We start from the raw sequence: 259,459 nt of genomic DNA on the forward strand, positions 1-259,459 counted from the left end.
GAAGGCAGGAGACTGGGGCTGAGAGGGAAAATGGAGCAGACTCGATGAATGGGCCAAACGGCCTAAATTTACTCCTGTATCTTATGGTCTTATGGTATAAATATTCTCTATTAGTTCAAAGAAAATCTAAAGTCATCAAAAAGCATAATCTGGGAGCAATTGAAGTTGATTGGAACACCCTAATCTGCACATTCCCCACCATCACATATTGTCCTTATTTGGAATTGCACAACAAATTCTCCATGTTTGTTGGGAATTCTCGTGGAATTCCCTATGCAATGGGTATATGGAAGTGCCTACACAGCAAAATTTTTCAAAACTTTGTCAGGGACATTTAGTGAAAGATTAAGTGCAACATACCCGACCTCTCAAAACACCTTCTTATATAGCTTGCTTCCATTCAAAGTAAGCAACTATCATCTTCCAATTTTTGTTTGGTGTTTAGACTAATTGAATGGAAAGGAACCAAGGTGTGATATCAGTACCTGATACAACTGTTATAAAGCAGTGTTTTGGCTAGTTTGTCACAATGACTTTAGTATCTGGATTATTGCCTTCTTTTCTAGTCAGCCCATTACAGAGAGCTTCAGAGAGGGTGCAAAAGAGATTTAACAGTATTGTTGTCTGGACTGGAGGGTAAATACAAAAAAGAGACATTGGACAAATGAGGGTTGTTTTCCCAGGAGCAGCAGACGCTGAAGGAAGACCTAACAGAAAAGCATATATATATAGAGTATCTTTTTCCAAGTTCTAATATTTAATTTCTAATATTAGAGGGCAGGGCTTAGGGTGAGAGGAAGTAAGTTCAAAAAGTGGTGTGGGGGTGTAAGTTTTTCTGAATTACACAGAGAGTGGTGGGTGTCTTCAAAGAACTGTGAGGGTCAGTTGTGGATATATATATATATATATATAGGCTTTCAAGAGTCTGTTATATAGGTACATGAATATGCAAAGAATGGAAGGATATGGATCTTGTGCAGGTTTAAGGGATTAAATTAATTAGGTATGAATAGTTTGCTTGGCTTGTCACAACACTGTGGGCTGAAGGGCCTGTTCCTGTGTTTAACCATTCTGTGTTCTGTTTTCAGCCATACAGTATCTTATATCACACTCCTGTGGTAAAGTGGTGCTTTGGCCAACTTATCATGACAACTTACAAAAGAAGATTCTTACATATTGACATAGAAATACTGTAATGATACACAATATTCACCCATATGTACAGGCAAATTCTGCAATCCGATATCCTCTCTATTCAAATGGCCTGAGGCAGCTATGGAGATTTGGCCAGGATTCCTCCCACCCCACTCTGTCCTACAAACATAGTTCCTTACCCAGGGTATGGACATGAAATCTTGAGGATGAAATATGAACCAGAGACAAACTCCCTAACAAGTATTCTTTTCACATCAGCATTTTGAAATTATGTAGTTTGAAGTTTCCCCAGGTACTTTTCAACTTCATACATCCCACTCAGTTCATATACCAGTAAAAGTGTAAGTGAAATCAACTGAGAGAACATTAGTTATCAGCCTAAAAGACAGGTCCGAAATCTGGTGTTTCTCCAAAGCAACGCATAGGAGATGACCAAGAAATAGACCCTCTCATGATGTCTGGACCCATCATGACATCTGACCCCAGGAAATAAAGAACTAAGCAGATAAAACTGAAGCAAACGTATTCAGCCAGTCATAAAGGTGATTGTTAAAAAGAGCATTAGGAAATTTATATTTTAAACAATCAGTGGCTTAGATTTGAAATGGTCTGCCTGATATGGCTTCCCCATTCTTGGATTCTTAATTCTGCCTCTCTCAGGGTTTTTTGTTATTGTCTCTTTAGCTTTCCTTTGGCACAATTTCAGATTGCACTATAATCTTCACATCACTCTGCTGTTGTGCACTCATTGCTGCATTACATTATTACAATGCATACTGCTCACTCCGTGAGCTTCACACCAGCAAGCAATTCCATTGCACCCTGGTGCATATGAAAATAAACAAATCTGAATCTAAAAACATCAGAATCGGGTTTAAATCACCTGCATATGTTGTGAAATTTATTAACAGCATCAGCAGTACAGTGCAATACATGATAATATAGATAAATAAGTCAATCAATTACAGCAAATATATATATATATATTTAAATAGTTAAAAACTAATTTTAATTAGTTAAAATAATTTTAAATAATGAGGTAGTGTTCATGGGTTCAATGTTCATTTAGAAATCAATGGTAGAGGGGAAGAAGCTGTTCTGAAGGCTTTTGTACCTTCTTCCTGACGGTAACAGAGAGAAGAGGGCACATGCTGGGCGACGGGGTCCTTAATAATGGATGCCACCCTTCTGCAGCACTGCTCCTTGTCTTGGATACTACGGAGGCTGGAACCCATGATGGAGCTGACTGATTTTACAACTCTCTGTAGCTTCTTTCAATCTTGTGCAGCAGCTTCCACTACCCCCACCCCCCACCCCAAACCAGACAGTGATGCAGCCTGTTGGAATCTCCATGGTATATCTGTAGGGTGTTTTAGGTGACAAACCAAAGCTCCTTAAACTCCTAATGAAATATAGCCGCTGTCTTGCTTCCTTGTAGCTGCATTGATATGTTGGGACCAGGTTAGATCCTCAGAGATCTTGACACCCAGGATCCTGATACGGCTCACTCTCTCCACTTCTGATCCCTCTCAAAGGATTGGTTCATGTTCCATTGTCTTACCTTTTTTTGAAGTCCACAATCAGCTCTTTGGTCTTGCTGATGTTGAGTGCAAGGTAGTTGCTGTGACACCACTTAACTAAATGGTATATCTCACTCCTGTACTCCCTCTCGTCTCCATCTGAGATTCTGCCAACAGTGGCTGTAGCATCGGCAAATTTGTAGATGGCATTTGAGCTACGCCTAGTCACACTGTCATGGGTGTAGATAAAGTAGAGAGGTGGACTAAGCACTCAACAAAGAGGTGCGCCAGTGTTGATCATCAGCAAGGAGTAGATGTACCAATCCTCACAGATTATGGTTTTCTGGTTAGGAAGCTGATGATCCAACGACAGAGAGAGATACAGAGGCCCAGGTTCTCTAGCTTTTCAATCGGGACTGTAGGATTGATGGTGCTAAACGCTGAGCAATAGTCAATGAACAGCATCCTGACATAGGTGTTTGCACTGTCCAGGTGATCAAGGGAAGCATGAAGAGCCATTGAGATTGTGTCTGCCATAGACCTATGGTGAAGGTAGGCAAGTTGCAGTGGGTCCAGGTCCTTGCTAAGGCAGGAGTTGATTCTAGCCATGACCAACCTCTCAAAGCATTTCATCACCATAGATGTGTGTGCTCCTGGGTAATAGTCATTAAGGCAGCTTACACTATTCTTCTTGGGCGCTGATATAATTGTTGCCCCTTTGAAGCAACTGGGAACTTCTGACCATAGCAGTGAGTTGTAGAAAATGTCTCTGACCAGTTGGTTGGCACAAGTTTTCAGAGCCTCAACAGGTGCTCCATCGGAGCCTGCCGCAGACAGCACAGCATCACCAGGTACAGCAGGGATACTCACATTGCAGACATTGCAGAAGCACAGGGCAGTAGCATAATCTGGGTCATTCTTCTAAACAGCTACATGTAGAGTTGATGGGCCAAATGCTGCCTCCATCTCAGTTCAAGGTGCTGATGTGAAAAGTCATGCAATCATTCCCCAATATGATTTCAAATATTCTTCCATGTTTCTGATTGCAATCTTGCAATTGATTTGGAAAATTCAATATGCCTTCAGTGATATGCTTTAGTTAACATTATGCAGGCAATTACAGTATTTCCTTGTAATGAAAACATATTATTGTTCAATGAAGTTGCCACGTTTTTATTATAAACTCTGTTAAACATGGTCAGTCATTGCTGTTGAATGCCAACCAGTTAAAGAAAAAATAATTACTGCCATGAACTAGATAAAGGTGAGACAAAAGTAAAGAACTGTCACAACTTCACATGACAGACAGATTACAGATAGCTGGAGCTTATGCAAATATTAAAATCTGCACATCTGCTTGCAAGTGGTCTAAACCCCTCCATTCAATGTCCTCTCATGTGTCGGTCCAAGTGCATCATAGACCTTGTTCTTATATCATTCCCTACAGTAGATTCAATATTGATATTTTACCATTCTCTACAGAATCCCCATCCAGTATTTAAAAATATCTCCAAACAGCCGCCTGAACTGCACGAGGTCTTTCAGCACCCTTTGCCAATCTGTCATCCTCCAACACAAGAACAGGATTACACTGACCTCCCCCTCAGTTTCCCCACTTCAGCGCGATCATGTTGATAACTTACCTTCGCCACTACACACTGCCCCCTTGATCCCAACTTTTGACACACGCTGGAATCCAAGGCTTTATGCTTTGGCCTTTTGGACCTTCATGCAACAAGATAATTATCAAAATAGTCCCAACCTAATGTACTTGTGAATTTCTAGGCACCTTCTGCCGAGGCACTGAGAGTAAAGCTGGTGTTCACTGCCCAATGTGCTAAACACAAAACACTGGAGCATTTCTTTTTATAACTGATTTCAATCCTATAAATTAAATGTAATCCCATGATATTAGTGGGTTAGGTATCCCAGGGCATTGATGAAATGTCATGAAGACAGACCATTTTCTTCCAAGTCAGGTTAGTATGTAACTTGGAGACTGCACATGCTGGGATCTGGAGCAAAGGACTGAGTTAATGGAACACAGCAATGTCTGTGGAAGGAAATTGACAGCTGACATTTCAGGTCAAGACCTTCCATCTGGACTCTCTGTAACTTCAAAGTGACCGCCTGTCAATGGCCCATACAGCAGGAGTGGCTTGTTAGCAAAGCTGAAATGTTTGGAACTTACTGAGTTTTAATAGCAGGGCAGTCTCCAGTTCTTGGCAAGCCTTTTGAGCAAAACAGCCTTCCGTTTTTCAACAGGGTGAGAAATGACACCCTGTTATTGCAAGCAAGCAAACTGGAGAGTTCAGCAAACTGCTTGGCCACTGAATGGGTTCCTGACTTCGACAGCTCCTCACAACCACCATGAGGATAAATAAACTGTCAAAGCTCCAGCTTCGCATTCTCTCCAGTCACTGTTACAAAACTGCTCCTGCACATCAGCCTAAGGCCATTTCATGAATAAAATCCACAATATCATAATGTATCACTAATAAAGTGACAAAATATTTCAACTGCTTACATTGATATATCTGACATATTTCAAAGACCCAGAATCAATTATGAGAACTGAAAATCAAATGTCAATACTTACGTACAGCAAAGGGAATAAACAGTTTAGAGATGGAGCACTGGCTTCCCAGGCAAGTGGCTGCCCGACTGAATTTTGTGTTGCTTGCCGTGATTATTCCATGCTTCCTCATGGTGTGTACAATGGACATCTTTGAACCTCATTAGCAAAACTGCCTCAGCAGCTGAACAAATTGCTAACAGCTAGATCCAGTTTATTACTGTATTGAATGGTAGCCTGAAATGTCAACATTCTGTTCCCCCTACCATTATGAACTCTGAAAATGTCAAATTACCCCATCAGGGGTTGTAAATAATGTCTGGAACTTAATTTGCTGAGCATCACACACATATATAATACCTTTATGGCTCTAATCAACAGTCACTGCATTAAAAGTTGTCAACATGGAACATTTCAGGCAGCATCCGCAACACAACATCCTCGTTAATAAAGACCCAGTGCCCTTATTGCTACCTCCCAGTAGATGTGGATCACAATGACTTGAGGAATTCTTCAATACTAATTAAAGCTGCATCAGAATAAAAATCTATGGGTTAGGATTTCATCCTTGGATGTTTGTCCTCAACATGCAATACAGATGCCATTCCTCATTCTGCTCTACTTCTCAAACTCGGTTGTATTGTCTTCATACTTGAAACTTTAACATAATATAAATGTCATATATTGTCCGTAAAGATTTCACCATTAAAAATAAGATCCCCTATTACTTCACTTCTTGGATGTAATAGTGAAGGAGATTTCTCTTTCTTAGTCAAAATTACCTTTCCACAACTGCTCCTTCTTAAAAAGCTGCCAGACCTCCTGCAGGTCTAGCAAACAAAATTTTAACAGTGATCAAATGTTACTTTGTTTTTAAAAGATCCTTTATATTTTTGAAATATGTGTGGGAATTACAGTAGAATTCAGACAGATGGCTGTGTTATGTAGGTATGATAAGGATAGAGGTTCAATCATTCAGTTCATGCCCTGTTGTGTGACATAGGCGAGCATGGTCTTTCCAAGTCCATAACTGCTCTTGGCAATTTTTTTCAACAGAACTGGTTTGCCATTGCCTTCTTCTGGGCAGTGTCTTTACCAGACAGGTAGCCCCAGCCATTATCAATACTCCCCAGAGTGGCGGCATAACCAGGATTTGTGATGCGCACCAGCTGCTCATGCGATCGTCCACCACCTGCTCCCAAATCGGATCCTATGATCCAATCAGGATCACGTGACCCTGATCGGGAGGTGGGGGGGATTGCTAAACAGGTACTACACCTCACACAGGGATGACCTGCAGGCTAGTGGAGGGAAGGAGCACCTTACACCTCCTTTGGTCGAGTCATATCTCCACCACACCACCCAAAGCACAGAGGCAGCATGCCAATGAAAAATTCATTTACAATTCATGCACTCAAGCAGGGAATATTGCAGGTGAAAAAGACCCAAACTCCTGTCAATTCACTGATTTTCTATGATTACCCTAGAGAAGTCTGTAAATCAAGCAGCTTGTTGTCGCTCTCTGAATCACAATGACACCAATTCAAGATTTCCACATCAGGTGATGTGTGGAAATACTGGTTGGTGATAGTAAACATTTATCATCAATGAATTTGCAAGATTCTGCTCATAAAGTAGCTGCAGAATACTCGCTGAGAAAAGTTACCAACTTAACCCAGTATTCATCACAAGATGTATAAAAAATGGTTTTAATATAGTAAACTATCCCAACCTCAAAATTTATGAAATCCTCTGCAGCTTTTGAAGCAAGTTTTCACAAACAACATGAGAATAAAATGTGACGCCTGGTGATCATATTAAAGGAAGAATGTGATTAAGCTTGCAAGGGTGTCTTGTCTTGTCCATACTGCACCAATCACCACCGCTGGGCTATAAACTTGCAGGAGCAATGTGTGGTTAAGTGCTTTGCTCAAGGACACAACATGCTGTCTCGGCTGAGGCTCAAACTCGCAACCTTCAGATCACTAGTCCAACGCCTTAACCACTTGGCCACACGCCAACACAGGTACAAGGGTGTAGAAAATATTCACAGGGCTTAAGTTTACAGGAGCGATGGATAGGCTGGGATTCGTTTCCCTGGAGTGAGGGAGAATGAGGGATAACCTTGCAGAGATTTACATAATGATGAGGGGCATACATAGTGCAAATAATCACAATCTTTTTTTCCACGATAGGGGAATCTAAAAGTAGAACCATGAGTTTAATGTCAGAGGAAAAATATATAAAGGGGATCTGAGGGAAAATCTTTCACACAGTAGATAATGAGGATCTGAAGCGAGCTGCCAAAGGAGGTGGTAGAGGCAGCTGCAGTTACAACATTTAAAAGAGATTTAGAGTTACATAGGAAGGAGAGGGTCAGAGGGATATGAACCAAGTGCAGAAAAATAGGACTAGCAAAGATAAGCACCTCGTTTGGCAATGTTGACTTGAGCCAAAGGGCTTGTTTCTATAAGACCATAAGACCATAAGATTTGGGAGCAGAAGTAGGCCATTCGGCCCATCGAGTCTGCTCCACCATTAAATCATGAGCTGATCCAATTCTTCCAGTCATCCCCACTACCCCCTTCACCCCATATCCTTTGATGCCCTGGCTAATCAAGAAACTATCCATCTCTGCCTTAAATGCACCCAATGACTTGGCTTCCATAGCTGCTCGTGGCAAAAAATTCCACAGATTTGCCACCCTCTGATCAAAGTAATTTCTCCTCACCTCTGTTCTAAATGGACGTCTTTCAATCCTGAGGTCGTACCTTCTTGTCTTAGACCCCCTACCATGGGAAATTACTTTGCCATATCTAATCTGTTCAGGCCTTTTAACATTTGGAATGTTTCACTGAGACTCCCCCCTCATTCTCCTGAACTCCAGGGAATACAGCCCAAGAGATGCCCGATGTTCCTCATATGGTAACCCTTTCATTCCTGGAATCATTCTCGTTTCTGTGTGTTATAATCATGATTCTATGAATAGTCAATAATTAGTTTTACCACTGTTGGCTCAGGAGTAAATATTTGTCAGGATACCAGACAAAATCACTGTCTCTTTTCCAACAATGCCATTGGCTCATTCAGCCTCACATCTGAGATATTTCATCCCTGATTGTTTATCCATATCCTGTTGTGAGTAACTCACATTCTATCAGCTCAGTGCCATTCCACCATCTGTAAGGCACACGTCAGGAGAGTGATTGAATTCTCTCCATTTACCTAGATCCTGCAGCTCCAACAACAGTATGGAGCTCAACAATATCAAGAACAAAGCAGCCCATTAACTGCCCTAAACATTCGTTCTCTCCAGCACCGCCACAGAGTGGGTACAATGTGTATCACCAACAGAATGCACTGCATCTATTCAAGTAGACCGTTCTGACAAACTTTTCCCAGACCTTTAGTCTCCACCAATAAGGAAGACCATGTCAAGCACCATTTTGAACTTCCACAGCAAACAACATCTTGACTTGGAAGTAATATCATTATTCCTCCTTCATCACTGGGTCAAACTCCCTTTTGAAGAGTGCCATGAGATTATCTCCACCAGAAGATAAACAGCCTGTGGCTATTTAAAAAAGTACCTCACTACCACTTCTTCAAGGGCAAATACGGTAAGACAGCAAATGTTAGCCTTACCAGTGATGTTCATCTACTCAGAAGTGAATAAATAAGAAAAGTATTGTTTTGGGGGTAACGCTATTTCAACGAATCATCCCTTTGTTATTGCAGCTAAGCTCAAATTTATCTGAGGCAAGGGTTCAATATATTACCATTCCAGACATGACAATGATAGAATATTCACCAACATTTATACAGCCTACAAGAGTGGCGGTGAGTCTCCCTCTGGGCTTTCCCTCTAACAGTTACATCTCAGCCTTGTAACAAATAAAGCTTGGTGAATAACTTGAAGAAAATGCATAAACCAACAAACCGAATTCATGTAACAGTGTTGGACATTTTTAAGCCTTCGGGTTGTTAGTGTAGATGAGGAATGAATCATGGCTATTTCAGGTATACATTGAAGTTCTATGTGAAATTCTGCTGAAAGAATTCTATATATTAATCTTGATACAATATAGAGGTCAGCAGACTGAGCAACGTGCAGTGTGACACCTGAGAATTTATGACTGCATTCATTACATTTCAATGACTAAGTAAGCAAAGGTCAGTGACAGCGGATATTTTTCATGTACGCATCATTAAGGGACCATTGACCGATGGACTGCCATTGTCCAGTTGAGAGATGTTATCAATTTGTTGAGCAATACTTAAAGTTATTCCAGTCTCTTGTTAAGTTAGTTACATGCTAAAAACTATCAATCTGCAGTTTGGACCAAGCAAGAAAAACCTATCCTACTATTGCAATGACATTGCTTTGCAAAGGAGTATTCAGGACATAACCAGTACTATTGATTCAATGAATTCTATTAGGTAAATTGGAAGAAGTGATGCCAATCTCTCTGCTGCTTTCCAGACACCCTTCAGATATGCAAATGTCATAAAATAATCATTTCTAGCCTAAGAAATGGTTGATACTGTGAAAGATTTCAAATGATACAAAAATATTAGTGTGTTTCAATCAACCTGCTTCCTGAACAACAAATTTGACACATCAAAATTACTCACAATAGTTCAATCCCTGAGACAATTAATTATCTAAAAAGCAAGCCCATTCGATGAAAGAATGAGGAGGAATCTATTTAATTGCATTATTTTTCTGGAACAGTCATATAACCCTCCCATTGTTGGAAGGATGTGTAGACTTCAGAGAGGGTGCAGAAGAGGTTTACCAGGATGCTGCCTGGATTAGAGGGCTTTAAGGAAAAGCTGAAAACTCCTGCGGCAGACCCGACAAAGGTTAACAAGATTATAAGAGGCATAACCAGGGTAGACAGAGAGTATCTTTTTTCTGGATCAAAGTGTCGACCCAAGAGATGTGTAAGCTCAAAGAAGAAATGTGGGGTAGGTATTTTACAAGAGACTGGTGACTGCTTGGTATGTAAATATGGTACAAGCTCTTAAATAAGCATGTGAATGTACAGAAAATGGAGGGATATGAACCCTGTATGAACAGAAGAGATTAACTTATTTAAGTATTGAATTACTAGGTTAATTATTTTGGCAAAATATCATGGGCCAAGGGTCCTACTTCTGTGCTGTATTGTTCTATGTTCTCTATTATAAGTTTACCTAAATTAACACAGCTACTTGAAGGAGCATTTCCTGATAGCAACAGGTAGGTTTGTTAAAGCCATTGGTAGCAGTCTTGCCTCTGAAAGTAAGATTGTTAAAGATAAAGCTAATTCCAGAGCAGACTGAGGAAAAGCTGCATTGACAAATTGTGCCTTCTTTCAGGAGAAATGTTGGGTCATAATGTTGCAGCCAGCAGAACTGCTGCCTCACGGCACCAGTGATCTGGATTCAGTACTGACCTTGCAAATGTACGGATATCATCCAGATGCACCAATTTCTTCTCACATCCCAAAGCAGATAAGTAGGTTGATTGTCCACTATAAAGTTCTCCTAGTTTGTGGTGAACGCTAGAATCTGGAAGGATTTTAGCAGAATGGGAGGGCAAAAATGTGGGAACAGATGCTTTATGGTTAGCGTAGACTAAGGGCCTGCTTTCACATTCTTTTAGTCAAAATAACGTCTCTGTCTACATGTTCAGATAGTTACACAAGGTTTTATAAAATAAGAGATTTCCTATCTCACTGACTCACCACTGATAGAAAGAACTGTTTAAAAAGAAATCCAGAGCAGCATAGCAAGTAACAATTCCTCAGACAAAATTTACTGAAGACTACAACAATTAAGCTAAAACAAAATGTTTTCTTTTGCAAAGCCAAATGTAAAGAAAAGGTCAGTGAGTAAAATGTCTCATAACACCATGAGATTGAACAGTTGAGGTTGGGAAAACTGAAAAGCAAAGAAGGCTTGTAGAGAAAGCATCTTAAATGATTTTAAGAGCAAAATACTGTACTTGCTGGAAACCTAGGATATTAATTAAAATTGGTGGAAATAACCATAATCTATGGAGAGAAAAGCTATTAGTGCTTCAGGTCAATTATTATGACAGGTCATCAACCTAAACAAAACCGGTATACCTCAGAGACCATCTGACCCAAGTATTTCCAGTATTACCCTTTATTCTTAAGCCAATTTTCATTCAGTGTGTTCCTTAAGATGTGGGCAACACTGGGAAGGTAAGATTTATTGTGCATCCTTAATAGCCATGACAGCAAAAAAAAATGTTGAACACATAGTGTGGAACTGGAACCTCCTGTAAATCAGATGTGGTAAGAGGATTAGATTCCTTTGCCTGAGGAACTGGTGAACCAATTGTCTAGTTCTGAAGCTCTCCAACAAATTATTGGATTTTCCAGATTCAAGTGTCCAATTCACCACAGTAAAGTCACAAACGATGCCCAGGGTTACAATCAACAATCACATTGTAAATGCTCAAGAAAATAGCTTTTGACAAGTGTTTTTGAAATCAAGTTGACAATATATGTGGAGGACAATGGCTCAACAATCTACATCTCTAATTCATGCAAAGCTAGGAAGGTCTTTTAGATAGGAATCAGTAACATAATACAGGAATTGGGGATTGATGAGGAGAGGAAAGGGTATGATTGGAGGGAACAATAATCTGGGGCCACATGTGTTCGTAGACTTTGCTCCACGTACAAATTCAGATTTTAAAACATACTTACCTTCTTAGTGGAGGATTACAGTAGTATGTTTAAGAATCACTGATTTGGCTGCATATAAACCACCGCAAATTAAATTTTGGAAAGGTCATCGGCTATCAGCTTTAACTAGTGGAGGAAAGCATATTATTTTAGAGCAGAGGCGCAAGTCACGCTTTGATTGGCCTTTAACAGGGTGAATGTGGCCAACGCACCACATCATATTCGTATGTATCCTATTTGCTATTGGGGATGCTTGTTTTCTGGTATGTATTATTCCCAATTACCAGATGTGGTAATCTAAGTATCTAGTTTCTAAATGCTTTAGGAATGATTTGTTGGATTTGTTGATTCATCTATTAACCACAAAGAGCAGGCTGGGGGCCATAATCCTTTTAGACATTTAGAATTGTGTTTTCCAACTATGTCAGGACCTCCAAACAGTTCACTACATTCTGCTCATCGGCATTTTCTGTAAACCATTAGCAATGTACGCACAGGCAATTTCACCAGAGGCTTTGTGCAAACCCTTTAAACTGTAACATGGTATATTAGAAACTTCCAGCCATTCCTGCAGCATTTTCAGAGAGCCAAGCACAGGGTGAACATTTCAGGTCAACAATCCCACTGATCAGCAGTCATGGGCCTAAAGCTTGGTGTTTTAAAGCTCTTTTGTATTACTCAGCCACCAAACCTTGCTGGAAAAACTCAGTTTAATTGTACAGGTACGTAAAACAAAGAACACAGAAAACAGAACAGTACAGGGCAACACACACATAATGCTGGAGTGCTGCTTTGGATTTCCAGCATCTGCAGAATTTCTTGAGTTTATAAAACAGTACGACAACGTATAGCTCCCTTGACCCACATTATTATGTTGATCTATGGTATATAAATATACTCCACAATCAATCCAACCCTTCTATCCTACATAGCCCATAACCCTCCTTATTCTTTTTCAAAGAGTCGTTTAAGCATTCCTAATGTATCAGCCCCTACCAGTGTGCCCCAGTCACATCACTTACTGGGTAAAAAAAACTTACCTCTGATATCTCACCTAAACATTCCTTCACCCAGGAAGTCTTCTGGTACTAGACATTGTCACTTTGAGAAAAAAGGCATCGCTGTCTACACTATTTAGGCTTTTTATAATCGTATATGCCTCTATCAAGTCACCTATCACCCTCCTTCGCTCCAAGGAGAAAAGCCCTAGCTCACATAAGGAAGAGGTACAGTCAACGTTTCAGGCCAAGACCCTTCGTCAGGACTAACTGAAGGAAGAATTAGTAAGAGATTTGAAAGTGGGAGGGGGAGGGGGAGATCCAAAATGATAGGGGAAGACAGGAGGGGGAAGGATGGAGCCAAGAGCTGGACAGGTGATTGATAAAAGGGATATGAGAGGATCATGGGACCGGAGGCCCAGGGAGAAAGACAAGGTGGGGGGGGGGAACCCAGAGGATGGGCAAGGGGAAGAGTCAGAGGGACAGAGGGAGAAAAAGGAGAGAGAGAGAAAGAATGTGTGTATAAAAATAAATAATGGATGGGGTACGAGGGGGAGGTGGGGCATTAGGGAAGTTAGAGAAGTCAGTGTTCATGCCATCAGGTTGGAGGCTACCCAGACGGAATATAAGGTGTTGTTCTTCAAACCCGAGTGTGGTTTCATCTTTACAGTAGAGGAGGCCATGGATAGATATGTCAGAATGGGAATGGGATGAGGAATTAAAACGTGTGGCCACTGGGAGATCCTGCTTTCTCTGGCGGGCAAAGCGTAGGTGTTCAGCAAAGCGGTCTCCCAGTCTGCGTCAGGTCTCACCAATATATAGGACACATCGGGAGCGCCGGACGCAGTATATCACCCCAGCCCTGGGTACGTGGGAGGATGCTTTGCAGAACACCTACGCTCTGTCCGCCAGAGAAAGCAGGATCTCCCAGTGGCCACACATTTTAATTCCACATCCCATTCCCATTTTGACATGTCTATCCACGGCCTCCTCTACTGTAAAGATGAAGCCACACTCAGGTTGGAGGAACAACACCTTATATTCCATCTGGGTAGCCTCCAACCTGATGGCATGAACATTGACTTCTCCAACTTCCGCTAATGCCCCACCTCACCCTCGTACCCCATCTGTTACTTATTTTTATACACACACTCTTTCTCTCACTCTCCTTTTTCTCCCTCTGTCCCTCTGACTATACCCCTTACCCATCCTCTGGGTTCCCCCCCCCGCCGTCTTTCTCCCTGGACCTCCTATCCCATGATCCTCTCGTATCCCCTTTGCCAATCACCTGTCCAGCTCTTGGCTCCACCCCTCCCCCTCCTGTCTTCTCCTATCATTTTGGATCTCCCCCTCCCCCTCCCACTTTCAAATCCCTTACTCACTCTTCCTTCAGTTAGTCCTGACGAAGAGTCTCGGCCTGAAACGTCGACTGTACCTCTTCCTAGAGATGCTGCCTGGCCTGCTGCGTTCACCAGCAACTTTGATGTGTGTTGCTTGAATTTCCAGCATCTGCAGAATTTCCTGTTGTTTGTGTTTTTAAGCTCACTTAAGCTTTTTTTAAACAAAGGGGGACAGCGCATTTTAAAATATTGATTTTTAATGCAAACATCTCAAGTGTAATAGTGTGGTCAGTTTTACATTAGATGGCAAAGGACAGAACATTGGACCATTAACTCCTTCCTTGCCTTTATTCCACACTTTGCTCCTGTCAGAAAAAGGTCACGCTTTCTCACAAGTTTATGTCATTGTTTTTGCTTCAAAGATCTCTTCCAACCCTTTCCACATAGCCTTCTGTTCCATTTTCTCTTGCACGTGACTCTTTAAAACAGTTTAAATTTGACGTATAGCTATTTGGCTTTGTTTGGTGCAGGTCAGTTACATGCAAGATCTATTACAGATTCAGACTTGCTATCAGACTGAACATACCACCTTTTCAATGGATGGACTGGTTAAAAAATCAGTTCCACAAAGCCAATGCTTCCCTTAAAAACTTGGGCAGTCACTCAGCCATTAGCTCCTGTCTCTTAGTCCTTTCAACTTCAAACTAACCCTCTTGCTTTCCAGATCTTTAATCTTCATTTACAAAAACAGAAGACTCCCATTCAACTTACAAATCCACTTCCTTTGCTTGCTGTTTTTCAGGTGCATCCATCTGATTTATCAAAGGTGATGACTCAATTGAAAGTATGTGGGAGATGAACTTATTGAATGGATGTACAGTATGGCATGTGTGTCTCTGCAAATAAAGTCTAATAGCAACTGATGAAATCTTTGTTAATCTATCTCTCACATCCTTGTATCTTCAATCAGCAATTGTTCCTGTAAACTCTAATTGGTAATAAGAATTAGTACATTAAGAGAGATGAAGCTGGTAATAAAACTGACAACGTTCAAAATACTCAGCAGATCAGGCAGCATCTGTGGAATTTCTTTCATAATTTGTCTTCTTTTGCACATTGATTATTTGTCAGTATTTGTTTTTGCACAGTTTTTCATAAATTATATTGTATTTCTTCATTTTTCTATAAATACCCGCAAGAAAATGAATCTCCAGTTGGTATGTGGTAATGTATACATCCTTCGACAATTTTTTTTTAACTTTGAAGAAAATGAAACTAGCAATTCAGGTTGATGATTTGATTTATCCTATAACCTGCCAGTTTTCCACCCTCTCTAACTTGCAATGCGGTAGTAAGAAGGAAAAATCAATTGTGTTTTAAAAATGCTACCAATTCACAGCCCAGTTTACACTAATGACCACCACCAAAATCTCTCCATTCCACTCATCTTGTCTCCAGCTTTGTTTCAGAGTTGACTCTCCATCCTCAATCCAACTGTCATCCATTTACACCATTTAAACATGTAATCTGTGCTATTCATTTCAAATACAAACCGAAGCAGATCCATGCTGTCACTAAACTTCATCGTTGTCAAACATGCTAATGCACAGTATGCTAACATTGAGGTCTTTGGAATTGAATTTTGAATATGTAGAATCACACAAATCCAATAAAAATTACATTTCCACTTCTGGCATTCAGATCCCACTGACTTCAATACATTCATATCCCACAGTTAACACACCTGAGGGCACGCTTTTACCTTCCTTCTTCCGGGTGAAATATTGGCTTGTGTTGTGGTCAGCCTGGGTCTTTGATACACACACAAAATGCTGGATGAATTCAGCAAGTCAGGCAACATTTATGGAAATGAATAAACAGTCGAAGTTTCAGACCACAAAATAGATGCTACCTGACCTGCTGAGTTCCTCCAGCATTGTATGTGTGTTGCTTTGGATTTCCAGCATGTTTATGATTTGTTGGGTCTTTGATATTATTCAGAGAAGATGAATGGAGTCCCCTTGTGTCATAGAACATAGAACATAGAACAGCACAATGCAGGCACTTTGGCCCACAATGCTGTGCCGAAAATACACTTACTTTAGAAATTACCTAGGGTTACCCATAGCCTTCTATTTTCTAAGTTCCATGTACCTCTTCAAGAGTCTCTTAAAAGACCCTATTGTATCTGCCTCCACCACTGCCACTGGCAGCCCATTCCACACACTCACCACTCTCTGCGTAAAAACTTAACCACTGACATCCCCTGTGTACCTACTTCCAAGCACCTCAAAACTGTGCCCTCATTTCAGCCCTGGGAAAAAGCCTCTGACTATCCACACAATCATCATCTTATACAGGTCCTAACCAAAGTTTACCGATCAATCTAAACTTCCAAAACTCATCAGCAATTTCATTCTTGTGTGTTGGATCTTGGAGTGCACGCATTGGCTTCTGGACCTTAGCTTTGAAATATTGACTGCAGCACTTCAACATAACTCAGTGATTATCAGATTTTTGAATGTGAAGGAGAATATGAAAGGTGCTAGACATAATTAAGTTTGCCGTTGATTTAAAAGAGAAACAAGGATCTAGCAGACATTACACTGAATAACATGTTCTTGCTCCTCATTCTAAATACACATGGAAAAATGCCATTCTCAAGCCCATAAAGAAGCTCAAACCCCAGTTTATGCAGGTCAAAGGTGTCCTAGGACTCAGGATGGCTGGAATTTACAGGGTTCTCTGTGAATGTGGTGCAGCGTATATCAGCCAGATGGTGAAAATCCACAACAAGGAGCATTGGACACGTATCCATTTGGGTTACTCAGAGAAATTGGCAATAGCAGACATTGCATTCACAATGGCCATAGGGCTGATTTCGATGGCACAAAATTACTGTGCTGCGTCAATGGCTCTTGGGACTGCCTGGTGAAGGAAGCCATTGGAATGGGAATACAGAATAAAGATCTCAACAAAAACAAAGGTCTGGCTCTAAGTAAGAACTGGAATACAGTTTTAAACAAGGTGGGACAGCGGAAACCTGATTGGTTGAGGACTAACCAATCAGGAGGGTTGGACAACGGAAATTGAATATTTATGTCACCAGACTAGACGTTCATAGATATCATCCCTGATGAAGATGACAAAGTTTGTCATTGAAACGTCACTTAAAATCAACAGCTGGACCTGTCCGGAAGCCGAGAAGAATTTATGCGTTATATACGCCGGGAAAGCACTAAATCCTTTTTCATTTACCTCTGCGGAAAGGTAGTTCACCACAATATTCATCACTTTGTATCATTCCATAAAGAGAAGGTGAGGCTTCTTTGTTCTTTAGCCTTCCTTCTGAGATGCCAGACAAGGACATCATGACTAAGCTCACGAGGTTGCATTCTGCAGTGGTTTCTCCAGCGGCTAAACGCTTTCTGTGATGTGCTGGCCAGGCATTGATTAGGGAGCATATCCATTACATCAAAGCCTCTCGGAACATCAAAGCGAACAGACGACTATCCGTTCACCTGGAACTGTCAGCCTTCTTGTCTCCTAGTGCTTGGGAGTACATCGAGAGGTTCACTGCTGCCCAAGGTGAACTAGTTTCACACAGGAGCACCGTGGGTCAGGAAATACAAAACTATCCTAACTAAAGTACAGCCATCCCACCACTGGACCCAGAAAGGACTGTCATCATCAAACGAGGCAAAGCATCAACTAGATCGGTCCTCGCCAAGGAGCTAAACTTCACACCAGTCCTCAGAACTACACTTTGTCAGGACTACATTGGCAGAGTAGAGCAAGCAATATGAAAACTATCACTGGATAGTGCGGAGGAGGGTAAGGATGAAAGTCTGTATGTCCCTAAAAAGGGCTGTTTTGTCAAGACCGAACATCACACAAGGAGAGCAACTGGCTCTCCAGGCACTACAGCGACACCCAGTCGTTATGATTTTACCAGCAGACAAAGGAAATGTGATGTTCCCAATGTCCTCAGAGGAATACCACTGGAAAGTCAGACAGATTCTGGACAATCCCACCCACTGAGTTCTAGTGAGCATTTCACTAGTACTTTAATTTTCTAATATTTAAAGCAACAGAAACCTCAAAAAATTACTGCATGCAACATACTTGTGGAGAACGTAAAACATGGATTTGATTGTGAGGAAGACCTCCACTTTACTGAAGAAATCCAGACTGTCAACAAACATATGCAAGATACTTCTACCTCAGACCTGGTATCACCAATGCGTTATCAACTCCCTAAGATATACAAGGAGGGCTTCCCCCCCCCCCCCAAGGCCTATCGTCAGTGCAATAGACTCCCCAACTTACTACCTTGCTGAGCATTTAACGACCACACCGTCTCTCTTTGTTGAGCACTGTGAGCATCACATCACAAGTTCAGGCGACTTTGAAAAACAATAACCAACATCCAGCTGACCCCGGAGAACATAATGGTCAGTTTTGATGTGGTTTCCCTGTTCACGAGAGATCCCATTAAGGACAGCTTGGTCCTCCCATGGTCAAGATTTGACAAGGGTACCACTGACCTTTTTGAACACACCCTTACATCGACGTACTTCCTCTATAAGGGAACTACTGTGAACAAACCCTTGGGACCACCCTTGTCACTAGCTAGTCCTAATTTCTACATGGTGAACTCTGAGGAGAGGGCTCTGAGTTAGTCACTGTTATGCCCCAAATGCTTCTTCACATACGTCAATGACACCTTTGTAGTTTTGCCTCATGGACTCCAGGCATTCCAACAGTTCTACAACTAGCTGAACAGAATGCATCCAAATATTCAACTTACGGTGAAGATGGAGAAGAATGGTCGCTTCCCTTTCCTGGACATTCTAATATGACGGAAACCAGATGGTAGCCTCCGGCATGGCATCTGTTGGAAACCCACTCACTCAGATGCATACCTCAACAGTAACGGCCACCATCACGCCTCCCAGTGTAGAATGGTTCTTTCTACTTTGATTAGCTATGCAAAAATTATTTCAGACCTGGAGAGTCTCCACGAGGAAATAAGACAATATTTATAGAATGGCTACAAGGTGAAGGAAATCAATTGAGCCTTTGAAGGGTCAATGGAAAAACCAGGAAACCTAACAATGAGAAGGAAGCCATCGCTACTGCCTGTCCTCCCAATATTTCCACAGTTTCTGGAAGGATCACCAGGATCTTGAAGAAACACCAACTGGATAAATAGCATCCTGAAACCCGTAAGGAAGCTCAAATCCCAGATTATGTGGGTCAAAAATGACTGTGACTCAGGACAGCTGGCGTTGACAGGATTCCCTGTGAAAGCAAAGCAGCATATATCAGCCAGACAGAGCATATGGCATTGACAGGACTCCCTGTGAAAGCGAAACGGCGTATATCGGCCAGATGGAGCACATATTGGAAACCTGCATCATGGAGCATTGGAAGTGTATCTCTTTGGGTTACTCAGAGAAATCGATGTGGGAGAACATTGCATATGCAATGACCACAGGACTGACCTGGACAGCACAAAAGTACTGTGCTGCGCCAAAGGCTTTTGGGGCTGCCTAGTGAAGGAAGCCATTGAAATAAGACTAGATAAGTAGGATTTCATGAAAGACGATTTCACGGAATATGATTTTAAACCAGATCAGTAAGCAGAAAGTTGATTGGTTGAGGACTAACCAAACAGGAGGGATGGACAATGGAAGTTGAGTATATATATATCACCAGACTAGACTTGCCTAGACATCATCCCTGTGAAGATGGCAGAGTGTAACATCGATTGAAACATCGATTAAAATCAACACCTGGACCCAGATGGAAGCTAGAGAAGAGTTTATGCAATGTGGAAAACTATTAGAATTAACTTTTTCATGCTCTGGAAGTTCCCGAAATGTTTTGCCTTCTGCTTACACTCATTCAGCAAAGAAATACCCTGAATGGTTGGGAGAGGCTGCCTATTGAGGGTAGCTTTGGACAGACTGTGGCAAATGCTTCTGAGGTGTTGGTCTCAGGGTTGCATTCTGATCAGTAAGTTCAGTGTGGTCTTTGCTCAGGACTACCAGCACCTGCTCCATGTGTTAACAGAACATCTAGATTCCACAGTCTCCTGATAAATGTCCCAGTGAATGGTAGGGAGACCTCTAAGATCCACTTGGCCATTCTCTCAGTCCTTTGTAGGGACTTCTGATCCATCTGGGGATGCAGCTTTTCAGGACATGCTCAATGGTGCTCCTGTAAAATTCTATTAAGATGGGGAGGGGGTTCCTCACTTACCTCAATCTCCTCAGGAAGTGGAGGCACTGCGATGCCCTCTTACTCAGGAAGTTGATATTAAGCGACCAGGTGAGGTCATCCGTGATGTTAACTCCCAGGAACTTGCTGCACATAACTCTCTCTATGGAGCAACCATATATGCACAGAGGTGGACGGTTCACCTGCACCTTCCTAAAGTCCACAATCATTTCCTTAGTCTTCTCCACATTCAGACTTAGGTTGTTGTTCTCACATCAGTCCACCAGCTGTTCCACTTCTTCTCTCTACTCTGACTCATCATCATTGTTGATGAAGCCAGCCACTGCTGTGTCATCCGCAATCTTAACAACATGTTTTGAGTTGAATCCTGCGACAGCTGTGTGAACAACAGCCTTTACTAAAAAATCTCTACACTTACTATCACCATTACAAGAAAAATTGTGTGATGGTCAAACGTTAATTTATTAATTCCATCACAATGAATCTGTTCATGTTCAAGGAAAGGTAAGAAGAATCAATAGAAAATCTGCAGATGCTGCAAATCTGGGCAACACACACAAAATTCTGGAGGAATTCAGCAGGCCAAGCAGCATCTATGGAAAAGTGTACAGTCGACGTTTCGGGCCGAGATCCTTCAGCAGGACTGAAGGAAAAAATATGAGTAGATAAAAAAAGGTGGGGTGGGGGGAGAGAGAAAAACACAAGGTAATAGGTGAAATCAGGAAGGGGAGGGTAAATTAAAGAGCTGGGAAGTAGGTGGGTGAAAGAGATACAGGGCTAGAGAAGGGGGAGTCTGATAGGAGAGGACAGAAGGCCATAGAAGAAAAAAAAAGGGGGATGGAGCACCAGAGGGAGGGGATGGGCAGGCAAGGAGATGAGAGAGGGAAATGGGAATGGGAATGGGGAATGGTGAAGGGGGTCATTACCGGAAGTTCAAGATATTGATGTCCATGCCATCAGGTTGGAGGTTACCCAGACGGAATATAAGGTGTTGTTCCTCCAACCTGAGTGTGGTTTCTCCTCATCATGACAGTAGAGGAGGCCATGAATTGACATATCAGAATGGGAATGTGAAGTGGAATTAAAATGGGTGGCCACTGGGAGATCCCGCTCTTTGACAGATGGAGTGTAGCTGCTCGGTGAAGCTGTCTCCCGATCTACGTCGGGTCTCTCTGATAAACAGGAGGCCACACTGGGAGCACAGGACAGTAGATGATCCCAAAAGCCTCACAGGTGAAGTGTCACCTCACCTGGAAGGACTGTTTGGGGTCCTGAATGGTAGTGAGGGAGGAGGTATAGGTGCGGATGTAGCACTTGTTCTGCTTACAAGGGTAAGTGTCAGGAGGGAGACACTTTGAAGTATAATTGCCAGGAGGAAGAATTTGCTTTTGTTGCTGTTATACAAAATTCAGAGAAAACACTTTATTATGCATTCTGTTGTTGCTTTACCTTGTACTACCACAGTGCACTGTTGTAATGAATTGATCTGCATGGATAGTAGGCAAGGCAGGTTTTTTTACTGTACCTCGGTACATGTGACAATGATACACCAATTAACCAACTCACTATTTGAATAGCCTGGCCAAGATCCCTCTATTAACACTAATTTTTAAACAAAAACAGCATTTGGTCACAGTAACATTGCCTGTGGGATCTGTTGTACATAGATTGGCCACTACATTTCCCACATTACAATACTGGCTACGAGGGCTTGGGGTCATCCTGAAAGAGATACGAAAGGGCTAAATAAATCTTAGTTTTCCTTTTATAAGCTGACACAGTATTGTTGACATGCCAAGCTAAACCCCATTAGTTTTGTTCGCCATCCTATATGGTCACATTCAAGCTTTAGAATTATACATATGGGTGCACTGCTGGTTTTACTGTGATTCTGGTTTTTCATAGGTTCTGTAAATCCACGGCACAGAAATTGAAGGAGGAATTTCTTTGAAACCAGCCCTAGCACATCAATCATCCTGCCTGCAGAACCTGCTCCTCTCTCTCATGACATAAATCTCAATTTCCAAAATGTTGCAGTTTTACTTTGTATCTTTCACTTGACTACTAATCTATTCCAAAAAAAAACACTTCCAAAACTAGCACTCCAAACTTTTATAAATTTCAATTTAGAAGTAAACATTCATTCATTTAGTAACTCGTGGTTTGTCCTTGGTCACTGAGACATCACAATATGGATTTTAAATGGAATCAATTCCTGTTCCCCAAGGATACAGTCAATCTATTCAATGAGCAACTGAACTGCACCAAACAAACAGGTTCCAGTTCAATTCTTCATCTCTATGTTTGGCTTATGGAAATACACAATGGTAATTGACTTCAGTATCCCTGAGTGAAGTAGCAGAGACACAAGTTGTCACGGATCTCAATTGAATCTCTTGCTAATACTGTTTTGCTCTTGGACAGGGAGATTCAGGATTAAGACCCAGAAACAATGAGGAAACGTGATAAAACCGCACTAGTTTGATTACATATCTGATGGGAGGCTTTCATGGAATGACCTACAAATCTTCCACGTCAGTGCATTTGGTCAGTGGAAAAGAAAGCTTATTTTTCTTTTTTTTATTAAATTATATGCATTTAAGAATAAAATCCCACTGCATTTTTACTGATATGGCTAAAAATGGATTTTTGCACAGAATAAAACCCTTGTGGTGTTGCCCATCCCCGGCTGAGTGGACCTAACAAAAATCATGAAAAATAGAAAACTATTTGAAGGTTGTATTAGTGTACATCAGTTAGTTCATTAATAAACACAATGTTTAAGAGATGAATCTTATTTTCAAACATATATCTAAGAAAGCAAACTAAACATCATGCATGTATTTTCACCTGTACAATCATGTGGGACAGGTTATATCAAACAAAAAGTAAGATTGCTTTTTTCTGATACATTGATCCAGTAAGCTGGTGCTTAAACAAGGATAAAAGATAATGGAAGACCATGAGCACAAGGTGTATTGAATATAACTTATTTAGGTTTAGAATTTCCTAACCTTTTGCAATGATTCAATCAACCTTGACTAAGTTTTCTCAATATCATTACCGTAAAGGGAAAAAAAACACTCTAGCACTTAATATGTATCTGCAATTCTATAAAAGAATTAGGAAACTACACACATTTTAGAATTGTTAATCAACATAAATGTAAATAATTTCAAACAAAAAGCATTTAAAATTATTGCTGTATTTTCTACATATCTGAAGTAAAAATGGCAAAACTTCTTACAATACATGCTAAAACATAGAACATAGAACAGTACAGACAGAAACAGGCCTTTCAGTCCATGATGTTGTGCTGAACTAATTAAATTAAACTAAAAATCAAAGGCCCAACTAAACTAATCCCATCCGTCTATACACTGTCTATATCCTTCAACTCCCTGCAAATTCATATGGCTACTTAAGAGCCTCTGGAGTGCTCCTGGCAGTGGATTCCAGGCACCTGCCATTCTCTGCACGAAATATTTGCCCTGCTCATGCATGCCCATTGGTATTAGACACCTGAGAGCCCTGGGGAAAAGATGCCAGCTCTTTATGACTCTCATAATCTTATAAAACTCTATCATATGTCTCCTTAGTCTCTGCCAATCCAAAGAAAACAACATAATTTTGTCCAACCTCTCCTTATAGCACATGCACTCTCTTCCAGATACCACCCTCGTAAGCCTCTTCTGCACACTCTCTAAAGCTTGACATCTTTCCTTTAATAGGGTGACCAGAACTAGAAAAAAATACTCCATATGTGTGTATGGCCTAACTATAGTTTTCAAAAGTTGTGACCTAACTTCCCAACTCTTAAACTCAGTTCCTTGACTAATAAAGGCAAGCATACCCCACACCTTCTCCACCATCCCATCAACTATGGAGGTGGACCCCAACGTCGCTGTGCACATCAGTACTGTAAAAGGTTCTTCCCATTAACAGTGTACTGTCCTTTGCCTTTAATCTCCCAAAGTGCAACACTTCACATTTGGCGAAGTTAAACTCTATGTGCCATTTCTCCGCCAATATCTGCAACTGAACTATATCACATTGCATACTTCGGTAACCTTCTACACTATCTACAACACCACCAATCTTTATATTGTCTGCAGACTTCCTAACACACCTGCCTGATGTTTTCATCCAAGTCATTAATATAACACCAGAGGACCCAGTACAACAACCTGTGAAACCAGCTCGTCATAGACCTCCTGCCATAATAAGTCCCATCAATTGCTAGGCTCTGTCTTCAATGGGCAAATCAAATCTGAATCCAAATGGCCAATTCACATCAGATGCCATGCAGCTTAATCTTCTGGATGTCTCCCATGAAGGATCTAGTCAAATACCCTACCAAGTCCATATAGGCAGCATCTACAGCTCCACTTCCATCAATCACCTCCACAAAAAACTCAATCAAGTTAGTATGACATGACTTGCCCCGCACAAAACCATGTTGATTATCCCTAATTAGGCCATAGTTTTTTTAAATGCTCATAAAGCCTCCTTGACCTGTTCTGGCTTCTTTATAAGCCTCAACAGCTCTATTTAATTTTAGCTTCCTAAACCTTACATATGCTTCCTTTTCCTTTTCGACTAAATTCACCACTTCTCTCAACATCCAAGGTTCCCTTACCTTGCCGTCCTTGTCCTTCCATCTTACTGGGATATAGTTTCCTATTGCACTGTTATGCTGCCACAAAACAACAAACTTCACAGCATATATCAATGATAGTAAATCTGATTCTCATCCCCTAAAACATTGAACCCCCAGAACAATAAATTCTGAATGATATCTGTCATTAGTTTAAATTCATTAAACAATACATTTCAAATTCATCAACAAATCGCAGGAATATCTGTGCTGCACTATTTTCTCAATATTTAGTGCCAGAATCTATTTCAGAAGATTAGACACTTCTTAATTATGATGTGGTGTGTACATGCTCGTTTATGATTACTGCCTCATATTCACTGACTCTTAAGATACCTTTTCCCTCATGGAGTATTCTAAAAATAACGCTTTGAAATCCAAATAGTAGAAAAGAGAACAAAAAGTTTAGGCTAACCTAAACAATTTTTATATTAAACGAATGTTGCTTGAGAGCATATGCCAAATCCAGAATCAGTCACATTGCATGAAGTAATTTTCTGGTTGCATGAATAGAATATGAAAATATTTATTTGAAAAAATTGATAAATCTTTTACGACAGTAGTGCTTTCATATTGAGTTTCACTTTAGCTCATTCATCAACTTGGCTAGCTTTTACCATTTAGCTGCCAATGAATCTGCAACTTAGCAGTTCAGTCCTAGAGTCATTGAACACAAAGGGAGACCACGCCATCCAAATGTAAGCCAGCACTGCAAAATACCTTGCTCATTGGACCAACTTTCTCCTACTGTTTTGCCAATTTACTTTTAAATAATTTGTACTTATTTTCCCTTTTAGTGATTATTTTCTACGCGAGTATTAAGTTTCACGAGCTACTTTATCATAGGCCCAGTTAAAAACTCTTCTGCTACCCAGCTACAAACCATATCATAAATGTCAAAGTAAATGTTTACACAAGATATCTGAAAGTTCTCCAATAATGTTATGCAAAAACTGCACAGCAAGGTTTTAGCACTCGCTAATATTGAACTTATCACTAGAAAGTGTTTTGCAGAACAAGCATTTAAAATCAAGGCTTTCAAACAACATATATAAATGACAATAGTTATTACAAAATATGTTGTGTCCTATTAATTATAATTTGCTAAATAGTCTGATTCAAACACTTTAACAAAGCTGAGCATTATTTTTGTGATATTGCTTGTAGCTTGGCTGCAATAAGATTTTTAACTTGGCTCATAAGATTATAGTTCTCAGAACCTGACACTCCATTACTAAATCAGTTGATGACGGGGGGAGGCAAACATGAATTGCTTAAAGGAAATTGGCAAAGCTAAATGGAAAGAGCGGATGAGTGGGCCTAATGAGACACATCATTTAAAGTGCTGGCAGTAGTTTGGCAGAAGTGGAAGGGAGTCAAAAGACCTCACTTTGTGCATTAAGTTTCTAGGATTAAGGTACTACCTGTTGCAAGTTTTAGCCACACCATTATACCACTCAACTTTAAAATATTTTATTATCATCTGTAAGCAAATAATATAAAAACAAATGGAAATAATTCATAAACTGAACATATATTCCCATTTTTCAAACCTGTTTCAGGTCATTGCTGGGTGTTTTCCATTAGACTTACCTGCGAGGAAGCCTATACTATTACTAACGTCTGTCCAGCTGTTCCTCTTCATGCCAAACCTCACCTCACCTGAATTTCATAGATTAAAGGCTGTTCTGCTTTTTTATATAACTGGGACTTATAAATGAAAAATGTTGTGCTGCTTCCCATCAATTTGTTGCAATCACAGAGAATACGTGCTTGTCTTTGATTCTGTACTTTTGCAGCTCTCGCACTCTCTGCCAATAGAAATCATTGATCCCTATTCACACAAAGGAAGCCAGCACTGCACTTGTGCTACTGATACAATGAAGGCATTTAACTGCTGAGAATCAAGCCACATAGTGTAAGCATTTCCAAATGATCATCAATGGATTCGCCCTCCCAAGAAAAATTCCACAGAGTGGCAGAGGTAAAGGGTTAATAGTGTTAAGTTGCAAAATCTCTAGTGACAAAATTTCTAACAGTAGATATGTTTCCAACTGCAGTTAATTTCAGCCAGGTATTGTATACATGTTTACACATTTAACTGCCTTAATAGAAGTTAGTACAATTATTTAAATGTTAAAACAACTATTTAGTCAAATGTTTGTTGAGACCCAGTCAGTGATTTTAAAGATAAGAACAAATCTCTGTTGGATGCAGCCTGAGTAGTTATGCGATCCCATCACAGTCAATGTGTTCCACAGCATTGTCTGTATACAGTCAATGAACCAATGACTATATTTTAACACTGTCGCTGAACACTACATGCCGACTTCCAACACTCTACCTCAATGAGCTTCTTCAATTAAATACACTGGCACATGTTGAAAGGTTACTATTTTATGTCGCCATTCACTGTGGATCAGCAATCATTAATCAGCAGTCATCAATTCTATCCAGTAGCTTCACAAACTTAATTTTAACACTCTGATCAGAATTCTGACAACAATCTGCTGAGTTGTATGACATAAATTTGGGATTTTGAGATGAGGGTGCTTAAGTGTGAATATGAAATCATTTGTGAAACATTATAATACAGCCAAAACCACAGTATGCCTGAAATGATTAACTTGTTGCAGGGAATGTTAATAGAATGAAGTCAGAAGTAGAGGTGATTGATATAAATTGGATGGAGGATCAGAGGGCATGTAAGACTCAGTCATTGAAATGATGGATTTCAGTCACATGGCTGTAAGAAACCGCTGTATTTACATTATGAAGCTTTGAATAACATCAGATCTCCGTACAGTACTGTGATCACAGACACTGAGGGCAACTCACAACAATATACTCTGTTTTAAAAACAACTAAGAGGGATCCAAACAAAACCCTTTGGACACAGAAGGCTCAATATGTTTTCCCCCAAATATAATCAGAGCAAGTAAAAACTTAATTAAACGCTTCTCTTGCTGGTATTTGTCCGTGTCCTGCAGTATTGGTTGGAGATTGGCCAATATTCTGAACAACCAAATAATCTATCACGGTAACAGCAATTTTCTATTAGCATAATTGCACGATCCAGGACACTTTCTGAGAGGCTTTAAAGCTGGACAGAGGGCCATAATAGCGGATGACAAACTCTAATCAAAGCTCGAGGTTGTAAACAATATCAAAGAGAGAAGGCATGTAATTTTCTGTACGTTCTCCCATGAAACAGCCACACACAGCTCTCATCACTACCCCAGACCAGCATTAACGAATATGGCGTTCATCCTAGGCCAACATCTGTGAACATTTTTGCCATTCTCAATAGGCACGCTCCATCAATTCAGGAAACAACAATTAGTTTCAACATCTGTCAGGTCTTCACCTTTTATGCCCACACTCCTGTTAACCCTTTCATTTTGCTTGCTTACGAACCCCGCTCATCAGTTCTAACAACTAAGCTTCCAGAGTAAGTCGCAAACTCCAAGAGTAAGCTTTACAGAGGATGCGCTGTATCCGAAAAGGACAAAATAGCTTTACAGAAACATCAAATCAGAGTTTTGCTTCCCTCCATGAAGCCTTGAGAAGGTGTATTGTGTGTGCATCCGATTTCAATCTGAAAACAGCGTCAAAACTACTTATTTCTATTTTGAAATGTAGTCCTAACTTGGGTCTTCGTGCAACTTAATTCAATACACTGCCACAGCTTCTAAGTTTACTGGAGGAGAAAATGAAAGTCATCAAAGTCTTCAGCAGCGTCACGGCGAGCAGAGAAACCGCTAGAGCGCGGCGGGAGACACCAAATTTCAAACCTCGAGTATCTGATGTAATACTGTACAGGTTCCCAAAGCCATTAAATGCTGCTTATGAATATATGTACACTGGGACAACCTCGGGCAGGGAATACCATGCAGGCATATTTACATATTTACAAGCACTAGTTAAATATTCTGTCGGTAAGAGGATCAGAATTTTTTTTAAAAACCCTGAAATTAAGATTAGCACATCCTCCCGCAGAGCCATTCTGTTGCTTTTATGCATATCGATATATGCGGTGATATCGACTATTGGGGAATCAGCGCGTTCAGTCTTCATATTCAAGGCAGACACGCGATTGGGAAATCTGCTTCAGCGTTCCTCGTATAACACACGATGCCACTAACAGCACTCAACACCAGCACGAACCCAGCAATTAGCACTAAAGGAGTGTCCCCCCACCCCCCCCCCCATGCCTCCGTGAGGTCAGAGTTTGGGAGAACCAGAGGAAGGTCGTCACATACTCTTGACTACTCAGGAAAATGCTGAGCACTGCAATTGTCAAGATGAACCGGAGCGGAGGGTCTGGGAAGCAAGCAGTGGCGGAGAAGACAAAATAACAGGCAGCAGTAACTACTAGCATTGCACTGAAAGCAGTGCCAAACCATAAACTGGGGGCGTCTAACTGTACGAAAGATTAAAATGTATATTTTTCCCTGGTTATTAAATCGCACTTGAAGTATTCCCTCTTCATAAGAAGACATCACAAGTACTTTTGTCAGAACCGGGTTGCAGCGTTCAGCACCACGGCTGGTGGAAAGTTCCCTGCATCCGACCGCCGTTTCCCAGTCCTTCATACGGTATCTCACTTTAATTATTTATTTTGCTTTGGGGTTTAACACAGTATCGTTCACGACAATAATTAAACGCAGCGTAAGCAGGAGCTTTAACACAAAAAAAAAACGGGCGAGAGAACGCGACTCACCGTCGACCGCCAGACCGGCTCTCTTTCGGGGATGCTACTGCCCGCAAAATATCTGCAGAGCCACTTCAAATCTCCCCTGAACCCTCCGCTGGAGCAGTGGCAAGACGAGCCCGCCCTGAGATAACCTGGCGTTTCATTTCAGTACCTGCCAGTACACGCTGTTGCATGCCCACCAATTATAACACGTTTCATTTGTCTCTTCACCCACCGATACCTCGCTGGCTCTCTCTACCACCGAACCCAGGCTACACCGTAGCTCAAACCTTCACTCTCCTTGGCTTTTTTTTACTTAGAGTGGGGTAAATGTCAGTGCGTTCGTGCTAGGAGGAAACCCACATTCTTCACACAGGTGCATAAACATTTCACTCATCTCCTGCAAGTGAGACCCGCTGCCTGACTGGAGAGGCAGTGGTCAGTGACTGCGGCGTTTATTCTGATCAGTCCAGGTTGGGTGGCTTATGGTTGTTGGCGGGAGAAGATTGGCATTTTGCACCCTTCTCTAGTTCACTGGCCGGGTCTATAGTTTGGCGGAATAATTCCACCTGTCTCTAGAAAGCTTAGCGTAAATCTGACGAAATGTCAGACTTCACATGACCTCTGAGCAAAGTTTGTTCCTCGTACCTTCATTTAAACTGAGCCTTGCCGAAATTTAAAAGTCAAACCCGTTTTTCCGCAAAATACTGTGAAACACATTGCTAAAACCAAATACGTTTCAATGCATACACGTGACACGGTAAGACCCAGCCAAAAAATCTGTCTAAAAAAATTACATTTCACCATTAATAGGACACCGTACAATGCCCCAACGTTCGAGGGGAAGGTGGCTGAGAAGATGCAGATAATCAGACTGCTGTGAGGATAAGAGAGAGGTTAAAGAGTTGCACTTATTATCTGAATAGTAGCTTCAAATAATCCTCACCAACTTCAGACAACAACCAGAGAGACAACAAGAGGAGGGTTCAATGTGAACCTCCAAAAATGCATACACCTCCTTATTTGCAAATAAATAACTTTTTATAAACAAACTCAGACAGACAGAACACTGTATTCCACGGGAATGGAGGGGGGTCTTGAACGCAAAGAAGGGTATTGCAGTGGGTATGAGGTAACAGAGACATCTTCAGCTGGGTAGGAGATGAAGTTACATTTGAAAGGGGAGTATTAACCCTTTATTCATTTCAACGGAGGACTCACCACATCCCGCACATAGAATCTTACTGACGTCCTTCTTGACGCTCCTGGCTGTTTCCAGTGGCGGGTGGGATGTTCGGAATGTATCCGTGGAGTTGGTGGGGTCCATGAAGAAGATATACCTCATTCCCGGCTTCAGGCAGCCGTGAAACCCCGCTGCGTGGATCCACACCAGGCGGTCCCTCTTCAGACCCCCTGCCTTCAGTGGCCACACCCGGTGCACCCTCACCTGGACCCCGGGCACCTCGCCCGCTTCAGTCCTGCCACCGGCGCCTCGCTGTCCCGTTCCGCCGGCAACCTCCTGGACTTTGCCCTCGATCACCACGCCGGAACTTGAAGCCAGTTGCTGCACGGAGCTGGGGTTCGGGGGATGAGAGCAGGAGCCTAGCGCCGTCAGCGGGGTCGGGGAGGCGGCGTGCTGGGCTGGCAGACCCCACGCCAGTGCCAGGGCCAGTGCCAGCCAGAGCGGCAATGCAACCCCCTTGACCATGCTGTGTTTGAGCGAGAGGGAGTGAGGACAAAGTGCAAGGGGTTGGGCCACCCGGAGCAGGGCAGACGGCATGGCCAGTGTGTGTGCATGTGTAAGCATTGGGGAGGGGGCTTGGCCCCGATCCACACTGTATATGGGACACTGCTGGGTGTGGGGAACTGCTGATACCGGGGGGAGGCGGGGTTGTCTGAACCATCGGAGCTTTGGGCCTTATTCACGCGCTTTGTCTCAGCTCTGTTTTAAATTATCACTCAGTACTTCATGCTTCAGCCATCTCTCTCTCTCTCTCTCTCTCTCTCTCCTCTCTCTCTCTCTCTCTCTCTCTCTCTCTCTCTCTCTCTCTCTCTCTCTCTATCTTTATCTCTCTCTCTATCTTTATCTCTCTCTCTCTCCTCTCTCTCTCACTTTCCCTGATCAAGCGCACCCACAATTACATGTCTGTTTTCTCACTTTCCCTCATACCTTTTCCCTCTACTCTGTCATCCATCCTTCTCTCGCCTGACTCTGTCCCTGATTCTTTCTTTCATTCTCCTTATTTCCCCTTTCTCTTCCTCATCCTCACTCAGTCCCTCAATATCTCACTCTCCCTCATCACTCCTCTCTTTCCCTCATCCTCTTCATTCCCCTCTCAGGCCTCTCTCCCTCACCTTCTGGTTCTTGCTCTCCCTCTGCTCTTTTCATCCCCTTTCTCCCCTCTTTTTCATTCTCTCCTTCTCATTACCCTCACTTTCTCTCATTTTTCTCTTCCCTCTCATTTCCCTCTTCCTCACTCTTCCCTCAGCCTCTCATTTTCCTTCAACCATCTACTCTCTCCTTCATCTTATCTATCCTCCTTTCTCTCCCTCATTCTCCTCTCCTTCACTTCCTCTATCTCCCTCACTCCCCTCTCCTCCTTTACTCTCTCATCCTCCTCTCTCTCATTCTCATTTAAACACAGTTATTCTCTGTCTTTGCATGTCTTTCTGCCTACCACTATTTCTGCCTTCTTTCTGACTTCTACCCCTTTCTTTCCATAAGCCGGAGGAGCAGATTTAGGCCATTCAGCCCATCGAGTCTGCTCCACCATTCCATCATGGCTGATCCTGGATCCCATTCAACCCTCCTCCTCATATCCTTTGATGCCCTGACCAATCAGGAAATGATCAACTTCCACCTTCAATATACCCACAGACTTGCCTCCACTGCAGAATGGATCCGATGAAGTGTCTTAGCCTGAAACAATAAATCTTTATTCCTTTCCATAGACGCTGCCTGACCTGCTGAGTTCTTCCAGCATTTTGTGTGTGTTGCTCAGGATTTCCAACATCTGCAGAATCTCTTGTGTTTACTATCTCTGCCTTTCCCTTTTGTGTTGCACTCTCAATTTGTCTTTACTTATGACAGCTTCTTCAACACTGTTTCTCTTCCTCTTTCTTCGTCCATGTTCTTGTCATCTTTTCTCTTTTAGTCTCATTCACCTTTAACTTTATTCCAATTTTTCTTTGGGTTTCAGAAGTTGTCTTCTCTTTTGCATTTATTTTAAGTGTTTACATTTTAATTTGTAAGATCAAGATACAGTGCAGAGCAGACCAATGCTTAGGTCTTGCCTTGACCAGCATCCAAGACATCCAAGAGCTAATTTGGTATTGGTTCTGATGTTGGTTTATTGTCACATAATGAATACTGAGGAAAAAGTAAAAAGCTTCTGTTTTGCATACCATGCAGATAGATTATATCAAGGTAGTAGAAAGAAAACAATGCAACGTATAGTGTTACATTTACAGAGACTGTGTAGTGCAATAAAGTGCAAGGGCTTGACAAGGTAGATGAAAAGTTCAACACCTCACCCTTCAGTTGTGAGAGGTATATAGGTCCATGAGTTGGGTAACAGTGAAATAGAAGCTGTCCTTGAGTTTCGTGGCTCATGTTCTCAGCATTTTGCATTTTGCATCTTCTGCCTGCACTGGTCATTTAAGAGACTCATCCTGTCTATGAATCCCAATCATTTTTGGGTGTCCATCTGGTTCTTTTGTTAAATAGCTTACCCTCCTAATATCTGCCTTGCCTAGATTATACCGTGTGTGCGTGTGTGTGTGTGTGTGTGTGTGTGTGTGTGTGTGTGTGTGTGTGTAAGACACAAAGAGCTCAAACTCTGGTTTATTTAAGAATCTTTACAGTCTGTTTCCGGAACATGATGGCAGCATACTAAACACTTCATTACATGAAACAATCTTTAAAGGAATGACAGTTTAAAAATAATAACTATTGTTTACAATTAAAATTATGCCATAATATTTCCCCTATTTAAAAACAGAAACCCTCATTTGCAGAGTTAAGTGAGTCACCAGCTCCTATTCTCATTGTTGTCTTTGCAGGATCATTGGTGTTCCACCTGCTGAATGCACAGATTCACCAAATGTTGCTGGTTACTGATGTATTTCTATTACCAGCACTATTGCATGATAGATTCCTCTTGCACAATTGTGGGATTCACTTCAAGACCATTTTCTGTCTCAGTTTTCTTTGCTATTGTCCCAGTTAAGTTGTTTTTGCAATTTTTTTGAAGCTCTCAACAGCCATTTCAAAGGTCATTTATCTTTACTATTTCTTGGATGTGCTACTTCTTATCACTGATCAGTAGGGAGGTCTCAACAAATGTTATCCTGCAGAATGATTCTTTCTAGATATTTTTTATCCCCACCTCTTATTCCAAATGGGACTGAATACAACTCATCTGCACCTTGAATCTTCTCTGTACTGTATCAATATTTCAGGAGAAATGTATTCTGTTGTGGAATCTGACTTTATTTTATGGCTTATCAAAATGTTGCTTCAATGTTTCATGGTGATGGTCAATCAACCGTCTGTGACTTTACTGAGCAAGCTGATTTTCCCATTTGAATTGAAGCTACGTGGAATAGAGAAATAAAAAGTATTTCATTTAGTTGCACTTTTTAATTGCTCAAATGAAAGTTATCTGAAATGTGTCTTAACTTCTTCCAGGATACTATTTGTGGCAAACTTGTTCTGTCGACGATGCCTGACCCTGACAGATTTTATTTCTCACCTCTTTAAATGCCTGTGATTCATACTAAAGAGTTGTTGACATCTTTATGACAGTAGTTTATACAGACCCACTGGAATGGAGTTGTAGGCCACTTTCACCCTTGGAGCAGTGCTTTAGGAAGTTGGATTCTGCAGTCCTGATGCAATATATAGTGCATCTACCAGAAGACTAATATAACTCCATCTGCAAAAGAGCACATTAACCTTACTTAAGCAATGGTATGTTGATGAATTCCTTTAAACACTTCCTTAAATGTCTAAAGACTTTTATCCTCCTTGGCATTTGTGATCAGATATCACCATAACTGTATTATCCAACCATTCACCTCCTGGTTTAGTGATATTCTTACCACACAAACTGCTTTAGTATCCAAGTGCTATACCTTGTGACTGTTAACTTTCAAGTATGAAATGTCAAGATGTACATCACCCATCATTACACTAAGGGTTGCTTTATAACATCTGCTGAGCCCAACAGTCTTATCTGCCTTGGGTATCCTCATGATGATATTCACTCAATTACTCTGTGACATTTCCACCAATACAGATGCAGCTTTAGCTTGTTTGGATCTTACTCTAACTGAACTTTTAGCATATAATTTCAGGCCTAGTTTTACAATGGCAACATTTAGCACTTAGATCGAGACATATATGAGCTTGGTGCCTAAAATAGCAGCACATGAATCCTTAGCTGTTACTTCATATTGTTCAAAGACCTTGTTCATATATGGGGGTGAATTATTTATGCCAAGTACTTCTTTCCAGTCCAGTGTCCAATCTTTCAAAGAATCACTTCCTAGCAGAGTAGGTGAAGCACCTTCAATAATTCCAAAAGACTGAAATAGGGTAAATACTGAAAGGCTTTTATTTGCAGTAAAATACGAGTGTCTGCCCCTGGACTGAGGGGAAGGGGCAAGGCGAAATCACCTTCATTCAGGGGTCTGTGAGAGGAGCCACAGGGGCAGTCATCAGAAGGGCGCGTCCAGACAGGTCACCTAGTTACAACATATATATGGTTTATTACAGTAGGTATGTTCACATATTCAACCATTATAATCGGTAACCTCGCCTCTTGCCCATCATACAGTAGATGACTATACTCAGTAGCCATTTTATTAGGTTCAACTGTGCACCTGCTCGTTAACGCAAACATCTAATCAGCCAGTAATATGGTAGCAACTCAATGCATAAAAACATGCTGATGTGGTCGAGAGCTTCAGTTGTTGTTCAGACCAAACATCAGAACGGGGAATGATTGTTGGTGCCAGACTGGGTGATTTGAGTATCTCAGAAACTCCTGATCTCCTGAGACTTGCATGCACAACATTCTGTAGAGATTACAGAGAATGGTGTGAGAAACAAAAAACATCCACTGAGCGAGAGTTCTGTGAGCAAAAATTCCTTGTTGATGAGAGAGGTCAGAGGAGAATGGTCAGACTGTTTCAAGGGAAGATGCAAGGTGACGGTAACGCAGGTAACCACACATTAGAGCTTCTCTGAAAGCACAACATGTCAAATCTTGAAATCGCTGGGCTACAGAAACAGAAGAGCATGAACGTACTCTCAGTGGCCACTTTATTAGGTGCAGGAGGTACCTCATAAAGTGGCCACTGGTGTATGTATTCTGGTCTCACCAGAGTACATACTCAACAGTAATGTGATTCTGGCTAGCGAAACTTTCTGAACTTGGGGTTATACGTATTCCTTCCAATCACTGGCCCTTCCAATATTAATTTCTATTATGATTATTAATCTTTAGCATCGAAAATCCTGCTTTTTGTTGTATCACAAGTAGGGGTGTACATGCTATTTAAAATACGCTCCTCATTTGGTTCATCTGCTCCTGGTTAAGTAACATTCCTTTCTATGGTGTTTACTGTAATAATCATTTCTTTTCTACTTTACTCTGTAGCTTTAGTTTGTTTAGGTCTTTAGGTGTGCAGTGCGCCCAGCCTGTCCGGTGAAATGATATCGTATTTGTTAAATAGGGTACTGTGCACAATTCTGATTTGATAGAGACAGCCGTGAGAAGCACGGAGGAACATGTGGAGAAACTTCTGAAATGCCCGGTTTGCTGCCGCTGCTACTGTGCAATCGAGAATCTCTGGAGGGAAGGCCCTAAAATCCTCAGCTTTGCCTGCTGCTGGTGGCCGGGGTTGGGGTCTAAGTGCTCGGTAGAGATGGTGCTCGGTGCTCGGTGTTGGAGGGCTGGTCGGAGGCTCGAAGTTTTCTGACGGCTCAGAGTCAGACTGTGGTTGGGCATGGCAGGGAGAGTTTTCTTCCTTCTCCCGTCTGCATGAGATGTGGGACTTCCGAGAGACTTTGAACTTTTTTTACTGTGCCCATGGCCTGTTCTTCATCAAGTTATGGTATTGCTTGCACTGTTGTAACTATATGTTATAATTATGTGGTTTTTGTCAGTTTTTCAGTCTTGGTCTGTCCTGTGTTTCTGTGATATCACACCGGAGGAATATTGTATCATTTCTTAATGCATGCATTACTAAATGAGAATAAAAGAGGACTGCGTATCCTCATAATCTAATCTAATCTAATCTAATCTATTATTTCTGGATTTCTGGAATACACTTTGGTTTGTTAAACTCTGCATAGCCCTTTATATAAAGGCAATTACTTTTTATATTCAATGTATCTTGATGCCTGTCACAAACCAACACAATTGTTGATCCATTCCCACTGCAACAATGAGAGGGTTTCCCACAATGCCAGGCTAAACATAACTGAAATTTCTGTTCTATTTCCAGTGTTATTTATTTAAGTTACTTGTATTGATTGGCACCAACTTAATGGTCAGCTGCACCGTTCCATAACAGCTTTCTTTCAGCCCTGGAAACCCACATTCACCAACACTCTTGCTGATACGACCCAGACTCAGTGCTGGTGATCATGTCACTGCTATTTATTAACGTACTGCACTTAAAGTAATAGTCTGGTTAATTGTTTGCCTTCTGAGAGGTCATTTTTATAGATGTATGTGGGAGAAACACTGAGCACCCAGGGGCAACCCACACAGGGAATACACAAACTTAGTGTAAGGATTGAACTTGGGTCACTGGATCGGTGAGTCAGCAACACTACCTGCTATGCCACCGACCTGATCATTAAGAGTCCTTGTGATGTAATGGCCCATTGTGGGGTGAACAGACTGATAAATGTGGGAAGACAAGGAGCTCAAACAGAGAGCCCATATTTTGTTCAAACTCTCACCACAGATGGTGTCTGGAACTTCTGTTGCATCGCAAGGAGCAGTTAGACATAAATGTCTTAACTGCTTAAATGTAGGACAACCTTAAAGCAAATCTTATTGTTCACAATATTACTTATATTACAAAAAGTAACTAGTCATAATTCTGTCTATCTCATTAGGATTCAGTAAACCTGGTTGTGAGAAACTACTTTGATAGATTGTTACTAAGTACAACACTAGAAGGTACATCTCCAACTCAAATAAAATATGTATGATTCGCTAGCTGCTGCTTATTTTTAAGTATTGATTAAAACAGTCCCATGCCGCTTTTGTGGTATAGTATGTTTAGATAAATGCATAATTACATAAATAATTCAGCCTCTACACTTGAACAAGGTGGAAAGACTTCATGTTTTGATGACTCTGAGTTAATGAAGTCATTTACACCAAATGGAGATGTTCTAAGTGCCATTTCTGAGGGATTGTGGGTTGACTGAAGGGGTGCTGCCTTAAATATACCTGAAATCAAGGAAATACCTCAAGTGGCATGAAATGTTTGTTGCAGATTGACATACATAATATTTTAAAAGATTGGAGCAGCTATAGGTTATTCTATATTTCAAGCTTTCCACCTCTCAATAACACCAGGGCAAATCCAATATTATCCTCAACAGAATTTTCCATGGACATGAAAGATAAACTGGGAAGGATTGTCCTGCTGCAGGTAAGGCAAGTGTCAAATGAAGTGCTCGGGATTGAACCTTAATAGAAATAGGCTATTGCATGTTTAAAGGTCCAAGCACATCAAGAAGTCAATGGCCAAAGGTCAGACTTGTGATTGGCATCCTGGGATATCAGAAAGTGTAGAGGAAACAACTCAAAAGCAGAGCAGCGGAGATGATGAGCAGTAAACTTCCATCAGTTACTAATAAATTGCAAAATAGCAAGCCACAAGGGGCCACAAAACAAGAAAGAAAGATACTTAACATGACAAGGCAACAAGGTAACTGAATCAGAATCAGGTTTATTATCACTGGCATGTGGCCTGAAATTTGTTAACAGCAGCAGCAGTTCAATACAATACATAATATAGAAGCATAGGGAAATAATAATAATAATAATAATAAAGTCAATTACAGTATATGTATATTGAATAGATTAAAAATCATGCAAAAGAACAGAAATAATATATATATTAAAAAGTGAGGTAGTGTTCACGGGTTCAATCTCCATTTAGAAATCTGATGGCAGAGGGGAAGAAGCTGTTCCTGAATCATTGAATGTGTGCCTTCAGGCTTCTGTACCTCCTACCTGATGGTAACGGTGAGAAAAGGGCATGCCCTGGGTGCTGGAGGTCCTTAATAATGGACACTGCCTTTCTGAGACAATGCTCCATGAAGATAGCTTAGAAACTTAGAAAACCTACAGCACAATACAGGCACTTTGGCCCACAAAGTTGTGACGAACATGACCCTGCCTTAGAAAGTACTGGGGTTACCCATAGCCCTCTATTTTTCTAAGCTCCATGTAACTATCCAAAAGTTTCTTAAAAGACCCTATCGTATCCGCCTCCACCACCACTGCCGGCAGCCCATTCCACACACTCACCACTCTTTGCATAAAAAACTTACCCGTGACATCTCCTCTGTACCTACTCCCCAGCAACTTAAACCTGTGTCCTCTCATGCTAGCCATTTCAGCCCTGGAAAAAAGCCTCTGACTATCCACACAATCAATGCTTCTCATCATCTTGTACACCCCTATCAGGTCACCTTTCATCCTCCATTGCTCCAAGGAGAAAAGGCCGAGTTCACTCAACCTGTTTTCATAAGGCATGCTCCCCAATCCAGGCAACATCCTTGTAAGTCTCCTCTGCATTCTTTCTATGGTTTCCACATCCTTCCTGTGGTGAGGCGACCAGAACTGAGCACAGTACTCCAAGTGGGGTCTGACCAGGATCCTATATAGCTGCAATATTACCTCTCGGCTCCTGAATTCAATTCCAATATTGATGAAGGCCAATACACCGTATGCCTTCTTAACCATAGAGTCAACCTGCACAGCTGCTTTGAGCGTCCTATGGACTCGTACCCCAAGGTCCCTCTGATCCTCCACACTGCCAAGAGTCTTACCATTAATGCTATATTCTGCCATCATATTTGACCTACCAAAATGAACCACCTCACAATTATCCGGGTTGAACTCCATCTGCCACTTCTCAGCCCAGTCTGCATCCTATCAATGTTCCGCTGTAACCTCTGACAGCCCTCCACACTATCCACAACACCCCCAACCTTTGTGTCATCAGCAAACTTACTAACCCATCCCTCCACTTCCTCATCCAGGTCATTTATAAAAATCACGAAGAGTAAGGGTCCCAGAACAGATCCCTGAGGCACACCACTGGTCACAGACCCCCATGCAAGGTTGTTGCTGCGACACCAGCAGCAACAACCTTGCACTGAATGTCAGTAAGACAAAAAGCTGATTTTGGACTTCAGGAAGGGTAAGACAAAGGAACACATACCAATCTTTATAGAGGGATCAGAAGTGGAGAGAGTGAGCAGCTTCAAGTTCCTGGGTGTCAAGATCTCTGAGGATTTAACCTGGTCCTAACATATCGATGCAGTCATAAAGAAGGCAAGGCAGTGGCTATACATTATTAGGAGTTTGAAGAGATTTGGCATGTCAACAAATACACTCAAAAACTTCTATAGTTGTACCATGGAGAGCATTCTGACAGACTGCATCACTGTCTGGTATGGAGGGGCTACTGCACAGGACCAAAAGAAGCTGCAGAGGGTTGTAAATCTAGTCAGCTCCATCTTGGGCACTAGCCAACAAAGTATCCAGGGCATCTTTAGGAAGTGGTGTCTCAGAAAGGCAGCGTCCATTATTAAAGACCTCCAGCACCCAGGGCATGCCCTTTTCTCATTTGATTCCTAAACGGACATTGAAGCTTTGGACACTACCTCAATTTTTTTTTAATATACAGTATTTCTGTTTTTGCACATTTTGAAATAATCTATTCAATATGCGTAATTGATTTACTTGCTTGTTTTATTATGTTTTATTTTATTTATTATTATTTTTTTCTCTCTCTCTGCTAGATTATGTATTGTATTGAACTGCTGCTGCTAAGTTAACAAATTTCACGTCACATGCCGGTGATAATAAACCTGATTCTGATTCTGAACTCCTCGACGAGCGATAGATCCACGATGAAACTGGACGGCCCCACCATACCTCTCCGCTGAGCTGTACCGTTCCATTGACAAAGTACTTCACACCCTGTCCACGATGATGTGAAGCCATCAGCCAGCGAACCATGTAGACTATCCAGACACGCACGCTCAGGTGGGTCCAGTGATCTATGGACAACAGGCTTGAGTCACGGTATGTGGGATGTATGTGTGATCCTGAGGGATAGTGGAATCTAGAAATGGTAAGTGAATGAATTGATGTGATGGGTAATCTTAAAGGGTCAAATGAACCAGGATGAAAGCTTGTGGGAATCGGTGTGCAGGAGATGATCTCAGGTCAATAGCCAGTCACGGTCCCCAGACCGGAGTCATCTGGCTGAGTGCCAATGTCATTTAGCCTGGCAGCAGTAGGCATGGCTGGTAGCCCAGAGCTGATAGTTTTTCAATGTGGAAGAGTTAGAGGCAGCGAAGCATAGCAGGAGCTTCTCCACTTGCTGATTGGCCCTTTCTAATGGACCATTGGTCTGTGGGTGATAGCTAGAGGAGAAACTCACTGAGTTGTGGAGGAGGAAACAGAAGGCACACCAGAAGAGGGAGATGAATTGTGGTCCCCAGTTTGACATACTGTCCTGAGGAAACCGTGAATGTGAATGACATGCTGAAGAACCAGGTCCGCCATCTCAGTGGCTGGGGAAGGCAATGAAGTGGACTACCTTGGAGAACCAGTCCACCACAGAGATGATCACTGTGGCTCCATCAGAAGGTGGCAAACCTGTGATGAAGTCCATGGCGATGTGGGACCACAGGTGTCAAGGGGCTGGTGGAGGCCGCAGGAGCAAAAAATGCTGCTGGATGGAGGAATTCGACTGGGAACGTTGAGAGCAGGCAGCATTGAGCTGATGTACATCTGTGATCGTGTTGGACCACCAGAAAAGACGTTGCAAGAAATCCAGAGTCTATCTTGCACCTGGATGGCTGGAGAGAGGTGAGGAGCGGACCCACTTGAGATCTGGTTCTCAAGAAAACATGCAAGAAATCCAGAGTCCATCTTGCACCTGGATGGCTGGAGAGAGGTGAGGAGTGGACCCACTTGAGATCTGGTTCTCAAGAAAACATGCAAGAATGGAATAATGGGCTGAGGGTCAATCTCCATTTCAGCTGGGTCTGGAAGTCAATGCAGGAGCGAAGATCCCCCATCTTTCTTTTTGATGAAGAAGAATCTTGTCACTGGGGACTGGGATAGTCAAATGAAGCCATGCTGTTGTGCTTCAACAATGTAGTCATTCGTGACTTTGGGCTCAGGAAAATGATCTCGGGAAAGGTTGGTGCTCAGGAGGAGGTCAATCATGAAAGTGTGTGGTCTGTCAGGCAGTAGGATGCAAGCTTTCTTTTTACTGAAGGTGGTGGCTAAGTCGTGCTTTTCCTCTGGGAGTTTGATGAAGTCAAGATTTCCCTCCATCTCAGAGGAGGAAAGTGAGGGCCGTGACTGGAGAGCCAGAGGTAACCAAAAATGGAAGGAGTGTTGGGAAGGTCGATAGGAGGAACTGAATGGACTCGCAGTGCTCTCTGATGCCCATGTGCACAGACTTGGACCATCCCAGACTCCGATGGACATTGTTCAATGCTTGTATTGCAGAAAGGGTGAGAAATAGGCTCAGTAGGGAGTTCAAGCTGCATGCACAGACTCCAGTCCAGAAAGTTTCCTGCTGCACCAAAATCCATCAGATCTTCCTGTGTGCATAGAGCCGTCAGGGTGTGGAGGAGGACGAAGAGAAAGAGATCAGCTATGGTGCTGGAAAAAGAGGCCAGGGGAGTTTACCAGATTGAAGGCCCTTTGTCTCTTCCTGGTGGTGCCATTTTCACCATGAGGGCATTTGATGTGTGGGTGATTGGCGGCTCTGCAGTAAGCACCCGAGTTGTTTCTCCACCAATGCTCACACTCCTGGGAGTTAAGGGAGATCTCCCTACCTGCATGTCTTCGGAAGTCATTGGTTTTGAGGGTCCTACAGCCTGAAATGATTCTTGGAATGGGACTGGGTTCTGGCTGATTGTTAATGCAAATAATGCATTTTGCTGTAAGTTTCAATGTACATTTGAGAAATAAATCCAAACCGGAATCGGAAAAATCACGGGAGACTTCAACTGTATTTAGCAAAAAGACCTGGTTATTTTCATGATTATGGCATGTACCGAAGTGTTTACAGTCAACACTGTTGGAAATATTAAATTAGATTAAACTTTATTGTCATTGTGCCGAGTACAGATTCAAAGCCAGTGAAATGCAGTTAGCATCTGACCAGAAGTGCAAAGAATAGTGTTACTTACAAAATAACTGTGAATAAAAAGTAAGTGCTGCAACACACAAATATGAAAGTACTGAGACAGTACAATATGGATGCAATACTGCTTAGTGCTGTGATGTGAGGTTCAGCAGGGTCACAGCCTCAGGGAAGAAGCTCTTCCTGTGCCTGCTGGTGCGGAGTGAGGCTGCTGTAGCGTCTACCGGATGGGAGGAGAGTAAAAAGTCCATGGTTAGGGTGAGATGCATCCTTGATAATGCTTTTTGCCCTGCCCAGGCAGCATTTATGGTAGATGTTCTCAATGGTGGGCAATTGGGTGCCCGCCGTTGGCCACTAACTTACATGCAACTGCATCACCTAATCTGCTTCAGAGATGTTGGTTGAGACTTATTTAGTCTAAGGACTGAAGAGAACTCTTCCCCTCAAAACATCAACAAAGAGGGACAAGCAGTGTTTCAGTGAGCAAATAATCTAAAAGACTAACTCTCCAAGACAGCACTCCCAAGACTCCCAAGGCAGCACTCCCATGCATCAGCTTGGATTGTGTGTTTCTGTTCATAAAGGAACCTGAACCCACTCTGGTGATTTAGAGATGAGAGTGGCTCTGGATGAAGACTACACTTTTCAGTCTAGGGATTCTTAATTTGGGGAGGGGTTTGGGGGGGAGGGGAAGAGGGAATTAACCCTAGTTTTAATTTTTTTCCCCAAAATTGTTACTTTTGTGAGAAAATTATGGGAATAAAACAACTCTCAAAAATATTGTTATTGTTTCTGTGGAAAAATAACTATTTGTTTAAAGATGTTTTGTTTTATTCTTTACTTGTGGACTTGCAATAAACTTGCAGCCCTTTTTCCACCACACCTGATTTTTTTTGGAATTGGCTTTGCTCCAGAGGTAAAGATAAAATGCACTTGCTGTCTCACTCAATATGTAAGCTTGAGGTGGCAGAACTAGAGTCCTTTCAGCTGGAGTCCATGTCTAACTCAGGTTAAAATTCTATCTGCATGCGCACAGCTGGCAGCTGTCCTTTGCAGGCTATTCCATTTGTCATACTACCTAGCTGGATTTTCTGAAAAAAAGGTTGATCAAATTGCATTGTATGAAATTGTCCTTTTACTGAGGAGGAAGAAACTTCTTTTCAGAGACACGAATACCTCCCCCCAAAAAATAATTGTCTCAAACTAGAAAGAAAAAGACTATCAAAAACAATATATTAATTATTGCACCCTGGTAAGCAGTTTGTGACTGCATTAAAATTTGTTTGTTTAGTCTGATCAAACTCAGAAAAGACCTAGATAAATATGAAATATTGTCAGTAAATAGAAAGAAATCACGCTCCCTAAAGAGGTCTTTCTTCTGTGATAACACGTTTAACTAAGAAAATGTACGCCCACCCTGCATGTCCCTTTATTGTTAACCCAACCACTACTGGTTTTCTGATATCATCTCTGCTCTTGCTCCCACTGCTGCTACAAAACAGAACAGCAACTTAAGAGGAACCCTGTTTCCAAACGAAATGTGCCATTAATTCAACTCACACTGTTAGTTCCAGCTTTATTGATTAAGTAGTTTTGCTTAGTTGTACTTGGGAAGTCTTATATATTGCTACAGTTGCTAGAGTTTCCATAGGGTAGTGACTACAAAGCTACAACTGCGAGCTCTTCTGACAGGCTATAGCATCCTTTGTGTCTTTTGAATAAAGTCCAGTATTAACGGTTTTAATAAAAGTGCTGAGATCCATAGAAAGGAGCCAAAGATTGTAAAGAGCCTCCCTTGTGGTGAGTTTCTAAGTTCACTTTTTTGATTCACAGAGAAGTCATGTCATTGCAAGGTTCTTTATGGAGAAAGGGATAGAGTGACTTAATCTCCAGACCTTTGGGGCCTCGCTAACATACAGAAAGGAGTTAACCACAGAAGTGAAAGTGGATTGATGGTTCAGGTGATTTCACCAACCCTGAAAGCAGAGCTTCACTGATTTTTGTTCTCTGACTCATTGAGGTTCATGGATTGAATCCAGCCCTTGACTCATTCCCAAATATTTTTGTGTGCAAAATCTTTCAAGGAAAATAAATCGCTTTTCTTTTTGCTAGACAAATCAATATAGGTTGGAAAGTTCAAACAATGTGAAATAAATGGTACCTCATCATCAATAGCTCAATGTGTTATGATGCTATTTTGTGGCACAATATTATGAGGCTGTTCCTCCTCCATAACAACAGCAATCAATCCCTCATTTCAATTGGCACTTTGGATCATGTCTGACAACATCATATCTCTAGAATAGAACGCTATGGGTTTACATTCCAACAAGAGACTTCCACCAAGAGAGGTGTCCAGTGTGATATGAAGGAAGAGTTTAATAGGTTTGGCTTCCACCTTTCAAGTCAGACATTTCATGTTAACCATTTGCCAATCCAGATAATGTTGAATGTAAGAGAAGACATTAGCACTGTTTTAAGGATGATGGGTTCCTCAAGTAAGCTGCAATTGCACTTCTCTACAGAACATTGACGCACTTCAAAAGGTAATTAGTCCCTTGTGATTTACTGAAATGCTGAGGGTGAGATAAAGCATTAAATACATGCTAGTTTAAGCGGAAATGTATCACGCATCTCTTCCATAATTTTATTGGTCATTCCTATATCTAACTCCATAATTGGAAGACACTGAAAAATAACTTAATTTTTCGCTAATATATAGATGTACACTCAGTGGCCTCTTTATTAGGTACACTTGTACACATGCTCATTAATGCAAGTATCTAATCAGCTAATCTTGTGGCAACAACTCAATGCATAAAAGCAAGCAGATGTGGTCAGATGGTTCAGGTGTTGTTCAGACCAAACAGCAGAATGAGGATAAATGTGATCTAAGTGACTTTATTCACTGAATGATTGTTAATGACAGACAGCGTGGTTTGATTTTCTCAAAAACAGCTGATCTCCTAGGAGTTTCATGCACAACAGTCTCTAAAATTTACAGAGAATAGTGCGAGAAACACAAAAGATCTAGGGAGTAGCCTTTATGTGGGGAAAAATGCATTATTATTAATGAGAGTTCAGAGAAGAATGGCCAAACTGGTCCATGCTGACAGGAAGGCCACCATAACTCAGATAACCACGCATTACAACAGTGGTGGATAGGAGGGCATCTCTGAATGTACAATACATTGAACCTTCAAGTGAATGGGCTACAGCAGCAGAAGATCACAAACACTGACTCAGTAGCTACTTTATTAGGTATAGGAGATATCGCACACTGTACATCATAGAAATTCATGGGACTGAAGTAAAGGATGCACACAATAAAATGGCCACTAAGTATAAATACAATTCTGAGCATATGTTAGGAAGGAGATTAACATTTCAAAGTTCAAAGATCAAAGCAAATTTATTATTAAACTACATATACATCACTATATACAACAATGAGATTCATTTTCTTGCAGGCCTACTCAATAAATCCAATATCCAAAATCAAGGAAGATCAAGGAAAGACACACCTACAGGAACAGCCAATGTCCAAAACACAACAAACTGTACAAATACAAAAGGAAAGAAATAATAAATAAAAAAGATAGGTAGATAGATAGATAGATAGATGGATAAGTTAAATAAATATCAAGAACATGAGATGAAGAGTCCTTGAAAGTGAGTCTATAGTTTGGGAGAAAAGTTCAGTGATGGGGCAAGTAAAGTTGAATGAAGTTATCCCCACTGATTCAAGAACTTGACTGGTGGTGTGAATCCTGAGCATTCCATACTTTCTTGCTGATGGCAGCAGTGAGAAGGGGGCATGACCTGGGTCATGGGGATCCCTGATGATGGATGTTGCTTTCCTGTGACACCTCAGGTAGATGAGCTCAGTGCTGGGGAGGGCTTTACCCATGATGGACTGGGCCATATCCACTACTTTTTGTAGAATTTTCCATTCAAGGGCATTGGTGTTTCCATACCAGGCTATGATTCAGCCAGTCAATGTACTCTCCACCACACATCTATAGAAGTTTGTCTAAGTTTCAGATGGCATGCTGAAACTGTGCAAACTTGTAAGGAAGTCTAGAGTTCAGAGGTACTTATGTAACCCTTGATCTTCTTTCAAAATGAAATTTTGACACAAAAGAAAGAGAAACTAAGTTACATTCAAGGCTTTTCTTCAGAGTGAAGGTGCAAACTGGAGGCCTTGTGATCACTTACTGGACAACAATGAGAGGAAAAGGATTTAATGCTTTCCCGGTGTACATGATGAATAAACGCTTCTTGGGCATCAAGCCAGGTACAGGTATCGATTTTAACCAAGGTTTTGATGACAAATTCTGTCATTTTCATCAGCGATGATGCCTGGGCATGTCTAGTCTGGTAGTATTTATATTCCCATTGTCTATCCCTTCTGATTGGTTAGTCCTCATCCAATCAGGTTTCCACTGTCCCACCTGGTTTATAATAAAATTCCACTTCTGACTTAGAGCAAAACCTTCATCTTTGTTGAAATTCTTTTCCTCTAGCTTTATTTCAATGGCTTCCTTCACCAGCTGGTCCCAAAAGCCATTGGTGAGGCACTGTAGTTCTGTGCTGACGAAGTCAGTCCTGTGATCATTGCAAATGCAATGTCCTGCTACCGCTGATTTCTCCAGGTAACCCAGATGGATGGATACATCTCCTGTGCTCCTTGATGCAGATTTCTACCGTGCATCCCATCTGGCCAATAAACACTGCTGCACATTCACAGGGAACCCAACAATGAGAGGTTTAGTTCTGACTGCAATGGTGAACACTGCAGATACTAGAAACCGGAAATAAAATGCAAATGTTGGAAACATTCTACAGGTCAAATTCATCGAACCAATTGTTAATCAGGGATTCATTTGTTGAACAGGAACAAAATCTCAGAGGGAGGAAATAGGCAGAATTTAAAGTTATTTTCATAAAGACATAATGTAAAGATTTTTACTCTTTATGTATGTGAAGAATGTAAGAAATAAAGTCAATTCATTCATTCAAATGCACAGCTTATTATTTTTATTTTTGAATTATTGTAGCAGATCAATCTTAATCTTCCCCCTGAGATTTTGATTAAAATGTCATTCAAGTTTTATTGGGAAAAAGAGTTTCCAGTTCAATCTATTCTTTATAAAGTTAACACGAAGCTTCAAAGATCAATGGCTGTTAATATAATATAATAAATGTAGTTGTCAAGGCAAGTCAACATCTTTGCTTAGGCATCTTAATGATTTGTCCAATCCCTGCAGCTCACCACTTAGAGACATAGCGCAATACAGCACTGAACCCTAATCAGCATTTTGTGCCCTATGCAAATGGTGGGGTCTTTCTACCTGCTTCATTGTAATTGAAAGTCAGCCTCATGTCTGGTCCAAAGGCAATTTGATCTATAAACAAACTGACACTTTCCTGTTTCTCCCAGCCATTGTGCATTTCTTGAGTCTTATTTCTTTCATTGAAAATGTAAAGCTCAATGGTAAGTGCTGTGAGTTTATTGAGCCAGCATTCAATCAATAAACAGGGTTGGCATGGCAGCGTAATGGTTAGAGTAATGCTATACCAGTACCAGCAACCTGTGTTCAATTCCCACTGCTGTCTGTAAGGATTGTGTACGTTCTCCAATATTCCAAAAGTGTATGAGTTAGCTTGTTAATTGGTCACATGGTGTAATTGGGCAGCATTTGGGCTGGAAGGGCCTGCTACCCTTCTGTATCTCTAACAAAAAGTTAAAAGATAATTCCCCATGGGTTTCTGTTTAAATGCAAGGTCCTTTTCTCGCTTGAAGTCTAAGGGGAGCTTAATCTTAAGGCACCTAGGACCTAAGAGAGAAGAGATGGCACACACCAGAGCAGCTTGCCCATTAAATAGCATTGCAGGTGCTCAGACATTTGAGAGTATTACATTCTCCTGTCCTGAGTGACAGACAGATGCAGATGAAGGTTTGCTGTATCACTGGCAGCTAAAAATTGACACTGATCCAATGACCCATCAATGGTGCATCGGGGACATAGCAGATAGCATAATGCTATTACAGCCCCAGTGAAGGGTTCAGTTGCTGCCGTTGTCTGTGAAGAGTTTCTGCATTCTCCCTATGACCACATGGGCTTCTTCCGGATACTGGGGTTTCCTCACACATTCCAAAGCTGTACAGATTAAGAGGCTAATTGGTCACATGGGTGTAACTGGGCAGCAGGGGTCTCTTGGTTCCACAAGGACCTGTTACGTGCTGTATTTCTGAAAAAATTCTGCAGTTACCTAAGGATCAGACAACTAGCCCTCTACAACAGGCTATCAAGTGCTTCAGTGATGGGATACATATTCTCTAAGACAAAGAATGATATATTTCATGGACCTCTGAGATGGAAGAAACCATGTTGTTTTATTGTTGTTACGTGTACTGAGATACTGAGAAAGATCTTCTTACATGCCATCAGACAGATCATACCATACATAGTACACTGAGGCAATACTAGAGAGGAGAGTACAGAAAGCAGAATATGGTTTTACAGAAAAAATATAGTGTAGGTTGACAAAGAACATGCAAGGGCCATAACAGGCTAGATTGAGAGGTCCATTCAGGGGTCTTATAACTGTGGGATAGCACTATGGCAAGGGGATGAAAGCTCCTTCAGTCATGCTGCAACTGCTTCCCTCGTTAAACTCAAGACTCCTGCGGTCTAGACTCTGATTCAAGTGAATCCGAGACCCTGCCTTCTTATTTAATTTCTTCAGCTGTCCTGTCCATTCACACTCAAAGCGTTGGTGTGGATATACATTGCAGTTTCAATAGGGTATAAAACATAAACTGCAAGCTCCCTTTTAAGCTTTCCATTATTGTGTGCCACATCGAAAAGAGAACAGAGGAACAAAAATAAGCAAGAGTTCCTTTGCATTCTCAGTACCATCAATCTTCAGGACAATGAATAATTAATAGTGAAAATATTCTAAAAGAGCATAATATATAGTGCAGAATTAGGTTATTCGGCCCACCAAATCAGCTCTGCTATTTCATCATGGCTGATCCATTTCCCTCTTAACTCCAATCTTCTGCCCTTTTCCTCGTAACCTTTCACACCCTGATTAATCAAAAACCTATCAACCCCAGCCTTAAATACACGCAATGACCTGGCCTCCATAGCCACCCATGGCAACAATTTCCACAGGTTCACCACCTTCGGGCTAAACAAAATTCCTCCTCATCTCTGCTCTAAATGGACATCCCTCTATACTGATGCTGTACCCTCTGGTTCTAGAATGCCCCACCACTGGAAGCATCCTCTCCATATCCACTCCATCTAGTCCTTTCAACATTCACTATGCTTGAGATCCCCTCTTAATCTTCTAAATTCCAGCAAGAAAAAGGCCGAACCGTCAATCACTCATCATACAATAAGCCTTTTATTCCCAGAATCATTCTCATGAACATCCTTTGAAACCTCTCCAATTTCAGACCATCCTTTCGTAAATAAGGGGCCAAAACTGTTGGCTCATGGATTAGAAATCTGCCTTATCAAACTTGCTAAAGAGGTAACAAACATCAATGTGGTGTGGGACTAAGAATGTTGGAACATGTCAATGGGCCAATTTGCCTCTTATTATAATCAAGCAGATTTCACCACTCGCTCCCCTACCAACACAACTCTCCCCGCACTTGAAGCCATCTATCACCTGCCAGTTTGTATTCTTTCCCTTCCCCTCCAAATTCTTATTCTGGCTTCTGACCACTTCCTTTCTAGTTCTGATGAAGGCTCTCACTGTTTATTTTCCTCCATTGATGCTGCCTGACTTGTTGAGTTCCTCCAGTGTGAAGTGCTCAAGATTTCCAGCATCTGCAGAATCCCTTGTGTTTAAGAATTTTCAGTCGTTTTCCGTTCCTTTATATACCAGAAGTATTTTATTCAAATTTGGATCAAGCCTAATTCAGATTTGATCTAGATTCAGCACACACTGCACACTCTGAAATTAGATCAAAGGAATGACTAGATGAAACACTAAGATAATGCTCCTCATGCATGACCAGAGAGATCTGAATAAGAGGAGGGATAAAATTAATTTCAAAAAATGCTTCATGAACTTAAAGTGGGCTTGTAGTCGGTCCAAATCTATGCTATATGGGGTGTAGAGGGTTAAGCAGAAAAGTTTGCAAATTGTTTAAAAAGCTGAGGAGAGAACTAATTAGGTTATTAAAAGTGATAAAGGGAATCACTTCCCTTTATCACTTTTAATAAATATTTTAATAACTTAAGTAGATAGGTCCAGATCGAAGGAAAAATAGAGGCAAAGGTCAAAAAAAGAAAGTGCAAATTTACAAAAAAAAGTAGCAGAAACCTGGAACTCTCTCAAAAATTTGCAGTTGCATAGTAAATGGGATTTCTCAAGAGTGGGTATCAGTGCATTTTTGTGGTGGGATCAAATTATGAATCATAAGCAGGCAAACGGATTTGAAGCCACAAAGTGACTGAATGCCAGAACAGATTTGAATGGCCTTTTCCTGGCCTTGGATCAGCAGAATGTGCCAACTAAAATATCAGGCAGGAGTAAAGGAACAATGTGATAAAAACTTGCTCTCAGAAGGAATTAAATTTTGGAATTAGACTGGACATGGAAACACAACAAATGTCCAAGTGCTTGAGAACAAATTGCTACCTCAGTAACTTTTCCAATGCACAGAATGCAAGAGCTTAGAAAGAGTACTCAACATACCCGATCTATCACAGGCACAGCCTTCCCCATCTTTGTAAGCATCTACATGAAGTTCTGCCTCAAGAAACTGCATCAGTTATCAGCAAACCCCACTATCTGGGCCATGCACTCTTCTTGCTGCTAGCATAAGGCAGAGGATACAGAAGCCTGAAGTCCCACACCACCAGGATCAAGAACAGCTACTTTTTTTTTTAATGACCATCAGATGCTTCAATAAACCTGCATGACCTTAATCTTACCTCAGCAAAAGAACACCATGGACTACTTCTTGCACTACCTTGGAATTGTTTCGAATGGGATCTTGCACCACTTTGTTTTGCACAGTTTTTCCCCTCACTGTATAACTTATAAAATATTTTCTGTGTGTTGTCTGACACTACATACCTGTGATGTTGCTGCAAGCAGGTTTTTTCATACTTCCATGCTTGTGCAAATGGAAACAAACTTCAATTTCTTCCTGATGTTTGCTAAAAAGACCTGGCATCCTGATTTCCCAATGGCACCATGTACGGATCAATTCTTAGGAAAAGCAATTTGTGAAGTCTACTTCCTTTGGTGCAGGCTGTGTATTCAGAAGAGTGGTGGAGCACACCAATTGAAGAAAATTATACAACAAATACAACTTTTCTTATTGGTTACTCCTCGGGGCTGGGAGTTGCAGGTCAAAAAAACCCTCCGTAGAGCAGCACACAACATGCATTCATAATTGCACTGTAGCCTTAAGTGTTCTCTGCAATTCCTTCCAGCTGCCCTAGGGAATTTTCAGTTATTTTATGCATGAAGACAAGGAAAAATATTTGGCATCCAGACAACAAATACAGCACCCATCCCTTCGTTTTACATTACACGTACCTATATTTCAATTATTAATTCCATTTATAGGATCCCAGCATCCCAGAATCTCTTGCATAACTTATTCTCTAACCTCTGACATGAAGAAGATCTAAAACTGAAAAAAAAATTGTCAGAGTCCTTAAGAGAAACTAGAACTGAACAGAGGGAAACCATGTGGATTGTAAATGGTAAGCAATTTCCAACAAACCGTTATTGCACTATGGGACCAAGTAACTTAATAGTGAACATAGAAGAATTTTATTTATATGGACTTCCAGAAAGCATTTGATCAAGATCCATATGGTGTAAAATTAAAACTCATGGAATTATGAAAATTATTGATCTGGTTAATCGAGATAAAGACCAACAACATAGAGCATATGCATACACAGTGGCCATTTTATTAGGTGCATCTGTACACCAGCACATTAATACAAATATTAATGGGAGGAGAAGATGGCGGCGCAACGGCAGTGCGTGCGGCCACTTCGGTGGTGATGTCTGTAATCTGTCAAGTAGCGGACTGTGCACAATACTGATTTGATGGAGATAGACGTGAGAGCACGGAGGAACATCTGGAAAACTTCTGAAATGCCCGCTTCGCTGCTGCTGCTACTGTGTGGTAACCGGAATCTCCGGAGCTGAAGGCCCCGAAATCCTCGGCTTTGCGTGTTTCAGCGGCCGGGGCGAGGTCAAAGGCACTCGGCAGAGGATGGCGCTTGGGAGGCTGTATCGTAGAGGCTGGTCGGAAGCTTGAAGTTTTTGGACTGATGGACTCAGTGTCGGCTGTGGTCGGCTGCTTCCAAGGCATCGGCAAGTTAACGGTGCCTGGAGGTTTATGGCAAGGAGTTTCTCCCTTTTGCGGCCTGCTACTGGGGACTCGGGAGTTGATCGACTCGGGACTTTGAGACTATTTTTACCGTGCCCATGGCTTGTTCTTCATCAAGTTACGGTATTGCTTTGCACAGCTGTAACTATGTTATAATTATGTGGTTTTGTCAGAGTTAGTCTTTGGTTTGTCCTGTTTTCTGTGATATCACTCTGGAGAAACATTGTATCATTTCTTAAGGCATGTATGCATTTCTAAATGACAATAAAAGAGGACTGAGTGTTCTCATAATCTAAATATCTAATCAGCCAATCATATGGCAGCAACTCAATGCATAATAGCATGCAGACATGGTCAAAAGATTCAGTTGTTCAGACCAAACATCAGAATGGTGGATAAATGGGATCAAAGTAACTTTGACTGTGGAATGAATGTTGGTACCAGATGAGGTGGTTTGAGTAACTCAGAAATTGCTGATCTCCCGGCATTTTCACGCACAACAGTCTCTAGAGTTTACAGAGAATGGTGCAAGAAACAAAGAAGATCCAGTGAGTGGCAGTTCTGTGGGCAAAAGTACCTTGCTAATGAGAGAGATCAGAGGAGAATGTCCAGACTGGTTGAAGCTGACAGAAACTCAATAACCATGCATTACAATAGTGGTGTGCAGAAAAGTATCTCTGAATGCATAGTATGTCGAACCTTGAAGTGGATAGGTTAGAGCAGCTGAAGACCATAAGCATACACTCAGTTGCCACCTTATTAGGTCCAACCCAGTACTAGAAAGATGCCTAATAAAGTCCTCACTGAGTGTAAATCTGCAGTGTGTTGCTGATGCTATCCCATAGGTTTCTGTAGCAGGATTCAACTATTCTCTACATCAACAACATAGATAAGGTAACAGTAAGCCTTTTATCCATGTTTTTATATAAAAGAGTAGAGACAGAGTATAACAAGTCTGATCATAAAATTACAGAGCTGTTGTTAGATTAAGTGAGATTTCAAGCCTAAAAAGATTATTTTAATTCAGGTAAATGCTCATCTTCTTTAAGGATAGAATTGAGTGTTTTTCTGAATGGTGAGAATGTTGGAGCAGTGAATATTAAAAAAAAATTCAGAGATCTCTGTACACAGATCGCTAAAGTGTGATATACAAAGACAAAAATAATGTCTATTGTTATGTTAAGGGTTAGCATGCCAAAATCAACTACAGCTATACAAAACCTCAGTTATGAACACCACAACTTAAAAAAAGTATTTTGACCTTACACATATTCACCACAGTATCACCAGGATTACTAATGGTTAGATTGTAAAGAAGGATTACAAAAACTAAGCCTGTATTAGTTGGAATATAACTGATTAAAGGGTGATTAGATTGAGAGTTTTAGGATTTTGGAAGCAATTAACAGGGAACATAGATCCTTTCCTTATTAGTAGTACAGCTTAGAACAAATGAAATAAAATCAGAGCTAGAGTAGTCATGGGAGAAACAGACAAAGTGCTGGAAGAAATCAGTGCAGCATCCATGGAGTGAAATGGACAGTTGACATTTTGTGTATGTACCAGCTCTTTGGCTATCTCCCCTCTTTCCTTCTCGTCCTGGTGAAAGCACTGAACCCAATGTTTTTTGACGCATTACGTTCCTTCAGCAACTTTATGTGCTGCTCCAGATTCTCCATTCGCAAGAGAAGTCAGGAAATGCTTCAGGCAAGGTGTGATAGCGGTCCCATGAGAGACAGAGATGCTAGTTTAATTAATTATTTTAAACTTGAGACTTTCAGATAAAGTTTCTGAAACTCAAAAATTCCGCAGAGTCTGGAAACCTAGAATCAAAAGGAAAAATTGGTAAGTTCTCAGCTGGTCAGGCCACAAATGTGGGAAGGGAAACAGTTAATATTTCAGGTTGAAACAGAGAAAAGAAGCTTGTTAATCTTCAGGAAAGGTGGGGAATGATGGTTGTCTCAGGGTAAATCCAGAGACCCAATGGAAATAAAATGTAATTAAGATTATCTGGTCAATGAGAGAATGAGAGCAGTTAGAAAGTGAGAAAATAGACAAAAGAATGTAAAAGTTTTGAAATGCAAGGAAGAAAAATTAACTTTATTTTTCACATGTACCTTGAAGCATCGGTTCATACAGTGAAATGTGTTATTTGCGACAACAACCAACACAGTCCCAATATAAGTCCGTAAAACATAGGAGCAGAATTAGGCCATTTGCCCATCGAGTCTGCTCCACAATTCTATCATGGCCAATTTATTACCTTTCTCAATCCCATTCTCCTGCCTTCTCCCTGGAACCTTTGATGCCTTGACTAATCAAAACCCTATCAATGTCCACTTCAAATATACTCAATGACTGGCCTCCACAGCCATCTGTGGCAATGAATTCCACAAATTCGCTATCCTCTAGCTCAAGAACTTCACCTCTTTTCTAAATGGATGTCCTTCTACTCTGAGGCTGTGCCCTCTGGTCCTAGACACACCCACTTTAGGAAACATCCTCTCCATATCCACTCTATCAATATTTGATATGTTTCAATGAGATCCCTCCTCATTCTTCTAAACTCGAGGGAGCACAGGGCCAGAGCTATCAAATGTTTCTCATATGTTAATCCTTTCATTCCCAGAATCACTCTTAGGAAACTCCTCTGGACCCTCTCCAATGCAAGCACATCTTTTTTAGATAAGTGGCCCAAAACTGCTCAAATTCTCCTAGTGCGGTCTTCCCAATGCCTTATAAAGCCTCAGTATTATTTTTGCTCTTAAATTCTAGTCTTCTCAAAATAAATGTCAGCATTGTATTTGCCTTCCTCATCATCATTTCAAATCTGCAAGTTAACTTGTAGGGAATCCTGCACAAGGACTCCAATGTCCCTTTATACCTGGAATTTTTGAATTTTCTCCCCATTTAGAAAATAATCTACGCCTTTATTCCTTTTAACAAAGTGCATGGCCATATACTTCCCTACACTGTATTCCATCTGCCACTCCTTTTCCCATTCTCCCAAGCTCTCAAGTCTTTCTGCAGATTCCCTGCTTGCTCAACACTAACTTCTTCTCCACCTATCTTGGTATTGTTTGCACACTTGGCCACAAAGCTATCAATTCTGTCATTCAAATTATTGACACATAATGAAAAGAAGTGATCCTAACAACAGCCCTGTGGAACACCACTAGTCACCGGCAGACAACCAGAGTAGGCACCCTTTATTCCCACTCTTTGCCTCCTTCCAGTCAGCCAATCTTCCATCAGTGCTCGTATGTTTCCTGTAATACCATGGGTTCTTATCTTGTTAAGCAGCCTCATGTGTGGCACCTTGTCAAAATCCAAATAAACAACATCTACTGACTTTCCTTTGTCTATCCTGCCTGTTATTTCTTCAAAGAATTCCAACAGGGTTTTCAGGCAAGATTTCCCCCTTAAGGAAACCATGCTGGCTCTGGCCTATTTTGTCATGTGCTTCCAAGTACCCTGAAACCGCATCCTTAATAAAAGACTCCAGAATCTTCCCAACCAGTGAAGTTGGGCTAACTGGCCTATAATTTGCTTTCTTCTGCCTCATTCCCTTTTTAAATAATGGATGACACTTATAATTTTCCAGTTCTCCAGAAGCATTCTACAATCTAGTTATTCTTTTTTTTTATTATTTTTTATGCATTTCTACAATAGAACTACAGAAAAACAACATCAACAAAATGGAGATTTATACAGTGCAAGACAAACAAGTCCAATATATAATTCATAACAATAAAAAAAAGCACCCAAAGTAAGATCATGTAAGATAAGTATCTACCCCAACCTCCCACTGAAAAAAACCCAGGCCAACCATTTCTGTGTATAAAGAGAGAGAGAAAAAAATAATCTGAGCATTCAACCCCTCAGAGCTGTAAATATATACTGTATAAGAAAAAAGAAAGTATAATGCCAACTACCAAAACTATAATGTAATTTGCAACAAAAAACCGTAAAACTTAGAGGAAAAAAAGCTGAAAGTAAGGGATTGTAGCATACAAAAAAAAGGATACACTTACCCTAAAGAGGAGTTATGAAACTATTCAAGAAAAGGTCCCCACACCTTATGAAACTTTATGTCTGAATTAAGAAGTGAATCTTTTCAAGGTCTAAACAAGACATAACATCACTAAGCCATTGAGCGTGAGTGGGTGGGGCAGGATCTTTCCACCAAAGAAGAACTAACCGTCTAGCCAAGAGAGAGGAAAAAGATAATGTTCGACGTTTAGTCGGACTCACGTGCATATCTACTTCACCCAAGGTGCCAAAAAGAGCAACCAGAGGGTTAGGTTCTAAATGGCAATTAAGAATATGAGATTTTTTTTCTTTTTGTTTTTTCAAAAATATACTTTATGCAAAAATGAAATTATAGACAATAAACCATTCAATGACTCTCGATCCTTTACAATATGAGATAGGGTTGAAAAAAACTTCTCCCCAGAATTTCTCAGGATTAGGATAGGTCCAGTGCATATGGATAAGAGAAGCCTCAGCCCCTTTACACTCATCACAAACAGGACTAATGTCAGGGTAAAACCGCGATAACTTCGTTTTAGACATGTGAGCCCCGTGTACAACCTTAAACTGCAACAGGCAGTGGCGGGCACATAAAGAGTTTGAGTTAACTGACTTAAGAATTGAATCCCAAACCGCATCTAGATCATGTTCCCAGGCAGTTCTAATTTTATCGAAGGGGGCACGCCTCAAAATCACTAACTTATCCCGAACAGCAGATATTAAACCTTTACCCAATGGATTGATACAAAGAAACAGATCCAGAACATTTTTCTCAGGCATCTCAGGAAAGTTTGATATTAAAGTGTTAATGAAATGTCTAATTTGAAGATAGCTAAAGAAATGAGTATTAGGTAGGTTAACCTTTACAGACATTTGTTGAAAAGTTGCAAAACGATTATCTATGAAAAGATCTTCAAAGCGCCTGTTACCTTTTCTACAAATTCCTTCTCTTGGGATCCAGCACCAACCTAATTTTCCCAATCTACTTGTATATTGAAATCACCTATGACTAACAGAATTGCCCCACATCCTGGCTAGCGCTTGGAAACCAGTGTATAACTCACATTAGTGTCTTTTTACCCTTGCAGTTTCTTAACTCTACCCACAATGATTCTGCATCTTCTCATCCTATGTCACCTCTTTCTAAAGATTTGATTTCATCGTTTACCAACAGAGCCACCCCATCCCTCTGCCTACCTGCCTGACCTTTCGATACGATGTATATCCTTGAATGTTAAGCTCCCAACTATAATTAGGACTCAGTTAGGACTCAGTGATACTCATTGTACCTGCCAATCTCTGTGTTACACGATTATCTATCATATACAGCATGCATTCAAATATAACACCTTCAGTCCTGTATTAACCATAGAACATTACAGCACAGAAACAGGCCTTTTGGCCCTTCTTGGCTGTGCCGAACCATTTTTCTGCCTAGTCCCACTGACCTGCACCCGGACCATATCCCTCCATACACCTCTCATCCATGTACCTGTCCAACTTTTTCTTAAATGTTAAAAGTGAGTCCGCATTTACCACTTCACCCCTAACCTATGTCCTCTGTTTTTTTCTCCCCTTGCCTCAGTGGAAAGAGCCTGCTTGCATTCACTCTATCTATACCTATCATAATTTTATATACCTCTATCTCCCCTCATTCTTCTACGCTCCAGGGAATAAAGTCCTAACCTATTCAACCTTTCTCTGTAACTCAGTTTCTCAAGTCCCAGCAACATCCTTGTAAACCTTGTCTGCACACCTCTCTCTTCTTCTTTATCAGAGTTCCAATATCCCTTGAGAACCAAGGTGGCTTATTTAAATCAGAGCAAGGGGCTGAAGGAGTAAAGGAATCTTGGAGAGAAGTCTTTTTTTTAAATTCTTTGGAATTTTGCCCCCATGTTACACTTCAATGCATCCAGCAATTTTGCTCTGTCTGTCCTTCCTCACCAGCTCATCTAACCTCGTCTACTTGTATACCAACAGCCCCATCCTCAGCAGGGGCAGCCTGCTAGTGTCGCCGTGTTTCCAGTGCCAACATAGCATGCCCAAGACTTACTAATCCTAACCCGTACGTCTGGAATGTGCGAGAAAGATGGACCACCCAGGGGAGATGTACGCATTCACAGGAGTGATCATAAATCTCCTCTCAGACAGTGTCAGAATTGAACCCTGATAGCTGATCGCTAGTACTATACACTAACCACTGTGCTACTGTGCAATCCCACACATATGTCACTCCATAAGCAAGAAGGCATAGCTGACAGGTCAGACTGGACATGTTCTCCACTCCCATTGAGGAAATTTTATAAGGATGCATGGTTTCTGGCTATATATATATATAGGAACCCTGGAGAAACTAGCCATAGTCTCAATTAATGCCAGAACAGACTCAAGTGGTTGAACAGCATAGCGCTGATTCTTTTGCTGGGATTACTTGCTGCAATCTCGGCATCTGATTTATTCAGGTATTGAGAATTCCTGGCTACATTGTTGCTTTGTGTGCCATGACCAGGGAAGAATAGAACCACCTCAGTCTATGCACAATACCGTAGCCCCAAGACTCTACTTGAGATTTAAGAGAGGAAGTATCACCTCCTGCTTTTGGAAGCTCCGAGGAACTTAGTTCTGTCTCTCTTTGATCCCTGATCACCTAATTTATTTCTCCCAGAAGTTCTATACTTGGCTTGCTGAGTGTTGCTACAAGAATGTTCATTTTTATTCTACGGCTCCCTGACAGTCATTGCTTCTTATTATTTTCTTTATAAACCTATTTCGGTTCTTTCTTCAGTGAATTAATCTCTTGTAATGTCCCACAAGCTGTCACTGAACACAAAAAAAGAAATATTGTCCAGAAAATGAAAGTGCAGATTAGAGGCATTTCATTGACCCATTGTCTGAATTTATGAAAGGGTTAACAAAATGTAAACAAAATAATCACGTTTCTAATCAGCTCAGTTCTAATGGTTTGTCTAGCAGAGGTGAGATTTACTGGCTGAAAGGAAGTCACAAGTTAAGATCATTTTAGTAGGAGGAGAACGCAGTTTATACTAAAAATCTTTGAGATTGTCAAGGACAAGTAGAAAGTGAGCATAATCTAACAAACATAAAGACAGACTGTAAAAGGCTCTATAGAAAAATGAAACAGAAAAATTAGTAGTAAATTCTTATAGACTCTTGCAATGAAAATACATTATGGAAAAAGTAAATGGCAGAGATATTAAAAAATATTTTGCATCTTTTCAAAGAACACATAGAAAATCCAGAAGTAATTCTGAAGACATTCCACAAGTACATTAAGAACAAAAGAGTAACCAGGGAAAACAGAGGCAGGCAATGTGTGTGTGAAGCCGGAAGGTATGTGGAGAATGGAATGGAAGATTACACCCATAGGATTGGTTGAAGTAGAATATCGAGATTTTTTGCAGAATGTAAGTACCACTTGGGAGGACAAACCTTCTTTCAGGTTTGTACATTTCAACTTTGTTTTATCAGGTCCTCGAAGTAGAGTGATAGTGGCATAAAGTTGTTAAGCATAGAAACAGTCCCTTTGGCCCACCACATCTATGCTAGCCACTATGCTATTTTTCCTTACCCGCATTATTTCTATGCCTTAAAACAAGTTCAGATGAAAAATCTCAACATGAAACATTGACTATCCATTTCCCTCCATAGACACTGCCTGACTCACTGAGTACCTCCGGCAGTATTTATTTTACTCCATATTCCAGCACCTCTTCGGTTCCTCTCTACACTTTGCTCACTTAAGTTTCTGCCCAGATGCCTCTTAAGTGATGTTACTATTCCTGGATCCACACTTCCCTGGCCGCTCATTTCTGATACCAAATATTATTAGCGTAAAAAATTTACCTCTTAGATCCCCTTTAAACACCTTGTCCCTCACCTAAAACTGAAGTTTCAGACATACCTACCATAAGAAATAGACTTTGACTATTTACCCTATCAGTGCCCATACTAAGTTTATATACCTTCAGCATGTCACCTCTCATTTTCCTTTGCTGCTGTCACCATTGTTCGGATATGGCCCAAGTGCAGAGTGAGGGACATTGAAGCAGGTCGATACTTCACAGACTTTAATGCGAGTAGTGTCAAAGGGAAAAGAAAACAATAAACGCTAGGCCAAACAGGGCCATTAACTAAAACTCTCAAATGGAAATCAAAGCCTACACTGCGGCTGAAAAGAACAACTAAGAATAAAACGAATACCGCTCGCCTTCAGAGTCAGTTGACTTGACAGTCCAATTTCTCAGGCAAGGCGGAATGCAAGCAGGCAGCGAAGTGTGGCTGTGTCCAAGCCTCGACAAATACTATGACTGAATGAATAGAGTTAAATGCTATCACAATGAAATAATAATTAGCTGACCCATGCATATTTACAAGTGCAATTGCCGTACCTTCTACACTGTCGACTCCGTGGCTGTGACAGCTCTAAGAAAGACAGATGCAGTATATCAAATCCTGCAATCCAGGCAATATCCTTGTACAGTTTTGCTACACCCTCTCTAGTTTGATCATATCTTTCCAATAGTGTGGTGACCAGAATTGCACACGATACTCCAAGTGTGGCTTAACCAAATGTTTTGTAACCACAATAGGCCTTCAACCTGAACAGTTCCTATAGCCCCACAGTTGCTTCTTGATCCACTGAGTTTCCCAAGCCAATTATTTGTGTAATAATAGTTTACCCTGCCATTCAGTACTTCCATATTCCTACAGGATTGTGAATGGATCCCTGACTAAATAATTGATGTGTTTTCCCAAAATGATTATATTCAAGAAAAGCATTTTCAGACCTGAATAACTTTTTTCAAAATCATTATCAAACCACATTTTAAAAGCAGGTTTATTTTCCTAAATAATCAAACAAGGAAAATGCTTTTCGTGACACTACCTAAGTGACCTAAATGGTCACAGAGCATTAATATGGACTGATAGTTTTTGTTGGAGCATTCACCTGCATGGATTCATCTGCAGCAGAAACAGTCCCATTTATCATCCGGAATCAAATAAAATGCCTAAAACCTAGAAAAGTTAACTTCTCCTAATAAAACAGGTTCTACCATCAATATTCTCTTAGTCAGACTTCATCTGCTAACAAACAAAACTTTAATGTGCCCCAGACTTTGCATGAGTGACAGAAAAGCAAACAGCACTCAATTTATTTCAGTTTAATCGCCTTCATGTAGTGACAAAGGAGAGCCCTGCTGAAGCTGTAAATGCTAATTGAAGGTTACCCATTTCATTCTGTCTTGCTTTCCTGTAATTTCGTCCTTCTGTAACACATTTTAAACATGAATGCATCTCATTGTGTAGTAATAAATCAACTGTGTATTTTCTCTTTAATGTTCTTTTGCAAATGAACTGGTTATTGCTGCCTTTGCTGGATGTTTCATAACTATATCACAAAATCAAATATGATTTGAAAAATAAGGATGGCATTCAATACATCAAATCCTCATAATTTTAACAAGGCTGTTTCATTCATAGCTCTTGGTCACTGTCTTCCAAAAATAGAAAAGAGTCTATGGCCCTCTTCACAGTGTTACCCTGGTGCCTGTAAATTCACTTCCAGTTGATAGAACTATACATACTGTATAGTTGTAACCACAAACTTCTTCAATGTTTGAATCCTTGGATCTCAAATCAATAATCATTTAGATCTCCTCTTAACTTCTATAATCCAGAACAAATGTTCCCAGAATCTTCATACTTCCCTCTTAACTATACTTTCCCAATATATACTACCATTATCCTGATTATCCTTTGCTCCACATTCTTCAAGTTACAACTGTGCTTTCTGATTTGGGACTTAATCTTCACGCTTTATTGTATTTTATCATTCACAAATATTGGTCAATTGTGTTTAATATACATCCCTAATTATTCTTGAGAGAGTGCTAGTAAGCCTCTTAGGTCTTTGTGCTGAAGGTGACCTAACCTTTGTTTAGCCAATATCTGTTTTGAACAATCAGTGCAATCCTGAAAAAAACTTGCAAGCACATGTTAAGTTTTTAACCGTATATCATTATCTAAAATAATGAAATGCCCGCTTCGCTGCAGCTGCTACTGTGCAATCAAGAATCTCCAGAGAGGAAGGCCCCAGATCCTCAGCTTTGCCTATTGCCTGTTGCCGGGACCGGGGTCGAAGTCGAAGCGCTCGGCAGAGATGGTGCTCGGTGCTCAGTGTCGGAGAGGTGGCCGGAGGCTCGGAGTTTTCAGACGGACTCGGAGTCGGACCGTGGTCAGATGCTTCCAGTGTGCTGCATCAGCAAGTTTGAGGTGCTGGAGGTTTACCGTCTGCGTGAGATGATAGGACTTTTGAGAGACTTTGAGACTTTTACCGTGCCATGGTCTATTCTTATCAAATTATGGTATTGCTTTGCACTGTTGTAACTATATGTTATAATTATACGGTTTTTGTCAGTTTTTAAGTCGGTTTGTCATGTGTTTTTCATGATACCATTCTGGAAAAACATTGTATCTGTTAACTATCTCTACATTCTTTTAGCATGCACAACAATACAGTACTGTATTCATAAAAACATATAGGAGATGGAGGAACTCAATGAGTCGGGCAGCTTCTACGGAATGAATAGACAGTGGACATTTCAGCTTAAGACCTTTCATGTGGACCAAGCACAAGTTCAAATTCTGTCGCACAGAGTAGGTTGGTGGTGGCAGGTACTGGTTGGCTCTGTTATCCAGGAGGAAACATTCCTGATAGGTACAAATAGGTTTACAAGCACCAAATGTCTGTGGTGAAAGTAAGGAAGTCAAGTTCAAGGAACTAGAAGTTGTTGAAGTGGCGGACAGCATGCGAAGTGTCACGGATTTAGGTGGGAAAGGACTGGTCGGAAAGACAAGGTGGAGTCAAGATACAAGGAGGTGAGTTCAGTGGAATAGTAGCAGACAGAAACAATGGACCTACCTTGCCAAACAATAGGCAGAAACAATAGTTCAGATTAACACAAAATATCAACAGTCCATTTCCCTCCATAGGTGCTCCCTGATCTATGTTCCTTTAGTTTCTTTGTGTGTTTCTCCATATTTCCAGCATCTGTAGTCTCTTGTTCATACTTGCTTAGTGTATTTTGGACAGCACCTTCCAGGTTTAGTATTATTTCTGACCTAAGAGAGTTAAGTTTAGTGGCTATTAGAATGACTACTGTACTCATTCCTCCCCACACCACCTCTCTTAAGCATTCAAGGAATTTTTGACATTTCAGTAATTTTTCCCATAGGTTTCTTGTTCCCATTTCACCAGTTACTTAGATTCCATTTAAGTATTTGAACTGTTGAATGATATTTTACATTAACCAGCACTATTGCCTGGCAGCCATGGGCTGCCCCGATCTGAAGTATCTGTGGAAGATCAGTGACGGGGTGCAAGTAACTCAGTTCCCAGTTAGTGGATCTCGCACAGTATCCATAGATATGACTTTGACAGCAAATACAAAATTTCCCAAAGGGAATACTTTCTATTTATTCATGGAATAGAGGCACGTCTAGCAAAGCTGCCAATGTTTCTCATCCCGTGCTGCCTTTGAGAAGACATGTTCAGCTTAAGTGCTCCTGTAATGCTGTTGGATGGGAGCTTGGCCATTTCAGAGAGCAGCTACACTTCAATTCTGGTGTTGCTAGTCTAGAATTGGATTAATGTCAGGCTAACTTAAGGAGATAAACTAGGTGAGATTTTAGAAAATCTTGCACCTTTCAGAATAATGTTATCCTTTAAATTGCTAGGTATATTACAGTTATTATATAGTGAGTTTCTAATGTATCCATGCAGCCCTTATCAGTGACAGTATATGATTCAAAGCAGGCTGAAACTGTTTAGAAGAAATTATATGTCATAGACTCAATTGCCTCCATGCAAAGAGAGGAGCCTCCCACTTACACCATCACAGAGCACGGTCAGTAGTGTAATCCACATTTGGTATTGCATATTACTGAGCACCAATATCTCCTGTTCACTTTCTCTGCAGGTACCTTGTGCTGCTTTTGAAATTTTTGATGGATGGTCAATGAGGTTCCTTGAATTTCTTTCATTTCACTTGGCACCATGTATGGGACAGATGTGCATAGAGATTCCTGGCACCACATCCCTAACACAGCAACTTCCACACTAAACGACATCTGCCACTTGAGACCAACAGATGAATCTGCCACAACCTATTCATTTTATCTTGGTACATATCATCTGAGCACTTTAAAATGCATTGTTGATGCTCTTCTGAAATAATATAGTCAGTGGTAGAGTCAATATCAGTGTAACATCTATCTGTTTTCCTAAGTGCTCTATATATGAATGTGCTTCCTTAACTGTGGAAAGTGTTAATACATTCACTTCTGACACAAAGTTGTGGGTTTCATCTCCACTTCAAGGGCCTGAGCCTATAGTCCAGGCTGACACTTCAAAGCATTACAGAGGGACGGATACATGATTAAATTTCAAATAAGTCTCGCACCTCAAATGTGGTGTAAAAGATCCAGTGACATTAATTGAAGAAGAAAGGAGATCTTCTATGTCCTGGTCAATATTTATCCCACAGATAGCAGTAATCGCTGCTGAATATATCACCACTTTTCTTCTAGAAATAGAAAGCTAGGAGAATCTCTGCTCTTCTGTCTGACAGAATTTACATCTGTCCGTTTTGCACTGTTCACGTTCAATGGCTCTCTGTATTCTGTCCATATCTCCCCCTCCCCTGCTGTCGCAGCAACTTAAATCTCACTTGTTTTTCACACTAAATCGGTCAATTGGTTTAAAATTGTCACCTGTACTGAGATACAGTGAAAAAAACTACACTGAAATACAGAGAGCAAGGCATAAGATGGATGATGGGAGTCCTTAATGATGGACGGCACCTTTCTGAGACATTGCTCCGTGAAGATGTCCTGGATATTATAGAAGCTCATGCCCATGATATAGCTGACTAAGTTTAAAACTCTCTGCAACTTATTTCAATCCTGTTCAGTAGCCCTCACACTTGCCCTGTACCAGAGAGAGATGCAAACAGCTAGGATACTTTCCACGGTACATATGTAGAAATTTGCAAGTGTCCTTGGTGACAAACAAAATCTTCTCAAACTCCTAATGAAGTATAGTCCCTGTTGTGCCTTCTTTGTAGCTGTATCAGTATGATGGGTCTAGGTTAGATCCACAGAGATATTGATGTCCAGGAACTTGAAATTGCTCACTCTTCCCATTCAGATAGAATCATAGAGAAGTACAGTACAGAAACAGGCCCTTCAGCCCATCTAGTCCATGTCAAAACCATTTAAATTGCCTAATTGCATCTACCTGCACCCGGACCATAGCTCTCCATATCCCTTCTATCCACGTGCCTACCTGAATTTCTCTTAAACATTGAAATTGAGCTCGCACGCACCACTTGTGCTGGCAGCTAGTTCCACACTCTCACAACCATCTGAGTGAAGAAGTTTCCCTTCATGTTCCCCTTAAACTTTTCATCTTTCACCCTAAACCCATGACCTCTGGTTGCAGTCTCATAGAACCTCAGTGGAAAAAGCCGGCTTGCATTTACCCTATCTATACCCCTCATAATTTTGTATACCTCTATCAAGTCTCGTCTCAGTTTTCTTTGTCCTAATACAGTCCTAATCTATTCAATCTTTCCTTATAACCCAGGTCCTCATATGGTAACCCTTTCATTCCTGGAATCATTCTCATGAATGTTCTCTGAACCCTCTCCAATATCAGTATATCCTTTCTAAAATAAGCCCAAAACTGCACACAATACTCCAAGTGTGGTCTCACGAGTGCCTCAACATTACATCCCTGCTCTTAGATTCTATATCTCTAGAAATGAATGCCAACATTGCATTCGTCTTCTTCACAACCAACTCAACCTGGAGGTTAACCTTTAGGGTATCTTGCACAAGGACTCCCAAGTCCCCTTGCATCTTTGCATTTTGAATTCTCTCCCCATTTAAATAATAGTCTGCCCATTTATTTCTTCCACCAAAGTTGCATGACCATACACTTTCCAACATTTTATTTCATTTGCCACTTCTTTGCCCATTCCCCTAAACCATCTAAGTCTCTCTGCAGGCTCTCTGTTTCCTCAACACTACCCGCTCCTCCACCTATCTTTGTATCACCAGCAAATTTAGACACAAATCCATTAATACCATAGTCCAAATCATCGACATACATTGTAAGAAGCAGCGGTCCCAACACCAACCCCTGTGGGTCTCCACTGGTTACCGGCAGCCAGCCAGAATAGGATCCCTTTGTTCCCACTCTCTGTTTTCTGCTAATCAGCCAATGCTACACCCACGCTAGTAACTTCCCTGTAAATCCATGGGCTCTTATCTTGCTAAGCAGCCTCATGTGCGGCACCTTGTCAAAGGCCTTCTGAAAATCCAAGTACACCACATCTACTGCATCTCCTTTGTCTACCCTGTTTGTAATTTCCTCAAATAATTGCAGTAGGTTTGTCAGGCAAGCTTTTCTTTTCAGGAAACCATGCTAGCTTTGGCCTATCTTGTCATGTGTCTCCAGCTACTCTATAATCTCATCCCTAACTATCGATTCCAACAACTTCCCAACCACTGATGTCAGGCTAACATGTCTATAGTTTCCTTTCTGCTGCCTCCCACCCTTCTTAAATAGTGGAGCAACATTTGCAATTTTCCAGTCATCCGGTACAACGCTAGAATCAATTGATTCTTGAAAGATCATTGTTAATGCCTTTGCAATCTCTCCAGCTACTTCCTTCAGAACCCAAGGGTGCATTCCATCAGGTCCAGGAGATTTATCCACCCTCAGACCATTAAGCTTCCTGAGCACCTTCTCAGTCATAATTTTCACTGCACAAACTTCACTTCCCTGACACTCTTGAATGTCCAGTATACTGCAGATGTTTTCCACTGTGAAGACTGATGAAAAATACACATTCAGCTCCTCTGCCATCTCTGCATCTCTCATTACAATATCTCCAGTGTCATCTTGTATTGGTCCTATATCTACCCTCGACTCTCTTTAACCCTTTATCTACTTAAAAAAGCTTTTTGTATCTTTTTTGATATTAGTCACCAGCTTCCTCTCATAATTCATCTTTTCCTTCCGATGACCTTCTTCGTTTCCTTCTGCAAGTTTTTCACAGCCCTTCAATCCTCATAGCTATTCATAGCTTTGGCTTCCTTGTATGATCTCTCTTTTGCTTTTACTTTGGCTCTGACTTTATTTATCAGCCACGGTAGTGTCCTTCTACCCTTTGAAAATTTCTTCTTATTTGTAATATATCTGTCTTGCACTTCCTTCATTTTTTGCAGAAACTCCAGCCATGGCTGCTCTGCTGTCTTTCCTACAAACGTCCCTTTTCAGTCAATTTTGGCCAGTTCCCCTCTCATGCCATTATAACTTCCTTTATTCCACTGAAATACCGACACATTGGATTTTCTTTTTTCCCTCTCAATTTCAGTGTAAACTCAATCATATTGTGATCACTGTTCCCTAAGGGTTCCTAAACCTTAAGCTCTCTTATCACCTCTGGATCATTGCATAACACCCAATCCCCTAGTGAGCTCAACAACAAGCTGTTCTAAAAAGCTATCCCTTAGACATTCTACAAATTCTCTCTCTTGAAGTCCAGTACTGACCTAGTTTTCCCAAACCACTTTCATGTTAAAATCCCCAACGATTATCATGACATTACCTTTCTGACACACATTTTCTCTCTCCTGCTGTAATTTGTAATCCACATCCCAGCTGCTGTTTGGAGGCCTGTATACAACTGCCATTAGGGTCCTTTTACCCTTGCCATTTCTTAACTCAACTCATAGAGACTCTACACCTTCCAAACCTATGTCATCCCTTTCCAATGATTTAATATTATTTCTTATACACAGAGCCACACCACCCCCTCTGCCCACTAACCTATCTTTTTGATAGGTTTTCCTCCAGGATTTCCCTGTATTTTGCTGCATTCATTTTACCATCTACCTTCAAAAGCCTTCCAGGGCCTGCTGCAGTGAAGCTTCCCACAGTATGATGCAGCCACCACCATGCTTCATGGTGGAGGTGGTATGTTTTTGATGATGTGTGATGTTTGGCTTACGCCAAACATAGCGTTTAGGCTGATGGCCAAAAAGAAAATTTTTGTTGAATCAGACCATGGAACATTCTTTCAGCTGACTTCAGAGTCTCCCACATGCCTTCTGGCAAATTCTAGCTGAGCTTTCATGTGAGATTCTTTCAACACTGGCTTTCCCTTTGCCTCTCTCCCATAAAGCTGTGACTGGCGAAGCACCCAGGCAACAGTTGTTGTATGCCCAGTCTCTCCCATCTCAACCACCTCAGCTTGTACCTCCTCCAGAATTGTCATAGGTCTCTTGGTGGCCTCCCTCACTAGTCCTCTTCTTACACAGTCACTCAGTTTTTGAGGACGGCCTGCACTAGGCAGATTTACAGCTATGCCGTATTGTTTTCATTTCTTGGTGATTGACTTAACCATACTTCAAGGAATATTCAGCGACTTGTATATTTTCTTGTATCCATCTCCAGACATGTGCTTTGCAATAACCTATTCACAGAGCTTCTTGGAGTGTTCTTTAGTCTTCATGGTGTAGTTCTTGCCAGGATACTGACTCAGCAGCAGTTGGACCTTCCAGAGACAGGTGTATTTTTACTATGGTCAATTGAAACACCTTGACTGCACACAGGTCTCCAAAAACAGATCTCCATTTAACTAATTATTTGACTTCTAAGATCAATTGGCTGCTCCAGTGATGTTTGGTGTGTTATATTAAAGGGGAGGATGAATATTTATGCAATTATTTTGTGTTTTACATTTGTAATCAATTTAGATTACTTTGTAGAGAGCTGTTTTCACTTTGACACAATAGAGTCTTTTTCTGTTGATTAGTGTCTTTTGATCTGTGATTCAATGTTGTAAAACAATAAAACATGAAAATTTCCAAGGGGGGAGGGCTGACAACTTTTTAGAGGCATTGTATCTTTTGGGGCTCCAGCAATTTCTGCACTTGCCTCCCACAGGGTTCAAGGGAAAACCTTGTTAGGCCTCAGGGTAGCAAAACACCTCCTCTTCTGTAATCTGTACAGGATCCATGAAGTTGATGCCACTTTGCCTTACTTCTATAGACCAAAAAATTCATCCAATTCATCAATGAATACTGGTGTGTGTTCCCTTGAAGTCCACAATCAGTTCTTTGGTCTTACTGAGAGAACAGGAGTGAGATATATCATCTAGTTGAGTGCAAGGTTGTTGCTGCGACACACTCAACTAGCCGATATATCTCACTCCTGCTTGTCCACTCATCATCATCTGAAATTCTGCCAACTATAGTTGTATGGTCAGCAAATTTATAGATGGCATTTGAGCTGTGCCGAGCCATACAGTCATTGGTGTAGACAGTAGAGCAGTGGTCAAAGCACACATCCCTGTGGTGTCCACTGTAGAATGTCAGTGAGATGGAGATCCGCACAGATTGTGGTCTTCCGGTTAGGAAGTCGAGAATCCAATTGCAGAGGGAGATACCTAAGCCCAGGTTCTGGAGCTTTTCGATCAGAACTGTAGGAATGATGGTGTTAAACGCTGAGCTATAGTCAATAAACAGTGTCTCGTACCCATGGGTTAAAGAACCAGCAGAAATGGGAAACACCTTGGAGTCCAGTATTGCTATTAACTAATAATATTTATTAGTAACTATGCAAGACAGTAATATAAATGCAGATAAATCAAACAATGATTGTATATAAGTAAGTATATCAGTAAGTGTGGAAATATATGAAAATCAAGCTTCTTCAAGTCTAGGGGTAAATAGATACAGTCTTACGATGATGAGTAAAGTTTAGTTCGTTTAGTTATATAGATAGATAGATTTGAGTCTTCAGGTGAGCTGACACCGTCGATCTTCCCAATGTCCTCCGAAATCCTTTAGAAGTCACCGACTACAACCACAACAAAAGGGGACCGTTCTTCTGTGGTGGATCTATCAAGCCAGGCGAGGATTGGACACAGAAATAACTCCCCACCAGTCACATCTTCTTTACACTGCGAGAGCCACTGATCGATCCTCCAAAACCCACTTTTTCTGTGGGCACAACAGAGCTCATTCAGTGTCCAAAATGTGTCTCAGGTCTATCATCTGACCTTCTATTTATTTCCCCGTAGTGAGTACCAACTGTCATTCAAACAGCTCCTCCCTTCTCTGTCTGTAAGAACGTACAAGCAGGCAATGACCTTGTAGAAAGTATAAACAAACTGTAAGCAGTCTTCGTCTCTCTCGCTCTCTTAAAAACAAGATGTCGGTGTTAAATAAATCTCTCTCCCTCTTTTCAAAGGCACAGTTCATAGGGGTAATCCAGGACCCCGTCACAACAGCTCCAGACGGAGGTGTCTGAATATTCCAGGTAATCCAAGGCCGCGTGAAGAGCCAGTGAAATCGCATCTGCCGTAGACCTATAATGGAGTTGGCAAATTGCAGTGGGTCCAGGTCCTTGCTGAGACCTGTGCTCTGTCTGAATCGTTTTGCCTATGATCTGCTGCAAAGAAGTTTTTCGTTGTATCTGTATCTCACTGTACTTTTGTATGACAATAAACCTGACTTCTGTCCTCTCCCTTCAGCTGTCTGGGTTCGAAATCTCTCTAGGTTCCCCGTAATTCTCTCGCCAAACCTCTTCACCTATTCAACTCCCCCCGTTGTTTCTTTTTCATCACCCATACACGGCGTTATCTCGGTTTCTGTCACCACAGTCGCTACCTAAACTGATTAACGTTCCCGTCGTTCTCTGTTTTATCTCCCACAGAGGACAGCGGACTGCTTCCGCGTCCTACGGCTCTGCAACACGTTGCCTTGACAATTGCCATGGTGACCGGACGCCAGGCAGAAGGACTGCAGAAGCTGGCCGGGGATCGCACTGTGGGTGGCTGAGAGTGTTGTTTCCTGGGCTGCGGACACAGGCTCGGATCCGAGCAAACAAGCAACTTTTGAGTGCAGGTCATTTTTATTTTGTTAGCAGGAACGGTTTATTTGCAAAGCGCTCGGAGACTCTGCAAAAATCACTTTTCCTGAATTAGTAATAGATATGAAATGCATGCTGAATACTGTTTTATGAGGCTGCACATACACTCGGGAAAAGGTACAAAATGAATGACCAAGAATGATAATTTTTGAACGGTGCTAACCGGGGAGATAAGCACTACCGATTGTTTTGAACAGAAATAATGTATACTTAATCGGGTAACATGGCTAGCTTCACACTTCCGTGTTGATTTCAGGAGATTCTGTCCTCACCAGCGGGATTGGAATTTGTTGTCCCTAATTAATGGTGGTGAGCTACGTTTTGTGCGTGGGGTGGGGGGCTGCAGTCCTTTTGGTGAAGCTTTCCAACAGTTAGGTAACAAATTCAAGGATTTAGAGATAGTGTTTCCAAAGAAGGCAACTTTTTTCCAAGTTAGGATGGAGTGTGACTTGGTGAGGAACTTTCAAGTAATGGCATTTCCCTCTTTCTGCTCCTCAGTGGATTTGTGTGGTGGAGCAGATTAATACTTATGGTAGCTGACAAGGTTCGAATTGGGTGTTGAACTTAATGTAACACAGGAACAGGTCCTTTGGCACATGATTTCTGTGCCATATCCCATCTGTACGTGTATGATCCATTCCCTTCATTTCTTGCCTATTTGTCTGCCTATCTAAAAGCCCCTTGAATGCCTCTATCATTTCTGCTTCCACTATCCCATCCCCAGCCCCACAGCAGTGTATTCCAGGCACCTACCACTTGTCTTGCACATCTCCTTTAAACTTTCACTCTCTCATCTTAAAGCTATGTGTTTTAATTTTTCACTTTTCTACCCTGATAAAGATTCTGTCTGCCCCATCTGTGCCTCTCATAATTTTATAAACCTCTCAGGACTTCTCTCAGCCTCTAACAATCCAGAGAAAATAATCTAAATTTGTCTAATTGTGCCTTAGAGCTCATACACTAATTAAGGGCAAACCTCTTCTGCACTCTTTCCAAAGCCTCCACATCCTTCCTGTTATGGGCCATCAGGGATGACCAGAATTTTGGTTAGACCATGTATGCCCAAAACAAAGTTTAAACAGCTGCAATATGACTTCCTCGCTCTTATGCTCAATGCCTTGACTCTTGAAGGCAAGCATGCCATATGCCCACTTGGGAGTTTAAAACTGCACTCATCCAAGCAAGTGGAGAGTACTCTATCATGCTCCAAACTTGTGCTATGTAGGCAGTGGGAAATCTTTAGTGTACAGGAGCTGAGTTACTCTCTGGGGGATATCCAGCCTCGGACCTGCTCTTATAAGCTAAATGTTTATCTGCTTGGACTAATCTGGTCATTGGTGACCCCCAGAAATTCATCCCAGTTGCAAACAGTGACATTATGTGATGGAATTTTCCACCGTTTAGTGCATGGATGGAGCTGAACTCTTGTAATATACTGGTGAGTAAAAAGTAAAATTAAAATTGCCATAGATATGTGAAAATTAATGCCAGCTTTCTGTGTGTGATAACAAAAGAATGGGAAAAAGTGAATATCAACCAGGGTAAAGGCGAATATTTTGTCAGGGCATTGTGGAGATATCTAAGTTCACTGAGCCCTACTGAGCAACAAATTAAAAGGAGTATGCTGAATCAGTCACATTTTGTACATTTTTCCCTTTTTTTTTATTTGCTTCAGAGGATCCCAATATTGTACTTTTGCGATATCATTCGCGGTCACTGAGTGATGATGGGCCATGTGGTTTAATTTTACTCCTTTGTCTTATGATGGTGTGCTGACTGTGGTTATAGAGAGAATACACAATAGGTGAGGTAGGGTCTGTTTATCCCATAGAGAGGGTGTATATGTATGTGTGTATATATATATATATATATATATATATGCAGGTGATGGGGCAAATTTGTAGCCATTGGGGTGAGTTGCAGTGCAATCAAAGCGAGAAGTACCAAATACTGGTCTTAAGGTGTTATATTTAAATGCACGCAGCAAAAGGAATAAAGTGGATGATCTTGTCGTACAGCTACAGATTGACAGGTATGATATTGTAGCCATCACTGAGACGTGGTTAAAGGATGCATGTCTCTGGGAGCTGAACGTCCAAGGATACACGGTGTATCGGAAGGATAGGAAGGTAGGCAGAGGGGGAGGCGTGGCTTTATTGGCAAGAAATGATATCAAATCATTAGAAAGAGGTGATATAGGATCAGAAGGTGCAGAATCTTTATGGGTTGAGCTAAGAAATAGCGGGAGTAAAAGGACCCTGATGGCAGTTATTTATAGGCCTCCAAACAGCTGCAGTGATATGGACTACAAATTACAACAGGAAATAGAAGGGGCTTGTCAGAAGGGCAGTGTTATGATAATTGTGGAAGATTTTAACATGCAAGTGGATTGGGAAAATCAGGTCGGCACTGGATCTTAAGAGAGAGAATTTGTAGAATGTCTACGAGATGGCTTTTTAGAACAGCTTGTTGTTGAGCCCACTAGGGGATCGGCTGTACTGGATTGGGTATTGTGTAATGAACCGGAGGTCATTAGAGAGATTGAGGTGAAGGAACCCTTAGGAGGCAGTGATCATAACATGATTGAGTTCACTGTGAAATTTGAAAAAGAGAAGCCGAAATCTGATGTGTCGGTATTTCAGTGGAGTAAAGGAAATTACAGTAGCATGAGAGAGGAACTGGCCAAAGTTGACTGGAAAGGGACATTGGCGGGAAAGACGGCAGAGCAGCAGTGGCTGGAGTTTATGCCAGAAGTGAGGAATGTGTAAGACAGGTATATTCCAAAAAAGAAGAAATTCCCGAATGGAAAAAGGATGCAACCGTGGTTGACAAGAGAAGTCAAAGCCAAAGTTAAAGCAAAGGAGAGGGCATACAAGGAAGCAAAAATTAGTGGGAAGACAGAGGATTGGGAAGTTTTTAAAAGCTTACAAAAGGAAACCAAGAAGGTCATTAAGAGGAAAAAGATGAACTATGAAAGGAAGCTAGCAAATAATATCAGAGGATACTAAAAGCTTTTTCAAGTATATAAAGAGTAAAAGACAGGTGAGAGTAGATATAGGACCAATAGAAAATGATGCTGGAGAATTTGTAATGGGAGATAAGGAGATGGCAGAGGAACTGAACGAATATTTTACATCAGTCTTCACTGAGGAAGACATCAGCAGTATACCGGACACTCAAGGTTGGCAGGGAAGGGAAGTGTGCGCAGTCACAATTACGACAGAGAAAGTACTCAGGAAGCTGAATAGTCTAAAGGTAGATAAATCTCCTGGACCAGATGGAATGTACCCTCATGTTCTGAAGGAAGTAGCTGTGGAGATTGCGGAGGCATTAGCGATGATCTTTCAAAAGTTGATGGATTCTGGCATGGTTCCGGAGGACTGGAAGATTGCAAATGTCACTCCACTATTTAAGAAGGGGGCAAGGAAGCAAAAAGGAAATTATAGACCTGTTAGCTTGACGTCGGTGGTTGGGAAGTTGTTGGAGTCGATTGTCAAGGATGAGGTTACGAAGTACCTGGAGCCATATGACAAGATAGGCAGAACTCAGCATGGTTTCCTTAAAGGAAAATCCTGCCTGACAAACCTATTACAATTTTTTGAGGAAATTACAAGTAGGCTAGACAAGGGAGGTGCAGTTGATGTTGTATATTTGGATTTTCAGAAGGCCTTTGACAAGGTGCCACACATGAGGCTACTTAACAAGAGCCCATGGAATTATGGGAAAGTTACATACGTGGATAGAGCGTTGGCTGATTGGCAGGAAACAAAGTTAGAAGAAAAGGATCCTATTCTGGTTGGCTGCTAGTTACCAGTGGTGTTACACAGGGGTCTGTGTTGGGGCTGCTTCTTTTTATGTTGTACATCAACGATTATGGAATAGATGGCTTTGTGGCTAAGTTTGCTGATGATACGAAGATTGGTGGAGGGGCCGGCAGAGACTTGGATAGATTGGAAGAATGGGTGAAGAAGTGGCAAATGAAATACAATGTTGGAAAGTGTATGGTTGTGCACTTTGGCAGAAGAAATAAACGGGCAGACTATTATTTAAATGGGGGAGAGAATTCAAAGTTCTAAGATGCAATGGGACTTGGGAGTCTTCGTGCAGGATACCCTCAAGGTTAACCTCCAGGTTGAGTCGGTGGTGAAGAAAGTGAATGCATTGTTGGCATTCATTTCTCGAGGAATAGAGTATAGGAGCAGGGATGTGATGTTGAGGCTCTATAAGGCGCTGGTGAGACCTCACTTGGAGTACTGTGGGCAGTTTTGGTCCCCTTATTTACGAAAGGATGTGCTGACATTTGAGAGGGTACAGAGAAGATTCACTAGAATGATTCCGGGAATGAGAGGGTTAACATATGAGGACCGTTTGTCCACTCTTGGACTGTATTCCTTGGAGTTTAGAAGAATGAGGGGAGAGCTCATAGAAACATTTCGAATGTTGAAAGGCATGGACAGAGTGGATGTGGCAAAGATGTTTCCCATGATGGGGGAGTCTAGTACGAGAGGGCATGACTTAAGGATTGAAGGGCGCCTATTCAGAACAGAGATGCGAAGAAATTTTTTTTCCCACCAGAGGGTGGTAAATCTATGGAATTTGTTGCCACGGGCAGCAGTGGAGGCCAAGTCATTGGGTGTATTTAAGGCAGAGATCGATAGTCATCAAAAGTTATGGTGAGAAGGCAGGGGAGTGGGCCTAAATGGGAGAATGGATCAGCTCATGATAAAATGGCGGAGCAGACTCGATGGGCCGAATGGCCTACTTCTGCTCCTTTGTCTTATGGTCTAAATGCAGATGACTCATTTCACAGATGTTTCAATGTACATGTGATAAAATTAATGTGTATCTGAATCTCAGACACTAGGCTTGACTTGTTACTTGGCCACAGAAGACCACAACTGGCAAACCCTGGGAAAATACTCTGAGGATGATTATTATTAGTTCATGTTACGTCCAATGTAGTGGCATAACTAAAGAATGGATTGTAGCTTTGAGGTGAGTTACACTGAAAGCATTATACTCCTACTCAGCATATTAACACTTTCCCTTTCTCATTTTATTTTAGTGTGGAATACATCATTTCAACATAATTGATCAGAAGTGAATCCCTTTCTCAGAACATGGGCATCTATGCGAGTAGCTTCCACAGGTCTGGAGGACAGGTTCTCCTGGAGTCTACTGAACCCTCTCAGGCAAACTGGATCACAGCACATGCAGAGGCATGTCAGTGTAAGTGGCATCTCATAGTTTCCTGGGAACAGTGATGTGACTAAAATCATTTACATGTGTTACTGTGCACGATGCCATTTTAAAATCAAATCACTTTGCAAAGAAGGTGCAAATTATTTAGCACCTAGCTAGATGGCTGATTAACTTTTGTTATCTAACTTACCAGTGGAAATTTGTTTTACATGCTGGGTTATATTGTAACTAGGTCTCATTAAATTAAGTAACAACATATGTTATAAAAGGAGCAAAAGAACCATTCAGTGTGGAAGCAAGCCGCTGTATAGTTAATCTGGATGTAAATGCCCACAAATGTTAGATACTATTACATTTTCATTACCTTCAAGTCTTTCTTCTTATTGCAGTTAATCAACACACAACATTCTACTTCATCACATGGGATAATTCTGTACTGTGCCTGACATTTATATGGCTATATTTAAAACACATTTTGGAATTGTAGAATGACAGATACTGATGGAACCTGGTTGTAAATTATAAGTTTTTCTGTACATTATGAAAGATTATATATATATATATATATATACACACACACACACATATACATACATATACATACACATACACACACATATATATAGAAATCTGATAGAAGAAACAGAAAATGTTGTAAACATGTTCTGAGTCAATGTGAGTCAAGCAGCACTAGCGGAATGAGAAATATTTCCTTATCAGAACATTCCCTGCATCCTGGTTGGGCCAAGGTACATGCAAGAAGCAATAGTTCATTCATAGGAATCTGGAAGTTGAAATGTGTTACAGTATTAAGAGGACAAAGTACATGTTTCTTGCTCATCCATTGTTTAATTGGCAGCCCCTTTACATGAATCAATATGTTGTGCATTCAAGTGTCACTCATAAATTCTTTGGCACATAAAAACTATGCCAACTCTGAAGAGCTACACTGTTACAGGTTTTAAAATGGTTTTTAAACAGTGGTAAAATATTATATGTAATAAGCTTCAAACAAAAATCTGGAGAGTTCATCTGTATCTATTCCAAACCCAATTTCACTAAAACAGATAATACTGCCATTCCCTCAATTCTATAAACAGGACCTGTCTACATGCAAATTGATTGCCTATTTCTAACTTCATAACACAGATGACTCTTCCAAAGTATTCCATTAGCTATTTGGAATATCCCAAAACTAGGGAATGTGGCTTTCAAATGAAAGATCTTGCTTTTTAGTTTTATATTTTAATAGAGTAAATGTTATATTCTAGTAAGAGCACTCAAAGAAATTAAATTGTGAAGGGTAGAACTACTTCTTTGACATTAATATTGTATTTCAATGGAGAAATAGTCAGATGCATGGAGCCGACAGAAATCCAAGATCACATATCCCATTACAAAGAACTGAACAGTCCCTAAACTGTGCCCTTCACCTTAATCTGGCTGCCAGAGTCAGGAGGCACACTGAGAATATGTGCCATAAACCAACAAGAGAGATTGAATAAACAATCACTCGTCCTAGGAACTGTTTCTGGCAGCTGTACCGGGTGAGTGTTATCAATACCAGAGCAGAATCCAGAATAGAAGCTTTTCTTTACAGGGTCAATTGAAACTGTGAGGATATTGTGCCTACCAGCATGTTATGTAAGGCAATACTGTATTACAAGTGCATCAGTTGGTTAGGTACTGTTGAGACTGACATAAGCACAACCAGCAAGTAGATCAGAGAAATTACGCAGCTGGACAGGAGGAAGACATCAAGCCTCCAGCAACAAAACGAATACTGGAGAAACTCAGTGGACCATGGTGCAACTATGATGGATATAGCCAGTCAACATTTCAGCTCGAGACCCTTCATCAGGACTGGAAAGAAAGAGGGGTATAAAAAGGTGGCGGGGGGGAGGGGAAGGGTTGGAGAAAGAGCTGACAAGTGTCTAAGAGGAGAGGACAGTGGACCATAGAATATTCCATCTTATTCGGCCCTTTGACATTTCCACCTATCACCTGCCACCTTCTTCCATCATTCCCATCTCCCCCTCCCTCACCTGTCTATCACACTCCTCACCTTGATCCACCAGCCCTTTCTCCCAGCTTTTCTCCTGGCTATGCTTCCTCTTTCTTTCCAGTCCTGATGAAGTGTCTCAGCCCAAAATATTGGCTGTCCATCTCCCTCCATACATGCTCCTTGATCCACTGAGTTCCTCCAGTTCCTTCATGTGTTCCTCCAGATTTCAACCATCTGTGATCTCTCGTGTGGGCATCAGACCTGTTTGAGTTTTTAAAAGAGCTAACAAGTTAGCCTCAATGTACTGCTTTTCCTTTTTTTGAAATACATATACAATTTCCATTGGAACAAAAATGCCTATCAGTTTCTCTTCATTCTTTTGCTTATCATTTTACATCTGGCTCCCATCTGCAATCAGTTACTCTACACCATGACTTCGAACATTTATATTTATTTTCTGCTCTAAGGTCAATCCCAGCCCATCTGAAATGATTAAATAATCTCAAACTCAGATTCCTGAGTTCTAACTTCCATAACCTACCATTATCCGTCACTTCCCATTTCAATGATAACTAACGCAAACAACAGGAATTCTGCAGATGCTGGAAATTCTCAGCAACACACATCAAAGTTGCTGGTGAACGTAGCAGGCCAGGCAGCATCTCTAGGAAGAGGTGCAGTGACGAAGGGTCTCGGCCTGAAACGTCAACTGTACCTCTTCCTAGAGATGCTGCCTGGCCTGCTGCTGCTGCGTCCACCAGCAACTTTTATGTGTGTTGCTTCAATGATAACTAATTTTTTTTTTAAAAACTCGGCCCTTCTCTTCAAATCTTTTCATGGCCTCTTGCTCCATTTTTCAAATCTCCAATGCCAAAACAGTATAGAAATTTGCCCTTCTCCATGTTGGCCTCCCTTGTAGTTAATTATTGGACTATGAGCAACTGTACATTCAGCTTTGGATTGTTCAGCTTTGGATTCCACTCCCTCAAACCTCTCCACTTCTCATGGCCTCACACTTGGAGTATTGTGTGCAATTTTGGTTACCCTATTATGGGAAAGATGCCATTAAGCCAGAAAGAGTGCAGAAAACTTATATAATCAGAGTTATACATTACAGAAAATAGTCCTTTGGCTCAACTTGTCCATGCCGATTGTGTTGTTACCCAGCAAGCTAGTCCCATCTGCCCACATTTGGCCCATAGCCCACTAATCCTTTCTTATCTATATATTTGTATAGATAGCATTTAAATGCTGCTATTGTGCCTATGTATACACTATTTCTGGCAGCTCATTTGAAATACGTACCATCCTACCCGATATTCCTTTTAGGTTTCTTGCCTCTGATCTTAAACCTATGGCTTCTTTGTATAAAAGGCTATATCCTTTCACCCTGCCTATGCCCCTCATAATTTTATGTACCTCTATCAGGTTACCCCTCAGTCTCCCATATTCCTTGTCCCATTATGCAAATTTCCTTGGAACATAGAAGATTGGGAGGAAATTTGATAATTATGTGGAGTATAGATATGGAAAATGCAAGCAGGCCGTTTCCACTGAGGTTGGGAGGTACTACCACTAGAGGTCATGGTTTAAGGGTGAAAGGTGACAAGTTTAAGGGGAACATGAGGGGAGACTTCTTCACTCAGAGGGTCGTGAGAGTGTGGAATGAGCTGCCAGCACAAGTGGTGCACCTGAGATCGATTTCAATGTATAAAGGAAGTTTGGATAGGTACATGAATGGTATCAGTATGGAGGGCTATGGTCCCATCAGTGCAAGTTGATGGGACTAGGCAGTTCAAATGGCTCAGCTTGAACTCGATGGGCTGAAGGACCTGTTCCTGTGCTATGCTTTGCTATGACTCTATCTTCTCATGACTAGAGGGCCAGAGTTAAAGGGAGAGACTGGGCCACAACTTTATTCCTTGGAAAATAGGACACTGAACAGTGACCAACAGAGATTTACCAAGTCATAAAGGGCGTAAATAAAGTGTCATTCCCCCTGGAAAAGGCAATCAAAGACTAGAGAGCATAGACTTGAGATAAGGAGGGAAAGATGTAAAAGGAAACTGAGGGTCAACTTTGAGCAGAGACCAACCAGCGATCAGAAGCAAGGGCAAGTGAAGCAGCCATTGTTGTAGTGGACAGTGTTAAAGTGGTTATTTGAGCCTTTAGCTCTTTCAAGGCTTCAGAGAGGAGAGCCTTGTGTGAGAGAAGGCAAAAAAGCCACGGGTAGATGTTTTTTTCCAGTTTATTTATTGTTCCCTGCACTGCTAGAACAGTAGGAATGCCAGGCAGCATAGATGAATGCTCCTCTTTTGGGATGTGAGAAGACAGGGAGAACTCCGGTGTCCCTGACAACTTCACCTGCAAAAAGTGCGTCCAGCTGAAGCTTCTAACTCTCCACATTGAGGAGCTGGAGCTGGATGAACTCTGAATCATTCCCAGATTGAGGGGGTGACAGACTGGACAGAGAGGTAGGACACAAGGTGCAGGACACAAGAGACTGAGTGACAGTCAGGAAGGGAAAAGGGGTTAAAGAGCCAGTGCAGAGAATGCCTATGGCCATCTCCCCCACCCCCAATAACAGGTACACACTTTGGAATGACGTAGCACAGGAAAGTCACAGCAGTCCGATCTATGGCACCGTCTGGCTCTGTGACTCACAATGGAAGGAGGGAGAAAAGGCGACCTATGGTGTTAGGAGATTTGTTAGGAGAACAGGAAGGAAGTTCTGTGGACAAGAATGACATTCCCAGATAGTATGTTGCCTCCCACATGCCAGGGTCCGGGACATCTGGATTGAGTTGCCAGCATTCTTAAGTGAGCAGCCAGAGGTCATGATCCACGAATGATACAGCTAGGAAGAGTGATGAGGTTCTGCAAAGTAAGTTCAGTGAGTTAGGCGCTAAGTTAAAGAACAGGACCTCCAGGGTTGTGAGCTTAGGATTGCTACCTGTGCCACCTACTAGTGAGGCCAGAAATAGAAAGATCATACAGTTTAACATGTGGCTAAGGAGTTGGTGTAGGAGGGAGGGTGTCAGATTTTTGGACATTTGATTTCTCTTCCAGGGAAGGTGGGACCTGTACAGAAGAGATGGTTTGTATCTGAACTGGAGAGGAACTAATAACTTAGTGGGAATGTTTGATAGTACTGCATGGTGGGGTTTAAACTAAAGTTGCACGGGGTTGGGATCCAGAGTGCCAGGACAGATAGTGGAGAGGTTGCAGAGACGGATATTGTTAAGACATCAGACAAAGTCAGAAATCGAAAGGTTGAGCATGATGCGAACAACATTCTGAGTTGTGTATATTTCAATGCAAGGAGTATTGTAGGAAAGGCAGATGAGCTCAAAGCATGGATCAACACAAGGACAGATGATGTTGTGGCCATTAGTGAAACATGGTGGAGGAGGGGCAGCACTGGCAGCTCATTATTCTGGGATTCCGTTGTTTTAGACTGTACAGAGCAGGAGGGGAAAACGTCATGGCAGTGCTCAATCGGGACAGACTGGAGAACTCGTCTAGTGATGCTTTATGGGCAGACCTGTGGAATAAGAAACCTATGACCACGTTAATGGGGCTATATTATAGACCAACCAACAGATCAAGAGGAACAAATTTATTGGGACATCGCAGACTGTTACAAGAAACATAAGATTGTTATAATAAGTGATGTTAACTTTGCACATATTGACTGGAACTCCTATACTGTAAAAGTATTAGATGGGTTGGAGTTTGTCACGTGTTCAGTAAAGTTTCCTTAATCAGTACATAGAAGTCCCAATGAGAAACTGTGTGGTACTTGATCTGCTATTAGAGAATGAGACAGGGCAGGTTACAGAAGTTCGTGTAGGGGAGTCTTTACATCTAGTGATCATAATGCCATTAGTTTCAAAGTAAATATGAAAAAAGTTAGGTCTGGTCCGCAGGTTGAAATTCTGTATTTGAGAAAGGATCTCACAAGTGAGGATTGGGGCAGCCAGTTTTCTGCAAAGGTGTACTTGGTAAGTGAGAGGACTTCAAAACTGAAATTTTGAGAGTACAAAGCGTGTATTTGCCTATCAGAATAAAAGATAAAGATAACAGGTTTAGGGAACCTTGGTTTTCAAGAGATATTGAGACCCTGGTTAATAAAAAAAAGTGCATAGCAGATATTGGCAGATAGGAACAAATGAGACACTTATAAAACACTTACAAGAAATGCAAGAGAACACTTAAAAAAGATATCAGGAGGGCTAAAAGAAGGCATGAGGCTGCCCTAGCAGACAAGGTAAAGGAGAATCCTAAGGGATTCTGCAGATGTGTTAAGAACAAAAGAATGTAATGGACAAAATTGGTCCTGTGGAGGTTCCGGAGAATTGGAGGACAGCTAATATACTTATACTTTATTGTCGCCAAACAATTGATACTAAGCGTACAATCATCACAGCGATATTTGATTCTGCTCTTCCACTGTTTAAAAAAAAAGGCTCTAAAAATAAACCAGGAAATTATAGGCCAGTGAGCCTGACATCAATGGTGTGAAAATTGTTGGAAGGTATTCTAAGAGACCGGATTTATGAGTACAATATTTGTATTGACAAGGATTGAATAGGGATAGTCAGCATGGTTTTGCGCATGGTAGGTCATGTCCAATCAATCTTACAGAGTATTTCAAGGAAATCATCAGGAAAGTTGATGAAGGCAAGGCAGTGGATGTTGTCTACCTGGACTTTCACAAGGCATTTGACGATGTCCAGCATGAGCAGCTGGTCAAGAAGGTTCAGTGGCTTGGCATTCAAGATGAGATCATAAATAGAATTAGACATTGGTTTTGTGGGAGAAGCCAGAGGGAGGTAGTAAAGGGTTTCCTCTCTGCCTGAGGCCTGTGACTAGTGGTGTGCTACAGGGATCGGTGCTGGGTTCCTTGTTGTTTATTGTCTATATCAATGGTGCTGTGGTGAACTGGATCAGCAAATTTGTAGATGACACCAAGACTGGGGGTGTGTTGAGCAGTGAGGAAGACTAGCAGAGTTTGCAGAGGGATCTGCATCAGCTGAAAAAATGGGCTGAAAAATGGTAGATGGAATTTAAAGCAGACAAGTATGAGTTGTTGCACTTCGGTAGGACCAACCAGGGTGGTTCTTACACAGTGAGCAGCCGGACACTGAGGTGTGTGGTAGAACAAAGAGATTTGGGAATATATGGTCCATAGTTCATTTAGTGTGGCATCACTGGTAGGTAGGATCATAAAGAAAGCTTTTGGCACATTGGCCTTCATAAATCAGAATTGTGTACAGGGGATGGGACGTTATGTTGAAATTGTATAAGACATTGGTGAGGCCTAATTTGGAGTATCGTGTGCAGTTTTGGTCACCTACTTACATGAAAGATGTAAATAAAGCTGAAAGAGTTCAGAGAAAATTTACAAAGATGTTGGCAGATCTGGAGGACCTAAGTTATAAGGAAAGATTGGATAGGTTCAGACTTTATTCCTTGGAATTTAGAAGATTGAGGGGAGACTTGGTAGAGGTATACAAAATTATGAGAGCTATAGATGGGATAAATGCAAGCAGGAATTTTCCTCTGAGGTTGTGTGGGGCTACAAGAGGTCATGGGTTAAGGGTGAAATGTGAAAAGTTTAAGGGGAACATGATGAGAGACTTCTTCACTTAGAGGATCGAGAGAGTGTGAATGGTAAAGGTTTGGAGGGCTATGGCCCAGGTGTAGGTCAATGGGAGAAGGCAGTTTAAATGTGTTGGCATGGTCCAGATGAACCAAAGGGCCTGCTCCTGTGCTTTACTTTTATATGACTATGATTCTAACTTCTTCACCCAGAGAGTGGTGCATTTATGGAAGGAGCTGCCAGGGAAAGAGCAGGAAGTGTATTTAACAGAGATTTGAGCAGGTACTTGGGTAAGGAAGGTTTAGAGGGGTATTGGCCAAATACAGGCAAATGGGACCTGCTTATTGGTCAGAATGAATGAGTTGGGGCTGAAGAGCCTGTTTTCATGTTCTATGAGTCTATGACTGTACAATTCTCGTTCTTTCTTTAAGATTCAGTGTAAAACCGGCATCTTTACCAGGTTTTTGATGATCAGTATTAATATACCTATATATAAAACTCAGTGAATTTTGTTCACTGACATTACTGTGATTCGCCTTGAGTCATTTTATAGCTTTAAAGATACTATATTGCAAATTATTAGAAAATTAATCACGGATGAGAAAAGCTATGAAGGAAATGTGTAGAATTAACAAGATGCACTTTATAAAGATGAACCACTATAGACCTTTCTAAGTTAGACTGACATGGAACATGAAAGCTGCATCAAACCAATATCTCTCTGGAACACTATTTGACAATGTAATTGTTAACCATTTGGCACTATGGACTAAAATTTAGATAGCTGTATTTGAATAATATGGTTTACATTTGCATATTCCGGAAGGATTCCATCAGGAAGTCAGCAATCTGAGTGCCCCATGTCAAAATGTAGAACAGTTAAAGGGATTATATTCAAAACATATCCATAATTTTAATGCTCAAATCAGTGACAGACCATAAAAGAGACAGCTCAGTGACAGAAATTAATGCATTTTTGCTTCAGTATTTGCACATGAGCCTAGACAAAATCTTGGTTGTTATTTTCAGAGCAGCACAGCTGAACCAAATTCTCTGCTTGGACTATACAACACCACAGAAGCTGCCTGATAAAAGTCAGGAAGCTGAGACTTTATTCCTTGGAGCAGAGGTGTCAAAGGTGATTTTATAGAGTGTATACATCTTAAGGGACATAAGTAGGATGAATACACTCAGTCTATTTCTCAAGGTTGAGAAATCAAGAACTAGAGGGCATAGATTTAAGGTGAGAGGTGAAATATATAGAAACTCGAAGGACAACCTTTTTACATGAACAGTGGTATGTGTGTGGAATGAGCTGCTCGAGGAAGTGATTGAGTCAGGTTCAATAATGACTTTTGAAAGACAGTAGGATAAATATATGGAGAGGAAAGCTTTAGAAGTTTATGGGACATGCTTGAATGGGCATCTTAGTCAGCATGGACTAGTTGGACCAAAGGTCCCATTTCCGTGCTGTGTATCTCTATAACGCAATGACTAAGATTCATGCATTTATCCTTTAAGGTATCATGAAGGAAGAACCCCAAAAGAGAAGTGAAAATGAGGTTAATATTTAAGGAAACATTCCATCAAGTTTGTGAATGATTTTTAACTTGCTTTAGCAAACTGCTGTGTTGGTTAAGAAGTATCGTTAATTAAACTGTATTCTGACAGGTACTTAACAGGAAATGATTTCAGCTGCAAATCAATTTCCACACTGGAATTAGAGCTTGCATTTCCTCTGCTGAGGATCAGACCTCCATCACATTACCCTTCTCAATATCTGCAGCCTCCTCTGGTCAACTCACTCACAAGAATTCTACATTGCTCAATTCAAGAACTGGTTGCCTTGTCACACTCCTGCATAAAGTGTGTATAAGGCTAATTTACTGCATTATAAATGTTATATAGATGAAAATCATTGTAAACGGCCAATATTTCAGTGACCTTACACCTACAGTATTTATGAAAAGTAAACCAATTGTTTCTTTCCTCATAAATTGAAATTTATTATGTCTATAAAAAGTTAAAAAACTATTAATACCGTATTACAATTTTTATATTAATAAAATTAAATGATTTTATAATTCTGTAGGTGATCTGCCAACAAAATTCACCACAATTCATCACTATTGGAATTCCAATAAATTATAACTTTGATTCATTTAGCATCTTTAATGAAGTAAAACATTTCAAGTTGGCTTCTTGGTTCTAATCAAACAAAATTCCTAGCTGATCCGCAGGGGGAGATATGAAGCATCTCACGGAAATAAAGGATTAGGTAGAGAATTCCAGAGAATGGATCTCAGCCATTAAAGGAGCAATGAAAATATGTTGGAAAAAGTAAGAAAAAGAGTAACAAAGATATCAATTTGTGAGGAAACCAGATAGAGACAAAGGAAGATGTTCTGGTTTTCAGAGCAGGAATGATGTTAGTGATTTTAAAACTATGATAACGGAGAATGTTTTGGTACATTCTGCTATAGAAACCACAAAATGTCAAGAGAGTAATTTCAAAATGTTAGTTTATGGTTGTACCTTTATAGAATAATGAGCTTTGGTTATCAATCACACAACAAACACTGGTTATTTTTAATTCATTTTCAGCCTGATAGAAGCACATCTTGAGAGAATAAGTACAGGATGAAAATAAATTATTTTGAACAAACGTAACTGTGGTGTGAATGCACTGTGTGCCCTGTAGCAGCACAGAGTGATGAAGAAGCTTGAGATGAGCTGGTCCAGCATCTAATCTGCTCATGGGACTTATAACCATGCCTCTAATTAACACTTGCAAGAGTGTTTCATGTCAGATAGTTTCATATCATATGCACATTAAGATAGTACAAGTGAAAAGCAGTAACAAAATGTAGAACGCAAACACGAGGAAATCTGCAGATGCTGGAAATTCAAGCAACACACACAAAAAATGCTGGTGAACGCAGCAGGCCAGGCAGCATCTATAGGAAGAGGTGCAGTCCACGTTTCGGGCCGAGACCCTTCGTCCTGACGCATTCACCAGCAATTTTTGTGTGTGTTGTAACAAAATGGTGTCACAGTTACAATTACAGAAAGAGCGCAGTACAGGTAAATAGTAAGATGCAAAAGGCACAATGAGGTAGATTGTGAACAGGCTGTTAAAAGAAATACTCAATATCTTTGAGTTGCATTTATACTTCCCTCAGAAAGACATTCCACATTCTCCAATGATATTGAAGGCAGCCATTTGGCCCATCAAGTCTACGCCATCTCACAGAGCAGTCCCATTCCTGCATAAATATCCTGCCTAGTTTCCCAACAACTACTCCAAATTCTACCCATGGCCTACACACCAGGGATGGTGCAGTAACTGATTATCAACCAACACACCCACCTTTGCATGTGGGATGTGGCCAGAGCACCCAGTGGGAAGCTGACATAGTCACAGTCAGAGCATGCAAACTCCACGTGGATAGCAGCAAAGATTAGATTCTGATTGCAGGCACTGTGCAGCAACAGCTTGATCAGCTGTACCACTGCGCAGCATTGAATGTATCCATCTAATTGATTAGAATAGATTCACCATCCTATATTTAGTCAAATGCTGCTGGATTCCCCACTGGTTCTTTTGCCTATCACTCATAGACTGGACCTTCTGGTAACGGAGTTATGGTGTTAGACAACATGAAAACAGGCCCTTCATCCCAACTCGTCCATGCAGACCAAGTTAATTACTTAAGCTAGCACCATTTGCCAGCATTTGGCCCATTTCCCTCTGAATTTTTCCAATCCATTTACCTTTCTAAATGTCTTTTAAACATAATTATACCTGCCTCTGCCAATTCTTCTGGCAGCTCGTTCCATGTGCCTACCACCATCTGCATGAAAAATTTGTCCCCCCAGATCACCTTTAAACCTTTCTCCATCCAACTTAAACCTATGCCCTTTAGTTTTAGACTCCCCTAAAATGGGAAAAAGACTGTGACCATTCACTTTATTTATGCTGCTCATGTCTTGAGAAACCTCGAATAGGTCATCCCTCAGTTACCTGTGCTCCAAGAAAAAATGCCCCAGCCTATCCAGTCTCTCCTTCTAACTCAAGTCCCTCCAGTCCTGGGACTGTCCTTTGAATCTTTTCTGCAAGCTTTCCAGCTGAATGCTCCCTCCAAACTTATTCACCGTTCTATCGTATAATTCAATCTGATGTGTGCATTTCTTCATTTTGAGTCATCATCAGACCATATGTTGCCAGTTTATTAATGTGAAAAAAGGAACAGTGGTTCTGGTACTGACACACACTGAAAAACAACTGTTCATTGCTCCACTGCCTGTTGTCCTGAGGTAGATGCATTCCATTCAGGGATGCACGCAGAAAAGTTTTGTAAAGAAAGTTCAAGTTTGTGATCAACAGACTACTGTCATTGGGTGTAACTGAAATCACAATTAACACTGAGCTAATAGGTGGTTTCATGGGCATGCATGACTTATGTGATGAGGGGGTGACCCACATCCATCATACTCTGAATGTCATCTCAAAATTCAGCCTGGCAGGGTCTGGATATGATCTTAAAATGTGCACTCACTGGTCCAGAGGCAGGAGTGATGACACCAAGCCCAGCGAGTCTCTATTAGCCCCTGCTGTATGGCTAGAACGAATCAACACACACAAGCAGTGCAAGTGTTTTATGGTACTGTTAATTGCACCGAGGCTGCAGTTTTTATAGTGCACGAGAAGGGAGTTACTGCAGCTGCAAAGCGAGCTGTTGTAAGCATTGAAAAAGTAAAATAACATCCCCTATGCTCATTCTCACAGTGACTATTCCAGAGGTGCAAAGGTGCTGGAGTCTCTTCCTTCTACTGCAGCCCGACAGGAATGGGAATGTTCCCTGCAATCGCTTTCTTACGGATGAGAAATTTAGCCATCAGGTACTGGGGAGTGCAATACCAAATGCACAAAGATACTGTTGTTAAATTGCAGCAGATAAAATATTGCATTTTATCTTAGAAATACTGTAGACAGGGTAATCCATCTAGCTTTTTTTTTCTTGGAAGGACTGTCCTCCTCATCCACCTGGAGTTACATAGCCCAGGGAGAAAGTGCAGGGGAATGGGGACCAATGAAATCTATAAAAGAGCTGGCAATGTTCCATCTGGCTGTATAAATCTATACAATCCGGGCTAAATCACAAATAAAAATCCAATAGCACAATGTGCATAAAAATACTTCAGAAAATTATCTTTCTAAGTCTTAAAAGCAGTTTAGTAGACTTCTGATGTTGCTCTTACTATAGTGTGATCTCCCTGCCATCCCAGTGAGAATGTATGACATTTCACTGCATGGACAGAAGTATTTATTTTGCTGCAATTGTTTTCAAGGAGGAAGCTGTTCATTCATGTTGGGGTTCAAAGTGCAATATTAAATAGAAGTGGACACATTTTGTTATTGAACCAGTAATACAGAGATGGAATATATGGTACAGAAGTAGTGGCCTCTGGGCATTATGCTGTTAGAACTGTAATTCAACAGTATCAACATACAAATATTAGTTGAAGCTCTCTGGAGGCATGAGCAGCCTCTTTCACCTGTGAAGGATGAAAATATTGCTAAACCTTACAAGTCATCCACTTGCCGTAAGAAGAAAGTAGTATTTCATGTGTAGGCTTAATCCTGAGATTCCAAACAAAGGCGTGAAAATGCAGCTTGTATAAGAAATGTACAGTTTTACAAAAGAGGACTTCATAAACTTGACAGTGAATGCGATTGGGAAAGACTACTTAATCTGAAAATAGCCAACTTTTTACCCAATTTGACTAAAAAATGGAAGAATGGATTAAATGATATGTTGATTTGGCTAGTTGGTTTTGTTACCTCTCATAAGAACATAAGAAATAGGAGCAGGAATGGGCCATCTGGCCCATCGAGCCTGCCCCGCCATTCAATAAGATCATGGCTGATCTGTCCATAAACTCAGCTCCATCTACCTGCCTTTTCCCCATAACCCTTAATTTCCCAACTATGTAAAAATCTATCTAACTGTATCTTAAATATATTTAGTGAAGAAGCCTTAACTGCATCCCTGGGCAGAGAATTCCACAGATTCACCACTCTCTGGGAAAAACAGTTTCTCCTCATCTCTGTCCTAAATTATCTCCCCCTAAAATCCTCTCTCCCAGGGGCTAAGTGACTCTCCCCACAGTTAGTCATTACCACCAACACAGTACATCAATAAACAGGCAGAGTTACTTTGATGTTGCATCAGATTCCCTCACTTTGTGCTTTATAGGTGCTCATGCACTGATTACAACACATTAGCAAAGAGACCGCTCCATTTACTTAAACAGCTTATGATAGTATCTCATAAATTTTCCCGTTGAATGGCACATCATTTAAGGAATTTATGAACTTTCACATGAGATACATTTTTTCTGAGTATCTCCATTCTTGAAGTGCAAACAGATACAGGTCACGCTGAAATATACTGCAAGAACATAACATCTATTCCATCTTTCCTCTATTATACAGAGAATGTCAAGAATAATACTGAGGTCATCTGCAACCAGGCTCTTCAAAAAAATGTGCCTGAAGGTTTTCCTGGGCCTCTAAAACACATGGTGTGTATCTCATTGGCCAGATCTTACATAGCCCTTCAGTGAATCTCAGAGCTCTCTCTGCCTGTAGCCTCTAGATCCAGCATGGTAGACAATTTGTCTTGAACCACCCACATGGCCGAGAAAGTACACCAATATTTCTACTTCCTCAGAAGGCTTAGGAAATTCACCATGTCCCTGATGACTTTCACCTATATTTTACGGATGCACAATAGAAAACATCCCATTGCAATGCATCACAGTTTGGTATGGTAACTGCTCTGCCCAAAACTATAAGAAATTCCAGAGCGTAATCTATCTCACAAATCAGTCTCATACTTTTCAACTCTGTCTGCACACTCTGCTGCCTCGTGAAAGCAACCAACATAACAGAGGAGCCCTCCCAACTCACTACTTCTCTCTTCCCCCCTCCCCTCCCCACCACTTGCATTGGGCAGAAGGTACATAAGCTTGAAATACATACCACCAGGCTCAAGGACAGCTTCTACCCTGCTGTGATCAAACTCCTGAACAAAGTTGCTCCAGCAACTTTGTGTGTTGCTCTGAACTCCTAATCTCCCAGTTTACTTTGTCAAGGACCTTGCAGGTTACTTGTCTATCTTTGCAGCTTCTCTGTAATGTAATCATAAATTCTGCATTCTGTTTCCTTTTCCATGATGTATTTATGTGTGAAATGATCTGACTAGATAGCACACAATCAATAGCTTTTCTCTGTGTCTTGCTACCGTTGACAATAATAAACCAATACTAATACCAAGTGCTGCTCTCTGGATTACAAGGAAAATCGTACCTTTAAGAATGATGTCCTTTGATCACTGAGCAGCAGTCTTGGGAGTTCCAATCAGTTTTTGCTCCAAACGGCACAGGTCCCCTTTGTTTTATATCTCTGGTTGTAAAACTCCCAAAGTCTGTTTCAAACTTTTTTATTGACCAGCTGCAACTTTCTGAGAGGACGTGATTTGATACAAATGGCAAACACAAAGGTGCTTTTGTGCAACAGAAGTAAATGAATGGCAATTTCTAGTCCAATGGGTCAATCTGTCTGGGCTTATCCACGAAAGGTAGATATTCATGAGCGCTTCCGGCTGTTCTCATTGCCAGAGCATGAAACCCATCCTGAACATAGTAATCAGCTATTCCTTCGCAATGGGGTGGGCTCACCACAGGATTCAAACAAGATTTGGAATTTTCTCTTGTTGTAGATTCCCCAAAACTACCATAAAGTATTTAATTACGATGGGCCAGAACTCCCCTCTGGATATGCCCAGAATTGTTGGCAGATGAACCTAGAGCTGGGTTATCCTTGGATCTCAGGCTGGGAAATCTGCCCACTGAATCTGCAGATGGTTAGACCTGGCCCAAGCACAGTGATCTTGTTAAAATTGATAGGAGCAATTTTCTGTGACGGAAACGGTTTTTAAGTGCATGATATTTTTAGTTATTTCATTTATTAAAAAATTAATGTAATTTTTTACTTAAACATATTCCAACTGTTTGTCAAAGTAGTAACAGATGTTCTTTTCAAATCTTTTTATTATTTTTTTCCAAAATAAACACGTACATTGAAGTAAACAACACTTACAATGTCTCAAGAAAAAAAATTATATAAAGGTTGAAAAAATTCTGTGATAAAAAAACCCCTACTAAGCAAGTAGGAAAAAAGTCCCATTAGGTGTTCAACCCCAGATCCATGCGTCATACATAAAGCTTCTAAAGATAATCATCAAACCACCAGCAAAAAAGTACCAAAAAAATTTTACAATTAGATCGTGGAGAATCCATCAATTAACTCAAATGATAATAACGAGCAAATGAACCCCTTCTTTTCGCAAACTCAAGCATAGGTTCAAAGGTTCAACTTCTAATCTTCTCCAAACTAAGACATAGCATCACTTGAGAGAACCATTGTGACAAAGTGGGAGCCGTTGTATCCTTCCACTTCAACAACACAGATGTTCAATAGCAATGATGACTCTTACAGCTGATAATTCTGGGATTGGAACCCAAATGTGTGCCAAAGACTTTCCACCAGTGCAGCTGGCCAGTCATACTAGAAGAACCCCTACGTTTTGTTTTGCTGGGAGCTTGGCTCCCAGAGGAAGTCTGCGTCACAATCTAAGATGGACAGCTAGCAACTGCAAAATCACCTTAATCATCCATCGTGGAATGTGACCAAACTCCACGTCACCTGTGAAGGTTATATTAGATTGGGAGATGATGTTGTCTAGAAAGTTCTTCCAAAGTCCAGAATGAGGCACAAATCTTACGGTTACAGCGGATTTATTAGATGTCAAGCCGTGGCAGCTTATAGCAACAAGAAGAGAAGTAACAAAAGAACTTGTCCTCAAGCTGTCCTATACTGAAGCTGGTAAAACTGTTTGGATAAGGGTATCTTCTGATGACACCTGTGAAAAGCTGTCATCTGAGTTATGCTTCAGTTTTGCAAAGAAACCACATAGTATAGAGCACATAGTTACAAGTTACTAAAAGTGTACAAATAGATAATTATACAAACGTATAAGCAAGCATAAAGCTAAAACTACAGAAAAAGTAGTACACCGACAATCCAACATTTATGACGCAGTGTGTGTTTTCCAGCGTCGCTCCAGAGGGCATATTGGTGAGAGATGGCAGGCACAATTAGGCCAAAACAAATAGAAGTTGTGGGTAACCTTTCCCACTTGAGTCACAAACAATGTGGTTTTCATATCAAATTCTTAAATACTTTAAGTTCCATAATTTATAAGCAACCTATGTTCTCAAACTGCTGTGGTGAAATTTGAAATCTTATGTATTAAGTTCAGATGCGTCCAGTGCTATTCCAGTTTCAATCTCCACATTGACACAAGGTCCAGCAATATTCCTGGGTTAGCCCTTTTCACAGCTGTGACAGAGAATTCAATTTTAACATCACAGTGGGAAATTTATTTCCCCTGCTACACAAATTTTACAAAATCATCCTAAAAACAATATCCAAGAGAATGCAGACTTTAAAGCAATTAATTTGATCTGTGTGGTGTTCAGCATCTGTGACAGGAAGAGGCCACCTAATGAGATAACCTGGGTTAGATCGAAAGACAGAATGACTTATCGGTGAAGGGCTGGAACTAGATGGAATTGACTGCAAGGCTCCGGGTCGATTAATGACACGGCATATGTTATAGATGCTGAGTCATTTTCTGCACTGGACTGTAATGTAGTGATACAATCCTGTTTAGAATTCCTTCTAGACTTCTAAGCCCATTCAAGCAGTTATTAGAAGGAAACTTTACTTCTTCATCAGTGTTCCCTCTAGGGACCCAAAGAAATTGTTATTCCACTATGGGGAACAAAGACGGTAAGAATGCTTTGAAATGATGCTGTGAGAACGAGACTGCAGTTTGCTGGCAAGGTCACATCTTGCTTAATTATCCTTCAGTGGGGAAGAAATAAAACTAAAACATCAATCTAAACCAAGAATTCAAGCTTGATTTTCCCTTGTGGAATACTCTAAGCAGATGTGTTTTATATGAAATGCATGCTCACTATGTTAATTCAGCAATGTGCTTTGAAAAAAAAACACAATAGGAGAATTTGTCCAGATGGCTCACCGGTGTATATTTAGTACTCTTAAAGGGAAACTCCAACTTCAAAATATTATCAACATAATACAACAGTAAGTAAGAATGGAAGTATTCTATTCTGCACCATCAATAATTTGGTGTCTTACCAAATCAAGGCTGCCTTGCACTCCAGTTCTGTTGACCTCATTTCCCTCCAAATTTCTAAATACCCAGTAAGAACTCATTTATCCATCTGCATCCCACTGTTTTCCAGGTGCCATCATGAATAATTTTATTAGAATTTCACAGGTCACAGCAATAAACACTTTTTAATGTGGGTGGGAAGGGTTGGCATTTTCACACTGCTTTTAACAGTCTCCATGGAGACTCCAGAGTATGCAGATGCTGGAATCTGGAGCAACAGACAGTCTGCTGGAGGAACTCAGTAGGTTGAGCAGCACCCATGAATCATTGGCAATTCCTTTCCCTCCACGGATGCTGCTCAGCCTGCTGAGTCCCTCCAGTGGTTTGCTTGTTGCTTTGAGTGAGTCCTATGAGAGCAGGCACTGCAGGAACATGGCCCCGACAGGCACGTGAATATGCAAGGAATAGCTGTATATGGGCCATGTTGAGATAGAAGAGGTTAGTATCATTAGTTTAATTAATTTGTTACAACATTAGCCTGTTGCTGTGCTGTACTGTTTTATGTTCTATGTTCTAACTCATTTGGAGGACTCCATCACTCCCAACTTTAAACTAAAGGTCACTCTTAATCTGTGGATCATGGTCACGAGACCTACTTTGGATTCCAAAAGTAGTTTTGAGAGACAAGTGGAGGCATGTAGTTATAGACATTGAGAGGTCTACCCAGGAGACGCTAATGGGCCTACAGAGGTCTGCTTATATTGTGCCCTGCAAAAACGTTTTATGTTCCTTTTGGGCATAAGCAATGAAGATGGATTATATTCCTTCCCAGGACTGTGCATCAGGCCACCACCCCCCAACACTCCTTGATCAACTAGTTAATTTCTCCTCCACTGATGCCCATTCAGTGGTCTATCTCAGACTGCTGGAGAGATAGGGCACTAGGGTTGCCAACTATCCCCATTTGCCAGGACATCCCGTACATTGGGCTAAATTGGTTTGTCCCATATGGGACCGCCCTTGTCCCGTATTTCCCCCACTAAGGTAGAGCGTTCCTATGAAACCTTTCGTGCCAAAATGGCGTAAAGCAAAGAAGCAATTACCATTAATTTATATGGGAAAAATTTTTGAGCGTCCCCAGACCCAAAAAAACAACCTACCAAATCATACCAAATAACACATAAAGCCTAAAATAACACTAACATATAGTAAAAGCAGGAATGATATGATAAATACACAGCCTATATAAAGTAGAAATAATGTATGTACAGTCAGGAAGATTAAGCCAAAACCGATTTGTAGAAAAAAAATCCGCACGTCTCGCATGCGCGCACACAGGTGCCCGCACAAGACTTCATGGTCATGGTCGTCCTTCTCGGGGTAAACACAAGTGTCCCGTATTTGACTGGTACTTTTGTCCCTTATCTGAGAGTGAGAAAGTTGGCAATCCTATCGTGCACCCAGACAAGTTTTAGTCTTTGAAGTGACATGCACGCCGCAGATGCAGGAATATCAGCTACGTGATGATATACACCAGAATTTACAATGGCCCTGACCCACACACTCAGTCTTTACCCGATTCAAAATAAGATTAAATCACAAACTGGATTGACAATGTTACTGCAGTATTGTTTTGCCAGGTTTTCCATGGTATCTTCTCATGTTCTTGGACTTGTTGATATCACAAAACATAATTCAACCAGAGATGGCTGGAGTGCCCAGTTCTACACCATGTAACTCCAAGGTTTAACTTGCCAATGTTACAAATAATGACCCATTATGGTTGATCTTTAGACCAGCTGCTGCAGGACTAAAGCACAGGGACCCGGGACGTGTCTTCATGAGGCAAAACAAAAATGCTAAATCATGATGGTCCTCTCGGCTGAAAGCTGCACTGTTTATGCGGTCATTAAAAGCTGCAACAAAACACATATGGCTGTGCCCAGGTGGTCATTAAAACCCCGATAAACATTTTAAACATCCACAGCAAATCCAGTGCATTCATCCCAAACAGTGCACATTAGCTCTGATCCAATTAAATCAAAGGAAGCTGAACTGAGTTGGGGGAGGTAAGAAAAGCTCCAATTTGCAAAGCTCATCATGTTTGAAGTCATTTTCTTCATCCTTTGAATCTGCCACTGTCAAACTGATATACAGGAAACCCTTCCTATTTTAATTTTGGCCTTTAGTCTTAGGTGAGCTCAAATTTATCTGTTGTTATGCGATTCAGAGCTGACATTTTCAATTTCATCATTCTTGTGTCGTTGGTTCCATGCTTCCTCCTCCAGCCTTACAAAAAAGATCGACATCAGGGTTTATGGTTTTGATCCAATGCTATTGCACATTTGTTAATATAATTTCCATAGCAATGGTGTCCAAATTAGAGAGCATAGTTTAGGACAGGGTACAAGTGTAGGGAGGATGTGAGGAAAACATTATCACCCAGAGGGTAGTTATATTCTGGAATGTGGTGCTTGAGTGAGTGGTGGAAGCTGGTACCCTCACAGCAGTTGAATTACCAAGGCATAGAACTCTACAGACCACGTGCTGGTAAATGTGTCTAATATGGATGGGTACTTGGTGGGCCTGGACATGATGGGCTGAAGGGCCTGTTTTTGTACTGATAGCTCTATGAATCAATGACTTATGACAATCATTTTTTGATATTAATTCTTTCACTCAAGCAAGATGAAACCACCATTAGAATGATTAAATGAATAAAATAAATTATTAAACAAGGACAGTATTTTTGTACGTTGCTATTCAGATTGTCTATGAAGGTCTGATATTCTATGTCCAACATTCCACTTTGCAGAATAGAATTTACCAGTTAATGTGTAATAGCTATGACATAGTTGTCATCACATAGCTACAACCACAGAATTTACAAGACAAGGTCTTCAGCCAGTGGCAAAGAGCATCATTTCAATGTGCGTGAAGCTTCATTGCAGGCTTCAAAGCAGGGCCATGTGTGAGTGACACTCGTAATGGGTGGTCACACACACACACAATCTAAATTTGGTTAGAAAGGACAATATGAATATGAATGAAATAAAAAAAAGTTGCAGAGATTCATATAGAAACATAGGAAACAGAAGGACTGCACAGTACCCAAACCTCTAGAGTGGCTTCTCACTGCTCCTGTGACACATGTTCAATCCTAGCCTTTGATGCTGTCTGTGTGGAGTTTTCATGTTCCCCCTAAGACCAATGGGTTTCTTGTGGATACTTTAGTTTCATCTCACATCTGCAAATCATGAGACTTAGAAGCAGAATTAGGTGATTAGGCCCATCGAGTCTGCTCCATTATTCAATTATGACTGATCCTTTTTCCCCCCTCTTAATCCCACTCCCTGGCCTTCTCCCCATAATCTTTGTTGCCATGGCCAATCAAGGACCTATCAATCTCCGGCTTAAATACACCCAACGACGTGGCCTCCACAGCTGCCTGTGGTAACAAATTCCAAATGCACCACCCTCTGACTAAAGAAATTTCTCTGCATCTCTGTTTTACATGGAGCCCCTCTATCCTGATGCTGTTCCCCTCTTGTCTTAGACGCACCAACCATGGGAAACATCATTTCCACATCTACTCTGTCTTGGCCTTTCAACAGTTGAAAGGTTTCAATGAGATCCCCCCTCATCCTTCTAAATTCCAGTGAGTACAGGCCCAGAGCCATCAAACATTCCACATATAATAACCCTTGCTTTCCCAGAATCATTCTTGTGAACCTGCTGTGAACCCTCTCCAATGCTAGCACATCTTTTCTAAGATGAGCCCAAAACTGTTTACAATACTTAAGGTAAGGCCTCAGCAGTGCCTTATAAAGCCTCAGCATCACATCCTTGCACTTGTATTCTAGACCTCTTGAAATGAAATGTATTTGCCTTCCTCACCACTGACTCACGTTAATCTTTAAGTTGTTCTGAACAAAGTCTCAGAAGTCCCTTTGCACCTCAGGTTTTTGGATTTTCTCCCCATTAGTCTGTACATTTATTTCTTCCACCAAAGTGCATGGTCATGCATTTTCCAACATTGTATTTCATTTGCCACTTTCTTAGTGATTCTTCTAAACTGTCTAAGTTCTTCTGCAGCCTACCTGTGTCCTCAACACTACCTGCCCCTCCACCAATCTGCATCTGCAAACTTGGCAACAAAGCCATCTATTCCATCATCTAAATCATTGATACACAGCATAAAAAGAAGTGGTCCCAACAGCACACCACCAGTCACTGGCAGCAAACCAGAAAAATATCCTTTTATTCCCACTTGCTACCTCCTACTTATCAGCCAATGCTCTAACCATGCCAGTAACTTTCCTGTAATACCATGGGCTCTTAATTCGGTAAGCAATCTCGTGTGTGACACCTTGTCAAAGGCCTTCTGAAAATCCAAATATACAACATACCCTTTATCTATACTACCTGTAATCTCCTCAAAGAATTCCAATGGTTCATCAGGCAAAATTTCTCCTTAAGGAAACCATGCTGAATTTGTCCATAAGACCATAAGACACAGGAGCAGATTTAGGCCCTTCAGCCCATCGAGTCTGCTCCGCCATTCCATCATGGCTGATCCTAGACTCCACTCAATCCCATACACCTGCCTTCTCACCATATCCTTTCATGCCCTGACCAATCAGGAAAATATCAACTTACTCCTTAAATATATGCACGGACTTGGCTTCCACCGCAGTCTGTGGCAGAGCATTCCACAGATCTACTATTCTCTGGATAAAAATTCCTCTTTACCTCTGTTCTAAATGGTTGCCCTCAACTTTGAGACTGTGCCTCTAGTTCTGGATACCTCCACCACAGGAAACATCCTCTCCATATCCACCTTATCTAGTCCTTTCAACATTCAGTAGGTTTCAATGAGATCCCCCACATTCTTCTAAATTCCAGTGAGTATAGGCCCAGAGCTGCCAAATTCTTCTCATATGTTAACCCCTTCATTCCCTGAATCATCTTCGTAATCCTCCTTTGGACTCTCTCCCATGACAACATATCCTTTCTGAGATATGGGGCCCAAAACTGTTAATACTCTATGTGCGGCCTGACTAGTGAATTATAAAGGCTCAGCATTATCTCCTTGCTTTTATATTCCCTGCATCTTGAAATAAATGCCAACATTGCATTAGTCTTCTTTACTACAGAGTCAACCTGTAAATTAACCTTCTGGGAGTCTTGCACGAGAACTCCTAAGTGTCCTCTGCATCTCTGATGTTTGAAACTTCTCCCCATTTAGATAACAGTCTGCACTATTGTTCCTTTTACGAAAATGCATTATCATACATTTCTGAACATTGTATTCTACCTGCCACTTTTTTGCCCTTTCTTTCAATTTGTCTGTCCTGCTGCAATCACATCGCTTCCTCAGCACTATCTACCCCTCCACCTATCTTTGTATCATCCGCAAACTTTGCCACAAAGCCATCAATTCCATTATTTAAATCACTGACAAACAATACGCAAAGCAGCAGTCCCAATACTGACCCTGAGGAACACCACCAGTCACTGGCAGCCAATCAATAAAGGCCCCTTTTATTCCCACTTGCTGCCTCCTGCCTGTCAGCCATTCCACTATCCATGCCCGTATCTTTCCTGTATCGCCATAGGATTTTATCTTGTCAAACACCTTCTGAAAATCAAAGTACAGTAAATGACATCCACTGCCTTTCTTTTGTCCACCTTGCTTGCTACTTTCTCAAAGAACTCTAACAGATTTGTCAGACAAGATTTCCCTTCACAGGAACCATGCTAACTTTGACATATTTTATCATTAGTCTCCAAGTACCTCAAAACATCATCCTTAATAATGGACTCCAACACTTTCCCAACCACTGAGGTTAGGCTAACTGGCCTATAATTTCCTTTCTTTTGTCTTCCTCCCTTTTTAAAGAGTGGAGTGACATTTGCAATCTTCCTGTCCTCCGGGACCATTCCAGAATCAAATGATTCTTGAAAGATCATGACCAATGCTTCCATTATCTCTTCAGCAATCTCTCTTAAGATTCTGGGATGTAGTCCATCTGGTCCAGGTAACTTATCCATCTTAAGACGTTTGAGTTTGCCTAGCACTTTTTCCTTTGTAATAGCAATGATACTCACTCCTGCTCCCTGACTCTCACGGACCTCTAGCACACTGCTAGTGTCTTCCACAGTGAAGACAGATGCAAAGTACTCATTAAGTTCATCTGCCATTTCTTTTTCCCCCATTACTACCTGACCAGCACCATTTTTCAGTGGTCCAATATCAAACTTCACCTTCCTTATACTCTTTATAAAACCAAAAAAAACTTTTGGTGTCCTGCTTTATATTATTGGTTAGTTTTCCCTCATATTTCATCTTTTCCCCTCTTATACCTTTTTCGGTTGCCTTTTGTTGGATTTTTAAAACTTCCCAGTCATCCAATTTCCCATTCACTTTTGCTACCTTATATGTCCTTCCCTTGACTTTTATGCAGTCCTTAACTTCCTTTGTCAGCCACAGTTGCCTATCCCTGCTATTTGAGAACTTCTTCCTCTGTGGGATATATCTATCCTGTACCTTGTGAACTATTCCCAGAAACTTCTGCCATCTCAGTTCTGCCATCATCCCCGCCAGTATTCCCACCACCCCATCCCCCAAACTACCTGGGCAAGCTCCTCTCTCATACCTCTGTGATTCCCTTTATTCCATTGCGATACAGACACATATGAGTTATGCTTTTCCCTCTCAAATTGCAGTATGAATTCAATCATATTATGATCACTGCCTCCTAAGGTTTCTCATAATAAGCTCCCTAATAAGATCTGTGTTATTGTCCTATCTTGTCTTGTGTCACCAAGTACTCCATCACCTCATCCTTAACAATTGACTACGACATCTTCCCAACCACTGAGGTCAGGCTAACTGGTCTATAATTTTCTTTCTGCTCCCTCCCTCCTTTCTTAAAGAGTGAAGTGACATTTACAATTTTCCAGTCCTCCGGAACCATGCCAGAGCCCAATGATTCTTGAAGGATCATTACTAATACCTCCACAATCTCTACTGCTAACTTTTCAGAACCCTAGGGTGCACTTCATCTGGTTGGGGTGACTTATGCACCTTTAGGTCTTTCAGCTTTTTGAGCACCTTCTCCCTTGTAATAGTAACTGCACCCACTTCTCTTCCTTCACACATACCAGGCACACTGCTAGTGTTCTCCACAGTGCAGACTGATGCAAAATACTCATTTATTTCAACTGCCATCACCTTGTCCCCTATTATTATTTCTCCAGCCTAACTTTCTGGTAGTCCTATATCCACTCTCATCTCTTTTCTTTTTTATATACTTGAAAAAGCTTTTTGTTTACACCTTGATATTGCTTACTAGCTTGCTTTCATATTTCATCTTTTCCCTCTTTTAGTTGCTCTCTGTAGGTTTTTGAAAGTTTCCAAATCCTCTGACTTCCCATTTATTTTGCTTTGTTGAATGCCCTCTCTTTTGCTTTTACATTAGCTTTGACTTGCCTTGTCAGCCACAGTTGTACTATTTTGCCGTATGAGAATTTTTTTGTTTTTGGATACATCTGCGCTGCACCTCCCTCAAGCCATTGCTACTCTGCTGTCATCCCTGCCAGCATCTCCTGATTTACTTTGGCCAGACCAGTGAGGCGTTCCATGTAGGCAGGAGGTACAAGGGCCAATAACCACATAGGTACAAAAATCAGTGAGAGTTCAGTGTTCAGTGTAGTCTATCTAGTATTTCAGTAAAATTTGAGTAATATTGTAAATATATTGCTTGATTAAGCATTCTTTGTCACTTACACAATTCATTATGGGTTATATGTAAGAAGAACGAGAATGACATGCACCATTACAAAACTGTGCCATATTTGAGCGTCTCACCAAAGGAAAGAAAAAATAAGTAGACATGCATCTCCTGGCTCCTATGTTTTTCTTTCAATTTGTTTCTGGAGTTACAATACTAACACCTGGGGTACCATCATTAACATGTCTGGAGCTTGAGGCCTGGAGTTCGGGGTCCTCCTTCATTGTCATCAGCGAGTCCTGTGGTTGATGCCAAAGATGGACACCTGAAGGTCAGTGAGGTCACCGGAGCCCTGAGTTTGCGCATCTACTGGGGGAGGTGAAGGCCCAATGTCTGCAAGTAGACTAGAGGCTGGAAATGGTCTGCCCTGGGGTTGGAGGACTGCATATGTGTGTGTGGGTGGGTGGGAAGGTGGAACAGTTTGTTTTGCTGTTGTGTTGTTGCTTGTTGTGTTCTGCCGAGCATTGTGGGCATGCTGTGGTGTCGCCAGATTTGTGTGGCTACTTGTGGGCTGCCCCCAGCACATCCTCAGGTTGTGTTAGCTGTTAATGCAAATGAAGCATTTCCATTTATGTTTCAATATACATGTGATAAATAAATTCATCTGAATCTGAATATGATGACTTTTCTACAGAATTCATCAAAGATCATCTTCCCAAGTTCTTAACCCAAAACCATTAATACTACCTGACCTCAAAGTCAAAGTTGAATTTGTCATATGCACAAGTACATGTATGCAATGTAATGAAAAACTTACTTGCTGTAGCATCTGTGGTAAACATATATGTTGTAACTGGGTTACCTGTCTGGACACGCCCCTCTACTGACTGCTCCTGTGGCTCCTTCCACAGACCCCTGAATAAAGGCGATTGTGCCGCTGTTCCTCCTCTCAGTCCAGGGCAGATACTCCACATGGACGAGGTCCAATTTTACTGTTAATAAAAGCCTTTCAGTACTTACTCTACTTCCAGTCCTTACTCTACTTCCAGTCTTTTGGAGTAATTGATAGTGCATCAGCATCACAGGCATGCAGCATCAAATAAGCAACATTCACAAGAACAAGATAAAACAAACAAAAATGGTGCTTTTCTTAAAAAAAATACAAGTGATAGAGCAATCAGAACTAAGTCTGTTTTAGTGCAAAGTGATCAAAGTTATCATGGCGTTGCTGAACTGTAGTGACTGGTGTCATTCCAGTTGGTTCAAGTATCAAATGGTTGAATGGTGGAAAGTAGCTCTTCTTGGACTTGGTGGTGTCGGACTTTCGGCTCCTGTACCTGCTGTCCGACGGCAGCTGCAAGAGGATGGCATTGGCTTCTTACCTTCTGTAAATACTACAGATGTGGAAGTGGAATGTTCCCATGCTGTGTTATTGAGCCAAGTCCATTACTTTCTGCAGCTTCTTATGTTTCTGGGCTTTGGACTGCAGACTATCATGCAACCACTTAGGGTATTTTTAACAATACATCAACACTACCTGCTAAGAATTCCTGTGCTTTCTATTATTACTTCAATTTTCTAGAATGTCTGTATTTTTGTCAATAGAGAAAGCTTTAAAAATACTGTAAAATGCTAAAGGAATATAGAATCAGGCTCTGACAGAGACCTGGTCACATCCTATCTGGAGTAATGTTTTGAATTTTGGGAAGAACTTTGGAAAGAGATTTAGAAACTGAAGAATTAACAATTCATCAGATCATTATTTATTTATTGAGATACAGCGTGGAACAGGCCTTTCCAATCCTTCAAGCCACACCACCGAGCAACCCCCCGACTTAATCCAAGCCTAATCATGGGACAATTTTACATGACCAATTAACCTACACAGATAATTATCAGTGCTCAGAGGTTAAATTGTGAGGAGTTTGAACTAACTCTGCTTTGTTTTCCATGAAGTTTAGCAGATTGAGTCATTAAAATGATATTCCAGATGAACTGTGATGAATATTTGTTACTGGCCCATATTTCATAACTGATCTTGATGGTGTAGTGAGGGACATACCGTATACCATCAGTGTCTTAGCCATCAGAATTTGCTGCTGGTAGTCATATGGTGGATAGATATTATTGGTGATCATTGATTCTTTAATGAGAGAAATCTCTTGCCATGTGCGCTCATATCTCTAGGTCTGTTGAACCTCCCCATCATGAATGGGCCATTAGAAAATGCCTCTTGATACACTATCGATAATATATGTCCACCACCAGTTCACCAGCAACACATATTCATTGAAACACAATCAGCAGAGATTAAAAATTGAAAAACTTGCAAAGAGTGATTGGAAACATGAAGAGCCTGTATTTCCCAGAAGCTGATTTTTATTTTATAATTTGGCATTATTCCAATGCTGACCACTACATTTTGCACTGTTAATTAAGAGTGGCCAAGGTCAAGTGCACTAACAGAGGAACTGCTTTATCCTTCAGACATTAGACAGGTAACACTAGAATTACCGTAAAATAACATAGTATTACTTTTATTATTGCCAAGAAAATTAATATTCTTTAAATATTCTTTATTCTATTATGAAGACCTATGACAATATTCATGAACCATATTGATTATTTGGAAACTGCCCCATTCCTTAACTGAATGTCACAAAGATATTCTGATTAATGCCTTGAATCAGCATTTCTTGGCCAAATCTCTGTCTCTCCAACTTCCGATCTCTTTGCTTCTGATCTCACTGCTTCTTCACTCCAACAGTTACCTCCCTTCTGAGATTTCCTCTTTAAAGAGTAATTCATATTTGATTGCCAGCAGTATTTGCATGCACAAATTTCCACCAAAGGTTTCCACACTCCAGCACACCTCTCCTCATTTGATTCCATCAAAGAGGACATCGTTCTTAGTTTAGTTCTGGGCTCTATTTTTCTTTGATATATTTCTTAGAACATATCAGATGTTTTCCTTTGAGAAGGAAGCCATTAAGCTCACTGAATCTCTTTCAGCACACAGACCAATCCCATTCCCTCCTCTATTCTTCCCTACAAACTATTCTTATTTAAGTTTCATGAACATCACCCAGATTCTACCACTTACCTACAAACTAGAGCTGATTTACAGTGACCAATTAACCTACAAATCCATTCATCTTTGGGATATGGGAGGAAATGAGATCACCTGCTCTCACAGGGACAGCATGAAAAATCCACAAAAACAGCACCCAAAATATTGGTGTTGGTTTATTATTGTCATATATGCCAAGGTACAGTGAAAAGCTTGTCTGGCATACTATTTATACACATCAAATAACACAGTGTACTGAGCTAGAACAAGGTAAAATAATAATGACGCAAAAAGTTGTTTAAAGGCTTTCAGAAGGGTGTAGTGCAGGTAGAGTGGACAGCCAGCTCCTCTTCCCCAGGGCACCACTGGTAAGGGGTGGGAAGTTCAAGCGGGATATTAGAGGAAGGTTTTTTTTACTCAGAGAGTGGTTGGTGTGTGGAATGCACTGCCTGAGTCAGTGGTGGAGGCAGATACACTAGTGAAGTTTAAGAGACTACTAGACAGGTATATGGAGGAATTTAAGGTGGGGGTTATATGGGAGGCAGGGTTTAAGGGTCAGCACAACATTGTGGGCCGAAGGGCCTGTACCATGCTGTAATATTCTAAGTTCTATTAGACAATAAAGTGCAAGCACATCATAAGGTTGATTGTAAAGTTATTGTCACCTCAGAGTCTCTTACAGTATGGAAACGGATGGTTCAGCCCAATTCCACAGGTCTGTCCCTGGTTCAAAAGTGCAGCAATCATACCAGTGCCTAAGACCAGGGTGAGCTGCCTCATTGAGTTAAAGAGGTTGGTTATGGCTAGAATTACCTCCTGCCTGAGCAAGGACTTGAACATGCTGTATTTCGCCTGTCACTGGTACAAGTCAACAGCAGATGTAGTTTCACTGGCTCTCCACTCTGCTTTGGAGAATGTACAGTAGATAACAGTAAAGCATATGTTAGGCTGCTGCCTTTCAATTATAGATCAGTGTTCCATTTCATCATTCCCTCAATAGTAATTACCAAGTTTCTAAACTTGGGCCTCTGTACTTCCTTCTGCAACTGGATCCCAACCTTCCTTTTCAGGAGACTTTGTTCAATATGGATCTTTAACAACATCTGACAATCAACACCTCAAGGATGCATGCTTACCCACTCTACTCTACCGACACTCATGACTGTGTGGCTGGGCACAGCTCAAGTGCCATCTATAAGTTATAGCCAGCACCACTGTTGCTGGTAAAATCTCAGACAGCCACAAGGAAGTGTACCGGAGTGAAATACATTGATTGGTTGAGCAGTGTCAAAATGACAATTTTGTACTCAGTGTCAGCAAGAGCAAGGAATTATTGTGAACTTCAGGAAAGGAAATTTGGGCAAACACACAGCAGGAAAGGGTGAGCAGCTTTAAATTCCTGATCTATCCTAGGTCCAACACAGCCCGATGCATTCATGACTGAGGCCAGAAGCTGACTGGTTGCATCACAGTCTTGTATGGAGGCTCCAATTTACAGGATCACAAGACGCTGCAGAGGGTTGGAGATTAAGCCAATACCATCATGAGCTCAACCCACCCCACCATCCAGGACATTTGCATGAGGCAATGCTTCAAAAGGCAGCATCCAACATTAAGGAGCTTCACATTTAGTAGCATACTATTTTATCATTACTACCTTCAGGGAAGAAGTACGTGAACTTGAAAAGCCACACTCAATAACTCAGAAACAGCTTCTTCCCCTCCATCAGATTTCTGAACAGTCCATGAAATCATCTCATTATTACGATTCTTTATTTTTGTAATATTTTATTTACTTTGTAATTTATAGTATTTTTTGTCTTTTGACTGTACTCCTGCCACAAAACTACAACTGTCATGTTGTAAGTCAGTGATAATCAATCTGATTGTGAGAAGAGTGGATTCATCACCACTTTTGGAATTGAGTGGAGGTTGTATCATTAATTCTTGGAGCCAACTGATGCAAGTGGCTTCTTTGCATATTAAGGTAATTGTCAAACCCTGTCTATATTTTGAATGATTTACTGTCCAAAATACAAAGTATGGATTTAGGAGTCTGATTTTACAAAGTATTTAATCTCTTGACATTCTGACATGTATTTGCTTCCTACGATCACCTGCTGATTGTCTGTGCAGGGCATTGTAAGGAAGTGAAATGAAATAGGTTGTTTAAATTTATAGATTGTGTCTTAATGAAGTAGAACAGGGTTTGATTTAGTTTAAACCAGCCATTCGCTAATGTTCTTAAGCAGACACACATTTTTATGGATGGGTTTAAGAATTGTTGAGTGATCAAAGCCTCTATCCAGTCACTCCTCTCAGTATTCTGCAAGACTGTTACCTATGCAGCAGGATGTTTTAAGTAGAATCAAAGAAACGTTTAGAGGTCTATGATATAGAGACATACTGTGCCCACAGTAGAAAGAGGCAAAGAGTCATATGACCTCGCATCAAGTCAGCACCGACCATCAGGAACTTTTGCATTAAACTTGTATTAATTCCATGTATTCCCTTCACCCTTTCCCAGATCCTATCTCTTACCTATACACTTGGGGCTACGTACAGTAGCCAAGGGACATACTAATTATTCATGGACGCATCATGAGTGCAGGAAATTCAAGGCATTAAATTCAGCAGGTCAGCTCTTTCCATCATTTTGGTGGAAGTGACATGTGAAATGGAGAAGGGAGAACAGAGAAAGGAGGCCACAGATGGAGGTGCTCAGGTTATTGGGATGGAATGGACAGTGCACCAACAATTCTCCACCACTGCAGAAGGTGCATTAAAGTCAACAATTCAGTTAAGTTTTGCCAAGGCTCCTCGTCCCACCATCTTGGCAGCAAAAAGTTTAAGTCATGGGAGCCATTGGGTTTTAGAAAAAATGTTTAATACAAAGACATTCTATTTTGGTGTCTTTCATGCCTTAAGAACTTCTGGTCACTGTTGTGATGCAACCAAATGCACAGGTGGATCTCACTAACTTCAGTGAAATGATGATTGGGTCATTTGCTTTCAGTGAGCCTGATGGAAGAGTAAATATTGACCAGGACTGAGGAGAATTCCTTTGTTCTTTGTTGGAGGACCAAGACTTGATTCATCTAAGGGAAGAAACAGTTTGACTTGTTTTCCCCAAAGGTATAATCTCTGCAGTGCTGATCGCTCCCAGGAGTAATGGTCTTCCTCGGGCTGAGTTATCTTCTTATCACGAGAAAATATGCAATATGAGAAACAGTTATTTAATGGAGGAAAAAAAAACAATCCAGGGTTAAACATGTGTAATGCCCTCCAATAATGGAATCAAATGAGGGAGACGTAGCTACATCTGCAGATGGAAACTCAGGCATGTACCTACTACTGCTGACCAAAGTGACTTTTTCCTTCGAGAGGAAATGCCAGAATTGGAGAGTCAGTCAAAGTAAATAACATCATAGAGGCATATTCAGGGTGAAAGTACATAGTCTTTTTCCTAGGAAGGCATAAGATCAGAGGTGAGCGATTTAAAAGGGACATCAGGTTCGACTTCTTCACACTAAGGGTGGTGGGAATTTGGAATGAACTGCCAGAAATAGTGCCTAAAGCAAGCACATTTGCAATTTATCAAAACCACCTAGATAGGAGAGGTTCAGAGGGCTATGGGTGAAAAGAGGGCAGATGGAACTAACTCACTGCACAACACAGTCAACATGGACAAATCAGAATCGGCTTTATCTTCACTGTCTTATATGACGTGACTTTTGTTATTGTTATTTCTAAACCATTGAGTGTGGGTCTTTAGGGTCCTTGATGATGGTACTATCAAGATGGTATGTCTAATTAGTGTGTCTCAATAAGCCTTTTTTCTGAATGCAATTCCATACAAAATTGTTTTTCCTAATTTACAAGTACTTAATTATTATAATGATCATAGATAGAAGGGAATTCAACTGCACAGACTACAGAAGGTGGAATTGTTCCCCTTGGAGAAAGAAAGTTTAGAGAAGCCTTGTTCAGGATGTGCAGGATTGTTAAACTGTCAGATGGGTAACTGTTCCTGTCAGCAGGTTTAATAAAGGGTAATACGAGTTAAAGTGGTTTTACATCATGAGTAACTGTGATTTGGATCTCACTACCTCGAAGGGTGAAGGAACCAGAATTAGTTGGAGCCTTCAAAAGGAACCTTATAGTGGAGAGAAAATCATTTTCAGAACAATGGCAAAGAGTACAGAGATGGGACTGACAGGATTGCTCCAATAGGAGCTCGTAAACAATCATGATGGGCTGAATAGACTCCTTCATTTTTGCAAGCTTTATCTTCAGGTGTACAAGTACCACCCTGCTGGATTAACCAGCCAATTCTACATCACCTTCAGAAGACGTGATGTGGAAACTGGCTGAAAAGGTATGAAAATGATCTATTACGATTTGAGTTTGATGGAAAAATATTCACAATGGCTCCCTTTATCCAAAGCATTTAGGTACTTAGAGGGATACAAGATTCCCAGGATATTTGCAAGCAGAAAAACTGCCACCAAAAGGGATATTATAACTTTTTTGTCTCAATGATCTTAATAGGGCAAAACCCATGAAAATCAGGGCAATCACGTCAAGAAATGGAATTGTTTGTTACTGTGAAAAAACAGATCTATACAATTCAATTTCAATTTTACCTGGTGCATAAAGCACTAGCAATCATTACCAGGTGAAAACATGCCATTCTTGGCATCAGCAGAAGGCCACAGCTTCCCAAGTGTCACAATTTGCATAATGCCCATTTCAGTCCAACTCAATACAAGTCATGGCTTAAAGTTTCAAATGACACTGGTGCAGAACTAAAGGTACATCATGGCGCTTTTTTTTTTTGGCATTTCTTAGTTAATGAGAGATTCTATTTACATTGGGACCACAATGAGCATTCTCATAAGTGACTACAAGCTGTTGAAATACATTCCAAATCCATGTGTTCCTCAACTAACAATGGGTATTCTCTCCAGCATTTAGCTGCTGAGATACTCATACAATGATCATCTTAGTACTGGTAGCTCTCTACTGCTGAAGATATTCATAAAAGTATTCAAATTCATTTGGATAAACACATGGACAGGAGGACTTGGAGCAATATGAGCCAAACAGATAAAAGGGCTACCATGGTGAGCATGGACAAGTTGGGCAGAAGGGCCTCCTTCATTATATTACTCTGAGTCTATGACTCAAGCACAGGAACATCCACACTCTGACTTCCCAGAAGCACACTTGGTCATTGACTGCACTCAGTCATTGCGAAGCAGCAGAAAAATTTCCAATGGAGAGTCCTCTTGCTTCCAAGAAGCACAGGTGACTTATTCATCCTGAAGGAGATGGCACTACTGGAAATTTTTAGTTTTTGACACAGCCCTGAGGGATTGATCCTGGATCGATTACTTCCATGGATTCTCACTCCCATGCACTCTCCAACCATAACAGCTCACCACAAATATAATAGGAGGACTATTGCCTGTAATGATTCATAATCCCATGAAGATAAAATGAAAATCTACCATTGTATGCTCATTATTGAACAACCTTGCATACCAATGCCAGCACAAGGCGCTGGAGGAAGAATACCAAGGCAACCTAAAGCCCAAGGTACATGAGGCAGAGGCTAAAGAGTAGTAGTCAGAGCAAGATAAGCAGGTAAAAGGAGACTACCTTGAGATATTCCTACACAATTTCCTCAGGCACATCTCTCAGCTGAGGCATTCATGGGCTGATGGAGCGATACCTTTCGTAACCCTGCATACTAAGAGTTCCCAACGTAAACCGAGTGACTCTCTTCATAGTTCACTCCTTACCATTAATAGACTACTCCGGAATCTCCTACTCATGACCTTTCAAAGAGAATAAAAAGCATTTGGAAGGATATTGGGATGCCTTGAATCTATACATCAGGAACACGCAGAAACCCTCTGTAATATGTGGTAGGAATCCATCAGGCACCTCGTACAAGTCAAACATCATTTTGCCCCATTATGAGCTAGGAGTGAAGTCTCAGTGGCTCTCATAGGAAGAGTTTGCAACCCCTTTTGGCTTCTTCATGGAAGGCGACACAAACACATTTTCACTTTTACATTTAAGTAATAGTTATTCAGCTATGTATAAACAATAATAATAATCCTTCATTTCAACCAAGGGCATTAGACTGGAATAGTCCTCAGAAGAATTATAGAAACCTGGAAAATAAATTTTTAAAGGCTAACACAACAACTACTGCACTTGAAATGTACAGAGAAAATTCAACTCTATTGTGGAAGCTTGGTTTCATTGTGAATGTCAATTGGTATTATTATTTTTTTCTGCCAGCAATAACTCTGAACCTGGATGTCAGCCTGAGAAAAATGCAACTTGTTATATGTTATTAAGCTCTGCTGGGTACACAGCAGTTTCAAATTTAACAATAAAATTTACATGCATGCAGTTGAAAATATGAAAGGTATACGACCTGACAGCCTGTTAGATCATTAATTGGCTGCAGATATCTGGGGTAGAGCTACCTGTATTTCAAGATCAGTGGAATTGTGAATTTTGGGCATGTATGTCTTCTGAATGAGTAATGGTAAGTTGCACATCATTATATCCTGTTATGAGCCAGCATTGAAATAGAATTGACGTCACAGTAACTCTCTCATAGGAAGTCCATGAACCAGGAAGATTAGAGGACGATTATAAAGAGGGGAAGAAATATGGAATGACAAAAACACTAAGTTAAGAGAAGTAGCTATTTACTTCTTTCAACCCAACTTACCACTGGACTGAAAGCATGCTTTGTTTTAATTATTTTTACCTTGATATTAATATTCTCAAAATTTATTGTACTTACTGTTCAGTGAATGAAGGGAAATTACCAGGCATGAGGGGAAGTTAAATTGCTACGCATAAGTGGACAGTACTGAGTCAAGTATGAGCTGATTACGTTGAGAGATTGCCAAGGAACCTAAACTAATCTTTGATTAGGTAATTAAATAAGTCTCTCAGTAACAGTCAACTATGTTTTGAGAAACTGGTCTGACTCAAAAAGTGGGAGGCATGAAACCGCCAATTACCAAATACCTTTCATAGTCGGCAATTTTTTCTTCACACCCTCAAACATAGAAGACACTGAGCTCTGCTCCACCATAAACTACAGAAAATAGCCCTTCCTCAAAGCTGTGCATATAGATCCAAGAACTAAACTGCAAGGGGAAATTTAGTCCACTTGCATATAAACCCTTGTTATTTATTCCTTTGAATGCAGGTGTTGAAAGGATTTGATATTGTAGATATGGAACAAATAGTAGCTCTAGTCAGGCATTAAAAACAGAAACAGGATTTTAAAATTAGAATTATAGATACTTAATTCAGGAAACAACCTTTCAAATAAAATTTGGATCTCTTACTTCACCACCACCTTTACCCCTCAAACAAAATTGGTGACAATCCTCCAGATAGTTCCAATTTTGGAGACTGAGATCAATGTATAGTAGATCCTTGGTAATAATTCCTAATGTAGATTCCCTTGGGTTACTCTCTGTTCTTGAAAGCCAAGGAAATTCAGATCTGAGAATTGAGTTAGACTGAGTCAGGCTGAGAATTGGACTTTAGTAATGCCAGCAAACCTCTTTGCCTAGGAATAACTGAATACAAAGCAAGGTGTTCCTGTGGCCTTATGACATTTGATGGACATGAAGCCTGCACTCCATGAACTCTGTGGCCAATAGCCTTGAAACACGATACCCTGAATCCCTCATCATTTCCAGTAAATTCAAGAGTGTGTTACCAAAATACTATCACCATGTCTCCTGTCCCACCTTGGAACCAAACCATTGCTATACAACTATCAACGATGCCTTCTGAACCATCCCCTGTCCACACTGCAGTATATCAGGCCACTAGACTGTGCTCCTTCCTGCATACAAACAGAAGTCAAAACATGATGATTGAGTACAGAGAGTCATACAGAACTGATCTGAGGAAATAGATGAGTTTCAACATGACTGCTTTGATTTGATAGACTAGTCCATGTTCAAAGACTCAGCTGCCAGCCTAGATGGGTATGTCACCACCATCATAGACTTTATCAGCAAAAGCATTCAAGACTACTCACAGTCATTGTACAATACAGCAGGGATAGAGCCTTTCAGTTCAATCAGCCCATCCCAACCACAGTGCCCACCCAGCTAGTCTCAATGTCTTGCATTCAGACTACATCTCTCCATGCTCAGCTTCTCCATATATCTATCCAGCAGTTTCTTAAATCATACTGTCGTATGTGCCTCAATCAATTTCTTTGGCAGCTCATTCCATATACCCACCACCTTCTGTGTGAAAGTTTCACATCAGCACTCTTAAATCTTTCCCCTCTCATCCTAAATCTATGCACCCTAGTTCTGGACTCCTCTACTCTTGGAGAAAGACTGTTACCATACATTTCATCCATACCTCTCAGTTTTAAACACTTCTGTAAAGTAAACCAAGGTAATGAGAAGTATAGACAAGCGTCCATGGAAGAAGAGGCTGGTTTTCACAATGTGCTGAGCTGTGTCCACAACTCTGTGCAGCTTCTGTCATACAGGGGCACTGAAGGCAGACCCAAATGCAAGACACAGAAGTACTGGGAACTGGACTGGACACAGACTAGGAGTTGGGACAGGAGCACAGACTTGGGCTGGGACTTTGGCTACGAAAGCAGGACCAGGACAAGGAACTGGGAACTACGAGCCTGGGCTTGGATCCGAGCCAGAGACTGGACAAGGACCCAGAACCTGGGTCTTGACTCAGGCTCGGACCCCAGAACTAGGCGAGGACATGACATGGCTACAGGACTGGCTGCAGGGTTCTTCAAGGTTCAGTTTGGTTAGGCCCTTGAGTACAGAGCCAAGAATCCTTCTTAGAGCACAGGGCCAGGCCCCTTCCTTGGACACCAGGCCAGGATGACTGCAGAGGTAAACCACCGAAGAAACTGACAGGGATTCAGATGGGGAGGAGAAGAGAACAGTCCTACCTCAGGGTAACAGCAAAGACTGCCCGGCTTACCCAACAGAGGCAAGGACAGGAAAGGACAGATCCAACCGCAGAGTGACAGCAGGGATGGCCTGACTTACCTCACAGAGGCAAGGACAGGAAGGGACAGATCCCACCATAGCATAACAGCAAAGACAGCCTGACTTACCCCACAGAGGCAAGGACAGGAAGGGAGCTCAATCCGGGGTGGCTCCAAGTCTCAGGGCAACCAGCAACCTTAGTTGGCTACAGAAACAGCCAAATCCATATCTAGTTCAGAGTGGCAGATGGCCACTCAGCTGGCCCCAGACACAGCAGTCCTCCAACCAGGCCTAGAGATCACAAATGGCTGCTCTAGCCTTCCACCAGCAGATTGCTCTAAGGGGATACTGACAAGACAAACCAGCACCCACACTCAATCCCAGGGCCACTTATATTCCCAGCCCCAAAACGAGCATCAGGTGCCTATGATTAAGCCCAGCTGAAACAAGGGACAGCCAGAAGACCTGGAGGCCGGAGTCCACAGACCGGACCATGACAACTTCTTGAGGTCACAGACAGAGCATCTGCCATATCATCCCGTGATGCATCGAGATGCAACAGTAAGAACTGGTGAGGGTTAAAAATGCATGCCAAATTTCTTTAGCCTTTTAAAAAACCTAAGTACATAAGCTATAGGAGTAGGAGTAGGCTATCCAGCCCTTTGAGCCTGCCCTGCTATTCATTAAGATCGTGGCTGATCTGGCCATGGACTCATCTCCATCTACCTGCCTTTACTCCATAACCCTTAATTCTCCTACAATGCAAAAATCTATCCAACCTTGTCTTATATATATTTAATGAGGTAGCCTCCACTGCTTCAATGGGCAGAGAATTCCACAGATTCACCACTCGCTGGGAAAAGCAGTTCCTACTCATCTCCGCCCTAAATTGACTCCCCTGAATCTTGAAGCTATATCCCCTAGTTCTAGTCTCACCTACAGGTGAAAACAAGTTTCCTGCCCTGTATCTTATCTATCCCTTTCATAATTTTATATGTTTCTATAAGATCTCCTCTCATTCTTCTGAATTCCAGCGAGTACAGTCTCAGGGGACTCAATCTCTCCTCATAGTCTAACCCCCTCATCTCTGGAATCAACCTGGTGAACCTCCTCTGCACCACCTACAAAGCCAGTATATCCTTCCTCAAGTAAGGAGACCAGAACTGCATGCAGTACTCCAAGTGCAGCCTCACCAGTACCCTGTATAGTTGCAGCATGACCTCCCTGCTCTTAAATTCCATTCCTCTAGCAGTGAAGGCCACCCCCCATTCCATTTGCCTTCTTGATAGCCTGCTGCACCTGCAAACCAGCCTTTGGTGATTCATACACAAGCACTCCAAAGTCCTTCTGCATAGCAGCATGCTGCAGTTTTTTTACCATTTAAATAATAATGTACTCTTTCATTTTTCCTCCCAAAGTAGATGACCTTGCATTTAACAACACCGTATTCCATCTGCCAGACACTTGCTCACTCACTTAACCTATCTATATCTCCCTGCAGAATCTCCGTAGCTTCTGCACAATTTTGAGAAAGTAAAGGCTCTGGGGAGCTTTCCTGCCTATGGCACCTATATGGTTGGGCCAGGCCAGGTTGTTGCTGATGTTTGCTTCAAGTAACTTTGAAGCTTGAACTATGCAAGATGTAAAACATTAGGACTGGTGATCCCAAAATGAAAGCTATGAATGAATGAACTGGGAGATCCAATCCCTACTGAAGTCCAGCATTGCAACATTCAAATCAAGTGACCCAGACCTTCACAAGATCAAGATATAACCTCCATAAAGCTATCAGTTATGGCAGGGCTACATGATATAATTGGCTACAAAATGACCATGACAGGCTATCGGTGATACTCACACCTAGGAACTTGAACTCTCAACCCTTTCAACCTCAGCACCATTGATGAAGACAGGATTATGTGCACTACCCCGTCCAAAAGTTAATGACTAGTTCTTTTGTTTTGCTGCCATTGAAGGAAAAATTGTTGCCATGACACCATGTTACTAAGCTCTCTATCTATTTTCCATACTCCGACTCATCATTAACTGAGATACGGTCTATTATGGTGGTATCATCTGCAACCTTAAAGCAGAATCTGTCCCACATTCAAGAGTCTGTAGGGAGTAGAATAGGAAGCTGAGGCACAGCCTTATGAGGTGCCGGTGGTGACAATAATCGTGACATTGCTGCTGCTGCCTGTCATTACTGATTGCAGTCTCTCAGTCAGGAAATCGAGGATCCAGTTGCAGAGGGAATTGCTGACTCACAGGTCTCAGAGTTTGGTGAAGAGTTTGCTAGGACCTATAATTTTGAAGGTGGAACTGTAAACAATAGCCTAATGTGGATGTGTTTACTGTCCAGATGTTCCAAGGTGAAAGTAGGGCCAGGAAGTTGGTATCTACCACAGGCCTCTTTCCATTGTCAGCAAATTGCACTGGGTAGAGGTTCGTTGGGAGGCAGGAGTTACTGATCAGCCTCTCAAAACAGTTCATAATGGTAGATGACAGAGCCACTGGGCTGTAATTGCTTTCTTTTTATTAGGTACTAAGATGACAATAGTTTTCTTACTGCCTCAGTAAAACAGCCAGTACAATCAAAGACCCCATCCACCCTGAACATTCTCTCTTCTCTCTTCGCTCATTAGACAGAAGATACAAAATCCTGAAAGCACATACCAGCAGGCTCAAGGAAAGCTTCTACCTTGCTGTTATTAGACTATTGAATGGTTCCCTAGTGCGATAAGATGGACTCTAGACCTCATAATCTAACTCATTATGATCATGCACCTTATTGTCTACCTGTGCTGCACTTTCTCTGAACCTGTAGCATTTTATTCTGATTTCTGTTATTGGTTTACTTTGTATTACCTCAATGTGCTGTGCTATGAATCGATCTCTGAAGTATTTGAATAGTGTGCAAGACAGGAGTTTCACTGTACCTCAGCACATGAGAGGATAATAAGACAATTTCAATTCCAGTTGTGTCCTCATGCTATTGGTTTATTATTATACGGTGAAAGCTTATCTTCTGTGTGCTATCCGGATAGATCTTCCCATGTACTGTAAAATTACCACAAAGTAGTAAAAATATAATAGAATGCAGAATTTGCTAATGCAGTTAGAGAGAAAGTACAGTGAATATAAATAAATAAAGTGCAAGGACAGCAGCGAGGTAAGTTGCGAGATCATGATTCAGAAGCTCACCTGTGAGAGGTTCATTCAAGAGTCAGATCGCAGTGGGATAGAAGGTGTCCTTAAGTCTGGTGATACACACTCTCAACCCAAATGGGAGAGAAAAGAAGAGCAAATAATCAGAGAGGGAGGAGTCTTTAATGATGTTAGCTGCTTTTCCAAGGCAGCAGGGAGTGTAGTTGGAGTCAATGGAGGGGTGGTTGATTTATGCAATGGACAGGGCTGCATTCACAACCCTGCAATTTCTTGTGGTCCTGGGTAGAGCAGCTGCTGTCCCAAGCTGTGATGCATCTGGATAGGATGTTTCTACGGTGCATCTACGAAAATTGGTAAGAGTATTCGGGGGCATGCCGAATTTCCTCAGTCTTCTTGGCCATTCACATGGATGGACTAGGACAAATTGTTGGTGAGTAACACATATAAAATGCTCGAGGTACCCAGCAGGTCAGGCAGCATCCAGAGCAACAAACACAATAAGGAATTTCAAGGTCTCAACCATTTCCATCCCAGCACCATTGATATGGACAGAGGCATGTACTTTGCACCAACTTCTTTGAGTTAATGACCAGCTTTTTTCAGTTTGCTGACAATAGGGAAAGATTGTTGATTTGCCACGATGCTAATAGGCTCTTTATTTCCTTCCTGTATTTCCTCAAGTCATTGTTTAAGAACTGGCCCACTATGGTGGTGTCATCTACAAGCTTATAAATGGAGTGAAGGCAGAATCTGGCCATACAGTCATGAGTTTTGTAAGGGGCTGAAGAGACAACTTTACAGAGCATCTGCTATTAACTGGTAGAGACATTTAAAGAATAGATAGTGTGAATGAGTACAGTCTTTTTGCCCCAGTGCTGGGGAGTCAAGAACTAGAAGAGGCAGGTTTAGGTTGACAGAGGAGAGATTTAATAGGAACCTGAGAAGCAACTTTTTAACCCAGAAAGTGGTCCGTGTGTGGAATGAGCTGCCAGAGGAAGTGGTTGAGGGAGGTACACTAGGAACATATAAAAGATATTTGGGCAGGTATATCAGTCGGAAAGGCTTAGGAGAGCATGGGCCAAGTGCAGGGAAATGGTACTTGATCAGAATCAGCTTTATTATCACCGGCATGTGACGTGAAATTTGTTAACTTAGCAGCAGCAGTTCAATACAATACATAATCTAGCAGAGAGAAAGAAAAAAATAACAATAAATAAAATAAAACATAATAATAAATAAAGTAAATCAATTACATATATTGAATAGATTATTTAAAAATGTGAAAAATCAGAAATATTGTATATTAAAAAAGTGAGGTAGTGTCCAAAGTTTCAAAGTCCATTTAGGAATCGGATGTCTTGTTTGACATGAACCTGTTGAATCAAGTGGTCTATTTCGCTGCTTGCTATATGATTCTATGACAAAAAGTCAGGCTAAAAATAACCCATACTTTTATGAATGTGACCATCAAATCATGCAATGTTTCTATATTATAATTCAGTGCCTAAAAATAATTCTCACTCACTGATATCCACCACCCCACACCAGTATCTGTTGTCATATAACTTACATCAAGAGAGGTATGAAACCGAGAATATTTGCTCTTATTTAAATAATTAAAATGACAAAGTGTTATTTAAACAATCACGAGGAAATCTGTAGATGCTGGAATTTCAAGCAACACACATAAGAATTGCTGCTGAATGCAGCAGGCCAGGCAGCATCTATAGGAAGAGGTACAGTTGACGTTTCGGGCCGAGACCCTTCGCCAGGACTAACTGAAAGAAGAGCTAGTAAGAGATTTGAAAGTGGGAGGGGGACGAGGAGATCCGAAATGAAGGGAATACCCCATCCATTATTTATCTATTATTATTATATATTTATATATTTTTTCTCTCTCTTTTTCTCCCTCTGTCCCTCTCACTATACCTCTTGCCCATCCTCTGGAGCAAGGGAGTTTTCCATATTGCCATAAACAGTATTTAGTCCTCTGTCAATATCACTAAGCAGATTGTCTGGTCATTTTGACACTGTTATTGGTATGAACTTGCCGTGCACAAATTATTGTAGCTTTTTCATCAAATGCACTCTGCCATTTGATCATAGCTGAATTATTTTCCCTCTCAACCCCACTCCTCTGCCTTCTCCCAGCAATTATTGACACCCTTACTAATGAAGAATCTATCAATGTCCACTTTAAAAATAACTAATGACTTAACCTCCAGAGTCATGTGTAGCAATGAATTCCACAGATTCACTACCCTCTGGCTAAAGAAATTCCTCCTGATCTCTGTTCTAAAGAGACATCCTTCTACTCTGAGGCTGTGCCCTCTGGTCCAAGTCTCCCCAACTATAGGAAACATACTCTCCATGTCCACTCTATCTGGGCCTTTCAATATTCAATAGGTTTCAGTGAGATTATCCCTCATTTCTCTAAGCTCCAGTGAGTATAGGCCCAGGGCCACCAAATGCTCCTCATATATGAATACAGGGATCCCCAAACTTTTTTATGCCATGGACCAATATCATTAAGTAAGGGGTCAAAGGACCCCATCCCAGCACACGGATATTGAAGGCCAATATCTGTACAAATCCACCCAGTGAGCAACAATAGGGTGATTTTGTTTTGCCATTGACTAAAGACTAAACTCCTCACTGGCAGTGATCTTCAAGTTTATCTTTGCAAAGATCAATTTTCCAGTCTCCTTAGTGGAGATGCTTATAAATACTCCCAATAAACTGGCAATGTGTACCATTCAGATTCATAGAACATAGAACAGTACAGCACAGTACAGGCCCTTCGGCCCACAATGTTGTGCCGACCCTTAAATCCTACCTCCCATATAACCCCCACCTCAAATTCCTCTATATACCTGTCTAGTAGTCTCTTAAATTTCACTAGTGTATCTACTTCCACCACTGACTCAGGCAGTGCATTCCACACACCAACCACTCTCTGAGTAAAAAACCTTCCTCTACTATCCGCCTTGAACTTCCCACCCCTTACCTTAAACCCATGTCCTCTTGTATTGAGCAGTGGTGCCCTGGGGAAGAGGCGCTGGCTGTCCACTCTATCTGTTCCTCTTATTATCTTGTACACCTCTATCATGTCTCCTCTCATCCTCCTTCTCTCCAAAGAGTAAATCCCTAGCTCCCTTAATCTCTGATCATAATGCCTACTCTCTAAACCAGGCAGCATCCTGGTAAATCTCCTCTGTACCCTTTCCAATGCTTCTGCATCCTTCCCATAGATTCACTTCAAAGACCAGGCATGATCAGAGTAATGACTACCACTCTCTAGAAAGCAAGTGGAAACAAAATATTTTCCACATGTCCAACAATACTTATCAACAGAATAGGTAAGATCCAAGTGGTCTTCACTCACCCTTAATCCGGAAAGGTGTGGCTGGTTGGGCACCCTTTACAGATGATCCTAGGTATGTCTGTTATTCTTAAGTGAAGACTTTGGAAATCAGCTCCTCCAAACAGTCCCACTGTTTCCTCAGAACAATGTGATATGTATTCCAGATGACATATCAATATCAAGCAGACAGTAGCATTGTTTAGACATACTGTATTGTCTGTGTCGTACAAACTGCTCCTGAGAGAACTTGCAGGAAGCTAACGATGTGTCTATTTTAACAGGATATATCTTTTTAAAAAATACCTATCACATTACAAGACACCATTGGAACGAACCCAGCTCTAATATAAAGCTAATAAAAACTAACTTCATAGGTCTTTGATGAGAAATAGTAGCATTTTGTTTTTACAGTGAAAGTTGTGGACAATGTGAACTGGTTTGAACCCAACTCCAGTCCTATTAGTCAGAGGATGGAAGAGGCTTTAATTACATCAGGTCAAAGGTGAAAGTTGACTTTGAGCAACTCCAGCTCTTGTTTTGTTCATAGTTATGAATTCCTGCCAAGGTACTTGCAACTCTATGGTAGAATATATGCTGTGCAGTAAAAATCCTGCCGTTTTTACAAACAAAACAATGCATTTATTTATATTAGACCATTACAGGTTGCATCCATGCACAATGATGAGAAACAGTGCTCACCTGGCTACATAATTCAAAAAAGAAAAAAATAAAGATTCCATAGTAGCCATCAATAACCTTTGCACATGAGACAAATGAATGACTGTGAGGACAGTAATGAACTTACAGATGGACATACTAAAGACGAGATGTAAATAACTTCACAAATGATGAAAACAACAACCATCTTCTGACAGACTATGCACAACATAACAATTCTTGCACAGAATAACTACTACCGTGAGACATTACCCACAGGAAATCAAGACCAATGGAGTAAATTACCCAACCTGACTAACCAGAGGTGAATCGGACCAGAACTTTTTATTCAATTAAACAATGTGAGCATCACTGGCAAGGCCAATATTCATTGCTAATCCCTGATTATTCTTGGTGCTAGTGAGCAACTTTCTTTCACTACTGCTATCTCTCTGCTGAAGGAACTCTCACAGAACGGAGGAGCTCTGGGACTTAACCTCAGATCCAATGAGGAATCAGTTGGCCATGGAGCCAAAGAGCTGTGCATGACAGAAGTGGACCCTTCAATGGAAATTGAACTGGAAGGTGTTGGAGGAGCCTTAGTCGAGAACTGCAGTGAATTCAGTAACTGGTACACTCCAACCAGAATGGAGACCCAGAAAGTTTCAGGTGCTGGATGGCATGCATTTAAATTGGGTATTGTCAAGCTTCAAGAGCAATATTGGAATTGCACTCATGTATGTAAGTGGAAAGAATTCTATCGCACTGTTGATTTGTGCTTTGTAGATATTTTTAGATTTTAGATTTAGATTCAACTTTACTGCCATTGTGCCAAGTACAGATACAAAGCCAATGAAATGCAGTTAGCATCTAACCAGAAATGCAAAGAATAGTGTAATTTACAAAATAACTGCAAATAAAAAGTAAGTGCTACAGCACACAAATATAAAAGTACTGAGACAGTACAATATTTGTACAATACTGCTTAGCACTGTGATGTGAGGTTCAGCAGGGTCGCAGCCTCAGGAAAGAAGCTCTTCGCATGCCTGCTGGTGCGGGAGTGGAGGCTCCTGTAGCGCCTACCAGATGGGGGGAGATATGGAAAGGTGTTGGAGTGTCAGGAGGCAAGTCAGTCTCAGAATCAGGTTTAATATCTCCGACATACTGTATGTCGGGAAATTTGTTGTCTTTTTTGCAAAAAAGTACAATACCATACATAATAATAGAAAAAAAACCGTGAATTACAGTTAGTATATGCATATTAAATAGTTAAATTAAATAAGCAGTGCAAAAATAGAAAAAAAAAGTGGTGAGGTAGTGTTCATGGGTTCAATATCTGTTCAGAAATCGGATGGCAGAGGGGAAGAAGCCGTTCCTGAATCAATGAGTGTGTGTCTTCAGGCTTCTGTACCTCCTGCCTGATAGTAGTGATGAAAATAAGGCATGGCCTGGGTGCTGGGGATCTTTAATGATGGATGCAGCCTTTTTGAGGCATCGTTCCATGAAGGTGTCCTGGATACTACGGAAGTGAGTGGAGCTGACTAAGTTTACAACTGCGCAGCTTATTTTGATCCTGTGCAGTAGCATCACCAGTAACATCCCCCCCTCCCCCCCGCCATACCAGACATTGATGCAGCCAGTTAGAATGCTCTCCACGGTACCACTGTAGAAATTTACCAGTGTCTTTGCTGACAAACCAAATCTCCTCAAACTCCTAATGAAATACAGCTACTGTTGTACAGTACTTTCTTTGTAGCTGCATCGATACGTGAGGTCAAGGTTAGGTCCTCAGGGATATTGGAACCTGAAATTGCTCACTCTCTCCACTTCTGATCCCTCAACGAGGTACAACTTGTTATCATTCCCAGCCTTAGCCTGCATGTAGCCATAGTATGTAACTGAGCTTTTGAGCAGTAGTGACATCCAGGTAGCTGGGTGTAGTTCTCAGCAATGGTAGTACCATAGAAATTCAAGGAGAGGTAGTTTAAAAAAAGCATCCGTTAGTCTTGCGAGACCATGGATCTGCACCTGGAAAGTCTTTATTCTCCAGGGCGCAGGCCTGGGCAAGGTTGTGTGGAAGACTGGCAGTTGCCTATGCTGCAAGTCTCCCCTCTCCACGACACTGATGTTGTCCAAGGGAAGGGCATTAGGACCCCTACAGCTTGGCACCAGTGTCATCGCAGAGCAATGTGTGATTAAGTGCCTTGCCCAAGGACACAACACGCTGCCTCGGCTGGGGCTCAGAACTCACGGCCTTCAGGTCGCTAGTCGAACGCCTTAACCACTTGGCCACGTGCCCACATTAGTTAAACACTCTCTTATTGGAAACAGTCAATGCTGCATTTGAATGCTGTGCTGCCTGTCTGGTGCCCGGGTTTGGGACATCTTCTCTGACCTGCAGAGGAATTTTCAATGGGAGTGGAAGCCTCTGGCTTCCCTATAAAGCCCATATCTAATCCAATTTAGTTCAACTTCTTGAATGCCAAGCGAATAAACCTTCATGACCAACCTCCCATACAGGACCTTGTCAAATGCCTTGCTGAACATCCACTGCTTGCAGTCATCAAACTTCCTGGTAACTCTATAGGATTGGTTGGACATGACCTACCATGCACAAAGCCATGCTGACTATCCCTAATCAATCCTTGTCTATCCAGGTACTCATATATCCAGTCCCTTAGAATACCTTACAATAACTTCCCCACCACTGACGTCAGGCTCACCGACCTATAATTTCCTGGTTTATTCTTAGAGCCTTTCTTGAACAGCAGAACAACATTAACTATCCTCCAACCCTCCAGTACCTCACCTGCCACTAATGATGCTTTAGGTATCTCTGCCAGAGTCCCGGTAATTTCCGCATTTGTCTCCCAAAGGATCCGAGGGAACACCTTGTCAGGCCCTGGGGATTTGTCCACCCTGATTTGCCTCAAGACAGAAAACACCACCTGCTCTGTATAAGGTCCATCACCTTGCTTCTGCTTGGCCACACTTCTTTAGACTGTGCCCAACTTCCGAGTAAATACAGATGCAAAAAATCTAAGATCTCTGTTGGCTCCACACATAGATTGCTGTTCTGCTCTTCCAGAGGACTTGTAATCCTTTTGCTCTTAACATATCGGTAGAAACCCTTAGGATTTTCCTTCACCTTCCTAGAATGAGGCACCTTGCTAGAGCAACTTCATACCTTCCTTTGGACTTCCTGATTTCTTTCTTAAGTGTTCTCTTGCATTTCTATACTCCTCAAGTACCTCATTTGTTCCTTCCTGCCTATATCTGCTATGCACCTCCTGATTTTTCTTTACCAGGGCCTCTAAATCTCTAGAAAACCAAGGTTCTCTAAGCCTGTTATCCTTGCCTTTTATTCTGACAGGCACATACAAGCTTTGTTCTCTCAAAATTTCACTTTTGAAGGCCTCCCACTTTCCAAGTACACCTTTGCCAGAAACCAGCCTGTCCCAATCCACACTTGCCAGATCCTTTCTGATACCATCAAAACTGGCCTTTTTCCAATTTAGAGTCTCAACCCAGATCTATCTTTTTTCATAATTACCTTGAAACTAACGGGATTATGATCACTAGCTGCAAAGTGTTCCCCTAGACAAAGTTCTGTCACCTGCCCTATCTCAGTCCCTAATATAAGATCAAGTATTGCACACTCATTGGGACTTCTGTGTAAGAATTAAGGAAACTTTCCTGAACATATTTGACATACTCTATCCCATCTAGTTCTTTTACATTATGGGAGTCCCAGTCAATATGTGGAAAGTTAAATTCAGCTACTATCACAACCTTATGTTTCTTGCAAAGTCTGCCGTCTCTCTACAAATTTGTTCCTTCAAATCCTGGTGATTGTTGGGTGGTCATTATTGCTATTCCCTCTGTTTGGACCTCAAAGAATATTCAGCTTTCTAATTAAATCTGCCTCTGCTCTGCTATTTCAATGAAACCAACCCCAGACAATTCAATCTCTCCTCATAGCTAAATTTCTCCACTCCTGGCAACAGGATAATGAAAAATAAATCCGGCAACAAATGTGAAATTGAGATCTTTGTTACAAGTTAACAATGATTCCTGACATTGATTCATTCATCTCTCACTCACAATTTCCCTTGCCTTCTTCTATAATAATTCTTAATTCCTTTGGCATCGCAAGCTGTCCACTCAGAGTTTTAATGGAGTTTTTCTCTCTCTGTTACTACAGCAATTTATTTTGGCTCAGTGTTTACTCTGGGCTTTTGAATAAGAGCCTAACTTCATTTTGTGCTCCTTGCCACTGCTGCCTATGGCTGTACTGGTAGCACTCAAGCCTTGGAGTCGACAGGTTTTAAATTCAATTCCGGCTGCAAAACTTTGTACAAAAATTCAGTCCAATACTCGTGGATGTGTTGCAATTCTGAGATGTCATTCAAATGAGGCATCAAACCAAGGAGCATCAAATGGAAGTTATGTATCAATCGTTGTTGTAAGAAAACATTTTATCTTGTCATTAACATCAAGCTAGCTGGACTTAAATTAACTTACATATATCCTACATCTGTCAAACAAACTTCATTGGCTGAATTAAAGGTATAGCAGTCTCTTTTTCCATTAGGCCTTCTATTGTTACCACCTGCAGTCTCTCTCATATTATTCTGCAGTGCCACGTACCTCAATAGCTTTGACTGCTAACCGCATGTCTCCTATAATTCAGCAGTAGATAATACATATTCCTAGTTGAAAATTTCAACTCCAGTTATTTCTGTGCCAATTCAGATGGCTTTGAATTAACTGCCAGATCAAAATTTCACAGCCATGTCATTTTCAAAGTAATCACTGTTTCATCTTTTCAAACACTTACCTCTGGAAAAGAGGTGGAAAAATCAGGACCACATAAACTTTGCTGTAAATGTCCCTCTGTCATGTAATGGTGTGGTCATCATATCTGAGTGCAATCTCCCTAAGATTTGGGAAAATGACTCTCATTCAAATTAACTAAGATAGTTATTGAACAATAAAAAAAATTATACTGAGGGATGGCAACTTTGCGTGGTTTACTTCCATACAGGTAGACCAGTTCTTGTCAGTCCTACGCTAATACCAATGTACAGGGTATTAGTATTTTTTGTTATTGTCACATATACTGAGATACAGTAAAAAGCTTTTGTTTGCATGCCATCTAGATAGGTCATTCCATATATGTAATCAATAGGTCATTCCATATATGTAATCAATAGGTATCAATAGGTACATTTAATGTCAGAGAAATGTATACAATATACATCCTGAAATTCTTTTTCTTCGCAAACATCCACGAAAACAAGAGTGCCCCAAAGAATGAATGTCAGTTAAAACATTAGAACCCTGTCCCCCCAGCTCACCCCTCCACACAAAAACAGCAGCAAAGCAATGATCCCCACCTCCACCAGCAAAAAAAGCATCAGCACCCTCCACCAAGCATACAAGCGCACAGCAAAGCAAGAATAAAGACACAGACTTGCAGTACCCCAAAGACTACTCGTTCACCCAGTAATTCAACATACCACAGGCTCTCTCTCTCTCTCTCTCTCTCCCCCCCCCCCCCAGTAAGGAAAAAAGGGGTGTCTCCATTTCACAGCAAGGGGGAAGACATAACAAACAACTCGCTGGTTTACGATGTTAAAAGTCTGTTGCATCATTTTTCCGAGCTCTGCATCCAGAGAGTCAGCACCAAAAAGGCTCTGGTCTCTGGACACACAACCTCCAGCAGCTAACCTGCTGAGAACGGGTCCCGTTCCTGCAAGGAACCAAAGTCAGAGTGTAACTCCAGGTCAGGGTCTTCAAAAGAATCTTGAAAAGGGAAAAAAATAAGATAGCAGAGATAGAAATAGAGCTGTTTCTGAAGATGCAAGAAAGGAAGTCACTGTTTAGCACCATCTTGACTTTGCCCTCCCTCTAGTGTCCACTTTATTAGGTATACCTATACACCTGCTCATTAATGCAAATATCTAATCAGCCAGTAATGTGGCAGTAACTCAATGCATAAAAGCATGCAGAAATGGTTAAGAGATTTAGTAGTTGTTCAGACAAAACAATAGAATGGGGAAAGATTGTAATCTAAGTGACTTTGAATGATTGTTGGTTCCAGACAGGGTGGTTTGAATATCTTAGAAACTGCTGATCTCCTGAGATTTTTACGTACAACATATAGAGTTTACAGAGAATGGTGTGAAAAACAAAAACACATCCAGTAAGTGGAAGTCCTGTGGTGAAAACACCTTGTTAATGAGAGAGATCAGAGGATAATGGCCGGACTGGTTCAAGCTGACAAGGCAACAGTAACTCAAATAACCACTGTTGGCAATGAAGGATTTAAAATATGGAAATAAAACCATTGAAATCAAGTGAGTCAAGGACAGTAGAAGTAGACAAACCAATTGCCCTTGTTCTTCCTTGTAGCTGAAGGAATGGGGCTGCCATTTTGTAAAACTACTCTGTAACCTCCATTTTGTGAGCTGTCTTGTGAGCTGGTTTTGTTCAGGAATAGCTGTAGCGAAGTGCTTTAACAGAAGCCTAAATGTTATAACTTCAGCTTAACTGGCTATGCTGTCCTCACATAGAATCCTTCCCCTTGATAATTAGGGGTTAATTAGGAGATAATAAGAGTGCAGGAGATGCCAGGTGGCAGTTGAACGCTTGGTCAGTAGAGATGGGCTGAGACATTGCACCATGAGTGGAAAATAAAATACTGCACATGTTGAAACTCTGAAACAAAAAACAGAAAATGCTAAAAATAATTGTCAGGTCAATCAGCATTTGTGAAGAAATGTTGAGTACTTTTGGATTGAAACCTTGCATCAGGATTTCATTCCTTGTACCGACAGTTCTGCTCAAGATGTTGAGTTCTTCCAGCAAACTCCCTGTTGCCCCATATTCCAGCATCTGCAGTCTCTTGTGTGTTCAGGTCAGTGATTCCTGACCTACTCAAATAAACGTCCCTCTCATTCACAGCCACTAAAATACATGGACTCCCTACACCCCCACCATCTGTCTGGGTGTCTGCTGATATCATAGTCACTATTTTAAGGAGCTCGGGCAATTCCAGAGGATTCCTGGAAACCTCATCACCCAATAAGCTGGGATGATTGATGTGCCAAGTAAATTTTTATTTCTCTTTATTGCTTTGTGAACTTCCTAACTAAATTACTTTGTTTATTAGAGGTTCAAGGGCCATCTGTACCCATTGTCCTTCTCAGCACCCTACTGCATCCCCATCATAAGTGTTTGTAGATGCCAGGTGGGGAAACGCTGTGCTGGGTCAGTGACGGGAGGTGTGCGGCGGGACAGGAAGGACGCGGTTGAGAAGGGGAGACAGCTAGTGGAGCCGCTGCCTCGCCACTCCAGCGACACAGGGTCAATCCTAATCTCAGGTGCTGTCTGTGTTGGGTTTTCACCTTCTCTCTGTGACTGTGTGGCTTTCACTCAAGTGTGTGTGCTTCCTCCCTCATCCCCAAGACAAGCAGGATGGCAGCTTAATCGATCTCTGTGAGTTGTCCCTGATATACGTGAGCAGTAGAAACTGGGGACAGTTGATGAAAATATGTGACTAATGTAAAGTTAGAGTAACCAGGTGGTTGTTTGTCAGCACAGACTCAAAGGGCTGAAGTCTCTGTTACCTTGTTGTATCACTTCTAAATTCTACGATTTTATTTTGTACAGAGTGCAGGTTAGGAAGGGAAAATATAGACCAGAATTAGGATTGGAGGTGAGGTTCCTACATTAGGGGGACATCCCACAACACAAGGGTTTGGCAGGTCAGACATTAGCAGTAAAGGTGACGGACTACGGACCTGCTCAAGAAACTTCTCCTGCTGGTCAAGGAGAAGCAAGCTGCAAATCTGTCACTGTTTTTTGTTTTGCTTAATATCCAGGAAATTCTTCCAACTGATGTCTGGCACTCCTGCAGTTAGTTAACATGAATATGCACAAAAATCTGTCACAACCTCTTGATAAAGATGTACCTTGTTCTACACCAGACAAAGTGCGGTGGCCGGTCTCCAAGGCTCTCTATTTATATGCACAAGAGTAATTCTGGAAAGAGACTAACAGTTGTGATGGTTTGTCCTTTCTCCATATGTCTCCGCTGTCCTGGAAGCTGTTGCAGCAGATGCCACTCACAGGGAATGACCTGGTGTCTTTCCAGACATACTGCAGTGCTGTGTCATGGTTCTCCAAGTCCAGCCTGGAGACCAAACTCCGAGGTAAGATGTGTCCAAAGAGGAGCGAAAAGGTATAAGCAATGCCAGCAGAACTGCCCCTCCCTAGTAATTGAAGGCGTAGAAGCAGGAGGATACAGATAAAGATAAGCCCCATGGTGGCACAATGGTGCAGCTGTCAAGCTGTTTCCCTGCAACCTGAGTGACCCACGTTCACTCCTGAACTCTGTTGTGTGAAGTTTCGACATTCTCTCTGTGACCATGTGGGTTTCATCTAGATGGTCTGTCTTCCCTTCCACACCCCAAAGACGTGTGGGCTGGCAGGTTAATTGGCTACTAAAAGAATCTCCATGTTTCCAGCATTTTGTGTGAATCCCCATGTATGTAGCTGAGTGAAGAGAAAATTGATAGGAATGTGCAGGGAAGAGCTTACAAGTGCAAAATGCTGGAGAACAATATTTGTCCTGAAGTAGGCGTGAACTGATGCAAGGTTTTCACCCAAAACTTCAACAGTTCCTTTCCTCCCACAGATGCTACAGAGTCATGCAACAAAGAAATAGGCCCTTCAATCCAACTGGTCCACACTGACCAAGATCCCTATCTAAGCTAGTCCCATTTGACCCAAACACTTCTAACCCTTTCCTATCCAAGTACCTGTCCAAGTGCCTTTTAAAATATTTATTGTAACTGCCTCATTAACTTCCTCTGGCAGCTCATTCGCTGGTAAGAAGTTGCCCCTCGGGTTCCTATTAGATCTTTCCCTTTTCACCCTAGTCCTGGTACTCTAGTTCTTTATTCCCCAACCTTGGGAAAAAGATTGTGGGCATTGACCCTACCTATGCCCCTCCTGCTGCTCAACTCGCTGAGTGTATCCAATACATTATAAGTTGATGCACATGTCCAGCAAGTAGGTACCTTGTGTCACCTGTTCTCCCTCGATATTATAAGGAAATTTGGCCCCTCATGCCTGCTCCTCCTTTCTGTAAAATCTAGGCAGATTTATTTATCTCATTGTCAGTTTTATGCACTAACCCAATGTCTGTTGATTCCTGTCACATCTATAAAAACCTACTGATCTTTGTCTTCAATATACCATACGCAGCCTCTTTTGCAGAAAATTCCAATGATTCACTACCCTCTTGGTCAACAAATTTCTTCTCATCTCCACCCATACAACCATTGGACCATAGGCATAGGAGCAGAATTAGGCCATCTGGCCCATCAAGTCTGCTCTGCCATTCAATCATGGCTATTCCTTTTTTCTATATTCTCCTCAACCCCAGTAACCTTTGATGCCAATCAAGAACCTATTAATCTCTGCCTTAAATACACCCAATGACCTGGCCTCCACAAGTGCATGTGCAACAAACTCCACAAATTCACCACCCTTTAGCTAAAGAAATTTCTCCACATCTGTTTTGAAAGGGCGCCCCTTTAGCCTGAGGCGGTGCTCTCTTGTCCTAGACTCTCCCACCATGGGAAACATCCTTACCACATCTGCTTTGTCTAGGCCTTTCAACATTTGAAAGCTTTCAATGAGATTCCCCATCAAACTTCTGAATTCCAGCGAGTACAGACCCAGAGCCATCAAATGTTCTTCGTATGATAACCCTTTCATTCCTGAAATTATCCTTGTGAACCTCCTCTGGACCCTCTCCAATGCCAGCACATCTTTTCCAAGATGAGGGGCCCAAATCTGTTCACAATACTCAAGGTGAGGCCTCACCATTGCCTTATAAAGCCTCAGCATCACATCCATGCTCTTGAATTCTAAGCTCTTGAAATGAATGCTAACATGGCATTTGCCTTCCTCACCACCGACTTAACCTGCAAGTTAACCTTCTGGGTGTTCTGCACAAGAACTCCCAAATCCCTCTTCATCTCAGGTTCCTGAATTTTCTCCCCGCTTAGAAAATAGTCTGCACGTTTATTTCTACTACCAAAGTGCATGACCATGCATTTTCCAACATTGTATTTCATTTGCCACTTTCTTGCCCATTCTCCTTATCTGTCTAAGTCCTTCTACATCCTACCTGTTTCCTCAACACTACCTGACCCTCCACCAATCTTCGTATTATCTGCAAACTTGGCAACAAAGCCATCTATTCCATCATCTAAATCAATTGTATACAGCATAAAAAGAAGTGGTCCCAACACCCACCCCTGCAGAACACCACTAGTCACTGGCAGCCAACCAGAAAAGGATCCTCTTATTCCCACTCGCTGCCTCCTACCAATCAGCCAATGCTCTAACCATGTTAGTAACTTTCCTGTAATACCATGGGCTCTTAACATGGTAAGCAGCCTCATGTGTGGAAATCTGTCAAAATCCTTCTGAAAGTCCAAATATACAACATCCACTGCATCCCCCTTATCTATCCTACTTGTAATCTCCTCAAAGAATTCCAACAGGTTTGTCAGGCAGGATTTTCCCTGAAGGAAATCGTGCTGACTTTGTACTATCTTGTCCTGTGTCACCAAGTACTCCATCACCTACCTTATCCTTAACAATTGACTCTAACATCTTCCCAACCACTGAGGTCAGGCTAACTGGTCTACAATTTCCTTTCTGCTGCCTTTCTCCTTTCTTAAAGAGTGGAGTAACAAGAGTTTGCAATTTTGCAGTCCTCTGACACTATGCCAGAGTCCGATGATTTTTGGAAGATCATTTCTAATGCCACTACAATCTCAAACACTACTTCTTTCAGAACCCTAGGGTGTAGTTCATCTGGTCCGGGTGACTTGTGTACCTTTAGGTCCTTCAGCTCTTTGAGCACCTTCTTTCTTGTAACAGTAACTGCAGCCATTTCTCTTCCTTCACACACTACAACATCAGGCATGCTGTTAGTATCTTCCACAGTGAAGACTGTCGCAAAATACTCATTTAGTTCAGCAGCCATCTCCTTGTCCCCTGTTATTTCTCCTGCCTCATTTTCTAGCAGTCCAATATCCACACTCTTTTATTTTTAACATACTCGAAAAAACTTTTACTATCCACTTTGATATTATTTGCTAGCTATATTTCATCTTTTCCTTTCTAATGATTTTTTTAGTTGCTCTCTGTAGGTTTTTAAAAACTTCCTAATCCTCTATCATCCCATTAATTTTTGCTTTGCTGTATACTCTTTCTTTTGCTTTTACAATAGCTTTGACTTCCCTTGTCAGCCACAGTTGTACTATTTTACTATTTGAGTATTTCTTCATTTTTGGAATACATCTATCCTGCACCTTCCTCATTTTTCCCAGAAAGACATGCCATTGCTGCTCTGCTGACATCCCTGCCAGCAGCTCCTTCCAATTTAATTTGGCCAACTCCTCTCTCATACCACTGTAATTTCCCTTACTCCACTGAAATACTGCTACATCAGACTTTACTTTTTCCCTATCAAATTTCAAGTTGAACACAATTATATTGTGATCACTGGTTCCTAAGCTCCCTAATCACTCCTGGTTCATTACATAACACCCAATCCAGTATAGCTGATCCCCTAGTAGGCTCAACGACAAACTGCTCTAAAAAGCCATCTCTTACACATTCAACAAACTCACTCTCTTGAGATCCATTACCAACCTGATTTTCCCAATCGACCTGCATGTTAAAATCTCCCATGACTACCATAACATTGCCTTTTTGACTTGCCTTTTCTACTTCCTGTTGTAACCTGTGGTCCATCTCCTAGCCACTGTTGGGAGGCCTGTATATAACTGCCATCAATATCCTTTTACCCTTGCAGTTTCTTAACTCAACCCACAAGGATTCAACATCTCCCAATCCTATGTCACATCCTTCTACTGATTTGATGACTTTCTTCACCGGTAGAGCCACACCACCCCCTCTGCCGACCTCCCTATCCCTCCGATATAATGTGTAACCTTGAACAGTCAGCTCCCAACTACAACTATCCTTCAGCCACGATTCAGTGATGGCCACAACATCATACCTGGCAATCTGTAATATTGCAACAAGATCATCTGCCTTATTTCTTATACTACGTGCATTTAGATACAACACCTTGAGTACCGTATTTGCTATCCTTTCTGACTCTGCATCCCTAATGATCTGATACTCAACCTGTTGGCTGCAACTAAGTCCCATCACCTGCCTGCCCTTCCTGACAGTCTGACTACACGCTATCTTCATTTTTTTCTATCCGTCCTTTCCTGAGTCCCTTCACTCCTGTTCCCACACCCCCTGCCAAGTTAGTTTAAACCCTCCCCAACAGCTTTAACAAACCTGCCTGTGAGAATATTCGTCTCCTTCAGGTTCAGGTACAACCTGTCACTTTTAAACAGGTCATACCTCCCCCGGAAGAGATCTCAATTATCCAAGAACCTTAAGCCCTGCCCCCTGCACCAGTTTCTCAGCCACGCATTTATCTGCCAAATCATCCTGCTTTTACCCTCATTGGCACGTGGCACAGGCAGCAATCCAGAAATTACTACCTGGGAGGTCCTGCTTCTCAGCTTTCTACCTAGCTCTCTAAATTCACTTTTCAGAATCTCATTGCTTTCTCTTCCTATGTCATTGGTACCAATATGTACCAAGACATCTGGCTGCTCCCCGTCCCTCTCCAAAATGTTGTGGATGTGATCTGAGACATCCCTGACCCTGGCACCTCGGAGGCAACATAACATCCAGGTGTTCCTTAGTAGTTAATGCCTTTAACCTCAGGTTCCAAACACTGCATCCAAGGGAAACTCATCCCTCATCTACCATGCAGGATCCATAAGAACCCTGTATGATATTGATGAGATCACCTCATATTGTTCTCAAATCTAGAAAATATCAGATTAATCTTCTTAATCTCCATTGATGGATCAATCCCTCATTCCAGATTCAGTCTGGGATGATCTAGAAATCCATTTGTTTCAAGATTAATTAAGGAGGGTATAGGTAATGATGTTGAATTCTTGTGACTAACTTTAAAAGAATACAAATAGACGAGGTAGGAAATCAGATCTTTCGTTGGGCAGAAAATGGGTATTCACAGTTTTACAAGGCATAAGAATGAATTATTGAACTATTGGCCAATTTTCAATGATTCCTGACAGCTTTTTGGAGCATGAGGAACCTAGTTCCAGTTATGGTGAGTACTTAGTAGAGCAGCCGCCAGGCCTGAAACTCCCAGTGTTGGTGCCACTGATTCAGCCAAACCCACAGCTGCTTCTGAAAAGTAAATTGTTTCCTATCTGTGAAATCAAGACCACTTACTCCTGGGTATAAAACATTCCCAACAGCCTGCATCCTGGGGTCTTGGAGTCACAGTACTTAGAAATAGGCCCTTCTGCCTACCAAGTCAATGACAACCATCAATCACCAACTCACAATAATTCTACGCTAACCAGTTTTACTCTCCTTGCATTCCCTTCAACTCTCCCTCAGATTCTACAACTCAGTCACACCCATGGAAAATTCACCAACTCCTTCATCTTTGGGATGTGAGAGGAAACTGGAGCATCTCAATGAAACCTACATAGTCCCAAGTAAATGGTTTAAACTGCACACAAACAGCTCCTGAGGTCAGGAATGAACCTGGGTCACTGAAAATCTCAGGGAACAGCTTTACTAACTGACCGACTATGTCACCCATCTTCCCCTCACTCTCAAGTGTGTCAAACGAGGAGGCAAGGCAGCTGACAGCACCTTTCAGTTTAGTATATAAGGTCTCGGGCCAATGGCATCCCAAGGGCACCCCCGTTAGTGCACGATACACACAGTGCTGGACGAACTTGAAACATCGACTGTTTATTTCCCTCCATAGATACTACCTGACCTGCTGAGTTCTTGCAGAATTTTGAGTGTGTTACTTTTGATTTCCAACAACTGCAGAATCTCTATGTCACTGGTTAGTCCACAATATTTTTCAAGATTAAATTCTCTTAAGTTCCATGTCTGACAAAGAGGGCTGGAGAGGTAACCAACTAATTGAAGCTGATTTTCTCCAGTAGTACATAGGAAGTGTTGCACCATGAGAGAATCCATACCCCAGTGGAATGTTATAGCCCTTGTTTGATCTGAGATCTTTAACAAAGATCTCCCAACTGATATGGTCAATATGTAACTCTCAGTCATCATCACGATGTGTGGTATTCAATCTCATTGCTCTCTCTGAGCCTCATTGTTGGGAAATTCGTTCCCTACATTTGACGTAACTACACCTAAATAAATACTTCCTTGACTGTAAAGTAACTTTGAGGTAATTCAGGTAAGAAACTATAAAAATTCAAGTTCCTTCCTTTTACCAAAGAAATTTTAGCTGGGAGACATTTAATCATTATTGCTAAATCTCTTTAAATGGCAATCCAATATAAACATTTCTTAAGAACTGTCAGGAAGATAAAAGATAAAAGCAGTTACTTGTTGGAATGTTTACTGGTTACAGTATAAAACAACGACTCCAAGATCTGAATGGACATAGCTAGTATTTTATCGACTGTTTTCACAATGTTGACATTGTGCAGAGAACCTGCAAGGATAAGACTACAAATTGAAATAAAAACAAGCTCGACTGGTGGAATATCTTATAGCTCGCTTTTTCTCAAACACACCCTTGAACTTCTGCAATAATCGGAAGCCTCTGCATCCAAAACACTGAAATCCAGTAAAATCCAATAACCTGATTTCCCCATCACCAAAGGAAGGTAACCAATCAGGGGCAAAGGACTGGGAATGTCACTGACCTGAAAAACAACCTGCCCACTAACGACCCCATTTCCAAGAGTTGTTTGCTGCCCTGTGGCTTCTACATGGGATCTGCTTTGACCAACGACATTGGGTGAGCAACCAGTTAAACTCCTTGACAGATAGCTAATAAAGAAGGGAAACTCTACAGGGAATAATACCCATGGATTAACCTGGAAGCCTAAAAACATACCTAAGCAAAATTTTATTATGGCGGTTTGAATCAAAAATAAGCAGAATGTTTCAACTCCACCATGCATATTAAGCTTTACAGGGATGGAGAAGTTATTCAATAGACATTTACAAGTTACACCACATTCAACAAGATGTAATGTTTTCAATTATTTTTACATGAGAATAATTAATAAAAAGTTGAAGTTCAGATTAACTCACTGACCATGGTAACTAGCTTGGTATAGAAAACCTACAGCACAATACCTTAGAAATTGCCATGTACCTATCCAGGAGTCTCTTACTAGACCCTATCATTTTCACCTCCACCACCATCGCCGGCAGCCCATTCCACGCAATCACCACTCTCTGTGTAAAAAACTTACCCCTGACATCTCCTCGGTACCTACTTCCAAGCACCTTAAAACTGCGCCCTCTTGTGCTAGCCATTTCAGCCCTGGGGAAAAAGCCCCTGACTGTCCACATGATCAATGCCTGTCATCATCTTATACACCTCTATCAGGTCACCTCTCTGCACTTACTCAGCAGCTGATAGAAAGTAATTACACTGTGCGAGAGGGATGATGAAAACTGTATGGTTGAAATTCTCCCTCTTAAAGCTGCCTAGTTTGAAAAGAATGTGAATGAATTACAAAAGGGAGTGGTTTACGGGGAGGAACAGACATGGGGCACGGGTTCTGGGGCGAATAACATCTTAACTTTATGGAGGGGTACAGCATCATGAAGGGGCAGTGAGAGGGTGAATGACCAGTCTGTTCCCAGGGTTGGGGAGTCAAGAACTAGAGGACACATTTAAAGAAGAATAACATTTTGGCACTGACTAGGTGGACCGAAGGGCTTGTTTCTGTGCTCTTGTGCTCTACGAACTATGCCTCTACCCCGACGTATTTATGTATGGAATTCTCTGGATAATATGCGAATTAAAGATTTTCACAGTATCTATGACAATAACATGCCAATTACCAATTAATTATGAATTAATATGTTTCAGTAGCCCTACTGCACAACTAGACACCAGGGTTGAGCTGACCCTGAAATATATCGAGAGCCAGTACACAACTTACAACAAATGTATAAATAAAGCAACATCGAATGCTCCCAGGGTCAGCCCTTCCCAGCTACAGTAACCTGGCCTTTTTGATCACAGCTTCCACATAGTCCATAAATTCTCATATATTACCAGTGACTGGTTCAAATCCCAAGGGTTCCTAGGTGTGCCAAAGGCACTCCTTAATCAATTAGTCCTCTATATTAAGTTTATGAAATAATCAAATAAAGATGTAAATACAAGATCATTTCCTCAACTAGCAGAATAACTTATTAATATCTTGAACTTCCCAAAATAGATCTGTGTTTTACTAACTCTTCCTTCAGTTAGTCCTGACGAAGGGTCTCGGCCTGAAACGTCAACAGTACCTCTTCCTAGAGATGCTGCCTGGCCTGCTGCGTTCACCAGCAACTTTGATGTGTGTTACTTCTATGATTTTTAAACTGTGTTCTTCTTGCATTTTAAACTAAATCTCTTTTGGAATTAGTTCTGATTAAAAGGGATCTAAATTCATAGGTATAGTGAATCCACACCAATATCAAAATATATTCAATAGCTCCAGAAATACACTGTCAAATATATACAGCTTTTACCTTGGACAAAATTAAAATATTTCAAATTTCTCTCAGATAGCACTCACAACAGATCTTAAATATATATTGTGCAATTCCTGATCAGTAAGATGACAATGTTGAGGTGAAGTGCGAATCTTTGGAACATCTCTGAATCACCTTTTGTTGCTAGAATGTCCTGTTGCTTAGCAACTAGCAGTGTGACTTATGAAATGCCAGCTGGGACGACATAGGCATCATCATCAAAATCAAATTAATAAAAATGATTGCTTTTTAAAGGGACAGAACCAGTAATCTTCAAATTATAAAGGAGATGAAGGAAATAGATAAAATTAAATCTTGTGTTGACAGTAACTGTCGCCTAAGGAGCCTACCAGTGGCAGAAAGCCTTGAGCAACATGGTTCTTGACTCAAGCCTTTGTCACAATCACATGGCCGGAAAAACGTTGTATATTCCTCAGCTACCTTCACCATTAATCACACTTGCTTTGACCAGTGTTACCTACATGAGCGGACAGTCCAGCACAGTAGTATTCACTAGTGGGAGAGGGTGTGCTTTTTAGTATGAGTCTCTAATAAAGGGACAGAGTTTCAAGGTAACAGGCCGGTTATTTAGAAAAGATAGAGTCATTGAGTCTTGAAACATGGAAACAGGCCCTTTGGTCCAACTTGTCTATACCAACTGAGGTTCCCATCTAAGCTGGCCCCATTGCCACATTTGACCCATAATCCATGTTGCTAGCCAAGTACCTTTTAAATGTTGCTAATGCAGCTGTCTCAATCACTTGATCTGTCAGTTCATTCCATATATTGACCACCATCAGTGTGTGAAAAAGTTGGCCCTTGGATTCTTATTAGTCTTGCCCTCCCACTTTAACTTATGCCTTCTAGTTCTTGATTTCTCAGCACTGAGAAAAAAATCATGTGCATTCATCCTATCTGTGCTCCTTGTTTTTTTATATACTGCTATAACATCACCTCTCATTCTCTTATGCTTCACTGATGAAACTCCCAACCCGTTCAAAATTTATCCATGACACACTCCATCAAGTCAAGGAAACATCCTTGTAGATCTTTGCAGTGGTTTTTCTAGCTTAATAGCATCTTTCTTATAGTAGAGTATTTCAAAAGTGTGGCCTCACCAATGTTTGGTACATAGACATTTCTTCTTGCAAAGGCTGGTAATTATCTGAAATTCTGTACACAGGGATTAGTGGAGACTAGCACATTAGATTGAAGCAAAGGGGCCTGGTACAGAAGTAGAATTGAAGCCTGGGTTAGATCAACCACGATTATATTGAATGGTGCAATATGTTATTGAATGATGTGAACTCCTGTTCTTATTTTCTTGCATTCCTGTGTGTTCTTACGATGTCCATGGCTTGCTCTGGTGTACTTTGAAGCCCCTCTTCAAAGAAGTACCCAGAGATGAAACCAAGCCAGAAATTCCCACCCTCTGCCTACCTTCCCATTGCCTTGGAAAGGCAGCCAACATAATTCAATACCCTCCCCACCCCCACTTCCATATAGCAGAAGATACTAAAGCTTGAAAGCATGCTCTACCGGTCTCAAGGAGAGCTTCTGTTATAAGACTCGTGGATAGACCTCTTGTATGTTAAGGGGAACTCATAACCTCATAGCCGACTGCAACATAACCCTTGCATCTTAATTTCTGCCTGCGCTTTCATAGAACTGTAACTGTAGCACCATATTCTAGACTCTGTCATTGCTTTTCTCTATGTACTACCTTGAAGTACTTATGTTTTGAAATAATCTGTATAGATGGCATGCAGACCAAAGTTTGTCATTGTGTCTCACTTGGAATAGTGGACCCAACCCCACTGAGAACTCCCAGCACCAGCAAAAGAATTTTATTAGTTGGTACCATGATATGAAGTCAAACAATAAAACCTAGAGACACAGCCAGAGCTAGGAATTTACTATGATTAAGATCAAGTTTTCCGCGAACACGTTTTAACTTTAAAAATTACCCACTCTAAGTTTTTCTCCTATCCATGGCCCATATGTTTAAGAAAAGCTAGAAATCAGGTGGCTGAGTAAACACCTGCATCTGGATCAATCCCTTTCAAACACCACCCTCCCTTCCTCGACACTAGCAACTCCTTTTAATATCTTGAGCCTGGAATGATGGACGAATCACAAACTGTTCATTTGCTCCATAAACCAGCCCCCTTTAGACCCCCATCTCGAAGCAGAGGTTTCTATATTACTGTGTCCTCTGGTATGGGCTCCCTGCTTTACTGCTCTTCATCCCTCTTGTGATCTCACCTACAAAGAGAGGCTGCACGGTGAGGTCAGTTCTAAGCAAGTTTGGCAACACGTTGTTCAATCAGAGGTGATGTGTGTGAGAAGCAGAAAGTGAAAAAGGAAAGGAGTAGGCACAGCATAGATAGAGAGGGACTCTTACAGAGTCATCTAATAGTACAGTTCATTGCCTCCATGCTTTAACTCGCAGTTGTCTACCTCATCATAGCAGTGTCAAACAAAATGTATCAATGGGCTATAAAACTATCCTGTTGTCAATCATTTCATATGATCAGAATTTGATTTATTCAAACAGAATAATAAGCAGAATGTGATTAATAACCATATCAAACAAAATTTGTATTGTGTTTGTAACTCATTAAAATGGTGCAAAACAAATATAGGAAGGTTTCAATCCTATGCCTCCTTGCCTCCTCTTTGAGCTGTATCTTCACTGGAGTTAATGGTTTTTTATATCCCGAAATATGCTCTTACACAAAGTCAAAGTCTACAATGTACCTCACTCATTAATCCCTCTTGTAACCGTGTATCATGGTGAGCATTAAATTAATGGGCTAAATGTCTAAAAAAACACAACAGCTGGAAATTTTAAGTAGTTTTTTCTTAAATCTTGGAGGTTCTCAGTAGGTGAAGCAGCATCTGTGGACAGAGAAAAAAAGTTGATGTTTCATCAGATCCTTCATCAGAACTGCAAAAAAGAGAAAGTGTTCTGCTACTAGAAAGTAACTTGTCTTCTCTCCTCCCTTAACTTAATGAATAAAATAGGACATGAAACATTAATTGTTCCTTTTTTCACAGGCATGGCTGAGCTGCAAAATGTTTCCAACATTTTCTGTTTTTAGTTCTGGAGTAGAATGTTATATATTAAAATAACGGATAGAACATAATAAAAGTTCAAACAACAATCCCAAAGCAGCATTCCTTGTCAAAGAAAGTTGGACGATAAAATTAATTAAGATTTGCAGATAGATACTGCCATTGACAGTTTCAGATATTGATAAAATACATTACAATGAAATATTTTGGAAGCCTAGTGTCTGTTGTGATGTAGGAAACACAGAAGCTGCTTTACATAATAAAATCCCACAATAGCATTGTAATAAAGACTTAGTCATCTTTCTGTGTGATATTCGGATTGGACTGTTATTGTTATGTGTACCAAGATACAGTGAAAGGCTTTTGTCTGCATGTCATCCAGGCATAACATTCCAGACATCAATACCTTGAGGCAGTACAAAAGGACACCAGAATGCAGAATGTACGATTACATTTACAGAGAAAGTGTAGAGCATAGAAGGCAGACAAATAGAGTGCAAGGGCTGTGACAAAATAAACTGAGAGATCAAGAATTTTGTTTATTGAATAAGATGTGAAATAGCAATGAAGTTAGCAACAATGGAAGTGCCAGACTCACAGTCAGGTAAGTTGGGCGATCAAGAATTCATCCTTGAAGATATAAGAGGTATGTTCAAGAGTCTGATAACAGTGGGATAGAAGCTATCTTTGAGCTGGCAGTACATACCTTCATGTTTTAGTATCTTCTGCCTGATGGGAGAGGAAAGAGAATGACTAGGGTGGGAGTGGGTCTCTAATTAGCTGACTGCTTTCCCGAGGCAGTGGGAAGTGTAAACAGAGTCAAAGGAAGGTGTGATGGACTGGGGTGTGCTGTGTAGGATTGGAGATTAATTATTAGACATAGCACAAAGGATGACTCCCTAACACTTTTAAAGTATTGCCATGCAAATCTTTGATATCTGCCTCAGAAGAAAGGAATGGTATTTTATTAATGTCTTGTGAGAATAGTAGCACCTCTGGCAGTATAGCCCCTGCCCAGTGCCTCACTGGCACGTTCAGCAGGAATTGTGTATCTGAAACAGATTTTGATCTCGCAACGTTAAGTGGAAGCCAGCACTGACACATTGCAAATACCAAACCTTAAACTATCCTCATCTGCTTTATCCATGACTCCCACTATTCAATGTGCTTGATTTGCCTGCTGGTACAGAACAATCAAATTGAAAGTAAAACACAGAAAAGGACTAAAATAGTAAAAAAGTAATGCTCTAACATGGAAGGCAGCAATTTATTCTCTGGGCTGAGATAGTGGTCATAAAAGCTTTATTCCTTAGGGATGTGACAGCAGCTGATAAGGTCACTGACGTTAATCTTTCCCGGGATGCTTACTTCAGTTGAGATGACAAGCATGTTGTTTGATATCACACAAAATAATTAAAGGCTTTGGAAAACAACTCAGCAGAAATTGGACGGTTGACTCAATTGGATCAAGAGCAAAGGAGATTATCATTGAATAAGGTGGGAGTTCCTGTCACTATAATTCCAAGTGGAAAATACGTGAAGTGTGAAAATCTGGCAGTCAATACAAGTAACAATGTACTTGCTACCGAAGACAATTTCCAAGTGCCCAGATGATTACCGGTGCTGTCATGATTGAAGAGGTCTTAACTAAGCAAATTCACACCCAGATGATCCTTTCCATTTAGCAGAGTGCAACTAATTGGTGTAAGTCAATTACCTTCATTTTGTTGTCATTTTCTTGTCCCATGCAAAGTGCGCCATTAGAGAGAATAAATCTCTTAAAGCATCTGCGATCTCTCCAACTAAAGCAATAATAGTTTGCCTCTAACAATGTTATTGATCTACAGAGCCTGTTTAGAGAACAGCAATGTAGGGCATTGTTTCATGAACGTAGGTCACTGAGGCCCAGCAACTTCAGGCAAGCAGCACTGAACCCCTTTAAATTTAATAAAAGACAGACGTAATGAAATAACAACACCATAGATGCACAGTTATGCCAAAATGTGTACATGTAAGTGTATTGCGTTGTTAAAGAGCTTTGTGGAAATCCCATAGCATCCGGCAATCAATTTAGTGATATGATTTAATGATAATTCTATTACTTTGTGGAAAGAAGGCACTGATGTCAGCTGAGAAGACAGAGTGGTCAATGATTCAATAATGAGGGGTGGCCCAACTGAAACATTGATCAGCGGGGAAATTTTTTGCAGCTGTATTTCTAATGGCAGGAAGTATGAATTGACACATTTGGGAAACAGTTCACAGCTGTAATGAGACTCTGAATGGGAGCTGGTTCGGTGATGGGGAGCAGAGACATTCAGAAATACAGCCTTGCTGATTGTGAAAGGCAGAATCCAATCAGTTTTCCTTTATTAATTATCAGGTTGAATGATATATAGGAATAAAGCTAACTGCTTCTCATTTAACATGGAACAGTACAGCACAGGAATATGTCCTGTGGCCTATGGTGTCTGTGCCGAACGTGAAGCTAAGTTAAACTAAATTCCTGCTGGCTGCACATGGTCCATATTCCTTTGTTGCTTGCACAGTCATGTGTATCTCTAACAGCCTCTTACGTGCCATTATCAAATACTCTTCCACCACCACCTCTGACAGGCCATTCCAGACATCTACCATTCTCTCTGGAAAAACTTTCCCACACATTTTCTTTAAACTTTCCTCCTCCTAAAATGCATAACCCCTAGTATTTGATATTTCTGCACTGAGAAAATGATTCTGACCATCTACCCTATCTATACCTCTCATAATCTTATAATATTAAATTTTTTGTTGTTGGTGTCCTTCTGTCTCAGAAGATGGTGGGTGGCATGAGGAAAGTCAGCTTGTGGTGGTGCCCTTCCCAAAGTGGCTGAGGAGTTCCACCCTGGAATGGCAGTCTTTTCCTCATTGGCTGCGGGTGAAAAAAGCCTGGCATCAGGTTGGAGCAGCCCTCGCCGAGATCTCTCGGCAGCCAGCTCAGTGATGTGGGTACTTTCTGCTCTTTGCACTCCTTTTCGAGATGCTAGACTCGAGGTGGTCTGGACATCTGCTGTGTCTTCCCAGTTGTTCAGATCCATTTTGCAGACGTCCTTGAAGCAAAGCTATGAGTTGACTAACTGGGTGTGCACCCCCTGCCAGCCGCCCATACAGCAGATCTTTCAGGGTTCGACCAGGGCCCGTATGCCTGACATGTTCTCTGGCTGAGCTGGCTGAATGTACTGGGGATGCCTGCATGTTGTAAGACCTCGGTATTAGTGGCTCTGTCCTGCCAAGGTATGTGCAAGATCTGTCTGAGGCAGCACAGGTGAAAGCTGTTCAGTTTCTCCACTTGGCTAGCATAGGTTGCCCGGGCTTTGCTGCTGTGGAGGAGCGTGCCAAGAAAGCAGGCCTGGTACGCATACAACTTGGCGTTCACAGACAGATCGCTGCTGCTCCACCCTCTCTTGTTCTGTATAGCTATGGCAGCTGCAGCCTTGGTTATTCTGTTGCTCAGCTCAGCTTCAATAGACAGAGTGTTTGTGGTGGTTGACCCAAGACAGGTGAAGGAGCAAACTACCTCTACAGTGTGACCGTCGATGGTGATGGATGGGATGGAGTCAGTGTCCTGGACCATGACATTCTTTTCCTCAGGCTGATGGTCAGCCCGAGCTCCTTGCAGGCATGGGTCGGGTTCTCAATGAGATACTGCAGTTGGCCTTCTGTGTGGAAAATCACTGCTGCGCTATCAGCAAACAGTAGCTCACAAATGAAGACCTCTCGGATCTTGGTCTTGGAGCGAAGGCAATCAATGTTGAGGTGTTTGCCGTCAACTCTGGTTTGGAGGGAAACACCCACAGTGATTTCTCCAAAAGCATACTGGAGCAGCATGGAGAGGAGGACGTTGAAGAGTATTGGTGCGAGAACACAGCCTTGCCTTACTCCACTTCTCGCTGGGAAGGCTTCCGAAGTTGTGTCGTTAAAGCAGAGAATTCTGTGCATGTCTTCATGGAAAGAAGTGATCATGCCCAGCAGTTCTGGAGGGCAGTCTATTTTCTGCAGCAACCTGCATAGCCCACTCTGCTGACCAGGTCGAACGCCTTTGTCGAGTCAATGAATGCAATGAAAAGTGTTTTTTGCTGCTCTCGGCATTTCTCCTGCAGCTGGCGTAGTGAGAAGATCATATCCACAATGGACCTAGCTGCTATAAAACCACACTGGAACTCTGGGTAGTCACCTTGATCAAAGTGCTGCAGCTGTGCCAAAATGACTCTGGCAAAGGCCTTTCCCTCGATGCTCAGGAGGGAGGTGCCACAGTAGCTGTTACGGTCACTGCAATCGTCTTTGTTCTTGTACAAGGTGACAATGTTGGTGCCTCGCATGTCTCGTGGTATATAACCTTTTCTCCCAGCTGAGACAGAGGAGCTCGAGCAGATGGTGAAGCAATGCTTATTTGCTGCTCTTTAAACTTCTGGAGGGATAACGTCATTTCCAGGGGTCTTCCCACAAGCGAGGTAGTCAATGGCTTTGCTAAGTTCTTCTGGTGTTGCCAGTGCATCCAGCTCCTCCATGACTGGTAGACCTGGAATAGCCTTGAGTGCAGTGCTTGTCACCACGTTCTGGGCTGAGTACAACTCTAAGTAGTGCTCAACTCAGCTTTGAAGTTGCTTACCTTGATCAGAATGACTTCTCCAGTCTTAGACTTTAGAGGGGCTGTCTTGGTGACAGGAGGACCTTTAGCCTTCTTGATACCTCATGCATCCCCTGTGTCTGCAGAAGTCTGGATACTACTGCCCAAGTTCAGCCAACAGTTGTTGGCGCAGCAGCGAGCAGTTTTCTGAGCCTCGTTACGCACGGCCTTAATAGCATCTGTGGTGCTGGAGTTGGGATCATTCATGTAGGCAAGGAGGGCTCCTCTTTTGGCTTCAGTCACTGGTTCCATTTCCTCCCAGCTTTCCTGTCTGTTGATGTGCATTCTCTCTTACCAAATGCAGTGATGGCATCAAGGAGACAGAACCATTTGCTTTCAATCGAGTTGTCATCATAGGTGGAGGCTGCCACAGTATCTTCAAAGCAGTCAGTGAATTTTGGCATTCGCTCGGCACTGAATGCACAGCAAGTGTTGATGCATGGTCAACCCTTCCTCTTAAAGCAGTGCAGCTTCTTTGGTATGAGCCTCAAGTTCCTGGGTGTCAAGATCTCTGAGGATCTAACCTGGTCCCAACATATCAAGCAACATACATCAAAGTTGCTGGTGAACGCAGCAGGCCAAGCAGCATCTATAGGAAGATGCGCAGTCGACGTTTCAGGCCGAGACCCTTCGTCAGGACTAACTGAAGGAAGAGTGAGTAAGGGATTTGAAAGCTGGAGGGGGAGGGGGTGATGTAAAATGATAGGAGAAGACAGGAGGGGGAGGGATAGAGCCGAGAACTGGACAGGTGATAGGCAAAAGGGGATACGAGAGGATCATGGGACAGGAGGTCCGGGAAGAAAGACGGGGGGGGGTGACCCAGAGGATGGGCAAGAGGTATATTCAGAGGGACAGAGGGAGAAAAAGGAGAGTGAGAGAAAGAATGTGTGCATAAAAATAAGTAACAGATGGGGTACGAGGGGGAGGTGGGGCCTAGCGGAAGTTAGAGAAGTCAATGTTCATGCCATCAGGTTGGAGGCTACCCAGACGGAATATAAGGTGTTGTTCCTCCAACCTGAGTGTGGCTTCATCTTTACAGTAGAGGAGGCCGTGGATAGACATGTCAGAATGGGAATGGGATGTGGAATTAAAATGTGTGGCCACTGGGAGATCCTGCTTTCTCTGGCGGACAGAGCGTAGATGTTCAGCAAAGCGGTCTCCCAGTCTGCGTCGGGTCTCACCAATATATAAAAGGCCACATCAGGAGCACCGGACGCAGTATATCACCCCAGTCGACTCACAGGTGAAGTGATGCCTCACCTGGAAGGACTGTTTGGGGCCCTGAATGGTGGCAAGGGAGGAAGTGTAAGGGCATGTGTAGCACTTGTTCCGCTTACACGGATAAGTGCCAGGAGGGAGATCAGTGGGGAGGGATGGGGGGGACGAATGAACAAGGGAGTTGTGTAGGGAGCGATCCCTGCGGAATGCAGGGGGGGGGGAGGGAAAGATGTGCTTAGTGGTGGGATCCCGTTGGAGGTGGCGGAAGTTACGGAGCCGACTGCGCCTCTTCCTATAGATGCTGCTTGGCCTGCTGCGTTCACCAGCAACTTTGATGTGTGTTGCTTGAATTTCCAGCATCTGCAGAATTCCTGTTGTTTGCCCAACATATCAATGTAGTTATAAAGAAGGCAAGACAGCGACTATACTTCATTAGGAGTTCGAAGAGATTTGGTATGTCAACAAAAACACTCAAAAACTTCTGTAGATGTACCGTGGAGAGCATTCTGACAGGCTGCATCACTGTCTGGTATGGGAGCGGGGGCTACTGCACAGGACCAAAAGGGGGTGGTATCGTAAATTTAGCTGGCTCCTTTTTGGGTACTAGCCTACAAAGTACCCAGGACATCTTCAAGGAATGGTGTCTCAGAGAGACATCATTCATTAATAAGGACCTCCAGCACCCAGGGCATGCCCTTTTCTCACTGTTACTGTAGTGTTCTCGTGCAGTGTGTTGAAACTCTGACTAAACACCAAGTTAAACCGGAGCCAATGAATACAGAGTTGTGGTAAGGTTAACCATTTACTGTTCACTCTTCCACATTAACATCATATGGTGAAAACTGTTGATAAAAAAATACAAACATATACAGTGTCTGTTTCATTCTGGAGACCACCCTAGCTCTCTTCTTTTAGCGAGTGTCTCCAGTCGCCCCGAGTAGGGAGCGAGGGGGTCGCGTCAAACTGCCGCCGGGCTCGAGCCCACCCTGTGTTTGAAATTGAAAAGCCGACACGCGCTCCACCCCAGCCGCTGCTTCCCTAACAGAAACCACGTTAATATCTTTACTTCAAATACTTTCTTATGAACTTACGGCGTTGCTTCTATAATGCTTCTTTGTGGGTAGAATCAGAGCTCTTCATGATCATCCTGCACGCATGGTACCCACCTTTCCCCCTCCTCTGAACTGGAAGTTACACATAAGACGCGGCGAAACCGGAGGTGACGTCATCACATGCCGCGAAATACCATAGACAATGAATTTACCTTTGTTAAACTGTAACATAGTTATCAACCTTTAGCTTTAACTAGAAAATAGTTACAAACAAATCATTTAAAGCGTAGACCCAACAAGGTCAAATAAATGCCTTAAGTGCAGCAGAGTTACCATCAGGTAGGAGGTGCAGAAGCCTGAAGGCACACCCTCAAGGTTTCAGGAACAGCTTCTTCACCTCTGATATCCGATTCCTAAATGGACATTGAACCTGTGAACACTACCTCACTTTTTAATATATATTATTTCTGTTTTTGCACGATTTTAATCTATTCAATATACATATGCTGTAATTGATTTACTTATTTTTTTCTCTTCTAGATTATATATTGCATTGAACTGCTGCTGCTAAGTTAAGAAATTTCACAACGCATGCCGGTGATAATAAACCTGATTCTAATTCTTATTCTTTGCTGGCTATAGGAGAGTGGGCATTTTCACAGTCTGCGCTGTGATAGCTGCAGGTGATGAGGACACTTCTGAGATCAGTACGCCTAGTGATAAAAAGGTCTAGTTGATGCCAGTGGCAAAACTGTGGGTGGCTCTGTGAGACCTTGTGAAGCTCCCTGCACTGGAAATATGTGTTAGCCACATACAGTCCTTGGTAACAGCACAATTCTAGCATCCTCTGTCCATTATGTAAGTATGTAATGTTGAGACTTTATAAAGCACTGGTGAGGCCACACTTGGAGTATTGTGAACAGTTTTGGGCCCCTTATCAAGGAAAGGATGTGCTGAAATTGGAGAGGGTTCAAAGGAGGCTCATGAGAAGAAGCTGCAGAAGATCGTGAACACGGCACAGCACATCACACAAACCAATCTCCCGTCCTTGGACTCACTTTACACCTCACGCTGTCGGAGCAGTGCTGCCAGGATAATCAAGGACCTGACTCACCCAGCCAACACACTTTTCGTCCCTCTTCCCTCCAGAAGAAGGCTCAGGAGCTTGAAGACTCGTACGGCCAGGTTTGGGAACGGTTTCTTTCCAACTGTGATAAGACTGCTGAACGGATCCTGACCCGGATCTGGGCCGTACCCTCCAAATATCCGGACCTGCCTCTCGGTTTTTTTGCACTACCTTACTTTCCATTTTTCTATTTTCTATTTGTGATTTATAAATTAAATTTTTAATATTTACTAATTTTCACTATTTTTAATACTTAATATTTGTAATCCAGGGAGCGGGAAGCGCAGAATCAAATATCGCTGTGATGATTGTACGTTCTAGTATCAATTGTTTGGCAATAATAAAGTATAAAGTACAAAAGTATAAGGTATAAAAGTATAAAGTATAAAATGATTCAAGGATTGAATGGCTTGTCGTATAAAGAGCGTTTGATGGCTCTGGGCTGTATTCACTAGTATTTAGAAGAACGAGGAGTGACCTAATTGAAACCTATCGAATGGTGAAAGGCCTTGATAGAGTGGATGTGGAGAGGATGTTTACTATGGTGGGAGAATCTAAGTCCAGAGGACACAGCCTCAGAATAGAGGGGTATCCTTTTAGAACAGAGGTAAGGAGCAATTTCTTGAGCCAGAGAGTGGTAAATCTGTGGAATTCTGTGGAGGCCAAGCCTTTAAGAATATTTAAGGCAGAGGTTGATGGATTCTTGATTGGTCAGGGCATTAGGGATACGGGGAGAAGGCAAGAGACTGGGGCTGAGAAGAAAATTGGTACCACTATGATGAAATGGTGGAGCAGTCTCGATGGACCAAATAGCCTAATTCTGCTCCTATATCTTATGGTTTTATGGTCTTATTGTTCATCTTTCCCACTCCATGTGGGCTCATACAGCTGGGCCAGGCCCTGCTGTTGGCTTCTACTCCAGTATTGATGTCTCCCAACAGGTACAACCCTTCAGAGCTAGATATCTTGGACAATGTTTCATCCAGTGCCCAATAGGAGAGATCTTTAACTTCGGGGTTGGAGCTGAGAGTGGAGGCATAGATGCTGATGAAGTTGACCAGCCCAGGTTAAGCTGACAGTCAGAGAGTGAGGATTCGGTCTGTTCCCCCACCCCCTCACTCTGATCGGAGCTCAGCAGCTGCAGTGAATGTATTCCTCACCACAAAGCCAACAGCACACAGTCTTGGCTAATCCTAGGACTTCCCTTGCCAGAAGAAGGTGTAGTTCGACTCTCTGATAGAGTCGCTGTCTATCAAATGAGTCCCTGAAGGCAGGCGTTGTCAATATTCTGCCTGCAGTGTGTTCTGTCTTACATGCTTCATCGACTGTTGAACGACATTCATGAGCCCAGGACCCATGGCCCTGACATTCCAGCTTGCTATATGAAGAGCTGGAGTCTTGCTGGTTCCTCTAGGTTTGCCTGGTGCCAGATTTCAGCCTGCTTGTTGAAGTGAGTCTCTAAGCTCCACGCACTTCGTGAAGCAGCAAGGCAGGACAGCACCTTACTGGCTGGGGGCTGTCCAATGAGATCCAATCGTCTCTCCCACCATCAACCGAATTGAATTGAATTGAATTGATTTTATTTTATTTCTTACATCCTTCACATACATGAGGAGTAAGAATGTTACGTCACCATCTAAATATGTAATGTGCGATCATAGTAATTTATAATAAACAGAACAGTCAATGTAATATAGAGTACACTCAAGTGAGTGTGAGTGCAAAGCAACACTGTCAGTATGCTGGATGAACTCAGCAGGTCGGGCGTAAGTTCATCAGTCTGATGGCATGGTGGAAGAAGCTGTCCAGGAGCCTATTGGTCCTGGCTTTTATGCTGTGGTACTGCTTCCCGGATGGTAGCAGCTGGAATAGATTGTGGTTGGGGTGACTCGGGTCCCCAATGATCCTAGGGCCCTTTTTACACACCTATCCTTGTAAATGTCCTGAATCATGGGAAGTTCACAACTACAGATGCGCGGGGCTGTCCACACCACTCTGTGCAGAGTCCTGCGATTAAGGGAGTTTCCATATCAGGCAGTGATGCAGCCAGTCAGGATGATCTCAATTGTGCCCTTGTAGAAAGTTCTTAGGATTTGGGGGGCCGTACCAAACCTCCTCAACCGTCTGAAGTGAAAGAGGCGCTGTTGTGCCTTTTTCACCACATAGCTGGTATGTACAGACCACGTGAGGTCCTCAGTGATGTGGATGCTGAGGAACTTGAAGCTGTTTACCCTCTCAACCCCAAATCTATTGATGTCAATAAGGGTTAGCCCATCTCCATTCCTCCTGTAATCCACAAACAGCTCCTTTGTTTTTACGATATTGAGGGAGAGGTCGTTTTCTTGACACCACTGTGTCAGAGAGATGACTTCCTCCCTGTAGGCTACTTCGCTATTGTTTGAGATGAGGCCAATCAATGTAGTGCCGTCGGCAAATTTAATTAGCAGATTGGAGCTGTGGGTAGCGATACAGTCATGGGTATACAGGGAGTAAAAGAGGGGACTCAGTACGGAGCCCTGAGGGGCTCCTGTATTGAGAGTCAGAGGGTTGGAGGTGAGGGAGCCCACTCCTACAACCTGCTGGCGATCTGACAACCAGGATCCAGCTGCACAAGGCAGGGTCACGGCCGAGGTCTCTGAGCTTCTTGTCGAGCCTGGATGGTACTATGGTGTTGAAAGCTGAACTGTAGTCCATGAACAGCATTCTCACATAAGCATCCTTCTCTCTCTAGATATGTAAGGACATTATGTAGAGCTGTGGCTATTGCGTCATCTGTTGATCAGTTGTGTCAGTAAGCAAACTGTAGGGGGTCCAGTGTGGGCGGTAGCAAGCTGCAGATGTAATCCTTGACCAGCCCCTCAAAGCATTTGTTTATTGTTGAGGTGAGTGCAACAGGATGCCAGCTGTTGAAGCATGTTACCTTAGTCTTTTTTGTACAGGGACAATGGTGGATAATTTGAAGCAGGAGGGCACTCGACACTGGGAGAGGGAGAGATTAAAAATGTCTGTAAACACACCTGCTAGTTGTGCTGCACACATCCTAAGTACTCGCCCTGGCACTCATTCCTGCACCAATCGGTATGAGCTTAGAACAAGTAACCGCTACTTCCCAGATTGTACTGAATTTTTACAACGTCGCTTCAGTGACCTCTCCAGGGTGCTACAAGCCTGAGCAGATGATATGGAGATCTTGGGCTGCCCAAACAACAAGATCCCCCTTTTGGCCTTGCTGATATAATGCAAAAGAAAGGTGGAACCAGTACAATTTGGTACCAGCGGGGCTGCAGGAGTTGCCGGAAGGAGGCACAGTACACCAACCAGCTGCCTTAGGGCTCCACTCCGCTCCGGATTTACTACCAGGATTTACTTCCTTAGCCTTCACCTCTCCCAAGACTGACCCACAAGGAGGTGGTCCATTTTCCCACAGCTGGAGCATGGTAGATGGATGCCTAAGGCGTGTCCATGGGCCCAGGGTATTCACACATCGAGAATGTCCATCACATTTTGACAGATCGAGGATCTGGAATCAGAATTTCCCTTCTCCTGGATGAACTGCCTGCCCAGGTTTAAAATCTTAAATATAACTCAACAAAACAAAAGAGCTGGTCATTGACGTCAGGAAAACAGACAGTCCACATGTTCCTGTCTACATCAATGGTGCTGAGGTTGAGAAGTTTAAGGGTTTCAATTTCCTAGGGATGAGCATCACTAATAGCCTGTCCTAGTCAACAACATCGACACTAAAGGCATCCGTTAGTCTTGCGAGACGAGACCATGGGTCTGCACCTGGAAAGTCTCCGCTCTCCACGACACCAATGTTGTCCAAGGGAAGGGCATTAGGACCCATACAGCTTGGCACCAGTGTCATCGCAGAGCAATGTGTGGTTAAGTGCCTTGCTCAAGGACACAACCCGTTGCCTCGGCTGGGGCTCAAACTCATGACCTTCAGGTCACTAGTCCAATGCCTTAACCACTTGGCCACGTGCCCACAACATCGACACTACAGCCAAGAAAACTCACCTCAGAATGCTGAAGAAAGTTGACATGTCCATGTTGACCCTTACCATATTTTATCAATGCACCACGGGAAGCATCTTATCTGGATACCTCACGATTTAGTATGACCTCTGCTCTGAGAAATTGCAGAGATTTCTAGATACAGCTCAGCACATCACAAAACCAGTCTCCCCTGCATGGACTCTGTGTATAAATCTCGTTGCCTCAGTAAAACTGCGTGCATAATCAAAGACCCCACCCATCTGTGACATTTTCTCTTCTCCCCCTTCCATCAGGCAGAAGGTAAAAAAAAACAGAAAGCACATACCACCGGGCTTGAGAACAGTTTCTACCCAGCTGTTATAAGACTATTGAATGGTTTCTTTGGAAAATACGATGGGCTCTTGACTCACAATTTATCTTGTTATGATCTTGCACTTTATTCTCTACCTGCATTGCACTTTCCTTGCATCTATTGCACTTGATTCTGCATTCTGTTATTATTTGACTTTGTGCTACCAGAATGCACTGTGTAACAACTTGATTTGTATGATGGTATGCAAGACAAGCCTTTGACTGTACCTTGGTATATGTGACAATAATAAACCAATTCCCATTGCCACTTTTATCAGGTCTCTCCTCAGCCTCTGAGTCTGAGAAAACAACCAGGTTTTTCCAACCTCTCCTTGTAGATGATAGCCTCTAATCTGGGCAGCATCCTGGTAAACCTCTTCTGCATCCTTTCTAAAGGCTTCATATTCTTCCTGTAATAGGCTGACATGCTCATAATATTCAAGTGCAACCAAATCAAAGTTTTATTAAGCTGCAGTTTTTGTCACAAAAATAGAATGCAAAAGTTAGGAGTTCAAGGCAAACCTATGTAATCCTTAAAAGATGGACAGAAAAAAAGATATAGGCTGATAAAAATTTGTTGTTTATGATCATTGCAGGTCTGTCCTTTCTATTAGCCATTTGCTACATTACGTTAGTTGATCATCCACATGAGCTTAATTGCTTTCCGCTTGAATAAATGAAGAAAATAATTGATAACATTGTTGAGCATGGAACTTCAATTCTAATGTTCATTTGCAAATTAAGCTGGACTTTACCATTAAGTACAGTATGTGTATTCAATAAACAATAGACACTAGAAAATAGGTGCAGGAGTAGGCCATTTGGCCTTTCGAGCCAGCACCGCCATTCACTGTGATCATGGCTGATCATCCACAATCAGTATCCAGTTCCTGCCTTATCCCCATAGCCTTTGATTCCACTATCTTTAAGAGCTCTATCCATCTCTTTCTTGAAAACATCCAGAGACTTGGCCTCCACTGCCTTCTGGGGCAGAGCATTCCACATATCCACCATTGTCTAGGTGAAAAAGTTTTTCCTCAACTCCATTCTAAATGGTCTACCCCTTATTCTTAAACTGTGGCCTCTGGTTCTGGACTTACCCATCAGCGGGGACATGCTTCCTGCCTCCAGCATGTCCAATCCCTTAATAATCTTGTATGTTTCAATCAGATCCCCTCTCATCTTTCTAAATTCCAGTGTATACAAGCCCAGTCGCTCCAACCTTTCAACATATGACAGTCCCGCCATCCCGGGAATTAACCTTGTGAACCTACGCTGCACTCCCTCAATAGCAAGAATATCCTTCCTCAAATTTGGAGACCAAAACTGTACGCAATACTCCAGGTGTGGTCTCAACAGGGCCCTGTACAGCTGCAGAAGGACCTCTTTGCTCCTATACTCAATCCCCCTTGTTATGAAGGCCAGCGTGCCATTAGCTTTCTTCACAGCCTGCTGTACTTGCATGCTTGTTTTCAGTGATTGACGTACAAGAACACCTAAATCTCATTGTATTCATAAATCATAAAACAGTGTGTGCATGAATATTTTTGATGGTAACAATGCTTCACGTCTTGGCTAAATTCTAGATATTCATTAGTGTATACATACAAAATATTTGCCCTTATTGCTTGTGATTGTAAAATATTTTCTAGTAAAATTAGTGAATGTGCCTCACAAGCAGTGATATTTTAGGGCAGTCTGAAACACAATTCTGTAAAGCAGGCACTACCATTGGCACGTTTTGGGTAATTGTGAGATGGAGAATGTTTCAGATTATGTGTGTCATTCAGTAAGGAAGCTCCCAAAAAGGACAAAAGCCAATGTAAAACTACAAACTCCCCAACAACTCCACTGATGGCAAATTCTTCACTATACTTCTAGTAGGAACAGTGTTCAAGAAAGGAATCAATTAAGGTAACATTTGTCATTCAACTTGCATATTTGCTGACAAAAATCATAGGAGTAGCCCTCAACAGTGTCACTATGGCAACATTAGCCAATTTGCAGAAAGACTGCAATCAAAGATTTTGAAGAAAGTTCTTTCTTGTTTTACTTATAGAAGATGGGCAGGAAAAAGAATTTTAAAAACCATAGAGAAAAAGCCAATGGAATAGATGAGAGATCAGGCAAAGAATGAGTATTTTGTAAATAGTCTTGAGATACACAATTAAATTATCTGTTTTACAGTTGCAAGTTGAATTATAAATATTAGCCAAGATAGCATGACTTACCACCCAGAATATTTCAACACTTATTTGAGAAAACATCAGTTTAGCCCTTCACTGGAATCTCAACCCCTCCAGCAGTGCAGCATTCCCTCAACATTGTCCTTAGGGTTACAATCAAGAGAAAATCTGCAGATGTTGGAAAACCAAACAACACACACAAAATGCTGGAGGAATTCATTCAGTAGGCTAGGCAGCATCTATGGATAAAAAGTACAGTCGATGTTTCAGGCTGAGACCCTTCAGCAGGACCCTTTGGTTTTCCGTACTTTCTCCGTACTTTTTCCCATAGATGCTGCCTGGCGGGCTGAGTTCCTCCAGCATTTTGTGTGTGGTCTTTAGGGTTACACTGGATTCTATGCTCCAGTTGGAGAGGTGTTGGGGAATTAAAATGCAAGATAATGAAGGGAAGAGTTGTAGAAATAGAAAGGGAGAAAGGTATATGACTTGGGAAATTGGGCTATTTTTCTTAGGTATCTTACAAAGTTTCATTGTATTCTGAATTTCAGTGTCACAACAGTAAATGAAAATTCGTACACATGAAATGGTGCATTAACTTAAAGTATCTCAGCTATGACAATAGCTACCACTCATTTCCTCACTAGGGGCAACCTATATTGGTCAAGTAAGCTACCAGACCACACATTTCAGGGAAGTGGGAGGTAGTCAGAATACCCGGAGGAAACCCAGGTGGTCACAGGTAGAACATGCAAAGTCCACACGGATAGCACCAGATGTCAGAATTGAACAGGAGTCTCCAGAGCTGTGAGACTGTGCCACAGTGCTACCCTTCGTCTTTATTTATCACTGATCTCCGTTGATTCTAACCCAAACAGTTGTGAATCACACACATGAATAGCCCCAAAAAGCATGATATGAATGATATGATTACAAGTGCTTTCTCTCATGCGCTTGTTTTCAAAATTTTCATCTAAAGGAATTAATGCAGAAAATAAATTATGTTTTGTGATATAGTTTCATTATTTTATTTTTATTGCTCTAGGCTTTTCACTACTTGAATTCGCAAAAGTCCTCTTGCAAAAAAGTATAGAATGGTACAGTTTAAGAAAAGGCTCTTCAGCCCACTCCTGTTGTGGTAAACTATTTAATCGAGTACTTAAAAATCTACATAGCTAAACTAATCCTTTCTAGTCTGCATATTCATGTGTCTATCCAAAAGCCTCTCAAACCCCTCCATTACATTTGCCTCTACTACCATCACTGACAGCATAATCCAGGCACTCAACACTCTCTGTATAAAAAGCCTGCCTTACATGCCACCTTTGAATTCGCCCCCCTCACAAGTTTATGCTCTCCAGTATTAGACATTTCAACCCTCGCAAAAAGATACTAGCTGTCTGCCACAGCTATGCCTCTTAAGATTTCTATAGAGCCTCCCTTCAGGCTTTGCTGCTTCGGAGGAAACAACCAAAAGACTTACCTTACGTTCTATACCACATGTTCCAAGCTCCAGGTTGTATCATTAAGTGGCAAGTTGGAAGTAATGCTCTTTGCACCTGTTAGCTGAGCAAGAGAAGGGGACAAATTTCGGGTCAGGATCCCATGCCTGATCTCATATTTTCGGGCCGTTTTTTCGGGCATAATTAAAGGCAGTTTTTTTTTTCTAAGTTGCTCAGGGGACCACTTAAAGCAGTTGCTTGACCCATAACTTATGTAAATCATGGTCTGAACATCTGTTTTTAGGTTACGTTATAAAGCTCAGTCTGTTCCATTCATCAAAGACTGCCACCAAAAGACAAATGTGAAACTGATCCCTGCTTTCCATACGGCAATATCACTCCTTCAGAATTCATTCCATTCCAGTCCATGGAATGACCTTCGGAGGAAGAGTGCAACACTTTGACTCTACTATATCACAAGATACGATCAGGTTCTGGATTTTTTTTAAAAGAAAAAAACATTTTAATGCATGATTGTGGAGCCAGATTCAGATTCAGATACAGATTTATCTGTCACTCGTACATCAAAACATGCAGTGAAATGCATCGTGTGGGCCAGCCCACAAGTGTCGCCATGCATTCTGGTCCCAATATAGCATGGCCACTATGGCACACATGCCCATCATGACTGAATGTACAAGGCTCCCTGCTCTCACTGCCATATCCACATCCAATGAATCCAAAGGCTTTGTCAATCTCTCATTCCCTTACCAACTGAACTCACCACCCTCCACCTAAATTTGGATTGATGTTCTTAGCCATCTAGTTATTGTTACTTGTCAAACAACCACTGGAGGCTGATTTCACACAAAAGAAGCTTCAGTGAGAATAGGGAACAAAATCCAGGCCAGCTTGTAGTGGTTCTGGATCTAAAATGAATCAATTTTTGCCTCTAAATGTCATGATGTTTCTCTATATAGGGTTGTACTAGACAATGACCTCCAACAACTCATTGAACCAGGAGAGATTAGAGTTTCTCCTGCAGGATGTGTACCCTACTGAAACACCGGAGACTATCTCTCAGCTTTCACAGCTTTTGTTGAGCAAAGTTGACAGTAATCACCAAGGTAACTCCATAATTAAATATACGATCTGGACTGGTGATTATCATAATTAAATTAAAAGGAGAAAGAGTACATTGCTGCTGAAAATGTAGAATTAAGGCAAAAGACACAAAGTTTCACATTAAAGAACAACATTTAAGCATGATTTTAGATTAAAAATCTGCCTATAATCTTTTTCTAGCCTCCTGCTGCCTCTTATGCTGTCTCTCCTTTCATAAAAAAAATTCTAATTACTTGTGGTCAATGTTATTTATGACCTCTAACTGGCTTAGAGAAATTTTTTCTTTGATGGTGCTTTGTGTAGGCTTTGGGATATTGATAATATTAGTAAATTGGTTTATTATTGTAATATGTACCAAGATACAGTGAAACCCTTTTCTACATGCCATCCAGACGGATCACTTCAGGCTTTTGTATGTTCTGCTATTAAGAGAAGGGGAAGAGGTGAGAATATCTGGGCTGTATGGGATCTTTGATTATGTTGGCTGCTTTACCAAAGCAGTGACAACTGTAGACAGAGCCCTTGAGAGGAGATTGGTTTCTGCGATGTGCTGCACCTGTATCCACAACTCTCTGGATTGACAGTAGTACATTGGCATTACTGAATAAAGCAACCTGAATAAATGCTTTTTTTCATTTAATCACAGTTCCATTGGAAAGTGACAAGGATCTTTCCTGAATCTGTAACTGGACCCAACAAAGCCCAGAAAACTAAGCAGGAGGCTTTTCCAAGCCTGCATTCAGTTTTCAAAGTTCCACTGTGCACAGTGTTTAGTGCTCCCAAGTGGATTCTGCAATTATCTTTTTCATTCAGTGACTCGACAGACAACATTTCCAAAATTCTTTCCATGTTTCAGCCACAAAACAAACTGATGACAGTAAAGTGGATCTGGTGTATATGGATTTTAGTAAGGTGTCAACAAGGTACCCTTTGGTAGGCTCATTTAGAAAGCTGGGGGACATGGGATCCAGGGAAAATTGGCTGTATGGATCTAGAATAGGCTTGCCCACAGAAAGCAAAGGTTAGTAGGAGATGGGATGTATTCTGCCTGGAGGTCTATGACTACTGAGAATTGTCTAGGACATCTGTTCTTTGTGATTTATATAAATGATTTAGACGAGGAAGTGGAAGGGTGAATCAGTAAGTATGCAGATGACATGAAGATTGATGGTATTATGGGTAGTGTTGAAGGTTGTCATAGGTTACAACAGAATATTGATAGGACGCAGAGCTGGGCTGAGGAGTGGCAGATGGAATTCAATATGGAAAAATGTGAAGTGATACACTCTGGAAGGTTGAACTTGAAGGAAGAATACAGGGATAATGGTAGGATCCTTCGCAGTGTGGAGTAACAGGGGATCTTGGGTCCACATGCATAGATCCCTCAAAGTTGCTCCACAAGTTGATGGAGTTGTTAAGAATGTGTATGATGTGTTGGCCTTCATTAGTCTGAAAATTACCATGAGGTAATGTTGCAGCTCCATAAAACCCTTATTAGACCATACTTGGAGTATTGTGTTCAATTCTGGTCATCTCATCATAGGAAGAAAGTCGTCATTTTAGAAAGGATGCAGAGGAGTGTTAACAGGATGCTACCTGGATTAGAGAATATGTCTCATGAGGAAAAGTTGAGTGAGCTAGGGCTTTTCTCTTTTGCGCGAAGTAGGATGAGATTTGACTTGATAGAGCTATATAAGATGATAAGGGGCATACTTAAATTGAACAGCCAATGCCTTTTTCCCCAGCAGAAATGGCTAATACAAGAGGGTAATTTTAAGGTGATTGCAGAAAAGTATGGGGGAGATTGTAGGGTTTTTATACAGAGTGTGATAAGCGCTTGGAACATTCTGCCAGGGATGGTGGTAGAGACAGGCATATTAGGACATTTAAGGGACTCTTAGACAGGCACATGGATGAAAGGAAAATAGAGGGTTATGTGGGAGAGAAGGGTAAATTGATCTTGGAGTAGGTTAAAAGGTCAACACAACATCATGGCCTGAAGTGCCTGTATTGTGTTATACTGTCCTATGTTCTATGTTGTGAGAATTTGAGAGGCATCCCTTGTAACTGAACATGTCTTGATTTGTAAAATCACTGTATTGTGAAATCATGTTTATGAGTGGTTATGATATCCAAAGCAATACAGCCTGTTGGAAATGTCAGTTGAGTTTACTGGATCAGCTAGTGGATTGGATCCTGGCTGAGAATTACTGCAAACCATTTACTTTACTACACAATACTTTGAGCAGCATAACTTTTAATTTATTGCCTAAACAATGAATGAGCAAACATTCCTCAGACCCTTTTGGAAAATAAATTTCTCTTCAAACGAGGAAGATCAAAATTACAACAATGTCTTTGAATGGTGATTATTGCAGCAAAATGTGGCAGGTGGAGAAAAGTTAAACAGGCAATTTGCAAAAAATTATTGTCAATGATGTGGAGCCAACAGGTTTTCTAGTGCTATTGATCATCACCATTCTATCTCGGATTGTTGGTAATCGCTATATGAATCCTATCAAACAGTCATACAATGATGTTCCAAACACGCTGATGTGTTTTTGGCAAGCAGAGGTAGTAATGGATGTGGAAGTGAAGAGCAGGGAAATTCCTTTATTCAGCACATGCCATGAAGTAAGCACATTTAGAATTTAATCACACATGGATTCCAGCCCTCCATATCTGGTGTTATGAGATTAATATTGGACATAAATCATCAGCAACTAGAGCGATAGAGTCATAGAGCTATCCAGCAGGGTATCATTAAGCTGAAAGAGGTGCAGAAGAGATTCACTAAGACATTACCCAGGACAATAGGAGAGGCCGGATAGCCTGGAATGTTTTTCCCTGGAGCATAGGAGACTGAGCTGTGACTTATGGAGGTATAAAATCCTGAGTACCACAGATCCTCATTCTCTTTTCTCGTGCTGCACAGCTCCAATACGCTGTTGCCTAAGTTGGTGATGATAAATGTCCAACTCAGGTTGAGGGACAACAGATGATGTATGCGTGGAACATTGGCACCGTTAGTAGGACTGCTGCCTTACAGTTCCAGCAACCCTGGTTCAATCCAAACTTCCGGTGCTGTCTCTGTGGAATTTGCACATGCTCACTATGACTAGGTGAACTTATTCTAGATTGCCTATGGTTCCTCCCACATCACCAACTAAAAATAATGATTTGTTTGTCACATGTACATCCAAACATCAAAACATACATTGAAATGAGTTGTTTGACCGATACAGTCTGAGGAGGTACAAGAGCAACCATACATCTGGCACCAACATGGCATGTCTACAATTTACTAACCCATACGTTTTTGAAATGGGGGTAGAAACCTGAGCACCTGGAGGAAGCTGACACGGTCACAGGGAGAATGTGCAGAGTCCTTACAGACAGCAGGAGGAATTGAACCACAGTTGCTGAAGGCATGAGCTAGGGGGTCATTCCAATAAAGCCAGCATGGTAGTGTAGTGGCTAACATAGTACTTTACAGTACCAGTGACATGGGTTCAATTCCCGTCACTGTCTTTAAGGAGTTTGTACATTATCCCTATGACCTTGTGGATTTTCTCCAAGTGTTATGGTTTCCTCCACAGTCCAAAAACATAACGGTTGGTAGCGTTAGAACGGACCGTTTTTTAATACTCTTTTTGAGGTGTTAGATGAATTAATGTAAGATTTAATGCTTAGTTTATTTATTTGTACTTTTTTAACAAGCTCATGTATTTTTCAAAGTATGTGGTGGTTCATCCCCACTTATTGGCAGAAAGTGTTATAGCAGTTACATAACGGCCTATCACCTTTCTCATTTCTCATTGGCTAAGTGTTAGAACATTACTCATTCATGTAATTGTAAAACTGTTGTTTGGTTTATTCTTATCCAAGGAATTTTCTGTTACCTCAAGTATAAAGGTGACGGATTTTTCAGAGGCGTCATCTTCAACTTCATCTTTTTCATCATCTTTTCTCCTTCTCCATCTTTGCTTTTCATTGAATCTCTGCTTTACTTCTCAGCTCTTCACTTCATTTCAAATGTCTGTATATTTGTTTAAACTTTTAAATAAATGATCGTTAAGATTATTTAAATAAACTCCTCGCCATTCTTGACCCCCAGAAGAACCCTGAGGATCAGAAATTAACAGAGATGCAACAGTACGTTAATTGTTCAATGTAAATTGTTCCATGATTAGGCTAGGATTAAATCAGAGGTTGCTGGGTGGTGTGGGTAAAGAACCACAAGGGCCTGTTCTGCACTTTATCTCAATAAAAAAAAAGGTTGCTTCATCCAGTCATACAGTTGCAGTATACCACATCAAGCTGCATCATTCTGGATAAATAGCTCGTACACATTTATTTATTCATGATCTGTGCCCTTTGCTGGGAAGATTGTCCTACTGTGCTGTGTTTTGAGAAGGTGGTGGTTGTTATGTTTTGTAACTGAAAGGAAAACAAGAGCGCCAAGAATGTGAGTCCAACTTTGTTCTTTGCTTTAGTGAGACGCACACGCATCATGTGGTTGTGTAATGACGTATGCTATTTACGTACTTTTACATGTAATCTGCAATGTATTATGTAAACAACAAAGAATGCTTAATCAAACAATATATTTATAATACTACTCAAATATTACAGAAATATTAAATACATAACACTCCTCCCTGCTTAGCTATGAACTCCAACTCAATAACACAACTATCTAGACATCCACAGCATTGTGAATTTTAAATTGTCCCATTCAGGCCTAAAGATTTAATCACTATGGAGGATGTTGTACTCTTGTGGGAAATCACACTGCTTGGTAGGTGAGAGTCGTGGCTGTGAAAACAATCTCAGGTTGTGGGCCCTCCTCCATGGTTGTTGTAGGAGTTGACTCAGAGACTGCAGGAAGAGGTTCTGACCTCTTTCTTCTCTCTTCCTCAGCTTTTCTCTCTGCATCTCCTTCAATCCTTGCTTTTGTTCCGATCTCGGCGTCTTTCTCTCTCTCTGTCCCTTGTTTTGTGTTTTTCACATTCCTTCTCTCTTTCACAACTTTCTCTTTCTTACGCTCTTTCTCTCTCTCTCCCTTCTCTCCTTTTCAACTTCTTGTATTTCTTTTTCTTCTAGTTTCTTGCGTATCTCTGAATTTGCTAATTTCTCAAGAAATCAGGTCTCATTTATCCTCTCTCAATTTCATAGCACTTAAACATCATCACCTTCCTTTTTCCTTTTTCAAAGATTGCATCTTGATCTTGGGAAGGTCTATTTAGTTCACTGGAGTATTCTCTTATTTATCCTTCTACTGCTTTCTTTACAGTCTGTTTTCATATTTCCATTGACTCCTTTCTCTTTAGTCTTCCATTCATCTAGATGGGGTTTGGTCTTTACATCTACTTTTAACTACTTTTTTGGAGATTTTTGTCTCCAAATTGAAGCATAGATTCTGGTTCTTAGTACTCACAAACACTGAGTGTTTCTAACTTTCCTGAAGCTCCTTGAGCTCTCTTCCAGCTTGCAACAAAGCCACATTCACAAGTAACTGTCCGATTAGCATGTTAGAAACTTTCTCAGCCAGGTTACCTACAAAATAACTGTTTTAATCGGACCACTGTTTTTGTCACTTTGGTGATTCCTCTGAGCAGCATGGTCTTTTCTTGGACCAGTATGATTTCCAACCAGAGGCACAGAGGTCGTCACTAATACCTGCTTGTCCTCTGTTGGGCAACAGTTCATGGTCTACAGTTCATGGCATCATCCAGTACCTTTGTCAATTCATTTACAGTTGACTATTGCAGGGGATGTGGTATGCAAATGGTGGATGGATCTCCAATGAAGTTGTAGTTGCCTCAGCCACTCATGCTCCTAGCCCCCCTGTTTTTTCCACATACAAGCTCAATATAGCTTTTTGTGTCATGCGGGGGGCGCTGGGAGCGGACCCAAATGCAAGACACAGACACTGAAGTACTAGGAACAGGACTTGACTAGAGAGCTGGGTTAGGGATGTAACTGGACACAGACTAGGATCTGGGACAGGAACACGGACTTGGGCTAGGACATTGGCCAGGCAAGCGGGACCAGGACTAGGAACTGGGAACTAGGAGCCTGGGCTTGGACTCCGAGACAGAGACTGGACAAGTACCCAGAACCTGGGTCTTGATTCGGGCTCGGACCCCGGAAATAGGCGAGGACATGACGTGGCTACAGGACTGGACATTGCTTGGGGTCCTCGAGGCGAGGACATGACGAGGCTTGGGGTCCTCGAGGCAAGGACATGACGAGGCTTGGGTTCAGCCTCTGAGCCAGAGACTGGACAAGGACCCAGAACCTGGGTCTTGACACGGGCTCAGACTCCGGAACTAGGCAAAGACATGACGTGGTGTTGGGTGACATGACTAGGCGAGGCTACAGGACAGAATGAGAGACTCCTGGGCAAGACGAGGGAACTCCAGCACAGGACGACGCACATGGACAGGATGAGAACACGAAGCCTCGACTTGGTGGAGGGAGACAGTAATGCAGAGCCTTGGACGAGGGAGGACAGGAACGCAGAGCCTTGGTCAAAGGAGGACAGGTACGCAGAGTCATGGAACACAGAGCCGGGACCCTCCTTGGGAACAGGACTTGGGGCCAGGGCTCTACACAGAGTCAGGACCCCTCCTAGGGAGCAGGACGTAGGGCCATGACTCATACACAGAACACAGAGAGACAGTTCTCAACATAAGGTAGCGGCAAATGGCCAGACCTACCTAGCAAAGGCTTGGACACAGAGACAGTTCAAAACAATGATAGACACTTCCTTATCCTGCTCCGGTGGTTGAACTTGACAGCAGTGCAGGCGAGGGTTACAGGCGAGGCGAGGCAAGGCTTCAGACACTGGTTGCAGGGCAAGACTTCAGGAGGAAGGGGCAGAGAGGGGATTCAGACAGGGGGTTTGGATAGGAACAATCCAGCAACCAAAGCTGTCTGTCTGTATCTTGTTTTACGGCGGTTGGCATCCAGCTTAATGGTGCATTACCGCCACCCTCTGCTCCAGAATGTGCACTAGGCATACATTCTAAATCCCTTCACCCAATCACGCACGCGCACACACACACACACACACACACACACACACACACACACACACATATATATACACACACACACACATATATATATATATATATATATACAAACCTACACTTCACCCTCCCATCTTTGACCATCCTAGTATCCTATTCCTGTTTATTCGTCATATTCTATAAAAAACCCCTGTACCCCTTAAAAACGCTAAAAATACCCAGACTTGTGCTCTCTCACCCATGCCCAGCAACCCTTTTAATGTGAATTCCTGCATCCCCAACTCCCTTCATTTATTTCTCATCATCTCTCTCTGTATCCCATACTTCCTGCAACACAAAACTACATGTTCTACTGACTCCTCTTCCTGACATTTCTCACACAATCCTGTCTGGTGTTTCCCTATCATTTTCAATGTTTTGTTTAATGCACAATGCCCCAGCCTTAACCTAGTCCACACAATTTCCTCTCTTCTGTTTCCATTACCTACCCTAGTACCTGCAACACTCTTTTGTATTTGATATAAATGCCTCCCTTTCCCCTCCCTGTCCCATCTTTCTTGCCACATTCGGTTGACTTTTTCCCAGATTACACACTTTACCTCTGCTTTACTGATACTAATGTGCATTTCCCATTTTCTTTCTTTAACACCCTCTTTGCCAACTCATCCACCCTCTCATTCCCCTTCACCCCTACATGTACTGGAACCCATAGAAATTTTACCTGACCTCCCTGATTTGCAATTCTTGTAACTAACTGAAGGACTTCATAAAGTACATCTTGCCGACTGTTTGTGTGAAAAGACCTTAAACTTGCTAGAACTGAGGATGAATCTGAACATATCAATGCTTTGGCTTGTCTGGCTTTCTGCACCCATTGCAACGCAACCAACACTGCCAGCATCTCCACTGTAAACACCCCTAACTTATTAGATGTTCTTCTGCTGATTCCAATTTCTTTTGCTGGTATTACCACCCCAAACCCTGTCACTCCTGTTTCAGGTTCCTTTGCACCATCTGTATAAATGTGAGTATAATCACTATACTTTTCCATCACATGACGGTTAAATGCATTTACCAGATCTGTTTTATACCTTTCTTTCCTTTTTACCTCTAACAAATGCCAGTCTATGTCAGGCCATACAAGCTTCCATGGAGCTACAACCGGATAAACTACTGAAGGACTTATCCTCAGATCAAACACTCCACATTCTTTCGCGATATCATTCCCTACCCGACTAAAGGTATCCCTCTGAAACCTCCCATTTTCCCAGCACTCCTGCAACACTCCTTTAGTAGGGTAAGAATCATTGTGCCCCTGCAAGTTAGCCCAGTAGTTTGCCATCAGTTGCATCCTTCTTAGTTCCAAAGGCATTATTCCCATTTCTACCTGTAGGGCTGACACTGGTGACGTTTTAAAAGCCCCACTGCACACTCTCAAGGCCCGAGCCTGAATCACATCCAGTTTCCTTATAAGAGACCTAGCTGCTGATCCATATACTATATTTCCATAATCCAATACAGATCTTACTAAAGCCACATACATTCTCTTCAAAGCTGAACCACTTGCTCCCCATTCCCTACCAGTCAAACATCTCATCACATTTATTACGTTTTTACATTTCTCCTCAACGTTCCTGATATGGTCTGCCCATGTTAATCGTGAATCAAATATAACTCCCAGAAATTTAAATGATGTAACCCTTCCTAATTCAACCCCATACATCCTTAACTTCTTCCCTACCTCAACCCTTTTCCTGGTAAAAAAATACAGTTTGAGTTTTGTCTACTGAAAATCTACATCCCCAATCATAACCCCACTCCACCACTTCATCAATTGCTTCTTGTAGTTTTCTGATTATATGGTCCATGTTCCTGCCTCTTTTCCAAAAGGCCCCATCATCCGCAAACAGTGACCTACCTATATCCACTGGTACCTTTGTGAAGACATCATTGATCATAATGATGAAAAGTAACGGGCTAATCACACTACCTTGAGGTGTGCCATTTTCCACTATGTACTGTTTTGATAATTCTGATCCAATCCGATCTTGAATTTTTCTACCAAACAAAAAATCTTTAATCCAATTAAAAACTCTCCCACCAACCCCCAGCTTGTGCAGTTTAATTAATAATCCTTCCTTCCACATCAAATCATAGGCTTTTTCAATGTCAAAGAACACTGCCACTACTGACTCTCTATTTGCCTGGGCCTTCCTTATTTCAGTCTCTAACATAATCACTGAGTCCATGGAATTCCTTCACTTTCTAAAACCACTCTGATAACTTGCCAGCATTCCCCTTTTCTCAAGCTCATAGGATAACCTTTCTGTTATCATCCTTTCCATTATCTTACATATACTTGATGTTAATGCAATTGGTCTGTAGCTAGTGGGTTTTGACAGATCCTTGCCAGGCTTCCTTATTGGAATTACTACTGCTTCTTTCCATGCACTTGGTAATCTTCCCTCCTCCCAACAGTAAAAGAGAAAACCGGAAAACCTGGAATAAGGAACAATGGACCGGACTGTGAAATGGAATCCGGACGTCACAGACCGGACCATGACATGTTGGTTGTTGTATTTCCCTGTTACGAGTGTAATTCCCGAAGGAGTTATCTTTTGTCCTGTTTGAGTTCTTAGTTGGAAATCTGCAGGCTTTAGGTCAGTAGCTTTGAAATGCCATTCAAACTCATTTTGTGGAATGACTGAAATAGCCAATTCCATTTAAATTAATTTGTTGTTCACCTCTGGTGTAAGCCATATTGCTTGTCTAATGTTAGTTTTCATCTGTAAATCATGAGGCTACTCAGTCCTGTGTCACTTTCACTATTATCAGACTTTTCATCAACAGCACACAGTTCAGTGCTTTTTGAAACTGCAGCTTGATTTTTTATCTTTTTTCTCGACTCTGTGCAATCAGTTGATATTTGTCTGCCCAATGTCCTACTTTTTTGAATTTTCTGTAAGTTTTGATTTTAAATCTGCATTTTTTTTGCTTATGTGAACCCCTGTAACACAATTTGTTTGGCCAGGCAAGCCTCCATATAAATGCTGCAATTTTGTTCACACTCATTTTCATTCCTGACTGCAAATGAATTGTGTCTCTTTCTGCTGTTTCCATTGATATAGCTATTTCAACTGCTCTTTAAAGGTAAGCTGTGCTTCAGTTAGGAGCCATCTTTGAATGCTTTATCCCAAAATTCTATAAACTAAACGATCTATCAGTGTATCATTACACCCATTATTGAACTGACAATGTTGAGACAATCTCTTCAATTCAGCCACATACACTGAAATGGATTCGCCTTCCTTTTGATTCTGCTTATGAAAACTAAAGTGTTCTGAAATCAACAACGGTTTTGGTTCTAAGTTTTCCCACATTACTTTTGCAGTGTAATGTTCTGATGGCAGATCCATCCAGGCTGTTAGTTGCAGACTCACAAGAGGTCTCTGAAACAAACCAATACTTGGGCTGATGATATCCTCCTGGCCACTACCCACATTGTTCTTTCAGTGGTATCAACCCATGTGTTAGGAAAGCTGGGAGTTAGCAGGGGCACATGGAGAAATGAGTGTTCCTTTGTACCTACTGCCCTTGTTCCCATATAGCAGGACAGATAGTTGTGGGAAGTTCGACCAAAAGAGGCTTAACAAGATGCTGTGGTCATCATGTGAATGGTGCACACTGCAACCACATTACATGGTGATAGAAGGAATCAATATTCAGGGTGATGGACAAAACAACCATCAAGTGGCGTGTCTTTATCCTGCTGAGTATTGAGCTTCTTAACAATAACTGAAGCAATACTCAACATTAAGTGGTGAGTATCCTATTCTCCCAAATTATATCTAAAAGTCAGAGCAAAGGCTTTGCAGAGTAAGGATTTGCTGCACAGAAGATACAGCCTCTCTGCTGCTTTTGTAGATGTGGCTGACTCAGTTGCAATAACAACATTTAAAAGATGTTTGGATAGGAGCATGGATAGGAATGTTTAGAGGAATATGGACCAAACACAGTCAAATAAGACTAGCTCAGATTGTCATCCTGGTCAGAATGGATGAGTTGGCTGATGGGTCTGTTTCCACACTGTACAATAACTTCATGACCCTGCAAAAAATTTCAATACAAAGTTGAATAAAGATTAATAAATAAGACAACCAAAAACTGGGTAAAAAAGTTACGTTTTAAGGATGTTTTAAAGGAGGGAGAAAGGCAAAGAGGTTTGGGTGGAGAATTTGGAAGTTTAAAAACTCAGAAACCTATGACTTTGACTGATCTTCTTCTGTGTGGTGCGATAACAAACCAGAAACAGGCATAAAAGACAGTATTGTCCTTAATATAACCAAAGTTTGAATGGGAGATAAATGATGGCCATATTCAAAATTGTATGGGCCTTTGCAAACTGAAGGAGCTTCTCCCACTCCATTCATAATCAAGAGATACTTTTTATGACATTTGGTGAAAGAACAATCCTGAAGCTAAAGAAAATTCTTTCTGTGAGGTTTTGTGAACTGGTGTCACATGCTTGAAAGGATGGTGGAAGCCAACTCAAAGGGGACCATCAAATGCAAGAGGAATGAATTCTTGAGAAGGCTGCATTTGGAGCCAGACTAACTGGAAAGGTTTTCAAAAGGATATCACAGACATGATAGACCAACTGGCTGCCTTCTGCATCACTTAACAAGACAGAAACTTAAATATAATCTATACTGTATTTCCTTGTCATTTCTTGCTGATAAAATTACTCTGGACAAAGTAAAATCTGCCCCTCACATTTGTGTACGTATTTTACAGATTCATAATGATCAAATCTCTGAGCTACTGGAAGATTTTGTCACAGATTAACACCCAGTCAAAGGCAATTACCTCCTTATCTCAAAGCAAACTAAGAGAAATAGTAAGTTCAAAATGCTGTCTTGCTGATAGTTTGACAAACTGAAGACCTGAGTGTATTAGAGCTGACACAATTGCTCAGAAGGAATCAGTTTTAAACTTTGAGTTTATAGTTGAGTCAGTGCAAACTTCACCATGGTCCTCTATTCTGTATCTCAGCACTCAACCCCACAGATCCCCACATTTCAAACTCAGCCTCATCCCAAGCACTGCATTTCCAAACATCCCGTTCCTCCACCTTCCATGCCGGATTCTCCACACTCACTCAGTTCCAAAAATCAATCCTGGGATAAAGAAGTGTTATCCTGGCCCTTACAGCAGTCATACCCCAAAGTCAAGACTGAAATGGTTTCAGTGTTGGCTACAATAACAAGTCCAACGATACAAACCAGCTCCACACCAGTTTTTGTATTTGGATTTTAAATTTCCTGTAGAAGGGGAAAGAAATTGGATGGGACTGCAAAACATGAGCTGGTATCATGATGTATAAGTAACCTGTACAAATGTGAAGCTCTACAGATCACACCGGAAACTCATGGACCATAAGGTCCACGTGGACATGGTGGGCCAAAAGGCCGATTTCTACACTGTACAGATCTATGACTCTATGTCCTCATTCTCATAATGCAATACAAGGCAGCAACAGCTACACATCCTGACAGATTTAGGCATTGGTATTTCCTGTAAAAACATCCTTGGAGAGCATTAGGCTCCAGCCACTTGGGATCACTATTAAGCAGACATGTAACCTCTATTCCTGAATGAGTTTGGAGAATTGGCTCCCTCAGTCCTTGTTCTCCTCTTCTGTGCACTTCTGACAAAGTTCCTTTGGGTCTTCTCCTCCTCCTTCCAGTTACGTATATTGGAAGCCTCAAGCGTCCACCATCAAAGTCGCCATCTCCTAGTCACAAAGAGAGACTTGCACTTCAAATGTCTTAGCTGCCTTGATAAGTTAACATTCTGAACATCAACCTTGTACATAACAAATCTGAAAATAATTTAGGGGTCCTGCAAGTCATAAATACAAGAGACGAGAACCTGATGAAAGGTCTCAGCCCAAAACGCCGGCTCTTTATTCTTCTTCATTGATGCTGCCTGGCCTGCTCAGTTCCTCCAGTATTTTGTAGCAGCCCTGCAAAGAATGTAGGTCACTGGGGGTGCCACATCCTGTTGCTATGAGCAGTAACCCATGCACGTCAAACTCAACACACTAAATGGATCTTGGCTTGGCACATTTGGTCAACAGTGATTGAGAACAGATGTTGGCAGATGCAAGCTCTGCAGCTGAACTAATAATGATTAATAAATAATATGGTGACACATGCCCCAATTTCTGGATCTAAGGATCAAAACTGCTGGAAATCTGAAATAAAACCAGAAAACCCAGGAAGCTCTCAGCAGGTCAAGCAGGTCTGATGAAGTGTGCTAGACCTGAAACAAAGTCAAAGTACATTTATTATCAAAGTATGTGTATTTTGTACAATCTTGAGACTCGTCTTCTTACAGGCAGCTACAAAACAATGAAACCCAATAGAACCCATTAAAACAAAAGAAGCCTATCAAACACCCAATGCACAGAGAGAAAAAAAAAGAAAAGAGAGCAAGCAATAAAAGTAAGCAAATAGCATTCAGAATTGAAGTTTACAAAAGTGAGTCCACACTGTGGTAGTTGCAGGTCACAGCCACAGTTTGGTGCAGAGATGAGTACACCTCAAGGAGCAACAAGTTGAAGCTCGATACAGTCGAGTAAAACTCACCGAGCAGCAATTAGAACCAACCTGTCCCTTGCCTCTGGCCCTGACACCCTGCCCTTTTTAATCCGGCCCAGCGTTTAAATCGTCCAGAGCTTGCTCTCAGACCCAGACCCTGCTGCTTCGATATGCTCCAGGGCCAGTGTCCACCACCTCAATTCAGCCCATACCCAACTTTTCCAGTTCGGCTCAGCGTGTAAATCGATCAAACCTCAGGTCTTTCCTCTCTCCCAGGCATGGATCTGGGCCCCACCACCTTGACTCTGTGTTGCCTCCACTCTCCTCACCTCAGTTCTGCCAAATCCAGTTGCGTCAGTCTGTACCAGCCAAACCAGGGCCATACCCTGCTCCCCAGCCTGGACTAAGCTGCCTTGATTCAGCCCAGACAGACCACACCACAACCATCCCGCGCCTTGCAGTTCCAATTGCAAAAATCCCAGGTTGTACAGGTGGTTCAAAGCTCAACTCCCCCAGGGAAGTTACAGTCTATTGTTTACAGTGATGGTTTAGCAGAATGTGTGTAACTAGTAGGTATTTGGTGGTTTTCTTTGTTTTACTTGCCACCAGCAAGCAGTTGTTGAGCTGAAGCTCTTAAAGGGCCATCTTAAACCAGAACAATGGCTGTTTCTCCTTCCATAAGACACAGGAGCAGAGTTAGGCTATTCGGCCTATCAAGTCTACCCTATCATTACAACATCGCTAATTTGTTATCCCTCTCAACCCAACTTTTGATGTCCTGACTAATCAAGAACTGGTCAACCTCGGCTTTAAATATACCCAATGACTTGGCTTCCACAGCCATGTGTGGCAATGAATTCCACAGATTCACCACCCTCTGGCTAAAGAAATTCCTCCTTATCTCCGCTCTAAATGAACACCCCTCTCATCTGAGGCTCTTAGTCCTAGACTCACCCACTCAATATTCAATAGATGTCATGATCCCTTCTGGCAAACCCCCACCATGCCATTTACCTCAGGAATTGGGCCTCAATCACGTCATTTAAATTTCAATCATTTGTTCCACTAACTACACACACCTGCTTCCCATCAGAAACTGCAGGATAAGGACCCTGTGACCACAACAAGGAGTTGCTAGTTTGTTGGTCAACTCTTGTATGAGTAGCCTTGTTCCATGGTTCATAGGACTATCAGTTCTAAGTCTAGTATCATTCCTGAATTCTCTACTAAAACCAAAATTTTGGCTAAAGACTCTCTCTGGACACCAATTTCACGCTCGCTGTGACCATAACACCTCCCTACTTGGCCTCCACACCTGTGTTCAGCCCTTGGGTTTGTACCACCGCCACGTCTGTGCAACAATAGATTTCAATGAGATAACCCTCATTTTTCTAAAGTCCAGCAGTACAGGCCCAAAGCTATCAAATTCTCCTCATACATAACTCTTTCATTCCTGGAACCATTTCGTGAGTCTCCACTAGTATATCTTCAATGCCAGCATATCTTTTCTCAGAAAAGGCTCCAAAATGGCTCACAATACTCCAAAAGAAGTCTAACCAATGTCTTATAAAGCCTCAGCATCACATCCTTGCTCTTACGTTCTACTTCTCTCAAAAATAATGTTAACATTGCATTTGCCTTCCTTACCAACCTTTAGGGAATCCTGCACAGAGACTACCAACTCCCTTTGCAGCTCTGATTTTTGAACGTTCTTCCCATTTAGAAAATAGTCTATGCTTTTTTCCTTCCACCAACGTGCGTGACAATACACTTCCTACACTCTATTCAATCTGTCACTTTGTTGCCCATTCTCCCAATCTGTCTAAGTCCTTCTGCAAACTCTCTGCTTCTTCAGCATTACCAACCCCTCCATCTATCCTTGCATCATCTGGAAACCTGGTCAAAAAGATATCAATTCCATCATCCAAATTGTTGACATATGATGACATATCATTCCAAAGCTAAACTGCAAAGGGGATCTGGAATTTCCATTTCTGAGGTCAATGGCTTATGTTAAAACTAAAAGTAATTTGAGCATTGTGATTTGTACATGAGAAATAGCATTATTTATAAAATACATTGATTGTTCTCAGGATGTCCCAAAGTGTGTCACAGCCAATTAAATTCACTTGAATTGTATAAAGATTGAGCAGGGGAATTAAATTGCCAATGTGCCAGAGGAAGGTGCAGAAATCAGAGCACTACTATTTTAGATGAAGAGATGAATTTTAGCATTGCAGACTCACTTGCACTTTTAATAAATCAGCCACAATGATATGGTGGAACAGGTTCAATTTGCCAAATGGCTTAATTCTGCTCCTGTGTCTTTTGGTCTTTCTCCATGGTGATCTCACCAAGGTGCGCTCACATTTGAATAAATAAGGTAGTAGACTAGTTCCTCAGTACTGCAATGGATCATTTTCCTGAACCATATATTGTATGAAAGCCATGAAGTTAATAACTACTTAGCCCTGAATTAAATGGTTTCCACTAAGGCAAAGTCGACATACTCTTTTTATTTATACTGCAGGATCTGGCCATGAGTGTCAAAGCCAACTTTTACCCTTAACTTAGTAGATAGCTAGACCATGTAAAAGTCAATCACACATGTGGGTATGTAGCCACATCCAGACCAAGCTACATAACGATGGCAGATTTCCTCAAATGATAGACATTAGTGAATCAGATAGGTTTTTATAACATTACAAGAGTTTTATGGTCATCACTCATTATGAGTTTTTCTTTATTTTAAATCTGAAATTATTAGCTTAATTTAAATTCTGCAGTTGATATGGTAGAATTTGAATTCAGATTCAAATTAATCGTGCAGACCTCTAGGTTCCCAAACCAGTAATTTAACCAATACTGAGGTGCGTAGGATTTTCTTCTCTAAGAGAATGGTGAATCTTTTGAATTCCCCTCCCTGCTGGGTTGTGGAGGCTAGATCAATGAAAAAAATACAGTTTTGAAATATCGGAGAATTGAGGAACTCCGCAAAAGGGGAATTGAGGCCTCGGAAGATCAACCAGAAACATATTGTATAATGGGGCAGATTTGGGTATCACTTAGCCTACTCCTGCTCCTATTTTCTTTAGTTCTTGTGTTCTTGCGTCCTCTATGTTTTCCTAGTACTAAAGCTCTAGTTTACTCAAGCAAGGAAAAAGTTTAAAATATCAAAAGTGCCTTCTTGACTTTGGTCTGTTGTCAGAACCAGATGGTAAACAGAAGCCAGGTGCTTTCCCACTGGGAAAGGAAATTAAAATGGAAATATTCTCAGCCTGATCTTTTACATCTTTGCTACTTGGATCAAAAGTCTCCAAGATCAAACCACCCCCCCCCACCCCCCCCCCACGAGTCAAGGTCAAAGAATAATAGAAGATTAAAGACAAAAGAACAAAATCACTCAACAATAAAATGTAAGGAAAATACAGTATATGAATGTACAAATATTATAGCTGTCATATTTACAGATTTTAGTTACAGTGCTTTAATCTCCAGCCTATAATTAATTATCATACATCCATCATGCAACTCAATTTTATCCATAAACAGAAATTTCTTGAAACAGATCAGATTACATTTGTGGAGGGAGAAACAGAGTTAATGTTTTAGGCTGTAGATTCTGCCAACCTGCTGAGTGTTTTCCAGCATTTCTCTGTTTTTATTTTGGATTTTCAGTATCTACAATATTTTATTTTTCAATCACACTTGTTCTGTGCTGCTGATTTATTTATTCACATTTACTCCAGATCCCTCGATGTTTAGATTAACAAATATCCATCAAGAAATATTCTTCTGACCAAGCCTTTTGGACAAAAATATGGTGCCTCTGTCTATTCTATCAAATATCTTTGATTAGATCACCTCTCAAAAAAAACAATTTATTTGATCTGCATTTATTCTTTAATCCCCTGAAAATCTGGTGCCAGTGTGATGAATTCTTCCTCCAACCCCTTTGTGAGCAAAGTGTCTTTCTTGAGAATCAGCGCACTAATCTGAATTCCAGGTAGGGCCTTATCGTGTTGGCAAATGTTTTCTGCAGTTAAATACTTCCAAGTTCAATGACAATTATCAATGCAAACACAATCAAACATGAGAGAGATCAGTGAAACATTGTTGGCAAATTTATTCCTTTTTTTCTGGGATCTAGCCATCACTAACAAAACCACCATTTATTTCCCATCCAAAGTTAAAATGTTATTTTATTATCAAAGTGCATATGTGTCTCCATATACAGCCATGAGATTCATTTTCTTGTGGGCATACTTAACAACTCTATAGGACAGTAACCATAACAGAATCAATGAAAGACTGCCCAACTAGGGTGTTCAACGAGAGTGCAGAAAACAACAAACTGTGCAAATACAAAAATAAAAAAATAATAATAATAACTAAATAAGCAATAAATACGGAGAACATGAAATGAAGAATCCTTGAAAGTGAGTCTATTAGTTGTGGGAACATTTCAGTGATGGGGTAAGTGAAGTTGAGTGAAGTTAACCCCTTTGGTTCAGGAGCCTCATGGTTGAGTGTGGTAGTAACTGTTTTTGAACCTGGTGGTGCGAGTCCTGAGGCTCTTGTATCTTCTTCCTGATGGCAACAGCATCCCTAAATGCCTTTGAGGATAGAGTGGTGAACGCTTTCTTAAACAACTGCAGGCTGAACAACTGTAAGTGTTCCATAAGGAAGAATAATCCAAAATCTGGGCACTGTCATTGAAGAAATGGCAATATGTTTCCAAGTCAGGATGGTGTGTAACGAGGAGGGGAACCTCCCCTGTGTCTGTTCCCCTTATCCTTCATGGTGGCAGAGTTTGCAGGGGTAAAAAGGTGCTGTTACACCAGCCTGGGTGAGTGTATGCAGTGCTTTTTGTAAAGGGTAAGTTTACTGTGGACTGTCAGGACAATAAACTCCAGCATTCATTGAGAGGTCAGCAGGAAAAAGCTGAGCAGCTTCAAGTTCATGGGCATCAACATCTTGGAGAACCTGCCCTGGAGCCAACACATTGATGCAATTACAAAGAAGGCATACCTTGTAAAGAGTTGAGGAGAGTTTGGGTATCACTGAAGATTCTTACAAATGTCTATAGGTGTACAGTGGAGAGGATTCTGGCTGGTTTCATCGCAGCCAGGTATGCACAGGATGACAAGAGGCTGCAGAGGGTTGTCGACCTGGCCAGCTACGTCACAGTCACACCCCTCCCACCATCGGGTACATCATTAGGAGGCAGTGTCTCAAGAAGGTTCATTCATCGTTATGGACTCTCATCATCCGAGACGTGCCTCCTTGGTGAAGAGATGACCGCTAGGCTGATTGAGTGTGCTGCGTGCATGATGTGGGAGGTCAGGGACACTGATAGTGCCTCTGGCTCCTGCACCTGTGGAAAATGTGTCCAGTTTCAGCTTCTGAAGGACCGTGTTGCAGCACTGGAGAGGCAACTGGATGACGTTAGGTTCATCCAGGAGAACGAGAGTTTTCTGGACAGGACCTACAGTGAGGTCGTTACGCCCAGGATACTGGAAGAGAGAAGGGGGACGATGATGAGCAAGGAAAGGATGCTTGAAGTACAGGAGACCCTGGAAGATGTGCCTCTCGTAAACAGGTTCTCCCTCTTGGAAGCTGTCGAGACAGAAGACAGTGCCAGTCTGAGAGGCGGATGGGTCTGCGAGTCAACAATTGGCGCTGAGGCAAAGCCGAGGAGACAGACATCAGACAGAGCTGTGGTAGTAGGGGACTCCATAGTGAGAGGTACAGAAAGGGGTTTCTGTGGCAACAGGCAAGATTTAAGGATGGTGTGTTGCTTCCCTGGTGCCGGGATCCAGGATGTCACAGACCGATTGCAGGGAATCCTCAAGAGTGAAGGTGAACATCCGGAAGTGGTGGTGCATGTCGGCACAAATGACGTGGGGAAGAAGAGGAGAGACATTCTACAGCGTGACTTCAGAGAACTCGGAAGAAGGCTGAAAAGCAGGACTTCCAGGGTAGTTATCTCCGGTTTGCTTTCAGTTCCCCATGCTGGACTGGTCAAGAACAGGGAGATAATGGATCTGAATGTGTGGCTGAGGAACTGGTGCAGGAAGCAAGGATTTACATTCTTGGACCACTGGGGTATGTTTCAGGGTAAGGATGAATTGTACAAAAGGGACGGGTTGCACCTTAATAAGCGGAGCACCAGCATTCTGGCAGGCAGGTTTGCCACTGCAACACGGGTGTGTTTAAACTAAGTAGTAGGGGGGAGGGGACAAACTGGAAATATGAGACTGGAGTTAAAGGGAAAATGAGAATAAGAAAAGTTAAGAAAGACAGCAGAATCAACAGAGCAGAAAATTCAAGAAGGGATCGTACAGTATGGCCAAGTGAAATAGGAATTGATATGGGAGGTGAGGGGAGTAATGAATTAAAAGTATTGTATATGAATGCACGGAGTATAAGAAATAAAGTGGATGATCTTGAGGCACAATTGGAAATTGGTAAGTGTGAAGTTGTGGGAATAACAGAGACATGGCTTCAAGTGGACAGGGCCTGGGAAATGAATATTCAAGGATATATGTCCTATCGAAAGGACAGACTGATGGGCAGAGGGGGTGGTGTGGCTCTGTTGATGAGGAATGATATTCAGTCCCTTGCGAGGGGGGACATAGAATCAGGAGATGTAGAGTCAGTATGGATAGAACTGAGAAATTCTAAGGGTAGAAAGACCCTAATGGGAGTTATCTGCAGGCCCCCAAACAGTAGTCTGGATGTAGGGTGTAAGTTGAATCAAGAGTTAAAATTGGCCTGTCGCAAAGGTAGTGCTACAGTTGTTATGGGGGACTTCAACATGCAGGTAGACTGGAGGAATCAGGTTGGTACTGGACCCCAAGAAAAGGAGTTTGTGGAGTCCCTCCGAGATGGATTCTTAGAACAGCTTGTACTGGAGCCTACCAGAGAGAACACAATTCTAGATTTAGTGTTATGCAATGAACCGGATTTGATCAGGGACCTCGAAGTAAAGGAGCCATTAGGAGGTAGAGACCATAATATAATAAGTTTTAATCTACAATTTGAGAGGGAGAAGGGAAACTCGGAAGTGTCAGTATTACAGTTGAACAAAGGGAACTATGGCGCTATGAGGGAGGAGCTGGCCAAAGTTCAATGGAACAATACCCTAGCAGGGATGACAGTGGAACAGCAATGGCAAGTGTTTCTGGGAATAATGCGGAAGGTGCAGGATCAGTGCATTCCAAAGAGGGAAAAAGATCCTAAGGGGAGTAAGGGGAGGCCGTGGCTGACAAGGGAAGTAATGGACAGTATAAAAATAAAAGTATAACATAGCAAAAACGAATGGGAAGCCAGAGGATTGGGAAACTTTTAAAGAGCAACAGAAGGTAACTAAAAAGGCAATACGTGGAGAAAAAAATAAGGCACGAAGGTAAACTAGCCAAGAATATAAAGGAGGATAGTAAAAGCTTCTTTAGGTATGTGAAAAGGAAAAAAATAGTTAAGACCAAAATTGGGCCCTTGAAGACAGAAGCGGGTGAATTTATTATGGGGAACAAGGAAATGGCAGACGAGTTGAACAGGTACTTTAGATCTGTCTTCACTACCGAAGACACAAACAATCTCCCAGATGTAATAGTGGCCATAGGACCTAGGGTAATGGATGAATTGATGGAAATTTATATTAGGCAGGAAATGGTGTTGGATAGGCTGTTGGGTCTGAGGGCTGATAAGTCCCCAAGACCTGATGGTCTGCATCCCAGGGTACTTAAGGAGGTGGCTTTAGAAATCGTGGACGCATTGGTAATCATTTTCCAATGTTCTATAGATTCAGGATCAGTTCCTGTGGATTGGAGGGTGGCTAATGTTGTCCCTCTCTTCAAGAAGGGAGGAAGAGAGAAAACAGGGAATTATAGACCGGTTAGCCTGACGTCGGTGGTGGGAAAGATGCTGGAGTCAATTATAAAAGATGAAATTACGACACATCTGGATAGCAGTAACAGGGTTGGTCCAAGTCAGCATGGATTTATGAAGGGGAAATCGTGCTTGACTAATCTTCTGGAATTTTTTGAGGATGTAACAATGAAAATGGACAAGGGAGAGCCAATGAATGCAGTGTACCTGGACTTTCAGAAAGCCTTTGATAAAGTCCCACATAGGAGACTAGTGGGAAAAATTAGGGCACATGGTATTGGGGGCAGAGTACTGACATGGATTGAAAATTGGCTGGCTGACAGAAAACAAAGAGTAGCGATTAACGGGTCCCTTTCGGAATGGCAGGCGGTGACCATTGGGGTACCACAGGGTTCAGTGCTGGGACCGCAGCTGTTTACAATATATATTAATGATTTAGATGAGGGAATAAAAATTAACATTAGCAAATTTGCCAATGACACAAAGCTGGGTGGCAGTGTGAAATGTGAGGAGGATGTTATGAGAATACAGGGTGACTTGGGCAGGCTGGATGAGTGGGAAGATGCATGGCAGATGTAGGTTAATGTGGATAAATGTGAGGTTATCCACTTTGGTCGTAAGCAGATTATTATCTAAATGGAGTCAAGTTAGGAAAAGGGGAAGCACAACGAGATCTAGGTGTTCTTGTACATCAGTCACTGAAAGCAAGCATGCAAACACAGCAGGCAGTGAAGAAAGCTAATGGCATGCTGGCATTGAGTATAAGAGCAAAGAGGTCCTCCTGTAGCTGTACAGGGCCCTGGTGAGACCACACCTGGAGTACTGCGTGCAGTTTTGGTCTCCAAATTTGAGGAAGGACATTCTTGCTATTGAGGGAGTGCAGCATAGGTTCACAAGGTTAATTCCCGGGATGGCGGGACTGTCATATGTTGAAAGATTGGAGCGACTGGGCTTGTATACTCTGGAAGTTAGAAGGCTGAGAGGGGATCTTATTGAAACATATAAGATTATTAAGGGATTGGACACACTGGAGGCAGGAAGCATGCTCCCGCTGATGGGTGAGTCCAGAACCAGAGGCCACAGTTTAAGAATAAGGGGTAGGCCATTTAGAACAGAGTTGAGGAAAAACTTTTTCACCCAGAGAGTGGTGGATATATGGAATGCTCTGCCCCAGAAGGCTGTGGAGGCCAAGTCTCTGGATGCTTTCAAGAAAGAGATGGATAGAGCTCTTAAAGATAGTGGAATCAAAGGTTATGGGGATAAGGGAGGAACTGGATACTGAATGTGAATGATCAGCCATGATCACAGTGAATGGCGGTGCTGGCTGGAAGGGCCAAATGGCCTACTCCTGCACTTATTATCTGCCTTCCCGTTCTTACCACCGAAGTGGATAACCTCACATTTATCCACATTAAACTTCATCTGCCCAATCACCCAGCCTGTCCAAGTCACCCTGCATTCTCATAACATCCTCCTCACATTTCACACTGCCAACCAGCTTTGTGTCATTTCTACAGTACTGCCAGGAGATTTAAATGTTAACAGAGTGGCATCAGTTGAGGCTATCATTGTGTTTCCCCCATGTATACCAGGCCCACGTTATGGCTGTTATGGTCCCGTCTAGCAATCCCCCACCTTGCCATTTGCCTCAAGATTTGGGCCTCGATCACCTCATTTAGATTTCAATCATTCCCAGGTACCACTAACTACACGCACCCGCTTTCCATCAAATGGCAGGATAAGAACCCTGTGACCACAGCAAGAAGCTGCCAGTTTGTTGGTCGACTCTTGTAAGAGTAAACCTTGTTTCCTATTCCTGAGAACTGTTAGTTCTAAGCTTCACATCGTCTCCTGGATATCGGCTCCCCATTCGCGGAGGTGCTACGCCTCACGACTCTGCCTCAGCATCTGTGTCCTGCACTTGGGTTCGTCCCCAGCCACGTCCTTGCAACAATGGTAGGTAGCCAAATAGGAATCACAATGTAAAAATAAATCGAACAAGTCTTGGCACGCTCGCTTATTCTGATCCTTCATTTTCAATTTGCACTATCACCATTTCCACCTCTTTTGCATTAGAATCCCTGTGAAATAGTCTTAAATGTTGGCACCGTCTCTGCTTCAGGAAATGATACAACTTACATCTATTCTTAGGCCTCCATTTCAAAAAAGTGTCTCTTCCTCTCTGAGCTAAATCTTAAGACGTTTTGATTTATCTCTCTGGATCGAGTGGTCGTAACCTGTACATTTTACTATACTGTAGTGGCCATTCTATCTTCACCTCCTCCCACTGAGCAGAAGGCACAGAAGCTGGAGAACATGTACCACCAGGTTCAAGGACAACTTCTACCCCACTGTTATAAATCTCTGGAAACAGACCTCTGGTACACTGACGATGAATTCTCAATCTCTCATTCTACCTTTGCACTTTATTTGTCACCTTGAGTTGCACTTTGTCTGTAACCTCAACACTAAATCCAGCATTTTATTATGATTCTCATGTTACACTAACTTGATGTATCAATAGCATAAAAACAAAGCTTTTTAAAAAGAATAAGCCATGCTACCCAATTAGTTTGCCTCATGTTCCAGTTCTGGTCCTTCATCTTATAGCTAACAATCCTCAAGTACTTTCAGGCAGTAAATGTAGGCAACACCATGCCTTATGCAAACAAGTTTTTTCTCAGCCCCCCACACTCCTTCCCTCAAGAACAGGAAGGCAGATTACTATCTGAATGGTGTCAGGTTAGGAAAAGGGGAAGTACAATGAGATCTAGGTGTCCTTGTTCACCAGTCACTGAAAGTAAGCATGCAGGTACAGCAGGCAGTGAAGAAAGCTAATGGCTGGTCTTCAAGACAAGGGGAGTTGAGTATAGGAGCAAAGAGGTCCTTCTGCAGTTGCACAGGGCCTTGGTGAGACCGCACCTGGAGTATTGTGTACAGTTTTGATCTCCAAATTTGAGGAAGGACTTTCTAGCTATTGAGGGAGTGCAGTGTAGGTTCACGAGGTTAATTCCCGGAATGGTGAGGCTGTCATATGTTGAAAGATTGGAGCGACTGGGCTTGTGTACACTGGAATTTAGAAGGATGAGAGGGGATCTGATTGAAACATATAAGATTATTAAGGGATTGGACACACTAGAGGCAGGAAACATGTTCCCGATGTTTGGGGAGTCCAGAACCAGAGGCCACAGTTTAAGAATAAGGGGTAGACCATTTAGAACAGAGTTAAGGAAAAATTTTTTCACAAAGGGGGTTGTGGTTCTGTGGAATGCTCTGCCTCAGAAGGCAATGGAGGCCAAGTCTCTGGATTCTTTAGAAAAAAAGAGTTAAATAGAGCTCTTAAAAATAGCGGAGTCAAGGAATATGGGGAGAAGGCAGGAAAAGGGTACTGATTGTGGATGATCAGCCATGATCACAGTGAATGGTGATGCTGGCTCGAAGGGCTGAATGGCCTACTCCTGCACCTATTGTCTATTGTGTATTGTCTATTGTCTTACTGTTTCAATAATTAAGAAATGTACAATACCCAACATTCAATGAAAGGGAGCAATAAGAAGTTATAACTCTCTCTGATGCCCCTCCTCCTTGCTTTCTCCCATGGTCCACTCTCCTCTCTTATCAAATCCCTTGTTCTTCAGCCCTTTATCTCATCCACCTATCACCCCTCAGCTTCTCACTTCATTCCTCCACCCCCACCCACCTGGTTTCACGATCACCTGCCAGCTTGTGCAGCTTCCCCCCTACCCTCACCATCTTATTCTTTCTTCCTTTCCAGTTCTGATTCAGCCCAGAACATCAACTGCTTATTCCCCTCCATAGATGTTACCCGACCTGTTGAGTTCCTCCGGCACTTTGTGCATTGCTCTGGATTTCCAGCATCTACAGAACGTCTTGTCTCGTAAGGAGCTGCTTATAGTTTTACAGGTTGTTAATTGTTGGCCTGTTCTGGACCAAGGGCGCCACAATCAAATCAAAGGCAAGACAAGGCAAAGTCAGTGCAATTCCTGTGGGCCAGGTTCAGAGATCTAGACAGGAAGCTGCTCCTTTTTTCCCCCTGTTTTACCACATGAACAAGCCTATTCCTGTCCTTAATCTGCCCACAAATACCTTTCCCAATGCTGTTGCAAGCTGAACATCATTAACATAGCATGAGGTGGGAATTAAACAGAGATTTTCCTGGTTCACATTGCAGAGCTTCCTGGGACTTCCCAGTGCAGTGCCAACAAACGCAGTTCCTGGAACATGTTGCTCATTCCCAGTATTTAGGGTGGGACTCAAAAACCTCCTTCTTTCATGTTCCTATACGATATAGAAGGAGGCTATTTTTGCCTATGGCAGCTCACAGAGCAAACCCAGTCCATAGTTCCCTTGCAATCTATTCTTCTAACATTCCCATCAATTCTCCTCAGATTCTATCACGCGTCCACACACCAGGAGCAATTTACTGTGGTCATTTAACTTACCAATCTGTATGCTTTTGAGAAATAGGAGTAAACCGAAGCATTCTCAGGAAACACATGTGGACACAAGGAGAACATACAAACTCCAAACAAACAACACTCTAGATCAAGACTGAACCTGGGTCTCTGGCACATTGCAACTGTGAGACTATGAGCTACGCTGCTCTGCAAACATACAAAATGCTGGAGGAACTCAGCAGATCCGAAAGCATCATGGATGAAAATGGACAGTTGATGTTTTGGGTCAAGACGCTTCATCTGAACTGTTCATTATCTGTTTAGCATCAGTTCCCAGCACTTTTTGTGTCTGCACTACTGTGCCACCTGAGTACATCCTGAGATTTGACTTGTAAACCAATGATCTAACCAGTTTGACTTACTATAGACAAAACGGCAATCAGGTCGGTGGACTGCTCCTCTTGCAAGGTGTGGAAAGTCAGGGAGCTTTGTGGACTCCCTAATGTCTACGTCTGTGGAAGATGCACCCAGCTGCACCTCCTGACAGACAAAGCCAAGAAAGTGGAGGTGAGAATGGATGTATTCGGGATTATTTGAGAGACTGAGGGGATTATAGATGAGAATTTTAGTGAGATGGTCACACTTCAGGAACGATCTTACCTCTGTCCCTTGTGATTTTATAAACATCTGTAAAGTCAGCCATCATCTTCCTACACTCCAGGCAATAAAAATCCTAAGCTATCTCACTCTGTCCTTATAACTCATATAAACATAAAAGAACCCTCAGAATCATTTGAAAGTGCAAGCAGATTATACAAAATAACCAGTGTAATGACGATGAGATTGGAAAAATGTTTAATTATCTGTAAAATACTTTGGTGGACAGTACTTTACACTTTACAAGCTTCTGTGTGAATTATTGGTCACAAAGGTGGAATCAATGGAGAATTATTCCCAAATAATTCTAATAGAATATTCAGAAAAGGGTTAAGAAATTTTCAAACACCATATAGTGCAGATACTGGAAATCAGAATCACTAAACTCTCATGCAGTTCAGGAATTATGTTTTTGGGCACCAAACAATCCAGTTTTAATAAAATATTTACATATGATAAAACAGGGATTTTATAAAGTTTGTCCTTTTTCCTGTTGGGCCTTCCATGTGTTTGAGACACTGGTGACTCTGCATGGGTGCTGTGGTGTCTTATGGAAGCCACACATGTTGAAATGTCATCCCCCCTTCCCCCAACCGCTCCAACACACTTTTCAGGGACAGGTGTGTGACCAGCACCATCTGCAGGCCACACATGCAATGTCTGTCACGTTCTCTCCTGCATGACTGAATAGGTTCCAAGACAGACCTGGGTGCCTGATTCAGGTAGATTCCCTTTAAAGCTTTGACTTATTCAAAAAAGTGTCACTTGCAAGAGAGCCTGATTATGTGTATAGATTTGAGGGCCACACCTCAAGTCTCTCTGAGTTTGTGGCTATAAATCGTTACATGTAGCCTGCGTGCTGTGAGATTTATTATACAAAGACATTCTCAGTTTTTCTTTTGGATTTGCGTCCAGTCCTTACATGGGACACACAGCTATGCCCGCTCCTTGTCCCTGCATTCACCTAGCTGTTTCATGGCCTTCCGCCAACCTACTTCTCTGTAACGAGTTCTTACTCACTCCACCCTGCAGAAAGCACCTCCAGATGGCACCCACCCACACACAACAACCCGACCTGGTGGTCAAACGCGCAGCCGCCATCCCAGCCCCTGCACAGCACTGTCCTGAACATTGGCTGCAACCACCCCACCTCACCAGCAATCAATCTCTTCACCAATAAAAAACTTACCATTCTTCCTCACAACACTAATTTCACCACCTCCTGGGTTCCAACAATTGACTTTGATGCCACCACTCGCAACCCATCGGGGCTTAAAGGGATATGGACAAATAGGACCTTTTCAGAATGGCAGGCGGTGACTAGTGGGGTACCGCAAGGCTCAGTGCTGGGACCCCAGTTGTTTACAATATATATTAATGACTTGGATGAGGGAATTAAATGCAGCATCTCCAAGTTTGCGGATGACACGAAGCTGGGTGGCAGTGTTAGCAGTGAGGAGGATGCTAAGAGGATGCAGGGTGACTTGGATAGGTTGGGTGAGTGGGCAAACTCATGGCAGATGTAATTTAATGTGGATAAATGTGAAGTTATCCACTTTGGTGGCAAAAATAGGAAAACAGATTATTATCTGAATGGTGGCCGATTAGGAAAAGGGGAGGTGCAACGAGACCTGGGTGTCATTATACACCAGTCATTGAAAGTGGGCATGCAGGTACAGCAGGCGGTGAAAAAGGCGAACGGTATGCTGGCATTTATAGCGAGAGGATTCGAGTACAGGAGCAGGGAGGTACTACTGCAGTTGTACAAGGCCTTGGTGAGACCACACCTGGAGTATTGTGTGCAGTTTTGGTCCCCTAATCTGAGGAAAGACATCTTTGCCATAGAGGGAGTACAAAGAAGGTTCACCAGATTGATTCCTGGGATGGCAGGTCTTTCATATGAAGAAAGACTGGATGAACTGGGCTTGTACTCGTTGGAATTTAGAAGATTGAGGGGGGATCTGATTGAAACGTATAAGATCCTAAAGGGATTGGACAGGCTAGATGCGGGAAGATTGTTCCCGATGTTGGGGAGGTCCAGAACGAGGGGTCACAGTTTGAGGATAGAGGGGAAGCCTTTTAGGACCGAGATTAGGAAAAACTTCTTCACACAGAGAGTGGTGAATCTGTGGAATTCTCTGCCACAGCAAACTGTTGAGGCCAGTTCATTAGCTATGTTTAAAAGGAAGTTAGATATGGCCCTTGTGGCTACAGGGGTCAGGGGGTATGGAGGGAAGGCTGGGTTCTGAGTTGGATGATCAGCCATGATCATAATAAATGGCGGGGCAGGCTCGAAGGGCCGAATGGCCTACTCCTGCACCTATTTTCTATGTTTCTATGTTTCTAGGACCATCAGTGGGCACGTTGGTCGGCATGGTTCAGTTGGCCTGTAGTGCCTCTCTCTGTCCTGTGTGAATCAATGATCCAACCAGGTCTTTATTGGAGTAAGGATCACAAACTATGATTTGTCTCCAATAAAGTTTAACCTTCTATGTTACTGCTGTGTGCACTTCCCAAAGCTTGATGTGTGGAGTGCAGCTCTGGGGGAAGAGGTGGGGGAAGCAACACATTAGCTCCTCCAACACACAAACCTAGCCAGACAAAGTATTCATTTTTGAATGAGCCTCTCCTCCCCCCCCCCCCAACTATTCTAGCCTTCATCCACTGATATCATGAACTTTGGCAGGAAATGGGGGCGAAGCTTTTCAGCATACCCGTAATGGAACATTCATATTCCATAGGCTCGTACAACCTTTATTCTTACTAACGCCTTTAAATCTCGGCTTGATAAGCCAAGCTGCTTGAGAGTTTGCCAACTATCAACCGTGATAGATTTAACAGTGACCAGGAAAGGCTGGGGAAGCAAAGGGGCACTTATTGATTCCACATAGTTTATTAAGAAAACAACACCCTCTGTCATTGACTGACAGTTCCGCTGCCAAAAACAAGGAGATAAATCAAAACGGTGTCACCAAACTGAAGACAATGTGTCCCTCACAGACAACTTTACATACATCATTATGCAGAAAATACAGAGGAGACTGAACCCAGCTTCTTGTGATTAATGATATCCAGATAATACAATGGCTGCGATGCTAATAAATCTTGTACCATTACTGGGGAAACAACTGTTATTTCTCCAATGTCACCACTGTATTATCAACAGCAGTCATTTAACCCTCTTCTTACCACATAGTTTTGCTATAGGAATTAGCAATAAAGATAGAAAATATTGAAAGAAGAAAAGGTTGATATTTCAGCTTGAAGACTCTTCATCACAACTGGGAAAGAGAAAAAAAAGAAGTTAGTTTTGAGCTGCAGCAAAGATGGAGCAGGAATTGATAGAGTAAGGGGGTGTGGCCAGTGTTACCATGGAGACTGGTTGTCAAAGTCATTCACTTGAACAGGAAGCTAGAGGGAAAGAAAATGAACAAAAGCTAAGCAAAAAAGGGATGTTAGAGCATAGGATAGTATATGAAGTTATTGGGTTTGTTGTCTATAAAGTTCTGAAATCAAATGAAGATGTTAAGCCCTATCCAGTATAGCTATTGGCATCCTTAGTAAAGAGAAGTGACACTGTAACCACCTACTTCTCAAAGGCTAGATTACTTCTCTGTTAAACTCATTGGCGCATTTATCTGCCAATGCCCACTATCTGAGCAATGGGCCCTCCCCTCCCTCCCTACCAAGGAGGACATACTTCCAGCTAACAAAGTAGTTTAAACACAGTTCATTTATTTTCAGTAATACACTTTTAAATTTGAATAAAATTCTTAAAGCACATCTGAAACTCAGAGGATTTCTATCTTATAAAAGGTTTCCAAATTACAAACTATTTCTAAAACACAAAGGAATTCCAAAACACAGGTACAATTCTTATAAGCTAAAAAGTCAAATCAATGAGTTGCAGATGAACGAGTTGTATGCTACAGAAATCAAAGGCAGAGAAATGGACTCTAGTCACCCCACCTTTCTGTAATTCTTCTTGCCCTTCCTTGACCATTCCTGATAAGCCTGACTGCTGTTTTATATTTATACTGTTTTTTGCTACTTAGTGATTTTTTTTTTCAGATACCAATGCTCGGAAATTCACTTAGATGGTCTAAAAGCTTCTGGGGGGAGAGATCCCAGACACCCAAAATTAATGCTGTGAGGACTGATTCTCTGAGTACACGAATCTCTCAACTATTGATAGATCTTTGATTGATATTTGATGTGCTTATTTGATTTTGTTTAATTTATATTATTTAGAGATACAGCGTAGAACAGGACCCTCTGGCCCAAAGAGCACCGTTCAGCAACCTAGCCTAATAACAGGACAATTACAATGATTAATTAACCCAGTGGCAGGAAACCAGAGCAGTCAGAGGAAACCCACATGTTCACAGGGAGGAACATACAAGCTGCTTACAGATGATAATGGAATTGAACTCTGAGTTTCCACTCCCCGAGAAGTAGTAGTGTCACGCTAACTGCCTGTGGCACCCGTAGGTGATAGTACCAATCTGGTCCACAAACGTCCTTGAACTAAATAACTCAGCCTATGTTCGCTGGTTTTGATGCGAGCCCAATTAACATAACCTTATTGTTAATCTGCATCTCATGGGCAGCCAGCCCCATTGCTGTGGGCCAGCAGCCAGTGCTGTTTGTTTGCAAAGCTGCCCTTTTAACTTCAGATTGATTATTGCTTGCAATTTGCATTAAGAATTGAAGACTGGTTCTTGTTTATGACACAAAGCTGAGCAAGGGATATTGGTTGCGAGTTTAAAACAACTCTTCGATGTCAGGAAGAGTCATCTACTGTGTTAGAAAGTTGAGCTTGGCAAAAAGGCTCCCTGGGCCCAGGACAGTGAATATCTATTACAAGTACAACGCAGGACCAGGCTCTAAGGTCTATGATGTGCCAAACTAACTAGTAACATCCCTCCATCTAGCGGAATTAGTCCTTACTCTTAAAAATTTCTCCTTTGGCTCCTCCCACTTCCTTCAAACTAAAGGTGTAGCTATGGGCACCCGTATGGGTCCTAGCTATGCCTGCCTTTTTGTTGGGTTTGTGGAACAATCTATGTTCCAAACCTATTCTGGTATCTGTCCCCCACTTTTCCTTCGCTACATCGACGACTGAATTGGTGCTGCTTCCTGCACACATGCTGAGCTCATTGACTTCATTAACCTTGCCTCCAACTTTCACCTTGCCCTCAAGTTTACCTGGTCCATTTCCGACACCTCCCTCACCTTTCTAGATCTTTCTACCTCTATCTCTGGAGACAGCTTATCTACTGATATCTACTATAAGCCTACTGACTCTCACAGCTATCTGGACTATTCCTCTTTTCACCCTGTCTCTTGCAAAAATGCCATCCCCTTCTCGCAATTCCTCCGTCTCCGCCGCTTCTGCTCTCAGGATGAGGCTTTTCATTCCAGGATGAGGGAGATGTCCTCCTTTTTTAAAGAAAGGGGCTTCCCTTCCTCCACCATCAACTCTGCTCTCAAACGCCTCTCCCCCATTTCACGTACATCTGCTCTCACTCCATCCTCCCGCCACCCCACTAGGAATAGGGTTCCCCTTGTCCTCACCTACCACCCCACCAGCCTCTGGGTGCAACATATTATTCTCCGTAACTTCCGCCACCTCCAACTTTATCCCACCACTAAGCACATCTTTCCCTCCCCCCATCTCTCTGCTTTCCGCAGGGATCGCTCCCTACGCAACTCCCTTGTCCATTCGTTCCCCCCATCCCTCCCCACTGATCTCCCTCCTGGCACTTATCCTTGTAAGCGGAACAAGTGCTACACATGCCCTTACACTTCCTCCCTTACCACCATTCAGGGCCCCAGACAGTCCTTCCGGGTGAGGCGATACTTCACCTGTGAGTCGGCAGGGGTGATATACTGCGTCCGGTGCTCCCGATGTGGCCTTCTATATATTGGCGAGACCCGACGCAAACTGGGAGATCGTTTTGCTGAACATCTATGCTCTGTCTGCCAGAGAAAGCAGGATCTCCCAGTGCCACACATTTTAATTCCACGTCCCATTCCCATTCTGATATGTCTATCCACGGCCTCCCCTACAGTAAAGATGAAGCCACACTCAGGTTGGAGGAACAACACCTTATATTCCATCTGGGTAGCCTCCAACCTGATGGCATGAACATTGACTTCTCAAACTTCCGCTAATGCCCCACCTCCCCCTCGTACCCCATCCGTTATTTATTTATATGCACACATTCTTTCTCTCTCTCTCCTTTTTCTCCCTTTGTCCCTCCCACTATACCCCTTACCCATCCTCTGGGTTTCCCCCGGCCTTGTCTTTCTCCCTGGGCCTCCTGTTCCATGATCCTGTCATACCCCTTTTGCCAATCAACTGTCCAGCTCTTGGCTCCATCCCTCCCCCTCCTGTCTTCTCCTATCACTTTGGATCTCCCCCTCCCCCTCCCACTTTCTAATCTCTTACTAGTTCTTCTTTCAGTTAGTCCTGACGAAGGGTCTCGGCCTGAAACATCGACTGTACCTCTTCCTATAGATGCTGCCTGGCCTGCTGCGTTCACCAGCAACTTTGATGTGTGTTGTTTAACTAAACAAATCCCTTCCGCTTACACAATGTCCCTGTCCCTCCACTCTCTGCATATTAATATGCCTATCTAAGAGCGTCTTAACTACCTCTATCATCTCTGTCCCCCACCTCTTTCAAAGTATTTCAGGCACCAATTATTCTTGTGTAAAAAAAACTTGTCCTGCACATCTCCTTTGAACTTTCTTCCTCTCGCAACGTATGCCCACTAGTATTAGGTATTTGAAACTTGAGAAAAGGATACCAGCTGTCTACTCTGTCTATGCGTCTGGTGATCTTATAAACATCTATGTAATCTCCCTTCAACCTCCACCGTTCCAGAGAAAACTTCCCACGGTAGATGGAAAATGAGAATACAAAAGAAGGTAATAGGTTCGCAAGTACAGGGCTGTGGAACGTAGCCAGCGGGTCAGACTACGCTAACAGAGAGAAAAATGAGCCAGTGTTACAGATAGATATCTTACAGTCATTGGCAATGGCTTATTATTGCCCGTATACCAAGGTGAAGTAAGAAGCTTATGTTCTGCTGGCATCCGGACAAATCTCTACATACAAAAGTACATTTTGAGTAGTACAAAAGGGAACAAAAACAGTATGCAGAATATAGTGATGCAGTTACAAAGGAAGTGCAAAGTAGGTGGTTAAATAAAATGTAAGGGGGCCATGACATGGTAGACGGGGAGACCCAGAGTTTATCCTTAGGACATACAAAGCCCACACAAAAGTCTGACTGATCTTGGGATCTTGCAGCAGAGATTACACATTTTAGTCATTCTTTATCAGATGAAAACAAATTCCTATTGCCTTCGCAAAGCAAAACAACTGCATATGTGGAGAGAGTAACAGACGTAACGTTTCTATTCTCAGTTCTGATGAAAGGTCATCAAACTGAAACATTAGTTGCCTTCCTCTCTCAACAGGTCGTGTCCAACTTGCTAAATGGTTCCCGAATTTCTGTCGCTCTTCTTTCTTTATTTATTTCTAAACCAGTTGTCTCGGAAAAAAAAGTGTCTAAAAGTCTATTTCCATTTTATGAACAGAACACATCAGAATGGTGGGAGATACATCAGAATACAGAATGGTGGGAAACCCCAAATCATTATGATCTTGATAACCATATTACAAGTCTGATGGCACAACTTCTGCTCTGTCTCTTAGGAATTCTGTAGCTCCCCTGAAAACCACCACTTTACAATGTTAACATCAGTACCAATTGACTCATTCACCCACTGTGCTGCAGAAACTAAATAGGAATTGTAAGCATGCTGCCCCCTTATGTAAACATAAAACATATGTGAAGAATTATCACCATAATCCAGTAAAGAGCATTCCCGGAATAATAAACTTCTGACTGTTAGAGGCAGTAGGTAGTTTTTTTTTTCTGAGTGATCTGCTCTGGATAGACTGGACTGCTGATTCAGAGAAGGCAAAAGGTGAGGCTTTATGTTTCATGATAAACTCTTTGTGGGGCTCAGACGCAGCAGCCTTGTTAGACTCTTGTTCCCCTGAACTGGAATATCTTATCATTAAGTGCTGACCGTTCTATTTAGCAAGAGAGTTCTCCTCTGTGACCCTGACTGCAGTTTATATACAATTAAGGGCAGATTTTAAGCAAGCACTCGATGTATTGAGTGTTGCAATTAGCAAACAAGAAACGGCCTTCCCCAATGTCATTCAAATCAGTGTCAGAGACTTCAGTCAGGCTTATTTGAAGAAATCTCTGCCCAGTTATCATCATCATATCACCTGCAGCACCAGGGGTCCAACACACTCAACCACAGTTACACTGTAATTAAGACTGCTAGCCGTTCCATGCCTGGACTACATTTCAGGAAATCAAATCACCATGTCGTCCTCCTCCTACCTGCTAAAGAGACTAAAGAGCAAGGCTCCAGACCAGAAATAAGGACAACAAAGTCGCAGGGAGCTGAGGAGAGGCTACAGGATTGCTTCAAGTCAGTGGACAGGGCCGTGCTCAAGGGCTTATCAAAGGATCTGAATGAATGCACTACAGTTGTCACAGACTTTACTAAAACAGTAGTAGACATGTATGTCCCCATAAACTTATTCAGAGTCTTCCCTAACCAGATGCCCTGGATGAACCATGAGATCTGCAGTCTGCTGAGGCCCAGATCAGTTGGTTCAGGTCTGGCGGCCAAGTTAAAAACAAGAGGTCCTGGTATGATCTCCAGAAAGCCATCTCTTGTGCAAAGTGTCAATTCCAGACCAAACCTGAATCACTGATGGATGCTGAACATCTGTGGCTGGGCTTAAATGCTAATGCTTCCTACAAAATAAAACCACGTGATATACGTGCCAACAAGGCTTCACTCCCACGTGAGCTCAATGCCTTTTATGCATCAAAACATGGAGGCACCTTCACGAACTCCCACAGCGCCTACACCATGATGTGCTCATTAAGGTCTGGATGCAGGTGTGGAGGAATGGCAGGATCCCCAGGAAGAGACGGAAACAGGAAGTAAAATGCTGGTATCAGAGCCTCGGAGGACTGACTGAGCGAGACCACAAGTAATTCATCCTCTCCGACACAAAGACCCCACCAAGGCACCAGCTGAGAGCCCTCCTTAAGTAATCATAGACTGCAGGAATCTCGTGTCAGCCGTCATTAACTTGACAATATCAAACCAAAAACACATGGGGTTATCAATTCCAGTTGATTAGCAAACACGGGTGCTCAAAAACCCCAGAAGCTCGATGCTCTACAGCAAGTCGCAGGACTTGTGACACCCCAAGGACCCTGTGATTTCAGTCTCCGAGGCTGACATGACAGCGTCCTTCAGGAGGGCGTACCCAGGTAAAACATCTGACCCAGACGAGGTACCTGACCAAGTACTGAAGACGTGTGCTGGAATGTTCACTGAGATCTTTCACCTCATTCTGAGGTTCCCATCTGTTTCATGCAGGCTCCAATTATACCAGTGCCTAAGAAGAATGTGGTACCCTGCCTCAGTGACTATCATCCAGTAGCACTTACATCACTGAGATGAAGTGATTTGAGAGGCTAGTAATGAACCATATCAACACCTGCCTGAGAAACAACATGGACCCTTTTCATTTTGCCTCCTGTCACAACAGGTCACCGGCAGGTGCCATTTCACTGCAGCTTCACTCAATCCTGGAACATTAGGACAGCAATGGTGCATACATCAGGATGCTCTTCAATGACTACAGTTCAACATTCAATGCTGTCATCCACTCAAAACTAATCAATGTGTCAACACATTGGCCTCAATACCTCCTTATGTAACTGGATCCTCAACTTCCTCACTTGCAGACACCAGTCAGTTTGGATTATAGAAACATAGAAACATAGAAAACCTACAGCACAATTCAGGCCGTTCGGCCCACAAAGTTGTGCCGAACATTTCCCTACCTTAGAAATTACTAGGGTTACCCATAGCCCTCTATTTTTCTAAGCTCCATGTACCTATCCAAAAGTCTCTTATCAACAACATCTCTTCCATAACCTCGCTCAACACAGGTGCAACACAGGACTATGTGCTTAACCCCTGCTCTACTCGCTTTATACTTATGACCGTGAGACAGCACAGGTCCAATGCCATATTTAAGTTTGCTGATGACACCACTGTTGTAGGCTAAATTAAAGGCAGTGACAAATCAGTATCAAAAATCTGGGTGAGTGGTGCCACAACAACAACCTCCCACACAATGTTAGCAAGACCAAGGGGATGATTATTGACTTCAGGAGGAGGAAATCGGAGGTCCATGAGCCAGTGCTCATTGGGGGCTCAGAGGTGGAGAGAGTCAGCAACTTTAAATTACTCAGTGTTATCATTCCATTATGAAGAAAGCACAGCAGCACCTCTACTTTCTTAGAAGTTTGCAAAGATTTGGCATGTCATCTAAAACTTTGACAAACTTCTATAAGATGTATGATGGAGAGCATATTGACTGGTTGCATCACGGCCTGGTAGGGAAATACCAATGCCCTTGTACAGAGAATCCTACAAAAAGTAGTGGATACAGCCCAGTCCATCACGGGTAACGTCATCCCCACCTACTGAGTGGATCTACGTGGAGTGCTGTTGCAGGAAAGCAGCATCAATCATCAAGGACCCCCGCCATCCAGGTCATGCCCTCTTCTTATTAGTGCAATCAGGAAGAAGGTAGAGGAGCCACAGGACCCACACCACCAGGCTCAGGAACAAGTCTTACCCCTCAAACATCAGGCTTCTGAATCAGAGGAATAACTGCACTTAACTTCACTCATCATATCACTGAACTGTTCCCACAAACTATGGACTCACTAAATATTGAGAGCATAAGGACACTGTATATTTTGCTCTCAATATTTAATGTTTATTTATTATTACTATTGTTATTATTTCTTTTTTTTTCTTTCATTTATTTCAACAGTTTGTTGTTTGCACATTGGTTCTGGTCTGTCCTGTTGGGTGCGGCTCTTCATTGATTCTTCTGTGTTTCTTGCATTGGCTGTGAATGCCTTTAAGAAAATGAATCTCAGGGATGTACATGATGACACAGACTGTATGTGCTTTGAATATGGGCAGCAGCACGGTGGTGCTGTGATTAGAGCTGCTACCTCACAGCACCAGTGACCCAGTTTCAATCCTGACCTCTGGTACTATCTCTGCAATGTTTGCACATTCTCCCTCCAAAGGCACAAGATTCCCCCTAATGCCTGATTTCCTAAAGCTATGCCATTTTGTTGGTTGCATGATTCCATAGATCTTTCGCATGTCCACCAATTGTATTTGATCCTAAAGGTTTACAAGTATGAGGAAGTGTAAAACATAGAACATAGGACAGTACAGCACAGACACATGTCCTAAAGAACAAACTAATTAAATACCTTACTAAACTAATCCTATTCAGCTACATACTTTCCATGTCCCTCCATTCTCTACACATTTATAAGCTGATCTAAGAGCCTCTTAAGCACCTCTTTTGTGCTTGCTTCCACTACCATCCCTGGAAACACATTACTGTGCATAAAACTTGCCCACACGTCTAGTTTGAACTTAACCCCTCTCACATTAAATGCATTCCCTCTAGTATTATACATTTCAACTGAAGGAAAAAAGATACCTGCTTCTACTACATCTATCCCTCTCATAATCTTATAAACTTCTATCAGATATTCCCTCAGCCTTCACCACTCCAGAAAAAACAACCCAAGTTTGTCCAACATCTCATTACAGCACATGCTCTCCAGGTAAACCACTTTTGCACCACTCCAAAGCCTCCACATCCTTCCTGTAATGGGGTGACCAAAATTGCATGAAAAGAAAATATTGAGAAGGAGGTAAGAGAAAGAACAGCATATGGAAAAGGTAGCAATTAATTCATATCCAGTTGGACGATCCCTTATATTATATTGAATAGAGAAAAAACAAGAGAATAGTGTTGGGCTGAATAGAAAATTAAATGATGTGTGAATGAAAGAAAAGAACACGGGCCAATCAAGCGATTAGACTGAGATAATACATTAAATTGAGAATGAATAGGAGAGCAAGATAAAATAAGTAGAGCGTTGCAGATTATAGGGAACAGGCAAAAGAATGTGTGGATTAGGTTGGGCATTACAGAGTCTATAGGAGTAAGCTATTTGATTCACCTCATTGTGACACAGTTGAGCCGGTTCCACAGAATCAATTCTGATCTATGACCAAACCCCATAAGCTCATGTACGTCAGAAATGGAAACTGCAAATTGGAAAGTCATGCGCATTCAACTGTTATGACCTGCATGAAACCCATGAAGAAAGAGAGAAAACAAGTAGAGAAGATTTTCTTAAGCCCTAAGGGTACAGGTATAGTGTGACACAGATACATCCCCATGCTAAGTTGCTATTACTGGTTATTATTGCTGCAGAGTTCATTTCATATTTTAGGGCAAGCAAGTACGTTTGTAGATAAGGGAAATCATGAAATAATTTTTGAAAAGGTCTAACCTTCACAAATGGTAAGAACACTGTCAGTCCAAGGGCACAATCTAAGCAGCCCCAAATGAACATTCAGCATTTATAGCTGATTAAGTATGATGCTATCATAACAGGGATGGGATTCCCTTTCTCGTTACCTATCACCACACAACCTCTATATCCGTAAATTCCACTATCTCCTAGGGGATCCTATCACTAAGCACATCATTCACTCTCTGTTCCACCCCACCCCACCCCAACTCAATGTTTTCTGTAAGGATTGCCCTCTATGTGATTTCCTTGTCCAAGTGTCCCTCCTCACTAGTCCCCTTCCTGGCACTTACCCCTGCAAGCATGCCAAGTGCTACACCTACCCCTATACCACCATGCAGGCCCCAAACAATCCTCCAGGTGAGGTGACACTTCGCCTACGAGTCTGTCTAGATCATCTATTGTATCTGTGCCTCTTGGTTCAGCTTCCTCTACATTGGTGAGACCCGATGCAGATTGGGGGACCACTTTGTCAAGCACATTCACTCAGTCTGCCGCGAGAGGTATGATGTCCCAGTGGCAACCATTTCAATTTAACTTTGCACTCCCATTCTATCTCTACTGCCATGATGATGCCAAACTCAGACTGGAGGAACAACAACTTGTACTCCTCCTGGTAGCCTCCAAACTGATGGTACAAACATTGATTTCTCTAACTTCTGATAATTTCTTCCTCCTCCTCCTTCTCTCTTCTTCTATTCCCTGTTCCAGTTACCCTCTTACCCCTTCTCTGCTACCCGTCACCTCCCACTGGTTCCCTCCTCCTTCCCTTTCCACAAACCTCCCTATTAGATTCTTTCTCCTTCAGCCTTTTACCTCTTCTACCTATCACTTTCTTTCTTTCTTCATCCCCACTCCCACACCAACCAACCTCCCCTCACCAGTCTTACCTATCACTTCCCTTCTGTCTTCATCCTCGCTCCTGCACCAACCAACCTTCCCCTCACCAGTCTTACCTATCACTTCCCTTCTTCCTTCATCCCCACTCCCACACCAACCAACCTTCCCCTCACCTACTCTTACCTATCACTTGCCTGCTTGTGCTCCTTCCACTCCCCCCCCCCCCGCCACTTAACATTCTTATTCGAACTTCTGTCCCCTTCCTTTCCAGTCCTGATGATGGGTCTTGACCCAAAACATCAACTGTCTCTTTTATAGATGCTGACTTACTTCCTGAGTTCTTCCTGCATTTTGAGTGTGTTGCTTAACTTGCAGATGCTTTTTGGAATTGCCTTCCTTTGGAAGCTGTTTGACTAACCTCAAACCACAACTTTGTATCTCAGCATTGTTTCTAAATAGATTTCTATTGAAGCCTGCGTATATTTCTCAATGAATAATACAATCAAGTCTATCCAAAATGATCTTGGGTTACTGATAACATTCTGGTTTCTGCAAACTTACTTAATATGTTTATCTCAGATTAAATATCCAGCATCTGGTTCTTTTGTAAATAAGTTTTCCACTTGAAGTATTTGATTGTAGCCTGGCTTACTGCCAAGTGTATTTTCAGGATATTGCATGTAGTGACTCATCTAGGAGACGGAATATTAGGTTGTCTTTTGCAAGTTTTTCATCCTGGACGTGAAGACAAGCTGTCAGACCCCCTTGGAAATGTAGTCACTGTTAGATCATTGTCTATCAGTCTGAATGTCTAGTTCAGTTGAGACAAAATGTGTTTACCGGTGGTGTTCAAAGTGGAGAAATACTTATTCATCAGCCGAATGAGGCTGAGCTAGTGTTGAGTCAGAGTTGTCCATTTTTAACCAGTGACAGAGTGATGGGGCACAGAGTAACGGAGGGCCATTCTGTCCCAACAGTACATTATTGTCTGTACTGGAACTGCCCTGTCATTGGCACAGTGTTTTTCGGAAGGTCATAGACAGACATTGCCCTGAAGTTGGTTTCTGCGGTGGCTCTCATCCTTCAAAATGCCTTTAATCCCTGAAAACTACACTCAATAGCTGCTTTATTAGGTACACCTGTACACCTGCTCTTTAATGCAAATATCTAATCAGCCAAGCATGTGGCTGCAATTCATTGCATAAAAGCATGCAGAAATGGTCAAGAGGTTCAGTTGTTGTTCAGATCAAACATCAGAATGAGGAAGAAATGGGGATCTAAGGGACTTTGACTGTTGAATGATTGTTAGTGTGATCTGAATATCTCCGAATATGTTCATCTCCAGGGATTTTCACACACAACAGTCTCTAGGGATAACAAATAGTCATAGTCATAGTTATCATCATACTTTATTGATCCCGGGAGAAATTGGTTTTCGTTACAGTTGCACCATAAATAATAAATAGTAATAGAACCATAAATAGTTAAATAGTAATATGTAAATTATGCCAGTAAATTATGAAATAAGTCCAGGACCAGCCTATTGGCTCAGGGTGTCCGACCCTCCAAGGGAGGAGTTGTAAAGTTTGATGGCCACAGGCAGGAATGACTTCCTGTGACACTCTGTGCTGCATCTCGGTGGAATGAGTCTCTGGCTGAATGTACTCCTGTGCCCACCCGGTACATTATGTAGTGGATGGGAGACATTGACCAAGATGGCATGCAACTTAGACAGCATCCTCTTTTCAGACACCACCGTGAAAGAGTCCAGTTCCATCCCCACAACACCACTGGCCTTACGAATAAGTTTGTTGATTCTGTTGGTGTCTGCTACCCTCAGCCTGCTGCCTCAGTACACAACAGCAAACATGATAGCACTGGCCACCACAGACTGTAGAACATCCTCAGCATCGTCCGGCAGATGTTAAAGGACCTCAGTCTCCTCAGGAAATAGAGATGGCTCTGACCCTTCTTGTAGATAGCCTCAGTGTTCTTTGACCAGTCCAGTTTATTGTCAATTCGTATCCCCAGGTATTTGTAATCCTCCACCATGTCCACACTAACCCCCTGGATGGAAACAGGAGTCACCGGTACCTTAGCTCTCCTCAGGTCTACCACCAGCTCCTTAGTCTTTTTCACATTAAGCTGCAGATAATTCTGCTCACACCATGTGACAAAGTTTCTTACCGTAGCCCTGTACTCAGCCTCATCTCCCTTGCTGATGCATCCAACTATGGCAGGGTCTTCCGAAAACTTCTGAAGATGACAAGACTCTGTGCAGTAGTTGAAGTCCGAGGTGTAATGGTGAAGAGAAAGGGAGACAAGACAGTCCCCTATGGAGCCCCAGTGCTGCTAATCACTCTGTCCGACACACAGTGTTGCAAGCACACGTACTGTGGTCTGCCAGTCAGGTAATCAAGAATCCATGATACCAGGGAAGCATCCACCTGCATCACTGTCAGCTTCTCCCCCAGCAGAGCAGGGCAGATGGTGTTGAATGCACTGGAGAAGTCAAAAAACATGACCCTCACAGTGCTCGCTGGCTTGTCCAGGTGGGCGTAGACACGGTTCAGCAGGAAGCCGATGGTATCCTCAACTCCTAGTCGGCGCTGGTAGGCGAACTGGAGGAGATCTAAGTGTGGCCTGACCATAGGCCGGAGCAGCTCCAGAACAAGTCTCTCCAGGGTCTTCATGATGTGGGAGGTCAATGCCACCGGTCTGTAGTCATTGAGGCCGCTGGGGCACGGCGTCTTCGGCACAGGGACGAGGCAGGATGTCTTCCACAGTACAGGAACCCTCCGGAGCCTCAGGCTCAGGTTGAAGACATGGCGAAGTACTCCATATAGCTGAGGGGCACAGGCTTTGAGCACCCTGGTACTGACACCATCCGGTCCTGCAGCCTTGCTTGGGTTGAGACGTTTCAGCTGTCTTCTCACCTGATCAGCCGTGAAGCCACCGTGGTAGTTTCGTGTGGGGAAGGGGTATCATCATGGGAGCAGGGTGGGGGACTGTGAGGAGGGGTAGGAGGGGAGAGTGGAACATGTGTTGATTGGGGGCTGACAACAGATGACTCATGCGGGGGATGGGCTGGGGCCACAATGTCAGATCTGTTAAAGAACAGGTTAAGTTTGTTGGCCCTGTCCACACTGCCTTCAGCTCCTCTGTTGCTAGTTTGCCGGAGCCCAGTGATGGTCCTCATCCCCCTCCAGACCTCTCTCATGTTGTTCTGCTGGAGTTTCCACTCAAGCTTCCTCCTGTACCTGTCTTTAGCCTCCCTGATCCTGGCTTTCAGGTCCCTCTGTATTGCCCTCAGCTCCTCCCTATTTCCATCTCTAAACGCCCTCTTTTTAGCGTTCAGGATGTCCTTAATGCCCTTTGTTACCCATGGCTTGTTATTTGAATAACAAAGGACAGTTCTTGTCGGAACATTGCAGTCCACACAGAAGTTGATGTAACCAGTGATGCACTCTGTCAGTCCATCGATATCCTCTCCATGTGGCTCACAGAGTGCCTGCCAGTCTGTCACCTCAAAACCACCCTGGAGCGCCTCATAAGCCTCCTCCAACCATTTCCTCACTGTCCTCGAGGTTGCAGGTTTACTCTTCACCAGAGGCACGTAGCAGGGTTTTAGATGCACCAGGTTGTGATCTGACCTTCCCAATGGGGGAAGGGGAGAGGAGCTGTATGCATCCTTAACGTTAGCATACATCAAATCCAGAGTCCTCTCCCCTCTGGTTGTACAGCTCACATACTACATGAAGTTGGGCAGTGTTCTAGCCATGGTAACCTGGTTGAAGTCACCCGAGATGGTAATGAGGGCACTCGGGTGCTGGGTTTGTAATCTGGCTATGACGGTGTAAATGATGTTACACGCCAATGTCGGGTTGGCAGAGGGAGAGATGTACACAACAACCACAATTGCATGCGAGATTTCCCTTGGCAAATAATATGGCCGGAGTCCAACAGCAAAAAGTTCAATATCCGGGCTACAGACATGTTCCTTGATCGTAATATGCCCAGGATTGCACCATCTGTTATCTACCAGAACCGCCAGCCACCCTCCTTTACGCTTACCGGTCTCAGTGCAATTCCGGTCAGCTGGAATGGTCTGGAAGCCCTCTATGGAAATGCTTTGATCGGGTATGTCCTTGTGCAGCCACGTCTCAGTAAAGCACATGACACTGCTCTCCCGAAATGTCCTCTGACTCCTGATAAGCGCAGTCAGTTCGTCCATTTTATTCCCCAGCGATCTCACATTTCCCATGATGGGAGAGGGGAGACAGGGCTTATAACTTCCCTTCTCCATAAGCCTCTGTTGTCTCAACCCGGTCCTCTTCCCTCGCCTTTTTGATCCCCCTCTGCATCCTCTGTGTGTTTTCCTCCAGATTTCAGCCGGGGGGGGGGGTCCGCCGCTCTGTTCGCTAAACCGGCGGGCATGAGCGCAATCAGCAGGTCCCTGGAATAAACAATGCGACCATACTTTTCAACGCTAATGAGACATGTCTGAATGTAACTATTTCCTGCGCTAAAAACCCAAATAAAGCTCTCTCCACCAGCATGTTAGAGAGGGTGCAGCTTCAACGTGTTACCGTGAGAAATAAAAATACAACAAATAACTAAGTTAAAAAGTTTAAAAGTAAAAAACTATGGAGCAACTGTAGCCGGCTGCATGCACGACCGGCACATGCGCACAGATTCAAAGAACTGTGCTAAAACACAGAAACTTCCTGTGAGCAGCAGTTCTGTGGGCAAAAACACCTTAATAATCAGAGAGATCAGAGAATGGCCAAACTAGTTCAAGCTGACAGTAACCCAAATAACCACACATTACAAGAGTGGTGTGCAGAAGAACATCTCTGAATGCACAACACATTGAACATTGACATGGATGGACTACAGCAGTAGATGGCCATGGACATTCATCAGCGGCCATTTTATTAGATACAGGAGCTACCTAACAAAGTGGCCATTGATGAGGACTGAATCACTTCATCAGATATCTTGAGGAAAGCATCCCAACAGTCCATCATTATGACACCCATTTCAACTGAGGTGTGAAGTTTTCTACATTTTGTTAAACATTGCTGTGTAATTATTGCAGTGTGACATCAGCGGGAGTCTTCAAACAGCAGATGGAAATTTATGCTTTGCAAGATTAACATCGTATGAACACCCTGTTAGATCCACATTCTGTGCTGTGTTGAGGGATTGTTTCCCTGTATACGTGAAGCCAGCAAGTCCTGGAATTCCAACAAGTAGCGCCTTCCTGCTCTCTTTTTCATAGCATCCTTGTTATAGGTGAAGAAGGAAGGATTAGGGAGAAGCATCCAGGAGTATTCCTGACCATTCATCTGAGTCCATTTATTGGCGAAGAACACTGTTCAAATCCTGTCCAGGCCAACAAAGATTCCGGGAAATAACTGTGTGGAAGACAATAGCAACTTCTGTTGAATTCTTCTCTGGTGAGAGTAACTTCAAATATGAAATAAAGATGTCTATTCTACGATCCTCAGAACCTTTTGTTGAGCAGCAATATAAACGGACAAGAACATCTTGTCATATCTAAAAGTAAGGAGAGCGCAAGCAACTTTCACAAAATTCTCTTGAGCAGCATAGTAATAGGTGAAGTTAAGTCAAAGTTAAGTTTATTTTCATCCCCACCTGCTGCAAAGAAAAAACACTTAGTTGCAGCAGTATCACAGGCACAAAATATCAGAGACACAACATTCACAAGAAAAGCATCAATTAAACATAAAATATACATAACTGAGCAAGAAGGAATGCAATTAGAACAAAGAAAAATAAAGTCCATTGTAATGCAAAGTGATCATAGTATTGCTACACCAAGGTTGTAATTACGGTTGTGCAGGTTGATTCAAGAACCCAGTAGCTGAAGGGCAGAGGCTGCTGTTGAACCTGGTGGTGTGGGATTTCAGGATCCTGTATCTCCTGCCCGATGGTAGAGGCGAGGAGATGGAATGGCTCAGGTGGTGGGATCTTTGATGATAGATGTTGTCTTTTTGAAGTAGCGTTTCATATAGATGGTGGGGAGGGATGTGTGTATGATGTTCTGTTCTGAGTCCACCAGTCTTTGCAGCTTCTTACATTCTTGCACACTTGAAGTGCAATGTTGGTAAATGCAAGGTCAGCTACTTTGGAAGGAAAAATAGAAGATCAGATTATTACCTACATGGTGAAAGATTGCACCATGCTCCTGTGCAGAACAACTTGAGAGTGCTTGAGTATGAATTGCAAAAGGTTGATATGCAGGTTATCAAGAAGGCAAATGGAATGAAGGCATTCATTGCTAGAGGGAAGGAATTTAAGAGCAGGGAGGTTAGGCTGCAACTGTACGTGATGGTGGTTGCATTATCTGGAAATTTAAGTATACAACATCCACCTGTTCCCCTTTATCCACTGCACTCATTATATTTCAAAGAATTCTAGTGAGCTTGTCAAACAGGACCAGTCCATGCTGTGTCTGCCTGATGGAACTACTTCTACCCAGATGTCTTGCTCTATCTTCTTTAATGATAGCTTCAAGCATTTTCAGGACTGCAGACATAAAGCTAGCTGACCAATAGTTACCTGAATTTTGTTTACATCCCCTTAGAAATAGTGGCAGGAATTCTCTGTCTTCCATTCTGCCTGGAGCTGCCTAGAGTCCAGAGAACTTTGGTAAATTAGCACAAATTATAAAACTCAAGCCTGGCTGCAAAACCATAAACCTCAGCAACCCCAACCCATCAACCTCAGTGCTACAGAAACGCCAATAGAAGCTCCAAAGACCTTAAGGAATCTGCCAAGCTGCTGTCAGCAGCAAATACCCTAGTAAGGATCATGTGCTTAAAGAAGAAGAAGAATCACGAGCTGCAACTACCTCCATTTACTACAGGCTACTGGGATGCATCCCTTTAGTACCAGGGGACTTCTCTAACTTTTAGTCCCACTAGTTTGATCATTACTACCTCTTTAAAGACAGCAATTGTATCAAACAACACACATCAAAGTTGCTGGTGAACGCAGCAGGCCAGGCAGCATCTGTAGGAAGAGGTGCAGTCGACGTTTCAGGCCGAGACCCTTCGTCAGGACTCGACAACTGTACCTCTTCCTACAGATGCTGCCTGGCCTGCTGCGTTCACCAGCAACTTTGATGTGTGTTGCTTGAATTTCCAGTATCTGCAGAATTCCTGTTGTTGTTAATTGTATCAAGGTCCTCATTTCCCATCTCCTCCATAAGTTTTCTCTTTGGCACGTCCCTCCATTGTGAAGACCAACAGAAAATAGTCATTGAAAGCCCCGGCCATTTCAACATTACCCAATATTAATTCCATCTCCACAGCTTCTAAGGGACCTTAGACACCTATTATCACTTTATATAATTATAAAATCTTTTACTATCTTTTTTATATTTTGTGCTTGTTTACTTTCATAATCTATTTTCCTTTTCCTTATAGCTTGCTTAGTGGTTCTTTGTTGCATTTAAAATTTTTCCCAATCTTTTTGTTTCCCACGGTGACTTTGTATGCAAGAACCTTTAGTTTGGTGCTTTCTACATTCCCTCAGTTATTCCAGGCTGTCTCTCCCCATCCCTAATGTCCATGCTTTTAACTGGAATATACTTTTATCAAGCACTGTATTTTTATCAGTTTCTTTGAAAGTCTTCCACTGTTCCTCAACTGTCCCACCATATAGCCTGTATTCCCAGACCACGCTAGCCAGCTCCTCCCTCATTCTATTGTAGTCTCTTATTGAGGCATAAATGTCAGTTTTAGATTGAATGTTTGCAGCCTCCATTTCAAGTCAAATCAAATCAAGTTTAATTGTCATTCAAACCATGCATGGATACCACCAAATGAGACTGCGTTCCTCTAGGGCCAAGATGCAAAAAACATACATGTGCATTCAAAATAATAAGAAGTGAAAAAAAGCAACATAGTCACGTAACTGAACCGTGTCTACGCCCACCTGGACAAGCCAGCGAGCACTGTGAGGGTCATGTTTTTTGACTTCTCCAGTGCGTTCAACACCATCCGCCCTGCTCTGCTGGGGGAGAAGCTGACAGCGATGTAGGTGGATGCTTCCCTGGTGTCATGGATTATTGATTATCTGACTGGCAGACCACAGTACGTGTGCTTGCAACACTGTGTGTCCGACAGAGTGATCAGCAGCACTGGGGCTCCACAGGGGACTGTCTTGTCTCCCTTTCTCTTCACCATTTACACCTTGGACTTTAACTACTGCACAGAGTCTTGTCATCTTCAGAAGTTTTTGGATGACTCTGCCATAGTTGGATGCATCAACAAGGGAGATGAGGCTGAGTACAGGACTACGGTAAGAAACTTTGTCTCATGGTGTGAGCAGAATTATCTGCAGCTTAATGTGAAAAAGGCTAAGGAGCTGGTGGTAGACCTGAGGAGAGCTAAGGTACCGGTGACCCCTGTTTCCATCCAGGGGGTCAGTGTGGACATGGTGGAGGATTACAGATACCTGGGGATACGAATTGACAATAAACTGGACTGGTCAAAGAACACTGAGGCTGTCTGCAAGAAGGGTCAGAGCCATCTCTATTTCCTGAGGAGACTGAGGTCCTTTAACATCTGCCGGACGATGCTGAGGATGTTCTACGAGCCTGTGGTGGCCAGTGCTATCATGATTGCTGTTGTGTGCTGGGGCAGCAGGCTGAGGGTAGCAGACACCAACAGAATCAACAAACTCATTCGTAAGGCCAGTGATGTTGTGGGGATGGAACTGGACTCTCTGACGGTGGTGTCTGAAAAGAGGATGCTGTCCAAGTTGCATGCCATATTGGTCAATGTCTCCCATCCACTACATAATATACTGGGTGGGCACAGGAGTACATTCAGCCAGAGACTCATTCCTCCGAGATGCAGCACAGGGTGTCATAGGAAGTCATTCCTGCCTGTGGCCATCAAACTTTACAACTCCTCCCTTGGAGGGTCAGACACCCTGAGCCGATAGGCTGGTCCTGGACTTATTTCATAATTTACTGGCATAATTTACATATTACTATTTAACTATTTATGGTTCTATTACTATTTATTATTTATGGAGCAACTGTAACGAAAACCAATTTCCCCCAGAATCAATAAAGTATGACTATGACTATGTAAGAAAGCAAATCTTTCATCCAAGTCCCTGAGTGATAAGTCCCACAAATTGATGGCTCCCAGCAATCCAGCCTGTAATTCCACCTATCCAACACTGAAGGGCAGCACCAACAGGAGAGGCCACCCCCAAACGAGCCTGTATGCAACACTATAACACAAGCCCAAGGACTGAGGCCTAGTCCTAGCTGCAACAAGACAACGTTGCTGCCTTGTCGCCTGTCTTCCCACCAAACAAGGGAAGCAGGCCTGCAGCAATCAATGTCCTGCAGGTTCTTGTGATCGCAAAAAAACGTCCAAGACAGTCACTCATGGTTTTACTACATGCTGCCTTCGTGCCAACTCTGGTGCCTGTGAGTAGCATGTAGCAGCATGGCCTGCACCCAGGTCAGCTCTTTCAAACCCAGTCCAGTTTCACCTGCGGCCTGATAGCCCAGCTGAAATGTCCAGGCCCGACAGCCCAGTTCAAATCTCACCAGGCTCAAAACCCCAGGCCCGACAACCCGACTTGAATCCCCAGGCTCGACGACCCATCTTGACATCCCCAGGCTATTGCCTTCTATTTTCCAATGTGGTAAGATAAAATTATGTAATTGTCCAAATAAGATTAGAGCCAAATACCACCATATCTGGGTATTGCCAAATTCCAAGAAGGAACATGAAATCTATGTGAAGATTAGACAGAATATTGGGGATCTGTAACCCTATTACATCCAACAGAATTGCACAGAATGAGACCAAAAGACTGCAGATACTGGAATACAGAGGAACAAGCCACCTTCTGGAGGAACTCGGCAGTCCTGACCCTAAACGTCAGCAATTCCTTTGCCCCCACAGATCCTGCTCAGCCACCGAGTTTGGAATCAGAAGAATCAGAACTGGAATCAGGTTTATTATCACCGGCACATGTCGTGAAATTTGTCAACGTAGCAGCAGCAGTTCAATGCAATATATAATATATCAGAGAGAGAGAAAAAAAAATAATAATAAATAAATTAAAACATAATAATAAATAAACAAGTAAATCAAATACATATATTGAATAGATTTTTTTAAATGTGCAAAAACAGAAATACTGTATATTAAAAAAAAGTGAGGTAGTGTCCAAAGCTTCAATGTCCATTTAGGAATCGGATGCCAGAGGGGAAGAAACTGTTCCTGAATCGCTGAGTGTGTGCCTTCAGGCTTCTGTACCTCCTACCTGATGGTAACAGTGAGAAAAGGACATGCCCTGAGTGCTGGAGGTCCTTAATAATGGATGTTGCCTTTCTGACATCCGCTCCCTAAAGATGTCCTGGGTACTTTGTAGGATAGTGCCCAAGATGGAGAAGCCTAGATTTACAACCTTTTGCAACTTCTTTCAGTCCTGTGCAGTAGCCCCTCCATACCAGACAGTGATGCAGCCTGTCAGAATGCTCTCCACAATACAACTATAGAAGTTTTTGAGTGTACTTGTTGGCATGCCAAATCTCTTCAAACTCCTAAAGAAATAGAGTTACTGTCTTGCCTTCTTTATAACTACATCAGTAAGTTGGGACCAGGTTAAATCCTCAGAGATCTTGACACCTAGGAACTTGAAACTGCTCTCCCTCTCCACTTCTGATCCCTTTATGAGGATTGGTATGTGTTCCTTCGTCTTACCCTTCCTGAAGTCCACAATCAGCTCTTTTGTCTTACTGACATTGAGTGTCAGGTTGTTGCTGCGGCACCATTTCACTAGTTGACATATCTCACTCCTGTACGCCCCCTCGTCTCCACCTGAGATTCTACCAACAATGGTTGTACTGTCAGCAAATTTGTACAAACGTTTGTAGATGGTACTTGAGCTATGCCTAACCACACAGTCATGTGTATATAGAGAGTAGAGCAGTGGGCTAAGCACACACCCCTGAGGTGCGCCAGTGTTGATCGTCAGCAAGAAGGATATGTTATCACCAATCCGCACAGATTGTGGTCTTCCAGTTAGGAAGTCGAGGATCCAATTGTAGAGGGAGGTGCAGAGGACCAGGTTCTGCAACTTCTCAATCAGGATTATGGGAATGATGGTATTAAATGCTGAACTATAGCCAATGAACAGCATCCTGACGTAGGCGTTTGTGTTGTCTAGGTGGTCTAAAGCCATGTGAAGAGCCATTGAGATTGCGTCTGCCGTTGACCTATTGTGGTGATAGGCAAATTGCAATGGGTCCAGGTCCTTGCTGAGGCAGGAGTTCAGTCTAGTCATAACCAACCTCTCAAAGCATTTCATCACTGTCGATGTAAGTGCTACCGGGTGATAGTCATTAAGGCAGCCCACATTATTCTTCTTACGCACTGGTATAATTGTTGCCTTTTTGAAGCAAGTGGGAACTTCTGCCCGTAGCAGTGAGAGGTTGAAAATGTCCTTGAATACTCCCGCTAGTTGGTTGGCACAGGTTTTCAGAGCCTTACCAGATACTCCATCTGGACGTTCTGCCTTGAGAGGGTTCACCCTCTTTAAAGACAGCCTAACATCAGCCTCTGAGACAGAGATCACAGGGTCATCAGGTGCAGCAGGGATCTTCACAGCCATAGTTGTGTTCTCCCTTTCAAAGTGTGCATAGAAGGCATTGAGTTCATTTGGTAGTGAAGCATCGCTGCCATTCATGCTACTGGGTTTTGCTTTGTAGGAAGTAATGTCTTGCAGACCCTGCCAGGGTTGCCGTGCATCCGATGTTGCCTCCAACCATGTTCGAAATTGTCTCTTCGCCCTTGAGATAGCCTCCGCAAATCATACCTGGTTTTCTGGTACAGACCTGGGTTGCCAGACTTGAATGCCACAGATCTAGCCTTCAGCAGATGACATATCTCCTGTTTCATCCACGGCTTTTGGTTTGGGAATGTACAGTAAGTCTTTGTAGGCACACACTCATCCACACAGGTTTTAATGAAGTCAGTAACAACTGCAGTATACTCATCCAGGTTCAAAAATGAATCCCTGAATACAGTCCAGTCCACCGATTCAAAGCAGTCCTGTAGGTGCTCCTGTGCTTCCCTTGTCCAAACCTTCTTGGTCCTCACTGCTGGTGCTGCAGTCTTCAGTCTCTGCCTAAACTCAGGGAGTAGAAGTACAGCCAGCTGATCAGACTTCCTGAAGTGAGGGCGTGGAATAGCACAGCAGGCATTCTTGATGATGGTGTAGCAATGGGCCAGTGTGTTGTTCCCTCTGGTATTGCAAGTGATCTGTTGATGGTAATTGCTTAGTGATTTTTTCAGACTGGCCTGGTTAAAATCCTCCCAAAACAATGGTGAAGGCGTTCGGGTGCGCTGTTTCGTGCATGTTGATCACATTGTCAGATCATCTAAAGCCTGATTGACATTGGCCTGAGGTGGAATGTAAACTGCTACCAGAATGACCCCAGAGAACTCCCATGGTAGGTAAAAAGGACAGCACTTTACTGCTAGATAGTCCAGGTCTGGTGAACAGAATTGGGACAGCACTGATATATTTGTGCACCAAGAAGAGTTGATCATGAGGCATACTCCTCCACCTCTGCTTTTGAGAGACTCTATAGATCTATCCTGACGGTGTATAGTAAACCCGCCAATCTGAATAGCTGCATCCAGTCCAGGAAAGTGGATGAAGGGAAGGCAGTGGATATTGTCTACATGGATTTCAGTAAGGTCCTGCATGGGAGGTTAGTTAGGAAAATTCAGACGCTAGGAATACATGGAGAGGTGGTAAATTGGATTAGATATTGGCTCAATGGAAGAAGCCAGAGAGTGGTGGTAGAGAATTGCTTCTCCGAGTGGAGGCCTGTGACCAGTGGTGTGCCACAGGGATCAGTGCTGGGTCCATTGTTATTTGTCATCTATATCAATGATCTGGATGATAATGTGGTAAATTGGATCAGCAAGTTTGCTGATGATACAAAGATTGGAGGTGTAGTAGACAGTGAGGAAGGTTTTCAGAGCCTGCAGAGGGACTTGGACCATCTGGAAAAATGGGCTGCAAAATGGCAGATGGAGTTTAATACTGACAAGTGTGAGGTATTGCACGTTGGAAGGACAAACCAACGTAGAACATACAGGGTTAATGGTAAGGCACTGAGGAGTGCAATGGAACAGAGGGATCTGGGAATACAGATACAAAATTTCCTAAGAGTATCATCACAGGTAGATAGGGTCGTAAAGAGAGCTTTTGGTACATTGGCCTTTATTAATCGAAGTATTGAGTATAAGAGCTGGAATGTTATGATGAGTTTGTATAAGGCATTGGTGAGGCCGAATCTGGAGTATTGTGTTCAGTTTTGGTCACCAAATTACAGGAAGGATATAAATAAGGTTGAAAGAGTGCAGAGAAGGTTTACAAGGATGTTGCCGGGACTTGAGAAACTCAGTTACAGAGAAAGGTTGAATAGGTTGGGACTTTATTCCCTGGAACGTAGAAGAATGAGGGGAGATTTGATAGAGGTATATAAAATTATGATGGGTATAGATAGAATGAATGCAAGCAGGCTTTTTCCACTGAGGCAAGGGGAGAAAAAAAACCAGAAGACATGGGTTAAGGGTGAGGGGGGAAAAGTTTAAAGGGAACATTGGGGGGGCTTCTTCACACAGACAGTGGTGGGAGTATGGAATGAGCTGCCAGACGAGGTGGTAAATGCAGATTCTTTTTTAATATTTAAGAATAAATTGGACAGATACATGGATGGGAGGTGTATGGAGGGATATGGTCCGTGTGCAGGTCAGTGGGACTAAGCAGAAAATGGTTCGGCACAGCCAAGAAGGGCCAAAGGGCCTGTTTCTGTGCTGTAGTTTCTATGGTTCTAAGGGGTTAGCCAAGATTCCGAGAAACAAAGTACACATGCGGTCCTAATGTCCCTCTGATTCAGCACCCTGGCTCTAAGATCATCAATTTTATTCACCAGAGGCTGCACATTTGCCAGCAAGATAGTTGGTACAGGGCGTTTAAAACCCCGTTTCCTTAAGCACACTGATCTGCGCCCGCACTTCCTCCAAGGTTTTCTCTGTGGGCACTTCTGACCACAGACTGTGTTGTTTCCGTCAGTTTTAAGCAGCAATACTTCATTTAAACACATTAAGACATCTTTGTTGACTGTACTGACCTTGGAAGCAGTTGTGCTTTTTAGTTGCAACAGGCTGAAACAGGAATATTAAATCGTATCCATTGAGAGTGTCTGTAAAGGATTATCTTACATGAGAGAAGATAGGAAATGCTATGTGGCGTAAAAGTGATGAAATTCCTTAAGACCATGTGATATAGGAGCAGAATTAGGCCATTTGGTACATCAAATCTGCTCCACCATTTCATCCTGGCTGATTTATTATCTTTCTCAACCCCATTCTCCTGCCTTCTCCCCAAGCCGACCGATCAAGAACCTATCAACCTTCACCTTAAATGCACACAGTGACCTGGCCTCCGCAGTCACCCGTGGCAACAATTTCCAGAGATTTACCACCCCTGGCTAAAGAAATTCCTCTTCACCTCTGCTCTAAATGGACATCCCTATCTATTTTGAGGCTGCGCACTCTGGTCCTGGGCTCTCCCACCAAAGAAAATATCCCCTTCACATCCACTCTAGCTAGGCCTTCCAACATCTGATATGTTTCAATGAAATCTCCCCTCACTCTTCTGAATTCCAGCGAGTACAGGCCCAGAACATTCAATGGCTGCTCATATGAAAATGCGTTCATTCCCAGAATCGTTCTCCTCTGAACCCTCTGCAACGTCAGCACACCTTTTCTTAGATAAGGGGCCCAAAACTGCTCTCAGTACTCCAGATGAGGCCTTGCCAGTGTGTTGTACAGTCTCAGCATTACATCCTTGCTGTTTGAAATTCATATCTTTTCAAGTTCAAATTCAAGTCTTGACGTGACTTTACGAAGAGAAATGATCTAACAAAAGCATATGCTGGGTGAGAGAAAGTAGTGTGGAATTAAAATAAAAATGAAAAGAATTAGCCCAGAAAGTTAGCTCAGTGATCCAGTTGTGATGAGAAAGTAGACATTTGTGTTGAATTTTGATGGCACAAGGTTGGAATAGGCCAGAGTGTGAGGGCTTAGTGGAAATGCTGAGGTCACGATCATGCTGAACAGAATTGAGATATATTGCAATTAGATCATTAATTTTATATTTGATAACTTCAATATAGACATTGTACTATAAGCTACAATTAGATTGCAGCAGATTGAATGCAATTCATTGTCTCAACATGAAACAATGCACGTGAGTCCCACCGATTGTACGGGCAAAAATAATCCGGCAGGTGTTATCTTAGCTACTGTGCAATAGAAAATTGCCTGGAGAAAATTGACTTATTGTGTTCAATTTGTCTTTCAACAAAATGAATACAGATGGTGTAGCAATCTCCAAAGAGTTCAGATTTCTCTTCTAATCTAGTATTTTCCACCTGAAGGATGATCTGGGGCACAAGGGGCTTGACTGTGCCCAGCTGATTTTGCCTCACTTTCCGAACTAATGCTATCAGTCTGACAGTCCCTAGTGGTTGTCTCATGCATAATGGTAAGAAAATCTGTGAAACGTTAATGATCTTTTTATACTTTATGCTTCATACTTCATTGTCACCAAACAATTGGTACAATCATCACAGCGATATTTGATTCTGCGCTTTGCACTCCCTGGAGTACAAATCGATAGTAAATATTAAAAATTTAAATTATAAATCATAAATAGAAAATAGAAAAGGGAAAGTAAGGTAGTGCAAAAAAAAACGAGAGGCAGGTCCTGATATTTGGAGGGTACGGCCCAGATCCGGGTCAGGATCCGTTCAGCAGTCTTATCACAGTTGGAGAGAAGCTGTTCCCAAATCTGGCTGTACGAGTCTTCAAGCTCCTGAGCCTTCTCCCGGAGGGAAGAGGGACAAAAAGTGTGTCGGCTGAGTGGGTCGTGTCCTTGCTAATCCTGGCAGCACTGCTCCAACAGTGTGTGGTGTAAAGTGAGTCCAAGGATGGAAGATTGGTTTGTGTGATGTGCTGGGCTGTGTTCACGATCTTCTGCAGCTTTTTCCGGTCTTGGACAGGACAACTTCCATACCAGGTTGTGATGCACCCTAGAAGAATGCTTTGTACAGTACATATAAAAATTAGTGAGGGTTTTAGGGGACAGGCCAAATTTCTTTAGCTTTCTCAGGAAGTAAAGGCGCGGGTGGGCCTTCTTGACAGTGGGCTCTGCTTGGCTGGACCAAGTCAGGTCATTTGTGATATTGACCCCAAGGAACTTAAAGCTTTTGACCTGTTCCACTTGCGCACCACCGATGTAAATGGGGTCGTGCGGTCCGCTACTCCTTCTGAAGTCAACAACCAATTCCTTCGTCTTGCTGACGTTGAGGGATAGGTTATTGTCTTCGCACCATACCACCAGGTGTTTAATTTCCTCTCTGTACTCAAACTCATCATTACCCGAGATACGGCCTACAATTGTTGTGTCATCAGCAAAGGAAAGTTCAAAGGAAACTTGGCTACACAATCATGGGTGTACAGTGAGTACAGCAGGGGGCTGAGTACACAACCTTGTGGGGCACCAGTGCTCAGAGTGATTGAAGAGGAGAGCTTGTCCCCTATTTTTACAGCCTGGGCCCTGTCTGTGAGGAAGTTGAAGATCCAGCTGCAGATCTGAGTGCTAAGGCCCAGGTTCCGGAGCTTAGGAATCAGTCTATTTGGAAAGATGGTATTAAAGGCAGAGCTGTAGTCAATGAAAAGGAGCCTTATGTATGCGTCTTTATTCTCCAGGTGTTCTAAGGAGGAATGTAGGGCCAGAGAGATGGCATCTGCCGTTGACCTGTTGCTCCGGTAGGGGAATTGCAAAGCGTCGAGGTTGACTGGTAGGCTGTGGTTGATGTGTGCCATAACCAATCTCTCGAAGCACTTCATAGCAATTGATGTCAGAGCCACAGGTCGATAGTCATTCAGGCATGCCACCTTGCTCTTCTTCGGCACTGGGATTATCGTTGCCTTCTTAAAACATTAGGGGATCTTAGACTGAAGCAAGCAGCAGTTGAAGATGTAAGCAAACACTCCAGCTAGCTCGCTTGCACAGGCCTGGAAAACCCGTCCTGGGACGCCATCTGGGCCCGTCGCCTTCCTTGGATTTATCCTCAGGAAGGCCCTTCTAACGTCCTCCTCAGTGACGATGAATCTCAATACCACCAGGTCCGGTTCATCCGGAGGGAGCGGGATGCTCCTCTTCTGTTCGAATCTTGCGTAGAGTACGTTAAATTCATCAAGAAGAGAAGCGCCACAGTTATTGATATTCCCAGCCTTTTCTTTGTGCCCAGTGATCTCATTTAGACCCTGCCATAGTCTACCAGCATCCTTCTGGTTAGCCTGGGCTTCCAACTTGGCTCGATATTGCCTCTTGGCGCCCTTAATGGCTTTCCGGAGTTCACACCTGGATTCCGTGTAGTGACTGGTATCCCTGGACCTAAAAGCCGCAGCTCTAGCCTTCAAAAGGGACTTGATCTCATAATTCATCCAAGGTTTCCAGTTAGGGAATACCCAGATCATCTTGCGAGACATACAGTCCGCCGTGCGTTTCCAAATAAAGTCCGTGACAGCTGAGGCATACTCATCGAGGTTAGCTGCCGAGTCCTTGAATACTAACCAGTCCACCGATTCAAAGCAGTCACGGAGGACCTCATCAGTTTCCTCCGTCTAACGCGACACCACTTTTGACACCGTGACCTCCTGCTTCAGTTTCTGTTTGTAAGCCGGGAGGAGGAGTACGGTCTGCTAGTCCGATTTTCCGAAGTGAGGTCGTGGGACGGAACAGTAGGCATCCTTGACTGCTGTGTAGCAGTGGTCAAGTATATTCGAGCCTCTAGTGGGGCAGGAGACATGTTGGTATAACTTTGGCAGTGCCTTTCTGAGGTTGGCCTGGTTAAAGTCTCTGGCTGTAATGAGCAAAGCCTCCGGATACCTGGTCTCAAGCTCACTGGTGTTGGCATACAGTATGTTCAGAGCACACTCCATGTCCACCTGGGGGGGAATGTAGACCGCTGTCAGTATGACCGAGGTGAATTCCCATGGCAGATAGTAGGGACGACACTTCACCGACAGGTGTTCCAGGTCCGGGCTGCAGGATGTTGTCAGCGCCACTGTGTCCGAGCACCATGCAGTATTGATCAGTAGGCAGACACCACCTCCCGTCATCTTGCCCGAAGACGCCGTGCGGTCCATCCGATGAATCGAAAACCTCTCTGGAAAATCTTTTGCTTTTTCAGACTCACTATAAACCAATTGACAGTTTCAAATCGACCTGTGAAGGATATATGTTGAATTTGGTATTTATTAGGAAAAGATTCGCCAGCATAACCAGTCTTGCCTAATCCAGCAGCTCAGGATTTTGGATTGGTATATGGAATGCTTGCTTTTATTAGGCGAGGCATTGAGTTCAAAAGGAAAAAGAGGTTATGTTACAACTTGATAGAACTTTACTTAAGCCACATCTGGAGTATTGCCTACAGTTCTGGTTGCCCAACTATTGGAAGGATGTTGAGGCTTTGGAGAGGGAGCAGAAGAGGTTCACCAAGATGCTGCCTGGTTTAGAGGTCATGTGCTATCATGAGAGGCTGGATAGAGTTGGGTTGTTTTCTCTGGAGTGGCAGAGGCTGGGGGAAGATATGATAGAGATTTGTAAGATTATGAGAGGCATAGATGAATGAATGAATGAAATTTATTTCGGTCAGTACAAACATAACAAAAAGTATCATTTTTAATGATGATTTAATACGATGATTTCATAGGACAAAATTACAACAAAAAAGCATAGATCTATATATTACTAAAACTCTCATGCTCTGTCTGTTTGTCTGTTTGTGACCTCCAATTAGCAAAAACGATGCATTACAGTGGCACTTTTTTTGGCTAAATCGAATTAAAATGCGCTAACTTACAGAATGCAGGCAAAGATCAGAGTTATGTATTCATATAAAATTGCTCATTCGCCAAAAATCAACAGGCTGCCTTTCACCCGAGACCCGATCGGCCATCATGGAGAACGCGACGTCACAGCCCGACGCATGCGCACGGCCAGCCTCAGCAGCTTGGAGGCTTTGCTGTTACTGCTTCCTATCTTCTATCAAGCATTAGGGTAAAAATATATGGATAGCCTAATTATGCAGTGTGGAAAGAGAAGGGGGACATTATGGTCAAGAGATTATGTCAAATGTCATCGGGAAGTGGCAAGGAGAGGGAGAGAACAAGAATCGGATGAGGCCAGGGCCGCATGACTCCAGGATCAAAGAGTCAGGACAAAAAAGATGAGAGCAGACAAGACAGAGGAGGGCAGGCATGCACGTCTCCAAAATGACAACAACAGGCACAGACGGAGGTGAAAACAAGAATCCGATCAGGCCAGGGCTGCACGACTCCAGGATCAGAGAGAAAGAACAAATGGTAGAAGAGATGAAGGGACGAAGGATGAAAGGACTGCACGTCTCCAGAATGACAAAAACAGGCAGAGAAGGAGGAGAGAGGAAGAGACAGAGGAGAAAAGGAAAGATCAACTCGATAATATGCGGTGCAGAGTAATTATTGCGAGAGTTGCTGAAGACGACAATGGTCGCTTTCGATGATAATACCTTGACAGAGAAAGAGCAACGTAAAATGCACGACTCGCATGCTGTCACATTTCTGCTGATGTTGGTTCGATGACCAGAGAATTCCCTCACTGTTGTGCCTTCCTATTCACTGGAGAAACCGCACATTACTGCTGTGCGAAGGGAAAGGTCAGGATAGGCAATTTGCAGCCTCTACCTAATGAACTTCTCAATTTGTACAGCAGTGATGAACCTATTGCAAATAAGTTCAGGAAGAACATCAAACAATACAATTGCCTCTTCCAAATGACATCCTTTGGTGCCAAAGAAGTCACTCCAACTAGGAATCGATGGAATCCTTCTGTGATTATTCAAGGTCAAATCCATCATTACATCGGACAGTTAATTCCAGACCCGACCCAGCAAGCCCGATTCCTTCAAATTTACCTCATGGATATTTAATGTTCATTCTGGTCACATATTTGTCTTGCTATGCGTCTTTCTTCTTTAATAAGCTGAGTTTTTCTTCTTTAATTTCCAAATCAAAGAGATAGCAATAGCATTCAGGAAAATTTAATGTTCATTCTGGTCACATCAGACTGCACTACCCTTCTCTCAAAGGGTGCCCCAACAGGTCATATTCTTTAAAACAGACCGAAAGGGTGTAGGCTGAAGCTACAGCTTATTATGCCTACCCCTCTTACGTATACAACGACATATTTGGCATCAATCATCACATCAAAACAAAAATTTCATAATCTTTTAACACAAAATCCAATTCCAAGTATCATTTATTTACAAAGTTTGTACATTATTCCCATTCATTTTAAAACATGTATTTTATATTTGTTCATTAAATTAATTTTAAATAATTTTTAAAAATTTGTTAAGTGTGGTGCATGTTTTTAAATTCTCACTGCAACTGTTCCATAGATTCACCCCTCTGACTGAAATACAATGTTTTTTACATTTGTTCTTATCCTTTGTTTTTGAATTATACATGTTCCTCTCAAATCATGTTGACTTTTTCTCATTTTAAACAACCTTTGGATACTTTGTGGTAGCTGTCCATTTTTTACTTTATACATAATTTGTATTATTTTAAAAATCTCTGAATTTTAAAGTGTTTAGTTGAATAAATAGTGGATTGGTTGGCTCATAATAACTTGTCTTATTTACAATTCGTATGATTTTCTTTTGGAGTAGACAAATTGAGTTTGTATTTGTTTTGTACGTATTTCCCCATACCTCTACACAGTAAGTCATGTATGGGACTGTAAGTGAACAGTATAATGTATACAAAGATTCCTGATTTAAGAAATCTTGCGCTTTGTTCAGTATTGCTCTAGGTTTTGACATTTTTGCTTTGACATAATTTATATGTGGTTTCCAGACAGAGTGGACATGGAAGTATCTTTGCCCCAAGGCAGAACTGTCTAATAGCAGAGGGCATGCATTGAAGGTGAGAGGGGGTTGGTTCAAGGGGATGTGAGAGGTAAGTTTTTTACACAGAGTGTCATGGTTGCCCGGAATGCGCAGCCTGTTATGGTGGTAGAGGCAAGTACAATAGAGGCTTTTAAGAGACACTTAGGTAGGCACATGAAAATGAGGAAGATGGAGGAATATGGACATTGAGTAGGTGGGAGGAATTAGTTTTTTTTTGGGGGGGCAGTATTGATTTACCGTTTAGCTGGCTCAGCACAATATTGTGGGCCAAAGGGCCTGTTCCTGTGTTGTACTGTTTGATGTTCTATATTTTAACTTTTCTCTGTGTTAGTTTACTCACCATTTCAAATCATCTGTTGAAACAACAGTTCTCTCGGAGTATTCCAGCTTGAATCCTTTACCACTGTAGCCTCTATTTCCCCAGGACCCACCATTTACCTCTCCCCACCAAATAAGCCTTTGCAGTTAAATTTCCACACAACAAATATCACCCAATCTTCTCTCAGTGAGCCTCCTCAAGCTCTAAGCCACTCACACTAAATGAGAGCTCCACAGACTGAAGATGAATACTGCATCTCTTGCTCCTCTGATCCTCTGGTGCCTTGTGCTGTCATGTCCTGTCACAATGTAAACTTAATCCTTATTTAGTTCACATTTTGCTTTCCACATTCTTATAGTTTAATGCTTTAGTCTGATTCTAATCTTTGATTCAAGGCACTGTTACATTGTACTTTATTCAGCTTTTTAAAGTTGAATTAAAATTTGTCTCACCTTACTGGTTACTTATTTTTATCCCCATCCAGTCCAACAGACTCAACTTGTAGCCTATTGATGCATTGGTGCCCACACTTTCCCCCTCGCCCTGCTTGGCTTTCACCCCTTCAATATCGAAGCAAATTTGCTAGACTGACATCATTTTACCATGGCACATGCATTTCCAGATATTACAATGGGCATTTGTGAGATGCACACATTGAAGACTAAATCATTTGTTCTGAAAGGTGGCCAGAATTCTCTCTCTCTCTCGTGTGTGCTTCAAGCTCAATCACTGGAATTTACTGATTAATCCAGTTTAGTGTTTCCACAATCAGAAACATCTGTTAACCGAAAAATTCTCAACAGCTGCCCCTAGAAAATTTCTGCTGTGACGGGAGAGAGAAGACTTTTTTAAATATATTTCATTCGTAGCTGTGATCTTCAGAAATAACTCCTCTGTCATTGCTGCAACCATTGTGATCATCAACACTAGGATACAACTAACAGATCATCCATACAGAATGAAGCAGTTTTATAGTGCCTTTGTTTCATAGCAGTCTTTACATAGATGGTAGTTACTAATATTCTATGATTGTTTTTTCCCCGGATTTTATTTTTCATTCAACAGTTTCCAGTGTCAGTCAGAAAACAAGTAGATTCCCCAGTAAGATAATGGAAAGATCATTCATTCCTGGTTCTGTATTTCTTGCCAAGCAGTGGCAATGCATGCATGGGGATAAGGACAAGAGGAGCAGAAACAAAAAGTAATGGAAATAAACTGTTAAATCAGTCAGCATCTGCTGGTATCAGATGGATCTTATGGTATAAAGTCCAACCCATTGCTTCTGCGAGCCTTTTCGGACTTCCATAGTAATAGGAGGATAGAGGAGAGGTGTATAGAACATAGAACAGTAGAATGCAGTAAAGGAAGAGGCCATTCAGCCCACAATGTTGTGCTGGACCAAACAAAAAACAAATCAAACCTCCCAAATATTAATTGCTCCTACCTACACCTTGTCCATATCCCTCCATCCTCCTTATATCCATGTGTCTATCCAAACATCTCTTAAAAGCCTCGGATGTATTTGCCTCTACCACATACCAGGCAGTGCATTCCAGGCATCCACAACTCTCTGAGTAAAAAACATCCCCCCACATCCCCTTTAAACCTACTCCTCCTCACCTCCAATCCATGCCCTCTGGTATTAGACATTTCAACCCTGGGAAACAGATACTGTCTGTCCACTCTGTCTAATCTTATAAACCTCAATCCGATCTAGCCCCGGCCTCTGCCACTCTAGAGAAAACAACCCAAGTTTATCTAGCCTCTCACGATAGCACATAACCTCTAAACCAAGCAGCATCCTGGTGATACTCTTCTGCAGCCTCTGCAAAGCCTCAGCATTCTTCCTATAGTGTGGTGACCAGAACTGTATGCAATACTCCAGATATGGCCTTCTATAAAGTTGTAACATAACCTCCAGACTTTTGAACTCAATGCCTCAACTAATAATAGTAAGCATTCCATAAGCCTCCTTAACCACCTTATAGAATTGTGCAGCCACTTTCAGGAGCTAAGAACTTGAATCCCAAGATCTCTCTGCTCAGCAACACTTCTTAAGGACTTGCCCTACCATTTCATTTGCCCTACCGAAGTGCAATACCTCATTTATCTGGGTTAAGCTCCATCTGGCATTTCTCAGCCCATATATACAACTGGTCTATATCGTGCTGTATTCTTTACCAGTCTTCTACGCTATCCACAACTCCCTATTCTTCATATCATCCACAAATTTACCAACATGCCCTTCTACATTTTCACCCAGATCATTTATATATATTACAAACAGCAGAGTTCCCAGCACAGATCCCTGTGGAACTCCACTAATTACAGACCTGCAGCTCGAATGTCCCTTCAACCACTACCCTCTCTCTCCTATATGCGATCCAGTTCCAAATCCAAACAGCCAAATTGCCGTGGATCCCATGCATCTTAATCTTCTGGATTAGTCTCCCATGAGGGACTTTGACAAATGTCCTTCTAAAATCCATGTATACAGTGTAGTGCATTAATTTTATCTCCATACTCGTACTTGAGAAAGTTCTCAACTTTCTGTTTGACCATAAGATGTCCAGATCTCTTAAGGGTCATCCAAATACAACTGGTAAACCCAGTACCTCCATTGTAGAAAGTAGCCAGGGAGTTGGTCCTTGTGTAAACACAAAGATTGCATATGCTTGAATCTGGAAACAACATGCTGGAGGAACTTGTAGGTTGAGCAGCATCCGTGGGAGGAAAGGAATTGCCAATGTTTCAGGTCAAAACTCTCCATCATGACTGACAGTAGAGAGGCAAGATGGCCAGTATGAAGTGGAGATAAAGAGGAGAAGGGGAGAGAGTGGAAGGATATAGACCAGTGGTTCCCAAACTTTTTTGAATAACCACCCCGAGGCTCCAAGACCACATTCTCAGCACTAAACACCCTCCCCCTCCCTTTCCAACCACTTCATAAAAACCATAAAGGATTTTGATTTACAATGCACAGTGAAAGAAAATAGGAACTGCAAATTCAAAGCAGTGACAAATAATTGCAAAAATTATTCAAGTCTATTTAAAACTGCAAATAAAATTATTTCTTTAGTTAATTATAGAAAAAGCAATTTTAGAGTGTACATTGGTAGCCCAACTATTCACTACTTTGCTGCTTTTTCACTTTTCTATGACAAGGATGGGCTTTGTGCAGTCATATCAGCTTCTCACCGTCAGGCTAAATATCACTCAAGGTCTCAGATACCCACGTTCAGTAATTTGCAGTCTGTTTCGTTGCTTTTAAAGAAGTTGGTCGACTGCACTGAGACCACACTCCATTAAATATGATGTTGGAAAAGCAATAAAGAACATCTAGACCTTTATCCACAGTACAGGATAGCATCCAGAGATTTCTTCCTGCAACCAAAAGTCTGGATATGATTTTTTCAACCTCAGCTTCAGCTCAAATTCATTATCTAGAGCGATTTGTTCTTCCTCCAGCCTTCCTGTTAATTCCTTATTACAAGTGTTCAGGAATGGATTTATTACCCAATCTGGAGTTTGCATCGAGAGAAGATCCTAAAATCTCTCTGATGAGTCTTTATACAGCTCACACAGATGGGCAGAATATATTTGAAGATCATGATCTGGTATTCTTTCTTTCTCTTCGAAATCAGAAAGACTTGGAAATTGGAAAAGGTTATGATGAACAATGTTGCACTTAAATAGGGTTAATTTGGACAAAATGTGGAGACGATTGATATGATTCACATCAGTTCCTTGCAAATGAAGAATGATTTCATTAAAGTTTGCGAATAATTGTAACAAATAAGCAATATCATGTCAACCAAGATGTCTATGTAAGCTAGTCCATCCTCCTCCTAGCACAGATGGTAGAAGTGTCTGTCAGTGAGCACTTTGGATTCAATTCTATTTGTTTTAAAATAGTCATGGAGAAGGATATATCTGCTTCATAGGTCAGGGTCCTGAACTGGGGTAGAGCAAAGTTTGAAACTTTTAGGCAGCAACTTGTAGAGTTTGGTTGGGCAAGGTTGTCAACAGGGAAAGGAGCATCTAACAAGTGGCAGGTTTTGAAAAGTGTGATGTCAAGAGTTCAGGGCCCGCAGCTCACAGCTGGGTGAGGGGCGAGGCTCGTAGGTTTCAGAAACCCTGTCAAATGAGAGATATTGAGGCTCTAGTTAAGAAAAAGAGAGGAGCCATACACTACACATAAACAATTGGGAACTAGTAAACCTGTTGATGATGACAAGAAGAATAGGAGTGCACTTAAGGGAGACATGAACATAGAAGAAAGAGGATAGTAGAAAGTTCTGACAGGCAAGGTGAGTAAACGGGTGGCTAGGGAGAAAACAGGTCCCCTCAAAGATCAGCACAACCATATGTTTGGGGAACAGGAAATGGGAGAGATTTTTAATGCATATTTCTCTTCCATTTTTACTGTGGAGAAAACGATGGAGAATAAGGAACCAAGGAAAATGAGTGGTGATATCTTAGACCGTGTACAAATTTGCAGGGAGGAAGTATTAGAGGCATTAAGGTGACTAAATTCCAGGGCCTGACCCGGGGATTCTTAGACTTCATGGGAAGCCAGAGAACAAATTGCAAAGATCCTTGTGGGGATTTTTGCTTCACCTCTGACAACAAGTGTGGTTCCAGAGGACTGGAAAGTGGCTAATGTGGTACCATTGTTTAAAAAGTATAGCAAAAACAAACCAGGAAACTGCGGCCAGTGAGTCTGATACATTAGTGGGTAAATTGCTGGAGAGAGTTCTGAGGGACAGGATCTACAACATTTAGAGAGACAGAGTCTGATTTGTAACAGTCATTCCAGCTTTGTGTCTGACAAATCTCTTGAAATTCTTTGTGGAAATAACTAGACTGGTGGGTGAGGGTGGGGCATTGCATGTTCTCAATATGGATTTTAACAATCCCTTTGACAAGGTCCCTAATGACAGGATATTCTGGAAGGTGAGATCACATGAGATCCAGGGCAGGATAGCTAATGGGATTCATAACAGGCTCATTGTTATGAAGCAAAGAGGTTGTTTCTCAGACTGGAAGACTACGTCTAGTTGTGTACCATAAGGGTCAGTGGTGGAACATTTGTTGCCATAAAAGAGTCACAGAAAAGTACAGCACAGAAACAAGCCAATCGGCCCATTTAGTCCATGCCAAACCATTTAATCTGCCTTCTCACATCGACCTACACTGGGATCATAGCCCTCCATATCCTTACCGTCTATGTAACTATCAAAACTTCTCTTAAACTTCGAAATCAAGCTCACATGCGCCACATGTGCTGGCAGCTCATTCCACACTCTCACGACCCTCTGAGTGAAGAGATTTCCCCTCATCTTCCCCTTAAGCTTTTCACCTTTCACCCTTAACCTTATGTTGTCCTTTATATAAATGATTTGCACAAGGTATGGCTGGTATGTTTGCTGATAATACTAAAATACTTGGTGTCATAAGAGCATATAGAAGGTTATGACAAATTGCAAGAGGATCTTAATCAACATACATCAAAGTTGCTGGTGAACGCAGCAGGCCAAGCAGCATCTATAGGAAGAGGTGCAGTCGACGTTTCAGGCCGAGACCCTTCGTCAGGACTAACTGAAGGAAGAGTGAGTAAGGGATTTGAAAGTTGGAGGGGGAGGGGGAGATCCAAAATGATAGGAGAAGACAGGAGGGGGAGGGATAGAGCCGAGAGCTGGACAGATGATAGGCAAAAGGGAATACGAGAGGATCATGGGACAGGAGGTCCGGGAAGAAAGAAAAGGAGGGGGGGGTGACCCAGAGGATGGGCAAGAGGTATATTCAGAGGGACAGAGGGAGAAAAAGGAGAGTGAGAGAAAGAATATGTGCATAAAAATGAGTAACAGATGGGGTACGAGGGGGAGGTGGGGCCTTAGCGGAAGTCGGTATGTGGGATAAGGATTAGCAGAGGGCTTTCTATCCAGATAATTGTGAGATATTGCATTTTGAGAGATCAATCCAGTGAATGAAATGCCTTGGGGCGTGTTAAGGGACTGAGGGAACTAGAAGCATAAGTGCATTGTTCACTTAGGGAAGCATCTCAGATAGATAGGTTGATGTAAAGTCATTTGGCAAATTGACCTTTTTCAGATAGCGAAATTAGTGAGTGATGTTGTTGGTATAGAAGGCGTTGGTGAGGCTTTGCTCGGACTATGATGTACAGTTTTGGTCATCCTGTTATAGGAGAGGTGATATTAATCTAAGAGTGTAGAAAAGAAGTTTTCTGAAATTTGGGGGCCTGAGTTCCAAGGAGAGGTTTCATCGATGAGGACCTTATTCCCTGGAATGTAAGAGATTGAGGGGTAACTTGATTAGGATATATAAGATCATGGGGGGCATAGTAAGGACGAAAGTACATTGTCCTTTTCACAGGGAGGAGGTGGTAATAACAAGAGGGCATAGGTTTAAGATTAGAGACAAAGGATTGAGAAGGAACGTCAAGGCAGCTTCTTCACAAAAAGGGTGCTGCATATTTGGAATGGGCTGCCAGAAATTGTGTTTGAGGCAGTCACATTAGCAACGTTTAAAAGCCATTTAGAAAGGTAGGATAGGAAAGGTTTAGAGGTCTATTGTCTAAATGCGAGCAGGTAGGCAACACTGGTGGCATGGGAACTTGTATGCCGTAAGACTCGATCACTATTTGTTTGCATTCAGTCCATATTCCTCTAAAATTCTTGCTTATTCATCTGCCTTTGAATGTTGTAATAAGCCCACCTTCACAGCTTCCTTTGGCAAATCCTGGCACAAGTGTTCGGTTACGGGCCCAAGCGCAGAGGGAGAGACACTGAAGCAGATAAACAGCTCACTGACTGGTCATAAGAACTGTGCAGAATCAGTAAAGGTTGGGTCAACAAAGTCACTGACTAAAACGCTCAAGTTAAATCCTAACACTGACACTGAGGCTAGGAAGCATTAACTTAATACCAAATGAGTACTGCTCCTTTACAGAGTCGATCTAAATGGTTGCCTTCTTTCCTGGAACAAGGATGAAGGTAGGCAGGGGGCATAGACATTGCTGTGCTTTTGATCAAGTTTTGACAAGACTGCAACAACTGGAAAGGAGTTAAAAACCACCACAGTGAAACACTGATTGGCTGCAACATGCATATTCATGAGCGTGATTACTGAACCTTTTTTGCAGCCCGTCTGCAAGTGAACATAGACGCAGTGAAGCAGTCCATGGTTGCGAAATTCCCCCTCCTTAGGCACAGTTGCAAGGTTAATAATCAACCTGTGTTGGCTTAAGCACTCGAAAAGTGTGTGGAGATGAGATATGCATTCAGATTTGGATGCATTGGTGACCAGTACGTCATTGAGGTAAACAAAAAGAAATCTAAGACTATTAATACAATCCATCAGCCATTGGAAAGTCTGTGCTGCATTTTTCAGTCCAAATGGCAAGTACAGAAACTCGAAAGGCCAAACAGGGTTATCACAGCTGTTTTGGGAATGATCTCTGAGCACACAGGCACCTAATGGTAGCCTCTAACTAGACTGACTTTGAAAAAAAAACTTTTTGGCTAAACAGTCAGGGAGAGCGAAGAGGTGATAGAAAGGAGTTACTGTATAGGCAGGTGGTCACACCGGGGCCACGGGGGACAGACAAGTGGATCACAGTCAGGAGGGGGAAGGGGAAGAGTCAGGTACTAGAGAGTACCCCTGTGGCTATCCCCCTTGACAATAAGTAAACCTGTTTGAGTACTGTTGGGGGGGATGGCCTACCTGGGGGAAGCAACAGTGGCCACGCCTCTGGCACAGAGTCTGGCCCTGTGGCTCAGAATGGGAGGGAAAGGAAGAGGAAGACAGTAGTGATAGGGGACTCTATAGTTAGGGGGTCAGACAGGTGATTCTGTGGATGCAGGAACGAAACTCGGATGGTAGTTTACCTCCCAGGTGCCAGGGTCCAGGATGTTTCAGATCGTGTCCAAGATATCCTGCAGTGGGAGGGAGAACAGCCAGAGGTTGTGGTATATATTGGTACCAACGACATAGGCAAGAAAAGGGAGGAGGTCCTGAAAGCAGACTACAGGGAGTTAGGAGGAAAGTTGAGAAGCAGGACTGCAAAGGTAGTAATCTCGGGATTACTGCCTGTGCCATGCGACAGTGAGACTAGGAATAGAATGAGGTGGAGGATAAATGCGTGGCTGAGGGATTGGAGCACAGGGCAGGGATTCAGATTTCTGGATCATTGGGACCTCTTTTGGGGCAGGTGTGATCTGTACAAAAAGGACGGGATGCACTCGAATCCCAGAGGGACCAATATCCTGGCGGGGAGGTTTGCTAAAGCTACTGGGGAGAGTTTAAACTAGAATTGTTGGGGGGTGGGAACCGAACTGAAGAGACTGGGGAAGAGGAGGTTGGCTCACAAATAGAGAAAGCTTGTAGACAGTGCGAGAGGGAGGATAGGCAGGTGATAGAGAAGGGATGCACTCAGACCGAAGGTTTGAGATGCATCTATTTTAACACAAGGAGTGTTGTGAACAAGCGGATGAACTTAGAGCATGGATCAGTACTTGGAGATATGATGTGGTGGCCATTACAGAGACTTGGATGGCTCAGGGGCAGGAATGGTTACTTCAGGTGCCGGGTTTTAGATGTTTCAGGAAGGACAGGGAGGGAGGCAAAAGAGGTGGGGTATGGCACTGTTGATCAGAGATAGTGTCACAGCTGCCATGGTGGATGCTATGGAGGGATTGTCTACGGAGTCTCTGTGGGTGGAGCTTAGGAACAGGAAGGGGTCAATAACTTTACTGGGTGTTTTTTATAGGCTACCCAATAGTAACAGGGATATCGAGGAGCAGATAGGGACTCAGATCCTGGAAAGGTGTGTAACAGAGCTGTCGTGATGGGAGATTTTAATTTCCCAAATATCGATTGGCATCTCCCTAGAGCAAGGGGATTAGATGGGGTGGAGTTTGTTAGGTGTGTTCAGGAAGGTTTCCTGACACAATATGTAGATAAGCCTACAAGAGGAGAGGCTGTACTTGATTTGGTATTGGAAGTGAACCTGGGCAGGTGTCAGGTCTCTCAGTGGGAGAGCATTTTGGAGATAGTGATCATAATTCTATCTCCTTTACAATAGAATTGGAGAGAGATAGGAACAGATAAGTTAGAAAAGCGTTTAATTGGAGTGAGGAGAATTATGAGACTCTCAGGCAGGAAACAGATGAGTGGAGGATCAGAGGGATCTTGGGGTCCGAGTCCATAGGACTCTCAAAGCGGCTGAGCAGGTTGACTCTGTGGTTAAGAAGGTGTACAGTGTATTGGCCTTCATCACTCATGGAATTGAATTTAGGAGTCGAGAGGTAATGTTGCAGCTATATAGGACCTTGGTCAGACCCCACTTGGAGTACTGTGCTCAGTTCTGGTCGCCTCACTACAGGAAGGATGTGGAAGCCATAGAAAGGGTGCAGAGGAGACTTACAAGGATGTTGCCTGGATTGGGGAGCATGCCTTATGAGAATAGGTTGAGTAAACTCAGCCTTTTGCCTTGGAGTGACGGAGGATGAGAGGTGACCTGATAGAGGTGTATAAGATGATGAGAGGCATTAATCGTGTGGATAGACAGAGGCTTTTTCCCAGGGCTGAAATGGTTGCCACAAGAGCACACAGATTTAAGGTGCTGGGGAGTAGGTACAGAGGAGATGTCAGGGGTAAGTTTTTTATTCAGAGAGGTGAATGCGTGGAATGGGCTGCCGGCAATGGTAGTGGAGATGGATACGATAGGGCCTTTTAAGAGACTTTTGGATAGGTACAAGGAGCTTAGAAAAATAGAGGGCTATGGGTAAGCCTAGTAATTTCTAAGGTGAGGACATGTTCGGCACAAGTTTGTGGGCCAAAGGGCCTGTATTGTGCTGTAGGTTTTCTATGTTTCTAAAGTCTTGGATGTGTGGGACCAGGTAATGAACAGGGGTGTTGGCCTCGTTAAGGCATCCTTAATCACCATATGGGCGGAACCACCATCAGACTTAGGGACCAAATGGAGGGGTGAATCCAAGGGGCTATCCAAGCGTGCAATGCTGAGTCTTTCCATGTTGACAAACTCAGTTTTCGCTGTTGTCAGCTTTTCTGGGTCCAGTCTACGCGCGAGGGCATGGATCAGCTGACCAGTTGTGGGAATGTGGTGTTCAACCCCATGTCTTGTGGCTCTCGTGGAGAATGTGTGCTTCGTGAGGTCTGGGAATTCACTCAGCAGTTGAGAAAACTCATAAGCGCTTGACAGAGTCATTGTGGGGAACTTACTGGGGAGCAGGATAACAACTCAATGTCCTTGACATCCACAAACCAGCAGATCTTGAGATCAACTAACACTGCTTGGGCACACAGGAAAGCTGCACCAAGCAGAGGTCTAGACGCTTTAACCAGGACAAACTCCCATGTGCAACATCGCCCACTGAAGCAGAGCATCACCCATTGTGTCCCGTAAGTCTGGATCCTGCTGCCATTGGCGGTCCCCAGTGAGGTTTCGTCACTCTTTGCCTTCTCATCAATAGGCAATGCTGGCAGCCCACTCACTTCAGCACTCGTCACACAGGAAACATGACCCCAAAAGGGTGTCCATAATGTACAGTAGGTGATGCTGGCAGCTGAGATCCACGGTGTTCACAGACCTCTGATGTCCCAATGCACTGGCACTGTCGAAGCTGCAAGGCGGTTGGCGCTTTTTAGCATTCCTAATGGGTGAATTAGCAAGGGACATGCAAACTTGATCAGACATTTGCTGCATGAAGAGTTCTTTAGATATGAACCAAAGATGGTGATTTCCCAGGCGAGACAACATGTGGTCCATTCGCTCCGATGACTTACCATCGCTGAGTCCTTACAAGGAGAGCAAGTGTTTGGCACGCTGGGATTCCAATAGTCCAAAAGTCCATAAAACTGAGTTTTCAGCAATCAGTATTTATCGTGTTCAGGTGGGTATTCATGCAGACACACCACTCTTGCTATCATGGAATTACTGAGTGACACTACCACGTAGTAGAATTTGATGTTCTCCACAGAGATTTCTGACAGAGTGAACTGGGCGGTGAACTTGTGAACTTGTCCAAACCAAGCAACAGCATTTTGCTCCTAAAACCCCAGCAGTTTCAAAGTGATTGCATTGGCTGGCATGTTCAATAACTCTGGAATTATCCTAGAGCATCAGGGTCACCAAATGAGAAAATCTGCAGATGCTGGAAATCCAAACAACACACACAAAATGCTGGAGGAACTCAATAGGCCAGGCAGCATCTGTGAAAGAAAGCACAGTTGAAGTTTTGGCAAATAAAATGAAGTAAGGCATTTTATACTTAATGAACTTATAAAACATTTTATTGAACTCCAAAATCTACACACCAAAGTGTGCTAAAAATCCTTACATAACAACGTCATCATGTCAGACCAGCCTCTTAAAGTGAAACCCCTACACAATGTTGGTGGCTGTGAATTATGTGCATTTCTCCCAAATATGGTACCCTACAACCCAGCAAGATGCCGAGAGAAGCAGCACAGAATAGACAAGAACCCACCCACCAAGTTGGGAAGAGGGGGAGGGGACAACTGGAGCAAGTGGGGAAGTAGTCACTGGCTAGTGAATGAAATTTCTTTGATGAGGGTAGGTGTAATCTATGTGAGATCTTGTTCGTAGCCTTCTCCATTACAAATGGTCCCACATAGCGTAAAGCCAACTTGCGGCTGTCAACTTTTAAGGGAAGGTCCCGAGATGCCAACCAGCTTTTCTCCCCTGGCTTGAGAGGCCTCAACTATCAATGCAGCTGATCAGCCTGTCGGGCACATTGTTTCTGAGCACACAGTAGAGAAGCCCTGACCTGCTTCCACATGTGCTTGTAGCATTGGACCAACTGTTCAGCAGCAGGAACTCCCATGTCAATCTCCTAGTCAGGGAAGTGTGGTCCCTTCTGGCATTCAAAGGGGACATGCCAGTGAAGGATGACTGGAGGTTATTGTGGACAATCACTGCCCAGACCAATTGGGAGCTCCAGGATGTGGGGTTGGTAGAGGCAAGGCAGGCCGGCTGGTGGCGCAATGACATCAGCGCTGGACTCCAGAACAAAGGTTCCCGAGTTCGAATCCAGTAGAGTCCGTTCCCGAGTACGCTTTCCATCCATGCCGGGTTGAGTGTCGAGATCGCAACTCAACCACGTAAGATAAAGGGAAAAATACTGTGAAATGTCTGTGTGAGGAGTGGCTCACCACACAGTCTCTCTCTCGCTCTGCACCTTGTAAAAATCCATGAAAAATAAAAGACATCGTCCCGCCAACATCGTGCACACATGAATGCACGCACGCACACGCACAGACTCGCACGCACGCATGCACACGCCAAAAAAAAAGGAAGAGGCAAGGCAGTGCAGGATTATCTCCACCTCCTGATTCGCTCTCTCAGTCTGGCCAATAGATTGAGGGTGGAAACCAGATGAGGGGGTGGCAGTGGCTCCCAAAAGAGAACAGATGGCCTTGCAAAAACAGGATGTGAATTGTGGTCTTCGATCAGACACTATATCCTGAGGGAAGTCGTGCAGCCCAAACATGGGCTGGACCATCAGGGTGGCAGTCTCACGAGCCAACAGGAGCTTCGGGAGAGCAATGAAGTGGACAGCGTTGGAAAACTGGGCCACAGCCACCAGAATTGTGGTGTTTTCATCGGAGAGGGGCAGACCATTGTTGGATTCCATCGAGAGGTAGGACCAGGGATGGTGAGGCACAGGCAGCAGGCAGAACAGGCCTGCAGGGCACTGGTGTGTTGTCTCACTCTGGGCACCAGTGGAACAGGGAGAGATGAAGTTGTGGACATCCTGGGACACAAAATCATCTCCTGATCAATTCCAGGGTCCTTTGAATTTGTGGATGTCAATCAGATGGAAGGAGTGACCCCCATCCTGGCAGTGACAAGCAGCTGGTTGGGAGGTCCCCCACCCGGGCCTGGATCCGAGTGTTTGGTGGCCCTCGCCTCCACCTCTATTTCCCAAATCACAGGACTGGCAATGCACAAGCGAGGAAATTTGGGCTCTGGATTGATGTTGTTCTCAGGCACATTGAACCTTCATATTCTTGCAGCCGGAATTACAGGTGCAGGTGAAACAGGATGAAGAAGATGGGAGCTGAGGCTCTCAGTGTCCTGGACATAGAAGTTTTTGTGATTGCTCCACACCAAAAAGTGGTGCTCTGCCCCCTCTAGCCAGTGTCACCACGCTTCCAGGGCTTCCTTGACAGGCAAAAGTTTTCTGTTTCCAACATAAACAACAGGAATTCTGCAGATGCTGGAAATTCAAAAAACACACATCAAAGTTGCTGATGAACACAGCAGGCCAGGCAGCATCTCTAGGAAGAGGTACAGTCGACGTTTCAGGCCGAGACCCTTCATCAGGACTAACTGAAGGAAGAGTTAGTAAGAGATTGGAAAGTAACTCTTCCTTCAGTTAGTCTTGACGAAGGGTCTCGGCCTGAAACATCGACTGTACCTCTTCCTAGAGATGCTGCCTGGCCTGCTGCGTTCACCAGCAACTTTGATGTGTGTTGCCTGTTTCCAACATCATAGTTATTCTTGGCTGGAGTCAAGCGACAGGAAAGAAAGGCACAGGGATGCAACTGACTATCCAGAGAAGAACACTGGGAGAGTATAGCTTCAATGCTGATGTCTGATGCATCCACCTCAACAATGAATGGACGTGATGGTCCTGGGTGCTCGAGGGCAGTGGTGAAGCATCATTCGGAATGATTGGTCTGCTTCACTTGTCCAACGAAATCCTGCAGAGGTTGTCTTGATGAGTGCATTTCTGGAGGCCACAATGGAACTGAAATTTCTGATGAAGCAGTGATAGAAGTTTGTAAACTCCCTGAGGCACTTCACACATTTGACAGTAGATAGTTTAGACCTTTCTGTGATTGCCTGAACCTTATACAGCTCCATTTGATCACTGGAAGGAGTGAGGATATAGCCCAAGAACAACACTTGCTCTTAATGGAACTCACATTTCTCCAGCTTGTTATAAGGATTATTCTTGAAGAGCTATCAGAGAACCCTTCAGACATGCTGGACATATTCCTAGAAAGAGCAGACCAGAATTTCATCAAAATAACATGAAAACAAACTGGTTTAATATATAGCACATTGTTGACCAGGGCTTGAAAAACAGCAGGAGTATTGACCTGACCAAATCCCCTTCTCAGATACAAACCAGGTTGTAAGCATTGCTTAGACCGATCTTGGAGAATATGGTTGCTCCTTGGAATCGTTCAAATGCAGAGGCAAGCACGGGAAGAAGGTAGCAGCTCTTCTCTGTGATGTTGTTGAAGCACCGATAATCAGTGCGGACATGAAGCTTGCCATCCTTCTGCCTCACAAAAAAGAAACCCACCCCTGTTGGCGGGGTTGATGGAAAGATCAATCCTAAGGCCAATGACTCCTTGATGTATTCTTCGATGGCCACCAGAACGAGAGAGGGAATACTACTGGCCCCAGGGAAGACCAGTATTGGGTAAGAGGTCAATGGTGCAGTCATTGGCCAGTGTGGAGGCAGAGAGTTGTCCTTCCACTTACTGAAGACCTCAAGAATGTAAGTTATGACTTCAACAAACTTACAACTCATGTGATCCAGGAATTAATCAACCACCACATAGCTCCCTACATCACTTCTCTTACCCAACCACATTCCTCAGAGTGAAAAATAAATCCTCAACCCCTTACTAATCATAACAATTATCATAGATGTATGTTCTCTGATAATATCCATTAGAGGCATAGAGTCATAGAAAACTGCTGCACAGAAACAGGCCCTTTGGCCCATCTAGTTTATGTGTAACCGTTTAAACTGCCCAGTCCCATCAACCTACGTGCAGACTGTAGCCCTCCATACTCCTACCAACCATGTACCTATCCAAACTTCTCTTAACTGTTGATGTTGAAATCGAAATCGCATCCACAACTTGCGATGGCATCTCATTCCACACTTTCACCACTCATGTTCTCCTTAAACGTTTCACCTTTCACCCTTAACCCATAACCTCTAGGTGTAGTCTCACCCAACTTCAGTGGGAAAAGCCTGCTTGCATTTACCCTATCTATGCCCCCTCATAATGTTGTATACTTTTATCAAATCTCCCCTCAATCTTCTACGTTCAAGGAAATAAAGTTTTAACCCATTCAATCTTTCCTCATGTCTCAGGTCCTCCAGTCCCAGCAACATCCTTGTAAATCTTCTCTGTAGTCTTTCAATTTCATTTACATCTTTCCATTAGGTAGATGACCAAAACTGCAGACAATACTCTGAATTAGGCCTCACCAATATCTTGTACAACATCAACATAACATCCCAACTCTTGTACTCAATACTTTGACCTATGAAGGCCAATGTGCCAAAAGCTTTCCTTACAACCCTATCTACCTGTGACACCACTTCTAATGAATTAAGAACCTATATTCCCAGATCTCTTTGTTCTCACAGAGCAATGAACAGGCACTGTGGGGATCCGTCTAAGAGAGTCCTCATGTAAGCCAGTTTACACGCATCATCACCAAGCTAACCTGGCTGTGCTTGGATATTCAGCTCCTGGGTAATAAAGCTCCTGCTGCCATTGGGATTAGTGGATTATCTGCCCAGAGGATGAAACGGCTGGAAGAAATGGGGCACTAGTGGCTGAGGCTGATGAGATTGCTACAGTGGAAGATGTAGGAGATACTGGGAGAGTGACTGTCCTGGCTAAGGGCTGCTGCTGCTGTATTGCAGTAATGGCTGCCACCTGACTCTGCCTGACTGTGGTGAGTTACTGAACTATCGCCGCAGACAGCTGTTCATTCTGTTCAGACTGGACCTTCCACTCTGAAAGCAATTGTTACACTGCACGAGCCATTTCAGCCAACCCAGACTCCACTAACTTTAATCCTTCTCCATCTGACCAACAAAAGTTGGCTTGGACTGAGTTTGCCACTCTACAGGAAGCTGTCGCACTGCATGAGCCACATCAGCCAAGACAGCCTCTACCGACTTCAGCCTCTTTCCAACTTGCCCAACAAAATCCAGGGCCGAGATCAGCTGTTCCCTCTCCACTGGGTCCATTTTAGAGGACACAAGTCTGCAGTTATGGCCCAAGTGCAGAGGAAGAGACACTGAAGCATATGAAGAGTTTACTGACTTTTAGTGAGTTCTGAGCAGAATTAAAGATAAAACATTAAATGCTAGACCAACAGAGCAGTTAACTAAAACTCTCTGCCTTAAAGCTAACAAGACCCTGCAGCTAGCAAACAGTAACTTAGTACTATATGAATACCGCTCCTTTACAGAGTCAATCTAAATGATAGTCATCTTTCCCGGAACAAAGATGAGGATAGGCAGAGGCGAAGATGTTGCTGTGTTTTTGGTCAAGTCTCGACAAGACAGGCACAAGAGGAAGGAATTCCACCACAATGAAACAGTAATTGGCTGGAATGTGAATACTCACACACATGATTGCTGAGCCCGTTCCGCAGCCCACCTGCAAGGGCACGCAGACACGGCAGCACAATCTGTGGCTGCAACAAATCCTTCCACATACACACCAACCTCTATATGTAAAGGTTACTCCTCAAGTCCTTTTTAAATCGGTCCTCACTCACCTTAAACCTATTCCATAAGACCATAGGATCAAAGATATAGAAGCAGAATTAAGCCATTTGGCCCATCGAGTCTGCTCCAGCATTTCATCATGACTGATCCGATTTTCCTCTTAGCCCCAATCTCCTGCCTTCTTCCCATATCCTTTCATGCCCTGACCAATCAAGAATCTATTAACTTCTGTCCTAAATGTACATAAACAGGGTCTTCACAGCTGCTTGTGGCAAAGAATTCCACAGATTCACCACTCTCTGGCTAAAGAAATTCCCCATATTGATTCTAAAAAGATGCCCCTCTATTCTGAGGCTGTTATGTGTCCTCTGGTCTTAGAATCTCCCACCATAGGAAACATCCTCTCCACATCCACCCTATCAAGGCCTTTCACCCATTCAATAGGTTTCAATAAGGTCACGATCCATGCTTCTGAATTCCAACAAATACAGACCCAGAACCTTCAAACTCTCTTCATATTACAAGCTATTCAAACATGGAATCATTTTCATGAACCTCCTTTGAACATTCAGCACATCCTTTCTAAGATAAGGGGCCCAAAACTGCTCACACCACTCCAATTGAGGCTGGCCAGTACTTCATAAGGTCATGACATTACATCTTTGCTTTTATATTCTTGTCCTCTTGAAATGACTGATAACATCACATTTGTCTTCCTCACCACAGACTCAACCTGCAAATTAACCTTTCAAGAATCCTGCACAAGGACTCCCAACTCCCTTTGCAACTCCATTTTTTGTATTTTCTCTCCATTTAGAATATAGTAAACCCTTTCATTTGTTCTACCAAAGTGCATGACCATACACTTCCCAACACTGTATTCCATCTGCCATTTCTTATCCATTCTTCTAATCTGTCTAAGTCCTTCTACCTCCTCAAAACTACCTGCTCCTTCACCTATCTTCATATTGTCTGCAAACTTTGCAACAAAGCCAGCAATTTCATCATCTAAATCATTGACTTATAACATAAAAAGAATCAGCCCCAATACAGACCACTGTGGAATACCACTAGTCACCAGCAGCCAGCCAGAAAAGGCTTCCTTTGTTCCTACACTTTGCCTCCCATCAGAAAGCCACTGCTTTATCCATGCTAGAATCTTTCCTGTAATACCATGGGCCTGTAGCTTGTTAAACAGCCTCATATGTGGCACCTTGTCAAAGGCATTCTGAAAATCCAAGTACACAACATCAACCAATTTTCCATTGTCTATCCTGCTTGTTATTTCTTCAAAGAATCTGAACAGATTTGTCAGTCAAGATTTTCCTGAGGAGACCATGCTGATTATGGCCTTTTTATCATGTGCTCCAAGTACCCTGAGACCTCAACTCCAACATCCTTACTGAGATCAGGCTAACTGGTTTCCTTTCTTCTGCCTCTCTCTCCCTTCTTGAAGAGTGGGGTAACTTTGCAATTTTCCAGCCTTCTGGAACCATTCCAGAATCCAGTGATTCTTGAAAGATCATTACTAATGCCTTCATGATTTCTTCAGCCACCACTTTCTGAACCCTGGGGTGTACATCATCTGGTCCAGGTGACTTATCTACCTTCAGGCCATTCAGTTTCCCAAGAACCTTCTCTCAAGTTATAGTAACATCACCCAAGCCATCACCCCTGATACCTAGAACTTCCACCATACTGCTGGTGTCTTCCACAGTGAAGACTGATGCAAAATGCTTTTTCAGTTCTTCCATCATTTCATTGTCCTCCTTTACTCTCTCTCCAGTATCATTTTCCAGTGGTCCGATATCCACTCTCACCTCTCTTTTACACCTTATGTACCTGAAGTAACTTCTGGTATCCTCTTAAATATTATTGGCTAGCTTACTTTCATATTCCACCTTTACCTTCTTAGAAATTCCAGCCGTTGCTGCTCTGCCATTATCCCTGCCAGTGTTCTTTTGCAATAAATTCTGGCCAGCTCCTCTCTCATGTTTCTATAATCCCCTTTACTCCACTGTAATACTGATACATCTGACTTTAGCTTCTCCTTCTCAAATTTCAGGGTGAATTGATCATATTATGATCACATCCCCTGAGAGTCCTTTTACCTTGAGATCTCTAATCAATTCAGACTCATTGCACAACACCCAATCCAGAATAACTGATCCTCTAGTGGGCTCAGCCATGAGCTGCTCTAGAAAGCCATCTCATAGGCACTCTAGAAATTCCTCCTGATTTTCAGCACCAACCTGATTTTCTCAATCTACCTGCATACTGATGCGCCCATGACTATTGCCCTTTTGGCATGTATTTTCTATCTCCCATTGTAATTTGTAAGCCACATCCTTACTACTGTTTCGGGGTCTGTATACAATTCCTATCAGGGTCTTTTTACCCTTGCAGTTCCTTAGCTCTATCCACAAAGATTCAACACCTTCCAATCCTATGTCACCTCTTTTTAATGATTAGATTTCACATTTTGCTAACAGAGCAAAACCACCCCCTCTGCCTTCCTGTCTGTCCGTTTGATACAATGTGTATCCTTGGACATTAAGCTCCCATCTATAATGTTTCAGCCATAATTCTCTGATGCCTACAACATCATACCTACCAACCTGCAACTGTGCTGCAATTCATCTACCTTTTTCCATACACTGCACATGTTCAAATACAACATCTTTAGTCCTGTATTCACTCTTTTCAATTTTGTCCATCTTTAATATTGCAATTCATCCTGTTGTCTGCAATTTTGCCCTATCAACAATTTTGCTCTGTTTGTAAACCAGCGACCTCAGCTTCAGTACTTGCCTGCCTTTCCTACGATACTTCTTGCACTGAAATGTAGGCAGTTCAGGACACTAGTTGTACCATGCTCAACCTTGTGATTCCTAACTTTGTCTGAGGGCTTCCCAACATCTGCCTCCACAACCTCTCCACGAACTGCTCTGGCACTCTGGTTCCCATCCCTTGTAATTCTATTTTAAGCCCCACGTGCAGCATTAAAAAACCTTCCCATGAGGATAGTAGTCCCGCTCCAGTTCAGTTGCAAACCATCCCTTCTGTACAGGGTCCCACCTTCCCTGGAAGAGAGCCAAATGATCCAAAAATCTTATGCCCTCCCTCCTACACTAACTCCTTAGCCATGTGTTAAACTGTATAATCTTTCTAGTTCTGGTCTCACTAGCACGTGGCACAGGTAGCAATCCTGAGATCACAATTCTGGATGTCCTGCCCTTTAACTTAGCATCCAACTCCTTGAACTCCTTAGGCAAAACCTCATCACTCATCCTACCCATGTTATTGGTATCTACATGGACCATGACTTCTGTTTGTTCACCCTCTCACTTAAGAATGCTGAGGACTCAATCTGAAATACCCCAGACTCTGGTACCCAGGGGGCAACATAATATCCGGGAATCTCATTCTCACCCACAGAACCTCCTGTCCATTCCCCTAATTAACAAATTCCTTATCACCACAGTGTGCCTCTTCTCCCACCTTCCCTTCTGAGTCAGAGGCAGACTCAGTGCCAGAGACCTGACCACTGTGGCTTTCCTCTGTTAGGTCATCCCCCTGACGGTATCCAAAGTGACATACCTGTTGTTGAGGGGGATGGCCACAGGGGTTCTCTGCACTGGCTCCTTAACCCCTTTCCCCTTCCTGACTGTCACCCAGTTTCCTGTGTCCTGCATCTTGGATGTGACTACCTTTCTATATGTTCTATCTATCACCCCTTCATCTTCCCGAATGATCCAGAGTTCATCCAGTTTCAGCTTCAACTCCTTAATGCAGATTGTTAGAAGCTGCAGCTGCCTGCACTTCTCTCAGTTGTAGTTGTCAGAGACACTGGAGGTCTCCCTGCCTCCCACATCCCGCAAGGGGAGCACTCAACTATCCTGCCTGGCATCTCTGCGGTCCTAGCTGAGCAGATATAATGAAGGGAAGGAAAAAAAAATTATCTAAGAGCTTTTCTTTTCCCCTAGTTCCCCTAGTTTTAGACTCCCATATGCTGGGATAAAGACTGTGACTCTTCACCTTATCTACGTCTTTTGTGATTTTATAATTTCTATAAGGTAAACCCCTCAGCCCTTGATGTTCCAGGGAAAATAAGTCCCATTTATCAAGCTTCTCTTGATAAATCGAGCCCCACAGTCCCAGTGGCCTCCTCCTGAGTCTTTTCCAAATCCTTTTCGGCTCAATGAAATCTTTCCTATAGCTAGGCAACCTGAACTGCGCATAGTACTTAATGTTTATTCACAACAATTTTACTTTTGCTTAATAAATGCAACAACTTTAGGAAAATGTTTGATATATTACATTACCAGCTATTTCAAGATGCTGAAAGAACAGTCTCGAGCTGAAGAAACAGAATGAGGACAAAAATGAGCTAATATTTTCCTTCAGCATAGTGTGAAGTATGACTATGTCAGCTACTCTGTTTGTAAAGCGTCAACAATCAGTATACAAATCAACAAAGGACAGCCTCCCCTTCACGGACTGATGATTACATTTCTCTTTGCTTCTATTAGGCAGCCAAAGACCCACTCGCATCCTGCTTCTCCCTCCTTCCATCAGGCAGAAGACACAAATGTCCGAAAGCCTGCACCACCAAGCTCAAGGACAACTTCTAGTTTGCTGTTATGACTATTGAACAATCCCTTAGTACGATAAGATGGACTCGTGACTTCGCAGTTTACCACATTATGGCCTTGCATCTGATTGCCTGCCCGCATTACATTTTCTCTGTAACATTTCATTCTACATTCTGTTATTGTTTTCCCTTGTATTACCTCAATGTACTGATGTGCTGAAATGGATGGCATGCGAAACAAAGTTTTTCCCTGTACTTCAGAACATCTAACAATATTACACCAATTTAAAAACACCATGTTATTAACTAAATGAAGCTTCAATAACTGACGCGGTGCATTGTAATGGTGCACATCACTGCCAATCTCCATGAAGGTGATGTTGTGAGTTTACTTTGTTACAATGTCCTTTTGAAACATGTTTCTCTTTTCTACCACCGTTAAGATTCTCTCCTCTTCCAAGCTTTATTTCACGTTTGAGATGAGCTGAGTGCACTGCATCAGTGCAGAACGAAATTAAAACCAGAAAACTGAACTGCAAGCAGAAAGTTTTGGAAATGTGCACCTGGTCAATCAGCATTTAAATAAGGAAGCACAGGTCACGATATTTGCGGTGTGTACAATCATTAGAATTATTGGACAAAAGAAGGCCACTCCACCCTCAATCGTTATTAGCTCCAAACAGAGCAATCCAATCATGAAAATAGAAACAACGTCATTTACAACTGCTGATGAATAAAATCTCACTGGCAAGTACCTGAAAGGGGCTGAGAAAATTTACAGCTTTTAGGTTTAAAGTGAGAGGGGCAAAGTTTAAGGGAGATTTATGAGGCACATTTTTTACACAGAGCATGGTAGGTGCCCGAAACATGATGCCAGGGAACGTGTTGGGAGCATATACAACTGCAATGTTTAGCAATGTTCTGATGATAATGGAAAGTACTTGATAGATAAGACAACATGTTGGGAGATCAGTAATTAATTATGTCAGCATTATGTCAGTTTCCCTTGCTCAGCTCCAAACTGAATTCAATCAAGTGACTACGCAAACAACAGGAATTCTGCAGATGCTGGAAATTCAAGCAACACACATCAAAGTTGCTAGTGAACGCAGCAGGCCAGGCAGCATCTCTAGGAAGAGGTACGGTCGACCTTTCAGGCCGAGACCCTTCGTCAGGACTAACTGAAGGAAGAGCTAGTAAGAGATTTGAAAGTGGGAGGGGGAGGGGGAGATACAAAATGATAGGAGAAGACAGGAGGGGGAGGGATGGAGCCAAGAGCTGGACAGGTGATTGGCAAAGGGGATATGAGAGGATCATGGGACAGGAGGTCCAGGGAGAAAGACAAGTGGGGGGGAACCCAGAGGATTTGCAAGGGGTATAGTCAGAGGGACAGAGGGAGAAAAAGAAGAGTGAGAGAAAGAATGTGTGTATAAAAATAAATAACAGATGGGGTACGAGGGGGAGGTGGGGCATTAGCGGAAGTTAGAGAAGTCAATGTTCATGCCATCAGGTTAGAGGCTACCCAGACGGAATATAAGGTGTTGTTCCTCCAACCTGAGTGTGGCTTCATCTTTACAGTAGAGGAGGCCGTGGATAGACATGTCAGAATGGGAATGGGATGTGGAATTAAAATGTGTGGCCACTGGGAGATCCTGCTTTCTCTGGCGGACAGCTGTCCAGCTCTTGGCTCCATCCCTCCCCCTCCTGTCTTCTCCTATCATTTTGTATTTCCCCCTCCCCCTCCCACTTTCAAATCTCTTACTAGCTCTTCCTTCAGTTAGTCCTGACGAAGGGTCTCAGCCTGAAACGTCAACTGTACCTCTTCCTAGAAATGCTGCCTGGCCTGCTGCATTCACCAGTAACTTTGATGTGTCTTGCCTCAATCAAGTGACTGTAGGCCCACAATTCTTAATTTACAGCAATTAAAGAAAGACACCACAGTTCAGCATCTGCAGCAGTCAAAGCCATAATACTGACAGAACTCTCAGCGCAGACCATCATTGTTGAGTCAGGCTTGCTGCCACTTCAGATAGCTACACATGCACAATTAAAGTGGAAATGCAGATGTTCCTGTCAGTGAAATCCTACACTTCCACAGGGGACACAATTGCAGTTAGTATAGCTGCAATCATTGCAGAATCAATGTTTTCCGTGAACTTTAACTTAATTCACCATTTTTAATGCATGTACCATTAGAAACCTTGTTATGTAGAATGGAGTGTATTTGTGTTCAAACTGCATAGGACATAGGAACAGAGAACAGCATGGCATAGGGACAGACCCTTTGCCCACCATGTCTGTGCCAACCATAATGCCAATCTACCTAGTTCCATCTGAATGCAAGTTGTCTATCAATTCGCTGCCTGTTATTTGTCTGCGTAAATGCCTCTTGACTATTACAATCATATCTGCTACCATCATTTCCCCTAACAGCACGTTCCAGACACCTGCCACCCTCTGTGTTAAAGCAAAACTGTACTCTCTGACAATTATACTTCTATCAGATTGCCAATCAGCCTCCAACATGCCAGAGAAATTAATCCAAGGTTATCCAATCTGACTTTACAGCTGATACTCTCCAATCCAGGCAACATCCATTGAACCTCCTCTGTATTCTCTTTAAAACCTCTGCATCCTAACTATAGAGAGGCAACCAGAACTCTAAATCCTATAAAGAGGCAACCAGAACTCTCTAAAACATCTACGTCCTTCCTATAGCGTGACAACCAGACCTCTCTAAATCCTATAGAGAGGCAACCAAAACTCTGAAACCTCTACATCCTTCTTATAGGGTGACAACCAGAACTCTCTAAAACCTCTACGTCCTTCCTAAAGAGGGTTCTGAAACCAATGCCCTATATGTGGCCTTACTAGAGTTTTATACAGCTGCAAAATTACTATTCAATTTTTATGCTCAATGCCCTGACCAATGAAGGCAAGCATGCCATTTACCCTTCTTTACCACTCTATCCATTGCTGTGTCCACTTATAGGGTGCTATTGATTAGCACCCCAAAATAACCCTCCGTACATCAATATTCCTAAGGGTGTTGCCATTATAACATACTTTCCCCTTATATTTAATCTCCCAATAAGAAACACCTCACACTTTTCCAGATTAAATTCCATCTATTTTGTCCATCCAAATTTCTATTTATATTAAATAGAGCGGGAGATCACAGAGAGAGCTGGAAACACTTTCTACCTTGTGGGAATTATGTGTCAGTTTTTTAAATGACCAGGGCCTGTTGGGGCTTGACTGCAGAACAGGAGATTGCTTGGTTTAATAGTAACTGAGCAAGGGTCAATAAAAAGAAGTCGGGGTGAGTGGAGCAGCTATTGTGGGAGCAGCCATTGTTAGAGTGGGCCAGTGTTAGAGCGGGAAGCTTTGGCTCAACAGGCTTCAATGAGAACAGGTGGGGGCTAAGAGTACTGAGTTCTCACCTACAGTATGTGAGTACAAAGCTCAAGGATTTCCCAGAAAAAGCACAGATAAGAACAGTTAAGTGTTTCTTGTTGTCTGTAAATCCTTAGTCCTTAATTCAGTGCAGGCAAGATGGTAGGCAATGCTCGTTCTCTAACATGTCGGATTTCAGGGTGCCTTACAGTCTCCCTGATGACAGTCTCCAGGTCTGTAGAAGAAATAGTGTGAGTTGCAGAGGGCTATTTCAAAAACCAAGGAACAATTCTGGGAGAGGTTTGAGGTGACATCAGCTGCATATCAACTCTGGCAGGTTTGCGTGCCATTACTTCCTGCAAAGCAAAACCCAACGTCATGAATGGCAGCAATGCTTCACTACCAGAAGAGCTCAATGCCTTTTATGCTCGCTTTTAAGGAAGAACAAAGCCACAGCTATGACGACCACTGCAGCATCTGATGACCCTCTGATCTCTATCTCGGAGGTCGACATCAGGCTGTCTTTCAAGAGGGTAAATCCTCGCAAGGCAACAAGCCCTAACAGAGTACCTGGTAAAGCTCTGAAAACCTGTGCCAACCAACTGGCAGAGTATTCGAAGTCATTCTTAATCTCTCGCTGCTACAGACAGAAATTGCCACCTGCTTCGAAAGGGCAACAATTATACCAGTGTCCAAGAAGACAGCACGAGCTGCCTCAACAACTATCGTCCAGTAGCACTCACATCTACGGTGATGAAATGCTTTGAAAGGTTGGTTATGGCCAGAATCAACCCCGTCTCAAGAAGGACTTGGACCCAATGCAATTGACGATCGCCACAATAGATCTATCGCAGATGCAATCTCAGTGGGTCTCCATGCAGCCTTAGGTCACATGGACGATACAAATACTTATCTCAGGAAGCTGTTTATTGACTATAGCTCAGCATTTAACACCATCATTCCTATAGTCATGATTGAAAAGCTACAGAACCTAGACCTCTGTACCTCCCTCTGCAATTGGATCCTTGACTTCCTAACCGGAAAACCACAATCAGTGCAGATTGGAAATAACATCTCCACCTCGTTGACAATTAACACTGGCGCTCCACAGGGATGTGTGCTTAGCCCACTGCTCTACTCTCTCTACACCCATGACTGTGTGGCTAGGCACCGCTCAAACAGCATCTATAAGTTCGCTAATGATGCAGCCATTGTTAGCAGAATTTCAGATGGTGACGAAAGGGTGCACAGGAGTGAGATATATCAGTTAGTTGCTTATTGTCACAGCAACAACCTTGCACAACATCAGTAAGACCAAAGAGCTGATTGTGGACTTCAGGAAGGGTAAGATGAGGGAACACAAACCAATCCTCATAGAAGTGGAGAGAGTGAGCAATTTCAAGTTTCTGGGTGTCAAGATTTCTGAGGACCAAAACTGGATGCAACATATTGATACAACTAAAAAGAAGGCAAGGAAGTGCTATACTTCATTAGCAGTTTGAGGAGCTTTGGTTTGTCAGCTAAAACACTCGAAAACATCTACAAATATACCGTGGAGAGCATTCTGAATAGCTGCATCACAGTCTGCTATGGGCAGGGGACTACAGCATAAGACTGAAATAATTTGCAGAAGCCTATACAATTAGTCAGCTCTGTCATGGGTACCAGCCTCCATAGTATCCAAGACATCTTCAAGTTGTGGAGCCTTAGGAAGGTGGTGTCTATCATTAAGGATCCCCACCACCCAGCACATGCTTTCTTCGCACACAAGAGGAAACCTGCAGATGCTGGAATTTCAAGCAAAACACACAAAAGTTGCTGGTGAATGCAGCAGGCCAGGCAAAGGATCTCAGCCCGAAAAGTCGACTGTACCTCTTCCTAGAGATGCTGCCTGGCCTGCTGCATTCACGTGCTCTCTTCTCACTGTTACTGTCAGGAAGAAGGTACAGAAGCCTGAAGCCACCCACTCAGCGATTCAGGAACAGCTTCATCCCCTCTGCCATCGGATTTCTAAATGGGCATTGAACCCTTGAACACTACCTCACTACATTTTTATTTCTGTTATTTTGCACTACTTATTTTAACAACTATTTAATAGGCATATCTATACTTAATATAGTTCAGGTTTTGTTCTCTGTATTTACTGTATTTATCATGTATTTCATTGTACTGCTGCTGTAAAATTAACAAATTTTACCACATATGCTATTCATATTAAATCTGATTCTGATTCTGATTTTGACTACAACTTCAACTCCTGACCCAACTCACCCAACTTCAGCTCCTGACTGACAAGGTCAAGGAACTGGAGCTGGATCTGGATGGATTCAGGACCATCAAGGAGACTGAAAATCTCATGGATGAGACGTTTACTGGGGTTATCACGCCTGGAGTGCGGGATTAAGGTAGTAGATGGGTGAACACCAAGAGAAGTGAAGGGAATAAGCAGTCAGTGCAGCGTTCCCCCATGGCCATTCCCCTCCGTGACAAACATACCCCTTTGGATACTATCAGGGGACAGAAGCAGCCCGGCCAGTGACAGTGTGGTCGGCTCAAACGCTTAACAGGGAAAGGTAAAGTCAGGCACAGCAATAGTGATAAATGACTCAATAGTTATGGGAACAGACAGGGAATTCTGTGGCCGCAAAAGAGATGCCAGATCGGTGTGGTGTTCCCAGGTGCTTGGGTTCAGAAATGTAGATGGGTTCGTTAGTAAGGTTGCAGATGAAGAAAAGATTGGTGGTGTGCATGGCATAGAAGACTGTCAAAGAATAGAGTGGGATGTAGATCAGTTGTAGATATGAGCAGAGAAATGGCAGGTGGAGGTTAACCTGGCCAAGTGCGAAATGTTGCACCGTAACAAATTTCACGACATAGGCCATTGATATTAAATTTGATTCTGATTCTGATTCTGACTACATCTGCAGGAAGTGCACCCAACTTCAGCTCGTCAGGCCAAATGGCATAATTCTGCTCCTATGTCTTATGGTCTAATTCATGATTTTAGAAAAGCTCTGTGGAAATTTTTTATAATCCATTTATTCATAAATGATTTGACAATTAACTTATCTCAATCCTTTCTCTATATCCCAATTCTTATTTTACTGTGGGTTTCTAACAAAAGAGTGGCATAGCCTGTATGATGACTTCACTATTCCAAGACACAGAGATTTTCTATAAATCACGTCAGACTAAAGGGCATTTCTGAATGGAGCAAATAGACATCTCAGAACCTGCTAAATTTTTGTAGGAAAATTTCTTCTCTGTCAATAGTAATTAAAGCCCTTTCACCGCTGCCTTCAGATTTCAACCTAACTTTTTTTCTATTTTTTCATTTAATTTCTTTAAATTGCATTCAATCCCTTTTACTAAGAGAAGAAACACAGTTCATCCAAGTATCCAAGTGGTGCATTGGTGTGATAAAGCTGATTAAATTTTTTCAGCTGATTCAATATCACCCTCAAAAGGCCTTGCCAAAATATTTTCTCCAAGTATCACTTCCAAAATGATACCATGGAAAAACTCTGGAAGCACTTAGCAGGTCAGTCAACATCTATGGGAAAAAAAGCAATTAGTTTTGCAGCATGAAGTTCCTCCATCAGAACTGAGAATGAGAGAAAACATGGAGAATATTTGGTGGGATGTCTGGAGCAAAGGGAATATTTCTGAAAAAAAAATGACAGCAGGGCTGTTTCTAATATTTACAGAGATATTAATGTTATAGAACGATTATAAAATATTGAGAAAGCTCGGCGGAAGGAGAGGGCCTCTCCAACAAGATTCCCATCTTCCTTCACCTGGAGCCAGAGTGGAAGAGATTGTCTCTCCAGAGTGGGACTCCTCAGCCACTCTAGGAGGTGCTGTTCCATGAGCTGACTTTTCTCAAGTCCTACCCACCATCTTTCAAGACAGAAGGGTGCTAACCACCACCGCCGCCTTAAAACATTTTATAAATGGGTGGAACAATGACATAGAGAGCAGAGCAACCACCACACAGATCCAACACAGAGGTTCAGCCCTGATTTTGGTTGCTGTCTCTGTGAAGCTTGCAACATTCTTCCTGTGATGATGTGGGGTTTTCTCCCATGTCCCACTGTATATTGCCCCCTAATGTGTGAGTAAGTGGTAGAATCTTGAGGAAGTTGATGAGAATGTAGAAGAATAAATTATGTTTAATGTAGGATCATTGAAAGTGGATCTTTGATGGTTAACACAGAACTAGCGAGAGGAGAGGCCTCTTTCTGTGCTGGCTGACTATATAAGTAAGGTTCTGGGAACAATATTAACGTGGTTCTTGAAGAATCTCACTGTCTTGACCTGCCAATGCAAGTGTTATACTTGTGCTTTGTTCCTTTCATTAGAGCAGCATAGTTCCAAAGCATTGGGCAGCTTAAATCCTGTGATATCAGTCAGCACCAGATATCCACAGTTCGCTGGGGCTACACCTCCTCTACTACTGTAGCAGCGTTGAAAGTATGATGGAAACTTATTTTATGAGTCACTCACAATCTCTCTTTTGCTTGTCTCTTATTACTTCACCTAAGATTATCTCTTCACTTAAACATAAGCTGTGAGTTTGCTACGGCACCCATTGGGCTTCGTTGAAAGGGAAGATTTATGAGTCAGAAGGGTTGTAATGTATCTTGAGTGACTCTGTTTTTCCCACTGCTCAGGATATATTGATGAGGAACAGTTTGTTGCCTGGATATTGAGACTACCACAGGATGACGTGAAGTCAGTTCTGCACTTCTCCATCATACCAGAGGAAGTCATCACAGCAAGTAAATGCCAGTCACTTAGCTTAACTGTAAGTAACTCATAACACCTCTTGTCATGAATTTCACTCTTACTAACACTCACAGGCCAACTCATATAGTACATCATGTTACTTACCAAGATATGAACACACTACAAAGCAATCCTATTTGTATTTTGGGCATTTTATTTGTAGTTAATTCTCTTGACTGTGAAATTGAGAACAATAATGTTATTTCCAGTTTTTTTTTTGTTTCTTTGGCAACAGCTGTGCAATTCAGGGTGCCTGTAGCTTTAAATTACACTGGGAGAGTTCACAGGAAACTGCCAGCAATTATTTTGAGGCTTCAGGATAGTACTAGGGGATTTAAGAGCTGCTGGTAGTGTTGTGCTTTGGAGGAGGTTTTACTCCAAGGCCCCATCTTCCCTTGCAGGTGGCTTCTCCCAGATCAATGGAGATGTCATGTATCCTAGCCAATCTTTCTCTCAAAACCAACATTGCTGTAATGTAGATTATCTACTTATACCCTTACTGCCTTCTGTGGGGTCATGCTGCAGTGCTTCAAGGGGGGGGGGGAGGTCACTACCATTTGGGGGAAGACAATGAACGCTGAGTTCACCAGCCACAACCACATCCCAAAGTGCAGCGATTCTCTGGGTTACATTCCTCAGAACTGTCCGTAAGCTGAATTTTCCAGAGTCAGAAATAAATGGTTTTCCACAGGACTGTCATGCGAATTTGTTGGTCTTGACAGTGCCATGGGACTGACTTGCAAAGGGTAGACTGGGTAAGGTCAGTGGTGTTGGATGGGCTCTATGTCTCTTGATAAGGAAAACTGGGTCCTCCGCGATAGCAGGTGCAGGTGTTTTAATAAGTGCTCCCGATTTTTCACACTGTCCCAAAATATGAAAATATACGTACAGTGAGGAACAATATGATATCTATTTACACAGATACGCAATATAATACTCACACAGATCAACCGATATTCAACTCCTTTATCACAAGCACCTCCCACAGTTAGGGGTCTATCTCCAACCACACCTTGGGGGATACACCGACTCCCATTTTGTACGTTTAGCCGCCACCCCCATCCCCACCCCCCAATTGCCCATGGTATGTCTTTTCTGCCGCTGTGCATGTGCAGTTCCTCATGAATAACCCCCCGCCAGAAGCAGCACTTCAGTTTTACTGAGACGTGCCCAGAACCGCCAAACCACAAATAAATGAACAGACAAACAGGCCAATGGAGCACTCGACAAACAACAAACATAAAACAAATGAACATGTATGTATTGATAAACTTGTCTGTTAGTCCCTGTATGTGTTTGCGTGTGTTACTTTGAGGTTGTAAAATGGTTGCCGTGCTGCCCAAGGCCAGTGACAAAGCTCTCTGTCACAGTCAGTGTAGGTGGTGAGACTTGTTACCAGTGGGTGACGTGGGACAAACGGATCGCTGTGGAGCAAATGGGGGAGCTGATCTGATAATTGATGAGAAAGCATTTGGCTGTTTAATAAAAGGAAATGTCCACTCACAAAGATTGTCCCAGTATTTGTCGTGTTTTTTTTAACCTGAGTTTGGAGAAGGGATTGGCTTTTTCTCTGGGTGGCCGCATTGATTCCTGGTTAAAAGATTCAAGTGCTGTACTTGAGAACAAAGTCTGGGAGAATTTATGTAAATCTGGAGTCCCTGTTTCAGGTTGTTTGTAGCTCCAGATAAAGTCAAGTCTTCCATAGTTCTGAGACTCCCTGTAAATAGAAATAAGTACATGCTTGCTGGATGTGATTTAATTGAGCTGGACGGCCAGTTGGAAGTTCAAAGAATAATCCACCCAGAACCCCACATTCACGACTTTCATGCCATTTTGAGATTACAGTCAAATGCTAAAGCTGCAAGATTGCAAATCAATTTGGATGAGAATTAAATGCCATCTTAGTCATGAAATTTCTTTAGACTTATTCCACAAGTTTATACAACTTATATACTTTGAAGATAAAAAAAAGAAAAATGATCTATAGACACTTCCTTAAAAACTGTTTTTGACACACACTTTCTCTCTGTCTCTTTTGTGCCCCACCACTCTCCCTCCTCTCTCTCTTTCTCTCTGTCTCTCTGTCTTTCTCAGTCTCTCTCTGTCTCACTGATCTGCTGTGCAACGGGAGAGAGAAAAGAAGAGAGATCAACAGATTCAGAAGATTCAGAAGAGGGAGAGTGTTTAAGAGAGACAGAGACAGAGAGACTGAGAGACAGAGAGAGACAGAGACAGAGAGAGAGACAGTGAGACAGAGAGAGACTGAGAAAGACAGAGAGACAGAGAGAAAGAGAGAGAGGAGGGAGAGTGGTGGGGCACAATGGTGAAAAAAGAAACAACAGAAATTACAGAAATGTAATGAAGTCCAAACCTCTCTTGGCCTGAAGTCTTGATCAGGCACTTGGACTCAGTTCCTTTGACTGTGGAGAATGGAGTGGTTAAAGTAATATGAGTATGCCTTGGGCTAGGCCAGTTTGAAATACACTGAACTAAATACTTGGTGCATGACACTTTTTAAAGAACCTTTTCAAGCACTCTGATCATTACATTAAGAATGATGTAATAAATTTGATGATAATAGATGACCCATCAGTAATGAATTTCTTTGTCTTTCATCATCAGTAATCTCTCCTGGTTATATTTCCAACCACTTTTTCCTTTTTCTCAGGAATTATTTCCTTTTGCAATACATTATCTACTTCAATCTGGCACAGGCTTACTGCTTAGTTAAACCCAGTAGGATAAATCTGAAAAATCTAAGAGAGTGCTGGGCAGGGCCAATTTACTTAGCTGCTGTATCAAAGCCATGTGCACAGATGAACATTGGCAGGCAAGGTGTGATTGCAGAGCCCAGTCCTCAAGGGGAAGTGCAGCATAAGATGTTCAAATGTGTAATCTCCTGACTGGCCAAAGCCAGAGCCATCTTCGAAAGCACACTTTTCATTGTGTGCTCTAATTTTAGTGGAACATCAATAAGCAAACTGGAAGTCAAAGTTAAGTTTATTGTCATATGCACAAGTAAATATGTGCATAGGTGCCATAAAAACTTACTTGCAGCAGCATCACAGGTGCATAACATCAGATAAGCAGCATTCACAAGAAAAACATAAATTAAATAATAATAATAAGTACTTTATTGATCCCAAGTGGGGAAATTCTTTTGATACAGCAGCAACATTTGAAAATACACTTAGCAGTGTGCAGAATTAACTAATAATACAGTACAGAATAATAATATACACAATGTGCAATAATAATGTATGAAGCAATAAAACAGATACTATTGTGCTACGATGTGTGTTCATGTTGCACAGAGATGAACTTACTGCATTTGGTAGGAAAGATTTTCTGTAATGATTCTTGTAACAGCTCTCTTAAATGAGACTGTTCAAAAGGGTGGTCCGCCGCTTATTCAGTAGGTCAAGGAGAGGACGTGCCAGATTGTCCATAATGGATAACGTAGATTATACACAATTTTACAAGAAAGAACATGATTAGAAGAATAAAAGCACCTATTTAGTGCAAAGTGGTCATAGTATAGCTATACTGCAGTGATTAGGGTTTTGATGGTTGGTTCAAGGACCAAATGGTTGAAGGGAACTGGCAGTTCTTGAACCTGGTGCTGTGGGACTTCAGGCTTCAGGCCCTCCTGCCTGATGGTGGCTGCAATAAGGTGGTATGGCCTGAGTGATGAGGTTCTTTGATGAATGATGTTGACCTCTGGAGTCAGTGGCTCACATAAATACCAGCGATAATGGAGAGGGACGTGCCCATGATGTTCTGGATCATATTTTCTTCATTCATATTTCAGCTAAGGCTGGCGTTTTTTAACCAATTTCTAATAACCTTTTTAGTACTTCTGGTGAAAGTACTTCCACAATGGTTTTGGCCAGGGTTTGAACCTGGCAACAGTGAAGGAAAGGACACTAAAATAATTCCAAGGCAGGATGATGTGACTTGGACATGAACATGTCAGCATGACTCCATTTATATCCTTCCTTTGTCCTTGCTGATGGCAGACATAATATTGAGGAAGCCTAGGTAACCGACTGCTGCACATCTTGTACATGTATTTATGTGTGTACGCTGCTTCCACTGTGTGCCAGTAGTGGAGGGAATTAATGTTCAGGGCATTGGATAAGGTGCCAGTCAAGGAAAATGATTTGCCTGGATGTTATCAAGCTTCCGTAGTGTTGTTGGAGCTGCACACTGAGGAGAAGTGGAAAGTACCCTAACATTCTCACAAGAGATTCTGCAGATGTGCAGCATCTTTGAAGAGCAATAAAAAGACGACATCTGGGGCCAAGACTCCTCATCAGGACAGGGCTTCTTCAGGTCCAGATAAAGGGTCTCGGCCCAAAACATCAGCTCTTTATTCCTCTCCATAGTTGCTGCCTGACCGCTGGGTTCCCGCAGCATTTTGTGTGTTTTCTAACATTCTCCATTCAACAATCTCTGTGTCTTTTTTTTTTGGGCTGAAAGACCCTGTGGTGTCAGGAAGTGAGGCTCTTGTAGGTTTACTCACTTCTGATTTCTTTGTTGAAGACATATTGGTTTTGTGGCTGATCCAGCTGAGTTTCTGTACTGTGGTAACCCTGAGATGGTGAATGTGACTTCTCACTTCTCATCCTTGTCTATATGCTGAATGTATCAAATCTCATGCACAGAGGGTGTGCTTACTTTTGAGGAGTGGCAAATGGAATTGAATATTGTGCAATCATCAGTGAACATGCCCACTTCTAACCTTATGATGAAAAGATAGTTACTGAAGAAGTCACTGGAGATGTCCGAGCCCTAAGTGACCCCTCCATTGATATTCTGGGACTGAGAAGAAAGACCTCCAACAACCATAATTACCTTCCTTTGTGCTTAATATGAGTCCAACCTTCAGAGAAGCTTTCATTTGATGACTGTTGATTCAGTTTTATCAGATATCCTTGGCACCTCATGCAGTCAAGTACCACCTGATGTCACTATGCTTGGACCAAGGCCGTGTTGAGGTTTTAGAAAAACCCAAACTGGACATTGGTGAGGCAGTTGTTGACGATATTTGTCTCTTGAATGTACTGTTAATAGCATCACCCATGAATCTGCTGATGACTGAGAAGAGACTGACTTGACAGTAATTATCCAAATTAGATTTGTCTTGCTTTTCATGGACAGAACATACCCGGGCAACTTTATACATTTTAAGGCTGTTGCCACTGTGGTAAGTGTTCCAGTACAGTTTGACCAAAGGCATGGCAGGCTCCAAAGGCTCAAAGGTTCCTTTTATCATCAAAGTATGTATGCAGAATATGACTTTGAGATTCATCTTTCCAGATATGCATCAAATACAGAAAAACCATGAAACTCATTGAAAGAAAAGGCATCAAACCCCCCTCCCCACACACAAAAAAGAAAAAGGAGCGGAACTCAGAAACTCCAAAACCCCCCAATCCCTCCCTCGCCCACAAAAGTACATATTGCCTCACCTACCAATTGGCAACAAGAAAGTAAACACAGGAAAAGCTGATATAAACTACAGTCCACACTAATAATCACACACGTTCACGTGTCTATGTTCATGACTATAATGGGGATGTAGAGGGAGGGTAATTAATGATCCCATGACCTTTACTTCATCTAATGCCATCAGCTATTTCCTAACGTCAGAAACAGAGCAGATCATGAGCAGAAGTTTGGAGGCAGATGGAACTGGGCAGAAAACCAGGCCTGCATGGACTAGGTGAGCCGAAGGTCCTATCCCTATGTTGTAGTGCTCTGTGGCTCTAATTTGCTGTTGACTGGTTTATGAGATTGAGGGGATCTCAGATCAGCCTCTCAGCTCTTCTGGATCAAGATGATTGCATGTGCTCCAGCATCATTATTGTCACTCAGATATGGGATGCCAACTTAACTGAGGACCAGCATGTCTCCAGTTAACACACATAAAAAAAATGCTGGTGGACGCAGCAGGCCAGGCAGCATCTCTAGGAAGAGGTACAGTCGACGTTTCAGGCTGAGACCCTACATCAGGATTTTTTTTATGTGCGTTGCTTGAAATTCCAGCATCTGCAGATTTCCTCGAGTTTGTGTCTCCAGTTAACTATTTAATTGTCTATCATCATTCACAACAAGGAGTGCTGGGATAACTGACTTTTGATCTGATGTTTTGTTATGGAGTCACTTAGTTCTGTCTATTGCACGCTGCATCTTGCTGTTTAGTACAGATATGGCTGTTATTTCAAAGCTTCATTAGCTTAGCACTTCATTTGTAGACCTACCTGGTATTTCTCTCTGGTGGTCAACAGACACATCCCAATTCAAGGAGTCCATCCCATTGAACACAATGATGGTGCCACGCAACAGAATAGAGGGTGGCACCAGTGTGAGTACTTTGTTCCTAAAAAAGACTGGTTCATTGGTGCACCTACCAGTGTTACAAAGCACAGATTCATCAGCCACAGATAATCTGGTGGCGGCATGTTCATATCTGTTAATCCCTGCTGTGGCAGATCCATTCTGACCACTATAGTCTTCAGGATTCAGCCAGATCAGTCGGTTGGTACTGCCAAGCCATTCTTGGTGAAGAGCCGACATTGAAGCCCTCCAAGTTGTGTACATTTCATACCCTTGCCATTCCCAGTGCTTCTTAAAAGTGTTGCTCAATGTGGAGGAGCACTAGTTTATTAGCTGAGGGAAGACAGTTAGAACATAGAACATAGAAAACCTACAGCACAGTACAGGCCCTTTGGCCCATAAAGCTGTGCCGAACATGTCCTTTCCTTAGAAATTACTAGGGTTACCCATAGCCCTTTATTTTTCTAAGCTCCATGTACCTATACAGGAGTCTCTTAAAAGACCCTATCGTATCCACCTCCACCACCATCGCCGGCAGCCCATTCCATGCACTCACCACTCTCTGCATAAAAAACTTACCCCTGACATCTCCTCTGCACCTACTTCCAAGCACATTAAAACTGTGCCCTCTCACACTAGCCATTTCAGCCCTGGGAAAAAAGCCTCTGACTAACCACACAATCAATGCCTCTCATCATCTTATACACCTCTATCAGGTCACCTCTCATCCTCCGTCGCTCCAAGGAAAAAAGGCCGAGTTCACTCAACCTATTCTCATAAGGAATGCTCCCCAATCCAGACAACATCCTTGTAAATCTCCTCTGCACCCTTTCTATGGTTTTCACATCCTTCCTGTAGTGAGGCGACCAGAACTGAGCAAGTGGAGTCTGACCAGGGTCCTATATAGCTGTAACATTACCTCTCGGCTCCTAAATTCAATCCCATGATTGATGAAGGCCAATGCACCGTATGCCTTCTTAACCACAGAGTTAATCTACGCAGCAGCTTTGAGTGTCCTATGGACTCGGACCCCAAGATCCCTCTGATCCTCCACACTGCCAAGAGTCTTACCATTAATATTATATCCTGCCATTATATTTGACCTACCAAAATGAACCACCTCACACTTATTTGGTTTGAACTCCATCTGCCACTTCTCAGCCTAGTTTTGCATCCAATCAATGTCCCACTGTAGCCTCTGACAGCCCTCCACACTATCCACAACACCCTCAACATTTGTGTCATCAACAGATTTTTTAACCCATCCCTCCACTTCCTCATCCAGGTCATTTATAAAAATCACAAACAGTAGGGGTCCCAGAACAGATCCCTGAGGCACACCACTGGTCACCGACATCCATGCAGAATATGACCCGTCTACAACCACTCTTTGTTTTCTGTGGGCAAGCCAATTCTGGATCCACAAAGCAATGTCCTCTCGGATCCCATGCCTCCTTACTTTCTCAATAAGCCTTGCATGGGGTACCTTATCAAATGTCTTGCTGAAATCCATATACAGTACATCTATTGCTCTGCCTTCATCAATGTGTTTAGTCATATCCTCAAAAAATTCAATCAGCCTTGTAAGGCACGACCTGTCTTTGACAAAGCCATGCTGACTATTCCTAATCATATTATGCCTCTCCAAATGTTCATAAATCCTGCCTCTCAGGATCTTCTCCATCAACTTACCAACCATTGAAGTAAGACTCACTGGTCTATAATCTCCTGGGCTATCTCTACTCTACTCCTTTTCTTCCCTCCAATCCTCCGGAACCTCTCCTGTCCCCATTGATGATACAAAGATCATCGCCAGAGACTCAGCGATCTCCTCCCTCGCCTCTCACAGTAGCCTGGGGTACACCTCATCCAGTCCTGGTGACTTATCCAACTTGATGCTTTCCAAAAGCTCCAGCACATCCTCTTCCTTAATATCTACATGCTCAAGCTTTTCAGTCTGCTGCAAGTCAGCACTACAATCACCAAGATCCTTTTCCTAGTGAATACAGTTGATGGTAATCAGGAGGAAGATTCCATATCCCCATTTGACCTGATGCCGTGAGATTTCCCAAGACTACTCTCTCCCACTTGTACATGACCGTGCCATCCCTCTGGTGGCACACAGATTCACTGATGACCAGATCAGACATACTGTTTGTAAGGGCAGCTTCTGTGACCACGTCATTCGATGTGAGCACTCTCCTTGCTGATGCACCCCATCTGTACATGACTTTACAGGTTCCGCTGGACGAACAACCATGTTGCGACATCTGAACCTGGTGTCTGGAATATGATGATACTATGTGTACCCATTTGAGAACACTAAACTTAAGTCAAGACTTTAAACCCTATCTAGTATAAATCTCTACACATCTTCTCATTTTAAAGAGTTTTTGCTGTATTAACCTACACTTCAGGGATTAATTTACTTCACTACTAATCTCTTCCTGGAGGGGTAGATGTCAGCAATCACTGTTTCAAATGTTGGGTTCTCCTACCACCCCCAACCCCCCACCCTCCTG

General features: G+C 42.3%; 1 protein-coding gene and 2 long non-coding RNA genes across 4 annotated transcripts in view; 2 read left to right on the forward strand and 1 right to left on the reverse strand.

Annotated features, from left to right (window-relative positions):
• Nucleotides 1–31,201, reverse strand: part of nrg1 (neuregulin 1) — a 931,591-nt gene extending 900,390 nt beyond the window's left edge. Inside the window, exon 1 of one of the 2 annotated variants that reach the window (XM_063046786.1) lies at nt 31,113–31,201. The gene's annotated coding sequence lies outside the window, so the exon portion shown is untranslated. Of the gene's footprint in view, nt 1–29,918; nt 30,046–31,112 lie in introns of those variants that run through there. The other variant, XM_063046785.1, reaches the window with a different exon arrangement.
• A 40,777-nt stretch (nt 31,202–71,978) lies between these two features.
• On the forward strand, nt 71,979–72,602 carry LOC134344956 (uncharacterized). Its single transcript, XR_010017572.1, has 3 exons — nt 71,979–72,019; nt 72,098–72,166; nt 72,563–72,602. It is a non-coding gene; the product is annotated as an uncharacterized LOC134344956 (long non-coding RNA).
• A 49-nt stretch (nt 72,603–72,651) lies between these two features.
• Nucleotides 72,652–242,383, forward strand: LOC134344957 (uncharacterized). The gene is made up of 3 exons (XR_010017573.1): nt 72,652–72,753; nt 77,844–78,007; nt 242,350–242,383. It is a non-coding gene; the product is annotated as an uncharacterized LOC134344957 (long non-coding RNA).
• The last annotated feature ends 17,076 nt before the right edge of the window (nt 242,384–259,459 follow it).

The sequence above is a fragment of the Mobula hypostoma genome, chromosome 4, assembly GCF_963921235.1.
Source record: "Mobula hypostoma chromosome 4, sMobHyp1.1, whole genome shotgun sequence".
Taxonomy (NCBI): Eukaryota; Metazoa; Chordata; class Chondrichthyes; order Myliobatiformes; family Myliobatidae; genus Mobula; species Mobula hypostoma.